General features: G+C 42.2%; 4 protein-coding genes across 4 annotated transcripts; all 4 read right to left on the bottom strand.

The window, feature by feature from the left end:
* Window positions 1-62196: 62196 nt before the first annotated feature.
* IFT57 (intraflagellar transport 57) lies at window positions 62197-91491 on the bottom strand. Its single transcript, XM_035115888.2, has 11 exons — window positions 91250-91491; window positions 84637-84799; window positions 82683-82801; window positions 79488-79578; window positions 78318-78386; window positions 77268-77387; window positions 74283-74354; window positions 73609-73740; window positions 73246-73308; window positions 68543-68609; window positions 62197-67798 (listed from the first exon to the last, which is right to left on the bottom strand). Exons 1-11 carry the CDS (start codon window positions 91420-91422, stop codon window positions 67617-67619), a joined length of 1251 nt encoding a protein of 416 aa, XP_034971779.1. The 5' UTR covers window positions 91423-91491; the 3' UTR covers window positions 62197-67616.
* Window positions 91492-99972: 8481 nt separating this feature from the next.
* Window positions 99973-188052, bottom strand: MYH15 (myosin heavy chain 15). Its single transcript, XM_035115695.2, has 42 exons — window positions 187912-188052; window positions 186230-186333; window positions 183692-183835; window positions 180660-180816; window positions 177751-177778; window positions 175956-176049; window positions 174684-174704; window positions 173297-173389; window positions 171143-171206; window positions 170948-171046; window positions 167795-167898; window positions 162970-163108; window positions 161832-161950; window positions 160068-160217; window positions 158810-158980; window positions 157546-157725; window positions 156386-156518; window positions 151863-151930; window positions 150847-150934; window positions 150586-150703; window positions 149237-149360; window positions 145568-145704; window positions 144244-144499; window positions 138029-138271; window positions 137090-137266; window positions 136323-136468; window positions 134452-134542; window positions 131560-131949; window positions 128678-128804; window positions 127071-127189; window positions 126485-126681; window positions 123470-123819; window positions 119940-120064; window positions 113182-113297; window positions 112247-112439; window positions 110594-110797; window positions 109098-109223; window positions 107108-107278; window positions 106721-106825; window positions 105950-106045; window positions 103196-103333; window positions 99973-100089 (listed from the first exon to the last, which is right to left on the bottom strand). Exons 1-42 carry the CDS (start codon window positions 188000-188002, stop codon window positions 100072-100074), a joined length of 5814 nt encoding a protein of 1937 aa, XP_034971586.2. The 5' UTR covers window positions 188003-188052; the 3' UTR covers window positions 99973-100071.
* A 26625-nt stretch (window positions 188053-214677) lies between these two features.
* On the bottom strand, window positions 214678-239843 carry CIP2A (cellular inhibitor of PP2A). Its single transcript, XM_035116262.2, has 21 exons — window positions 239332-239843; window positions 237310-237457; window positions 235565-235677; window positions 234627-234721; window positions 233139-233235; window positions 231964-232086; window positions 231547-231692; window positions 229998-230073; window positions 228974-229198; window positions 227840-227999; window positions 226910-227051; window positions 224164-224263; window positions 223173-223291; window positions 222816-223008; window positions 221641-221715; window positions 221438-221548; window positions 220875-221071; window positions 219314-219427; window positions 217346-217428; window positions 216339-216478; window positions 214678-215233 (listed from the first exon to the last, which is right to left on the bottom strand). Exons 1-21 carry the CDS (start codon window positions 239431-239433, stop codon window positions 215063-215065), a joined length of 2730 nt encoding a protein of 909 aa, XP_034972153.1. The 5' UTR covers window positions 239434-239843; the 3' UTR covers window positions 214678-215062.
* Window positions 239844-241678: 1835 nt separating this feature from the next.
* SH2D1B (SH2 domain containing 1B) lies at window positions 241679-250566 on the bottom strand. Its single transcript, XM_035115668.2, has 4 exons — window positions 250314-250566; window positions 248852-248915; window positions 248180-248354; window positions 241679-243650 (listed from the first exon to the last, which is right to left on the bottom strand). Exons 1-4 carry the CDS (start codon window positions 250445-250447, stop codon window positions 243607-243609), a joined length of 417 nt encoding a protein of 138 aa, XP_034971559.1. The 5' UTR covers window positions 250448-250566; the 3' UTR covers window positions 241679-243606.
* Between the last annotated feature and the right edge of the window lie 908 nt (window positions 250567-251474).

The following is a 251474-nucleotide window of genomic DNA, read 5'->3' as shown; positions in this document are numbered from 1 at the left end:
CCCCGACTACCTGTTCCTGCCACCAAAACATACACAGAACGCACCCACCCATTTTACAAGTTGTCTAGCTTGACCCTCAAGCATTAAGATGATACTATTTTGTTCCAGCTAATGAAGTGATTAATGTAGGGCTGCTGCCCAATTAAAGCTTTCTTAGCCAATTAATCAGTTGAATGAATCAGTTAAAATGATGTAGATTTGCATACAAAATTACTTTTTTATTTTTCCTAATTGCTCATGTTATTTCAGTATTAGCTGCCTTGAAGAACCTTGGGTGAGTGGAATATCAAAATATCTTTTAAAAACAAGGCCCATTTGGCATGTTAATGCCATAGCTGTCAAGTTTTCCCTTTTCTCGTGAGGAAGCCTATTCAGCATAAGGGAATTTCCCTTAAAAAAGGTGAGAACTTGACAGCTATGGTTAATGCTGTGAAATCCCCCATCACAGAACCTTCTCTTCCTTCCTGTTGATGCTTTCCGCCTCCATAATTGTGGCAGAGCAGGAAGTGGTATTGTTGTTGTCCTTGTTTTATATTTTCCAAGTATAAAAAGAATAAAGTCCCATCTGAACTGGATCCAACCTCTATTTCTTTACTTTTTTTCCTTATTATTCAGTCTCAAATTCAACACTGAGTAGCCTTGAAATTTATTTCTAAAAGCTTCCTCTTTCGCTTGTTTACAGCTCTCAGTCTCAGACTCATACAGACAATCACATTCCTTTCTATTGTGACGCCATAAAATCGGCTAGCCGGTCCTTCCTTTGACCTGACTCCAAGTTCACAGGGGGTTTCCCCTTGTCAAATCACAGTCTTTTGCAGAGATTTATGCACAATTTATCTTTTTCCCTTACTCTGCATCAGGAAAAAAGTTCTTAAAAGAAAATTTCTGAGCTTTCCACAGCTCTACCGTATCGTCCATTACTCAAGTGGGGGGGGGGGCTGACTTCCCTTTTAAGCGTCCTCTCAGCGCCAATTATCCAGTCCAATTCACAATTTTTTGTCATACTTGATCCAAATCTCTTCTTTTTGAAGGGAAGAATCCGCCGCTTGCAGGCTGTAGGCTTGGAACTTTGCTTCATGGAGGTAACATTGGTGTTCAAAATGGCTCCCGTGACTACAACTCCGCTGGCTCTCGGGGCTCTTACGAGCTTACCGGGCAGCAGAGGAGTCACTCCTGGAGCTCTGCCAAGCTCTTTTGTCCCCGGGATGCTCTACCCGGGATTCTATGGGGGTCCGCGTCGCCCCCGTGGAATCCCCCCCTCCACTAAGCCAGAAACCTCGGAGCTCGAGGTTTATGCACCTCTCTGCCAGTGCGGCAGACTGGAAGTCGAAAGGACGCCTTTCTCTTACCACGCTGAATTTTTTCTTCAGGCTGCAGCCCTAGCTCCTACGTTGTGGTTTTATTTTCTGTTCCCTTGTTAGGAAACTTCTGGGTTTTTTTATTGTGTCAAATGGAAGAAGTCGACAAAACCTGGCTTTGCTGTGCAGCTAAGGCAGGCTAATAAAGGCCATGTGCTACTTCTTTAATAGGAAACGGAGAGCCTAGTATAAGCCTGGCTCCATAGTACATTTCCCTCCCAGCTCCTGAAGAAATTAGATGGTAAAATAGGAAGAGAGGTAAGGGATAAGAGAGAACGCAGGCAGGCAGGGGATTCTCCTTCACTGGGTGTGTGAGATAACCTATCCCTTTCTTTACATGTTGGTGGGGAAGCCTTCAGAATTCAATAAAAGCTAGAAATGTCAAAGGGTGGAGCTGCTTCCCTGTGTGGTGTAGTAGTTAGAGTGCTGGACTAGGATCTGGGAGAGCAGGGTTCGAATCCCCACTCAGCCCTAAAGCTTACTGGGTGATGGGGGGGTGTCACTGTCAATCAGCCTAACCTACCTCACAGGGTTGTTGTGAGGATAAAAGCAGGAGTAGACAAACCTTGTATGCCACCTTGGGCTTCATGGAGGATATAAATGTGAGATAGAAATGTAGTAATAAACAAGCCACGAATACAGGTTGTATCAAGGCCAGATAGGCAGGGTATAAATTATTATTATTATTATTATTATTATTATTATTATTACTACTACTAAAACAAGGGTATCTAACTTCTGGGTCTTCCACTATCAGCCCAAGTTAGATAGGATGATACAAATTGTTCAGTGGAGGACCACAGGCTATCCCTGCTTTAAGGGAATTGTTGTTGTTACTCTTATTATCTTTTTAAAATAATTTTTATAATAATCATTTCATTGAAAAAAGAAAAAGAAAAAAAGAACTTAAAAAGAAGAACAAAGAAAAACAAGCAAACAACAACTTCTAAATACATTCTTAATGTCAATTACATTTTTGGGATTCCTTGAATCCCCTGACTTCCTGAAAACTTTCTGAAAGTTTAAAATTTCATAATTAAATCCTTTTTAAAATCATTTTTAGATACCTCTTTTAACTGGAAGTATTATAACCAATCTGTTACTTTCCCTCTTATTTTTTGAAATCCCTTCAGTTTTAATTGATTGGCAGTTTCTGTTAACATTCTCTATATGTTGCTCAATCAATTTTTGTATTTGATTTTTTTCATTGATATTGCTTCCAAAGGTGAAAGCCACCATGGTGTTTTTTTTTGTTCTAACATATCCTTATATTTTCCCCACACTTTGAAAATTGCATTCCTTATTATATGATTCTGGACGCTTTTGTGTACTTTTGCTTTCTGATACCACAGATACGCATGCCAGCCAGATCTATTATCATGCATGTCCTTCTAAATCTAGTAAATCTGTATATATATTTTTAATAATATCCAATCCTGGATCCAGCAAATGCAAGAGGCTTCATTATAAAACCGTATTTTATAGCTTTCCCCTTTAAAATATTTCTTATGTGATAGGAATTTCTCTTTTGTAGAACTGTCTGCTTCTTGGTGAAGGCCGTAGGACAAAGGTGGACAAAAGTATGGTCAAGATATCAAGATTCACCTTGTTTAATGCCTTCATATCATCAAAGAACCTTAAGGGCAAGCCTTCAGCTGAACAGATATATCACAGATTCTAGCAACTGACAGTTGGCAACAGGTCCAATTGAATAGAATGAGGATACTGAGTGAGCTGGACCTAACTCCTGTGGCTTAAAAAGAAAACCTGGAAAAGATTGAGTCCTGCAGGTAGATTGCTTCCCATGACAAGAGAGGAGTGGTAGATTGCTTCACAGAAATCCTGTCCCCTGCAATAAATCCTACTGAGGTCAATGAGACTAAATTCCCCCAAAAGAGGGTAAAGGATCACAGGTGTTATGTATTCAGTGATCTTGTGTTTGCCTGAGCTTGAGTCTGGACTAAGGATTCTGAGCCCCTGTGTTCTGATTCGATACATGATATCCAGTCACAGAACATTTCAGGATTTGGGCCTCTGCCATTGGCCCTTAACTAAACTATCCTGATATTTGTTGGATGTCAAACTCAGCCAGATTCCTCACTGGCCTTGCAGACAATTTCATTGTCCAGAAAGTAGGAGAAGCAACAAGAGGATCAGCCATTTTAGATCTGGTCCTAACCAATAGTGATGACCTGGTTAGTGGGGTAGAAGTGGCAGGATCATTAGGTGGGAGTGGTCATGCTCTTCTGGAGTTTATTATACAGTGGAAAGGAGCAAACAAGCATTTGTTGTTTAGTCGTTTAGTCGTGTCCGACTCTTCGTGACCCCATGGACCATAGCACGCCAGGCACTCCTGTTTTGCACTGCAAACAAGCATACTAAGACTCAAATTCTAGACTTTAAGAAAGCCGACTTCAGAAAACTTAGGGAAATGCTGGGTGAGATCCCATGGACAGAAATACTAAAAGGGAAGGGTGTTCATGATGGTTGGGAGTTTGTTAAAGGGGAGATATTAAAAGCACAACTTCAGGCAATACCAATGAGATGGAAACATGGAAGGTGCCTAAAGGAGCAAGGGTGGCTACCTAAAGAACTTTTAACTGAGTTAAGATTTAAAAGGGATATGTACAAAAAAATGGAAAAGAGGGGAAACCACCAGGGAGGAATTCAAACAAATAGCCAGCACGTGTAGAGACAAAGTCAGAAAAGCTAAATCTAAAGCACAGAATGATCTCAGGCTTGCTAAAGAGGTTAAAAACAACAAAAAGGGCTTATATGGGTATGTTTGTAGCAAAAGGAAGAACAAGGAAACAGTGGAGTCACTTAGAGGAGAAGATGGTGAAATGCAAACAGGGGACAGAGAAAGGGCAGAACTCCTCAATGCCTTCTTTGCCTCAGTCTTCTCCAAAAAAGAAAACAATGCCCGACCTGAAGAGTATGGAGCAGATGATTCCTGGAGAGAAGTGACTAGTGGGGTGCCACAGGGTTCTGTCTTGGGCCCAGTCTTATTCAACATCTTTATAAATGACTTGGATGATGGGCTTGAGGGCATCCTGATCAAGTTTGCAGATGACACCAAATTTGGAGGGGTGGCTAATACCCCAGAGGACAGGATCACACTTCAAAATGACCTTAACAGATTAGAGAACTGGGCCAAAGCAAACAAGATGAATTTTAACAGGGAGAAATGTAAAGTTCTACACTTGGGCAAAAAAAATGAAAGGCACAAATACAAGATGGGTGACACCTGGCTTGAGAGCAGTACCGTACATGTGAAAAGGATCTAGGAGTCTTGGTAGACCACAAACTTGACATGAGTCAACAGTGTGATGTAGCAGCTAAAAAAGCCAATGCAATTCTGGGATGCATCAGTAGGAGTATAGCATCTAGATCAGGCATCCCCAAACTGCGGCCCTCCAGATGGCCTACAATTCCCATGATCCCTAGCTAACAGTGGTTGGGGAAGATGGGAATTGTAGTCCAAAGCATCTGGAGGGCCGAAGTTTGGGGATGCCTGATATAGATCAAGGGAAGTAATAGTACCACTGTATTCTGCTCTGGTCAGACCTCACCTGGAGTACTGTGTACAGTTCTGGGCACCACAGTTCAAGAAGGATACTGACAAGCTGGAACGTGTCCAGAGGAGGGCAACCAAAATGGTCAAAGGCCTGGAAACGATGCCTTATGAGGAACAGCTTAGGGAGCTGGGCATGTTTAGCCTGGAGAAGAGAAGGTTAAGGGGTGATATGATAGCCATGCTCAAATATATTAAAGGATGCCATATAGAGGAGGGAGAAAGGTTGTTTTCTGCTGCTCCAGAGAAGCGGACACAGAGCAATGGATTCAAACTACAAGAAAGATGATTCCACCTAAACATTAGGAAGAACTTCCTGACAGTAAGAGCTGTTCAACAGTGGAATTTGCTGCCAAGGAGTGTGGTGGAATCCCCTTCTTTGGAGGTCTTTAAGCAGAGGCTTGACAGCCATCTGTCAGGAATGCTTTGATGGTGTTCCTGCTTGGCAGGGGGTTGGACTGGATGGCCCTTGTGGTCTCTTCCAACTCTATGATTCTATTCTAAACTCTGAGTCATGATTTGCAGCTTGGAAGTTTAGACAGCCAATCACATTGGGAGTGGGATTGGCCCGGGCTTTCAGAAGCAGTTGCTTTCCTCCGTTGTCCAGTTCTGTTAGTTCAATAAAGGTTCTTGCTGTTATCACTGTGTCTTGCGTTGTGAGAACCCACCTACACTTCAACAGCTTCATAAAATGAATTCCAAAACCAATTCTGTTTGGTTTTTTTTTTTAATTATTTCAGGCATAGGATAAACTTAAAGTCTTTAATTGTCATCATGGAGGGCCTTCCTGGCTCAGGTCAAATATCAGTCCAGTCCACCATCTTGTTTCCTGCAGTGACCACGCAAATGACCCCCTGAGAAGGCTACAAGCTTGGCATGAAGACAACGGCCGAGACTTCCAGGGAAAGTTGGCGCTGGTTCAAGTCTCTACTGAGGTCTCTGCTATGTGAGTAGGAGCTCTAATTATCAAATTACTCCGATTAAAAGGCTCAACATAGGAAAATATCTGCCAACTCTTCTCAGTAAAAGACTCTGGGAGCTGTTGGGTGGTTTTTCAAATCTCTCCTCCCTTTGAAGCTACTTAATCAACCTTGAACTCTCTCCCCCCCCCCCCCGCCCCGGCAACCCTTGCAAAGCCCTTAAAACTCTGGGCAGGATAAAGTAGCATGGTACTTACAAGACAATGTTGCAAAGATCTGGGAATTTCACTCCACATCCTGTACCAACTCCCCCAAATTAAAAACAGGCAAAAATAAATTATCTATCTATCTAAGACAACGACCTTCTTTCACTGCTGCTTCCCAGTAGCTGATATCCATTGATCGACTGCCTCTGAATATGGAAGTTTCATGCAGCCAGTGAATAACCTCTTCCTCCATGGAACGGTCCAATCACGTTAGTTAGGGGACATCACCACATCTTCCTGTACAGAATTACATTGGATTAAGCCAGCATTCTGTCAGGGATGGGGAATCTGTGGTCCTACAGATGTTCTTGGGCTACAATTTCCACCTGTCCCATCTAGAATAGTCAGCAGTCAGGGAGGATGGGAGCTGTAGTTCAGCAACATCAGGGGTGCTGTAGGTGCGAAAGGTTTCCGAACCCTGCATTGTTTGAGGAAATGCTTTATTATTGTCTGTCCTGCAACCGCTGCAAACCAGCTTCATTGGACGACCCCAACCTGTCGACCTGTCATTTCTCTCTGCAAGCTTCTATTTTCTATTTGAGTGCCTTCCTGGGTCGCTCTTGTACATGGCTTTGTTTCTTAGCAATCCCCCCCCCCCCGGGTGCTTAGCAGTCTGTGTGTGATAGTCTAAAAGGCATGCTTCTGTTTCTGACCTAAGATTCTAGTGAACCAAAGTAATTTGTTATCAGCTGGCATGGCTGCAAGAGTCTGGGAGGTCAGGAGCAGAGCTGGAGCGGATCACAATGCACTGAGATGATTTTAATTGGACACGATTCCGCTGAAGAAAGGTCTGAGCGACTGGTGTCCTGCTGGTCTCATCGGCTACCAGCTTTCCTGCTTCACTAATGCCTAGCTGAAGGAGGCAATCAAAAGGCAGCTGCATTTTAGTGTTCCTCGGTTATTTCTTCCCTCAACAACATCTCCAGAAACGCCTAAATTATGGATGCTGCTCCTGCCCGCCTTGCCAGTGCCTGTCGTTCTACTCCTGTCCTGACCCACTTGCTTGTGAGAATCTTAGCTGGGTGCATTATGGGGCAGGCATGAGGAGGGATGCCGCTATATCTGTACAGAAACCGTGTGCTGCCAACGGTATAAAATTGAGTTAATTTGCGGAGGTGTTTAAGGAGCCCTTGCTATCAGGGCCTATCCATGTTCAAATGCGGCCCGTATCTCTGCCACAATTATGGCCTCCGTGCCTCTGTGCCACTTACTCTTCATCATTTATAAACCAGGCAAATAGAAGCTTCCAGCTTTATAGAGTGATGTTGAGTGGATAACTCTGTTAAAGATTACGAGGCATTCTGATGCTATGGATACAGCGCCAGTAGGAGACAGATGGAGGGGTCGGGCCTGTCAAGAGTGTGTTGTGAGAGAATTCATGCATGCCTAGGTACAGCTATGGGAAGATTTCCTGATTAAAACCTCTTTGTTTTTCTGTTGATGAGTGTTGGCAACTACACCTACAGAAATCACTCCCAGCTGGTTTCTTCTCCACACAACAGTCTCTAGTCATGCATGTACTTGTGACTGTATGGATCCGTTTCTCAGTATATACCGCCCTTAGCAAGTAAGTGTTCTCCGGAGACCTTGGCATCCTGCAACTTTTTCTTTCTCTCTTTTTTTGGACTAGGTTATCTGCACAGACCCACGCAACAAACAACACCACCCCTTCTGCCATGCCAAGACACACATAATATGAAACGAGACAGTGGTTTTTGTCTCCAGACTCCACCTCTTTTAGCAAACAGAGAGGTGCTCAGCTGGAGCGAGCAAGAGGCAGCATGCCCTCCTCTGCGCAAGCAGCATGTCTCAGCCAGCGAGCTCATTGTCAGGAAATCAAAGCAACCTGCTATTATTTCTGGAGCCCAGGATATACTCAAATCAAGTTTGCCAAGCACTCAAATAGCACTGTCCCTGATCTGAAAGAGCTCACAGGTGAGGGAAAAGAAACAAGGAGTTCCTTCTTGGGTAGCCAAGAGAATTTACGAGTTTAAGGAGCTGAGGAAACTCATGAGAATTTATGAGCTTCCGAGGGGGAAATGCCATATGCAAAAGGCAACAGTTTCTATGGTGCCAAAACAGAACATTGGCACAGAACTGCCATGAAACAAGCCGTTGAGAGAGCTGGTATGTTGCCCACAACTACAAGCTCCACTGGTCACTGGTTCCTACAGCATTCCGCTCTCTGCTGGTTCATTTCCTCCTGCACCAAAATCCAGACATATAACTTGCAACATGGGGGACAGATGGAAGCAGCCCCTCATAATGTGGTACATCACAAAATGCAACCAGGGGCCATTTCTGTCATCTGACACACCCACTAAAGAAGTGTGGAAACCTAAAATATAGAGCTCCCTACCAGCAAATATTAGATCCTATTATTCTAGGCTCTAACTGCTATGTTGTTGTTGTTATTGTTGTTTTAAAACTTAATATATAGTATACTAAATTGCAGGTCAGATAGCAAAGTAGAGGGGGAGCTGTTATTTTCTGTACAAGAGGACATGCCACATACACCACAGTATAATGTGCAGATGTGGTGTATACCAGGTTCCCCCAGATGTCCATGGGCCACAGCATCCACCAGTCTGGCCCAGCATAGTCAATGGTCAGGGATAATGGGAGCCATAGTCCAAAACATCTGGAAACCAGGCACCAGCATAGGATTTTGTTTTGTTTGCTACAGATTTAAAAACCAAAGCAGCAGCAAATGATTATGCATTTGGATGTTATTTATTGCACATGTCTTTGAGGTAGTAGGTGGGCTACCAATGGATGGATTGACTGATGGATTTAGACAGGAAGAGCCCGAACCACTTTCAAAGCTTTCCAGAACACTGCCTGCCATATTTTCCTCAGACCCACCCATGAGGCAAGGTGCAGTGACCGCCTCAGGTGGCAAGATTCATAGGGTAAGGTTTCCAGACATCCCCGTTTCCTGGGGACAGTCCCCGGATTTACAAATCAGTCCCCTGACAAAATCCAGTCCCCTGACAAAATCCATCTATTCAGTAGGAAGTTGAAAAGTGTGCCCGGATTCATTGAAAAGAATCTGGTAACCTTATCATAGGGGCAGAAGACCCCAATATTGACCTTTATTGACCTTGGACAATGTCATCAATTCCAGGCTATCTGGGTGGCTTCTCACTTGTGTTGATGGATGGATGAAGTGCTAGTGGGTCAATGTCTTTCTTTCTGCAAGCTTCTTCTTCCCTTGAGGTCTTTCAAGTGTACTGTGGGCCAGCCATCCCAAGCGTGCTGGCTGAAGCTAATGGGAGTCATCATCCAAAGAATCTGGAGGGCACCATGTTGGGGAAGGTCACTACGGGTCAAGTTGTTTCCTTCCTCCTTTCTTTTCTCAGGCTGTTGCTTCCCCGTGGGGTTTTTAGAGCATGCTATGGGGGCTATGTTGTCTCCTTTTTTATTTTGTGCTTCCTTCCACTGGTGATAGTGATAAATTATAATTAGACCTGACTGGAGCATAAAATTAACTGCATGGTTTTTGTAGTTTTCAAAAGCTGTTTTTTTTTTTTTTTTTTTTTTTTGCAAATAAAGGCAGAGCAGTGTGTTTCCTGGAGTCATGTGCATTCTTAGTCATGTTTGTTTGGACAAATGCAGATTAATTATGAAAATTCCTTGTGATTCCTTGTCTCTCTCACATTTCTGCTTATGTGCACAAGTGCTGCGTGCTGAGTTGTTTTTAGGTTGCCTTAGTAACTTGCTTCCACTCTCTCCTTACCCCCCACAACCTCTCTCCACTTGGTGCTGTTCAATTCATGATGAGCTTTGAGACCCCTTGGTCTGGGTTAAAACACAGTCACGGAAACTGAAGAATAAGACAGCAGTGGGCTGTGTCCTCCACAATCAAGGTATGACTCCTGTGATTCCAAAGTTGAAAACATCCAGGTTTTAAAGACCTAATCTGAGGAGTGGTATGTGGGATGCCGTTACCCATTTGACTTTGCTCCATCCACACAGAATTTTTCACAAGCCTACAGCATTGGTGCCCCGATCCAGCTATGAAGGTCAACATGTTTAAGGCTTCCTAAGGCTTCATAATACCAATTTCTTGCTGGGTGAGGAAGCACCGGCTTAACTCTGGTGTGCATGCAAACATAGATGTAACATGTGTGCATGCCGTGTTGGTTTCAAAGGCTTGCACGTACTGATTCACATTCCAAAGCGGGCTTCAAAGGGATGTACGTGTATTCTAAATGTTCACTGAAATAATCAAACCCATTCATATGTGGGCACAACAAGTAAATTCCTTTTAAAGAGTTACTAGACCTTGAATCATAGAATCTTAGAGTTGGAAGGGACCTTGAGAATCATCTACTCCAACCCCCTACAATGCAGGAATCTCAGCTAAAACATCCATGACGGATGACCATCCAATCTCTGTTTAAAAACCTCCACTGAGGGAGCGTCCACCACCTCTTGTGGGAGTCTGTTCCACTGCTGAACAGCTCTTACTGTCAGTGAGTTTTTCCGAATGTTTAGTCGGAATCTCCTTTCTTACAACTTGAAGCCATTGGTTCGAGTCCTAACCTCCAGAGCAGGAGAAAACAAGCTTGCTCCCTCCTCCATGTGACAGCCCATGAGATATTTGAAGATGGCTATCATATCGCCTCTCAGTCTCCTCTTTTACAGGCTAAACATACCCAGATCCTTCAAGCACTCCTCATAAGGCTTGGTTTCCAGGCCCTTGATCATCTTGGTTGTCCTCCTCTGCACATGTTCCAGCTTGTCAACATCTTTCTTAAATTGTGGTGCCCAGAACTGGACACAGTATTCCAAGTGTGGTCTGACTAAGAGCTTTACGAAGCAGTTCTCATGACTGAGGGCCTCTTTTGACACCAGCACATTCTGGATGCAGGGGGCAAGCCACAAGCCAACCCAACACGCAGCCGCGTCAGTCCTTGGCAGGCAACCATGTGTCCTGCTGTTGTGTGACAAGGGTGCCTAGGAAAGGGTTATGGTTAGGGTTGGGGTTGAGGTTGGTGTTGAGGTTGGGGTTGGGGTTGGGGTTAGGGTTAGGATTTATTATTCTGCTCCTGAGGATGTATTATTCTGCTTCATTATGGATGTAGTGCCTTATTGCATTATTATGCTTCACAGAAAGGTATGCCATTATGCCACACTGAAATGTATGCCCATGTACCTTTCAGAAATCAGACCTGTATATACCATTTTGCTTTTTATAGAAATCCTATATTCTCTGTGCTGTTGCAACTGAGATGCTGTCTCCCTGACAGTCCAGCATTTCCAGTGTTCACATAAGCCACCTGGTAGGAGAATGTCCCCGGCGTCCCAGTCATAAGATAGGTCCGGTTGACCATACCGTGTTCTACTTGGCGGGATGCCTGGAACTCTGATAAGAAGTTCTTGGCCAGGAGAACATTTTTATAGGATGTGGAGTGTGTCTGTGCCAAGAGTGTAATTTTTTTATTTTTTGGCCGTTTTTGCCTGCAGAGCCTTCAGGACCCCAGTGGCCTTTTTGAGATTGTATTGAAAGCTGTATTGATAATTATTGTGCTTTATTGATACTCATTGCATTGATAGGGTGTTCCCTATCTATTATATTACTTTCTAAAGTTTGCCAATCATTGATGGGCTGGGAAGCACCTAGCTGTATCTGCATTTCACTGATGGGCTGGGAAGCACCTAGGCTTTGCCTGTGGCAGCTGGATGCTGGACGTGAGCTGCACACAGGATGTTGCCTTGGACACTTGCCCTGAAGAGGATGCAGGATGTAGGACAAAAGGGATTTCTTGGCTCCTGAGCAGGTCACCGTAACCCAGGATGTTCCTAATATGGTTTGGGATGAGCTCTTCCAAGGAGGAGGAGAAGTAATTCATATATGGTGAAGCGGATGGGCCTTGCCTTAGCTGATTGGTTGTTTTTTGTTCTAATGTTTGCAAGCTGATTGGATGTTCAGTAATGTATGCATGCCCCAAAAGGTATAAGAATCCTGGCCACCAGGGCTCGTGGCCAGCTCTTGGGAATTCATTCTGCTGTGCCTTTGTTGCTGTCAGCAATAAAAAAATTACTTTCATTTCCTCCAACTTCTGAGACTGTGATCCTTGAGAAGCCTGCTTTGCTAGGCCTGAGCCTTCATTTGCATACTAAACTTAGTTCAGTTTGGCTTTTGCAAATGAATGAGCTCCTAGAATTGTAACCGCATGCTGAAAATTCCCCCGGGACAAATGGCAGCATGTGGTGATGGCATGTGCATGATCACCATGTTGCGCAATAAAGGGCTTGGAAGTCAAAGCATTTTGGGAGTATTCATACAGACATCCACACACTGAGATGATTATTGGGAAAGAACCAGAGATGAGTAATAGAACATCTGCCTTTCGTGTAGAAGCTTCCAGTTTCAATTTCCCACAGCTCCAGGGAGGGTGGACCTCTGTTTGCAAACCATGGAGAGCCACTGACAGTCAGGCCTGGTGTGGGGAACCTTTGACCCTCCAGATGTTGCTGAAGGACAGCTCTCATCATCCCCAACCACTGACCATTCTGACTGGGGCTGATGAGAGTTGTTGTTCAGCAGCATCTGGAGAACTGAACTACTAGTGGCCTGGCCTGGTGTTAGGCAGCTTCCTGTGGGAATATGACAAAGTGCTTTACATGCAATCTGTACATAAACACACTTGGTCCATGGTTTTGGTGTACAGTACCAGTCATGTGAAACCAAGTGCATACAAGGTAAGTTTTCTTATTCAAACAATGGTGTAGTGATTAGCGTGTGGAATTGGATGAAAGTCAAATTTCCAGATAGCCATATAGCTCAGTGGGTGACCTTGGGTTGGGCCTGTTACGCACCTCTGTTCTATCTCACAGAATTGTTGCGTGGATAAATTGGAGCAGAATTGTGTATGCCATCCTGAGCTTCGTGGAGAAAGGGTGCCCGACATCCGTCTGTCTCAGGAGACAATGGGGGAGTGTGCCTTTGGTGATGAAGTCAAGCTGTCAGACAGTTGCAGTGCCTGCTGTGGCTGTAGAGACTGATACGGGAGAGACATGTTTTGAGTGTTTAGACCTTTAAACCTACCCCCTTAAATAAATTCAGACAAGACTCAAATTTTAGTTTGGTTTTTGGCAGAATTTTATTGATTACATGAGGCGCGTGGTTGCATAGGCTCTGCTTCAACTAGCTCCCTGCACCGTTGCAGGTAGCGCTGACCCAGGGCACCAGCATAGGTCAGCCTAGGGTGAACAACTGGATAGGCGGAAAGCCGGAAACAGGCTATGTCCACCACCCAGATGTCCCCCTGGACTCAGGCACGAGCACAACCCCCTCACAGGGTTGACCAAACCATTGAGTCCCTGGATTCCTTTAACGGAATACCCTTCACATAGGGATGGTGAAAGTGTTCCCCCATCCCTATCACCTAAACCAGAGCCTATCCGCAACCTTACAAGATGCGATGATTTGCTACACAGCAGGCGAAACCCAAGGGGCACCAGCCAATCAGCCAAGTGGAGAAAATTCCTGCCGTGCCCCTGTCCCAACGACAGGCGACACATGACGGCATAGCAAGGTCAAGTGCACAAGCCCTAAATATAGGGAGAGGTGGGTGGGTGTTCTGATGCACTGACCAAAAGGGGAAGCTCTGGATCACGTGCATGGGCATATATAGGTCCCTTGATTGGTTTGGCTAGCGCCCATTGGCCTGATTAAACCCAGCATCAAGGGACCTACCAATAGGGTGTTGTGGCTATCCAATTGTACCAACCCACAACACCGGGTTTGGTTGCCAGGTTGCACCTCTTTGAGGGAGGACACGATTTGTTGAAGCTGGGCAGACGAAGGCGTCCGGTTGACTTGCTGGAGATGCACCATGGCGTTTCATTTCAGTCTGGTCTGATTGACAGAAGCTCTGTGGTCTTCGCCATCAAGCAGTTACCTGATTGGTTTAATAACTGGAGACAGGAAGGAAGCCTGAGCCAGCTTCCTTCTGCATGCAAAGCATGCATGCTGCCACTGAGCTATAGCATCTTCCCATCATAAGCTATAAGCACTATTGATTTTAATTTAGTTGCTCCTCTAACTCCGTTGTTAAATTTGGCTGACTTAACAAGTGCCTTTGGAAGCCTGATTCTAAAAAGGGTTCTGGGTTCCTCCTACTTTGTTTGGTCAAAAAAAGAACTTCCTTTTTAGACTGAAACAGCTTTGAGAGGTTAGATTTCACCCACTATTTAAGAAACAACAAGAAGCTGTACCTCCGCTCTGCCAATGGGTAGTTTTTTTAGCAGTGGATTGCTAAAGATTGTGTGCCTTTTGCTGTGAAATAGATTTTCAGGAGGGGAAAACACAATTCATGGGAATTAATATGCAGTTTGTTCTTGCTTGAAATTTTCGTGTGTCTCCCAGCATTCTTGTGTCAGTTTATAAATATTAATAAATAACCATTAGTTTTGTCTGACAGATGCAATTAATTAGTGGCTTGTTTTTTCGAAAGTATTTGAGCAAACACACCCAGACTGTTTGGTGAATTTCTTGTGCTCATCTGCTTTTTTTGCCATATATATTAGGTTAACAGCATAATCATTTCAAAACTTCCCTTTCCGTTCCTTATGTTTTCCTCATTTTCCTCCTCTGCCAAACTGTGGAATAAAGTACAGGCCGGATGTTATCTTCCCATGATTAATGTAACTAAAATCAACTTATGGCATGGATAAATGTGAGTGATTCTGTCCCATCAACATCTACAAAATGAATCATTCCAGCAGAACTGGCATTATTATTAATGATTTGCTATTTGAATTGCTTATTAGAAAAGAGGTTTGAAGATTGTCTCTCACACTACTGGCACCACTACGAGCTCCTGTTAAGACCAGTAGCAGTCAGTAGCAGTGGTGGTTCACTGGGCCAAACCACAGCCAGCATAGCACAGAAATATGGAAAGAAAGGATCTTGCTGCCATTGCCTTTAGGGACCAGGAGGCAGTGCTAGAGGCGGGGTGGCATAGCATGTTGGCATCTGTCTGTCTCATGAGGCAATGGAATATGCTTCTGGGGGTCAAGTCAAACCACAATGTTAGTAGCACTGAAGTGCCCTCTTCGAGGTGCAAGCCTAGGCAGTGTGTATGGAGGTCCTGGGCTACCCACCCACCCTCATCTCGGCCTCCTTGATGTGGTTGAAAGGAAAGCAGAGGAATCCATCTGGCACCAGCTTGACTGCAGGAGTTGCCAGAAGGAGGCATACAATATGCCATCCAACCATCTTAGGGACTCCACTCCGGATTTGTGTAGAGTTTATGCCATAACTTTTCTTCTCCTGAAGCTATCCCACAAGGCAACAGAGGCTTAGGATCTGAGTTGTCCTTTTCCTTTTTTTGTTTGTTGCTAATGTCATGTGTATTATTAAAAAAATTATTTATCCTTTTCAAGTCTATTTATTTCACTAATTTTACAATCATTTTGACATTTCAAAACTTGACTTCCTCCCCCCTCTTTCTATGGTCCCTTAAATTTATTTTTAATATATTCTGTATACCCAAATTAACTTAATTTACTCATTTATTCATCTTCTTTAAATATACAGTAGAATCTCTACTTACAACCGCCTCTACTTGGGCCCAATCCAAGTCGCGACCGTGGCAAACCCGGAAGTAAATACCAGGTTTGCCATGATTTGCGCACGTGCAGAAGCGGCTTCTGCCATTTGTGCATGCCCAGAAACGGCTGCCTCTGTCTGCACATGCGCACAACGGCGCTTCTACCAATGACCCGTTTTGCCTAAAGGATGGGCCACCGGAATGGATTATGGTGGTAAGGAGAGGTTCCACTGTATACCCCTATGAAACTGCAGGTTATTACAATAATTCTGCCAATTTTATATCTGTTTACAATTTATCTGTAAATATTCAATATGAGTTTTCCTTTTCCTAGACGGGGTCAGCAAACCTTTTCAGCAGGGGGCCGGTCCACTGTCCCTCAGACCTTGTGGGGGGCGGACTATATTTCGGGGGGAAATATGAACGAATTCCTATGCCCCACAAATAACCCAGAGATGCATTTTAAATAAAAGGACACATTCTACTCATGTAAAAACACCAGGCAGGCCCCACAAATAACCCAGAGATGCATTTTAAATAAAAGGACACATTCTACTAATATAAAAACATGCTGATTCCCGAACCATCCGCAGGCCGGATTTAGAAGGTGATTGGGCCGCATCCGGCCCCCAGGCCTTAGTTTGGAGACCCCTGTTCTTGACCATTGGAACCACTGTTGGCTCAATCTGCCAGAGCCTGTCTTCACATGCAGCGGAAGTCCCTAACTCACTGATTGCTTGGGACCCATTGGGCTGCCCTCACCTGGTTTAGCCGGCTAGTTGAAGCCGTTCCCAGGGTGTGGCTGCTGTCGCATGCTGACAGCTTCTAAGAGCCACCAGTGAAAGCTGAACGCAGGGTGGGGGCCAAAGGGTCTTTCACTATTGTCTGGGAATGGGCATATTATTGCTGTCTGGGGATGGGTTATTAAGAACAAAAGACTCAGGTAATGAATTGGCACAGGTGCAGCCACTGTCTCCCACTGCAGCAGAGCCATCTGCATTCCTTAGCCCCTCAGGTCATGTTCAAGAGGTGTCTCTTGTCCCTGGCAGAGACTGAGCTTAGATTTCTGAGGAAGTGCAAAAGTGGGCACTTTCTTTTAAATTGGGGCAGACTATGCTTGCTGGAGGGAGGCCATCACTTGCAGAGGATAAATAATGTCTGGATTAGAGGCATTGCTTGCACTGGATGTGATGCTGTGACTGGGATTTTTTATTAAGGGAACACAATCATGATGTCATTCACTGCGGGGCAATGTCTATTTACATTGTAATTAGGCAACCTTTGGGGATTCCCATCAATATATGCAACTTGACTCAAGCTTCCTCATCACTTTCACTTTGCTCTTTGCTCACAAGTGAGGTCATAGTCTGGAACTGACACTCCCCTCTTTGAGTGCAGTTGGAAATTTATGAGAACAGGATGCTGGACAGGATGAGCTATGGGCCTGATCCAGCAGGCTCTTCAGCAGGTTCTAGGGACGCTGGTGGCGCTGTGGTCTAAACCACTGAGCCTCTTGGGCTTGCTGATCAGAAGGTCGGCAGTTCGAATCCCCATAGCGGGGTGAGCTCCCACTGCTCTGTCCCAGCTCCTGCCCACCTAGCAGTTCGAAAGCACGTCAAAGTGCAAGTAGATAAATAGGTACCACTGAAGCGGGAAGGTAAATGGTGTTTCCGTGTGCCCTGGCACTCATCACAGTCCTCTGGCGCCAGTAGCGGTTTAGTCATGCTGGCCACATGACCTGGAAAGCTGTCTGTGGACAAATGCCAGCTCCCTTGGCCTGAAAGTGAGATGAGCGCCGCAACCCCATAGTCGCCTTTGACTGGACTTAACCGTCCGGGTCCTTTACCTTTTTACCTTTACCTCCAGCAGGTTCCCTTCCCCCTGTCCCAGAATTCACTCATGGGCATGGCCAATGTTCTAGCAGCCGCATGCCAACAGTGGGTGTGGCTACCCATATTTGTCTGCTTTATTTATTTTTATTTTTGCTTCCACTACCAAAGTCAGATGGGTCTTGAATTACCAGAAAAAGACTGCTTTGTTGGGATGGATGAAGCCCCCTAACTATGTGTTGGCCACCCCTGTTCTATGTTTTCAAAGGCATATAAATCGGAGTCCTTAAGCCATATGTCTAAGACAATTTCCTCCTTCCTCCATTTTCTTTCGCATTGCTTCATTCAAAGCCTTTGAAATGCAACCGACAAAGGAGGCTAAATAATATCTAATGCATAAATAAAGCATTTTCAATGAATCTAAAATTAGATCTAATGCACAAGAGAAAGAATGCTATGCAGTTGTAAAATGCATAAGAATGCACATTTCCCCTCAGTTCGTAACATGCTGTGTTACTCCTTCAAGGGTCATTTCAAAAATGGCAGTCAGAGAGGTCTCTCTTTTGACTTGCCCCTACTCAAGATAGATTGTATGCTAAGGTCAAAACATGAAGGGAAAGTGGGAATATCAACCACCAAGTTGTTAGGGCAGAGAACAAGACAGCTGGCAACAACCTTCATTGGGAGAAAAGTGGCTGGAAGAAGACCAAATGTATTTATTTATTTAAAATGTTTTTACCTAGCCTTTCCTCGAATAGGTCAAAGCAGCTTGAAAAAACCACACCACAACCATCAATTTTTAAAAACTGCAGTAAGAGGCATGATAAAACACAATAAAAAAATACATTTGTTGAAAATGGTAAGGATTGCCAATTGTTATGGCAGGCAAGCAATCATCCACTGGGGCCTCCTCCACAAGAGGCCCAGAGGGTGGCCTTTTCTGCAGTGGCTCCTAGGGTTGCCAGACTCAATAGAGGACAGGACTTCTGTGCCTTTAATTGCCCTGCTCTCTTTTGGGTCTGGAAACCTTAAAGAGAAACCAGCAGACCCCTTGTTTAATTTTCAAGCAAAGGGTCTGCTGGTTTCTCTTTAAGGTTTCCAGACTCAAAAGAGAGCAGGGCAATTAAAGGCACAGAAGTCCTGTCCTCTGTTGAGTCTGGCAACCCTAGTGGCTTCCTATTTGTGAAATGCTCTTCCTGGGGAAGCTTGCCTTGCCTAGTTTCTTCGTTACATCACTTCAAATGCCCAGCAAAAAACATTCCTCTTTTCCCAAGTCTTGGACTAATTAAACAAATTAAACTAATTTGAAACTGTATGACGGGCGGGAGGCAGGGGGTGGGATTTCGTTTGTTTGCTTGTTTGTTTGTTATACACTTTTGTGTTTTTGTATTGTAAACCACCCTGTGAAACTCAGATGAAGGGCAGTATAGACATTTAATACAGTCAAACTTCGGTTTCCAAATGCCTCTGTTTTGGAACGTTTTGGAATGTTTTGGCTACTAAACACCAAAAAACCAGAAGTAACTGTTCTGGTTTTCGAATGATTTTCAGAAGCCAAATGTAATATACAACTTCCATTTTGAGTTTCCCTATTGTATTGAGGTTTCCGCTTTCAGTTTTTGGTTGTCAAATGTTTCTACAACCAAGATTTGACTGTAAATTACAACAATAATATCCAGCCTTTGAGGGCTAAGGGGCCATCTATATATATAAAAAATGTAAAGGGTCCATGTTTGGGACTTTCCACTTTTCTCAAAAAACACTTGACCGCTTGTGTTCAAATTTGGACACAGTGTCCAGTACCAATACGTGAGTGACAACATAACCTTAGATTCCACACATGCCAAACCTTTGGCGGGTAAAAACTGAATTTTCTAAAAAAACAAACAAAACATAGCGCCCTCCACTGGACAACAAGGGAACAGACACCATATCCTTTTGCAGCTAGAAAACCTTCGCCCTCTATTGGTGGCTACACTGGTACTGCAGCTAGAAAACTTTCCCTCTCCACAGCACCTCGGCTCACCTTTACAGACTAGGCCGAACTAGGCCGAATGGAGGTGGGGACTCACATGGGTGGGTGTTGGGGGGAGGAGAGGTCATGGGTTGGGACAGGGTGGGGGGAATCACAGGGATGAACTGGGGTGGGGGGGGGAGGCGGAATAGGTCATGGTCAGGACAGGGTGGGAGAAATCACAGGGATGAGCCGGGGGGGGGACAGGATATGTCATGGATCGGGACAGGGTGGGGGGGAACACAGGGATGAGCCACAGCAACGCGTGGTTAGGCCAGCTAGTTCTTTATAAAAAGGTCTGAATGCTGCAGCAGAAGGCAGGCAAGGAGGGGTGGGCAATGAGAGCCACCCTAGGTAGGCAGCACTAATGTGTGGCTGCAGCATCAGAGTAGTGCCACCCCCCAACTTCTTCCCCCTGTCCCAACCAAACATGGCCCTGGACCTGACAAGAGGTCCTCTGCAGATATATTGCAAGGGCCCTGTAGGAAGCAGGAGCAATGTGTGTTCCTTTGTGCAAATTCTATATTTATAATCAGAAGCATCTTCAAAGCCCCGGTGCTGAGTATCACTGTTACTTCTTGTAATCCCTTCTTCAGTGAGCTTCCAGCAGTGCTTTCCTGCCACTTGCAGCTTGCGCAGAACGTGGCATCAGAGTTGTTTACTTTACTGATTTTGACAACTGTGACCATATTTCTCCAGCTCCGTTCTCTGCATATGCTGCCTGGAGGTGACTGGATTAAAATCAGCATTGCAGAGTTTGTTTCCAAAGCCGCAAAGCGAATAGATCCTGGCTCTGTCTGAGCACAGACACCATGCATGGTTCAGGGACCCTGCCATCTTAGGATAGAATCATAGAATTGTAGAGTTGGAAGGGACCCCAAGAGTCATCTACTCCAACCCCATGCAATGCAGCAATCTCAACTAAAGCATCCATTACCGATCCATCATTACCTCTCAAGTCAGAGGCTATCAGACTTTTTAGGTTTCAATTCTGTATACGCTGACCTGTGAGTAGGAAGGGGTGAACTAGTCAGTATCTCATATTTCCAATCTTAAATTCAGTTATCTACATCTCCACACCAATCATATATATATATATATATATATATATATATATATATATATATACACACACACACACACACACACACACACACACACACACACACACACGTAGGCATTGCGTGTGCGGAGGTCACAGCCTTTCTCCGTAACCGTTGAGCTGTAATGTAACAAATTTGGCCACAACGTCCCATGCCCATCAGTGAGGGATCTGGCATAAATCTTTTTCCAAAAAAGCAAACCTTTCATACCTAAAATAATGATTAAACACAAAAAAGTGGTGCCCAAATTAGACGTCACCAGCAGAAGCTCTGAAGACTCCAGCAGCATCCAATAGAAAGGCAGATCACCCACTGCTGCCTCCAAAGCCGCGCCACCAGATGACATCACAAAATTCCACAGCCATCAATTGAAAACAGGCCTTTTGCAGCAACAAGGCCCAACCAATTGAAAACAGGCCTTTTGCAGCAACAAGGCCCAACATGGCCAAGTGGAGGTAGGGGCCTGCCTGGGGGGGATGGGGGGCCGAATAGGGGGCAGGGATAAGTAATGGGTCAGAACTGGGTGGGGGGGAGACACAGGGATGAAACCTGCCCTCTCCACAATATCTCGCCTCAGCTTTGCAGGCTAGGCTGAGTGGATTTAGGGGCCTGCCTGGGTGGGGGATGGGGGGGTTGAATAGGCCGCAGCATAGAATCAACTGAATATGGGCCTTTGGGTAGAATAAATGTTATTTCACATAACACATGTGGGTAGGGGAGTCAGGGTTGGGACAGGGCAATTTTTTACAGAACATGCACATTGGGGGAATGATTGGGTGCAAAATGAAAGGGCCACAGGGATAACCCGGGGGGGGGGGGTTGGACGGAGGAGAGAAGGGAAATCACAGGGATAAGCCGGGGGTGTGGGGAAGAGGGGGCATAATAGGTCATGGATCAGGACAGAGTTGGGGGATTCACAGGGATGAGGGAGGGGGATGAGGGGGGAATCACAGGGATAAGCCGGGGGGGTGAGGGGAGGAGTGGGGGAATCACAGAGATACGTCATGGATCGGCACAGGGTAGGGGAAATCACACAAATAACCCACAGCAACGCATGGCAGGGCCAGCTAGTGTCCTCATAAAAATTCATCAGCATTTTTCATGCAAATTTCTCCTAATGACACATTTTGTATGCAATTTTACCCATTATACACATTTTTGCAAAGCATACCCCCCCCCAAATTCAATGCATTTTGTGACAAATTGAAGCACTTTTAAAATGTTTATTTCTGCCCGGCTGGCAAAGAGTTAACCCACCTCCAGCCTGACTGGCATAGAACTCTGATGGGGGCGGGACTGTGCCCGGTTTGAAAGGAGGGGGTGTCGGTTTAGTCAGTTAGGAAGGAGAGGGAGGAAGGTGTGGTGTGGTGTTATGAGGTGGCTTGTTTTGAAGACAGTGAAGAGGCTAGGAAAACTTAAAGTTAAATGTTTGTCTGAGTTTATTTTGTACAACTGGAACAAAGCTAATTAACAAATGACACGTTAAAGAAACCCTTATGTTTTTAACACAATAAAACTTCATCTCTGTTTTTGCCAAAAAGGTCCGTCTTTATTTTTCCAGCGAGGTACCAGGACTCACAGCCGGGGTGGCTCAAGAGAGGGCAAAACTCACCTCAGGCAGGGAGGTGGCGGTTTGTGTCCTTAAGTTACACGGAGGAGGCTTAGAAGGGTAACCTGAGGTGCCAAGGAGTTGCCAGAGTGCATAGGGCAAACTTCTACAGTGGGGAATCCAACTGAGGGAGACCCTTTACTGGAGGCAAGAGGTTATTCCGTGGGACAGCCTAGAGTTCCTTAAGGTACCAGGTCACGCAGGCTGGAAGGCTCTCCTTACTTAGAAACCCATTAGTAAAAGGGGTTTATTTTTGAGGCGTCAGGAGAAGAGGGTGGGTGTTTTCCCCTCTGGATTCCTGTGTCGCAGTGATAGTAAGAGAGAGTGGGACACGGGTCGTCACACATTTCTATTCAATTATTTTTCACTCACATACAGTCCACAGTTTTTAATGCACACTTTACCCAAGTATATGCTGTTTTGTACACATTACCTAGCTGGAGAACTGCATTTCAAAACTGGAAGAAGTGCAGTTTTTGAAGGAAGGCTGTGCTTCAGCTCCTTTATGGTTTCAGGAACTGTGAATTAGGAGGTAGGTTCACTGTTAAATGTGAACTGAACAAAATCCACCCCCCAACCTAGATCATCTGCAGCATCAAGGTGGCAGGAAGAGGTGCCAAATGGGCACCAGAAGTGACCTCATGCCCCCTCCTCCAAAATGTGGTGGCAACTGGTTATACTAGAGGTTGCCATGTCATTAAAAAACCAAGAATTTGTCTTACCAAAATCCATCCAGTCCAGGATTAATATCTGTTGGGGATAATAATATAATCCACTTTACTTGTCCATACTAATTGAAGTTGGAAGTGGACATGAGCCCACAGAGTTTTATGCCATGACAAATATATTATTCTTCAAGTTGCCAGAAGACTCTTCAGTGTTTTTGGTGCAGATGAGGATAAAGGGTTTGAGCAGTAATTCAAACAAATACTGATCATGGCTTTCGTAATATGAAGCCTCTGTTTCTAAGGTACCATAATCTTGCTTCATAATTGTTTACTTATTTTAATTTATTTATATATATATATATATATATATATATATATATATATATATATATATGTGTGTGTGTGTGTGTGTGTGTGTGTGTGTGTGTGTGTGTGTGTGTGTTTATATATATATATATATAGGTAAAGGTAAAGGGACCCCTGACCATTAGGTCCAGTCGTGACCGACTCTGGGGTTGCGCGCTCATCTCGCCGGCGTATAGCTTCCAGGTCATCTGGCCAGCATGACAAAGCCACTTCTGGCGAACCAGAGCAGCACACGGAAACGCCGTTTACCTTCCCGCTGTAGCGGTTCCTATTTATCTACTTGCATTTTGACGTGCTTTCGAACTGCTAGGTTGGCAGGAGCTGGGACCGAGCAATGGGAGCTCACCCCGTCACAGGGATTCGAACCGCTGACCTTCTGATCAGCAAGCCCTAGGCTCAGTGGTTTAACCCACAGCGCCACCTGGGTCCATATATATATATATATATATATATATATATATATATATATATATCCCACCTTTTTCTCTCTCCAAGGAACTCAAGGTGGTTTACAAGGTTCTCCCCCTTCCCATTTCGTCCTCACAGGTTAGGCTAAGAAACGGTGACTAGTCCAAGGTCACCAGTAAGCTTCATGACTGAGTGGGGACTCAAACCCTGGTCTCAGAGGTCATAGTCCAGCACTTTCCCCGCCACATCACACTGGGTCTCTGGTTGCTTCATAAATGTTCACGTAGTTGTGAGATGTCTCCTATGTTTATCGTTGTTTCCTTGCCTATATTACAATGGGCAAGGAATACCAGCAAAAAGATGCTCTTCTCGCCGAACTGAATGGTTTCTACTCTTTTAAATCCTGTTCTGCTGCTCAATGAAGCTGCTGTACGCACAACTCTGAAGGCTTTGGAGGGGGGGGGGAAACCTTGCAGACTGCCTATCCCTAGAAGGACTTGGGAGGGGGCACGAGGCAACCACTGTGAAGGAGAAAGAGCTACTGTGGGATTTGTCCCCTTTTAGGAACATAGGAAGGCAAAGGATCAAGCAAACAATGGGAGTGTTATCCCAGCTGGTAGACCCTGGAAAAAGGCTACTGCTTGTATCAGCCAACACTTATCTTAACAGGCTCTTTGTGATTGCAGCAGATATGTAATATCCCTCTTCATAACAACTGGAACATTTCCAGCTATTCACAGAAAAGAGCTGGAAGAGCTGTGTGACAAACATCGTTATTACAGGGTTTTCAGCTTTTCAAACCCCCCCTCCTTTCCCCAATCATTTAATTATGCCTTTTACTCCTGCGTGTGTCTCTCTCATGTCTCATAGTCACTGTCCTAACCTAACCCCTTCAATTTTCCCCACCCTCTCTCATTACCATTCTCTTTCATACTCATTTAAAATCTTTTCTGCTGCACTCTGCTGCAGTTGCCATCGAAATAAACAGGAACTGCACCAATTTGTGCTTGGCTTTCGCTGCGTTGGCCGTGCATCCCTCCATTCCTTTCATTCAGGCTTGCTTTTCTTCCTCCTTCCCTTTAAAAAGCTGCACCATTGCAGCCCTTCTCCCTCCCTCTCCCTCCCTCCCCCCCCTCTCTCTCACCAATCCACTCTTTTGGATCAGAGGAGGCCTTCTGTTCCTCAGATCAAAGTATCTTTTCCTGACTTCTGCCACCTTATTATTATTCATTCATATCGCACCAGATGTGCATGGCGTTTTACAAAGTACAAGAATGGTCTCTTCCCCAAGGGTCTTCTAAATCTAAAATAGGAAGCAGGAAAGGCAATACTGGAGATGGAGGGAGATGGGTGTCAGATGTAAGCAGAAGAAGAGCATGGGATACAGCAATATTCTTCAACGATGGATCCCCAACAAGTTATCAGGTCACAATTCCCATCATCCCTGACCATTGGCTAAGTTTGCTAAGAATGATGGGAACAGGAGTGTGGTGGCAAATTCAGAAGTACAGGATCCCTCTCACAGCCACACCCCTTCTAAGATTATGCAGTAATCTCATAATTACACAAGGTGTGTGTGTGGGAGGGGGGGTCTTCTTATTCTTTAGCGATCATTTGTATCCGAGTAAGATTGTCTTCCATAAACACAGTTTTAACAATGAGTCCATAAGTGACTGTGGAGGCCAATTCTAGATCCACACGTCCTTCCACAGTGGGGACATTGGTTTCTGGGTGGGAGTTGATCACGATGAGGGTTTGCCAAGCGTGCCTTCCTCTTAGCACCTTTCGCCCTGAGTTTGAGCGTCTTCAGAGTCCATGTCACCTTTTGTAAAGGCTGTTCTCCAACTGGAGCGCTCGCAGGCCAGTGTTTCCCAATTGTCAGTGTTTGTACTACATTTTAAATATTTGCCTTGAGAGAGTCTTTGAACCTCTTTTGTTGACCACCAGCACTGCGCTTTCCATTTTTAAGTTTGGAATAGAGTAGTTGCTTTGGAATACAACATTCAGGCATCTGAACAATATGACCAGTCCAACGAAGTTGATGTTGAAGACCCAGCACTCAGCTCTCACATATGGCTCCTAGAAGCTGCTGGTATGTGGCAGTTCCCCTGCATGAAAAGACAAACTCCAGTGGACTGAATGGATAAGACCAATAGTGAGCCCAACAGTCAAGGAGGCAGTTTCTGCATGTGCAATAGAGAGAAATAAGGGGCAGATTGGGTTCATGAACCTGGGAAGGTAGTCCATCTAGGAGAAGGAAAACTCTGATATTAAATCTCTGCTGTATTCCATGACATTGGTTCAACATTGGGAAAGGAGTATGACAAGGTTGCATATTGTCTCCCTGCTTATTTAACTTATATGCAGAATTCATCATGCGAAAGGCTGGACTAGATGAATCCCAAACCGGAATTAAGATTGCCGGAAGAAATATCAACAACCTCAGATATGCTGATGACACAACCTTGATGGCAGAAAGTGAGGAGGAATTAAAGAACCTTTTAATTAGGGTGAAAGAGGAGAGCGCAAAATATGGTCTAAAGCTCAACATCAAAAAAACCAATATCATGGCCACTGGTCCCATCACCTCCTGGCAAATAGAAGGGGAAGAAATGGAGGCAGTGAGAGATTTTACTTTTTTGGGTTCCTTGATCACTGCAGATGGTGACAGCAGTCACGAAATTAAAAGACGCCTGCTTCTTGGGAGAAAAGCAATGACAAACCTAGACAGCATCTTAAAAAGCAGAGACATCACCTTGCTGACAAAGGTCCGTAAAGAAGGCTGATCGCCGAAGAATCGATGCTTTTGAATTATGGTGCTGGAGGAGACTCTTGAGAGTCCCATGGACTGCAAGAAGATCAAACCTATGCATTCTGAAGGAAATCAGCCCTGAGTGCTCACTGGAAGGACAGATCCTGAAGCTGAGGCTCCAATACTTTGGCCACCTCATGAGAAGAGAAGACTCCCTGGAAAAGACCCTGATGTTGGGAAAGATTGAGGGCACTAGGAGAAGGGGACGACAGCGGACAAGATGGTTGGATAGTGTTCTCGAAGCTACGAACATGAGCTTGACCAAACTCGGGGAGGCAGTGGAAGACAGGAGTGCCTGGTATGCTCTGGTCCATGGGGTCACAAAGAGTCGGACACGACTAAACGACTAAACAACAACAACAATTCCATGAGAAGAAAAGGCTAAGGAATAAACCCTATACAAATCCGGAATGAAGTCCCTAAGATGGTTGCATGACACCATTGTACACAGCGTCGGCTCTAGGGGTAAGCTGGGTGGTGCGGGGCGCTGGGTTAGCAGGGGGGCGCTGTGCGGTGGAGCCGCACGGAAACCACACTGCGCCCACCCACCATCCGTGGGAAGAAACGGGGTGGGGCGGGGGAGCCGGTGCGATCTGCGCACCACGGCGCCAGGGCGCCAAACCTGCTTAAGATGGCCCTGATTGTACACCTCCTTCTGGAAACCTCTGCAGCCAGCTGGTGCCAAACATTTTGCTCTGCTTTCCTTTGGATCACATCAGCAAGGTTGAGAGGGTTTTTTTTGTTTGTTATCTGGGCAGCCCAGGATCTCCATATACACTGCCCAGGCTTGTACCCTGGGGAGGTCACTTTGGTGCTGCTAGCACTGCAGTTTCACTTCACCCCTGGAGGCGCACTCCATTGTCTCTCGAGACAGACGGATGCCAACAACATACAATAACAATAATTAGGGATGTATTGAACAGTCAATGCAGATCTCCATGTTTTGCCTTTCAGATGGATCTACTGTTTTCTGCACATGCACCTGGGAAATGATTTGGAGTGCTCCGATATAATTTTTCAGAGTGATTTAAGTTGTGTTCTTTGTGAAGTTCCATTGTGTGTAAGAGAACTTGAACGCCATTCTTTTGAAGCTGAAGCACCTTCAGTGTTCTGAAATGCTTAGTTTTACAGCATACAGTGGCCAAAAAGAACCATTTCATGCCAATTGGATGGCTCTTGGATGCTAGACAGAGACCCTGCTGCAGAAATAGTCATGGGTCTTCAACCCCCTGCAACGCTACACTCCTGGGTGGGATTTGTAGTCCAGCAACATCTGGGGGCCCAAGGTTGAAGAACAATGGTTTGAAGGAAGTGGATGGAGGTTCTTCTCCCTCTCACATAATGCTAAAACTCATGTTGTTGAAATAGCAACATATTGGGAAATGACCTTCAACAGCTGAAGGAGAAACAGTATAGTTGAGTGTGAATGATGCAGAACATCTCTCATTGTGGAATGTAGATCTGCAAGGGAAATGTCAATGTGACACATAGTAGAAAAGAGCGAAGGGTTGTGAATATGGTTGGGAACAACAACAGAGCCTCGACAAACAGTGACAAGGGCAGGATTAGACAACAGATGGGATTAGAGCAAGTCATGAATTGCTAACGTCAGCTGGGCGAGGAGATCAATATGGTCATGATGGTTCTTCAGATGAATAAAGCCCTGGAAACAAAGCAACAGAAAAAGTCTGCTGGCAAAGGAGAAATAGAATTAAAGAATGGGTTGCAGCAGGGCAAAAGGGAAGAGACATGGAAGGAAAGGAGCAATGGCACTCTTAGCAGAAGAGAGAACAGTAAACCTGAAGATATAACTAGGTTCAAGTGCAAGCAGAAGTGGAGGCTGGTCCTTTAGGATAAATGGGGCACTGCCCCACCAACCTCTGTCTGCCCTCAGCCAGCCCCCACCATCATATTTACAAGCAATACGAGGGTGGCTCTGCCTGTCAGCTTCCTCCTCCTTAAATCCAGTGTTGCCCCTTATAGAACTCAGCAAGGAGGAGGAGGGACAAAATTAGAATCAGGCCACCTTCACATTGCAGATTTAAAGCACTATGATGCCACTTTAAACAGAAATAGCTACACCCAAAGAATTCTGGGAGCTGTAGTTCGTGATGAGTCCAGAAAGTTGTTAGGAGGACCCCTCCCTCAATTTCCCTCATAATTTCCAGAGTTCTCTGTGAGGAGGGATCAAAAGTTAAACCACTCTGAAAATTGTAGTTCTGTGGGAGGAGCGCTCAGCACCCCTAAGAAACTGCAGGACCCCAGAATTCTTTGAGGGAAGCCACGACTGTTTAAACTGGTATCACTGCAAGGCATGACTGTGGCCACAGCCGGCTCTGCCTGTCATTGGTTCTGGCTCCGGGTGGCACTGTGGGTATAACCACAGAGCCTAGGGCTTGCCAATCAGAAGGTCGGCGGTTCGAATCCCCGCCACGGGGTGAGCTCCCGTTGCTCAGTCCAGCTCCTGCCAATCTAGCAGTTCGAAAGCATGTCAAAGTACAAGTAGATAAATAGGTACCGCTCCGGCAGGAAGGTAAAAGGCGTTTCCGTGTGCTGCTCTGGTTCGCCAGAAGCGGCTTAGTCATGGGAAGCTGTACGCTGGCTCCCTTGGCCAGTAAAGCAAGATGTGTGGCACAACCCCAGAGTCGTCCACGACTGGACCGAATGGTCAGGGGTCCCTTTACCTTTACTGGGTGGGCTCCCTTCCAACTCCAACAGATGCTAGCCACCACTGAAAACAAACACCTGAGAAGGGAAAGAAAGGAAACATCTGCTTGCAAAAGAAAGCAGAAACGGAGATTGGTTTTTGAGAAACTGCATGGATTCATTTCCCATCCTGGTCTAAAAACAAGGAAGTTGTTTTTGCCACATGCTTGCTCTGAAGACATTACAGAGGCTTCTTGAACCTGCTGCCTACTTCTCCATATTGCTCACCTGGCCACCAACAAGACCATCGCCACTGTCTCTGCCGAGCGTACAACTTGTGTTGTGCACTTGGAGGTGTTTGTCTTGGTGCCTTCTTTCTGTTCTTGCGCCTGTCTGAGGTATAGAGGACATCCAGTGAACTTTGTGTGCCACGTCTCACTCACAAAGCTTCTGAATACCGGTTGCTAGGGAACAAGAGCTAGAAAGGGCTGACGTCCTCTGGTCCTGCTTGTGGGCTTCTTGGAGGAATGCTGGTGGTGACCAACATGAGAACAGAACACGAATCGAAAGGCCTTTGGTCTGATCCAACAGGGTCTTTCTTGCATTCACAAAACCTGTGAATTGCTATTCTTGAGTCCGACTCTTCCTCCATCTCTCTCTCTCTCTCTCTCTCTCTCTCTCTCTCTCTCTCTCTCTCTCTCTCTCTCACACACACACACACACACACACACACACACTTTCTCCGTGGGGTATGTGAAGTAGCTTAGAGTGAAAGATTATGGCTCACTAAATGCCACCCAGGGATTTTCATGGCTGAGCAGGAATACAAAACCAGAGCTCTTCGATCTAAGTCCAATATCACACTACACTATCTTCACAAGGGCACCCCTAAGCATGGGCGTAGCCAGGGGGCAGGGGGGGCAGCTGCCCCCTTAGAAGCTAAAAAGGAAGGGGGGAAAGGTATAAATTATAACTCACACCACGAGCTGTAGCATCGCACTGTTTTTTTTTCAGTGCAAAAAGTGGCCGGCGGGGAAAAGTGGTTGCGGAGAACCGCGTGACCGCTGCCTCCCTTCCGGGGGGCGTGGACGTCATAGCCAGCCAGCCAATCGTGCGAGAAGGTGGCTCACGTTCCCGACTCTTTCCCCTCCCACCCGGCTCCTGAGCTGCTTCGGCGGGGAGGTGTGTGTGTGTGTGTGTGAGTGTGTGCGCGCGCTTTGCCATGGTCACCTCTGCCACAGGATCGGGCTCCAGAGTGACCTCTCCGCGCTGAGGAGGAAGAGGCTAGCTAGAGGAGCCTGCTGCAGCGGCTCCTCTCGCCCTCTTCACCCTTGTACTTGCAGGCAAGTTCGGTGGCAATCGGTGGTCGCAACTTGGCGTTCGTGGCAGGAGCGGAGCGGAGTGAGTCTGAGGAGTGGTGGCAAGGGCGGGAGAGAAAGCGCTTGAATTGTGTTGTGTGTGAGGGAGAGCAGGCACGTGTTTCCTCCTCCCTGCCGCCTTCGCCAGGCTCCTCTCCGCCTCTCTCTCGGTCTCTCTCTCGGGGTGACCACCCCCTCCCCTCCGGGGGGCAAGGATGTTGACCACGCCTCCTGGAGGGATCCCAGACACGTCATTGCCAGCCAGCCAAGCGGGTGGCTGGGGGGCATGGCCGGGCCCTGTGGCTTGCCTGCCCCCCCCTAGTTTTGATCCTGGGTACGCCCATGTCCCTAAATATGTGCACCACAGAGGGCTCAGGCACAGAATACACACAGTAACAACAAGGGTGATGGTGCCTCTGAGCATGTGCAGGGTGCCTTTCATTTCCCATTCATTCCCCTACACAGGGGCATCAGGAAGTGAAGTTTTCAAGTAAAACAGCATTGCACTCAGCCTCTGCACTGATTTTTTTTAAAAAAACAAACCATTGTTTCAGCAACTAATTGTTCCATCTGGAAAAAGTTATTTTTAATGCTATCAAAAATACAAGCAAACAGAATAATACATATTGCAAGAATCGAGTCCCTGTCAGTCAGCAGACAGACAGCCTATCTCGAACGTCTGGCCAGCCAGATATAAATGAAAGACAAACCCTGATTAGGCAGCAGCTGTATTTCAGTATGAGGTGAAAGGCACCAGTGAGTGGCATTCAGGGTTAACCTGGTCAGCACTAGAAAACAGAAGTCCGTTTGTGTTTCATTTGTTTTCACATGAAGAGGAACAGATAAGCAATGGCACCATTGTCTGCAATACGTGTGTGCCCATCCAGTTGAAAACACAGTATGGCATGGTGAGAAAACAATTAACCCCTGATTAGATAATAATCCTGGAAGTGCTAAGCAGGTTAACCCTCCTCTGGCATCCCATCAGCATGTTGAATTAACACACAAGGAGCAGGCAGCTGTGAGGACAAGTATGCTAGCACCATCCTCCAATGCATTGGTATTCCCATCAACGTCCCTGAGCTGGAGGGCAACTTTGCAAAGCAAGGAGTCCCCTGTGCTCGTGGAACCTTCCGGCACATTTTAGAACCCTGATTTTTCAGAATTCTAAAATGCGCAAGGAGCCTCCGTGCATTCGGGAGGGAGGGCTAATGGGTTGTTGTTTTTATTTTTATTATGTATTTTGAGGTTTTATGTCTTGATTTTATTCTGTGAACAGCTCTGAGACCCCCAGGTATAGGGTAGTATATTATTATTATTATTATTATTATTATTATTAATAATAATAATAAATAATAATTAATAATAATAATACAAGAGACTCACTTTAACAGGCACTCCCCAACTCACAGACAGTAATATGAATTGTGGGGCAGAACTTGGATGCTCAAACCAGGTCCCGCCTTAATCTGTTTCCTGAACACGCTCACATAATTTCTGAAAATGCTACAATCTGAAAGCAATGAAAGAGAAAGGCTTAGAATATACAGAGATTGTTAAGAAATATGCCTTTGAGAACTCAGGGTAATTATTACACCTTTTCAGTTAAATATAAAGTTGAACAGCATCCAGTCATTACTGGAGGTGCCAATGGTTTCTCACTAGTCAAAAAAATATATATGCTGAAATCCATCAGCTCAACATCTTTCTCTCACTTCAGAAGCCACTTGGGTACCTGCGTGCCATTTATGAATTAGCAGAAAATCACCCACTTTGTCTTCCAGCAGAATTCTAATTTAGGCAATTATTATTTGTTGTTGCTTTTGTTGCTATTAATCCAAATTAATTGGAACAGATGGAATTCAGCAACATTCGCTCCATCTCCAGAGTCAAAAATTGCTACATGTAAGTTGCTGAAAGGTTTGTAAATCTCATGGGTAGACAAAGATTTGTCTGGTCTTATTATAGGTGTGATCAGTCAGTGCGCTGTTTTTTCAGATATCAGTGGAGTTTTGTTGGTGCCTGAGGGTTTCCAGATATGGAAGAAGAGAGGAGCGATGAACATAGAGGCCAAGAAATAAGTAAGATGGAAGAGGCCAGAACAGATGAAAAAAATATGTTAATGTTTTCCCTCACTTTTAAAACTGACTTTACTCCTTGCAGATTTCCAGAGCATTTCTGTGGGAGTGTACGCACCTACACAGACCACAAGCCAAGGCTATTTTCCTTAAAAACTATGGCTGATGGGCCTAATTCCTTCCCCCACACAGCCCCCTACCCACACCCCTTGCAAAAACAGGGGCAGCACAAGCCATGGAGGAAAGAAGCCCATGCAGAGAGGAGGACCACTAAGACCATCTTGCCCCAAACTTGGAATTGGCACGGGCTATGACAGTAACCCTGATGTGGGGTTTGTTATGTATAATTGGTTTAATTCACACTGAAATGTGAACACCTGTGTGTATTGCAGAAAAGGTTTAGCTGGAAGATTCAATTAAAGCCAAATGAAAGCAAAAAGGGTTCTCTGAGCTGCCTTGATGGGTTGATAATTAACTGTTATTGTTCTCTGGTAGCTCTGATGTGGTGTTTCAACCTTAGCTCACATGAGAGGTATTGAATTGCAAATTCACCATCTTGGAAGGGTGGTGGCTGAAGGTCTTTGTTCCAAGGCTCTGTGAGAGTGAGGATGTAAATGAAAATCTCCAGGTAAACAGCCTAAGGTAGGATGCAGGCTGGAATGCAGGCTGTTGGAAGAGACAGACCTCTGCTTCTAGGTCTGTTGGAATTATTAAGATGCTGAGCCTATGCCTTGAACTGACATATATCTTATGGAACTGTTTGGATGTATTGTTTGATGTTTCCATTCTGTTTTGAAGAAAGTTCTGCAAGTAAAGTTTTGAAATAAACTCATGGGCCTTGACAATGTTTTATTTCCAAAAGGGCTCAGTTTTTATGCCTCCAGTCACTTCAAACTGTGCAATACTAATACAGTATCCGCAATAGGGTTTCCCATGTGAATTAAGCAACACACCTTTCTAAACTAAAACAGTGCCTGGACCCTATGAATGGGATACAAAGAGAGCTCTTCTTCCTGACAGGTCAAACTCATTGACAGTTGTGTGAGCAATGCTAGTTCCTTGAAACAAATGAAAACTGTGCCTTGGTATGTGGATGCAGAAAGTGAGAGCTAGCCTGTTGCTGGCAGGAATTCCAATACAGCATGTGAAGTGCATTTTCCCCACTTATTAACACCGAATGGCCTCTTTATAGTATGCAGACCTTTTAAAACAGTCTTTAAATAACGGCGTTTTTAAAGTTCTTGGCAACATAGAGATGCTGTGAAAACACAAAGTACCCAAACAGAATAATCTTAAGAGGGAAAACTTGCGGTAGCAAAGCAGCTTACCAGAAATTTCAGTTTTATTGGCAATACATTGAAATGCCATAAAATTGTACTGAATCAGCCCCCACAGAAGAGTAACTGAGGCCACTAATATCAATTGGCCCCTCCATCCAGACATGGCTGTGCTTGCTGAATAATAACATAAGGCCCATGAGATTTACAAACCTTTCAGAAAGTTACATGTAACAGCAGTGGACTTGGGTACTATGGTGCCATGTACGAGGCTAAACTTTGGCGCCCCCCCCCGTCTTTGTGCTTCCTTCCCAAAGGTGGCTTAACAGATTCACCCCAAACTTTTGCATTCCTATATATTCTTCCATTTCTGCCCCTTCCCACACACACAACCCAAGCACAGATTTTTAGGTTGTATTCAATCTTAGGCTAATTTTCTGTAATTGGATGGATCAGTATGCAGATGACACCCAGCTCTACTTCTCTTTTAAATCAGAAGCAGTGAAGGTGGTGAAGGTCCTGTGTGAGTGCCTGGAGGCGGTTGGAGGATGGATGGTGGCTAACAGATTGAGGTTGAATCCTGATAAGACAGAAGTACTGTTTCTGGGGGACAGGAGACGGGCAGGTGTGGAGGACTCCCTGGTCCTGAATGGGGTAACTGTGCCCCTGAAGGACCAGGTGTGCAGTCTGGGAGTCATTTTGAACTCACAGCTGTCCATGGAGCCACAGGTTAATTCTGTGTCCAGGGCAGCTGTCTACCAGCTCCATCTGGTACGCAGGCTGAGACCCTACCTGCCTGCAGACTGTCTCGCCAGAGTGGTGCATGCTCTGTTTATCTCCCGCTTGGACTACTGCAATGCGCTCTACGTGGGGCTACCTTTGAAGGTGACCTGGAAACTGCAATTAATCCAGAATGTGGCAGCTAGACTAGTGACTGGGAGTGGCCACCGGGACCACATAACACCAATCCTGAGAGATCTACACGGGCTCCCAGTACGTTTCCGAGCACAATTCAAAGTGTTGGTACTGACCTTTAAAGCCCTAAATGGCCTCGGTCCTGTATACCTGAAGGAGCGTCTCCACCCCCATCATTCAGCCCGGACACTGAGATCCAGCACCGAGGGCCTTCTGGCGGTTCCCTCATTGTAAGAAGTGAGGTTACAGGGAACCAGACAGAGGGCCTTCTCGGTAGTGGCACCCGCCCTGTGGAACGCCCTCCCAGCAGATGTCAAGGCAATAAGCAACTATTTTACTTTTAGAAGACAACTGAAGGCGGCCCTGCTTAGGGAACTTTTTAATGTTTGACGCTGTACTGTTTTTAATATTCGGTTGGAAGCTGCCCAGAGTGGCTGGGGAAACCCAGCCAGATGGGCGGGGTATAAATAATAAATTATTATTATTATTATTATTATTATTATTATTATTATTTCTCCTTGCATAATGACACTCCCCCCTTGTTCCTAGCTCTTAAATATCATCTGGAGTTTCCTCCAACCCTCTGGAACAGATTTGGTGCATGAGGAGCACTACTGGCAATCCTTTTGCACATTGAATGCCATCAATAATCTTACGTAACTGTAGCACAATCTTTTCTGGTGTCTGCAAACTCTAGTGATATTGTCTTACCTAGGGACAGAGAAATGAGTTGTGTTCTTGGTGAGAGCACAGAACCCCACCTCTCCCATTCTAGTAACCCCTGAATTTTCTTTTCCACTGCCATTTTTTTCAAAGCAGTTTTGCATCTGACAACAATCCCTCCCAATCTCTAGCACTAGCTCAGGGACGGCACTTATTTCCACTTCTGAAACGAAGAATTCACAGGGAAGAGAGGGATCACGTGGGAAGCATGTACTAACCACAAGGCTCGTAGGGTTTATTTGGGAATTTCTCACATGGTTTGCCCCTCCTGTTTTTATATAGTACAGGAGTAGTATGGGGTGAATCATCTGGAAGCTCTACCCATACTACCAAGATGCCATACTAATCCTTTCCCCAGCTGATGTTGATTGCTGGTCATAGAACTCAGTGGCAGAGCACAAACTCTGCATGCAAAAGGTCCCAGGTTCAAGCCTCATAATCTCCACAGAGGTCTCGAAAAGACTCCTGTTTGTAAACCCTGGGCAGTCAGTGCCAATGGTACTAAACTACAATAGTCTGACTCAGTTCAAGGCAACTTCCTATGTTTCTGAACGTTTCGAGTGTTACAGGCTCAGAATCAATAAGAGCATAAGTCCATTGAACTTGCGTGTCATAATTGTTTTGAATTTGGAAACTAATTATGTAGCTCGCCCCAACTGGAATTTTGCCCAGAACCAAGATAAAGTGAGTAACCTTTCAAAATTATAAATTATCTCATGCTTCAATGGTATTAAAATGGAACGAGATGCCAAAACACCCAAGTTGTGTGCTAGTTAATGACTAAGAAAACTGGTCTTTGGTCTCTTTAGTGATCAGAAGTGATTTTTTTATTGAATTCAAAAGAGCTATTAGAGTCTATTCTCACAGGAAACAGCTGCAATCTCTCCATATTTTTCCATAGCAACTGCCCAGAGCTGACTGCATAGCTGTTCCAAGTCTATTAAGAGAATGAATTTTCAGATATCAAGAAACCTGCTTGTATCCGCCTTGCATTTGATGAGCCTACCAGATTATGCTGGGCCTTGTAAACCATCCAGAAAAAAATTAAAGTTGTGGATATACCTGGAACCTGTCACTAGAATCTGTAATCACAAGCACTTGGATTTGAACTAGCCAAGGAAATAAAACTTCAAAAGGATAAAATTCAGTAAAAAATTTAACATTTAGGATATCTGCATTTGAAATCGGATCATTTCAGCCTTGGATCATTTGAACAGTGGTCTGCAGAGGTGACGTCAGGACTGAGTTGTGGGGAAGAAGCCTGCCCACTGCCAGCATAATGAGTAGGAAGCTGTCCCACCCCCACCCCATCATAGCTGCCAAGTTCCGGCCTGAGAAATAAGGGACTGGACTGGAAGTAGCAGACCGGAAGTAGCGCTGCCGCCATTTTGGAACTGGGCAAAGCAGCATCAAAAGTCGCTTCTGAGCATGCTCCGCCCAGTTCCAAAATGGCTGTCGCACCTGAATAAACCGGGGAAAAACAAAAAAATCTGTTTTTTCGGCTGGGGACAGCTGGGAAAACGGGGGTTTCCCGGGGAATACGGGAGACTTGGCAGCTATGCACCCCATCCCCCACCCCCATGCAGCAGGGCTCATTTACGACATTGTGAAGAGATACACATTACCATCTAAAGAGCTTCCTATTCCATAATATCCATGTTGATTGCAGGGGATGAAAACTGGGGGGGGGGCATGGTCGTTCAGGTTGTGACATTTCAGCATGGAAAAGGCGGATGAAACCAAAATTTTAAGAAAATTATATATAATTATAGCAGTGCTTCATTACGGTAGTTATTACAATTATTTGCTTGATATTTTTAAAATTATTATTCTAGTTACTGTGTTTCTCACATTTTAAGACGTGCCTATAAAATAAGCCATGGCACGATTTTCATGCGTTGAAAAAATATAAGACATACCCCGAAAATAAGCCGTAGTGCTAAGTGCAGTTCTGGAGGGGCTCGCCAAAACACCCAGCAGCAGGACCCAGCCCCAAGGCAGCAGGACCCAGCAACGTCCGCAGTGCGCGCCGCGTGGAGCCCCAAGGCAGCGAGACCCAGCAACGTCTTCAAATTCATTCAAACTTGCAAATCAAATATGGAGGCCAGTGTTTCTATCAAGAACTATTTGTCACTGGGTTAGGACCAGTTTGAATGGTTTAAATCCCCCAAAGCAGGAAATATCCAGTCTACTGCAAATGTATTTTGTCTTACCAAAATGTGCCTTGAGTATGGAGTGTATGTTTGATCTTCTGCATGTTTTGATACTTGCATTAAATTAATTTAAATTTTAAAATGTGGCTAATAATTGGGCTCTTTGGTTCTATACTTTGTTCAGAGGACAGGAGTTAGAAAGCATCTGCCTACCATTAGATAAAAGAGGAAGGATGCTTAGCTCATATTGCATTGGGAATCTATGTGGCAATATTCTCTTTCTTTGCTTACAAAACAACGTATTGTTCCTTGATCTGGAGTCATTGTTACCCAAAGAGTCCAGCTATTGCACATCCCTGGTCGATCCTCTGGTTGACCCCTCTATGGTGCAAGCAGAATGACAAACAATGAATGTGGCAGACTTGGAAAATCATTTGATTGCCAAGGTAAAGGTAAAGGGACCCCTGACCATTAGGTCCAGTCGTGACCGACTCTGGGGTTGCGCACTCATCTCGCATTATTGGCCGAGGGAGCCGGCGTATAGTTTACCTTCCCGCTGTAGTGGTTCCTATTTATCTACTTGCATTTTGATGTGCTTTCGAACTGCTAGGTTGGCAGGAGCTGGGACCGAGCAACGGGAGCTCACCCCGCCACAGGGATTTGAACCGCTGACCTTCTGATCAGCAAGCCCTAGGCTCAGTGGTTTAACCTACAGAGCCACCTGGGTCCCAGAATAAAAAATAAAAAATTGATTGCCAAATACTGTACTAATTGCACAATATCTGCTCAGATGTAAGTCCTACTGAGGACCTTTCACATGGGTATGATTAGCTTCCTGTAGTTTTTTTTTAATAAGCGGCTTATATTCTTCCAGATATCTGTGTTTTCCTTAAGCTTTGGTAGTATGTTTCTTTTCAGAAGCAGATCTATTATTTCCCTTGAAAGTTTTGTCGCTTTCCTGGTGATTGACTGCGGTTTAGCGTTAGGGCGTTTTCACACCTGGCCTTTCAAGTCGTTCTTGTCATGCTGGCGTTCAAGCTATATTAGCCAGCATGCTCATTTGAATTACAAATGTAACTTTTCCTGCTTTCTGTTCTGCATCAACAACAATCAAATGTTCACACAAATGAACACACTTTCAAAGGCTTTAAAGGCGTTTAAGTCTCTTGTATGAAAATGCTCTTCATCTTCAGATGGGGAACTCTTATCGAGTGATGCCGGTCTAGACTCTCTTTCCTGCCTATATTGTCACAAAAGTTGCATGCCACCCCAACTTTTGCAGAGTGGTGCATGAGATTCCAGGGGGCTCCAGGCCCTCACCCAGGGTCAACACACAGCAGAGACTGCAGTGCCTCTGAAATATAGTTTATTAGCATATAATTACACTTAGAAGTAGGCAAAGTGAGTTTCTTTGGCGATCACTCGTAGCCGAGTAAGATTGTCTTCCATAAACATGGTTTTAACAATGAGTTCATAAGTGACTGTGGAGGCCAATTCTGGATCCACACATCCTTCCACAGTGGGGACATTGGTTTCCGGGCGGGAGTTGATCACAGTGTGAATTTGCCAAGCGTGCCTTCCTCTTAGCATGTTTCTCCCTTGCGTCCTGAGATCGAGTGTCTTCAAAGCCCATGACACCTTTGGTAAAGGCTGTTCTCCAACTGGAGCACTCGCAGGCCACTGTTTCGCAGTTGACAGTGTTTATACTACATTTTTTTTAGATTGGCCTTGAGACAGTCTTTAAACCTCTTTTGTTGACCACCAGCATTACGCTTTCCATTTTTAAGTTCGGAATAGAGTAGTTGCTTTGGAAGACGATCATCAGGCATCCGCACAACATGACCAGTCCAACAAAGTTGATGTTGTAGAATCATTGCTTCAACACTGGTGATATTTGCTTCTTCCAGTACACTGATATTAGTTTGCCTGTCTTCCCAAGTGTGTAAATTTTTTCGGAGACATCATTGATGGAATCTTTCAAGGAGTTGGAGATGGCGTTTATAAGTGGTCCATGTTTCACAAGCATATAGTACGGTTGGTAGTACAATAGCTTTGTAAACAAGCATTTTGGTTTCCTTGTGAATGTCCTCAACACTCTGCACTTCAATCAGGAGAAAGCTGCACTTGCAGAGCTCAGGCGATGCTGGATTTCGGCATCAATGTTGGCCTTTGTGGAAAGATAACTGCCTACAGGCCCGTCTTAACCACATCCAGCGCCATGGCACAAAGGTCCCTCTGGCGACCCTTCCCTTCCCAAAATTAAGCCTGGGGCGGAGGGCGCCATTGGGGAGGGAGGGAAACAAAGACAGGAGCCGCCGCCGCGGGGGCTGGAAGATGGCGGTTGGGATGGGGAGGTGGAGGCGGCAGCAGCAGCAGGCATGGGGCTGTTGGAAAATGCAGCAGGGCTCTCTCCGCCGCCGCTCTCCTCTGCAGCCGCTGCTTGGTGCCAGTTCACCTCTGCGCTCCCCACTCTCTGTCACGAAGCAACAGGGCGACCCCTGAGGGAGCTGGCTGGCTGCTGTGGCAGGCTGGAGAAGCGCTCCAGCCACCAATTGCGGCGCTGAGAGGAGGGGCAGCCGCTGGGGATCGTGCCCGGCTCCCGGGGCGCACACACCAGCCAAAGAGAGACGGGCGGAGGGAGGGAGGGAGGAAGGGCTGATTACTGCACACCCAGCTCTCCGCCGCCGATCACCTCCTCCTGCCTTCCCCCTGGAGGCAGGCAGGCTGCTGCCCCTACCGAGCCGTGCCCCCCCACCTCTTTCCTGGTGCCCTCCAGTGCCTGGCACCGTGGTTCCCCGCGACACTAGCCTCTGTGGCTAAGATGGGCCTGACTGCCTAGGTAGGCGAACTGATCGACATTTTCCAACGTTACACCATTGAGTTGGATTTGTGGTGCTGCAGAGGGATTATTTTGTACTTGTTGATGCAGCACTTTGGTTTTTTGGATGTTGAGTGATAGGCCAAGCTTTTCGTAAGCTTCTGCAAAGATATTTAGAATGGTTTGGAGGTCATCCTCTGAGCGTGCGCGCACTACGTTGTCATCAGCATATTGAAGCTCTATGATGGAAGTTACGGTAACCTTACTCTTTGCTTTCAGCCTGCTCAGATTGAAGAGCTTTCCATCTGTTCGATATATGATTTCTACTTGGGTGAGGAGTTTCCCTTCGAAAAAGTGTAGGATCGTGGCAATGAAAATAATGAATAGAGTTGGGACAATAACACAACCCTATTTAACACCTGATCCCACTGTGAATGGTTCACTTTGAGAGCCATTGTTATCTGTGATTGTTGCTGTCATAATTTCATGGAGGAGCTGAATGATGTTTACAGATTTATCTAGGCAACCAGTTTTCAGAAGGACGGTCCACAGGGCATTACTATTTACAGTGTTGAAAGTCTTAGTCAGGTCAATAAATGCCATATACAGGGGTTGGTTTTGCTTGCTGCATTTTTCTTGAAGCTGTTGAGTGGTGAAAATCATGTCCACTGTCCCTCTAGAAGGCTGAAAACCATTTTGGGATTCAGGAAGGGTCACCTCGGATATTGTTACGAGGTGGTTTGCTAAGATCCTTGCAAGAATTTTGCCGGCCGCAGCTAATAGAGAGATGCCTCGATCGTTTCCATAATCAGTACTGTCACCTTTTTAAAAGAGATTGATAATTTTGGCATCACTAAAGCCTGCAGGGATTTCTTCTCTGTCCCAGATTTTTTCGATGAGCTTGTGAAGTTATTGTGTAAGTTCAATTCTACCCACTTTGAAGATTCCGGCAGGTATCCCATCAGGTCCACTGGCTTTGTTGTTTTTCATTTGGTTAATAGCTGTACACAACTCTACCAGATTTGGAGACACTGCAAGCTCATCTCTAATTTGTTTTTGTGGAATTTGTGAGAAGACCTCAGCAGCTATGGGGGAGTTGCAGTTAAGGAGATGTTGGTAATGTTCTTTCCAGCGCAGTGCAATAGCTTCTTTATCTTTTAGAAATGTGATACCATCTGCTGAGCGTAGGGGGCATATGCCATGATTTATTGGCCCATAGATAGTCTTTGTGGCTTTAAAGAAACTCTGTGCATCATGAGTGTCAGCTAAGTGCTGGATCTCTTGAACTTTTTTTTAATCCACCAGGTGTTTTTCCGTTCTCTGGTTCTTCTTTGAACCTCAGCCTTAGCGTTGGCATAGGGTTTTTTTCTTAGTGGTATAGTTTCTATCTCTTTGCCAGATCTGAAAGGCCTTCCTTTCCTTGTCAATCATGCGTTCAATCTCACTGTCAGTCTCATCAAACCAGTCCTGGTGTTTCTTGGTTTGGTATTCAATAGTTTGTTCATAGGCTGCAATAGTGGATGTTTTTAGCTTGGTGCAGTGTTCCTCAATGTTATCAGGGAATTCTGAAAGCAGGTGGCCCTTAAGAGTCATTTGGAAGCAATCCCGCAATGGTATCTTGAAGGGCTTGAGTGTTCATTTTGCGCCTTGGTTTCCTTCCTTGAAGCCTGTGTTGAGGTATAATCTTGATAGCCATCATGGAGCGTATTAATCGGTGATCTATCCAGCAGTTGTCAGCGCTCTTCATAGCTCTGGTAAAGGAGCGCATCACAGCGATCTTTAGCACGTGATAGTCATAGTAACATAGTCTAAGAGGTGCCAGTGGTTTGAACGAGGATGCCTCCATGAAGTTTTAAATTTATTTTTCTGTCGAAAGCATGTGTTGGTAATAACAAGGTTGTGCGCTGCACATATTGTCAAAAGTAAGATTCCGTTCTGGTTGCTGTTGCCAACTCCTTCTTTCCCAATAGTCCCAGGCCACAGTTCAAAATCTCGCCCGACTCTTGCATTAAAATCACCCAGGAGGATAATTTTATCTTCCTTGGGCGGTATCCAGCTGAGAGTAAAAATTTTCTTTAATGTTTTCATTGGCATCCAGTGTTGGTGCATAAGCGCTTATAATAGTAGCCAGTTGGTTTTTGGTGAGCTTTATTCGAAGGGTTGAGAGTCGCTCATTAGGGATTTCTGACAGGAGCTTCACAAGGTCATTTTTTATAGCGAAACCTACCCCATGTATTTGATGTTCTTGTTCAGATAGACCTTTCCAGAAGAATGTGTAGCCTCCTTTTTCTTCCTTCAGTTGTCCCTCGCCTGCTCTTCGAGTCTCGATGTTAAAATGTCGCAGCTCTCTTGCAATGATGGCAGTTCTGCGTTCAGGACGCTTGCTGTCTGTGTTATCTGACAAAGTCTGTATATTCCATGTTCCAAAGTTCAATTGTCTTTTACGACTGCTAGGTGGTGACCCCACTGGGCGCGGTAATCCAGTCAGGGAAAAAGGGAGGCAGACTATGTTTAGGGCACCTTTTCTAGCCCCTCCCCCTTTTCAGGGTGAGCAGAGTGGATCCTAAAAAGGGCTGCTCAGTCATGGATACAGCTGCTGAGCTGCTCAACTGCCTCATTCCTGAGTCAGAACGACTGAATCTGTATCCACCGCCCATGTACCGGTTCATTACATCATTCTTAGCTCAGGAGCAGCTTGTTTTTCATAGCAGCCCAGCATTGCAGACAGAGACATTCTAAGCACCATTTCTGCTTCCCAGCCAGCTATAATAGCTACAGCCCTTCAGCCCCCACCTGGTGTCCTCCCTTTGCTCTCCTTCTCCTTCCCAGAAAACCCCCGCCAAACACAGTCCCACCCCTTCGGCCTCAGCCATTCCAAGCCTGGTGCAAAAGGCTGGATTTTCCTGTGACAGTCATGCCCCTTCCTGTCACCTTGGCAACCCCCCCCCCCCCCAGACCTCAGGATTCCTCTTGGAAGTGATAGTGACTTCCTGTGGTTCGGCTAATCACTTCCTTGTCCCAGGAAACTGGTCTCACCTATATTTTAGCACTTTGCTAAGTCCAACATCTGGCTCCAAGCATTTATTAAATTTACAAACTTTGGGGAATCTGCCCACCACCTCCAGAAACCTACATCACTATGTTCAGGAAGACTATGGCTGTGATATATTATAAACATAGGAGGTTAAAGAAACAACAACCCCTAATGTGGTCCTAATGTGGATCCTTGCAAATGGAGAAGATGCTGATGATAATAATCACTGCCACCGCCATCACAACTAGTTCTTAAGGAGCACTTACTCAACCTCATATTACCTAAAATATTAGTTAAATGTCTTTTGAATTAGTATATGCTGCATATTGTTGCATGCCACCCCAGTCTCTGAGCAGTGCAAGATTCCAGGGGTTCCATGCGATTTGGGATGAGGCACAGTGTGGTGCTGTGGGTTAAACCACAGAGTCTAGGGCTTGCTGATCAGAAGGTCGGCGGTTCGAATCCCTGCAATAGGGTGAGCTCCCGTTGCTCGGTCCCAGCTCTTGCCCACCTAGCAGTTCGAAAGCACATCAAAGTGCAAGTAGATAAATAGGGACCGCTCCGGCGGGAAGGTAAACGGCGTTTCCATGCACTGCTCTGGTTCGCCAGAAGGAGCTTTGTCATGCTGGCCACATGATCCGGAAGCTGTCTGCGGACAAACACTGGCTCCCTCGGCCTATAGAGCGAGATGAGCGCCACAACCCCAGAGTCGGACCTGATGGTCAGGGGCCCCTTTACCTTTACCCTTTACAGTGCAGACTGTGGTGTCTTAATGTGATGGAGGGTGTCCCTGCGATGGAGGGATTCCAGCATCAACACCCCAGGTGGGTTTTGCTTCTTCCTAGGACACAGCTTTTGATTCCAGCAGAAATCAAACATGGCTCTCTCTGTCACTCCAGCTTTCTGATTCTGTATCCAGCTTTTATTTCACATAACTCCAGCCTCCACTCGGGGCTTTTGACTTTCTAACTGACAGGTGGGAGGGGGACCCCTTTGCCCTCTAGCACAGATCCACTCCCTTGGTTACCTTAACAACCTATATTTAATAGGCCAGCTATTCCAGCAATGGTGGATCCAGGAATTAGGGGGGGGGGGCTCGTGCATACAGTCTACCCCCTGCAAACTCATAACAATACAGAGCATTTGGAAATGTCTAAGGCTCACTTAAGACTGCCACCCTCTTTGTATGCAGCACAAAGATAGATTGGATGACCCAGTATTGTCTGACTCTTCTTTCAAAAATCTCTGTAATTCTATTTCAATAAAGGCTTGAAAAAAGGCTTACATTTCATAACTCCATCTGAAATTCAGGGGATAAAAACGTTTACAAGCAATTTACAAGCAAGCAGCAGCTACTCTTTTAGTGACCCAGCCGCAAAGTATTTTTCACGACTGGAAGGTTGTGGAGGTAAATTCATCCTGGGGTAAGAGTAAAATTATTCCAGTCACAGCAGGAATACCCAGTCAACGCCTCAATAAAGTGTGTACCAAATAGTGTGTTCACAACAGTGAACAGCACTCTCACAATTATAAGATTTCAGTGTGCATTAGGTGGTGTTTGGTGCCATAAACAACACAATCTGTGGTAGCATCTGTTTTTGCTTTCTGTAAACTTGCTTGGGTCACATCTGTGCCATGCTGTCAGGGCGGCAACAGGTTGCTGTGCTGAAGGTGGCAGTTGGATGCAGAAGGAGCCTAGGTCCAACAGTCTGGGCCAGGAACCAGCCAAGGTCGGGTATCAGTACTGGGGGTCAGGAGAAGCCGAAGTCAGGAGCAGTCCACGTCGGAAACCAGCCAAGGTGGGTATCAGTACTGGGGATAAGGAGAAGTCGAAGTCAGGAGCAGTCCACATCAAGAACCAGCTGAGGTGGGTATCAGTATTGGGGGTCAGGAGAAGCCGGAGTCAGGAACCGAAGTCAGGAACACAGGAATCAGGAACAGCATGAGCAAGGACAACCACGCACTTCAGCACAGCAGTTGCAAGTGCTGGCGAAGGGAGCAGCCGTCCTTCCTTAAGTAGCCAGCTTATCACCATGCCTCTTATGAGCTGCAGCTGCCTCCAATTGTTCCCTCCGTTTCTCAGCTCTACACTCTACAGCTGAGAAGGGAGGAGGGGAGGGGGCCTGCTGGCTCCTCTCCTCACAAGGGCCTGATTCTGACTTGACTCCTTCCTCCTCCTGCTCTGGTCTTCCCTCTTTCCTATCTGATTCTTCCTCTTCTGAGGAGTGCTACCACCAGTCTTCTCCAGGTATGAATTCCTCCATTTCCCCAGACTCTTCCGTGGTTGCCGCTTCACCTAGGGGGGCTTGCCACCACTCCTGCTTGTCTGGTGCAACCCTGACACATGCTTATAGTGACCTGGAAGACTTGGTCATGTTAAATGTTTTAATATACATAGTTAATTTCAATTTAATTTCACTCTGTTGGCACTGCCTTAATACTGTAAGTGTGAGGACCAGTGCATCCATTGGGCAGCTTAGAAAGGTGTCCAAGATGCTCAGTCTTCAGGTGGCTTTTCTTCCTCCTCCTTATCTTCTTGGAATAGATGGTTTCACAGGTTTTTTTAATAATAATCGCAGACCCTCATATTCAACAGCTGCAGTGGCTCCAGAGAAGGAAGGAACCACAGGATTCTGTGCAGCACAAATGGGACCTTCCTGCAAACTGTGGTGGGAACTCAACAGTTAGAGAATTGCTTTGGAAAGAGTGACAGGCTGTTGACTGGAGCCAGATGGCAAGTACGTGATTCCCAAGTTACGGCAACTACACAAATCCAAGTGCTGCTTATGCTGTGTAAACAGTGGCGGACTTCAGGCTCTCAAATTTCAACAATGCCCAGTGTGATGCTAAAATTTGGCACCCCTGTGTCTCGCGCTCCATTCTACAGCATTGTTGTAGCACTCCCTGCAGTGTGGTGCCCAGTGTGGCCAAACAGCTCACACTACCCCCAAACCACCTCTGCTATGAAGTCCTAAATGGCTTGGACCAGGATATCTGAAGGATCACCTCCTCCCATACAAGCCTGACTGGGTGATGAGCTCTTTTGGAGACTCCCTTCTCTTTCTCCCAAAAACATCTGATGTGTGTGTTGCTGGGAACTTGATAAAGCATTTTCTCAGTGGCTATGCCCAGACTTTGAAATTCCTTCGCAAAACACTTTTCTTGATAGCCTTGGCTGTCATTCTTTTATTTATTTATTTATTTATTTATTCCAGGACTTCCGCTTCGTCGCGGCGGTGAGAAGGACGCAGGGACTTCGCGTGCCGAAGTCCCTGGCTTCTCGGAGGGGGGGGGAAGTCCGCAGAGCGAGCGGACTCCCCGTAAAAGCATCGGATCGAGAGTTCCGATGACTCAGACGTCCAGCGGCTGCTCCGTTTGGCGGATCCCCCGCCGCCCGAGAGCTCAATAGAGCGATCGTGAGCCGGCGGGGTTGAACCGCGGGAGCCATTTTGGGCCACATCTTACCTCCGGGAAGCGAAGCTCCGAGTCCTGACCCGGCAAGCGGCGGATTCTTCCGATTTGAACTAAAGATTTCTAAAGAAGTAAGTGGAACTTTGATCTGGACTCTAAATTTGCCGATTGGAAAATAGGAGAGACTTTAAAGAAACGGGAGTCGGTCTCTTCCTAATGGGAAACTGGGAGGCGTTTGGGAAAAAAAAAAAACCCAAGCCGAACAATGAAAGAATTTGAAATTGTGGACCCGAGAGGGAAAAAAGACTTGTTTGGAACCATCTCAGCCCCTGAGTCCGGCACCCCTTGAGGTACAGCGGTATTAAGGGGAAGAGCGCTTTGACAGCTGTCAAAAGCTGTCAAACTGTCAAAAGACCGGGTGGATTGATTGCATTGCTGTGAACAGTAAAAATTGTTTGAAAACGTGATAGAACTATTTAAATTGGAAGTAAGAATGGATTTGGGACTGAGTTAAGAACTAAGGAAAAGAACAGCCAAAATGGAGTCGATCGTCTGAGAAAGGAATTTTCCAGTACCCATTGTTCCCTACCCCCTGTTTATCTGCGGTTACGAGAAGTATGAAAACAAAGCTTTCTCGAGCCTTCCAGGAGACTGTGCTGAACTACTTGCTGTCATGGGAAGACTTTTACAAGGAACGGCAACATCCCAACTTACCACCAGTCGAGATTGAAGTCCAAGTCCAGGACTTAGAGGATAACTTAAATTTGGAGACTGCAGATTCTGAGACTGCGTGTGAGGAGAAACAACTGGATGAAAGTACTGAAGAGGACTTGGACTATGACAAATTTGTTTGGGATGAAGCAAAATATGGTTTCCAAAAGGAAGAAAAACAAGCAGAACAAGAAGATGAGAGACAAAGGGACTTAAAGATTATAGGAATTGAAGATCCTGGAGGGGTTAAAATGTGGAGTGGTGTTTTTGAGGGATGGGAAGGACAGGGGCAGGGGGGGGGCAAAGGTCTGGAGATGGATTTGGGAAAGAATGGGTGTGGGGTAAAAACTCTAGTTAAAAGGTATTGTTTTGGTTTCTGAAAGACGGTTTTCGAAATCTTGGCATGACAATGGAAATGCTGAACCAATTGGGGGAAAAAGACTTAGGGAGAGGAGATGGAATGTAAAAAAGAAAGGGGAAAAAAGTTATGTTTCCTTAAGGGAGTTTAAGAACGGTTTGGGAAAGAATTTTTAAGTTACTGTAAATGTTTGTAAGTTAAGTGAGATGTTTTAGGCAGAAAGCTGCCTACCCCCCTCTCCTTACTCTGAGGCACTCAGTGGCAGGGGGTGCCCAGATGGGTGAGGAGGAAATGGAACCTTGGAAGTGCTGTGCCCTGCAGGTTCCTCTTGTGGCAGGAGGGGACCTGTGGGAGGGCAGCATGAAAAAGGAGGAGGATTGAGTTAATATTATAAGATTAAGATTTGAAACTGAGTTGGAAAATTCGCCACAAGTAATTAGAACATGTTAGGAAAACCATGAGGAAGACTATCGAGGGAGTCGCAATTAAGATGTTAAAATAATAAGAACTGGGAAGTTTTAACTTTTCCCAATTTTCCTTTTTTTTTTCTTCCTTTTTTTTTTTCTATGTGTTGTAGGTTTGTAAGTATGATTATGAAAGAGTTGGGGGATGCAAATCCCCATAACTCCTTCCTCCCTGTTCTCTCAGTGGCAGGGGGGGGGATATGGAGGGAGGAGGGAGGGGGGAAGCAGAACTCAATTCATAATTGGACCCCTTTGATTCTTAAAGCACACGGGTCCCACTGGTGGCAGAAGTGGACCGGTGTGTGGAGGGAAAAAGAAGGGACAGTGTTATATGTTTTGTTTGTGTCTGTCTTGTTTGAAAATCAATAAAAATCTTTTTTTAAAAAAAAAATTATTTATTTATTTCAGCTGCTCTTATTCAAACTTTGCATTATTTTACATTATTTTATTGTGATTTATTCTGATGTTGCTTAATATTTATCATGCGCCAGGTTTATTGACAGCTGTCTGGGGCACTTTTTTTCATGAAAAAGTGGGATATAAGTGTAATAAATTCTCACTTTCTTTGGAGTGATTCACATTGGCCATCACAGTTTTTGAAATACAAGTCACACACAAAGTACCATTCTTGAAGTAGAGACATACAAAATGCATACTGTCATCGCATAATATACATGTAACAAAAGTAATAACGTTGCAATATTATGTGCTGTGGCAGTGGCATAGCTTCATAAATATGAGATTGGATTTGGAAAATAAGCTGGTGCCAACTAAATATGTGGAATGATGAATAGGCAAGGACCCCTACTTTCTTTAACTCAAAACAGGAACTGTTAAAAAAAGGGTAAGTGCTGCTTTGTTTTGCTTTGAATGATGAACACTTAAATTACTCTGCATTCATCTTTTCATTTTCATTTAGTTATTTTGCAGGGACTCGCTGAAGAAAGAAAATAAAATGACAACACTGTTGTTGTTTTTAAAAAACAACAACCACCAGCCAAGACATTATGAAAATACCTTGTGCATATTTACTCAAAAGTAACTCCCATGTGTGCAATGGGACTTACTCCCAAGCAAGCATGCACAGTTCCCAGCCTAAATCATGACACTGCAAACAAAAGAGTAACTTCCTGTTGCACAACAATCTCTGACTTTTCCAGTTTGCAAAAGACACTTCTTCTTCTGAAGAGGTAATATAGACTCTGTTGACCTCACATAGAAGCCAAGATTTTCAGAAACCTTTCGTTTACGTTGAATAAGCCTCACGGTCCCCTGTGGGTTCATTAACCGGCTTACCTCTATGGGTATATAAATGCCCACAGATAGAGATAAATTGATACATTTCTGTCATGTCTGGCATGGTATGTGCCAAGTGTGCACAGCAAAAGTATAAAGGGAATTGACTGAGGAAATGTAATTGATAAGGAGGGTTTTAAGACATATTTATATATGTATGAAGTTGGCTTATACTGAGTCAGTCAGTTGACCCATGTAGCCCAAGTGTGGGGAACTTCAAGACCGGTTCCCAAATAACTGGCCCTCATAACCATACCCAGACCCACATCTCTTGCTTGCCCTTCTTTGCATTCAGAGTGTTTTCCTTTGCTGGAAACTCCTTGAACTCTATCCTACTTCCCAGAATGGAGCCTAGAGAGGCGGGTGTGTGTACAAACCATCTTACCATACAAAGGCTGCTCCGCCCATTTTTGCCCCTGGCCCTGCCCACCACTAGCACACGGCCCTCAGAAGTTTGCCCAGAAAGGAATGTGGCCCTTGGGCTAAAAAGATTATTTCCACCAGTGAACCGAAACACAGACATCCTTTGACATTCATGCATCTCTGAATTTTTCAAAGTGGTTTGCCAGCTAAGTAGCATGTACCAAAATGCACATTCAGAGGTAAAGTTATGCACATAAATGCATACGTCAGAGGAAATAACTTACCAAAAATGCATTAGATATGTGTCTATTGGGCAAATACATGTACAAACGTATTTCTGTTAGGAGCAATTCACACCCGAATGGTGATGAATTTTTATGAGGAGTGTTTCCTTTGCAAACGAATACACGGAGAACTGAATTTACAAGTGGAAGGAGGAGAAAATGAGGGAATTCAAAATTAACAAATTAACCAATCCTTAGGAAGCACTTAACAGGAGACCTGCTTGATCAGACCAAGGGCTTGTATAATAAAGGATCAGGAAGCAGATGAAGTAAAATAACTTTGCCTGAGACCAAGGAGAGCTGTTGCCAGTCAGAAATGCCCCCAATTTGCATTTTGCGTGTATGTTTAATTCTAATCTTATTTCAGTCATATTGTCTGTCCTTCTGCCCATCCTTTTCTGTCTATCTTGCGTATGTCCTTTATTTCTTTTTTTAAAAAAGTAGCTTGGCGATGTTCTGATGTTAACAGGCTCCATGCTGTGCCTTTCGTCAGCTGCTAATTTCTTCCCCAAAAGATGCTCTGGATTGCTCAAGAGCAAACCAGGCCAGATTATTTTCTGCTTGGTTGACAATGCTCCTTTGTGCTGCACCTGTCACATTTCTATCTGTCACCCAGTAGTTAAAAATCAACAGCAGCCAACCCGAAAAGGGTTACAATCACAATATACAGACACGGCCAACTGAACAGACTTTCAGCCGAACGAGAACAACCCCCAGTCCCACCCGCCTCCCTCCACCCACTTCAGTTTCTTTTAATACTAAATTATGCCATCCCTAGCCAGATTAAGGCCACCCCATTGTGCCTTAGGCTGAAAACGGAGTCTAAAGAGCAACAGCAGGTGGAGGTGGAGTGCAAAAATCGTTACTACTGATGGCTGGCCACCTGTGCAGCTGGGCTGCTGGAGGAATTTTAAAGATGAAAGGATTCTGGGAGGGAGGGAAGGAGCAAAGGAGAGAGAGGGGGGAAAAATCTGGCTGTGAAAATGTGCAAGACTTCGACATGTTGAGGATTGATTCTCCCCTAGTGTGTGTGCGACAATACAGTTAAGTGCTTCCTCTGATGTCTTCCATTAGCTTCGGGCTGCAATCCTAAGCATATTTACTTGGAGACAAATCCCACGGAACTCAGTGTGATGTATGTCTGAATAAATGTGGTCAGGATCAGGCTATTAAAGAAATGGCAATCATGCATCTTTGGGACCGAGCTGCACCGAATACAGCAGGACTTACTTCAGGCTGAACATGCAGAGGACGGAGCTGTCCTTCTTGCTTGTTTCATTCATTCATTTATAAAACTCTAGGCAGATTATAAAACTTTGCTCTTCTGATGCATATGCATTATTCGAGGCAATTTACATAGGTTCAAATTGCAACCTCACAATAGAACGTCGACATCAAGAAAATATAATAATGAGATTTTTTTAAAAAAAATCAAATGTTATCTACACAGCAAGGAATTTTTTTAAAAAAATATGGTAGCTGTTCTGAAGTTGGTTTCAGGACTTATTCCCAGTGGCCCCATATTATTGACTGACTAAGCAAAACTTAAATAGGTAATAAAAAGACGGAGCCACACATCTGAGCAGTTTGAGGAACTTTTGAAACTTCCTGACATTCTGCTGCAATCGCTTCTCAGAAAATAACCTGAGCGGCTGTTGGGGATGCAATTACTGTGAGCGAAATACTTGTGACGAAAGGAATGCCTTGGGGATCTGTGACTTTGGGCGCAGGGCACTGACAGCAAAAATGCTCCCCAGCTGCCAGAGCACAAACAGATCATCTCGCAGTGTAACAGAGGACTGAAGTGTGTCATCTGTTTCTCCCTCCCTCCCTCCCTCCCTCCCTCCCTCCCTCCCTCCCTCCCTCCCTCCCTCCCTCCCTCTGTGTGTGTTTCTGCACTAACACACAGCTGCACAGAGAAGACAGCACAGCACTGACATACTGTGAAAGAAGTCAGGATTTTAACCAACAGCATCTTACTTGCTTTTTTGTAAAAAAATAAAATCAAAATTTAATAACAACATTTGTCAAATTTTAGCAATAGGACCCAGCCGTACAATAGAGAGATCTGGATTTCCCACAGTTGCAGTTTTGTTGGCGCAAAGGTTCGGTGATGCAGTGCGCAGCTGTTGCTCCATGCATTTTGCAAATGGCAGCTTTCGTAACCGGCTAATCGGTGCACCAGGAAGAAGGCTAATCGAGTGGCATCACTTTCTCTGAGATTGTGCCCCCCCTCCCTTTTGTTGCATCAAATGGTACATAGTGGCAAAATAATATCCCACAAGATGTGCCTTTGAGATACGTGACTTTCAACACAGGGGCACCGACAGTGTAATGTTTTACAGCTGCCAGAACACAAACAGGACTTCTCACAGCGTAGCAGAGGGCTGGAGTGTGCCTTATGTTCTGCGTGGCCGGGACTGGCAGGGACCTTTCTGGGCAGCCAGCTTGGCATCAGCTCTGAATCCGAAGCGGAGTCATAGCACTCGGTAGCAGAGGGCATCATGTTAACACATGCTGATGAGCAACCTCCTTCTATGTGGGCCTTTGGCAGACACACACACACACACACACCATGAAAAGCAGCAGAGAGAAATCTGCAACTCCACTGGTGTGGGGGGTGAACAGATGGAATCAATACAGTTGCTGGGTGACTTGCACAGAATAGATGCTCTAATCCAATATATCTCGCCCCTGACAAAATCCTGTTCCAGAAAAAGAAGAAGGCTCTGCTGGCACAATTTGGTCTTCCTCTTGATTCACTTGATATCCAGTTATGGAAACCACTATTTACAACAAGAGGAGTAATAGGCAGCATGTGATCTCTGAGCCAAGGTCTCCCCCTAAGAGGCCATGGCCATATGAAATCGTCATCTGTTATGCACTGACAATTTGATAAGTAGAGAGCTAATGTGACTTTTAATCTGTATTTAGTCTATTGTTATTTTAACTTTTGGAAAGTCTTAAATTATTGCTGTTACAATTTCTTATTGATAACTTTATTGTTTTATCTTTTTCGTAAACCGCTTTGAGGATTTTATTTTTACAATCAGGTGGTATATAAATCTTACGAAATAAATAAATTTCAGACCATCACCACTAACGCTTTATAATTTTCGATCCTGAAATTTTTTATTGATTTTTATAATAAAGGAAATATACATTTTTACACACAATTATACAAAAATGATGCAGGTGTGGATGGCAGGAAGGGAATTATCTATCTATCTATCTATCTATCTATCTATCTATCTATCTATCTCTCTATCTATCTATCTATCTATCTATCTATCTATCTATCTATCTATCTATACCCTGCCCATCTGGCTGGGTTTCCTCAGCCACTCTGGGCGGCTTCCAACAAAAGATTAAAAATACATTAAAACATCAGCCATTAAAAACTTCCCTAAACAGGGCTGCCTTCAGGTGTCTTCTAAATGTCTGGTGGTTTAGAAAAGGAAAAGGGGGAGAACAATAAATAAAAAAATAAATAGGTGCAATGCATCTTTTGTCATGGAAGTCCAAATTAAGATAGAAAGTTTATGTCTTAGTTATTAGCAACATACCTTCCCTACAGAACACATACCCAGACCACATTGGTATAAACCAGCAGAGGCCGATGGACTTTTGCGGCTGGCACCACTAATGCTTATGAGGCATCACACCAATCATGCATCAGGTACACATGCCCAACTCCACTTCTCTTCTCACCTTACCTTCCAAGTCCCGGACTGCAGAATCCGGGACCGGCAGCCGTGTGACACCGGAAGTTGCGTCGACGTAACTTCCAGTGTCGCTTTGCCCTTCTATGGGCACAAAATGGCCACCGCCGGCTTCAAAAGTAGCTTCTATGCATGACCGGAAGTGCGTCGACACAACCTCCGGTGTCGCCCCACCCATCTATGGGCACCAAAATGGACACCGCCGACACCGCCGACTTCCGGTCATGCGTAGATCCGACTTTTAAAGCCGGCGGTGGCCATTTTTTGTGCCCATAGAATGGCAAATCAGAAAAAAATGGCCGCCGGCAGGAGACAATAACGGAGAAAAACAGGAGATGAAGTGATATGGGGGACCACCGGGAAAAGGTAAGTAAAAACGGGGGTTTCCCGGGGAAAACGGGAGACTTGGCAGCTATGCTTCTCACTCTTCCATCTTCTCTTTGGGCTGGAAGAACATCAGTGGGGAAAAGAACTTTGGATCCTAGCATGGCACTTTCATAATCCCAATAGTCTAACACAGGAAGAAACTAATGGGATTAAAAAGAACATCATTGTCAGATCATGCTTTTCAGCCCATGGGTAAGTATCAGAGGTCAACAGAGGTGGAGATGTCCCACATTGACATAGTTTCTAGTTTCGGACTCTGCCTGGAATTTTCAAGGTGATCTGCTGAATTCCTGTTGGCCCATGCACATTTGTGTCATCCCATAGAATTCTGGCATGTGCATAGTGCTAATCCAGTCCTAGGTTTTCCATGAATCATGTCGACCTGTTCTTGCCATACATGACATCTCCCTAGGGGCCATATGCAGAAGTTGTCAGCATGGCCATCATAGGACTTTATCATGACTGTGATAGGCCTGTGACACAAACTCCTCTGCAGCCTCTCCAGTTTTCAGGAGCCAGGAAAGAATAACCTCTCTATTCTTAATCTGATGGAGTCCTGAAAAAGCAAGGCAGGAAAGCCCAGCACTATAAATAAGGGCTCTTGGAAATAAGAGGAAACAAGTGGGACTTGCAGCAAAGTATTGCAGCATGGAGTGCTCTTGTTAGTTAGTTATGCCTCCTTCACCACCACCCACCCTTTTCCACTACAGCCACCACACATGCTCAGTCATCACTGGACTTCCCCACCCCAAGGTATTTCTTCCACTAAATATATTTTGGCACTGCTGCTACCCTGAGCATTCCTCAAAGCCTTCCTTCCTCTTGTGTGGTGTTATTTTTGCTAATAAGGAGCAGCACTCAAAGTCCGAGCACTGAATATGTATGAGACATAGCTGATTGAGATAGCTATGTTAATCTCAAACGTATTTCAAGGTCGCAGATTAGAGATCTTCACCCCACTTTGCCCCAGTTGAACCTAGTGCTGTTTCAGAAACCACCAGTTTCAGCAAACAGATGTGGTCAGCATATAAAATGCTCTTTCTTGGGGAACTTGCCGGCTGAAAAGCTAAGTTGGCATCAGTTTCACTGGGTGCCAAGCACAGCTACTTCTGGTTGCCGTCACTAAAAACAGTAGAGATGGGAAGCCTGTAACAGCTTTGCAAGGACTGCAAATGAGCTGTTTTTCCCAAAATAGCAACACTGGCGTCCATGTGGCATCAGTCCAATTTACCGTACTGAAATCAGCTTGTATGGAGGAGAAAGCAAACATTTTTTCTGCTGGCAAATAAGTTGGTTTCATTTTTTAAAAAGGAACAAACCACCCTAACGTGTAACAAACATATGGAGAACTACAAGACACGTCCCCCCACCCACTGCTTGGAACCCAGGTCCACTTGATCTAAAGACCTCCTGTTTCATCCAAGATGCGTAAGAGTTGGCAGTGGCTGCTCAAGAGTAAGGAAAAGGTACACAGCTATTGAGAGGCTACACTATGTGTTGAGAAAAACAATCTAAGTGTTATGTACTGAGCTGAATCATAGAACAATAGGATCCAGAATCAGCAGTCTGATTGGTCCGCAGGAGCCACCCAATCCAACTCCAGGTGGAAGTGAATCCGCAACCTGATTGGCCTGCAGGAGCAGCCAATCAGGCGGCTGGGAGAAGTGAATACGCAACCTGATTGGCCTGCAGGAGCAGCCAATCAGGCTGCTGGCAGAAGTCAATCCACAAACTGATTGGCCCACAGGTGTAGCCCTGAAGTAGCCAATCACGCAAAGCCCATTGTGTAAATAGTGTATATAAGCAGATGGTTTTGGGAAAAGGGATTCTTCTCTTCTTCTCCTTGATGACTATGAGCTGAATAAAGAGCATGAAATTCACTCTCGACTCCGAGTCTATTTCACCAAGTTAACAGGAAATTCGGGACTTCCAGGATGACTATGTTAAACCACCAATGTTCTCTCCCACCCACCCTGCTTGGGATTGGAGCCTAACTGAGCTGCTGGATTCTAGATTCCAAAGCTTTCAGGTCAGGAGAAACCAAACTTACCTGCAACAGCACCCTGACTCTGTAGCAGGAACGGGGTACCAGTGGTCCCCCCGTTGCTGCTCAACCACAATATTCATCATCCTTAACTACTGGCCATGCAGGCAGGAGATCATGCGAGCTGGAGTGCAACAACATTGGGGACAAGGGCCTGATCCTATGCATGTTTACTCAGGAAAGTCCACTGAATTCAGATTCCCAAGTAAATGGGCACAAGACTGCAGCCTCACCCTGTGAATGCTTATTCAGAAGCGAGTCCCGCTGAATTCAGCCTGAAGCATTCATTAATTCATTGCCAAGCAAGCCTGCCCAAGGGTTCGGCCTAAAACGGCTTTCGCCACCCCGCTTCCCTAATAACGCCAAATGCTCAGTGCATTATTTTCTTCTCCCGTTTGTCTAGGTAATCTGAGCTGGATGATCACCTTATCCCACCACCATGTGGCCGCCTAGAATATTTCATTATTGCAGAGTGACAAAAATAGTTCTTAATTTTATTAATCATATGGATTGAATCCCTTCCCCTCAGACACAAGCACTGGGCATGAACTTAATCTGAAGTGACTGATTTAGCTTTAATGCTGCTTCTGTTTCCCACATTGATCCATCAGTGGAATAAATGACATGGATAATTGCTTTTTTTTGAGCAGGCTTTTCTGCTGCTATGGCTGAACCCACTGTTAAGCTTGTGCTTTTACAGAGCACTGTGCTATTTGTTGGCTCAATAATGGGGAGGGGAGAAGACTCTGGTGCACCATTGTGCCATCTTACTGCTCTGCGGATGTGCAAAGCTATTTGCAAAGCCCGGATAGCAAATATTGTACAAAGTCATATACAGCTCTAGATGCAGCAGCAGTAATTACATCTATAGATCAAAGGAACAATAGGGCTCAGCTGTTTTATGGGCCTCGGCAATTACAAAATTGACAACAGTAGCAAGCAATTGTAGAGCTGCCTCCATTGATGAAATTACATTAAATGACACTTTCATATGAAATCTCACATAGACGAGCCTTGCACCTTGGTCCCAGTTACGAGAATTCCTACCAGACGCCAGAAGAAGCATTATATAGCATCCCCAGATCTGCTATAGCAGCCTTTACGAGGGAGAACATTTCCCTGCACCAACATCATAATGGTGCATTTTCTTGTTTTGTCAGCTAGACTCCGTTGGCCTCTCCTTCATTATGAAACTGGCCCTGGGTCGCCTTACACAAAAGATTCCCACCAATTTCATCAAGCTCACAATAGCAGCCATTGGTAACAATTGGATGCAATACAGGGAAGCTGCTTCTCAGATGTTAAAAATCTAGATAAACAGAAAAGGGCTCAAGACCTATGGGGAAAAAAACTTGCCTGGCATTGATTGAGCTCTAAAGCACCAAGTCAAACCTTTGCCATCAACTTATATTAGCATTTTTCAAGGCCACTCCATACCGGGCTTGTATTTTTTTCTGGGGAGGAAGGTATTCTGCAACATGTCCTTGGAGCAGCTAGAGTGCTCCAGTGATGGATTTATACTGGACCATCCACACATCGTTCTACTTTGTTGGTTGTGCACCGATGATTCCCCAACATTATCTCATTACTGCCATCTGGAGGGGCACTCTTGCATTATAGTGCAACAAAAGAGGAATTGCAAATAAACGGGAACATTGTGGTATAAAAGGTTACAGGATTTCAGCACCAGTGTACTAACTGAGAACAAAGCAGTAGGTCCGCCCTGAAAACATTTGAAGGCGCAGGCAGCAGCAAAAGTGGGATCACATATAACCTCCCTGATACCATCATGAGCACAAATCGTCATGAGTGCACAATGGAAAAGATATTTGGAAGGGCCTTTGCTATGTCCATTTCTGTAAAATGGGGACAATCATACTGAGTGAGACAATATATGTGTAAAGCACTAGACATCTGCTAAATATTATTTTAAGTGGTCTGACTTTTCCAACATTCAAAGTATATTATCGTTAAAAAGACAAGACTGTGATTTACCCTGCTCAGCCTTGGCAGAGGAACATAACTGTGTCCTATACTACAGGAGATGGCTGAAGGAGAAGGGCATGGGCTCCACCCACTGTCTGCACAAGACCTCCGAGGGAACACACCAAGGTTATGTAGCCCTTGATAGGAAAAAAAAGCCCCCCACCCCTGGAGTAAAAGATTAGAAGTCTGGAGCAGCCTTCCTGGTTGGCTGTTGGTGCTCACATTTGACTCTTGCAACATATCACAGGCTTGGATCTTTCACTGCTTTCTGCTTTGAAAAATGTAGGTAGGCAACATTTCATTGCTATCTTGCCATTTCTCCACTGCTTGCCCATGCAATTTGTTTAGTTGGCAAGATTTATATACAGCATAATCAACAAAAGGATAACTTTGAGGTGTTTGCTTAATATATTTATTTTGAAAATATCAACAAAACCAAATGTTAAAAACACTAGACAAAGGGTTATCAAAGTATAGATTTAAAACCATGCATAAGCAGATTACATCCATGTGCACATACATTAAAAGCACATGACACCCCCCCAAAGAATTATGGGAAGTGTAGTTTGCCTCTCACAGAGTTAGATTTTAAGCACCCTTAGCAAAATACTTCCCAGGGGAAGCTGTGTGCTTTAAATGTATAGTGTGTGCACAACCAAAATATATGGGTGGTCTTGCCTAATCAAAAAGGGTTTTAGCTGGAGTTGAGCCCAAAACAAGGAATAATTTCATCACATTGCCTAACAAACGTTATGCAATGTTAAGCTAAGCAGCAGTGGTATGGTGCAAGTTGTTAAAAGATATGCGTTCCAATAATTACCTCACATGCAAATCAATTTGAGCTGCGCACTTGGGAGAAAACTGTGCCAATGTCACAGAGCTGGAGGTGCAGCTGTCAAGTCCCACCATTCAAGTGCTTAATATTTCCCTGAAGTGAAGCAACAGCTGTATGCTAGGAGGCCTATGCAGCTGTATAGCAGGATAGAGAAAACTTTAAAATTGTGATATTTTTAATCTTCTGAAAGCTTATTTGTATAGTAACCTGGTGTTTGGGTTTGTTTGTTTAATATAAAAGTAAGTCTTGATGATATTTGCATTTTTGTAGGTACTTGCATATAAAAAAACATGTAGCTCTCCTTTCTGCTACTGCCATTCTATTCTGAAATACAGCTGACTTTGGTTTTTAGTACATTTAGTTTTAGGAAGGTAGGAAATGGCTTCGTTTAAAGCAGGTCTGAATATACATCCATCTAGCCAATTTCAGGGGTTCAGCCTGAGGGTGGAGAGGGGGGCAGGATGACAGATGTATGCCCCACCCCAAACATCCTCACACATATGAGCTCAACTTCAGACCTACCTGCGCTGGGCATGAAAGCATGAAGGGGCCTTGTAAGTAAGTTCATCTCAACACTCTTAGAAGTATTCTTTCACAGGGTTCCCAGTTACAGGAAGACTTCCAAGCATGAGCACACATTTGGGCAATAATTGAGGGTTCTGTCTTACTTGCCAATTCCTAATTTTGTTTTGTTTTTTTACTTATGGTATCCAAAGCCACCAGTCTCCATTCTCCAAATCTATACAGGGCAATTAGGCAGTTACTTCTATCTTTGCAAAATGTTTTCATGGTAACTTTTTCATGCTGTACCTCATGAAGCAAATTAAAAATGCTGCACTCATTGCATCTTCTCATTTTACGAAAATCAAGTGGCAAAACAAGATGCCCCAATACATACATGCCCTATCTGGAAATGAAGGAAAAAGGCCTATCTAGTTCAGCCCTGCTGTCTGGAGGCCTGGGGAAGCCACAAGCAGGAAATGTATCATAACAGGTCTTTCTTGTGGTTGCTTCCCAGCATCAGGTATCCAGGGGCATATTACCTCTGAACTTAGAGATACAATACAGAAGTAAAATAAAATTATATGGTTACGGACCCAGTAAGAGCTTGGAGACACCATATACCCATCATGAGCTGACAGCCTTATTCTTGTCAGATTCCGTTTCAAAGCTATACAGGTCAGTGCCTGTCACTTTATTCTGTGGTAGCAAATTCCAGTTTGCTTGTTTATTTAAGGGAGGCGTATTTCCTTTGATCTAGTCTGAAACTTCAACCATTCAGCCACACTGGGTGACCCTGAGTTCTGCTATCATAACAAAACAGGGGGGGGGGACTCTTTAAAGTCAGCAGGGAACATTGTACATTTTCGTGCCATCATCGACACATACAATCGGTGGAGCTGCTTGTTTGTGGCCAACGCTGCTCAAGTGCTTGTCCTTGTAGCCACACAGATGGGAATATGGCATTTCTTCACAGCCAATGCTCATAACCTTCTACAGCGCAGGTGGAGAGCTGTGTTTCTTTGGCTAAGAGTGTTGTCTCTGTGCTGTGCAACAGAGTCCAAGAACAGGGGCTGCCAACTGTAGGACGGTACCAAGACCAGGGAAAAGCAGGAGGAACTACATCTATGCAGGTCGTAGGAACATAGGAAGCTGTCTTCTACCAAGTCACTTGGTAGAAGCTGTCTTCTACCAAGTCACTTGGGTCTATCTCATTTGGTGTTTTCCAACCTTGGGTGCCCAGATATACCTAAACTACAACTCCCATCATCCCTGGCAATTGGGTAAGCTCACTGATAGCAGTTGCAGTCCAACAATATCTGGGGATCCAAGATTGAAGAACACCGATTCTTGCTTAGCAAAATTTTAGTAGTAGCAATAGTAATAATAATAATAGCTGGCAGCAGCTCTCCTGGAGATGCAATTCATTGAGTCTGCAGCTTTCTGCATGCAAGGCACATGCTCTACCACTGAGCTGCAGCCCGTTGTCAAGTCATACTTGGGCATTGTAAGCCACACAAACGCCAGTGATTTTAGATCAAAGTTACACAATAACCTAGGGCTCAATAAATGCAATGTGCTGGATGAGAAACAGAAAGTTGTAGCCATTTGTCACCGAAAGGCTCCAGCAAGAAAAGATCCAAGTCATTTAAGGACAGATACATTCATGGAAAAAATTGGAGTATTAGAAACCAAAGATTAATCAATGCCCAGTTTACTCTTATCTAGATCACATCATTGGATGTTAGAGTCAAGCAGACCTGGAATCCTCTACCTCTGCAGCTGAATTCACATCTCCAGCATAGAATGGGGAAAAGCCCAAGTGTCATGTTTGATTATGAAAGACAACCATTATCATGTATATTTCAGATTATTTATGATGTACTTCACTTTGCACTCACATTAAGGCTCAAGTGTGCACGCACATACATTTTAATCTTCAATTTAGAACCCCAAGTGTGATTCACGCTATATCTTTTTTTTGTCCACACAAGCTGTCCAAAATTCTACAAATGCACTCAGACGGACTGACATAATGGATTAATGGGCCAAATTAGACGCAGATTTATTAGGGTTTTTTGTTTGTTTGTTTGTTTTACTAATTAGAATCTACAGGCTTTGAAAAACTGTGGAAGAGGCGCTCTGGGAGAAAGTGTTGAATCCTTTCCCTGTTGTAAATCCCCCACCGCCAGCTGCTACCGGTACTAGCCCAACTGGGATGGATGAGAGAGACCAGAAAGAGCATCTTTATCTGTCTTCCCTTCCCTTCCCTTCCCCTCCCATCCCATCCTCTCTCCAAAGGAGCAAACATGGAAAATCTGGATCACAGATTTGGGCCGGCTGTGCACAGTCCACTTTTATAGTATGCAGCAATTCTGGTGATTTAGTCTGTTAAAGAATCTGCGGCTGCTTTTAACATAACTTTTTAAGGACTTGTAAGCATAGCCTTGCAAAATACACAATGAATTGAACTGATCTGGTTAAGAAGGCACCTAATCATCTATGCAGCACATGTTTACAGGTTTTCTGCTCAAAATTCATTTTTTTTCTATTTAGGGTGAGATTTGGTATTCAGAGTACCTAAGCTATCACTAATAATATATACGGTAAGAAGAATAAGAATAGTCATCATCATATTTCATCATCATCTAGTACAAGTGATTAGGAGAATGGTTAGAAACAGGTGCACAGCAGGTCTTAGAGCATCTGATGACTGCTAGGAAGTTAGTCAGTATGTCATGGGGTGGAAATCACCAGAGCCCCATCAGCAGCTACTATTTTCCCCTAAGTCTTGCCATTTAATTCTCGTTGCTCAACTAAGTTTGGGAATAGTAGTAGTAGTACCCTGCCCATCTGATTGGGTTGCCCTAGCCACTCTGGGCAGGGACCACTGAAACAAGCTATAGTTGGCTTTAGTTTAGAAAAAACACACCATGATCCGTACATCAGCTATTAAGGTACCATAGCTCTATTTCATTCTATTGTGTAGAGATATTTTAAGCTTGGAGTGGCGTACCTCTGCACATTCAAGTAAGGCAGAGGAAGGAGAGATGCTTCCTTACAAGGGACTTTTTTAAATCATCAAACGATTCTCCAAACTCATTAAGAAACTTCTTTTCGACAGTAAAATACAACCACATTTAATGCAGATATGTGGCAGCAACATTAGTCTAAATACAACAATGGAGCTCAAGAGTGAACGTAATGAGCAAGTTTGTGTAATGAAAGTGGGAGGATTTAAGTAGGCAGCCGAAAAGAATAAGTTTGAAAATTAATTCCTGAAATTAATTCAATTACTTAGCATGTATTGTGGTTTAATCCACAAAAGTTTTAATATAAGCAATGGAGGGGAGAGACTGAACGAAGGCATAAAAGCGGTAAATGACTTGCCAAGCAACACACACCCTGAATGGATTGATATGGCTGTGGCCCCACTGCACCCCAATTTAGGAAACAGCCCAAGACATTTAGAAAATTACAATAGACCCTCTTATGTGGATGAAGATGTAGGCTAAACCATTGTCAATCTGCTGCCCTTTAATGGTTTCCAAAATCTGTTTTTTGACACAGGCAGCCTGCCTGATGTTAAGGCCAGTCGTGCACCAATTGTGTTTGACCAGATGAGCTACTTGGCCACGTTGGGAACATCTGATGCGCATGATTCACCACTTCACTGTCTATTGCCACAGAATGAGTGAGGACGTAAAGAAGACAGCCCACGCCCTGCAGTTCATACAAACTGTTTCATTGTAGGAAATGGCCTTCAAATATGTTGCTTTTATCATCATGTGAAAGTATTATTGGGTGGGAAAGTTTGCATGCTGAGAACTCGCTTAATGATTACCAGAGAACTAGTGATGTGAATTCAGCCCCGAGTCATTGCTGACCTACACTTGGCACCATTTAAACTCTACTGAAGTCAGCTGAGCTACACTCTAAAGAGATGTGACCTAAGCACTGAAGCAAAGGATTGCTTGTAGTCCAGAAACTACCTCTTTTTTTCAGCGCTAGAGATAGAAACTACCTCTTTTTTGCTTGAATCGCCAACCAATGATTGCTTTAAGGAACAGGACATGGGACTTTCAACTGAGCTGGATGAGCAAACAGCAGCTGGATGATGTCAGTTTTCCTGGAAGCCTCGTGGTAAAAAAAACACAAAACAAAACAAAAAACCAGACAGAAGAATGTGTTGGGGAAAACCCACTGTAGGGAAAGGATCCAGGAAGCAAAATTATAAATGGCTAACAATGAAGCACATTGTTTCAGTGGACACACCTCACTCTTAGGCAAGTCACATGAATTTCAGTTACTTTGGAAGTGTTCATTTGTTCTGAACACTTGCAGCCGCTACACAACCTCCTACCCCGATCCTAAAACTTTTCTCGCTGCAAGGATGTCAACCATATTAGTGAAACAGGTTTTCTAGAAAGCACAGGCAGCACCCTGCCCGAAATGATTAAGGAAGCTGTTGCAAGGTTAAGACAAGTTCCCAGCAATGTCAGAATTTGCATGCAGATAATCAAGAGAAATTTGAATTTTTTTACTGTACATAAGGGTTTGAAAAGAAGCCTTTAGTACATTAAAAAAGGCCTTTAAGATAGTAATGCTGAGCACGCTTAGCTAGAAGCCCAACCGCAAAAATGTCTGCCTACATTTTGAGCAGCCTAAAATCAGCAATAATTTTACATTAATAAATCAAGTGCAAAATACATCACAAATTGGTATATCAGATAAATACATTGACAGAAATGACTCACCCCTCAGTGAAAGCCTGAGTCAATGGATGAGTTTTAAGCAGGCGTCTAAATGCTTATACCAGTGTTCTTCAACCTCAGGTCTCCGGGTGATGGATTAAAACTCCCACCATATCCACCCATCATAGCCAAAGGTCAGGAACGAAGGTGGTTGAAGTTCTGCAACATCTAGATACACTAGCCTATAATGTAGGCACCTTCCTAACGTTCATTGGTAGAATATTCCAAAAGGCAACCGCCACCACACTAAAACATCTAAACAGACATGTATAGGATTGCACTGTAAGTGTTAGGAGAGTTTGCCAAAGAATGTGTAGGTTGATTCTGAGCACAATCCCCTCCCTGGCTGTAGCTCTCCAGATTGTTTTCTGGCCCATGTAACCATGTTTAGAACAAAACGACGATGCTAATCCACTTTTTAAAAACTTTTTTAAAAAAGAAAAAGGCCTGATCAGCCAGACTACCCTGATCTCACCAGCAATGAAGAATCTTTCCTCCATGTTTACAGCCCATGCAACCTCAAATAAAGCACAGGCGACCATGCAACAGGTTGGCCTGCCCCCCACTTCATGCAAGGCATCAAGGCCTCCAGTTGCCAGGGCAAAAGGGCTGTACCACACCCTCACAACAATGCTGGGCTTTGGCTCATTACTGGAGCAGTGGGTTGGTGGCGGGCATCTGCCATGACCTGCCTTTTTCAGCCAGCTACTCTAGAGAAGGTGAAACTATGCAGCTGATGGGGAACCAAAAGGGAGCAATCAATAGACCCCTCCCTCACTGCTTTCAAACAAGCAGTGTGGACTCAGATAGGAGGAAAAAATAGCAGCAAGCTCAAGTGAGTTTAATGACATGTCTCTCTCACGTAAGGGCATACCCAAGATCGAAATGTTGCAATGCAACGCTCTGCATGTTTGCTGAAAATCAAATCCCACTGACTCGCAAGTGAGTTTCTGTAAGATTGCAGGTTTAATGTGTGTTGCTGAAGAAAGAGCAAGGAGTTTCTCAACAGAGCCCAAGGTTATCTTGGACACAGCGGGAGGGATGCTACAATGTTACATTCATTATCCTCCACAGCTACAGATGCACATTTCATGGTTCTGCTGACAAATCCCAAACAAATCAGCCCAGGCAATGCTTCAGAGTCTCTACTTATGTGCCTATCTGTGAAGTCAATTTAGTTGACGAGCACAAGAGACAGGGTCACTTCTGCAGCGGCTCCCCAACTGTGTGGAACCCTCCCCCTCAAAGGTATACGTGGCTTTTATGCTGCAGATAATTGTTTAATAATAATAAGCAGCTTTTAAAACATCTTTTTCAAGCTGTATTTTGCTAATTGCTTTTTCTGCAGAATATGTTACAAAATATAGTTGTTCAGTTGTTTTATTAGTCTCTGCGACTGTTTCAACTGACCTTTATAATAATTTTGATTTGATTTTAGACCATTGTATTTACTGTTTTTTTATTGTCATGAACTGATCTGGATGGGCTATGTCCAAAAATGTAACATATAAATTTTATAAAGAAAGAAAATGAGCAACATTCTTTATTAGTAGGCATTGATGTTTCAACTTTGCTGGACACTGTTCGAAAAAGGACGCTACAATTGACTGGGCAGTTCCCCAAATCCTTTTTGTAGAGAGATCTAAGAACCTCAATGGAGAGGCCCCACCTTTGACTCTGCATTATTTTTGTCCACTCACCCATTCTTTAACAGTTTTTTGTTTGAAATCTTAACTGCAGAATGACTGCTAAATGTTAGAACTATGTGGGTTTCCCCTCTCTCTGTGTATAGTTTATTGTCCTAATATTTTATTAGCCGAACATACACGGCTTTTATCTTTTCTTGATAATATGCAAAATAATTAATATGTCTATTTTATTTACAAACCTACAATTTATTAGTAAGTGAATTTGAATTATTCTATGTACCAACTGACTAAGCATGACAATAAATTAAAATGTGTTTAATCAGGTTAACAGCTGTATTTAAAACCCATTAGAGACTAATGAGGCTTGTGCACAAAAGGCATGTCAGCTCAAGCTACAACCCCTTCACTCTGAATGGGAGAGATCTAGGATCTATTCTGTAGACAAGTTCCTGGGATAAGGCATTCAACTCAAAGGGGAATACAGTGTGATTTAATTCTGAACAGACTGCATAGGATTGCTCTGAGTTTATTGGTAAAGGTAAAGGGTCGTGACCGACTCTGGGGTTGCGGCGCTCATCTCGCGTTATTGGCCAAGGCAGCTGGCCTACAGCTTCCAGGTCATGTGGCCAGCATGACAAAGCCGCTTCTGGCAAACCAAAGCAGCACATGGAAATGCCGTTCACCTTCCCGCTGTAGAGGTACCTATTTATCTACTTGCACTTTGTCGTGCTTTCGAACTACTAGGTTGGCAGGAGCAGGGACTGAGCAATGGGAGCTCACCCCGTCGCAGGGATTCGAACCGCCGACCTTCTGATCGGCAAGCCCTAGGCTCTGTGGTTTAACCTTTAAATCAATGAGGTCTGAAAAATGCTTGACTGGACAGTGGCATAATTTTTGAGGGCTCATTGCTAAACCAGCTCCTTTATACTAACAAGGTAACTAACCCTGAAGATAGTTCAGTACTCTGTGTAAAGTAGGCAGTTTGCACAATAGTTTGACAACCCTGATCTGAAGCCTATGAAAGGGAAAAGGCACCATCAGCCTTACTGATTGCTTACAGTTTTGCAACACTGCATTTTCACCCCAGATTTTTTGCTTTCCAATACATCCACCACGTTCAATCCAAGTCCTTTGGCCTAACATACTAGAAGCTTGTGAATAATTTTTTTATTAATACTTTTTATTTCCTTTTCTTTTTTTACAAAAAAGTGTTGTGTAATAAATCTTAGACACAAAATGCAATATGACTGCATTTATACAGACAGATCTGTAACATTCTATGCAACATGAGATACATAATGTAAAAAAAAGTACAAAATCAGATTTGCCTAGAATAAAAAAGAAAATCAAATAAATTTAATAGGTACCAACAATGGAAGAATCTGGAATTACAGTAGCATGCATATCTCTAGTCATATTTGATTTTTCTTTCAGCTTTGACTGGAGTAATGTGTGTTCTACCACGCCAATTCGTATGTCCATCTGAATAGTTTCTTGCTTCAGTTTGGTTAAAGCTTGTTTAATTTTGACCAAGGGAGCTGTTAAAAAAGAAAATGCAAAACAGTACAGTTTCCTGTTAGCTTTCCACACAATGAAAGGTATTGTTTTTTCTTCCTAATTTGCTCTCTTTGCTAATCGGGAGAGAGACTTAAATGAACAAAAGACAATACTCTGGAGGCATGATTTTATGGATTCATAATTTCACATAGAAGCTATATTAAAATAAGGTTATCACATTTTTGACATTTTGGATCTCAAAACGTGCATTAAAGGGTACATACACTTTTTTAACATAGTTATAGTGACAGAATTACATTTTGCACTGGGGAAGGAATATATCTTCTACAGATTTATTTTTCTGTACACGCTAGTACAGATTCAATCAGTTTCTCAGAGTACCAGATGCAGCAGCCTTACAAATCCTGAGGCTAAAGCTATACACAAGACGTTTCCCCCCCAAGAATGTGATGCAAGCCCAGGTAAGGGTTTAGGCTTATGCGGATTTTAAAATGGAATTAAGCCACAACTGACAAGTCCTATATGCTTTATCTTTTTACCAGCTGTGAGCATACCTCTCCCCATATGAATGATAGAAAATGCTCAATTAATCACTCCCTGTCTTCACAAAGGCCCCAGCACAGGGTTTCACGGCCCAACAGGGCAGGAAATCTTTTGCAAACCTGCCATTCTGGGTTTGTTGCTCTGCATTAAGAGTTTTTGCTTATTATGCTGCTCAGAAGGTGGGAGTTTTGTCTGAGGAAGAACCTGAAAGGCGAGCTTACCTCCATCAGTCATACTGCTTCCCTTTTCTTCCATTTCCTGCTTTATCTTCTCTAATTCTTCAGTTATCTTAAGAGAAACATAAGCAATGAATCATTTGCAAAATCTAGAACACTTTGAAACCAAAGATATCTCCACTGGTTTTACAAGGAACAACCTGGATTTAAGCACTCACAGAGACATAAAAAGGTGAGAGATGGGAGGGTTCATTGTTCTCTGTGTTAAGACAGGCATAGGCAAACTCCGACCCTCCAGATGTTTTGAGACTACAATTCCCATCATCCCTGACCACTGGTCCTGTTAGCCAGGGATGATGGGAACTGTAGTTCCAAAACAGCTGGAGGGCCGGAGTTTGTCTATGCCTGGGTTAAGATGTAATTGTGACAGAGGGCCCTTTATTCTTCTCTTCTTATGTTTCCATTTCTCTACTGTCTTCCTTTTCTTCTTGTTTTTTTTTCCTTTTCTTATTTTTCTTCTCTAGATTATTTTGGCTTTTATTGTATTTTATATTGAAAACTTTTAATAAAAATTGATAATATTTTTAAAAAAGGTTTCCCGCGATGCCACTACCCTAATTTTTTTAGTCTCATGGCTTTTGTAAAAGGAAGATTCCCATGCAGATTTTAATACTATCAGCCTCAGAATAATTTAAATACAAGCCAAAAGTAAAGTGACCAAATACCATCATTGTACATGGATAGCCCAGTGGGCTAGAGTGTGGTGCTGATAATGCCAAGGTTTCAGGTTCAATCCCTGTATGAGGAAGCTGCATATTCATAGCATGCGGGGGGGGGGGGCGCTAGATGATTCTCAGGGAACCTGCCAACTCCGCAATTCAATGATTATGATTGATTAATCTCTCTAGGATACTAGGATTAATCTCTCTAGGAAAGATGGAGGGCACTAGGAGAAGGGGACGACAGAGGACAAGATGGTTGGACAGTGTTCTCGAAGCTACGAACATGAGTTTGACCAAACTACGGGAGGCAGTGCAAGACAGGAGTGCCTGGCGTGCTATGGTCCATGGGGTCACGAAGAGTCGGACACGACTAAACGACTAAACAACAACAGGATACTAGTTGCTGATTGTTAAGTGCATGTCTGAAATGAAGAATGGCTAAATAATATATAATTATTAAATATGTTAAATAATAAAAAATAATAATTTATTATTTATACCCCGTCCATCTGACTGGGCTTCCCCTGCCACTCTGGGCGGCTTCCTACAAACATTAAAATAAATCAAATATCACAGATTAAAAACTTCCCTAAACAAGGCTGCCTTTAGGTACTTTCTAAATGTCAGGTAGTTGTTTATCTCTCTGACCTCTGATGGGAGGGTTTTCCACAGGGCGGGTGCCACTACCGAGAAGGCCCTCGGCGCTGGACCTCAGTGTCCGGGCAGAACGATAGGGGTGGACGCTCCTTCAGGTATACTGGACCGAGGCCGTTTAGGGCTTTAAAGCTTTAAACACTTTGAATTGTGCTCGGAAACATACTGGGAGTCAATGTAGGTCTTTTGAGACCGGTGTTATGTGGTCTTGGCAGCCGCTCCCAGTCACCAGTCTAGCTGCCGCATTCTAGATTAGTTGTAGTTTCCGGGTCACTTTCAAAGGTAGTCCCACATAGAGCGCATTGCAGTAATCCAAGCAGGAGATAACCAGAGCATGCACCACTCTGGTGAGGCAGTCCACAGGCAGGTAGGGTCTCAGCCTGCGTACCAGATGGAGCTGATAAGACAGCTGCCCTGGACACAGAATTGATCTGCGCCTCCATGGACAGCTGTGAGTCCAAAATGACTCCCAGGCTGCGCACCTGGTCTTTCAGGGGCACAGTTACCCCGTTTAGGACCAGGGAGTCCTCCACGCCTGCCCGCCTCCTGTCCCCCACAAACAGTACTTCTGTCTTGTCAGGATTCAATCTCAATCTGTTAGCCGTCATCCATCCTCCAACCGCCTCCAGGCACTCACACAGGACCTTCACCGCCTTCACTGGTTCTGATTTGAAAGAGAGGTAGAGCTGGGTATCATCTGCATACTGATGAACACCCAGCCCAAACCCCCTCCCAGCGGCCACATGTAGATGTTAAAAAGCATGGGGGAGAGGACAGAACCCTGAGGCACCCCACAAGTGAGAGCCCAGGGGTCTGAACACTCATCCCCCACCACCACTTTCTGAACATGGCCCAGGGGGAAGGAGCGGAACCACTGTATGACAGTGCCCCCAGTTCCCAACACCTCTAGACGGTCCAGAAGGATGTTATGGTCGATGGTGTCAGAAGCCGCTGAGAGATCCAGCAGAACTAGGAAACAGCTCTCACCTTTGTCCCTAGCCCGCCGAAGATCATCAACCAGTGTGACCAAGGCAGTTTCAGTTCCATGATGAGGCCTGAATCCCGACTGGAAGGGATCCAAGTGGTCTGCTTCTTCCAGGCGTGCCTGGAGTTGTTCAGCCACCACTCACTCAATCACCTCACCCAAGAATGGTAAATTTGAGACTGGGCGATAATTAGCTATATTTGTCGGGTCTAAAGATGTCTTTTTAAGAAACGGTTTAATGACCGCCTCTTTCAGCTGGTCTGGGAAGACTCCCTCACAGAGGGAAGCATTCACCACCCCGCAGAGCCCATCGCCCAGCCCTTCCCGGATCACTTTTATTAGCCAGGATGGGTAAGGGTCAAGGAGACAGGTGGTCGGTTTCACTCGTCCAAGCAGCCTGTCCACATCCTCGAAGGTAACAGATTGGAATTGATCCCATAGAACATGACTAGACAGGGCTCTGGCACTCTCCCGCCCTGGGCCCTGCTCCCACGGTGGTGTCTACCTCTTTCCGAATCTGAGCGACTTTATCTGCAAAAAACTTTGCAAAAGCATTGCAGGAGATCTTGGGGTCCTTACCAGGCCCCGATGACAAAGGTGGTTCTGATAGATTCCAAACCACCTGGAACAGTCTCCTGCTGCTGTTTTCTGCATATGCAATGGAAAAAGTGAAGAAGGTCCTCTTTGCCGTCGCCTGCCACTTGGTAGGCTCGAAGTTGAGCTCTAGCCCGTGTCCGGTCTGACTCAGAACGAGTTTTCCACCACCGACGCTCTAACCGTCTCAACGACTGTTTCATCACCCTGAGCTCCAGGGAAAACCTCCGGGCTCCATGCAATCGGAGAGGGCGCTTCGGAGCCAGACAATCAATAGCCCTGGTTAACTCCACATTCCAGCGGGCCACCAGATAATCAGCTGAAAAACCATCAGCAAGGGATAAAACATCCCCAACCACTCTCTGGAAGCCAATTGGATCCATTAAGTAGCGGGGGTGGACCATCCAAATCGGTACCACCTCCCAGCAGAGGGGAAGGGTCGCGGAGAAGTCCAGTTGCACCAGGAAGTGATCTGACCATGGCACTTCTTTTGTTTCGCTTTTACTTAGTGTCAGATCCCCAACATCCATAGAGGTAGCCTCTATGTAGCCTCAGGATTAGTATCATTTTGCCATATTAATTCTATATCAAAGTTTGCATAACTGAAGTGGATCTATCCAGGATTCTGTTAAAAGTGAACTAAACTTGGTGGAAGTTGCCCTCCCAGCCATGCGAGAAGTGGGGAAGGGAATGGGAGAGCACAAGGTTTCTCCTGGGCTTGTTTGGGCTGCCCATGTATTGGAAAACACAGCCAAAGAGAGGAGGTTATGTGGCTTTTACAAGGGCATTTTGCTTTATGAGACACAAAACGCTAATAGATATTTTTTCTGAACTTCTGCCCTCCTGTGAAAAGGGTCATTTTCCATCCTCACATTTTGTGGAAAAAAACCTCAATGTGTGCATTAAGCTAAATGAACTAACAAATTATTCTCAGCCCAAACTGATCACTTTGAAAGATATTGTTGCCAGTGATGTGTGTTTACTCAATACTATCCAAGTTGGATTTGTTTCATATACAGCCAAGTTTTTCATTTACTCATTCCATGATGGTTACAGGCAAGGGCAGAAAAGAAAATATAAATGTTCACGAAATCATGACAGTAGTGCAACCAAACCATTATTTTGCAGTTAACTGGAGGTCTTGAATTGGATTCTGTTACTTTAATTACCTGCTCTTACAGGAGCCCTGGTTAAATGAAGGCTTCATACCTATTATTTCTTTATTGTGCCAGGACTGGCATGCAGCCAAGATGAATATGCATGCTTATTCACTTTTCCATCCGGTATCATCAAGAATGCAAAATGGATTAAGGGAACAAATTCCATTAACTGTGATTTGGTGCAGATGAAAACACTCATCTGTGGCCCATCTTGTCATACAAAGTTATGCACTCCTGTCATTTAATATTAGTCATCTCATAAAAATGAAGATTAAAGCTTAGTGCTTATAAAAAAGTAATTTGAAAAGGAATGGTAACTCATTCAGCCTGAAAAACTTTACGGAAGTCAGCAAAGCAAACCACTTAACTAAGGAGTTAAGTGATATTACCTCAAATGAGAGAAATGCCTGATGAACTAGATTGATTAAGTCTTTGCTCTCAGTTTGTTTACGATTTCTAAAATACCAAGTCTGTGTCCTTACTTGGGAGTAAGCCTTAGAACTAATTGCATCACAAGCATACTAACATACTAGATGAAGATTGAAATGCTTGTCTTGTCATTATTTTCAGATTCTGGAGAGAAAACACACACAAAACATCTGGACTGTAAAATACCACTGAGAAAAGTTCTACCTCAGAAAGAATTCTAGCCCGCTCTGTTACTCCTCCACTTCCTTGTTGATATTTCTCTTTGGCCTGTGAATAAAAGGGGAAAAAACTTTTTTAACCTTGAGAGAAAAATGAAGAACCCCTGCAATATGTCCTATTCCACACAAGCAACTTAAATGAAAGACTTGTACGATCTGATCTATAATCAAAAGGCCATGAGAGCAACCTAGAGAATTCTTTATGTTTACATCATTAATAGCACATGAGTAAAAGTCACAGCTTGAGCTTTAACAGTAGAAACCTAGAGTTAATGGTGAAAGAGGCAACACTACAGCCTCTTAACAGCAATCCAAGACTACAGAAAAACAAAGATAGTCCGCTTGTTACCTCACTCAGAAGTGCCTGTGCAGAACGATACTCTTGAACCAAATGCTCCAGCTGGTTGTTGATATACTTTTCTCGACTGCTCACTTTTTCCAGAGTTCTGCTTATTTCATTGTGAAGTTTGTCGAGGTAACCCTGTCAGAGTTTGAAACAGGTCAATTCTCACTGAAGGCTGGCAAGGATATAAAGATCTACTCAAGAGCTTGGGCATGCCCAGTAGGACTTCAGACTCTCTTTTCCATTGACCATCAGGTTCTGATCCCATATGCAAGCAAACTTTTGGAAGTTCTCTCACTTTCAAAACCAGCTTGCATAGCTCTTTGGACCATGCCAATGCATTACTGAAGTAACATAGAGAGTTGGCGGGGAAAATATTTCAACTGCTCCTCCAAAACTAGATCCAAAGTTCTTAAGCAACAGCACTTCTGTTGCAATTCAAGCTTGCATGTACCCCAAACTTCCACTGTATAAGAGGAGTGACAGCTAACTGAGAAAATATAGCACAGGAGGAAACCAAATGCCTAGCAGCAGTTCATTTTACTAACTAGTGACTCAGAAGCACTTGAGACCGCACATACACACAAAGGGGAAGTTCTCCAATGAGAATCCCCTGAATGGTCACATACTCATAACCACCTCCATTGTATGTGAATTACTTATACGTATCAGAGACTCACCCTGGTATCTTTTAAAGCACATTCAATTCCATCTTGGTGCTGGTGCATTTGATCTACATGGATTCGCCAGTCCTGCAAGTTAAATAAAAAGGCTTTATACAAGTGATATGCAAGCTTGTGATTTACTTCAGACCTGTCATATCATGGCTTAGCAAGTTTGTGGCATACTTGCAAAAGGTAGCATGATTCAACCTTTGGATTGGTGTCTTAAATATTATCTAAATACATGGGGCATCTTCTTTTTCCAAAATAAACTTCTGAACATCACTGTGCAACTGTTGGATAGAAGCGAACACTGTCTGCAAATTGTTGTTTGCGACGATTCTTGTTCCAGAAATAATTGTGCTCTGAGCACTGACATTAATTCCAACTCCACTCCTTCTGATACAAGAAAAGAGGTTGAGATTGCATTTAATATACAATCAAAACCTTCATTACAGCCTTCACTACAGAATAGTTCAAGTTTAGCACTAGCAGAATTTTAATCACTTTGAAACAACATACAATAGCAAGTACCAGCACCAAGAGATCTCTGAAGGGAAAAGGACTGGCCAAGAGGAACACACAGCAGGCAGCATAAGAGAAGCTCTCCCAGACATAGGAGATGGATGCATATGGACAAACGTCAGATCAAAATAACCAGATAGAACTATGCTGTGTTGGAGATATCCAAATGTACTAGCTAGAGAAAAGGTGAGAGAATAATAATAAAGGGGTTGCACAGCTTCTCTAAGAAGCCTCAATGTGTATTACAACACTTTAGTCTTACAACAAGTCATCACATTACGATAGAGACAGACTGCTAGTGCCTTCCATAGCTCAGTGGAAATATGAAGCTAGATTTCTTATCTCCAAGCCCAACACTCTAGTCGTTGTGCCACAGTAGATGAACTTGTGTGAAACACAAAAACAAGAAGCTTATACTTCTCTCAAACAGCAGATGAAGCGTATAAGTCTGTGTCTAAGCTGAATACTCGACTGTAAATAAAATTTCTCTATACTTAGGTAGAAGGCTAGGCTAAACCTAGAGATTTTTTGTATTTAGCAGCATCCAATCATGCTCGCACACCCCTGTACACCAACCCGCACTCCTAAGTGGGACAGGTCAGACACAGGTTGACCACCTCATGCCCCGTTTATGAAAACAAGGTCTCTCAGGAGGAAGCTGAGATTGAGGGAAATAATTCAAGGTAAAAAGGAATCATTGCAGGCTTGAGAAGAGGAATCCTTAAAGCAACAGGGAAGCTACAAGATTTTAGCAGATGTACTTGGGATAGAATGTGGAAGAAAGAAGAGCAAGACAAGAACTGTATTTGTTGAAAGACTGAGGTGAAATTAGAGAATAATCCTTTTAAAATCTGAAATTATAACTCTGCTGCTGTCATAGTTTTGTATAGACTGTAAGAAAATGTAAACTGATTTCAGCACTTTTCATTTGGTTATTTTATCTCTATTTTTTCTATCTACATTAGTTGAGATAACTGCAGCAACCATGAAAACGGTAGAGGTGCATGCTAAGAAGTAAGCTTGTATTTTTATATATTTGAGAAACAGCAGCAGTCACCTGGCATCATATGGGATATGAGAGGAGTATCTGAAGACAATCCCAAGGTTCTTATGCCTTCCAGACAGGATGTGGGGAGAAAGATGGAGGAAAACAATTTGGATAAGAAGAAGAGCTCCAACTTCAGAATGTTCAGATTGGAAAAACCCATCAAGGAATCATGAGTAAATGTTAGCAATATATTTAAACGTAGCTAGATAGAAGTGAAAAGTTACATGTAGGTGGATAAATGACGGTAATTAGACTCATGTATATGGATGAATACAGCCAGAGTGTTCGTGTTGAGGAAGGAGAGTAGAACCCTGACAGATTCCAATGAAGTCTACTAAGTGTGAAAAGAAGAATACAGTCACACGTGTGTGTGTGTATAATACATGAACAGCAGAGCGATCAATACTACTAAAGACAGCTGAATCCAAAAAGAATACAGATGAAAAAGAGGCCCTTAGATTTGGCAGTAATAAAATCAACAGGAATCCCTGATGGTTTACATTTTGCTTCAAGCAAAACAGATGCTATAGGCAGAGAACTAGATGGAGACTGGAGGGCTACACCAGGAGAAAGCTGATATAGCAAAATGGGGACAGTAGAGCTCACCACAAAATGCAGAAGTCAAAAATGGTTTGATGCCAACTGTCCAACAGCTGGACTAATTTGGAGACAGCATCATTAAAAACTGCTCTCCTCAGGAGAGGCTTAACCAACATAAATCAGAACATCCAAGGCATGGGTAGTCAACGTTGTGCTCACCAGATGTGGACAACTCCCTTCATCTGTGATTAGTGGCTATGCTAGCTGAGATTAATGTGGTTTGTGGTCCACAACACCTGGAGGGCACTACGTTAGCTACCCCAATCTATGTTTAAATAGTTGAGGGAATGCATTTAATGCCCTTCCAAAAACGATTTGTTTATACATCTGCACCACCTTCAATAGGATCATTACATCTAAAAACTGTGCAAACATGTTTACGCTGGGTTTCAAGTACTTTGCTTGTAGACACTAATCTATTTTAAGTGCTCAAATGTCAAGTAGCTTTAAAATAGCACTTCACATTTAACTGTGAAATTTTGCAGAAGAAAAGGCAACTAGGATCTCTAAATCAGATTTGGAAATGACTGTTTATGATCGTTTATAATGTGTTGATTACAGTCTAAGCCTTTAAAGACACATGTGAGGGAAGGTCATTTCAGGAATTTGGGTTACTGCATTAGTAGCAGCACTATAGATATTTATTTATCTATTGCATTTATATCCCACCTTTTCCTCCAACAAGTTCTCTCCACCCTTATTTAACCCCCACAACAACATGAAGTTAGGCTGAGAGGCAAGGTCATCCAGTGCGCTTCATGGCTGAGAGGGGATTAAGCACTGGTCTTCCAGGTCCTAGTCTGACACTACAAAGCACTGTCCTTACTCACCTTATTATCAGTTCTGATTGTGACTTTCAACTGTGGTAGTACCCGTTCCACTTCAAGGTTCCACTCAGCTGCATCTACTGTGGATTCTAAAATCTCTTCTTGCTTTGATTCAATCATATCCTATCAAGAAGTTTACATTATGCATTCATCAGCAAATGATGAAACTGCAAAATGCAGTAATACCAGAGAGAACACAAATTTCAAGATCTGCAGTGCCAGCACAAGCATTGAAGATGATGCATACCAACATTTAAATGATTACTAATTCACATTATTATTATTATTATTATTATTATTATTATTATTATTATTATCTGCCCATCTGATCGGATTGCCCTGACCACTCTGCGTGGCTCCCAACAAAGTATTTAAAACACAATAAAACCTCAAGCATTAAAAACCTCCTTGTACAGGGCTGCCTTCAGATGTCTCCTTTGCCACCACTTGTAAAAGCCATCAAATAATTAACACGAGGAAACTCCTGAAATTAGCTTTTGTATTACTTAAGCACAAATTATAATGCTAGTTTGATAAGTTAGCATGTGTATACTTGATTTGTAGGAAAGTAAACAAAAGAGTTATTACAATGATGTCTTTAAAGACTCTATGTGATGCATAATTCAGTGTGCATTCTATAGCTATAGTCAAATTAAACGTTGACTGACATTGTTAACACAGTCAAGATGCAATTCATAACTACTACTGCAAACTTGTAGAATTTATGGTACATGGAATTGATGGTATATTGTAGAATTTATGGTATATGGTAGATGGACTAAGCTGTCATGTGTGCTTCCAACGATGCATTAAGTGAAACTCAAAGTGCAGGCTGAGGCTTTCCACATCTGCTAACGCTTGTGCTTCAAACACAAACACAAACACACACACACACACAGAGGGGGGGGGCAAATGGCTTGAAGAGTGTGGACATCCTTCAAAGGAGTGTGAAAAGCTGTAGAGCAATGCAGCAGCAATGGGCACCATGAATGAGCAGAAGTGTATTTTACTTGCACAACAGCACAATGTGAACTCAAGAGAAAGAACACTTACCGATTTGTAAGTTTGTGCCTTCAAAACATTCAGATCAATGTAGTTTTCTTCATTATCTGTCTCTTCTTCCTTAAGAACATAAAAAATATCGTTCAGCAAGAAATGCAGGATTGTGTTTTAAAAACAGTTTCTGAACTGCATCACAACTGTTGCCAAAGCAAAAAGGGTATTATGTACTGACCCTGGGATAGCTCAATCAGTACAGCATGAGACTTAATCACAGAGTTGTGGGGTCAAGCCCCACATTGGGCAAAAGGATTCTTGCATTGCAGTGCACTAGATGACACTCATGGTCCCTTCCAACTCAAAAATTCTGTGATTCTACTACCCATGGAGCTTGCGTTAAAATATCACTGGTGGTTGGCTCACATAATAAATTTTGCTCCATGTATGAGCAATTCTGGACACCCACTGTACATGTATTTAAATGAAAAAGGCAACATGGCAAGGAAACCGAGCAATCATGGATGCATATGCAGCATATGATTATGACAGCTGGAAATTTGCTGCCACATTAACATGAAGTGTTGCAAGCTATATCAGTCCTTTTCATTCTATATGCTAGCTTTCGGTTCATGCAAGCATGTGTCAGAGAATGGTTTGGGCTGCTAATATACAGTACAAAACATCTAGAGTATTGAACCCTTTGATTTGCAGCAATTTAAACTACAATTTTCACAATTGTTTAGGCAACAATTCTAGCCTACTCTGCGAGTTTCTAAAAGTCCCCCCCCCCAGTGGCAACATGAAAAAAGGGGATCATCCAGAATGAACACTACCACCACACTCTGCTGCCATATGTAGAGAAGCCTAATTCATAGCTGCCAAGTTCTCCCTTTTTTAAAGGGAAATTCCATTATCCTGAATAGGCTTCCTCACGAGAAAAGGGAAAACTTGGCAGCTATGCTAATTGGCTTTCTAAGTGACAAATCTACAGTACTGAGCATATATTAGATCAACAAAATATCCAGACTATACTGCTACTTTCTCAGACTGACTACTGAACACTTCTTAATTCAAGACAGTACTATTACAGAAAGAGCTAACAGTTCTCATAAGCATTTCATGTGGAACACAAAATTATTCCTTTACCTCATTTCCACTTCCTAAGAAAAGTGTTTTCACATTTAACAATAAAATTAATGTCAACAAAAAATTACCTATACCTACCGCAATTACTTCTTCGACTTTATTAAGGGTCAGTTCAGCATCATCTTCTGTTATTGCTTCTTCTTCTAGCTCCTCTGTTGGATATGTTGCCCTAAAACAATGAATGTAAGGCCTCTGAGAATGTTACAGCAGATATAGACAAACAGACAGAAAGACAATGTAAAAATGCAACTGTTTTGAACGCAATGCTAGGCAGTGATATGGGATAGACAATCTTCTGCTGCTATATTTTTCTGTGGAAAGTTTCTAAAAATGCATTGTTTCATAAAATGAATTTGAAAAATATGAGATCCATCAAATTGGGCAATTTAAAAGTTGTAATTAAGTTTTTCAGATGTTTATGCCTAGGAAGCATCTATGCAAATACAATAAACATAAATGTATAGCTTTTTGAGTGTGCTAAAATTAGTATGTTAATAGTTTCAGTGCTTTAATTTCTTTTGCTTAGAAATCTAAATAATGTAAGGAAAGTGTATGCTATTGAATGGCTATTCCTTAATTTTTTTATAAGCATTCCCGGGGGGGGGGGATTTCCAAGCAAATCATTGAGTTGATTTGAATATAATGTTTAAACTAAATTGGTTTCTTCTCTTAATCAAAGACTTCAGTTCAAATACGTTGGGCTATTGTAAAGCTCTCTGAGATATTTATGCAGAATGTAAAATTAACATAATATGCTATAGCTTTATATTAATTATAAGCCAAACACGCCAGTCAAGCAACGCTAACTCCCAATCCATGTTGCCAGTGTGTGTGTGTGTGTTAGGATGTGGAGGTTTGCCCTTAGCTATCTCTGCTGGGCTTGTTTGTGTGTCTGTGTGTGTGTGTGCGTGTGTGTGTGTGTGTGTGTGCGCACACATGCTCCCCCAGTGCACAGGGTCTCCTGCATTCATTAAAAGCACAGGCTGCTGACAGGCAACTACTGGTGTAAGGGCCTGAAACAGGCTGTGAGGGGGTAGAGCAGAGCCAGCCATGGATCTGCTGGATCATAAGCTACTCCAGTCCTATCTGCTGCATCAGCCTAGAACTGGTGAAGCAAAATCTGGGTAAAATACTCCCCTCTTTGCACTCTGGCTGGTGGTAGCAACAGGGCTTTGGATGCAGCTGTGGGTCTGCCACTCCTTACAGCCCACTGTTCTCCGGTCAGGAGTATTGCTTCCTAAATCATATCCTGATTTAGAGCATTGGGAAGCCCTTTAAAAACACACACACACACGCCTACCTGCCTGCTTGCTTGCTGCTGGCCTACTGCTCTTTGGGCCATGGTCTCAAACCAGGACCTTTCAAAGCCCGAGTCCTCCAACCACAGCAGTTCTGAGGAAGAGACTGATTTATTCCCATGTAGGTCTGTTTACACCAGAGCCTTCCTTAGCCCCGATAAGAGACCTTTGCCACCAGATTTGGATGGCTAGACTATAGATTTCCATGGGGATCAAGAGTGTCTTGGGAGATAACCACAGCTGGAAATTCTGTTACCCCAAAGGAAAGATCGGCTGCAGCAAAAGGCACCAATCTTGTAACTAGCCAGTAGGCAGCACTCAGGGATGGGGTGGGGTGGAGCCTCCAGTCAATGACTACCTAGCCCTGCTGTAAAAACCCAGCCAGTTGCTTCAGGATATCAGTGAAACAGCTTGGAGGTTTTGGCTTCACTGGCAAGAGCACCATCCATGATCTTGAACCCACACTTTGGATTAACTCCAAGGTGGCTTTGGAACAGGAGACTACTGACCTTACCTTGCTTAGGCCATCACATTTGTGGTGGGTTTTCCTTTTAGAATACCAGTGATTAACTTTAAAAGGGAAACAAAAGCAGCTAGTTTGAAATCCGCATATAAATATTTCTATGCAATGCTCAACAGTGCTCCTTTGCTATGAGTCATTGCTATTTTGAGAGGTGACAGAGACACCTGTTGTGGGGGAAAAAATCCAGCCCATGTCATGTTAATTTTCATCAAATTCAAGCACAGTCCATTAAAAACAACATTTGTGGGATATCTGTTAGCCAAAACCATCAACCAATCTACACGGTGGATCATGGGAATATCTGCTTCTTGGTTTTGGGATTTTTGCAGTACTTGCAGTTGCCAATAAAATCTTGAAAATTTAAACCAATTTGTTCCTCTTTTGTATATTTGACGACTTCTGCATGCATCTTTAAATGATACTTTCTGTTTTCTTTCTCTTTTTAAATGTGTACACCACTTTCACTGTCTGCATGGCCTGGTATACATTGCCTGGTTTGTATTGCTGCAACTTGCCTTTAATTATTATAGTATTGTAGCTATTTTGTATTTTAATAGCACTTGTACTGCAATCTTTTTGTAAATGGCTTTTTATACTGTAGTTTAAATGCTTTGTACATCATTTTTAGTACCCTTGTATGAAAGAGGCAAAGAAATATAATAAATAAGATCTGGTGTGTGTGTGTATCTGTAACTGAATGAGGCTGACAAATGTTATCATTTCCCCAGAGAAGGAAGGAAGGAAGACATTAAGAAACAGTGTGACCTGCCCAGTAAGCTTGACGCTGAGCAGAGATCTAAAATCAGAACCTACAACTCATGTTCTTAAGCACTGCCTTTCACCAGCACCTGTGATACTATGAGCACTAGCTGATTGTTTGCAGAGTTGTGGCTACAGTGTGTGTGTGTCTTGGGCATGGACAGTCCAGATTCAAGTCTCTGCTCAATCTTTCCACATGAAGGTATTGAAACAAGCAAGTCTATCTCAGCCTTAACCTATCCCACAGGGTTATTGAGACAATAAAATGAGACAACCCAATATGCTCCACTTAAAAGTTCCTTGGAGGAAGGGTGGGCTAAAAATTTGAGAGATAAGACAGTCATGGAAATAGGTGGCCTTGCTAGGGAGAGCACTACAGTTTACCAGCATCAAAAATACTATGATTCACATGGTAGGAAAACAAAACATATATGTAATAGAGCCTCCATCATGAGAAGGACATCTAGGTTTCACACAACAACTGAGTATAAAAAGTGACTGACTGTGAAAACATACAAGAACAAAAACTGAAGTGGTGTGGAAACTTAGGTATGTATCTCAAAAGACAGCATTAGAAGATGATAGTTGGATATGACCTGCTTGCAGTGCTCTGGCTCTCTCATTTTATACAATTAATGCCTGAATTCCCAGAAAAGAAGAAATGTAAGAGATTATCTTGTTAAGATAGGATACCTTTTCCATGCAAAGGCTGTGTACTTTAAGGCTTCTTCAGCTAAACAATCAAGAACATAGCATGCTTGCTCTCCATAACCTGCCTTTAACTTTGAAGGAGGAAAATCCACAGATCTGCCCTAAAACAAAGATAGATATCATTACCAGAAATGCAAAATCATTACATCTACTAACTACATTTCTTCATTCACAAAGGGGTTGTTTGTTTGAGTGTGTGTGTGTGTGTGTGTGTGTGTGTGTGTGTGTGTGTGTGTACACAGCACCAAGAAGCAAAAGTTTGTGTGAGTGAGTCATCACATATGCAACCAGTTCATACATTCAGCTGGAAATATCAGGTGATGAGAAATCAAGTGTTATACATGCATGTATGAACCAGACCTCTGATTGCTGCAATCATGATCCACACTGGCTTACATTAGAGTTTTCTATTTGGATGTACTGTCTAAATGTGAGCATGACAGCCAAAACATTTAATAGTTTCTCATTGGCTTTTAAGAGACCTTTCCTGGCAATAATCCATAGCTACACTACTTGGATTGGTGCTTACTCAGTTTCATCTTTGATTCCTGGAATTACTAAAATTGCAATTTATTCAGAATCTAGGTGAACATTTTCCTCTCAGTACTAGTCAATTCACACACCACACCAAATGGTAGTTAAATCAGCTTAACTATGACTGGTAGGATGTCCAAGCTGAGAAATTATGGTACTGAATCGGTTGGCAAAGCAAAATTAGAAATAATAGTTTGCAGTGGGTTTCCCAACTACGGGTAGTGCTAACCATGATTTGGTGTGATGTCCGAATTGAGAAGTCATAGTTACTGCCATCACTGTGCCTCCAGAAGCTTGCTGCACCATGAAAGAAAATTAAAACACAGTTCTAAAATATGTATGTTTGTCTGCTGTACATTTGGAATTGCAATGCATGATCTCAGTTTCAAGCTATGCTTAATTCCAACCACATTTTGATATATTGTTTACATGTAGCCAGAGGATCACTTAACACATGAAAAAGTGTCTGCTCGGGCTTTATTTCTAAGAACTGAAAACAGCATGAGAATAAAAAATTACTGGTATATTCAGAACCAACTCCCCCACTCACTTATTAGAAGCAACACTGAAATGAACTGATGTTAATCACTCCCATACAAAGCAACTGCTGTTGCATCCACCCACCTGCTCCAGAGGAGAGACAGAATCACTCTTGTTCAGGAGGAGGCGGATGACAAGGCCCTGTCATTTTTTCCACCCTGCAACTCTATATGACAAATTGCACCTGCTGAAGTTCCCTCTTCCACACAACTATTCAAGGAACAGGAACCAGTCCTGTCTTCCATCTGGTTGTCCTAACAGTAATAGTGTTGTTTGGTCTATTTTCTAAGAAAACTTCTCATTTAGTCAAACTCTGTATCAGAACATGCACACACATTTGTGCAAAAGCTTTCAATAAACTAAGTAAGAGAAGATAAGCTCAATTCTTAGTCACCTTCCTTTTAAAAATATAAATTCAACTGCAGTATACAAGCATATCTGCTGTGTTTTCATTTCCATTTGATCCTTAAAAACAGCTCCATTTTTCTCTCCTCCTCTTTTTAGTTCCAAAATCTTCAGTAATCCAAAATGCAGCCGACCTAATAGAAACTCAGCATGATTACTTCCAAGTAAGTGAAAAGATGGGAAATGTAGTTTCAACCACAGAACACATACAGTATGACACTTGGGTTGTATTGATGAACTTGGGTGTTTGACAATCATGATTTAAAATCAGCCCAACCACAAATGATAAGAGTGACAAAACATATCCCTGGTCTGCAAAACCATTGTAGCTACGTATTTAAAAATCAATATAGTTCTACTTAAGGATCAGTTTGAAAGAACTAGCATATAAGTCACCTACAAAGTGATTATGACTGACCAAAAAATTTCAGATATACACAAAATATGATCCACTTACAAATGACCGCAGTTCTGATAGTATGCTAGATATTGTTGCATTTGGGTCATCGTATTCCTGTGGCTGCTCAAAAGGATGCCCTGCTTTATTAATTAGCCAGGCAGCAAGGGTGCAGAACATGTAGAATTGTTCACCTGGGTTAATGGGCAATGCAAAGTAGTGCCTGTTTTAAAAGGGAAAAAACAAAAAACAAAGATTAGCCTCCCTATATTGAAAAATCTTGTCCTTCTGGCTAACAGAACTTATCTGTATTACTATAACCCTCTATGCCCCCAAATTGCTTTTCTCAAGGATGACATTAGGGCTGGTATTTCACTGACAAGTAATTTCCCCAAAAGATGTGCTATTTTCTTTGCAGTACTTTCAAAATGTTATGCCATAACGAGCCATGACTTCCATTGTGTATGTACACCCTGCAGATAATTAATTTGAGTCAAAAGCTGTAAATGCAATTCTCAAGAGTATTAGAGCTGAGCACTTGAGAGTTCAAAAGGGATTTGATTATCAGGTAGTTTATAAAACTTTTTGCAGCTTGACCCTCTATAGAAGTACACAGCAGTTCAGACAAATGCACAATACTTCATATCGTCAATAAAACAGAAATTTACTTTAGAAATATTGTTACAAATAAGAAATGTTAAAATTGGGGCATGAGGGGCACATTTGTTGGCATCCGTCTGTCTTGAGAGACAGAGAATGTGCCCCTGGTGGTAAAGGCAAACCACTGTGTTAGAAGCACCAAAGTGACTTTCCTGGACAGTACTGTGTATGGAGGTCCTGGGCTGCCCCAGTGACAAGACTCCCCTCTCATCCTTGCCGATATGGTCCAAAAGAAGGCAGTTATACATCTGGCACGAGCTTGATGGCAGGAGTTGCCAAAAGGAGGCGTGCAAGATGTAGCCCTTCTCCTAGATGGGCTACAGTCCCAGGCTGATGAGCTTTCCCTCTGCAGCACATGCAGAAACTGCCTTCTTGACCACTGGACCTACTATTGATCTTGTCCGCTCGATCCACCAGAGGCCTGTGTTTGCATACAGAGAAAGTTCCTAACTCACTGAGGGTTTGAGACCCTTCGGGCTCCCTCACCTGGTTTAGTTGGCCAGTCGAAAGCATTCTCAAGGTGTGGCCACTGTCACATGTTGACAGCTTCTAGGAGCCACAAGTGAGAGCTGAGTGCAGGGTGGGGACCAAAGGTGGACAAACTATCCCCAAAGCAGCATTTTCTACCCTTCCCCTAACTCCCCATACAGGTATCATTTCCTAAACTACAGTGTCCACAATTTATAAAGCAAAAAGAGAGATTAAATTTGGCCAAAAAAGCATCCTCTCTTAAAATGAAGTTCTATCTGCTAAGTTCAAACAGCAGCTTTGGAAGTATTTTGAAAAAAACTGTTTTTTTGGCTCACTTATGGATTCCAGGGAGATGGACAGTTGATTATTTTAGTACTGGTGACTATTTAAGGTATTCGTTTAATTTTAACTGAATTTTAACAGAGTATTTATATTTGTTTTAAAAATGTACTGTTACCGAGCCTAGGCCTTCAACATGGAGTATCCTAGAAACTTAAACAAGCAGTTGTTATTGGACACAAAATCAAAGAATCTTTCTAAGATGTATAACTTACTGCTGGAATGGCAAACAAAGGACGAGCAGACAAAATCGGTAATGATCAAATGGGCTAAAGATGTAGGGCATAACATAATGATGGAGGAATGGGAAAGGTTGTGGAAAAAATCTATTAGGTTCACTGCATGTAATGTGTTGAAAGAAAATGTTATGAAAATGATGTATAGGTGGTACTTAACTCCAGTCAAATTAGCAAAAATTTATCATACATATGATAATAAGTGCTGGAAATGCAAAACAGTGGAAGGAACATTTTACCACATGTGGTGGACTTGCCCCAAAATAAAAGACTTCTGGGAAAAGATTTATAATGAATTGAAGAAAGTGTTTAAAAACACTTTAAAAAAGAAACCAAAGGCCTTTTTATTGGAAATAGTCGGGAAATAAATACCCCCCAAAAATGTCACATTCTTTTTATATGCCACAACAGCAGCCAGAATTTTGATAGCAAAGAATTGGAAGACTCAAGAAATACCAATGGTGGAAGAGTGGCAGATGAAAATGCTGGAATATATGGAATTAGCTGATCTGACAGGGAGGCTTCGCGACCAGAGAGAAAAATCGGTGGAAGAAGATTGGAAGAGTTTTAAAGTTTATTTGAAGAAATATAGTATTGTAATTAATTAGTAAGAAGCGGATCTTGAAATACAAATAATGTTGTAGCTTGGGAACTGGTTTTGTGATGAAGGAAAATATGAAAATATGATAGACAATGGTTTAGTTTAGAATTAAGAATAAGTATAATTATAAAACAGGATAAAAGGACTATGAAGTAGAAATTGTTAAAGAGGATTAGCAGAGAATCTCAGTATGGAGGATCTGAGGAAGTCACATCACAATGATTAGACAAGAGGTTAAGTTTATGAAATTTTGTATTTTCTTGTTGTTGCTGTTATTGTTTATTGGTTTTTGTTATTTGTTGTGTTTTGTTCTTATTAGATGTTTTTTAAAAAATAAAAAAATTGAAAAAAACAAACTTAAACAAGCAGAATGAAACAAGAACAAAATATTAAAACTCTTTAACAAAAATGAGGAAACAAGAAACATAACACACAGGGTACATTAACATAAAGCCCTGCAACTGGAATGTTTGGGGACAGCATACCAGAGGCTACGCGAGGGGTCCAATAATCAAACTCCTTAGCTGTGCCACCTTGGAACTTGCACAGCAAACAATTAAACCACCAAGCGACCTTCCACCATCTGGCCAGGCCTGCATGGTTTTGAATACGATAGTGCAGCTACTGCTTTTATTATATCAAATGTAGCCAATATCATAATACAGTGGTACCTCAGTTCTCAAACGTCATCTGGTCCAGAAGCCTGTTTGGCTTCGGAAATGTTTGAAAACCGAGGTGTGTCTTTCCATCAGTTGCAAGAGCTTCTTGCACTCAGGGGAAGCCGCATCGCATGTTTGGGTTCCGAAAAACGTTGAAAAACAGAAGCATTTGCTTCCGGGTTTTCGGCGTTTGAGAACCAAAACGTACGGCAATGGAGGTGTTTGGGAACAGAGGTACCACTGTATAAGCAAGTGACACCTTTCAACATGCCAGTGTTTTTCTTTTTGGGGAAAGTATAAAGAGTTCTATAAACTTTAATAACAATATGTACTTTTGCAGTGACATTCTTCCCGAGAAATAGAAACATTGACTTGTCTCTTTAGGCAATACTTTAAACTCCAAACTCCCAAATCCTGCCAGTATCTTGAGAACAGGATACTGTATAGCAATCAGTAGTATTAGGGGAATCTGATTTATTCATATGCAACAATATTGATTCAATTCTCATATTATGAATGCCTTAAATATGTAATAAAAATGGATTAGAATTTATTTCAAAGAACTGAATATCCAGTTCGGGAAAAGAAAGTGTTTAATAACTTTACCATTTCATTAAAAGCATTTCCAAATTAATGCAAGTTTTCTATTTAAACTGAAGTAATGAAACTATACGACATATCTTGGAACTGTTAATTGGCAGATCTGCCATTTTTGCCCACAACAAATCAAGTCTGCAAATCAACTACACCAATATGCTAGTGAATAATATTCTTTTGAAAATCTGCTAATTTTTGGCACAATCCAAACCCTGGATGCTGCCTGGTGGGGCTTAATGGAGCAGCAGGGCCACCCATTCCTGCTGTGCAAGCTGGCTGGGGCAGAAAGGTAGGGGAGGACAGGCACATATCTGTGCCAGCCTGGTGTTGGTGCAGCAATTAATCCCAGGTGGGGGTTGATGCCATTATATAGACATCAGTGAGGCTGCATTGAGATCCAAGGAATCCTGGACTGGCTCAGCCCCATGCCACCCCAACACCCCATGGGGGGAACTTTCCAGTCACCCACACATTAGACAGGCAGAAAGAGGAGCTCTGAGCCAGCTGAGTGACACTGGCATGACTCTGCAGGCAGAGGCTTGCAGGGGTGAACAGAGGGACACCTCTCCACAATTCAACCCCCTCCTCAAGTCTAGGGACCTGGACTGCCCCCTTGCGTGTATACTAATGTGTCTGGTGCAACATCAATGCTGATGCGAAATCATATTTTCTTCTGTGAGCCAGAATATATATTTTTATTTCACAGAAGAGAATAGATGATTTGATCTGGACTGAAGGGAATGCATAAACTGTAGTTTCCTAGTTCAGACACCGCAGGAAACTAGTCTTAAAAATCAAAGACAGCTTTGACAGAAGTGGACATGGGAGGGGAGGTGGGAAGGGGCAAAAGGAGGACTACACAGGTCATTTCAAAACAAACAACTATGGTTTGTTTATCAGGTGATGGATAATGATGTCTGGAACAAGCCAGCATCTCATTTTGTATTTTCATCAACTATGCTTTGAATATAGCTCAGCAAGGGTGAGAACAAAGGCTTTATCTTGCACAACATAGAAAACATTTTAATTATAGCTGAGGAGTCCTAGAAGTTGTAACTTTCACTGATGAACAACAAAGGACTAAAATGTGTGCAACAATAACTGATGCAGTGAGGTGCTATGAAGAGCTGTTCAAGAAAAAGCATCATCTTCTTAACCTAAAACCTCATTCAGATAACAATTAGTTTGCGGCAGTGCAATCCCTTATGTGTCTACACAGAAGTTCTGAGTTCAATGGGACACTCCTAGGTAAGTATGTATAAGTCAAGTGTACTACATATATTCTCAAGTATAAAGCCTAGGAACATTTAAAAAGAAAGCTTGAACACTGAAACTGCAAAAGTTCTACTCTGCACAGCATTTGAGCAACATACACAAGTTCTCTGAACACAGCTTTCATCCAAACTGCAAAAGGATTGACACTAACAGTCAAGCTGGCAAAAAGCCTAATTGGCAACGCTTAGCTAAATTAAATTATTCCAGGTTTACATCCACTCTGCAAGAGCTACAAGAGGAACGATATGAACAAATCAGGCTGATTAATGAATGAATACTATTTTGTATTTTCTTTTATCTGTAGATGAAAAGAGTGCTACAATTTGAGGATGAAAATAAAACCCCTAAAACTTGACTTTGGTACTTCAAAGATGTAACAGACTCTAGTCAGAGCTACAGCTTAAATTCCTGCAAAACTTTCACCAGTCACAGCACAAACAATTCTGAGCAACAATTACCCTTAAGCAGCAGTAATCAGTAAGCCACAGTCTGATAAGGTTCAGATTTTATAACTTAAGATCCAATAATAGTGTCTCCCACTAGGAACTACTTATCTTTGATGTATTATAGAACACTAGAATTTATGATGTACGTATTACAGACCAGAACAAAGAACAGGTCCAATGTTCTCCAAGGATCAGTCTTAAGGCTACAGATGAGGAAAGCAGAACAAAACAAATGGAAGCAGGATACACCAAAGGTATAAGACTGCAATAAACAAGCAAGTTCTCCCCTCATAAATACAACCAATTCTGCTGACTCTCACATAGAGAATATGTGCCTGATGCACATCCAATGTACAATCTCAACACCACTCTCAAACACCAGGCAAATTTAGGTCTCTGCCATTACAGGACTGAGCACTGTAAATGGAACATCTCAATGTCTAAAAACTATTTATGCACGCTAATTAAAAAAAATGACATTGTTTCTTTATCAGTCTGAGCGGAAAGACCTTTCGTCACCAAGCAAAATCTCAAGAGTTCATCTAGAAAAGTTCCATATTAACACTGGTAGGATCACAACCCCCTGCTGTACTAGATGGCACACTTTTATGAGCAGATTCCTCCAAAGAAAAAGTTCTCTGCCTTGTAAAATTTAGAAGGGCACTAATGTCCCAAAACGCATATTTATAGGGTGGTATATAAATTCAATAAATAATAATAACAATAATACACCCATCATGTTAAAAACAAAAATCACCAACTCTTGCAGCATAACCACATGCATGTTCCATCAGAAGGAAGTTCCACCAAGTTAACAACATTTTAAGAAAACGTGCAGCCGTCACAGTCCTAACTCATCCAAAATGCAAGTTTTTAATAACTTAGCTTTTCAGGGGCTGCAGAAGAAAACGCGTGCCCTGGAAAACGCACGAAGCATGCAGACATGCAGCACTAAACCTATGCATGTTTTATCTGTCAGTCAGTTCTCTGCTCCGGCGGAGTTGCTCACCCCGAAGAGAGCGCGGGCACAGAGCCGCAGGACCCGACGGCCCCGCTCTCCAAACAACATTACTCGTCCAGCACAACTTCAGCGTGCGCAGCCACCAACCGGATCACCTGCAGGGGGGAATGACAGACCACCAGAGTTCCCATGGGGCAAACTCAACTGTCAGCCACCGAGACCAACCAGGGGCAGGGCTGACCCAGCAGGGCGCGCGCGCACGAGTGAACCGTCCCTTGCCGTGGACACGTGTACGCCTCGCGGGCAGGGCCGAGCCTTTCACTCTTCGGCCGGGAGCTTACACACACACACACACACACACAACCCCAGCGCCGCCGCCACCGCCCGGGCTGGTGGACGGGAGCGAGGCCCGCCTGGCCCGCTTTTACCTGGAGGGCGGCCTCATGTTGTGGCTCCGCAGCGCCGCCTCCTCCTCGTAGTTGAGCAGCTTCAGCTTCTCCAGAAGGTCCTCCATCATGACGAACATGTGGTAAACCGCGCCGGGCCCCCGCTCCATGGCCCCCACCGCCGCGTCGCCTTCCTCAGCGGCCGCCATGACCATCCCTCAGCCAGCCCGGAGTTGCCCAGCACAACAACACACAAGCGGCGAGGCCGGCAGCGGCGGCGTAGCCGGGGAAACAAGCCCCTCCCATCCGAACACTCGCCCGCCAATCTCCTCTCCCCTGGTGCTTCGGGCCAATCGTTTCGTCGTCGTCTCATTGCGCGTGCGTAGAGCGGCACGGCGCTCCCCTCTCCCAGTCGCCTCACGCGTACGTCTCCCTCCGCTTCGCCTCCTTACCTCCCTTTTCGTTGCCAGGGTTCGCGAAAGGGGCGTGTCCTCGGAAGCGGAGTCACGTGCGCTCAGGCCGCTTCGCCAGCTGCGATGTGGCAGGCAGTGGCGCCGTGGCATTAAAGGGGCCGAAGGAGGCAGCCGTTTCTTTTCGGTCACGGCTGAAGGGAACTGGTTAAGCCCTTTTGCGCGTTTGTATGCGCAAAGGGCTTAACCATGCGCAAAGGGGTTAACCATACACACAGAGACGAGTGTATGCATCGCCGTAAAAAGAGGAGACGCGTAGCACACACGAACCCCGAAAAAAAATAGGGTGCACAGATTTGATGTGCGGGGTATAAATCAAATTATTATTATTATTACTACTACTACTAATTATTTGCACGAGCTGCATTTTATTCCCATATGCAGATTTAGAAATCATGACTGTAATTTAAATATACTGGTAGATGTATTATGTATTTCATTGTAATAGAGAGGTAAGCTGTCCAGGCAGGCACTGTTAGCGTGCAGTTTTCAAAGGCCCCTGCTCTCCCTTCTTACTATGCTTCTCTCTCCGCATTTCCTCTCTGCCTATGGAATGTTGCAGCTGAAATACCATGTAGTTTTGGAGGGAGAGTGACAGTTGAAATTAAAAGTTCAAGGTAGGTATTTTCTTATAATGCCTTTATGGGCACATCTAAAGCATAGGAATATAATTTTACATGTCTTAGACTGCGCAGTGAGCTAGCCTGTAAGTCCATCAAACAAAGTAAACTTGCATAAGATTGCACTATTAAAAAATAGCCCCGATTTGCAGAAAAATGGAGATACAGACGTACATACACAAAATTAAAGCTTAAACCCATGCTTTTTAGTGAATATCAGCCGTCAGTAGGCTAATACAATTCAATTGGCATTGGAGTGAATATCACTTGACACTACCAGCAATGTATGTAGATGTCAATTAAAAATGCTAGTTGCACATTTTTCTCAGCATCCAGAGAATTTTAGGAGCTCTTGAGGCATCAGACCAATTGAATGCCATTCTCAATTCTAAACATAAATTTCCATCTGGGGCTTGGATGTGTGTTCTTTCTGCAGTTGACTGTCAGAACATGACAGTACTGGTTGGCATGGTGCCAAATGACTTGGTTCAGTTTCTTTGCTGGAAAATGGACCATATATTCTGCCAAATTTCTGCTTGGCCAAGTCAGTGGCATTTGTTGGCCATCTGCATATGATAGCTAAACTTGCAGATAGCAAACCCCTGACTGCCTTCAAGAATAGTGTTCTATTGTCAAGTCTCCATGAGCAAAGGATGCTTTTCTAAGATCATATTATGAATGCTTATCAGTCATGCTGTTAATAGGCTAACATGCTGTTCATAGGTTTTGTTTTATATAGAAACATTGGGAATTGCCTTATACTGTACTAAGTCAGACCATTGTTCCATCTTGTTCTTACTGGCTTTCCAGGGTTTCAGAGAGACATGTCTCCCAGCCCTGCCTGGAAATATTGAAGATTGAACTCAGGACCTGCACACAGAACAGATGCTCTACCACTGAGCAATGGCCCTTATTAAGGATACAACGTTTCTCAAGAAAACAAATGGCTTGGGATGGCTGGTAGATGTTTCACTAATGGCAGCTAATTTTTGTAAGATGGCTTAATGATGCAGAGTTTTCTCTGGAATCACCAGAGAAAACACTAAATGAATCCCCCAGCTGAGCTCTTTATCAGAGGCAAGAAAAGCCTTTCAGTGCCAACCTGGGCAGAACTAACAGCTACAAACATCAGAAAGGAAAGTGAAACTAAATAAAAGTAGCTGCTTTGCCCCTGTCGGATAATGTCAGCGCTATTAAACTGTTTAGTTAGGCTTAGAGAACATTCCCAGATGTCAAGGATATGTCAGGATCCAACAAAAGGCATCACTTTGGAGAAGGCGTCACCCGCTCCAACTAAAGGAAAGTATCTGGTTCAGTTCAAGGTAACAACAGAAGCAGTTTTTAAAGCAGAGCGAGCTAAAGTGTGAGAATAAACTGAAGCCACCTTGGGATGCAGGTACTTCTTGCATCCACACACACATACTGTACAGGCAGATATACCTTTGTGTACACACTACCTCTGTCCTTAGCTGTTTAGATCAGCTGGAGTGCGCATCATCTCCTCCACACTCATTAAATGCTCAATTAAATGCACAGGGTGCATTGCAGCCCTTTTGCAGCCCTGGGCTCTGCCTACCCCAGTGCTCTGTGTGCTTTACTTTTACAGTGGTACCTCGACTTACAAAGCCGATCCGTTCCACAGCGTTCTTCATAAGTCGAAACCTTTGGATGTTGAAGTGTCCATTATGTGCATGCGCGAAGCGCAATTTTGCACTTTGCACATGCACAGAACGCGCGCAGGGTGAAAATACGTCCGGGTTTGCTGACTTCGTAAGTCGAAACCTTCGGAAGTCAAGGCATTCGGATGTCGAGGTACCACTGTATTTAATTTCAACCTTTTCGCTGCCACTGTTAAAATATGGTTGGGTCTTTGATGCCAGAAAGGTTTGCTTGGAGCATATTAGACCTTCAAACCACCCCTGTTCTACATACATATTTAGAAATAAATACTTTGAACATGTCTAAAGTCTCCAGCGATCTCTTCTCCAAAAGGAAGTGAAGCCTTAGCACCGCTGCCCCTGGAACCTCTCCCAAATTTGGGGAAGTGGGAACTTTGGGGTTTACTGGTGTTTCATCCCCTGTACTGGGCAAACAATAAACCAGGGCCAAACTGTACAAGACGATCTGAGATTTCTGATTTATTTGTTTTTTAAATAGTTGGGGCAGTGGCTCGGGGCGAGACCATTTCCTCATGCTATTTTCCACTTCAAAATACTGCTCTCCAGCACTTGTATGTTTCCATATGTAGGTCAAGTAGCAGCAGCGGGGGTGGGCAATTTTGATTTGGAAAATGACATAGGGTGAAAGAGGTTTGAAAAACCCACCTCGCTTTGCGCTATGGCCTCCCGGGGCTGCTTTTAACTCAAAAACCATTGATGGCAGGAGATGCAATCACAGATCTCTCACCATTTGTCTAGCTGAGCCCTAAGAATGAGTATGTGATGCAACTGAAGCAAGGATGATGCAACTGCCCCTCTCTTCCCCTTAATAATGTATTTTTTTAAAGATAGAACGAAAAACATTATCAGAGCACCAACATTTAAGCGAACAAACAGTTCTTCCTCTGCACCATCGCGTCCAGACGAATAGTTCTACTGGCAGGTTGCATTTGCAATTTGGGAAAGAAATGCACCATTTCTCTCTCTAAATATTTATATCTTTCTGCATTGCCTTTTAAAGGCTGTAGAAAAGTAACAGGGCAATTGTCTGGAGACTATACCCTGCCTTGGTCTATTCTGGTAATGACAAAAGCAATTCACTGGAAGAAATGTGTGCCGCCACCATTACAAGCAAGATCAACTCCTGGATCAAAACCCCAAGTACAAAAATTGAACAGCCCTTTTTTCATGCAGAAATCCCTGAGGAAATGTACGTGCAAACACATTAAAATTGCATAGCCCTCGGCTGAGTGACAGCAGCTTGTACAGCTGTTATTGGAACACAACTCTGGATACAACAGAAGCAATAGTTAAGCCGGGAAAACTGATAGCAGGCTGAATACACCTTAACTGCATTATACGTGTTGGCAATCGCTGCCACACACCTTGGGCTGTACATATCGCAGCATTTCAGGGATTCGGATAAAAGGAATGTAACTCTGGGAGTAGTGATACAGGAAGCACAGTGCACAGATTTTGGAAGGAATCCAATCTGCAAGGAATCCAACCGTGGACTTCCTGCTAGAATGTCAGAGGTAGGGCTATTCTATGTAGAGAGTAGTCAAAATATATGCAGAACTGCCTCATAGCCCTCTGTAGCAGCCATGTCTGTGGAATGAGTGTAGGTTGGAGCCCGCCAAGGTGCCTCTGAATGAATGCTCATTCATAAAAGAACCCTGTTGGGGTCGGGCCAAAGGCCCATCTAGTCCAACATTACAGTGCCCAACCAGAAGCCTTCAGGGATTCCCCAAGCAAGACCTGCTGTAGTTCTCAGCCTCTGAATAAGGCTGGTAGTGGTCTAAACCACTGAGCCTAGGGCTTGTCGATCGGAAGGTCGGTGGTTCCAGTCCCCATGACGGGGTGAGCTCCTACCACCTAGCAGTTCAAAAGCACGTCAGAGTGCAAGTAGATAAATAGGTACTTCCGGCGGGAAGGTAAACGTTTCCGTGCACTGCTCTGGTTCACCAGAAGTGGCTTAGTCATGCTGACCACATGCCCCAGAAGCTGTCTGCGGACAAACGCCAGCTCCCTCGGCCTATAGAGCGAGATGAGTGCGCAACCCCAGAGTCGTCCACCCCTAACGGTCAGGGGTACCTTTACCTTTATATTGAATTGCATTTGCCATTCCACTACTTATCCACTCGATTTGGAGAGAGGCTTTTGGAGCTCTTCAGTGTCATCGACCACCGTGAATGATTCGGTAACTGGGAAATGTGACTACCCAAGTGTTCAGCCCTAGCTCTAAATCTAAACGAACAAGTTAAAAAGCACAGGTCTGGATACTGCTCCTTGGGGGATACCACTTAATGTGCATCTTAATTCACATTAATGTGTTTTAAATGTGCATTTCTTTTCACTACATTTTTCTTGGCGTTCATCCTAATGTGCATGCAGCAGAGCCTCTGTATCCTCCACTGGCAGGTAGAAGGGCCACAGCTTAGTGACAGAACACATGCTTTCCATACAGACAATCCTAGATTCGATTCCTGGCAGGCTGGGCTCGAAGAGACCTTGAGGGCCACTGCCAGCTCATAATACATTACTGTTCAATGGCCTGACTTGGTGTAAGGCACCTCTTATGTTGACATCGTATTTAATGCTTAGAATTAAGATGACCAGGAAAGTTCATTTCAAATGGGAATCTCTCACATGAAGAGGAATGTGATAATTGCATGGATCTAATGCCAAAACTAATATTACTCAAAATCCTCTATTACAACATTTTTCACAAAATTGGTTCAAATATGTATTTATTTCTCAAAATATATCCCATGAGTTTTCCCCATACTTGTGCTTGCAAAGTTTGTTGTTTTTCCTTGTGCTGAATGCTGGCAATCTATGTGTTTCTAAATGTAAAACAAACCCTAACAGCATATATAGTGCAATTTTTGAGAAAAATAAACTGTGGTTGAAATTTTTTGAATGCAACCTTCATCCTCCAACTTCTGCTTTCTTTTTCTTGTTTGCCATTTATTTGCAATGAACTTTTATAGCTCAAGCACAGCTGGCTGAAATTTTTCGGAACATGCAGTACAGAAGTTTTCAATTAAAATGTCCCCGGAGGTATGTCCTATAGTACTAGCTCTAACAGCTCTTACTTTGTATTTGCGGGAAATGATCAGATGGAACAACATCCCTTGAATGAAAACAGGCAGGAAACTTCTTGACATTTTGAAGCCATTGGGGAAAACATTGCTTTCCAATTGTCATAGACAAAAAAAATGCAGTCAAACTTCACTCATCCTGATATAATATAGACTGCTCCTACTGGTATATATTATATTATATCATATCATATTGGTATAAATTATGTGGGATACTGAATTTTAGGTCATAGAATAGAGTAGACTAATTGAAATCAATAGACTTATATATAGCATTGCACTGTTCAGTAACTTTGTGGCCAGGCCCTAGTCTACAGATTTCCCTTTGATTCTGGTAATTGGGGTGGCATTATGCAACTTCCAGGTTCCCCCGAAGAAATATCACCAGTCTTTATCAGAATTAGACCGATAACCCAGGCAGTACAGGTCACCAGTGCTCAGCCAAAGTTCAAATCCAACTCTGATCTACTTTTGCCAAAAAAAAAAAAAGTTTTCGGCTACGCTTTATGCATTTACAAGGCACTATAGTGAGGCAGATTATTCTCTTGCCACAGGGATCTATACTATAGGGCTGCCATACACCTGGAATTTCCTGGACATAGTCGGGATTCTGTCAAAAATGGTGTCTGGGCAGAATTTTCAAAAAGCAGTTAAAATGTCTGGCCATATCAGAAGTGTCTATTTTTTGCCTAATTTCCTTAAAAAAATATCTTAAAAACAACAGCTTTTGTGTCTGGTGTAGATGAGTGAACAGCAATAATAACTACCTATACAGAGGAATAGCCATGATTGATTTATGTGCTTATTAGTCCCTTTACATGAAGGAAGATTGGTGCAAGTTCATATAAAACCTAAGAATTCACTAGCCTTTCTGGAAGTAGACACCCATTTTAACTCCTAAATCCTTAATTGCTTTGTCAGTCATTAAGAGCAGCCTTCCCAAACTTGGTGTCTTCCATATTTTTTGGACTACAACTCCCATGATCCCCAGACTATGACTATGGGTGGTGTAAGTTGTAACTGAAATCATTTGGAGGACACCAGTTTTGGGAATGCTAGTTAAGAGAAATGTGTTTAAATCTTTGCCATTGTGTGGACGTGTTGTCAGTGTGTGGTGTGTAACCCTGAAGTGACAAGAGTGCTAGTCGAGTGCTGGCTCATATTTCAATGCAAAGCTTTAAAATCCCTCGTGGCCATTAGATTATGCATTCAAGCCACTTTGTCAAGGAAGAATGGAACGCAGTGACAGAGGTACGCTTTCCAAAATTAAAGACTATGTCACTCTCTCTCTCTGAAGAATCCACCAATAGTCTGGAATCATTAGTACATAATTACTTCATGTCTTGTCAGAAGGCACGCCTGACTTAGGTTTGACAAAGTGGGTGGAAGAGCATTGATGCTGTCAAGGGAAATCTGGCAAAACCAAAGAGGCTTCCACATCTTCGCCTTGGAAAGGATTGAGGCCTCCTCTTCCTTCTACTCTCTCCTCCAAACCCACCTTTTCTGTGGAGCATTCGGCGCAACCACCACTCCCCTTACCCTACTGTTACGAAACCTAAATACATATACAGTCATGCCTCGGAAGACAAACGAAATCCATTCCAGAAGTCCATTCGACTTCTGAAAACCAAAGTGTGGCTTCTAATTAGCTGCAGGAAGCTAATCCGAACATTTTCGAAGAATGTTTGAAAACTGGAGCACTCATTCAGGAGCCGGAATGTTCAACTCCCAAGGCATCCGGGAGCCGAGGTACGACTGTACTATCTACGTACGTAATAATGCATATTCTCCCTGTTCACCTTTCTTTCATCTGCCGTCTCCCTTTGCAAAGTGGATTAAAAACCCTCTGGGCAAAGGCCTGTCTTTGACTATTAGTCTTGCTGACAGGGGCTGATGGAAGCTGGAGTCCAACCACAGTGGGGGCCTCAGGTTCCCTACCCCTACTGTAAAGAGTCATGCACCCTGAAGCCGCTATCTAAGGTTAAATAAGAAAAACAAATGTCCACCAGCTACTGGCAGCCAGCTGTGATGGGAAGTCCCTTTGTAGGACTCCAGATATATGAATGATTATGCCTGAATATATACTATAGATCCAGGCTATGTCCCCTTTCAATGAAAATCTTCAGCGGAAAGGTCAATGAAAAGCAGAAAATATAGTGTGATAAAATTGGTAACATGCATAAGCCTAATAAGAGCCATATTTTCCTTGCTGCTTTTCATGGAGTTCCTGGCTCCTTTATCTGAATGCCTCAATCTCTCCATAAACTGGGTGACTGCTGAGTTATTACCTATCTCTAACGTCTTGTCATCTCACACACCTGCTCATGCGTCTCACATCTTTCCTATATAGAGGAGATCTGAAGCTCACAACATCAAGGAGGAGATGCTAGAAGATTTATCCTGCTGGAATTCGAGATTGGTACAAGCCTTTGATTGGGAGTTAGGGCTATGTATGTGACAGACTGTTCTTTGCTAAGGTAACTCATTATAAAGTCTTCAAAGGGACTTTTTACATAAAAAGAAGAAGCTATAGCTCACCTTCTTTGAATTTCTTGCGATTCCAAAAACAGAAGCTTGGCATGGGAGCATTTAGTATGCTTGTCTGTGCCTTTAAACCAGATGACCACCTCTAGACCATGAATAAGAGGCTATCTGACTCATAGGTCTAGGGCAGTGGTTGAAATCTGTCCTGTACAAGCCACATCAAAAGGCAGTCATTAAGCAATTTCCAGATATTTCAATGGGGATTCCACAAAAAATGTTTTCCCGTGAAATCTGCACTTTATCTCCAACATCCTAAATACTAATAAAAAGTGCTGAAATTGTTTCTTCACATCCTAATACCAAACCTTGCGAAAAATAACTGAGAATACATATAACAAGGGCATCAGTAGATTTTAATTTGATATTTGTTTATTTGTTAAGATGCCTGTTTTCTTCTGCTTCAGCGGTGGGCTGCTGGTTTCTATGCAAGAACCAGTCTAGCCGGCAGCTACTCAAGGCATAATAGGTTTACTCCTCATCGTGAACCTGAAATACATTATAAAATATGACAACACAGTTTAGGCTCAACAGAAATGACTGCATGGCTTTTAAAAGCAACAATCCTTTACACACTTCCTAGGAAAGATGGCCCACTGAATTTGTCCTGAATTTCCTATGTGGAAAGCATTTTTGTGTAGGAAAAATATACAATATACTGGTAGATAGAAGTGCAACGCAGAATGTCTTACAAGGTTTCAAAAAGTACCAGGGCACAATATGTCATTTGCAAAAAGCTAAGTACAAAATTAAGAATGTACAGTAGCATCCATGAGGAATGGTGCACCACCTCATGGCTGTGGCATCCAGTGATGATTTGCATATAAAGCACTATGTGAACTGTAGCAAGGTGGTGTTACGCTGAAACCCCATGCCCACTTTCTTGGCAGTAAGACCCATTTTGCACAATGGAGCATACTTCTGAGTAGACATGCACATAATTGCATTGTTCCTTGAACATCATTCCCACCGACATCAGTGGGACAGATTTGTCAAAACTTCCATTAAGTTCAACTAATTTATTCTTTACTCTGGCCTGCTGCTTTAGCTCCCCCCTCCCCTCAATTGGCCAGTTCAAATGGAAATTTTGTTGGCCAATCCCACAAGCCCTTTCAGCCAGCCGGGGAGGATTACACCGGCCAGCCATGAGGAAAACAATGTTTCCCATTGTGCCCCGGGGAGCACTGGGTTGAGCTGCAACCGCTGCCCAGCCAGAATTGGGGTGAGTGCCCATTCTCTTCTGATGTGCAAGTCAGGGGTGGAACTTGCTATCCCTGCCCCATACATGTTTCTTCTACCTGATTACATTACATGTAAGAGGGCCAAGTGTACAGGAAACAGGTGTATAGGTAACCAAGGGCTGCCACATGGAAGACAGAGCAAGCTTGTTTTCTCCTGCTCTGGAGGGTAGGACTCGAGCCAATGCATTCAAGTCATAAGAAAGCGAATTCTGACTAAACTTCAGAAAGTACTTTCTGACAGTAAGAGCTGTTTGACAGTGGAACAGACTCCCTTGGAAAGTGGAGGACTCGCCTTCCTTGGAGGTTTTTAAACAGAGGTTGAATGGCTGAGATTCCTGCATTACAGGGGGTTGGACTAGATGACCCTCGGGGTCCCTTCCCACTCTACAATTCTATGATTCTAAGTAAACTGCACCATAGGGAATGAGGCTATGAAGGGGACTTTTTGAGCCACTCTGTCCACATACCATGGGAGGTGGGAAAGGGAGATATCCTGAAAACATTTGGGCAGAAAGTTTTCCTGGCTTTAAAAGGGAATCTGTGTCTTTAAGAACTATGTGGAATGGAGAGGTTGAGTAAGGGTCTAGTGTTGTGGTGATAAACAAAGCTGCAGCTTCCTCAACATTATTAAAAAAGCAAAGCATGTTTCTTCAAATATCAGGTGCTGGCAGGGTTAAAATGTAAGAATTATGAATAACCTCAGTTTTCAAGATATCAGGTGCCCTGATGTATTAAGAAGTATTTTTTTAAAATAAATGTTGTGTTTTCTATTTGCATTTTATCTGCATGGATTTCTGCTGCCCAAACTAATGCGGAAAAGTAGAATGAAGGGTAAATCTCTTTACTAAAACTTGGCTTTGGGTGTTTGGTGGAGTGTGTTTTTCTTGTCGCCTGAAAAACTTCTGGGAGAATTCTATTAATATTTTTTGCATAATGATAAGCCTACGATGCATGTGATTATTGTTTACTGTGTCACCTCTCTCTGTTTGGGAACCCTAAAAGGCAAGAGCGTGATAATGACTTATAGCTACATACATTATGCTCATCCCACAGGATTTACTTCTAAGAGCAGAAGCAGGCAACGTCTAATCTTTTCATATGTTTGAATGACAGCATGTGCATAGTCCCACATCTATTAACCAGATCTTGTCCCCTGTCCAACACCTGCATTTAGCACTGCTTGACCTGCATGTGGAAATGCACTTCTACTTGTGAGTAGCATTCTTTTGGTAATGTTTGAAAAACAGGAAGAGGAGCTAAATGGTTTTGATTTGGGGGGTGGGGAGTTATCCGCCTCCAAGTTTCCAAAAATTGCTAGGAACTGCCACCTCCACTGTGCATTACAAAATCACAACAGGGATTTATTATAGCGTTGTAACGGCTTGTAACAAGACGCAACAGGCAATGTGGGCACTTTCCTCACCTGCAGTGGAAATGGTTGTGAGTCTCTGACTATTACAGACATCATGTGAAGGAGGAAGTTTTGCTGCTTCACTCAGGTTGAAGCACCCCGTGGAGCTCCCAGAATGGTGGCCATGACAACAGCATCATTGGATTATGCAATATGGATGTTGGCCAGAACAGGCTTCCTCCTTAGCCTCTACTGTTCTGTGGGGGGCTTTCATTTATATTAGTGAATAAGATTTTTCTCAATACCCATCATTAGAGAAAATAATGTTGATATAACCAGAAAATATGAGTTGCAGCTGCCAAAATAATGCAAATAAGCCAGTGCCAAGGTTGTTAACTGCTAGTTTTAGCTGGTTTTAGGATGTAATCCAAATCCTAACAAAATCATTGTCAACCCTCCACATTGATTTTAATAGATCTGGATTGCACTTTTGAGGATTAATTCTTATATTAATTACAGTAGCTCCAAAGGCATCATTACATGGGCAAAACATAGAGTTTGAGTGATTAATATGTGTTGGGCATTATCTGGTTTTGCCTAGACTAAATTAATATATTGATACCATGCAGTTTGGCTTGGAATAACAAGCATTCCACAACAGAATGGCTTCCTGCAGTCTGCAGTGTTTCATTCACAGTTGTGCCTTTGTAGTGTTCTCTGCTGCATACCTTGCTCAGCTGTAAATTGTCAAGAAAGATTCAGCCTTCAGTGGTTCTTGGCTGCATTTTGGGACCTCAGGAGTCAACCCATCAGGCTGGAATTGCTGCCCCTTCTCCCAAACTGGGCAGGCAGAGGAGAAATAGGAAAGACTATTCCAAGTATGCAGGCACATGGATGGGTTGTCTGAGATGCAGGCCACGAAATTCTCACCTCACTCCAATGCTCTGCCCTGCTTTTCTGAAGGTTCTACCAGAAACATTCTCCCCTGATTCGCTTGACATACCTTTTTTATGCCAATATCTCTTGACTTGGTCCTGAGCTTATTGACCTGGGATTCAGCTATTTCGGCCCGTTCTTCAGCATCATCCAACTCATGCTGCTGCTTCCTGTACTTTGCAAGGTACTGGTTGGCTTGAGCTTCCTGGTAGGAGGGAGAAAAGAACATCAAAAGTGCTTTGCCTCCATAATCTAGCAAGTAGTGGACCTTCCACTACTTGTGAAAAGCACGTGTGAGTCAATGGTAAACATTTCATGGAACTTTGTGGGATTTGCTACCCAGAAAAAGCAATTTCATCTTTAAAAGTCGATCTGGGAGGCCATCAATGATCAGTGAGAGCGTTTTGTAGATGGCAGGTAGTGATTTCAAGCCTTTAATTGGAAAGCAATCAGCGTAGAAAAAAATTCATCCCAGTAGCACCTTAGAGACGAACTAAGTTTGCCATTGGTAGAAGTGTGCATGCACACAAAAGCTCATACCAATGACAAACTTTGTTGGCCTCTAAGGTGCTAGTGGAAGGAATTTTTTAATTTTGTTTCGACTACGGCAGACCAACACGGCTACCTACCTGTAGTGTAGAAAAATTCCACATTCTGTGGTGAAGAAATAGCAAATTGCTCTAGACCCTTGAGTTGTGCTACTATCACAAACACTTCCAAGACTAAATAAGGCAACCTTTGATGCCCTCTAGATGGTATTGGACTGCTACTCCCATCATCTCCAGCCAGCATGGCAAACAGTTAGAGATAGGGATGGAAGAGAAATCTGATTCAGTTTACATTCAAAGATGAGCCTATGAATTTTTCACTTTCCAAAATAATACAAGAACTGAAACATTCATCCTTTGAAATTTGCACATATCAGACTTTGGCAATGCAGTTCTCCAGCCACATAATGTGTACAAAAAAGCATATAACCGTAGTAAAATGTCCATAAAAATGCATTCGTAAACATAGCATAACCATGCATTATATTAGGGCAAATTATTTTGCAAAAATGTGTATTTTAGGCAAAATGGCATATAAAAAAATGTAAATTCACACTAAAATGCTGGTGATCTTCCGCAAAGATTTTTTAAAAATTGCAGACTGATGTGGAGATGTGGAACTTAAGAGAGAAATAAGAATTGATAGAGTCACCCATCTAAAGTCAGGGATAATGGAATTCAAGAACATCTAGAACAGTGGTCCTCAACCTTGGGCCGCCAGATGTTTTGAGACTACAATTCCCATGATCCCTGACCACTGGTCCTGCTAGCTAGGGATTATGGGAGTTGTAGGCCAAAAACATCTGGCGGCCCATGGTTGAGGACCACTGATCTAGAAGACACCAAGTTGGGAAAGAGATATCCGTAGAATCCATAAACAGTTCCATAAAAAGCCTTGTGACTTAATCCAGAAATGTAAACATCTGAGTTTACAGGAATGCTCAGCAACAGATTTTACTGCTGTAAGTAGGCCTGCCTCGCCCTTTGAGAACTCTCATTCTAGGCAGAAAGCCATGTGAAAGTTGCTTGTACAGCCAGTGGCTGTGCTATGGAACTCCAAATACGTTGAGACACTTTTAGTAAACACATACTACTTTGTTTCAGATCTTTAGTGCATTAAGTCAGAAGATCTGTCTGTGGTATTCACTGAAGCGAAAACAGGAATGCAGAGTGAAATGTTTTCTGACAGCAGCATCATTTTGTCAAGCACTGGAATGCCTAGACAAATGATTCTGTACCAAAGTATCATTCATTTCCCATTCTGTGAGATGAAAGTGTATTTAGATTTGTTGTAGATAATGGAATGCAGCGGAAACATCATCCTCTCTGTTTTTGGTAAGAGAGGCAGCATGCACGCTGTTGTGTATGAAGCCAAAACTGCGACACACCTACATAAGACGGCAGTATCAGCAGATGAGAAGGAACGTGCAAGGTTCCAGGAGTACAAAATATCTGGAGAAAGTAGCCTCTAAGGTTGTGAGAACCTATCAAGACGGCCTAGTCAAGACTGAATGTGCCCAGTGACCATGAAATACTGCCTAACCTTTTTTTTTCCAAGGTGGGGGAGAGGTATACCTAGAAAACTAGCAGGGAGGAAAATGGAATGAAGTCTCACAGAATGAGGCATGATTGACAATGAATAGGGGTGCTTCACAATACATCAGTTTGCTGAAGGCCTGCATCCTTATTTCTTAGGGGGAAGAGATGGGGTTTTTAAATTAAAAAAATGCACCAAATATTCCAAAACTGGGAAGCTTCTGTGCTGTGCTTTTTTTAAAAAAAGAAAAAGAAACACAACTGTTTATGAAAACTGAACAAAATTAAGTAACTGTGCCTAATTTATTTGTGCTTCAAATTCAAGTTTTTCTTGTTGTAAGATTAGATGTTTTGGAAAGGTCTGGTGTGGTTGAGGAAAAGAAAACCATTTTAAAAATTGGAGTTTGGAAACATTCTGGACTTAGGATCAAAGCAATGACACAGCTCTCTGTGCCCCACAGTTTTCAAAATCTTTAGCAAGAGATTTACATGTACTCTCTAAACTTTCCTCCACGCTTTTGAAGGTAGAAGAAATGTGCTTTTCAAAAAGGGAAGAGAAATTGCTGCAATGTTCAGGATTCTGAGGCGATTTGATCAGATGATATCTGTTTGTGCAGTGCTGTTGTCACACATAAGCAGTTTGTCTTCCTTCCCCAGTTTGAATAATACAACTCCAGTCAGAAATTAGGTGAATTACTGATTTGATAAGAGCCGCACATTACACGGTACCAACTTACAGCTTCTTCTGCTTGATGCTTGTAGCTTTTCACTTTCACCTGCAGCTTATCAATCAGCTCCTGCATCCTTGTTAAGTTCTTCTTGTCTTCTTCTGCCTTTGTAGAACAAAATAAAAATAAAGTGTTAATTTGGCAACCATCCACTCCTCAGAATTAGATACCTTGTTTCACTGGAAATCTAGAATTATGGAATTCAGAGACTCTAATTTTTATCTTACCCTTATCCTACCCTTCCTCCAATGAGCTCTGGATGACTTAAATTGAGGTTTCTGCTGATAGTGAGTTGCACAGAGAACTTCACCCAGAGAAATGTGTGGATGAGCAAAGATTTTGAACCCAAATTTTGCAAGTCCGGTACTCTATCAGCTGTAACATACTGGCTATAGGGATGCTTGGAGAATTCCATTGACCTCTCAGCTACCAATCATCATTCTCATTTCCTTGTTTCAGTGTTTCCTGGAATGAGTCAGAGGCTCAGGCAGAGAAGGAGACAGAAACTGAAGAGTGCTGGTGAGATAAGAACATTTTCTCCTTTGACTCAGACATCTCTCTGTCCTTCATCCCACAAAGCTATTTTAGTCAGCATGGAGATGAAAGAGCCAGAAGGAAAAGAGAAGTGGTAGAGAATTGCCTGCAGGCTGTTAGCTGCTGCCCATAATATATAAAGTCTTTGGTAATGCTGCTTTACATCAGAAGAAGTTTCTGTGATTGGAAATTATGTGCATTTGTCCTATCACAATATTTCAGCTCACCCACTTTAATTATTATTACCTGGTATGTCAGCTCTTTGATGCGCCTTTCATATTTGCGGACTCCTTTCTGAGATTCCGTATTGCGGCGGGCTTCTGCCTCTAGTTCATTTTCCAGCTCGCGGACCTGCAGCAGAATCAAAAGCATTTATGGCTCCTGTTGGGCTCTGCCTCATAGGAATAGCTCAATAGCAATAGGTCTTCAGAATGTTCTTTGTAAATATCTATTCAAAAGCTTTTGGCACGTTTGTTGAGTGCTCCTTTACATCATTCTCCAGCACTTAGCATTTCAAAATAAAACATTACTATTCTAGCCAGAACTGAGCTCCCGTTTTAAAAATGAACATGCCAACCATTTTCCAAGGGGGCTGACACAACAGGTTCTAAAGGTGGACTCTTAGAAACCTACCCTGGATTCCAACTTTTGAATCTGCTTCTTGCCCCCTTTTAGAGCAATTTGCTCTGCTTCGTCCAGTCTCTTCTGTAGATCTTTAATGGTCTGTTCCATGTTCTTTTTCATTCGCTCCAAGTGAGCACTCGTGTCTTGCTCTTTTTTCAGTTCTTCAGCCATCATTGCTGCCTAGAATAACATAAATGAGTGAAACGCCACCCCAAACAAACAATGAGTCCCAATAATTTTGGTGATTTGAGACAACTACAAAATCCTGGGAAATATCTACAGTATAACAAGAGGAAGGGAACCAATAGTGGGCTACAATGCATGACCATTGGACATGCTGGCTGGGGCAAATGGGAGTTGGAGTCCAACAGCATTTGGTGGGTCACAGGTTCCCTCTGGAGAAAGTAATGAACCATTTCTGGGTCTTAGGGCTCATCCATACTTGCCTTGCCCTGCCACTTCCCACCAAAAAAATCTGAATTGGAGCAAACATAAATAAAATTTTCTCAAGGTTGGTGTTGGCTCTGATTTATCGCAGGGGACAAAACCGCTTGGACCCATGCTTCCTAGGCATGGAACAAGCACAAGGCTGGATGAGCCCTTAGTCTAAAATTTCATTTATAACTTCATGTAGTATAATTAAGCACAATGGTATTATGTACGGATATCACTTTGCGTGGACAGGCGGAGTTCCCCAAACCCCCAGGCGACCGCCTGAGCGGAATAAAGACGCAAGACAACATGCTATGGGATTCAAATTGGCCACAACTTTTTTAAGATTCAGATGTAGGGAGACCTTGGCTCAGGCATTGGGCATTATCCTTCCCAGTCCCCAGCCAGGGTTCTGGGAGGCTTTGGGGTTATCCACATGTATGGGGGTTGGGGCTGGCTCTGGAGAACATATGTTCAAGCAGAGAGAACCCACCCACTCCCCACCCCCGTTTGCCGCTGCTGGAAGGGCGAAGCAATGATGGCTATTGGTATGGTCAAGGCTTTCCCCAATACCCTGATCTTGTTGCCGCAAGGGGCTGAGGTCTCTGCCTCACACCCCTCCCTCTAGGAAAATTGCCAAAGAATTCCGCCCAAAGCCTGACACGGCCAAAGTTGTGACATATTGCTACGGGAAAGGTGAAACCTGCCAATGCAGGAAAATTCCTTTCTGGCTCTTCAACAGCAGCCTTGACGTAGCAGCACCTGTGTGCCTGTGGAGAGAAGGTTAACCTCCAAAGAACTTGAACGAGGGTGTGGAGGGTGGGAGAAGCTCTGGAACCAAGTGCTGCTTGGAGGCAAGATTCAAATTCTATTGTGTGATCCGGAAAAATCCCTCCCCTTACCTGGCCATCCCCTGGCAACACCTCCCCAGGCAGGATTGGACACTAGGCTTGGGTAGGCGGAGACCCCTGGCATCCTACCTGGGAAGGCGGTGCCAGCCCCAAACTACCAGGGAGTCGCCTTATGGGATCAGGGGGCTGTGTGCGACCACGCAAAAGTTGCCCCCATTTTATGTGTGGAGCGGTCATTATGATATCCCTACACTTGAGCCATCTTCTAAGCTGCAACTGAGCACATTTGTAATTATTACTAGAGCTGGCAATAGGAAAAATCTGAAACAGACACAGTTAATATTTCAGAGAGGCAAATGCTTCTCCCACCCAATTTAGGAACACCGCTGTTATTCTACCAATTTTCGCCAAATTTCACATCTGGGTTTTTGAAATGTAGTGAAAGCCAATCTGCATGAAGCCATATGGGGAGAAAAGGTCACTTTCACTATAAAAATGCCAAACATTCTTCTAAATTATGACAGATGTTCTAACACATATGACCTCTGAAGGCAACAGATCACCACTGCTAGTGAATCTAAATAAATAAATTTTCACAATCCCTGACTTGCCAGCATGCAAAGCAGTACCGCTACTTGATTCAGAAACGAAAGATCAGCAAACTAGGAAGAATAAAACTGGACATCTGTGCAAGCAGGAAGAAGCTGTCTACTTACATCAGTGATTGCTTTTTTGGCCTTTTCTTCGGCATTCCTGCACTCCTGGATGGCTTCCTCCGCTTCATTTTGCATTTGAGAGATATCAGTCTCCAGCTTCTTCTTCTGGTTGATCAGGCCTGTATTCTTGAGTTTGAAAGGAAGTGGAGAAAGGAAGATCCTTCAGGGACACATGATCATCTTTATCACCTTCTAGGACTAGTGCTACACTGAGGCTATTCACACATTGTACCTGGGGGTGGGTGGGTATAATTCACAAATTATACTTGGGTGCACAAGCAAATGTGTGTCATTAACTACCTTTGTAGTTCCTAGGCAGACAATAGAATTAGAAATATAGAACAAACCAAAAGTATCAGTAATGTCACGTTTTTGCTTTAAAATAGAATCAGAGTGATACCTACCATTGGTCATACTCAGAGTAGACCTAGTGAAATGTGTGGACATGCATCTTAAAGGCATTGATTTAAATGGGTATACTCTGAGTAAGATTAATATTGCCCTCGGTTTTCAGCATCAGAATTTATGAGAGAAATTAATTCAGTAGTGTAGGGATGTCTTTTGCTTTTTACACCTGATGTGGAAAAAAATGACATTTGAAAGCATCCCTCATCAACATTACTCAAATATCCCTTAACCCACTTCTCTGGATAATTAAGCACACAATCAGTATTGGAAGGATACTTTTATGCTAACCTGTGAAGGAGAAAGCTAGAGTGTGATTGAGCCAAAATGATGCCTTTGTAAATCTCATTATTTCCATAAGAAAGAATTACAATTAACAGTTACCTGCTAAAATAATTGGATTCAAAGGTAGCTAATATTGGCTGGATCATGTCCTGATCTCAGTATGGTTGACAACAGCAAAAAGGAACATAATGACTGTGCCAAAACGGCTAATGTTTTACTATCAACTCAGCTGTTTCCTATTGGAAAGTTCTCAGAAGTAGTGGTTGGTGTCATCTTTTTGAAACTTGGACACTGAAAACATTTTTAGCAATAAAGAAAGGCTCCATTTATTGAGAATAGTCCACTCTAAGGTACAGTTCAATCTGAACAATATAGGTAAGGCCAATTTTAAGGCAATGGAACCTGGGTGAATACGCTAAACTCTCCCTTGACAGGGATGAGTCTTTAATGTTATTGCAGCAGAGATTGGGATAAGCGAAGAGTAAAATCATGAAAGAGATCATTTTGACAGAAAGAGCACAATGGGAGGCAAACTAGACAATTTTAAAAGGTGGTAGAAATGTTCAGCAAAGCCATTTTTCTTTTATCTGGAGGCTTTCGACCTATAAATGTGTTAAAATTACTGTTTTGCACTTTAATTCCCCCCCCCCCGAATGAACAATCTTTGTGTACCCTTGTTAATGAAGTTATACCTTGTCTGAAACCTGCATTGCACTGAATCACTACTCGACGTAATAATGTCTGTTTTATGATCTAATGTGATAGGGGGTGTGGCAGGTGAGGGAAACAACGTTTGGCATAACAACCTGGGTGTGCAGAAGGTTCACACGTTCAGTGGCTTCCAGCAGCTCCTGCTCTGCCAATTTACGGCCACGTTCTGTCTGGTCCAGCAGAGCCCTGAGCTCATCCAGCTCGGATTGGAGGAGAGTGTTACGTCGGTCAGTGACTGCCAGCTGCTCTTTGAAGTCTTCATTCAGGTGTGTTGAATCATCAAGCTGTACTTGCAGTTCCTGAAGAAAAACAGCAGCATGCTCACATACTGGGCCCAATGAAGTCAGGCTTTATTCCTGTTATGCAGAGAAGAAATCTTATAGATTGGTTCCCCCATATCGCTGTCTTTCAGGGTTAGGGTTGACTGTACTGCACTGTGCTTAAAATGGAAAGCGTAATGCTGGTGGTCAACAAAAGAGGTTTAAAGACTGTCTCAAGGCAAATCTAAAAAAATGTAGTATAAACATCGACAACTGGGAAACACTGGCCTGCAAGCGCTTCAGTTGGAGAACAGCCTTTACCCAAGGTGTCATGGACTCTGAAGATGCTCAAACACAGGGCGAAAGGGAGAAATGTGCTAAGAGGAAGGCATGCTTGGCAAATCCACACCATGATCAACTGCCACCCAGAACCAATGTCCCCACTGTGGAAGGACGTGTGGATCCAGAATTGGCCTCCACAGTCACTTACGGACTCATTGTTAAAACCGTGTTCATGGAAGACAATCTTACTTGGCTACGAGTGATCGCCAAAGAAGAGGAAGAAGTGCTTTGAAGCCCTGGCAATCAGCTGATGGTTGGAGCTTTAAAGGGCTTTGCAAGCACCCCTAATCTAGGCTAGGAGTGCCTGGAACCCCCTTTCATTTTCCTACTGTGGGTTCACCTGTCCCATATATTTCACTTTTACCATATATGATGTCAGGTATAGGGCAGATGGTCGTGGCTTGGCCAGAATGACCTGGCCGGCCAAATGGGTACACCTGGCAGACTAATCAGGCTGTAGACCTGAGGTTGCCTGGATACCTAGCACAACAAATCCACTTTTCTTTGCTCTTTTTGCTGTTATGAAAGTGATGGTGAACTGCATTGAAATGAATGGAATGGTTAACATGAAGGCATATAAACACCCGAGAACCAAATAAGGATGCTCATTGTTGTGTAATCGCCTTGCAAACAACTCAGAATGAAATCTCAATAAAATCAGCGTGGGGAAGAGGACAGGAAACGGTTAAACACCCTCCCTCATATTCTCCCCACTTTGCAGTTATTCCCCAGAAACCACTTTAGTACTACAAGGGAAAGGTAACTTCTTGTTTGCCTTCTAACCCTAAGTTTGAAGCTGAAGGAGCGTCTCCACCCCCACCATTCAGCGAGAAGTGAAGCTAAAGGGAACCAGGCAGTGGCGCTCACCCTGTGGAATGCCCTCCCAACAGATGTCAAGGAAATAAGCAACTCTCTGACTTTTAGAAGACATCTGAAGGCAGCCCTGTTTAGGGAAGTTTTTAATGTTTGATGTTTTTATCATGTTTTTAAAATTCTGTTGGGAGTCGCCCAGAGTGGCAGGGGAAACCCAGCCTGATGGGTGGGGTATAAATATTATCATGATCATGATCATGATCATTATTTTGAGTGCAATCGCTCAAAATATTTTTTGTTAATGCACTGGTCCCCACAAGCAACAAGAAGTACCTTTATCTGAGCCTGAAGGATGCGTGTGGTCTTTGTTGCCTCAGAGGCATGCCGGTTAGCATGGCTGAGCTGGATTTCCATCTCATTGAGGTCTCCTTCCATCTTCTTCTTCAGTCGGATGGCCTCATTTCTACTCTTGGCTTCCGAATCCAAGGTGGACTGTAACGTTTCTATGGCACGTTGCTGGTTTCTCCTGATTTTGAAATCATGTTATGTAAGCAAATGTGGGCACAGGCTTCTCTTTTCCTAACTTTCGATTTCAAGCAATGCCCTGTGCTCCTAGTGAAATCTACCTTTTCACATATAGGTTTTTAGCATAAAGAGTAAATAGGAAAATCTAGCATTCCTCTCCATTCCCATCTCCAGATCTTCTTACTTCTCTCTGTAAAATCATTTCATTTTGAATCTCTTCCCTGAAATACTCTCAACTGTGAAAGATTCCAGGTTTTTTTTTGTTTATTGCCTCTTGTTTATTAATGTATCTTCTGTCAACATATTGTGCAGACAGTAATTATCAATCAGCCTTAACAACATTCTTGCAAATTAAGACAGCATGTACAGATGGCAAAACAGATACATAAGCAGAAGAAAATTGCCCTCTTCTACATAATGTGTTACTGCCAGGACAAGTTTGAGAAATTCTGATGATTGGTAAGAGACACACAGATCATTTGTGTCTAGTTCTTTAAAAGAAACAAAAAACCTGTGTTGGAGCCAGACTACATTAGGTCCTATTGAATTCCATGGGGCAAGATATTCATGATTCAAGTCCCATTAGTTTAAATTGTATCTAAGTTCAGTTAACCTACTCTGGATACCGAGAAATACTAATACTAGAAAACTTGTTTTCTTTTAGTTCCAACTCTGTTCTTTTTTTAAAAATCACACTTCATATACAACTTGGCTTTATTAACTGCCTTGTGTGCATACTATACCTGAAATTATCAACTTCTTCATCTTTTTCTGCCAGTTTTCTTTCAAAGTCTGCTTTAATTTGGGAAAGTTCCAGTTGAAAACGCAATGTCTTGCTTTCTTCATGTTCCAGAGCCCCCTAAAATATATGTAATGCATGTTAACAGCATAGAGATAATAACTTTGAAATGTGCAGCCTAATCCTACCCTGTTTCTCATATTTTAAGACATACCCATAAAATAAGCCATAGCAGGATTTTTAAGCATTCAAGGAATATAAGCCATACCCCGAAAATAAGACATAGTGATAGGCGCAGCAGCAATGCCGGCCACGGCAAGGAGGAGGAGGAAAAAAATAAGACATCCCTTGAAAATAAGCCATAGTGTGTTTTTTTGAGGAAAAAATAAATATAAGACATGTCTTATAATATGAGAAACACGGTATGCTTAATTGTGCAACGGAACATGGGATCCAATCCTAGTGTCTAAGGACACTTTCTACAGCTGCATGGGTTTATAGGAGTCAGAATCAAGGGATATCAACAGCTATGTGTATCATACCCTAACAGTGCAATCCTATGTACATCTACTCGGAAGTATCTCCCAATGAATTCAGTGAGACTTAACCCAAATGGTCATCTATAGGATTGCACCGCTTCTCTCAGGCAGTGTGTCAGGGACTGGTAGGATGCTCATGAGTGTGCACTGGGGAAGTCTGACTCAGGAGAGAGGAGCAGTGATGGCAAGAGTCAGAAGCAAGGGAAGTTTCAGAGCTATAGGAAGAGGAAGAACAGGTGGGTCAGGCAAGTGAAGGGCTGGTTCCTTCCTCACCCTCTCCTGCACCACTCGCTCCCAGAATCAGGAGCGGGTGGAAGTGAGAAGAGCAGCAGCAGCTTCCACACAGGCACAGTCTCCGGCTGTGTGTGTGCAGCCTGTTGGGGAAAGATACAAAAGCTGATGGAGGGGACATGGCTCCTTGTTGCTGCAACTGCTCCATAGAGCTCAGACCTGGGAATAGCTGCCTAGATGCTAAACTGCCGTGGAGCCTACTGTAACTGTGAGGTTTGATTGACAATATAGAGCTAACTATCTGCCGTGTGCTTTCCTTTGGCTGGGGAGCACTGTTGACCCAGGGCTAGCCCTAGCACTTGCTGTGTGGTTCAGGCGACAGATAAACCTGCCATTGCTGCTGTCTCCACTGCAGTTGCCACCTAGTCACCAATCCACCATGAGGCACTGCTGCTTTTGCAGGGAAGCGGAGCCCAGGCCTACATCTCCTCTTCCTAAGATTGCGGCAATGTGGGTGAGGTGGCCTAGGGTAGCAGAGACCAGGCATCCCCAAACTTCGGCCCTCCAGATGTTTTGGACTACAATTCCCATCATCCCTGACCACTGGTCCTCTTAGCTAGGGAATCATGGAAGTTGTAGGCCAAAACATCTGGAGGGCCGCAGTTTGGGGATGCCTGGCAGAGACTCTTAAATTTTAAATCAGTAATGGGAAGTCTGTGGGTCCCCCCCCCCCAAATGCTATTGGACTACAACTTCTGCCATCTCGGGCCATTAGCTGTGCTGACTGGGGCTTGCTGAAGTCCAACAACACCTGGAGGGCCACAGGTTTCCGTAAACAGTATTCAGCCATAATTTCCACCACTGCGGCAAAGCAGGGGCAGCCCAAGCACTCTCTGGGGCCACCCAGCAAACAATGCTTTGCTCTGATGAAGGACCTCTTTCTTAGAGTTTGACACCGAGGCATGTGGTGATCCCAGTTATCTTAGAAGTGATTCTTATGCTGGTGCCAGCAAGTGTTTGACTAGGTGAGTCTGCATGTTAATGCGGCAGTGGAGGCAGAGGAGGAAGACAGTGGAAACAGCCCACCTCATTCGGTGTAATGTCTTGCACCGACGCTGTTCTCAGGTTAATGAGCATTGGGTAGCAACCAAAGTGATGTCAGAGCAGCTTCATAAGTAACACCAGCACAGCTTTGCCAGAGTATTTTCCTTCAGCAAAGGATGCTCCGGGAACACGCCTTGTGTAAGACACTGCTTGTGTTGTTCTAACATCTACATCAGTGGACTCAGGCGGGGGACTCAAGATGTAAGTTACAGTCTTTCGTTTTATTCCTGCACAAATATCCTCTCTAGCTGACAAGACTTCTTATTGATCCCCTAAAATATCAATAAGAAAGTTCGGTTTTGCTATCAGAAGAATTGATGTAATTTGCTCTTGTTTCAACTTCTATGATATGGGATTTTGTGGCAGGCTCTTAAGAAGTGAGACTGGAAGGAGTAACCCTTCCCCACAGCTACTGTTGTTAAAGTTGGGGGGGGGGGTTATATTAAGTGCATTCACACATTTTGCCTGCAATCCTTCGCATACATACCTGGGATTGCAATCTTATACCTGAGTAGACAGGTATAAGATTGCACTGTCGTGTCTGTTTTGGCCATTGAGTTCATCTCTTTTCCCTCTTCTTGCATAATCTTTTTGCAGAGTTTATATTAAACATGCATAAGAGTTCTCCCTTCCATCAGCTGAGAAGCAAAGAGGCATGGAAGGTGATAAAAAAAGAACAACTTAAGTGGTAAGGCTGGGGGTTTGGGGACTGACACTGAGATAAGTCAAGGAAGAACTTGGCATTTCCGCAGTCTAGGAAGTACAAAAAGACATGGAGATTGGCTGGATTGTGTGTGTTTGTGAATGTAAGAGTGTTGTGGACCTAAATCTATACGGTAAATAAGGCTAATGGGTTATAGGGGCTCTAAGGGCTGTTTAATTCTCTCTCAAAATCCATAAAAATGAAAATCTGTTCTTCTTTGTGTACAGTTTATGCCACCATACTATGCACTAGATAATCATTGCCCTCAATATGAAGATCAGTCAGAGTCTGTGGAGTTCTTGACTATCCGGTCATCAGCAGATGCCATCTGGGAAATCTGTGCCATTCAGTTATTAGCAAAAGCAGTGCAAATGAAGCAACAAGTTTACCTGATTTAAACAACCTGTCAGACAGAATCAAATAAGGTCTTTATATAGTTATTGGATATGGTTTGGCAAATACTGCCTTTAGAAATAAAAGACAGAGGTAATATCTGGCTGAATGCTGTCCAGTATTGCTTTTGGGTTGTGACAAAAGTCAGAGAATTTTGAAACGTTCTATGAAAGATAGAGGTTGTTTTTGTTTTTTACTCCAGGATAATAGCCAGCAAACACACACAAATACATCATGCACTATTTGCATAAGTAATATTTCACTCATGCGCCTCCTAATAAAAACCCATTTGTGCAAGTTGGGAAAGGAGCGGTTTCTACTAAATTAGCATCAAAAGGCAGCCACTTAATATTGGCTGCCTCATATCCTAAGCAAATAATTTGTTCTTGGGTCTCAAATCATGGAAGCAGTAAGGTACATAATTCCTGTACTGAAACTGTTGGTGATCTACAATTGACTCAAACTTTCTACCGGTAATAGTTGGATAATGCTCAGAAGCAATGGCTGTGAACTTCCCCCATCTGGAGTTAGCAAGGGGAAAGATGCATGGCTTAGCCGGGTTCTGATTTCTGTACAATAACTACCACTGCAGAGTAATGGGGCTTTTGGAGAGGGAGAGCAGGATGCTGGTAGAGTTTAGAGGATACGTGGCTTGACTGTATCAGGCCTTTGGAGCTGTTCTCTTTAGCGTGGATGGCCAGGAATAGCAGACAACTGGAGGGGGGGGGAGAACCACCCTCATTAATGATATTGGATGTTCCCAAATGGCTCACAGCTTTCTTTGGTGTTTCCAAGCACCAGTCCCTGGCCCAACGCCACCACCACTACTAATGCACAGCCCCTGCCAAAGACTTGAACCCCAATACTGCCACAACAGAAAAGCAGAAATTATGCATCAGCAATGGCCAGGGGTGGGATGATACCAAGTGCAATCCAAAGAGCTAAAGGGCTGGGAGAATGTCTTGAAAGCATTTCTGCAGTTAATGGAGACCGGCCTCCACAGTCACTTACGGACTCATTGTTAAAACCATGTTTATGGAAGACAATCTTACTTGGCTACGAGTGATCACCAAAGAAGAGGAAGACATAGGATTCGTCAGTTAGTGCGACACACTGCTTAAGACGTGGGGAAGAGCAAAACACTTCCCCTTCCATTTTGTTTACAGGTCTGTGGCCGTGCTGCTTTTAGCACTAATATGCCATGGCACGTTCTAGGGTGATCTGCCAAGGTAAAGCTCTTGAACACACCACAAGCTGATGCATTATGACCAATCAGCTAGAGTATATTCGCAACATATATTATATATAAAAATATAATATATCTATCGTCTATCATGCTTAGCTATTCAAAGCAGTGGAATGAAACATGCTGTTCCTCTGCTTTGATAGCAACACCTTTTTATTTGGAGGGGAAATCCCTGCAAAGTACAAAACAGCCTGCAAGATAAAAAATAATAATATTTTGATAAACATTAAATAGCTTAAGCTAAATCTTATTTTCAAGTATTCCAAACATTTCTAACAGATGAAGAAACGGAACTTTTTTTAAAAAACAACAACCCTAATTATGTGTGATTCTTTAAGGTTAATTCATGAAAATGCCCTTGGTGATATTAAATTATTCCGCAATATAAACAAATCATGTTCCAGTGCATTGAACAAACCTCCAGATATCACAGAAAACGCAGGTGCCAGGTGGGGAAGCCAAAATGTTTCAGGTGCTCAAGAGAATAACTGATGGCTTTTAAGAATATATTCACTCTAGCTTCATAAAAATGAAAGTGATTTGGGGGTATGTTAGCTTTCCGTTCCTCACATTATCCTGATGGCATTGGCTGTATCATAGTAGATATGAGCAGCTTTTTTTCCTCCCTTCAAAAACACACCTGGGAATGAGGCTGATGGATGACTGTAGTTAGCTTGAAACAGTGGCCAGGCATAAAGGAAAATTAAAAGAAATGAGAAGAGAATTCCTAGGCTCTTATTTCAAGGTAAGCCCCTACTCTCCCCCAAAAGGTGTTAGAATTTTGCCTGCACCCAAGAGTCCTCAAATATTCAATCTCATCCTACTTTTGCAGGGAACCAATGATCTCATGATAGTCTTGGGGGCACTGGCGGAGGAAGATGGGGTGGGGGGAGTGCACCGCCCCCGGCAGCACGATCCTGGTGGGGTGCCATTGCGGCTGCCCCCTGCCTGTGCGGGGTGCCACACCCCCTCAGACAGCGCACCACACCCCCAGGCTGTGTGCCACGCCCCTGCAGGCAGCATACCACGCCCCTGGGATGCACGCCAGCCACGCCCCTGCCTTCTCTCCACCCCACCCCCCGGTGGTGGAACATGAAGCTCAGCCACTGCTTGGGGGTACATTGGGCATATCTTTAAATGCATTTTTTAAATCCCATGACTGAGATTCCCATCTCTTTTTAACTAACAGCAGGAGAAGTTAAGTGGAGGCAATTCAGATTGGGAGCATGGTATCGAGGAGAAAGATTTAAAAGTTCCACCAGCCCCATTTTCTTTTCCCAGTGAAACTGCCCCCTCATGCCACTTATTTGAGGCTAACTAGTAGCATTCAACAGTTGTTGTTTTTTAAGGGGGGGGATTTTCAGCAGGCAAATGGCAGGATCAACCCCCCTACATCTGCTCTAAAAAGAGAAAGAGGATCCCAGTTATGAGATTCAAAGCCTTGCTTAACATCACATATAGTTTGATCTTCAAGACCATTTGATTCTCTAGACTGTGTCTGGAAACCAGGAATGGTCAACGACACCATCAAGCTGCAAAACCTTTGCAGTTATGGAGAACATGCTGTACAGCCTCACATTACATCCAGATAGGTCCATCCGTTTGCATATTGCATATAAAATCCAAATGAGAGATGTGATATGAAGTGTAGAATCCCTCTTTCTTACATATGTGTTTGTTTATTATCGTTTTAAAAAAATATTTTTATAGTTTGTTTTGTGTGTGTGTGTGTGTGTGTGTGTGTGTGTGTTCCTTTAATTGCACTGTGCAGGAATAGATAAATATAATAACAATTGAACATGTTTTGGCAGAGTCACCAGGGACCAGAACCTTGCTTTTGGGTACTGCTGCCTACAAGCCATTCCTTGTCCATTGATGCAGCACTCTGTATAGGCTTGCCGTGCTGGCTCATCACCATATGCTAACCAAGGATAGGGTGCCTATGGCGCTCAAAATGTTGTTAGACTACAACTCCCATCATCCATGGCCATTGACCATGTTGACTGGGAACAATGGAACTCAGGATTGGGCAATATCTGGAGGGCTGCGAGTTTCCCATTGCTGCCCCAGAACATGCCCAACACTCCCCTATGGCTATTTATTACAGGGTAAAATAGGTAATGGTGGAAAAGCTACCTTCAGGGAAGCTTGTCTGCCATTCCTGATATACCCAAGGATTTCTAGAATCCATAGCTCAAACGTCTAATCTGATTGGGTTTTCCCCCCAAACTTTTTTTAAACCCACACTAAATTCAAATGGAAACTTCAAATCGTGGAAGTTGAAATCTTTTGAAAAGTATACTGCAACAGCACTTGTACATAGCCTACCTTAGGATCTCTACGTGAAGAGAAGGGGAGGAAGAAATCTAAATCACAATAATATCCCATATAATAACTACTGAATCTTTTTGCCACCCTTTGTTTTCCCCGCCTATGCACATGAAGCAAATCTTGCTTATCCTTTGTTTCCTCTGTTTTTCTTTGGGATGGAAAACTTACAGCGACTCTCTAGAAACCCCATTCCTTGTTCCAAACCTTTGTCTTACCTCAGCTTCTTCCAGGGCTAGCTGGACTTCCGATTTTTCTTGTTCAATCTGCTTCTTCATCTTCTCCACCTCATGAAGGCTCTTGTTTCCTTCACTGATCTGGTCAGTTAGATCTGAAATCTCCTCTGATATTTTTTTTAAAGAAAGAAAGAAAATGAAAGAAAGAAAGAAAGACAGAAAGAAAGACCAAAGCGTCAGAAAGTCCTGAATGTACCAAGTTATCTCTTTTCAATGGCAATTTAAATTTTCCTATCTTGCTGGAGTCTTGCTAAAAACTGAGAAATTTGTGTTTATCTATTTATTTTATATGCAGAATTCATCATGCGAAAGGCTGGACTGGATGAATCCTAAACCGGAATTAAGATTGCCAGAAGAAATATCAACAACCTCATATATGCTGATGACACAACCTTGATAGCAGAAAGTGAGGGTGAAAGAGGACAGCGCAAAATAAGGTCTGAAGCTCAACATAAAAAAAAAATAAGATTATGGCCACTGGCCCCATCACCTCCTGGCAAATAGAAGGGGAATAAATGGAGGCAGTGAGAGATTTTACTTTCTTGGATTCCATGATCACTGCAGATGGTGACAGCAGTCACGAAATTAAAAGATGCCTGCTTCTTGGGAGAAAAGCAATGACAAACCTAGACAGTATCTTAAGAAGCAGAGACATCACCTTGCCCAAAATGTCCATATAGTTAAAGCTATGGTTTTCCCAGTAGTGATGTATGGAAGTGAGAGCTGGACCATAAAGAAGGCTGATCACCGAAGAATTGATGCTTTTGAATTATGGTACTGGAGGAGACTCTTGAGAGTCCCATGGACTGCAAGAAGATCAAACCTATCCATTCTGAAGGAAATCAGCCCTGAGTGCTAACTGGAAGGACAGATCCTGAAGCTGAGGCTCCAATACTTTGGCCACCTCATGAGAAGAGAAGACTCCCTGGGAAAGACCCTGATGTTGGGAAAGATGGAGGGCACAAGGAGAAGTGGACGACTGAGGACGAGATGGTTGGACAGTGTTCTCGAAGCTACGAACATGAGTCTGACCAAACTGCGGGAGGCAGTGGAAGACAGGAGTGCCTGGCGTGCTATGGTGCATGGGGTCATGAAGAGTCGGACACAACTAAACAACTAAACAACAACAACATTTATTTAAAAATTGGTGGGTGCGTGTCATATAGAACCATCAAATTTATTAAACAGGCTTAGAAATGAAAGCTATTGACTGCATCTGAAGATCACATAAGTTAAAATACATTCATTGCCCTGCTTTTTTGGGAATATTTGTAAGATATTTTTTTAATGGATAATGTATTCTGTATGTACTTACTCTGAGGCTTATTTTTGCTTTGTGATGTGTGTATTGGTATGAGTGTGTGCATGCTCTAGGCCTACTTGGCCAAAGAACAATGAAATATTTCATATATTTATGTTTTTTAATGATAAAAAGTGATAATGATAACAATACAACCAGTCCTCTAGAACTGGGTTTTGACCTCCTTCCTCTATGGTTCCCAGCTCCTGAAAACAGAGGTGAAAACTCTTATTCGACACAGCTGAAATCAGGGAAAGCTACATGGCTACATTTTCATCCTGACAGAACCGCTTAGAGCAAACATTGATTGGTTGGCTCCAGCTCTGGCAGTTCTGTTCACAGTTGCAGACAAAACAGGATGCATGCCAATCGACTGGAGCAGGGTAATTGCGGTGCCAATCTTTAAAAGGGGGCTTAGAAATGATCCAGCCAATTCCTGCCAGTAAGTCTTCTTAGTATATTATAAGCTAAACACTTATACAATAAATGAATTGACTAGATAGAAGCACAAAGTATATTATTTAATGAAGGAGCTGGCTTTAGACAAGGCCAGTGATCTTATATCATTGCTGTCTACTACTCCATTCAGTTGAGAAGTATATTCAAACAAGGGCCAATTGACCTGAAATCTGCTCTTGCTTCTTGCTACAGTGGCCTGTGAAATTTAGTGGGATAAACGGACAGTTACCAGTACTCCACTCCAGGCTTGTTGTGGGATGAATGGCCATCATACCACTCCATCCAGCACTTTTCAGGGACTCAGACAGGGGTGCACACTGCCACCAATTATTTTTAAAATGTGTTTATTAAGATCCAGTGTCTCCTCTTGCAGTTGTCGATTCTTATCCTCCTGATTTTGTAAGTCCTGTTATATAATGGCAATACTGTCTTGCTCTCAAAAAATCTGCTGAGTCCGGAAAGGCTGTTGCAAATCTCATTAAGCTCATTGTATTAATGAATGGCTTGTAATTATCATTAAGATAGACTCTATCTGGCAGAGGGGGAAAGATCCTCCAAGCTCAGTTCAAACGGCTTCCTTAAAGTTAGGGAATATTTTGAACAATCACATGCTATTTTATTATAAAATGGTCAATATGCAGTCGTTATTAAAGAACATTTTCTGTGGAAGGACAAAATATTGAATACATTGTGTCAATGTATTTCAGTTTAGTATATAAAACAGCATTAACATGGGTCACAGAAGAGGCAATGAGAAGACATTCAGGTTTACTTATGCACATCCCGGTCCCATCCACATGTAAATCATGGCTGGATATCTTATGGGATATTGAAATGGACTCATGGGTGAGAACAGCTGTGCCTTCCATCCTACACTGCCTCACATTTTAATTACGGTTACAGGTAGGTAGCCGTGTTGGTCTGGATCGAAGTAAAATAAAAAAATTCCTTCAGTAGCACCTTAAAGACCAACTAAGTTTTTATTTTGGTATGAGCTTTCGTGTGCATGCACTCCCATTCATCCACTCCCATTCATCATCGCTATCATATCTGGTCACCACCCTCTCACCCACCAAGGAAAATTAAGGTTGCCCATGCCTGCTTTAAGTGAACCACTTCATATGCTTCTGAATACCAGTTGCTGGAAGCCACAGGAGAGGATAGTGCTCCAGTGCTCGGTCCTGCTTAGGCAAGTGGTTGGTCACTTTGAGAACAGTGTGCATCCACTCCCATTCATCATCGCTATCATATCTGGTCACCACCCTCTCACCCACCAAGGAAAATTAAGGTTGCCCATGCCTGCTTTAAGTGAACCACTTCATATGCTTCTGAATACCAGTTGCTGGAAGCCACAGGAGAGGATAGTGCTCCAGTGCTCGGTCCTGCTTAGGCAAGTGGTTGGTCACTTTGAGAACAGGATGCTGGAATAAATGGGTCATTGACCTCGTTTTATGTTCTTACAACTACATCTATATCGCCAATCTTTGAAATAGCAGGAGGATCTGATACCAGCTGGTCTCACTGGAGAAAAGCTAGGTTCTTAGACTAATGACAAAAGGCATCTTGCCCCAATATATCTCTCAGTCCTCAGAGCAAAAATATTTTATGATGTAGAGACTGTTTCTTTGCCTTGTTTGTCTAGCGCAATGGTGAAGCTAAACCGCTAGGACTCATTTCTTTCACCTTCTGGCTTCTCCCTCTGCTCCCCGATTCAACTCACTTGACTGTCCCACATCTCAAGTGAAGGACTTACCTTGGAGATTCTTGTTTTCCCTCTTCAAGGTCTCCAGATTGTCCATGCTCTCTTCATATGCATTCTTCAGCTTAAATAATTCTGTGCTGAGGCTTCGGGCTTCCTTCTGAGCACCTTCAAGCTCTGATTGGGACTCCTCATACTTTTGTTTCCACTCACTAAGGATCTTGTCAAAATTGCGCTGCTTCTTGTCCAAGGACCCTGCTGCTGCATTGGACTTTTCCAGATCAATCATCATGTCCTCCAGCTCATTCTGCAACCTGTGCTTTGTCTTCTCCAGAGAAGAGCATTTGGCATTGGCCGCCTCGATGGCTTCCTCAGCCTCTTGGAGGCGAGCTGCCAACTTTTTCCTAACAGAACAGGTACATGGTAAAATCACCCACAATGAAAAGGCTCTTAATATTACCAAAATCAAAACAGTGTGAATTTCCCTTTGTGTGGCATTGTTATTTGCTACATTAAACCAGGCATGTCCAAAGTGCGCTTCGGGGGCCTAATTCAGACCTAATTCAGCCCCCTTGACAGTAAAAATCCTTTAAAAAAGCTCAACAACTTTGGAGGAAAATTTATAAATAAAGCTCAACAGCTGGGGGTTAAATCCTAAAAAAAGTTCAACAACTTTGGTCGGCCCTCACACATGTTCACTTCATCAAATCTGGCCCTCTTTGGAAAAAAGTTTGGGCACCCCTGATTAAGCAGTCAGAGTGGCTTACAACTTAAAATAGCAGTTTACAGCTTAAGATGCCTGGTATAAAAAGGAAAAGGAAGGGGGTGTAAAGGATGAAACTAAGCAAATTTCATGTTTCCTTTTATTATTATTGAGCATTCTTATATACCGCTTTGTGTAAAACAGGATAACCACCTCCAAGCAGTGTACATTGAAACCAAGAATACCATAGGGACCACACCCATGCACACGCAAGATGAAGAATACAGTTAAAACCCACCAATAAAATAAAATCATGCTATATTATGAAGCTACATTGTGAAACTGCCAGAGACAGTTCTGGGTCAAGAGGAATCAGATGGCCATTGGCCCTAGCCAAGCCAACAGAGGGGGTCTTGCTGTTTTATCTGTGCTTCTCATGCAGCCAAGAGGAATGAAAACTGGTAAGACATTTCAAGGAAGGGAGGAGCCAAAGGCAAGCTGATGGAGAGGGTTTTGCTGTCTCATCTCTGCCTCCAATGCAGTCAAGCAGAAGAAGAATTGATGAGACATTTCTGGGAAGAGAAGAGCCAAATAGCAGTTGGGCCTAGCTACCCTTTGAAAGGGACCTCACACTTCAGCGGGAGTGTGTGCCACAGATCAGGAAAGGTGCCATGAGGATGTCACCTTGGTTAATGAGCAGAGTTAAAGAAAGTATTAGAGGCGAGAAGGCTTCCTTCAAAAAAATAAATGGAAGCCTTGTCCAAATGAAGAGAACGAAAAGGGTCACAAATTTTGGTGAAACAAAGTGCAAGTGGACAGTTAGGGAGGCTAAAAAAAATTGGGCCCATTGCTAAAAAAAACATTGAATTTGACAAAATAAAGTTCTTTAAGACAGGAGTGCCTGGCGTGCTATGGTCCATGGGGTCACGAAGAGTCAGACACGACTAAACGACTAAACAACAACAAAGTTCTTTAAATAAATTTGCAGTGGAAGACTGTCTAACAAGGTAGCTGAATGCTTGGATGACAAGGGAATCAAAGGTGTACTAAAGGAGGATTAGGAGAGAAAATGAAATAATTCTTTGCATCTGTCTTCACAATGAAAGATATAGGGTGATCCCAATACCTAAACTAACCTTTGCTGGAAAGGAGTCTGAGGAACTGAGGTGGATAGCGGTGATGAGGGATGAATTATCAGACAAAATAGAAACTGAGAAATTACCAGCTTCAGATGGCATCCACCTGAAAGTTTCCAAAGAACTCAAAGGTGAACTTGATGATCTTCTAACAAAAACATGAAACTTGTCCCTCAGATCAATCTCCATACCTGAGGACTGGAAAGTAGTCAATGTAACATTATTATTTTTTAAGGGATCTGGGGGGATCCTGGAAATTACAGGGCTGATGGCTTAATGTGTGGCCTGGGAAAACTGGTGGAAAGTATTGTGAAAGATAAAATAACAAAAAAAAGAGCCAGCATGGCTTCTGCAAGGGGAAGTCCTGTCTCACAAACCTATTTGGGTTCTTTGAGAGTGTCAAAAAGTGTATAGGTAGAGGCAGTCCAGTTGATATAGTGTACCTGGACTTTCAAAAAACTTTCAACAAGGTACCTCACCAAAGATTCCTAAATCAAAAAATAAGAGAAGAGATCCTCTTGTGGATCAGGGATTGGTTAAGCAGCAGGAGAGTAGGAATAAATGGACAGATGGAGAGATGTAGAAACTAGAGTCCCCCAAGAATCAATATTGGGACCTGTGCCTTTCAACTTGTTCATAATCAGTCTAGAGTTAGGAGCAAGTGGTAAAGTGGCCAGGTTTGCTGATGACATGAAATTGCTCAGAGTTGTTAAAACAAGAAGAAACCATGAAGAGCAACACAAGGAGATCGCCAAACTGAGTGAATGGGTGGTAAAATGGTAAATGAAATTTCATGGAGATCTGAAAGATAGCAGTGACAGGGCAAGGGATAAATGTCTAGAGAGAGAGTTCTTTAACTGGGGCACCACACACAGCCACACGCCTTACCACCCAAGGCAGGGATGCCTTAGATGAATTTCTCAAGTACTGAGCAGGCTCACATTGGTTTTCCTGATCATTCTGGATTACTGACATGATTGCAACAGGAAGCCATAAGAAATAAGACGTTGATATGTTTGGATTGTAATTTATATTCACATCTGACCTGGATGCTTTAGCCGAGGATCCTGCATTGCGGGGGATTGGACTAAATGACCCTTGGGTCCCTTCCGGGTCTAAGATTCTCTGATCTCACTGCATTGAACTGCATGCAGTCTGTGATCTAGAATGTAACAGTTTAAAACAAGAATACACATGGAAACATAGGATGGCATCTCTTATATATCTTACTTGGCATCTTCTAGCTCCTCAGTCCTTTGAATAGCATCGGTTTCATATTTAGTTCTCCACTGTGCCACTTCCGCATTCCCCTTGGAGAGTGCCCTCTGAAGCTCTGCCTTGGCTTCTTGCTCCTCCTCAAATTGCTCCCGTAGGAGGTCACAGTCATGGCGGGCAGCTTGCAAAGCATGGGCGAGGGCATTCTTTGACTGTAGGAGGGGGGGGGGAGCTGTAGTTAGCACATTCAGCTGTGGACAAAGCAGCTACTACAAGCACTGAAACTCATTCTGATGGTGGGTTCGCCATCTGGAAATTTCTCCCTTTCCAAACTCCGTACTCCTATTTCTTCCATCACACTGTCTCAACCTTTAATAGCAACCACAGCACTTCCCAGTCATACTATTGTATCCCCAGAATTCTGTATTTCATCGATATCTCCAGACTGAGGCACATCCTCAGCTTATGCAATTAAGTGCCATTCCACTGCACTTACTTGAGCACATGCAGTCCTATACCTGCTTCAGGGCAATACCTTAAAACCGAGCCGTCATTTCAAGCTGAGTCAGAATCATGTTGGGAGCCTCAATCAAAGCATTACCTTGGTCTCTTCCTCCAGCTGCCTTTTAAGCTCCTCTATTTGCTGAGTGAAAGACAACTTCCCTCGGGAAAGTTGGTTTATAAGTGATTCTTTCTCTTCCAGCTGTCTTGTAAATTCACCTGCCGGAGGGTAGCACAAAAAAAGATGATGAGCATCAGCTTTCCAGGACAAGGGAGGAGGAGGGCAAGGGCTGTGCTTCCAGAGGAAGATATTCCCAGGAGTTCTGAATAATTGAAAGCAACCTGTGACCCTTTTGCCCTTCAAGCATACAGGGGTGGCTTGATAAAGTAGACGGGGGATTTTGTGGCATTGGACATAATTAGCTAGGTCCACATTTTTCCTAAGCCAGCATTACAGGAGACATCCTAAGAAGTCCTCTGGACACAGTCAAAGGAACTGGGGAAACCGTAGCATTTGATGATGGACTTGAAACATGCATGGGAGAGTCCCGCTGATCACAATATTAAAGTGCTCGTATGCTATGCTGAACACACTACTGTAACATGCTCTGTGCAGGGCTGCCATTGAAAACCATTCAGAAACTTCATTTGGTGCAGAATACCGCTGCTAAAATCTTGGCTGTTGGGGTCATGTGATTCCCTTTTATTCTATCAGCTGCACGGGCTCCCAGTCAATCTTCTAGGGCCGTTTACTGTGCAGTCAACTGTATTCCCTGTGCTGAGTCTTTAATCCACGTTCACATGACTTTATCCAAACTGCATCCTGTACTTTGTTATAAAATACTACTGTCTGATGTGTTGTTTCTCAAACCAGCTTCATGCCAATCGGAGTCTTTGAGCCATTCCTAATTCATGGGGTGAACACCTTTGCATAGGGTAAAAAACATCCCATCCCCTCAATGTTTGGGAAAAGATCACAGAAAGCTGTTATTGCAAGCTGAACCGGAATGAGTCCTTGGTGGGCAATGGACGGAGTGTTGTGGAAAGACAAGTGAATTTTGCATCAGGAAATTCCTACTGAGCATCCAATATAAATCAACAGCAGCAGTAAAGGTTGGGAGTCAATCTGATAAATGTTGTATAGCCATGAAACTGGTCCTCCCTCTTCTCCCATGTTTCATCACTTGGACAGGAATATAAGAAGAGGACAGAAAACTAGATGGAAAGGGAAAAGCAATTGACCAGGAGATGAAAGGAATCTGCTCTTATGTAGGGGAAAGGGAGAAGACAGAAACATGAGTTCCTCATGAAAATATTGCACATGTGCAATTATGTGGGGATGTGCAGATCAGTGTATTTCTGATATACATATTTCTGATAAGTTTTAAAAAGAACAAAAAGTATGAAACTTAAAAATGTGTGTTCACCATATTTCTGGCAGTACTTTATGTATATTGTGTGTGTGTGTGTGTGTGTGTGTGTGTGTGTGTGTGTAGTATAAAATTTCTCACAAAATTTGGAGAAATACAGTATCCAAATGATAATTGCACTTCATTCCACACAGTGGTTCAGTGAGTGCAAATCAGTTTGTTCTGCAATCACATAAAGATGCGGACTGAATTAAGTCTTCAAGCATCTCTCCTGACTCATATAAGGTGTTGCCATGCTCACACTTCCTGTGGCTATAATAGCGTTTGCCCAACCTACCGTTTTCCGTTTGCAGCTTCCCTTTTTGGGCAGTGAGGTCACTCACCACACGAGTCATCTCATCCACTTTAGTTTTTGCCTCATTGAGATGGTCTTCCAGAGTACGACAGAGTTTTTCTGCATTTGCCTAATGTGGTTGGAACAAAGGTAATCAAACACCATCCCAATCAACATTAGGGCCACAATTTCTGTGCAAATTATAAAATATGGTTTACAAAATTTGCAAAAATGAAAAGGACCCACCACCAATTATAATTAGAAAAAGAGAAATAGCTGCAATGATATTTTTTTAAAGTATTTTTATATGCATATACCAAATATTCAGTTTACTGGGAGGAATAATAAAAACATATTCCTTTAAAATAATTAATTGTGTCCAACAGTTTTGAAGTGCAGTAAGACTTACATAATTTTGCACACAAGACTATGACAACCTTTTGTCTTTATCACATACATACTCACCAGTTTGCTTCAGCCATATTATATATTTTGACAAGAAGAACATTATTTTCTGTTGTTAATATCTTACTGGAGTCATACAAAAGCAAAAGCACACTGAGCTACTATATGATTGTTGTTTGCACTGAGAGTCTTGTGGCACCTTAAAGATGGAGAAATTTATTATGACATAAACTTTTGTGGACCAGAGTTCACTTCATCAGCTGCAATGTTTCCTGTAGGCCACAAAAGCTTATGCCATATGAAATTTGTTAGTGCTTAAGGTGCCACAAAAATCTTTGTCATTTTGCTGCAAAAGAGCACAGCTACTCCTCTAGTAGAAATCATTACATGACAGTGTGTGGCAAATGGAAGGGGATCAATCATGTAATTAATAACAGCTCTGAATTATTGAACTGAATTGATGTGATGGAAAAAAGTTCACACTGAAAATTACACATCTGTGAGCCATAAACACATCCTTCTTAAGAGATTCCTTAAGAGTTGCTTGGGAGTTAAATATCCCCAGAGGAGTATTATTCAATTGCTCTGTATATCATTTATCAAACCTACGTATGATGAGAGCTTTCTAAAGATCATAATGTGGAAAAAAACATACTCCACCGCCAAAATCAGAAAGTATACTAGTTTAGCATTCTGTATGAGAAAAGTGTGATCTGCAAAGCCATCATAAATCTATCAGAATACCTATGAATGGAGGACGCAAAAGCTTACATGCTATTTTGTGATATTTTGGTTGGCCTAATAAATATATTGCCCTAATATGGATGTTGACATTTATTAATAGCGATGCACTATGGTTTGCCATAAAGCTAGTACCAAGTACAACTTAAGGAGTTTTAGAAATGATTACAAGATGATACGTGGAGAAAATTTAGGAAACCCCAGTGTCTGATTCAACATAGTGACTATCCTAGAGTAGTAAGGCATAGTAAGATGAGCAAAAGTAAAGTATATAATTCATTTAAGAAGTTAAAATGGACACTTGAAGGCTAACAAGTTAGGCAAGCATGATTCTCAGAGAAGGCGGGCACTCAAGAGAGAAACTTATTGTTATCAGTTTGTGGTGGGATCAGACTCCCCTAAAAGAGTTCGAATTTCAGCAAATCCCTAAATTCCTAGATCAAGCAAAGGTTGGAAATAATTCACTTGGCCAGCTTCCTCATGAGGTAACCACTTAATAATGGCTGAGTCTTTAACCCAACCAAAGGTACCAGATAGGTCATGTGGAGATTCAATGCCAGACATCCAAATGGGTAAAGCCCCTCCCCGGGCTCTGATTTTAGTTAATAAGACAAAAGGCTAGTGTTAGGGGTTTTTTAAGGATGGCAGTTAGTAATGATGTACTAGCAACCTCTTCATTGTAGGCTCCAGTCCTATATATGTGTAAATAAGGCATATATCATAAAAAACCCACTTCAGTGTCTGCTGTGCCTCTTTTCTGAAAGGAAACACAAACCCTTGGTAAGTGCCTGGACCCCTGGAATCTCACACTGCTCAGAGATTGGCATAAGGTGTAACAATATTTTGCCATTGCATCTCCATACACTCTGTACTTCCTAGAATCAGAATTGGAAGAGACCACAAGGGCCATCCAGTCCAACCCCCTGCCAAGCAGGAAACACCATCAAAGCATTCCTGACATATGGCCGTCAAGCCTCTACTTAAAGACCTCCAATGGAGGAGACTCCACCACACTCCTTGGCAGCAAATTCCACTGCCGAACAGCTCTTACTGTCAGGCAGTTCTTCCTAATGTTTAGGTGGAATCTTCTTTCTTGTAGTTTGAAGAACTACAAGAACTACTCTCTTACTCCTTCCTGTGATTCTCTATTGTCTGCTTTACATTTGCAAATTCTTGGATTGAAAGGTTTCCCCTTCTGAGAGCAAAATGTTCTTCTGCTTGTATCCGGGAGTTACTGATCCCCCTGGCTACAGCTCTCCCCCCAGCAACCCCCTGAAAAGCTGTTCCAGCAGATCAAGAGACCCTCCGCTGTGTGACTGACACATAATGTGGCAGGAGGGCTCAGCCAGGAAAGAAAATCAATGACATCCCCACAAGAACAGAGAGATTTTTGGATCCAACCATTTGTTATATTTTGCTCCATTGTTTAACGCACTTGGCATTTCTGTGTGGCCTTTTCTAAATGCATACCTGATGTATTGCATGAACATTGTTTGCAGCTATTCAAAGAATGCAACTCCCCTAAGAAATGAGTGGACGTGACTAACTTGGCTCTATTCATTTCAGCGAGCCTACTCCCAACAGAACTTGGCTGGACAAAGCCTCCTATTTTTGATTTGCTGATCAGACTTTGAGGAACTGAATGGGTTTTAGATTTGGTTGTAGCTAATCCAGGTCAGCTTGAAAATACACCAATCTCCATCTGGTCTGTCTTCACAGTAAACCCCAGAGATTTTTACCTTTCCCTTGATCATTTGCTCCATAGTGGAAGACAGATCGTCCACTTCCAACTTCAGCTCGCTCTTCTCTTTCTCCAGCTTTTGTTTGACGCGCTGCAGGTTGTCCACTTGTTCCCCAAGCTCTGCCATGCTGTCTGCGTGCTTCTTCCTGAGTGTAGCTGCGGTTGCCTCGTAGTGCAGCGTGGCCTCTTCAAGGTCTCGCCGCAGCTTCAGAAACTCGGCCTCCCGCTTCTTGTTCATCTCCAGCTGTGCCGCAGTGGCTCCCCCAGCCTCTTCCAGCCGCTCACTCAGCTCTTCCAGCTCTCGGGCCAGGTCTGATCTTTGCTTCTCCACTTTTGCCCGGGCAGCTCGTTCTGCTTCTAGCTCTTCCTCGAGTTCCTCTATGCGGGCCTATCAGACAGAGAAGCATGTGAGCATAACAGCACAGCCCTAGACACCACAGTGCCTCCATCTTAAGACCTTGGAAGTAACCTTTGTGATAACTCCGAAACCCTCAAATTCATGTTTTAATCATCTGGAGAAATGTTCTCTGCCATCTTTACAAGACATCAGACACCCAGGCTGCAGTCCTACTTACACTTACCTCCGTTGCCCATTGGGAACTACTTCCAACTAATATTGTGCAGGATTGCTCCAACAGTATAACAAAATAGACATTTTTAAAAGCAAGATAATATTTGAAGTGGAGTATTCCATTACAAAGAGTGTCCCCTGCCACTTTAAAATTATGAGTAGGGGGGGGTGAAATATAGGGTAACAGCAAACATTTGTGGTCCCTTTCTGTAATTCACCTCTGTACTAGAACTGTCAAAACTGGTTAGTCACACATTCTGCCTCTGGGCAGCAAGCAAGTTGCAGAATTATTAATGCCACATCCCACCCCCTCCAGAGGGAAGAAAGAGCAACTTTGGCAGCTGCAAAACCAAGGAGGTCATAGAACCTCCATAGATCAGCAGCCAAAGGGACTGTTTTTATTCTTGACAGAGTTTCTTACTTCTGTGCAAACTTCGTTGCCAGTGTTAACACATCACTTCAATTCACATTGTCTTCCTCTGAGGTGTATTCTGTTCTTTTACAGACTCGCAAGCCCCTAGATGCTTGTAACCAAGGACAATACAGTCAGAGGCGAATGTTCCCTTTCCATTAAGGATATCCTACCTAGAAGCCAATTTCCCTCTTCTGCTTCCAACCCTTTCTTCTTAAATATCTTTCCTTCAAATGTGTCTCTTATTATCTTTCCCAACCACCAATTCAACAAGGCACCTTCTGTTATTAGGATTCTTGTTGCTCAAGAATGGAATTTCATTTAAGCCTGCTTGTGATCAATGGTTTCACCCTCAAAATCCAGCACAACAAGCCCTGTGAAGATGTTCAGTGACACAAACTGAGAAGGGGAGAGAGCAGACTTGTGCCCACTCACAGCTTATACACTAGGGATGGGAAATCTGAGGACCTCCAGATAATGTTTGGCCACAACTCCCCTCTTCCCCAAGCCTGACTATGAACTGGGACTGGTAGGAGTTGGAATCTAACAATATTTGGAAGGACCTAGGCTCCACATCCTTGCTCTACATGTTTACCCGAAGGTCTGAAAAGAGCCAGTATGCATAAACAATGCACACACATAGCCATAGCTGCCAAGTCTCCCGTATTTCCCGGGAAACCCCCGTTTTTCCAGCCATTTCCCGCTGGCAGCCCAGATTTTAAAAACCCCTGTAAAACCCCCGGATTCTTACCAGCCCTGGGAGGCTCCTTCTGTGCATGTCTGGAGTCTCTGGACATGCGCAGAAGCGATTTCTGGCACTGCGGCCATTTTGGAAATGGGCAGAGCATGCGTAGAAGCAACTTCCGGTGTCGCTCTGCCCAGTTCCAAATGGCCGATCCCGGATTTTTCAATCTGGAAGTTGGCACCTATGTACATAGCCCCCAGCTGCTCTCCACAGAGCATCTTATACATTTTATTTTCTGTGTTTGTGTAGATTTGGTTTTAATTTTTTAACCTTTTCCGAGCCTTCAAAATAGGTTAAGAAACAAAAAAATAGAAAAAGCCAAATCATATGCCTAAAAATCTTTCTCTTCCTCCTCATTCTTTACATAACATAGCTCTTCACATGACACGTAACAAAGTTATAAAATGTGCTAGTTTTTTAATCCTCATGAAAATTCATCAGAATATTGTTGCGAATTTCTCCGAAAAAAACCCATTCTTATACAGTATGCAGTTTTGACTGGTCTACATCTTTTGCAAGGATTCCTCTAATAGAATGAATTGTTGTGTTTTACTTTCACTAATATATTCATGTTTATGCACACTTTCACCTAATAAGACACATTTTTGTAAACACTGGTTGAAGAACTGCATCAGAAAATTCAGAGAAGTGTGAATTTTGAAGGACGGCTGTGTTTCGGTTCTCATACTGTTTGGGAATATGCAAATTAGGTAGGTCCACCTTCCAATGCTCAGTTAATTTAATTTCTCCGCCATCTATAGTAAGTAAAACTTTAATACGGTCAAATACCAGCAAAAACCGCCATCTATAGTCACTGGCTGTTGGTTCTGGTAGCTAAGTGATAGCTACAGATTTGGTGGTAATATGCCACTGAATACCAGAACCAGATGCTGGGAAGGAGGAGGCCAAACAATGGGAGAAAGCTGTCATCTTCAATCCCTGCTTTCAAGATTTCCCTGAGCTGTTCACTCTGGAAAACAGGGTGATGAATGAGATGGATGTCTAATCTGATCCAGCAGAGATTTTCTTGTGACCTTAAAATATTTCTAATAACCTGGAATTCAGATCAAATGGGATTACAGCCTGTAGAAAGCCCAGGGCTTTCTTACAATACAATGTCCAGTATATCCAGTACTGAGAGAAACTGAACAGGGGTAATTACCTGAAGCTCTTTTATCTTCTTTTGGAGCTGCATCACTATGGCCTGCTCATCCTCAATCTTGGAGCTCATCTGACTGATTTCAAATTCTTTCCTATTAATGCAATAGATTGGGGTTGAGTACAATGGAGTAATTAGTTGGTCGCTTTTAAGCAGAAATGCCACCTCAGAACAAACAATGACTATAGCCCTATTCAGGTTGTTATGTACTGAGCTGAATCCTAGAACAATAGGATCCAAAATGCAGCAGTGATTGGTTCGCAGGAGCCACCCAATCCAGCTCCAGGTGGAAGTGAATCAGCAACCTGATTGGCCTGCAGGAGCAGCCAATCAGGCTGCTGGCAGAAGTGAATCCGCAACCTGATTGGCCTACAGATGCAGCCCTGAAGTAGCCTATCACGCAAGGCCCAATGTGTAAATAATGTATATAAGTAGACGTTTTGGGAAAAGAGCCATTCTTCCCTTCTTCTCCAACTGGTGCTTGGAGGTAAGATTCAAATTCTATTGTGTGAGCCGGAAATTCCCTTCCCATACCTGGCCATCCCCTGGCAACACCTCCCCAGGCAGGATTGGACACTAGTAGTAAACTTTTACATTCCAGCTGATGAAGAATCATCGAAACAGGGCCTTGACCTGATGTTGATATTTACTGGAAGTTATCCTGAATAAAACTTTGTGAAGATTTTTTGATTTTATCCTTTCTGGCCCGAGTTCTTGTAATTTTTCGTTTACTACAGGATTGGACACTAGGCTTGGGTAGGCGGAGACCCCTGGCATCCTACCTGGGAAGGCGGTGCCAGCCCCAAACTACCAGGGAGTCACCCTCTGGGATCAGGGGGATGCACGCGACCACACAAAAGTCGCCCCCCATTTGATGTGTGGAGCGGTCATTGTGTAAATAATGTATATAAGCAGACGTTTTGGGGGAAGAGCCATTCTTCTCTTCTTCTCCTTTGCTACTACAAGCTGAATAAAGAGCATGAAATTCACTCTCGACTCCGAGTATATTTAACAGGTGTTTGCATAGAGTAACACATGCATGCAGGGAGGGGTGTTCATGTGTACAGCAGCACATGTGAAGTCTTGTCCCCAAACACGCAGACTTCCAGGTTGGATGGAAGACCAGCCACCACTGTACATTCACGCTGTATGCAAGGATGCCAAGGACAGGGCTAGTAATCAGCACACACTACAAAAGGGGGACTGGCTACTTAGTGTGGCTCCATTCCTTACCCTTCTGATGCTCCATACAGGAGCTATAATGCCCGAATAAGACTCATTCCTGCTACTTTTCAAGGTCCTTAGGGGATTGCTGCCTGCAAATTTGCAATCTAAGTAACACAGAAATCTGGTACCTGTTAGAACTCTGTTGGAGGGAAAAGCTGGTTAAGTGAACTACATTTTGATCTGCCTGCCAAAGCCCAATCTGCTATAACATGGAGCACAGAACCATACCAGATGGAAGGAAGGAAAGCAGACTGGAGCATGGGGAGTTGAATCTGGCTGGCTGCCCTCCACTTGGAGGTAGCAAACTTGGTCTACCTTTCTATTTTCTATGCTGTTACTGTTTTATGGAACTGTCTCCCTAGGCAATCCTATTTCTAGTTGAGGTGTGTGTGTGTGTGTAGCAGGCCTACAGAACCTTTGACCCATCAAGCTAAACACACCCACCAGTCACATATGGCAACTCACCAGGAATTAAACAAACCTCCTGTTCTTGGCTGCTTTCCTGGGACTGAAAATATAGTGGCACTGCAAGATATTATTGTTACTCACTTCTCGTGTTTTACACAGTGTACAAAGCATCATAGGACAATGAATGTTTTACAGTATAAAAATGGCCTCCGCTACTAAGAAATCTATTGCCACCTTACTTCTTTAACTTTTCATCCAACTGCAGCTTATCATTTTCCAAGTCCATGACACTCTCTTGAGTCAGCTTCAAGTCACCCTCCAGTTTGCGTTTGGCTCTTTCCAGATCCATCCTCACTTTCTTCTCTTGTTCAAGAGAGCCCTCGAGCTACAGAAATGAAAAGGGTCAGATACAGGAGAAAATAGCCACTCAACTTTTCAAGTTCTCGGTAGACCATAGACATCTGGCAGCATCTTCAAGTATTGTAAGCCCTACTGAAATTTAGAGAAACAGAGTCCTCATTTTATTGAGGTATGCAGACTGCCCTCTTTCCCCATAAGGAACATGCTGAACAAAATACTAGAAAGGGGTTTGGAACTACCTCCCCCTCCCCACCATTCATAGGAACATATGAAGATACCATACTGAGTCAGACCACTGATCTATCTATCTCCAAATTGTCAACACTGACTGAGTCTGTTGGTGATTCTCCAGAGCTCAGGACAGGAGTCTTTTTCCAGCCCTACCTGGAGACCCTGGGATGATATTTTGGTGTGCTCTACCACTGAGCTATGACCCCACCACACCACTGCATCTCTATGTGAAACTTGGAATGCAAATGAATTCCTTGCATTTACCTTCCATTCAGAAACTGAACAACAGATCGACTTTCATCGTCACCTATTTCAATAGTAGGTCCAACATTTATAATGGGACAATCAAAACCACTTGAATGTCCAACCCCCACCCCGAAAAAACCTAGGTGAACGAACAGCAGTGCAAACATACATCATCAACTTGCTGCTCCAGTTTCACTTTAGCCTTGCTCAGCGTGTTGACTTTGTCCTCCTCTGCTTGCAGGTCATCCAAGGCCTGCTGGTGTGCTTCCTGCAATGACTTCTTTTCCTTCGTCAGCTTGCTGATGGTCTCATCAAGTGCTGCCATTTCTTCGGTCAGATTTTTAACCTGTTGGGGAAGGAAGACACAGGTCAGAAGTTTTTGCAAAGAAATCTTAGCTCAAAGGTTTCTCTTCCCTGCCCGCGCTGCGGTTGAAGTGGACCGAGTGCTATGTATGAATGTGGGACTGATTCCCACAAATAATTTTTCATCCATGCAAGTGAAGCTTGGCTTTCTTGGATATCTGCTCATGTGAACCGAATTCCAGATATCAGGTGGGGAAGCAAGGAAAGCAAGTAGCATACATCAGGTGTCTAATGTGGTACTGTTCAATTCCCAGGTCTTAAAATGTGAAAATCCGGACACTAAATATAGGGTCAGAAACAACTTGCACAACAACTTTTTAGTCTAAGGGACATGATGTAGCCACCTTGTGAAAGGTAAGCAGGTCCGGGTCTAGTCAGTGCCTAATAGGAGATCTCCTGGGAACCACATGTACAGTACATGTACACTGTCTTGAGTTCCATTATGAGAGAAAAACAAAATATAAATATATTAAACAGACCAGGCAGAAGGTTGCTGATAGCAAGATCACAGATCTCCTGCTTCATAAATTGCATCAGTCATTATAGGTACTATACTTTCAAAGAATCTGTTCCCATGGGCAAAAATATAGCTGTCTTCTTATTAGCCTGACATAGTACAGGCAGAGCATTTAGCCAGATCTTGTCCCAACCAAGAGTTTTGGAAAATTATAGACTTTCATATTTATCATTGCCATAAAGCTGCTCTGAGGGTGGATTTTTTTTAATGGCCAAGTATTAAAGCTACCTTATTTTCAGTGGCATGTTTTTCTTTCTCCACTTTTGCCAGTGTTATTTCAAGGTCATCAATATCCTTCTTCAGCTCAGAGCATTCATCTTCCAGCTTCCTCTTCTTGGATGTCAGCTCAGAGTTCATCTCCTCTTCATCTTCCACCCGCTCAGTCAGCTCTTTGACTTTGGCCTCCAGCTGGATCTTAGATTTGATCAGCAAGTCACATCGTTCTTCTGCATCTGCCAGGGTGTCTTGCTCCTGTCAGGATTTGCAAGGGACTGCATTAGTGGCTAGGGAGAAAACTTATGTAGCAAACGGCTTCTCATCCACGAATTTTCTCTCTCTTGGGGATGTGTGTGCTCTCACACATTGAGAGATTGATATATCAATCTCACGCGCAGACGAACGATAAGATATGAACAGCTTGGGAGATAATTGACATTAATTGCTCAGCGTATTAATTCTGGGCGCCTTCATAACTCTGTAGATAGATAACAGGCCTGAATGACTGGTATTCATTTCTGCCCCCTCACCAAATGTACCCATTATGAGTCCTCTTGGTAAAGGTTAACAATGAAACATACCATTGGAAGATAATGTAACAGCTGAGCAGAGACATTATAGTGGAATTACATCTGTGGCAATCCAGATGTTGTTAGGCTACAATTCCCAGTAAGCATGGCCAATGGTCTGACATGATGGGCGCTACAGTCCCATAACTTTTGAAGAGCCACAAATTCCCCATCTCTGCTATGCAGCAAAATAAGAGGCATTGGTCCAAGATAGGACCCATATCACTGCCTCTATCAACCCTGCAGGTGACAGAAAGGTTCTTCTGAGCATAATTGTTTTTCCTAACCCCCTGAAAGAGCCAAAGGATTGCTAAGCAAGTCTTCTGAGGCAAGAAGTTCCTCCTGGTGAAAAAAATCCTGCTTTAAACAACAACAACAACATCTCTGTGTATGCATAGACATGAATGAATGATATTAGTGACATAGGGGATGCTTCCAGGTGGGGGCCTTGGTTTGCCAATCAGCCATTTGGATCAAATTTTCCTCTGTATGCATTTGCTTCCACACATTCCCATTTTTCAGTCATGGCTATTCATTGCTATTTCGCCACTTGCCATCCAAACCAGTGGGTAGAGCTGGATGGAATTTATCTGGATGTTTGTTTGCTGCCCCTTCCCTCAGTCACTCTTCCCTCGCACTCCACTACTTCCTCCACCCTTCTGTTCTGCCTACGCATGCAAATATTTCTGTCCCAAGGAAGTCTACAAGAGCAAATGTTATCAGCCTTAGTCATCATGCTTCACAACAGGCAAAATGGAAAGTTGTCCTTTGGGTGGAGGGGCAATATCCATTTCCATTTGTTTTGTTAAGTAATATTGATGTTTTGTGAGAGGGCTATTTTATTTTATTTTAGTCTTTAGCTAAGACTTACACTAGAATGATCTCATGTAATTATATGAAAATAATATTTTTAAGACCATTGCAGTTACGGTCTCCGACAAAATCCCACACGTGTTCTGTGTGGAGATCTTGAGAGAAGAGCTCTTTCTGGATTGGTTGCTGGAATCTGAAAGTGCCTTCAGCATGCAGCAATTAGGGGAAATAAGCACACTCAGACTGTTTGGCTTGTCGCAAACCCAAACTTCACAGGAGAGGAGCAAATGGCAGTAGGGATTTGCATTAGAGCCCACTGACTGAGATGTTACCACCCATGTGACAAACTTCCCACCACAAAAAACACAGAGTCGAGTTTACACCCTAGCAGTGACTGCAGATATATAACGGGTTATTTTTATGGATTTTCTATGGTAGGGGGAAAACTGGATTATTATTATTAGTATTAAGGTATGGCCTGGCATTCTGATGACAACATTGTCATGTAGATGTTGAAAAAGACTTGTGTACATGAGTAACACTGATTGCACATTAAGCTGCCATCTGGAAACAATTCAATTGACTGTTTCAGCCACAGTTCCTCGTCTTCTGAATGAAAATAATAGTGTCCCACAAGGGATTTAGGAAGATGAACATGATAGTGATTAGGAACCACTTTATGTGTTAAAAACATTCTGTGTACTAATAATAAACAGTCACTCATTTTGGAATGTGCTGTAAGCTCTCAAACATTTAAAATGTGCATTCTTTGTCATCTTTTCAAATAATTTCCTTGCTAGTTCAACAGCATGCTTGCAAATTGCATGTAAAATGCCACATCTCCAAGTTTAACATCTCCTTGCTTCAGTGGTTTGCCATGGTAACCAACTCAACTGATTGGAATATAGATGAAAAACGTTAGTATTTATATCCAAGCCTTTTAAGTTTTGCAGTTCTTTTATTTGCATGTAAAGTAATGTAAACTAATGCAAAGCAAAACTAAGACGCCAATCCTTAGTTGAACAAATTATGGAAAGCAATTGTTATTTTCTTTTAAGATACTTATTTAGAGATAAAGATTCCCGAGAAGTCTAAATTTAATACAAAATATACATGCTGACATCTCACAACTGAATATGAATGTTCCTAATGTCTGTCTTTTACTGTGAGGAAGAAACTTTCTGAATATTTAATTATGAATTGCAATACTGTAATATAAAAAGAACTTCTTTCTTCCAGATTTTGTAGATCAAATGATTGACAGTGCCCCTTTGTTAATTTCTACATATTATCATGGTTTGGCTAGGTAGTTTGTACATCTCCCATTGCACATGTCCACAGTTTTAAAGAGACTTTCCAGTATGATTGCTTTGAATATAATAAATGCAAGCACGTTACTGTTTCTTTGCAGGAGAATTGGAGTTTATGTTTCAAGACAGCACATCTATTGCTAGAAAATCACATTCTCTCAACATTCCTATTGCAATATTTAGTCACTAGAAAAACTGCTATTCTTTCCCAAATATGGAGATCGTAATGTGATGGTTGTCTGTCTGTCACAAGGACCTATGGAGCAATCCCTATTACACCACCAATGAGAAATATATATATGTGCATGCGCTTGGTCAATTTAACTTCACACCTAGACTGGGGGCTGGTTCCCTTGATTTCTCATCACTTGAATACTCTAAACTTTTTTCAAAGAGGGCCAGGAGTCAGATTAAACCGACCAGCGGGCCAGATTAGGCCCCCGAAATGGACTTTGGACATGCCTGCTCTAAACAGATGGCTCCTGGTAGAATGTGTGAACCAACTCTTAACAATTATAATAATTTATTTTTTGTACCCCACCCATCTAGCTGGGTTGCCCAAGCCACTCTGGGTATCTTCTAACAGGGTATACAAAAACACAACAGGACATCACACATTGAAAGATTCCCGGTACAGGGCTTCCTTCAGATGTCTATGGAAGGTTGTGTAATTGCTTATCTCTTTGACGACTGACTGGAGGGCATTCCACACCACTACCAAGAAGGCCCTCTTCACTTATTGCAATGAGAGAACTGCCAGAAGGCCCTTGGAACTGGATTTCAGTGTCTAGGCTGAATGATAAAGGTGTTCCATGTCAATTCCACTTCTCCACTTTGGGCAGAAAAAGTGAAATTTATAAAGAGTTCATCTAAAGGAACTCAAACTTTTTTTTAAAAAAAAAAGGTTAATATTTGAGAATCCTGTTTATGTTGCTGGAGCCATTCTTAATCTGGAAGCTGGCCTGAGCTCTTCAAAGTGCCTAGTGCAGGTTTATTCTATCCATTTGGGGCTCCTTTGCATTAATTCCTTGGTATTTAAAAAAGCAATGTTCCATTCTATTCCTGGATCCAGCAAGGATTAACATTTGTGTGTTCAGACCCAGAGACCTCCCCCCTAAATAAATTCACACATGACTCAAATTTTGGTTTGGTTTTTGGCAGAATTTAGGCCACAACTTTATTGATTACAGAAAGTGAGTGGCTACATGGGCTCTGGTTCGACTAGCTCCCTGCACCCTTTCAGGTGGCGCTGACCCAGGGCACAAGCATAGGTCAGCCAAGGGTGAACACCTGGATAGGCGGAAAGCCGGGAACAGACTATGTCTGCCATCCAGATGTCCCCCTGGACTCAGGCACAGGCACAACCCCCTCATAGGGGTTGACCAAACCATTTGAGTCCCTGGATTCCTTTAACGGAATACCCTTCACATAGGGATGGCAAGAGCTTTCGCCCATCCCTATCACCTGAACCAGTGTCTTATCCGCAACCTTACAAGTTGTGACGATTTGCTACACAGCAGGCAAAACCCAAATGGCACCAGCCAATCAGCCAAGTGCGGAAAATTCCTGTCGTGCCCCTGTCCCAATGACAGATGACCCACGACGGCATAGCATAGCAAGGTCATGCACAACAAGCCCCAAAAGTAGGGAGAGGTGGGCGGGTGTTCCGATGCACTCACCGAAAGAGGAAGCTCTGGGTCACGTGCATGGGTATATATAGGTCCCTCGATCCATTTGGACTGCGCCCCATTGGCCAGATTGAACCCAACATTGAGGGACCTACCAATCAGGTGTTGTGGCTGACCAATCTTACCCACCCACAACACAGGGTGTCGGTTTCCAGGTCTCACCGCAACATGTGCCCTCTTTGAGGGAAGACCCAATCTAATGGAGGATCCCATTGTTGAATGAAGCAGCCAAGGGCCCAGAAATATGGGGTTTTTTACCATAAGAAAGTGGCTTTGTGCCAGAGGGCAAATGAGTGGGGCCCCTCCCTCACCTGGCTGGTAGTGAGAAGCACAAGAGTCAGAGTTGTGAGTGAGAGCTGGACTAGCTCAGGGACGATTCACACCCCAGCCAGCACCTCTTTAATCTTCTACCCTCGGGCAGAAGATATAGAAGTATAATCAGTCATACCAACAGGCTAAAAAACAGGTTTTTTCCGTGGGCTGTTAGGCTGCTGAACGGAAAATAATATAGTGCAACTGACTTTTGGGGTTGTTGTGTTGTGCAACAAGCACACAGAGTGCAATGAGATTGAGTGTTTGGTGGGGAGGCTCAGTTAATTTCATTGTACACAAGTTGTACATTGACAATAAAGGTATTATTATTATTATTATTATTATTATTATTATTATTATTATTATTATTAGCGGGCAAAGTTCTGCTTAAATTCAAGGCTGTGGCTAGGGGGAAAGCTATGGGGTGTTGATGTTGTAAGTTAATGCTGTGTAAAGAAACCATATACAGTATCATAAAAACACCACAGCCTGCACTGTCCCTCATTGCACGGAACTTCTGGAATCTTGCATTGCTTGGAGATTTGGGAGACATGTAAACACTTTATTTATTCCTAGTGAATTCAATATGGTGGTGGTGGTGGTGCTGTTAACATTATGGGGTAATATTCTGCCCGGCGTGCTATGGTCCATGGGGTCACGAAGAGTCGGACACGACTAAACGACTAAACAACAACAAATTCTCCCTACTTCTGATTTGACACCTCAGGGAACAAAAGGAAATTGCCCTCTGAGCCAACCTTGGAAGTCCCCACTGTGAGGAGTCCATTCTGTCAACACCAATCAGACCTGAAGAAGACCTTTGTCATCCTATGACTCTGATGCCTCCAGCCCAGAAGACCTAGCAGAACCACAGTCTTGAAACAGACAAGCCCCTTTTAACTAAAAAAGCTTCCATTATTTATTCATTTCATCTATGAATTCCTTGCCACAAGGCATCCCAAATAAATTTATAATAACCTGGGGCAGAGCTAACCTCCCAAGCTGCGTAATATTTCTATTTAAGATTCAGGCTGAGGTTATCTGTTGCCAACCCCTCCCTTGCTTTCTACTGGAGCCATCATCACCTACAGCAAGCGGACCACTGCCCCTGAGCCACCAGCAAACGAGTCAAATCAAACAGAAAGCATATCCTTTGGCATATCTGGAAAGGTTCGAGTTATCTTCTCTGTTCCATCCCCGCCTGCCCAAATGCAGAAATGTTTGGCAATCTGTTCTCAGTCAGAGCCAGTTCTTGTAAACAACACGAGTGCCTGTAGATTCTATTTTTACTAGATACTGAGCAGCATATTAATAATTGCTCTGGCTAAGTCTTTAGAGCTCTTTATGATTCATAGCAAGTGCCATGTAATAAAATGTTATATGAAATGTATTCACCATGTTTTGTTTTGTTGTTTTTTTAAATGTGATTCTTCAGCTTTAAAGTGAGGCTCGCACATTGCGTCTGACAAGTCTCCTAGGCTGTTGCTCCCAAATGGGTCAATATTCCAACAACAAAATAATTTTGGTCCACTTACTGCCTGCAGCTGAAGAAGCAGGTCATTCTTCTCCTGCACCAGAGATACTTGCTTTTCTTCAAGCTCCTTCCTCCTGGCTTCAGATTTTTCCAGGGCCTCCTTTAATTTCAGAAACTCATCTTTCATATTGGCCATTTCTTTTTCAGTTTCAGCAGATTTCAGCAGAGGTTTGATCTTAAAGAAAAGCTTCATCCAAGGCCAGTTTTTCACAACCATAAAAGCTCGGATATTCCACTGGATCACAAGCAGGGCATCCCTGGTTTAAGAAGAATAAGACACTCCCCTGAACATGCTTCTTGGGTTCTCTGAAATGGGGCAAATTTATCTGTAGTCCTTTGACTTTCCCACATCACAATACCATTTTTTTATTGTTATTTTTTGCAACAACTGCACACTTGTTACTCATTTGTTCCCTCTTAGATAACATCCACCCAATATATATAAAGTGCAATTATATTACTTTAGCAGTCATGGAAAATCCTGAGAACTATAGCTTGCTAAGGGTGCCAAACTCACAGAGCTACAATTTCCAGCACACTTAACAACTACAGTTCCCTGGAATCTCCATGACTGTTAAAGTGGTATAAGAGTGCATTACATGTATGCTGTGGATCAGACCTTACTAAATCTTACAATTTTTGAAAATATTTTCATGGTTCTCATTTGTAGTTTGTGTTACCCATGCTTGTCTGCTTCTTGTCTACATTTTTTCATTTTGAAAGCAATGACTGCATAGTTACTTATTTTGACCTGAAACAGCTTCAGTCATAATAATGATAATTGTCGTTGGTTGGTTAGCAAGCTACCTGTGTTCTCCTTTAATCAATATTTATCATATCATGAGTTGCCTTGTCCTTCAAGGTGAGAAAGACAGGAGATAAATGGAACAGGACTGGCAAGTGTCTAATGCTTTTTGTTCTTCTCCATCTATGCAAAATCCTTTTCATCCCTCCGTGTAAGCTCCCCCCCCCCCCACTTCCCCATCTTCCTTCTGAGGGTTATGCCAGAAGATCAATTTCTAGGTGGATGTGCATGTGAAGAATCAGGAAGCATAAAACACATTTCCTTTTCTCTTCACATCAGTATAACATCCAAAAGCCTTGTCAGAGTTTTTCCTCAAAGTACCACTTATCCTACAAGGACATAGTCCCTTCCCAGCAAACTTCTACGGTTTCATCACTTTTCCCGATCTTCTACTGTTTCATCATTTTCCCCGATCTTAAGGAAGAACTTGGAAATACATTATCAATTATAGAAAGCATTATGATTTTGTGTCAAAATATTTATCTGTTTACTAGGACATAAGCAGTCCATACATAAATACCTTCGCTCTATGATCTTCTGGAACTCAATGCGCATCAATCTGCCCCGGACTCTTGCTTGAATTAGTGTTAAAATCTTGGCTAATCTCTCATCCCTCATTTCTTCCAAATGTCCCAGAAGACCAGCCTTAAAGAAGACCTGAAATGTATATCATGAATCTAAGAATGCTTGACATGTAATATGGTCCAATTCAAGCTTAGATTTCCAAAACAACAGTGCTAACTGGGTCAGATTACTAATGACACAACTTATACTGGCTGGTTTTTGAATAGCGTAAAATGTTGTACTCAGTGAAGGTGAAGTGACATTATAAATGTCCTGTGTGCTTTGTTGCTCCTCAAAACAGCTCAAGGCTCCAATCCTACCCACCCACCCCTTTCTTGGTAATATGTAGCACTTAGTTCTGTGCAGACATGGCTAGGATTGCAACATAAATTTCTACTGCCCCATGCATATTATTTTGTAAATGCTTCCAGATGACCTGTTTACTGAACACTCATCCTGATTTGTTTGCAGAGAGATTGGACAGCACTGACTATTTAATGAGCATCCATTCCGTTTAGTTTACCAGGAGATCAGATGATGTTGCATCAAACTGTTATCCTACTATTTCCAGTGAAATTTACCACCCCTTTCCTTATTGCAAAAAGTATGGGTTTGGGGATGAGACACAGGTGGCGCTGTGGGTTAAACTGCAGAGCCTAGGGCTTGCCAATCAGAAGATTGGCGGTTCGAAATCCCCGCGATGGGGTGAGCTCCCGTTGCTTGGTCCCTGCTCCTGCCAACCTAGCAGTTCGAAAGCACGTCAAAGTGCAAGTAAATAAATAGGTACCGCTACAGCGGGAAGGTAAGCGGCATTTCCGTGCGCTGCTCTGGTTCGCCAAAAGCAGCTTAGTCATGCTGGCCACATGACCCGGAAGCTGTACGCCGGCTCCCTCGGCCAGTAAAGCGAGATGAGCACAGCAACCCCAGTGTTTTCCGCGACTGGACCTAATGGTTAGGGGTCCCTTTATGGGTTTTTGGGGGGCAGGGTGGAGCAGATTTGTTGCACAAGGCTTCCCAATCAACTATAACTATGCATCCTGAACTTACCAGCATGCGATTGAAAATAGCGACAGACTATCCTATATCTACCTTGCAAAAAGCATGCCATATTTTTAAAAAGTGAAAGGATAAAGACATATCTGGATGTTTGAAAGCTAGGGGGTATAAAACCCTTGGCACAGTTTTTTTTTTAAAAAAACATTATTCATAAAAGTGGCAATTAGTTCTATTCTCTTACATCAATTCCTTTGAAAAATCTAGCTATTAGTAATGATGAATGGCAATTGAAGTATTACAGGTACAATCAGAGCTGTGAATTATATATCCCTGGGTGGTAGACAATTGGTGGTATTTCTGATCTACTTCCTTCTTGTTTTATAATTTGATCTGACATTCCACATTATGGGGTGCATTTATTCTGGCCATTTAATCTGAAGTGCTAGAAAAGGTGTTTCCCTTACTCCTTTACATCGGTTTTTTGAACAGTGCTAGAGATTTTAACATGAGAAGAGACCTGCTGGATCCAGAGGCAGTTTTAGGTAGCATAACCAGTGTGGGCTGCAGGGGGCCCCTGGGTATTGGACTACAGGGGGTCAGACAACATTGCCGTAGAACAGAATGTGAGAGGCAGGGGGCACCAAATTTTAGTGTTGCACAGGGCACTGATGAAATTCGAGAGCCCAAAGTACACCACTGACTGGATCAGGCCAGAGGCCTACTTGGTGCAGCATCCCGTTTCTCACTATGGCCAACTGTATAGTGTCTAGAACACTTTGCCCACGAAAATCAACAGCATTTCTGGCTAAGGTTCATTGAAATGGGGTTCCTTTTGCAAACCAACTTCCTTGCATGAGCCCAGGTCCTCTGCACACAAATTCCAATAAGCCAAATAAGCTGCACGTGAAGGCAGCAATGGTGACTACATCAGGGGTCAGCAAACTTTTTCAGCAGGGGGCCGGTCCACTGTCCCTCAGACCTTGTGGAGGGCCAGGCTATATTTTGAAGAAGAAAAAAGAACGAATTCCTATGCCCTGCAAATAACCCAGAGATGCATTTTAAATAAAAGGACACATTCTACTCATGTAAAACACGCTGTCTGTCTGTGGGCCGGATTTAGAAGGTGATTGGGCCGGATCCCCACCCCCCCCAGGCCTTAGTTTGCCTACCCATGGACTAGATCAAGCATCCCCAAACTGCGGCCCTCCAGATGTTTTGGCCTACAACTCCCATGATCCCTAGCTAATAGGACCAGTGGTGAGGGATGATGGGAATTGTAGTCCAAAACATCTGGAGGGCCGGAGTTTGGGGATGCCTGGACTAGATAGTCAGCCTTCTTTGTGTGCTTTGGAACACTTGTCACATGAGGTTCCATTTGCCCTGCTCTTTCATTTCCTTAACTAACTTGTACACCGTTCTATATTTCAATAGAAATCTTAAGTGGTGTACATAAATACAACACAGAACGGAAGCGAGAAAGTGGCAGTGGTGCCATTCTCTTGCTGTTTTCTGTCACTTAGTGAAGACTGTTTTACTCCAGGGGGCATTTGCCAGGTAATTTTTTTGCTTTTAAGGTTGTTTTTATATGCCATGCCTGGCTCTACTGACTGTTAGTCGTGCTGCAATTTTATTGTTCAGGGGTGGAATTCAGGGGGACTAGGAAGGCTCAACTTAACTAGTTGTTTTAATGAGTGGATCCACTCTGCCTAGTTATTACGGTACCATGGGGGTCTCTGTATTTAGCCTTCTACTTGCATTAATCTTTGTTCTTGTTGAATATTTGTTTGGCTTGCCCCTTGGCCTGGGTGCTTAAAGCTGAATAATGACACACTAGGAGCCTCAATTTGGTGTAACGCAGGCATCCCCAAACTTCGGCCCTCCAGATGTTTTGGACTACAATTTCCATCTTCCCCAACCACTGGTCCTGTTAGCTAGGGATCATGGGAGATGTAGGCCAAAACATCTGGAGGGCTGCAGTTTGGGGATGCCTGGTGTAATGTGTTAGGTGCCACACATCATCTGTGGGGAGCTACCTTCTTCTTGAGTTCCACTTCTGATTGTCATGTTGTTATTTTAACTCAGGGGTAGGCAAACTAAGGCCCGGGGGCCAGATCCAGCCCGTGGATGGTCCGGGAATCAGCATGTTTTTATATGAGTAGAATGTTTGCTTTTATTTAAAATGCATTATTTGGATTATTTGTGGGGTATAGGAATTTGTTCATTATTTCCCCAAAAATATAGTCTGGCCCCTCACAAGGTCTGAGGGACAGTGGACCGGCCCCCTGCTGTAAAGGTTTGCTGACCCCTGTTTTAACTGATGTAACTTGTATGGGATTGATTAACACTCGTGATTAATCAATGCACAATTCTATACAAGACTACTCAGAAGTAAGCCCCAATGAGTTTTGTTTTTTTTTATCCTTGGGTAAGTGGCTGTAGGATGATACTTACTTTCCTACTTTCCCACAAGCACCACTCTTTCATACATGGGACAGAATAGTGAATATTGATCTTCTAGTGATCATCCATCCATCCATCCATCCAGGCATTTACTTTCAACAGTCTTATAGCATCAGATTCTCTCAGATGATTAACTGAGCTCAAGGAAAGATTGAAACCATTGCTTTACCTTTGTGTGTCCAAACTTGTACTGGTTATTATCAATATCTAAAGAGGCAAGCAATTTTTCAGCAGCTTTCCTGCTGTCTACAAACTTGTCCTCGGGAATTGCAGAAGGATTCAGAATGCGGTACCTGGCAAGAATAGATTAAAAAATGTGTAAGCAGATGAAACTCTGGACCAGGTTGCTATGCCTCTCTTTACACTGGAATACAGGAGGTATAGCCAGACAGAATACCAGATTCTCTGCGTTTCTACCCATTATATGGGGGTTTCTCTGGGTTTCAGGCTGAAGCCATTTTCATCAGTTGCTACCTACTCCTTTAAACTGAAGATGCCAAGGGACCTTCTGAATGCAAAATATATGCTATGCAAAATATACATGGAACCTTCTGAATATACATGGAACCTTCCTCAATTAATCCACCCAATTAACCAGTGAAGTCAGAGCAGTCATTTGCTTCCCCCCCTCATTAACCCAGCCCCCAGCACATTAGCTAGATAATAATGTAAAATAAGGAGGATTAGGGTGAAAGGAGACAGCTTTGAACTTCCAAGGCTTCACCCCAACAGCCAACTGAGCAAATTTTGCCCTGTAACTTTAAGTTATAGAAAGCATTTAAAGGAGCAAAGGGTCGTAAATATTCCCTGTATAGCAGTGTAACAAAACATACCATACTTAAAAACATTTCTCCTTCCGGAATCTAAACCTAATGAACTTATCCAGATTCAGATTTATATACCTGTAGCAACAGCAGCAGCAGTAAACACTGACAATTTCCAAAAGGAATGGCACAAACATAGACAATTAATTGTTTCCTCCAAACTAGGGTAGACAACACTGATTTTGTTTTAAAATTAAAAAAAAACCACAACAACATAGAGGTAACCAGGCGCAATCCTGTCTAGATTCTCTACCCTCCTGCCCGACTCCCAGGCGTGCAGTGGCTGGAGGCAAATATACATATGCTAAGTACATGTTCAAAAGCATGCATTTCACAAGCTACAGGGTTAAAGGCAGGCATGCTAACAGACACTGGGCCAAAAAAGAGCCCTGGCCCAAATGAAGCTGAAGTAGGTAGGCAGCTGCACTTCCATCACACCCAGTATGAACTGGTGGTCTAGAAATACTTTTATAAATAAATAAAATTATGGGCCAAAATCCACACATCTGCCAAATTTCCAGCATGTGCAAATTTTTTGATTCAGCTCAGCTGCGGAAAGAACAATCAAGTAAACAAAACAAACAAAAAAAGGCACCCAAAAGTGATTTAAGATGTTTAAAATGGAAGGTTGCTTATTTGGTTTGGGGGATCAAAAGAAGTAAGAACTTGGCTAGGCCACTGATCTTCACGATACCTTTGTTTAAAGTCGGCGTAGATAACCCTGTTTGGAAATCCCTTGCGGCAAATACGAATTCCTTCTAAGACACCGTTACAGCGAAGCTGGTGAAGGACAAGGAAAGCATCCATAGCACCTGAAAAGAAAATCCAACGTAAGGATTTTATTTCAGGGTGGCTTTATCACATGTCACCGGAGATAATGATTTGTATTGCAAGACCTAAGAAAAGTGTATCATTGAAATATAGATCAAATAAAATTATGCTGGATTTTCTTTACCTGGGGTTTTTGTTTCATTGGGAATGATGCAGCGCACAAAATGGGGAGATGTGGACTTCAGATTAGTCATCAGTTTGTTTAAATTTTCCTTTAGAGAGGAAAGGGAGATTAAAACAAGCAAAATTATGGAACATTTCAGAACAACAAGCATCTGATGAGCAAGCCACCCATCTCCATGGGATAAAGAAGTAGGCAGGTACATACACATGGACTACTGTAGCTCCTTTGTTGCCCACAACTTTCTGGTGCCTGGTTACTTGCTTCATAATCATTGCTCTGGTTTGAATGTAACACTAAACCATAGTTTAAGCTACGTCAATGAACTTGCTCATGCACTTGCTTCTCCTCACCTCCCATCTGATGTAATCATGAGGAGGCAGCTGGAAGCACCCAGGTCTCGGTTTAAATTAAGCACAGTTTGCAGTTACTGGTACATCTCAAGAGGACCAAACTGTGGCGAGTTTAAACTATGGTTTATTTAACTGTGCCAGTATCAAACTATAGCTTCTGATCCCGATCCCAAAATAAGCCATTGATGTTGTCAAATCCAACCATGCCAACCACCTGCTAAGTTTTAGATACAATTTCTAGAGCGCTAGCCATATTTGACCGTTGCTGCAAATGCAAGAATTGCCACTGTTTGTCTGTTATGGACCCTTAAAGGTTAACAAGTTCATTGTGACATAAGCTAAAGCATACTCTATTCCCTTAAAGTTTATGTAATAAAAACCTGTAATTCTTTGAAGTCCTCCTAGATGTGTTGGTGGTTGTATTGAACCCTATCCTTGATGAGCTATGACAGCTGAGTATAGTTAACCCATCTGGTTTCAAGTGCTGAATCAGGAGAGGAAATCAATAAAATGTACAGCTGATGACTTAGGAAGCTAGAAAATCAGGTCTTGTAAGGAGGCCTGTTTTTGATATTTTAGGTTCTCTCTTAGGAATATTCCAGCTCGTTGGTGTAAAATGACAAAGACAACAGACAGGTTACATGTTAAAAAGAAATGAAAAATTACTTTATGCATGGATGACACTGTTTGGAAGGAAGCACCTTTCTTGCGTTTCTTCTCTCCACCTTTATCAGCTTGTGGTTAAAAAAAAAAGACAGAGCAACTAAGTTAAATACTGATTACAGCACTGACATGAAGTAGAAAACAAAAATTAAAAAAATTCCTTCCAGTAGCACCTTAGAGACCAACTAAGTTTGTCACAGGTATGAGCTTTTGTGTGCATGCACACTTCTTCAGATAGAAATGTTTAATAGAGTTTGCATGCTTATCAAAGGCTTTCTGCAAAGCCATATGCAGCAATGTGGGTCTACATGTGATGTTTTCAGCTGCTACAAGCTATGATGCAGCTTTGTTGTGGCCCCTTGGCTTGGTCCCTTGTGTCCTTCCTTGTATGGAGGAATCCAGCACTGCTACCAGTTGCTCTCTAAGGCAGAGCTTTCCAAACAGTGTGTCACGACATGTTAGTGTGTCGGCTGCAGTGTGTAGGGGTGTCACGCGAATGCTCCCCATGCTCCTCTCAGGGCTGGAAAGGTGTTAGTTTAACCTCTGGTTTCCTAGTAAAACTGAATTACTGCGTCACGAAATGATGTCTTAAAAGTGTGTCACCAACATGAAAAGTTTGGAAAGCTCTGCTCTAAGGGTTCAGACTCGGATAGTTTCAGCCCTATCTGGAAATTCCAGGAATTGAAACAGAAACCCTTAAGAATGCAAAGCGGGTGCTCTCCCACTGAGCTACAAGTCATTCTCTAGGCAGCCATGAGAATTGGGCCCTCAGGTGAGCAAGAGGCAATGGCAGCAAGAAGCAGCAATGGGGGCTCCAGGCAATTGTGAGTCCTTCCATAGTGCTGAGGCTTTAACAACTGTCCAGTAATACTAGTTCCTGTGCCACTCAGTAGCTTTCTGGGTATTCTCCATAAGAATGGGATCCATACATTGGGAGGGATTCACTTAACATACCCTATCAGAGGAGGCATCGTGCAAGGAATGTTGAATTCCACCCAGAGACTTTCTGGCTTTGTCTGCAATGTACGACTTTCCCTAATATGCATGCATAAGGCCCCAAGCTTAGTAGGCCAGGGACAATATAGGCATCTAAACTGATTAATAAGGGGAACTTCCATGAGGCATTTGCTTTGGTTATAAGTTAAATATTATATGTCATAGGAAAAGTGTCCAAAGGAACATTTTAGAGGAAAGGCAGTTTTAATAGGTCAGCCATATATTCTGGTGCTTAACACCATGTGTGGGTTACAGACAACATCAAGAACATTATGTTGTTGTGGTGACCATCCTCTTAAGCATATCCTGATTATGCTCCAAACACCCTTGTCAGGTTAGATTGATGTCGCCTCGTATGCACCTTCACAGAGCTACAATTCCTAGAGTTCCCAGAGTTCCAGAGGGAGAGGGACTGACAGTCACACTGCTTGGGGAACTGCAGCTCCGTGTGAGGGAATAAGGGTCTCCTAACAACTCTCAGCACCCTTAACAAACTACAGTTACCAGGAGTCTTTGGGGGGAAACCATGACTGTTTAAAGTGGTATGACACTGCTTTGAAGGTACAGTGGAACCTCGGTTTATGAACACCTCGGTTTACGAATTTCCGGTTTACGAACGCCGCGGACCCATCTGGAATGGATTAATCCACTTTCCATTACTTTCAATGGGAAAGTTCGCTTCAGTTTATGAACGCTTCAGTTTATGAACACACTTCCGGAACCAATTACACCCATGTTTCGGGTTAAGTACGCTTCAGGTTGAGTACTTCACGGACCCGTCTGGAACGGATTAATCCACTTTCCATTACTTTCAATGGGAAAGTTCGCTTCAGTTTATGAACGCTTCAGTTTATGAACAGACTTCCGGAACCAATTGTGTTCATAAACCGAGGTACCACTGTATACTGCAGATGGGGCTAATTGGAGTCAGTTCTGAAGACCTGCAAAGAATCTGAGAGGACACCTGCTATTTTCTCCAGCATAAAATTTTAGAACTGAATGAGATCTTGAGGGTCATTTAGTCCAGTCCCCTGATCCATGTAGGGCCAACAATGCAGGATGCGACTAGAGAATCCCTGGCAGATGGCTATCAGCCTCTCCTTAAGCCTCCAGGGAAGGAGACCTCACCAGCTCCAGATGTGTTGGTTCTGATACAGAACGGCTCTCGGCATTAGGAAGCTTCTCCTGATAGTAAGAGTCCATGTAAAAAAGACCCGAGTTGTGCCATGTGTTTCATGTTGCTCTAAGTGCTGCTACTAAGACGGCCATGCCCTTTGGCGGACATAGTGTGAAAACCGCATAACAAGTCCCAGGAATAACATTCCGTGGCAGATTAAAAAAAACAAAAAAATCCCCGCAGGCAAGATGACGATTCCTAGTTACCTGCAATGATGTGCGAGTGGCAGGTTGTGTTATTTTGGCTCAGCTCCTTTGCCAATTTGCGTTATGGAGCCGGCATTCTGGCTGTGTCTTCCAGACACCCTCTTATGATTCATGACAACTACATCTACTCAAATGAGGTTCTTAATAAATATTCTGTAAATTGATTGTGGCTGTAGGATATAACAGCTAAATCTCTGTAATGAGTCACACTCCTACTTATTTAAAATCATTTTATGGAAGCCTGCAAATTGCTGCCGTGCCCAAAGAGGACAGTTGCAAATGCGGTTATTTAAGAATTATTTCTGCTCAGTGGAGCAGAACCTTCAAAACTAAGAGATTTGTTATTGAGAACCACCATTTTCTTTAATTATCAGGTACACAATATTTTTTATTTCCTGAAGCTGCATTTACCTTATTTTATACTAAAAGATAGGTGGGGTGTTGCAATTTTTAAAAACCCTTTATATTCCAATAAGTGACACAACATAGCCTATATCCACAAAGAAACAATTCATACTATTCCTTTTTAAACTTTGGGCGACAGCCAAGTAAGCAGTTCCCCTAGTGCAGGCATCCCCAAACTTCAGCCCTCCAGATGTTTTGGACTACAATTCCCATCATCCCTGACCACTGGTCCCGTTAGCTAGGGATCATGGGAGTTGTAGGCCAAAACATCTGGAGGGCTGCAGTTTGGGGATGCCTGCCCTAGTGCAACCACCTTTGCTACACAACAGAGCTTCCTCTCCCTCTCTTCTGCCCATGTGCCCCCTAAAGATGTTCTGGAGGGTTTAGCTGGATACTGCCCCTTCTTTCCAGTCCATATAACCATTCTTCCATAGTGCCCATTATAAGCATCAACTGCTGGGCTCAGGCGCAATGAGCTCACACATTACTTGTGCTCAAGGCAGTAACTTGTGCTCATGGTTGCTGATTCACACAACCAGTTCACTATGTGTCCACTCAAACCCCTACAGAAGCCATGTGCAGGCATTCAGGCTCCTATGTTCATCTATGTGGGAGTGGTGACATTTCAAGCAGCCTCATCCTTAGCCTTTGCGCAAAGAGCACAACCACCTGTGGCAGTAGAGCCTTCACACGTACAGCTCTACGTATGAAGGTTTCCTCGAAACATGGACTCCCAATGGTGCAGAAGCCTAGAAGCCTTCATGTGCACAGCTGTGGGCAGAAAGAGTCTGTTGTTACAAATGGTCATGCTTTTCACATTTCAGGACTAGCGGAAGAGGTTCATTGGTGCATCCTTGCCTCCATGTTGATGAGCACAGGAGCATTCATGCCCAAGTAGGCAGTGACTGAAAAATGACATGGCCCCAACTAGGATATATAATTCCAATGTATTGGAAAATGCATACTATTTGTGCATAGTACAGGTGTCTCCCCATTTATGTTATGTTCTAGGGCCCGCACGCATAAGTAAAAATCATGTAAGTAGGCAGCACCCTCAAAAAAGCCCCTTTTTCTGCCCTCCAGCTCTCTCTGCCTCTCGGCACAACTCTCTTCAACTAGAGTTGAAGCTCTGCAGATGGCTAGAGGCTGGAGGATGCGGGAAAGCGGTGGCTACCGCACGCATCAGCTGCTAGGCGGGGAGACTCAGCAGCCTAAACAAAGCCCCACTGTGCCTGTGGTCTCTTTGGTCCTTCCACCGCCCTCTCTGAAGACCTCTTACACAATCATAATCATAATTTATTATTTATACCCCGCCCATCTGGCTGGGTTTCCCTAGCCACTCTGGGCGGCTTCCAACAGAACATTAAAATACAATAATTTATTAAACATTAAAAGCTTCCCCAACGGTGTATTCATCAGGAGTGTTAAAGACATTCCTAATTGTCTGGCCTTTAAAGATGTACCTGTAAAGCATTTTATGGGTGCACCTTCAAAATGTAACTCATAGTGCCTATGGCTGCAGCTGAGTGATATACCAATATCTGAGCCAGAAAGAAAGCTGAATGATGCACCAACTATTTGAATCAGTAGGAATAGCCATCACTCTGTTCCCCACAGAGATGTTATGAAAAAAAGTACATTTAAGGCAGCAAGACCTTTAGATCTCATGAGATGGTATATTTACTCAACATTTCTGCTAAGCTTTGATCTAGGAATTAAAGGGAAATGGTCATTCAACTTACCGCTGTCAGCACTGACATAATTTTCAAATAGGCTTGCCAGAAGTTTGTTGGAAGATTTTTGAAAAGTGCCCACCACAGTTTCATTGAGTGGGTCTTTGTTTTTCTCAAGCCAACCCATAATGTTATAGGGCACCTAGTGTGTGTGTGCGTGTGTGTGTGTGTGTGTGTGTGTGTGTGTGTGTGAGAGAGAGAGAGAGAGAGAGAGAGAGAGAGAGAGAGAGAGAGAGAGAGAAATGATAGACAGACGAAAGGGAAGCAAAACAATAAAACAGATTAAATAATCAAGTCTAATGCCTTACAACAATTTAAAATTCTGGTTTATCTATTATTTACATTTTTATTTACGTATTTATAAACTGTACTTTCATTAAAAAAAATTGAAGAGAAATGCAACACCTAAGAATAAAATCAACAAAAAGCATACATAAAAACATAATTTAAAAAAACCAGTAAATACTGGTTGGTTTGAAAAGAGAGCATTCATATTGCAAAGGCCTGTCTGCACAATATAGTTTCCAAAGGACATCTGAAAGAAGGGAGGTAATTAAGAGGGATTTTATGGGTCACTTCAGGAGTCTTCCCAGTAATATATTCATCTTAATATCAGATCTCCATTTTCCTAAATAATCACCACATCATTCTTCCATGCATCCCCCCAGTCTTTCAGTTCCTCCTATCCCTTAGGAACCTGGGACACTGCCTTCTACTGAGTCAGACTACTTGTCCACATCATGGCTAGTCAACGTGGTGACAGATGTTCACCACTCCCGATTCGAGGGCTGCAGATTGGTGTCTTTCCTAGCCCCACCTGGGGACGACATGAATTAAACCTTATGCATGCAGAGCATGTGCTCTACCACTGAGTTTCAGTCCTTCTTTGTAGAGACAACAACAATAATAATAATGCCTAGAGACGATGACAGGGACTCTTTAGTTGAATTCTAAGGCATATGTTTCAAGAGCAGAGAATTTCAAACTGCTTCCAGCACACTCAGAATGCTCGACCGACTTCACCCCCAAGTTAACTTTTCAAAACTCACAGTGTGGCATTCCTCCCTTGCCATTGCAACCACTTTGGCCCATGGCTCCATTCATTCCAACAGGGCTTCAGGCTTTGAGGTTAATGCAATTGCCCCCATCTGCAAATGCCAAAAACTTACCGCCCCAGCATAGTGCAGGAGTTCAAAATGAGCTTCATATTTCCGTTTTTTGTCAGGCCTGGGTTTCTGCAGATTGGGTGACTTGCCCAGATGATTGTCGTACAGCTTGGCTTTGAAGGTCATATCTGTAGCCTTCGGGAACATGCATTCTTCTTCTAGGATAGACAAGATCCCCAAGGGCTATGCATGGCAATAGGGAGATAAATGTTAGGGTTTTGTTTTCCAAGGATGTCATTTAGGTTAGCATGAATGAATACTGCATCTGCAGAATCTCCCCACCCACCATAGCTGTTAACATATTACTCTTTCCGGCTGCTATCAGACTTGACGACACAGTGTGAAAATATTATATTCTATACAGATCGCTGACACAATATTGATGCTTTGCTTTTCAAAAGACTTGGATTGACTTACTTTTCTCAATAAATCAGTCAGAAAACAACCCAGCGTTATAATAGCTGAGGTCTCTATAACTTACTACACAGCATAATGAGCACATACCACCAGCTGTGTCTCATGGCTTGCCAAGTTACTGACACCCATCCCAGTCTTTTTCTGCAGTTCTTGCATTCTTAGGCAACATTTGCCTTGGTGGGTCAAAAGTTGTTTAATGGTCTCTCCTAACTAATGGAAAAAACTGATCAAGAGGATTTGTTTTGAATGTAACTGGTACATCTCTGAGCATGGCCAACTATGGAAAAATGAATAAATATAGATATATCTGTATCTCCAGCGGAAACATCTAGAATCAAAAGGTACCAGGTACATTGCTGTTGTTTAGGTTTGTCATGGTGCTAGTAGAAGAAATCAATCTTCAAATGTATGTTTGCATTCTTTCTTTCCTTCAGAGAACTCAAGCTGGCATACATGGTTATCTTCTTCAATTTTATGCTCAAAACTAGCTTGTCAGGTAGGTTATGCTCAGAGGCAATGACTGGCCCATGGTCAAGCAGTAATTTTTACAGCTGCACAAAGACATAACCTAGTTCAGGGCCTAGTCAGACACGCTAATCATTACATCATGTCACTGGTAGACCTTGGGGTCTCAAATTTCAGCAGTGCCCTGTGCAATGCCAAAATTCACCCCCCTTGCATCTTGCCTTCTGTTCTACATCATAGTTGTGGTGCCGCCTGTGGCATCCCCAAGTCTCCACTCCCAATGTGGCCAAACCAGTCACGCTCCCCTAAATCCACCCCGATCTCATTGTCTTTATGGTAACCCTTTCCTACTATCAAACAGAAAACCCCATGATATTTTCCATACCTTTTCAATGAGATCAATGCAGGCTTGCAGATCCAATCCAAAGTCAATGAACACCCAGTCGATCCCTTCCTTTTTGTACTCTTCTTGCTCCAAGACAAACATGTGGTGATTGAAAAACTGTTGCAGTTTTTCATTTGTATAATTGATGCAAAGCTGCTCAAAGCTGTTAAACTATGAGGGGGAGGAAAGTCATAACATTAAATTTACAGAGGAACAAGAACTAAGGCAAATATATGTAAAGTCTGTTTAAGACTAACTTCAGTGCTAATGCGCAGAACACAACTGCTTAATTTTCAGATATGGATAGAAGAGCGCCACTGAATTCCCAAAGTGTGCCAGACATAATATGCCCGGCATATTTTTTTGAAGCCCTGATTCAGAGAAGTTCCCCTTGTGCCTAAGTCCCATTGGAACTGCTGTTAGATGATACTTTGAGCAGAACTGAAGTCAAAGCCTAACCAACATTTCCTGTACTGAGGCTGAAGTAGACTCATTATGAAAGGTATCTGTCAAAAGGCAAATATTTTCCACTTTCCAGCACAGGAGAATTGAAGTCCTACAAATGTCGGGGATGTATGCTAAGAGCATGAGAAGTAAATTTGTGCAAACTATTGCATTTTCCTTGCAGAGGATGGTGCTAAGTTATATAAATACTATCCATCGTTCATTGACCCTTCTAATTTTTATGGTTAAACATTTATGTGCATCTTCTCTGCCTTTGTGTGTGTATTTATATGTGCATTCCTACTGCCCTTGGGTGGATCAAATAAATTAGGTCAGCTGAACACTGGTAAGCCTGTTGCAAGTATAAGTTTGCAACTTTCATATGAGAACTTGACTACTGCTTATTTCTTACCATCACCAAAAGATCAAAATCATAATTCTAGTTACAGTTCCTTGCTTTCCAAGATGGGTTTGGGAGTACATTCCTCATGCTCTTGTCAATGATAAATAAACTACACCTATACTGTACATTACTGACTAGTTCTCATTGCTCCTGATAAACTCAGCAAGCTGTACGACATGGGTGTGTAATCTGTGGCCCTCCAGATGCTGTTGGACTCTAACCCCCATCAGCCCCACCCAACATGGCCAGTGGTCAGGAATGATGGGAGTCAAGCAACATCTGAGGTGACATTCCTGCTAATACAGCATTGATAAATGACTCTTTCAACAAATGTTATCTTCTAGCTAAGAGACATGATTACTTTAAATCAATTTGTTGCTACCATGAAAATTTTGGGAGGCAATTACTCACATCAAAGATTTCGAAGCCAGCAATGTCCAACACTCCGATGAAGAACTGTCTTGGCAACTTGGTGTCCAAGGTCTTATTGATGCGAGTAACGAGCCACTTGAACATCCTATCATACACAGCTTTGGATAAGGCCCCAACAGAATAGGAAACCTGTAGAAGAGAGGTAGAACAATCACACAATACCATAATAATCCTTGTGATCAAAAGTCTGCGGAAGATACTCCCTTTGGGCATCCTACATGCCAGGTTTAGATCTACTGACATTCTGGGTTTAAACCTAGTATACAATTATTGACCTAAAACAAAGATTAGTGTAGCCCGATACAGAGGGATACTTGATCCAACTATGCAACCTTGATAAAGCAAATCATTTCTCACCCTTAGTCCCTGACCTATAAAACAGGAATAAATATAGCTACATATGAAATCTGCAGGAGGAATTATATTTTTTCATCACCAAGCAACATAATTATTGGCTGAACGACAACTTATCTAGTTCATTTTGGACTTGCATAGTTTACTGCTTTGTCCAATGGCAAGGACTTTGGTGTGGTAATGTGTGCTTTAATAATTGCCCAAAGCCATAGGTTTTGCAGTTTCAACTCGGCATAAATATGCTCATACAGCTGTATGCAAGATGGATTTCAATATAGCTTTGGAATCTTTGAAGCTGGATTTACAGTTTTGTTTTATGAAAATCCAGCTACTTTCCTGTTTCATAATATTGTTGTGGGAGGTTTTAAATTTTCTCTACATTAAGCCCAACTAATCCGTATCAAAATCAGTAGCACTGATTTCTGAGGAAATGTGGTAAGGAAATGTGTACTGAAGAAATACAATGGCTTGTATCCAAATAGTTCTTGCATTAATTGTTTTTGAGTTGTTTTTGCCTCACTCATATGCTGTGTTGTTTATTCATATGCTGGAAATGTTGTTTGCTAATTTTTAACAGTTTGTTATTATTGTGAGCCAATCATTCATTCATTTGTTTGGTTATTAAGGTTAAAGACCAGCTCGAAAGGCACATCTAGGACAGCTTTCACAAGAAAAAAATATGCATTTAAAACAATATACAGCAAACAGCTAAAGAATTAAAATTAAGTTAAATGCATAGACACATGAAAACCTAAAATTTAAAGTATGAGATACCATACAGATTGGCCCTATCACCCTGGAGGCTCACTTCGACTGTTTTCCCAGCAGACTAATTTGTTCCAGGAGGATGGTCTGCACCTACAAATCTGCGCGCAGAACCTGGTGACCATCCAGGTCATCTTTTGATCTTTGCCTAGGAGGAGAGCATTAAGTTTAGGCTTATCTGGAAGGTCAGCAAGCCCCTCCAGTTGGGGGGCAATGGTATCTCTGCGTACCTTGTCATAAAAGGGGCATCTAAAAAAAACAAATGTTTGGGGCTTCCTATTTCCCCTAGTGGGTGGGCGCAAAGTCTCTGGGCATATGCAACTTTTCCAAAAGATCCTTCCAAAACCGGTGAGGGCAACGCCAAACTTTGGGTGAGAACTGTGAGCCAATCTGAGCTCAATGTATTTGTTGGAAAGGGTCAGACAAGTAATAAATTGAAGCTCAAAAGAGTACACCGCCCACTTTTAGCTCCACTGCTGGCTTCAGCCCCCCCCCCCCCAGTAGCACGCAGTCCAAGACAGATTGCTCCCAAGGGAACTGCAGCCCTCAAAAGAATAATGTTTCTCCATCCCAGCATATGGGTTTGGTATCATGCTGGCTCATGTAGTTTAAACACCTCCTTACCTGTTCCACACTTTGGCCTTTGGTGACATACTCATTCCCAACTTTCACTCTAGGATGCACCAAACCCTTAAGCATATCAGATGAGTTAACTCCCATCAAGTAAGCAGCTTTGTCAGCACCTGATAGAGAGTTACAATATTTCAACAAGTTCACTGACACAGGATTGGACTGGTTTAGATTTACAGATCACTCATTTACTGGGATAGGCTAGCATTTTTAAAGAGCAACAATGGAGCATGGAAATATAAATCCTAGCTAACACCTACTCTGTACTAGAATTTAATACAGTGGTGCCTCGACTTACGAATTTAATCCGTTCCGAAGGCACCTTCGTAGGTCGAAAAATTCATAAGTTGAAAAGCGCCATTGGAAACGTGATTTCCCATAGGAATGAATTGGAAACAGAAAAATTCATAAGTCGAAGCAACCCCATCTAAAAATTCGTAAGTAAAAAAAAAAAAACCTATCTAAAACCGCTGCAGTTTCCGTTTGGATGTCAATAAATTCGTAACCGTGCAGTCATTTGCCCCATTTGTAAGTCGAAAAATTCGGTTGTTGAGTTGTTCGTAAGTCGAGGTACCACTGTATATTTAAAAGACTGCAGACCTCTACATCACAGATCCTTCCTGAATTCACTGTGTTTCTCTAACCCCAAGTACCCGAGTCTGAAAGTCTAGCTGCTGCTATTGTTGTGTTTTGACATTTATTCCCCTCCCCCCACCAGGAGAGTAATATCAGCATCATGCAGAACACAGAAGTGTCATGATGTGTATGTTCCAATCACATGGAAATGACAATCGCAGAAGTGAGAGGAATAAAACTTTAAGATTTTAACAAGGCTTATTCACGTGTTTCAATGAACACAGGTATAAGCTGGTCCTACAAATGTACAAGTGTTAGTGTGAAAGATCGTAGCCTTGATGTAATTATTGTGTGCACAGTCTGTACACTTGCTGAACATTACTTGTGAATAACTGTACATGTGCACAGCTCAGCTATTTGTGTACACAGATTGTGCACTCGTTGAATGTAACTTGTGAACATCCCTGCAGTCATTTAAAACAGACCTTGCCTTGCAGGCTCACAGCTCAACACAGGGCATGGAACATTGTGATTGGGCAGATATTGAAGAACTTACTTTCAGTGCCATCAGCTTCTGCCTGCTCCTCCCTGGGTCTCTGTTTAAATTTCATGTTTCCAAAGTGCATAATGGCACCAGTGAGCTTGTAGGCACCATACTTTTCTTCCGCCACAAAGCCCAAAATATCCATGGCTTGCTGTGGAAAGTAAAAAGAACAGGACATTTTGTCACTTGCCTGTGAAACAACATGCAGCTTTATTTTCTAGAGCTCTTTCACGGCACGGCTGATGTTTGTGCTTGTTCTGGTATTGATCTTTCAAAAAATAAACTAGAGGAACAAGAAGCCTCTGCTATTTATTTTCAATCTGCCCTATTCCTCAAATACAGAGAATAGTTGCTACCGCTAATAATCTACTGGTTATTACTGCGCACGCGCACATGCGCGCGCGCACACACACACACACACAGAGAGAGAGATTGTTTTTCCTTTTTTAAGGTAAGCAAATAAAACCACCGACCAAAAAAATAGCCCAACAACTGCAATGGCATGACAGCTGAACATAATAGTGTTACACGCCAACCCAATCTCCGCCAAGCGGCTGCTTGAGGTTCCAGGGGTTCCAGGAGCTCAGCCAAGGTTGTGTTTCCATTGGGAAATCAAGGCACAATCTTGAAAAAATATAATAAATAATAATAATAATAATAATAATAATAATAATAATTTATTATTTATACCCCACCCATCTGGCTGGGTTTCCCCAGCCACTCTGGGTGGCTTACAACAGAAAAATGAAATAAAATAATCTATTAAAGATTAAAAGCCTCCCTAAACAGGGCTGCCTTCAGATGTCTTCTAAAAATCTGGTAGCTGTTTTTCTCTTTGACATCTGATGGGAGGGCGCTCCACAGGATGGGCGCCACCACCGAGAAGGCCCTCTGCCTGGATCCCTGCAACTTGGCTTCTCGCAACGAGGGAACCGCCAGAAGGCCCTCGGTACTGGACCTCAGTGTCCGGGCAGAACGAAGGGGGTGGAGACGCTCCTTCAGGTATACTGGACTGAGGCCATTTAGGGTCTCACCAAAGGTCAGCACCAACACTTTGAACTGTGCTCGGAAACGTACTGGGAGCCAATGTAGATCTTGCAAGACTGGTGTTATGTGGTCCCGGCGGCCGCTCCCAGTCACCAGTCTAGCTGCCGCATTCTGGATTAGTTGTAGTTTCCGGGTCACCTTCAAAGGTAACGCATTGCAGTAGTCCAAGGGAGAGATAACTAGAGCAAGCACCACTCTGGCGAGGCAGTCCGCAGGCAGGTAGGGACTCAGCCTGCGTACCAGATGGAGCTGATAGACAGCTGCCCTGGACACAGAATTGACCTGCGCCTCCATGGACAGCTGTGAGTCCAAAATGACTCCCAGGCTGCACACCTGGTCTTTCAGGGGCACAGTTACCCCGTTTAGGACCAGGGAGTCCTCCACGCCTGCCTGCCTCCTGTCCCCCACAAACAGTACTTCTGTCTTGTCAGGATTCAACCTCAATCTGTTAGCCGCCATCCATGGTTTATTGTACCCATATTTACACCTGGGTCTACTTTGGAGAGAGTTCAGAGCATTACATCACAAGAGGGACTTGCTTCCCACAGCAGTGTAGCATTGGAGTCTCCGTCCCAGTCTGCCAAGATGGTTCTGCCCTGCATGGCTTCTGCCTGGAGTTCTGGCTCCACCCTTCTTCCCGAAGACCCTTGCCAGAAAAAAAAAATCCCCAGCCTCATGTAAAACAGCTCTCTCTCCCCCCCCATGGGCACAGCCCCCCTTTCCCTGTTTTCCTATGTCATGGAAGCTGAAATCATACACCTTTCTCCACCCATGGTAACCATGGGAGCTCCCCACTAGGCCCTTATCAGAAAATCTCTTGCCCTGTTTATGGTTTTTATTGACGGGTTAATGACTCTCTTCCAGCACCTTTTCCATTCTTAATAACTTCTCTCCTAAGTGAGGCCCTGGCCTGGCATCTTTCCTTCAATATTCCAAACATTATCTAAATTCTACCATTAACTAATTTCTAGCATTCACTAACTCTAGCATTTGCACCGCCAAACTCTGTTGCCCCAGACCTGTAACAATATTCTTTTTTGCTATGGGACTGATACAGAAGAAGACAATCACTGCTACCGTATCATATTCATCAATCAGAGAGACTTAAGGCATCATAAACAATGTTGTTTCACTTGCCTCTGCTTTCTCTTCTTGAAGAGACGGATAAATATATTAATACAACAGGTCTGTTCAGAAGGTTAGTAGTGAGAATCTTTATAGTCCAAAGTTAGTGAAATTTACGAGGTCTATAGGACTAGATTTATGGTTTAGCAATGTATGAAGAGCTCCTTGAGGAGAAAATAACCCATGATGTGGCAGTATAGAGGGGAGAAAAGAAGCCAGATACTTTCTGTGCCAATTAGTGACCATTTTTTTTACACATGTGGAATGGAGAACACTATGTTGGCTGCCATCTGGACTTCCTGGCTGCTTCCTCCTTGTCAGAACTATGTTTGTGTATGTCTTGTCTCCTTTGATTGATGGAGATGATGGTGATGATATGATATAGAAGATCCCTGCTTGAAGGATTGACAAAAATAGACAGTAAATGAATATGATTGAAGAGCATACAATATAATATGAACAAGAACACTTACTTTTGGCAGCAGGAGGGTGGACCCCTTCTCACTGTGTGGATTTAATTGTGTTCATTTAATATATATTATTGGAAAATCAATTAAAATAGGGGGGGGATAAAGAATATTGTTTATAATGCTTTAAGTCACCCTGATTGATAAATATGACATTGAGTCTTCTTCTGTATTCCACCGATGGGAATTCCCCACAAACTTAAATCATTGGTTGTTTTTTCCTAAATCATGTATTGTCTTGTCCAGTCAATCTTATTAGCATTTTAAAAAGCTACTCCTATCTGTACAAAAAAATTGCTCTGTTTTGTTTGTTCCTTGATGAAATGGATTTGATGTATAAGCTTTTCTGCAATGGTAATTTCCCAAGATTTACTGTAACCGAGAGGTACTATGAGAGTCCTATTGCTCTTTCCACAGTTCCATTATCACAAATCTTTCAGCAGCTAAAATCAATCTAATCAAGCCCTTAAATATTACATTCTTTCTCCCCCCTAAAAAAAATCTGCTTAGTTATTATATTACTCTCATTGAGTACCCAAAATCTCACTATGTGTTGCCACTCTCACCACTGACCACAATCTGTCCAATGGTCTGGAAACATTGTGCCCTGCATGTGTGTCAGTTTCACTGAGGTATAACACCACATGTGGGCTATTCTAACATATGCACAAACCAGGACCCTCTGCTCATTTACCGTATCCAAAACTACATTCTCAAAATGCACGAGTCCTCTGTTTGCTTACTGCTCAGTTGGTCTGTTGGAAATAACATAATTTATCTGATGGATACTAAGCAAGTGATTTTTTGCATTGGCTTATCTTTCTCTCAAATTGTTGTTCCCGTTGTTCAGATGAGGGGCGTTAATACAGAAGTACCTTAGCCAGTAAGATCCCTCCCCTGTCCAACCCCTAAATAGACTATAAAAGGATGAATGGTTTAATACCAATATCAGGGGGAACTTATTGGGATTATTTTGGATTGCTATGTTGTCCCTACCAAAAATATGCATTATGTGCAATGTGAATGCATTACAAAGTACTTAAGAACACCAAAAGCGTAGGGAATAACATTCAAACACATTATAGGATAGCATTAAAAATACATTATGGGATATGTGCACATAATGATGTCAATATCTTGTGAATCCCAGAAGAAAGAAATTTTACAGCTGTGGAACAGTCACCAAGAGTACCTTAGCAAGGCACCATTCACATTTGATGGGAACTGTCAAAAGGTTACTTGAGGTTGACTACAGAGATTCCAATGAGCAAAATATTTGATCTCTACATAGATATCTACATCAAGATGGGGAATCTTCAGCCTATGCACAACCTTCTGGGGCCTTCATGCCAGTTGTGGGCAAGACAAGAGATAACAAAGTGAGGGGGATCAGAGACAACAGATTTGATTCTTACCTTTGTACAATAGGCTACGTGACCGTCCAGCCACATGTCTCTCCTTCCTCTATGCAGGCAAGCAATAGGCATTATCACAGCCCAGACACTCAAGGAGGCTGCAGAGTATGGCCTACTCAGAGGCATAGCCTGCAAAGAGTCCCAAGGGCCACATTCGGCCTGTGGACTGGAGATTACCCACCACTGCCCTACATCAAAATGGACTTCTTATACCTGGTGTGTTTTTCTTAGTGCTGCTGTCTATGATTCTATGATATGACCACTGTGTTGTATCAAATGTTCAATGGAAATCCCTTGTGGAACAAAAAAAATGGGTACCACCCACTGTCTCCGCCCTGGAAGATCAAGTTTTAAAGAATTATTAATGCTGATACACAGATTTATTGTTGCTTTTTATAATATCTGTACATATAGAGATAAGAATTATTTTCCTATGTACTCAAGACCTAATGGAAACCTACAAAATGTAATGGAAACCATAGCCCTAAGGCTGTGTCTGCATTTCCCCACTCTTCCTACTCTGAAAGACTTAAAGCAAGATGAGGACCCTATGCTAAGAGCATCCTAAATACTGAAGTGCACCAGATGCCCTGACTTGGTAGCACAGTTGTGCTCAGCTACTCTATGCTACAGCACGTTTTCCATGGGCTGGGTGCGCAGTGCTTCAAATCTGCTGCCACAATTTTAGTGAGAACAAAAGAAATATCTAACCACAGCAACATCTGCAACAGAAGATGGCTTGCAAGATTTTGCAATCTTTAATCAAAATGAATCATATCTTACATCAGTTGCCAGCAGCTCTTCCCCATCATCCAGATTGTCCACAGTAACTACACCTTGTGAGCAGAAGTGGAAGTCGTAGGGATTTGTCGACACCAGGAGCATATCTGCAGATAAGAAAAATTAAAACAGCTTCTCTTCTTGAGATCTGGTCTGTTACTGAGTGTACCTCATGAGCCAACATGTACCCATAAGTGCAACGTCATAAGACAAGGTTTATGGTGGCATCACAATGACAGTGGAATATCGTTGGAAGAAGTTAGATCTACAGAAATGTGTAGAGTTTTAGCTCCTAAATTGGATCACTTATACGTGCCATATGTATGACTTCCACAGGAAAGACCAAGAGAAAGAAGTTGGACACCACCACTTGAAGTCGGACAATTATTTCTTCTGAGCCAACCTGCTATTTGTTCACAAAAGTACATAAAAGTTTCCTCCACCACAAACCACTTTGATATGGGCTAGGGAACTTGTTGCTCTTCAGATGTTGCTGGGTTAAATAAGTATTCCACTTCTGACATCTTGCAGTGCCTGGATTTCATCTTGAGGTGGACCTGCAAATGATCTTTATTTCTGTGCTCAAATAAGTTTTACTCAGAGTAGACCTGTCAAAATTAATGGACCTTGCTGCACAGTGCCACCTAGTCACTCTTGTGCTCATACAGCTAATTCCACTTGGCCAAAAGCCCCCAAGTCTCACACCTTGGTCAACTTGGTATCATACGGTGCCATGCTTTCAGATCCTTCCTCTTCTGCAACAGATAAAAGGCACAGGGCCCAACAAACTCTAACTCAGGCATCCCCAAACTTCGGCCCTCCAGATGTTTTGGACTACAATTCCCATCATCCCTGACCACTGGTCCTGTTAGCTAGGGATCATGGGAGTTGTAGGCCAAAACATCTGGAGGGCCGCTGTTTGGGGGTGCCTGCTCTAAGTCAACTAAAGCAGTGTTTCCCAACCAGTGTGCCTCCAGATGTTTTGGGACTACAACTCCCATCATTCCTGACCACTGGTCTTGCTAGCTAGGGATGATGGGAGTTGTAGTCCCAAAACATCTGGAGGCACACTGGTTGGGAAACACTGAACTAAAGAGCCTCAGCTGATTCCAGTGCATTGATCCCCTGTAGAAAAGCACTGGAAATTCAAATGACAGTGAAGAATATTAGCCAAAAAGTAAGACAGAAGGAAGACTCAGGAGATTTGTTAAGACAACAGGATATGTGTGTACTATAGACATTATTACCGACAGTAATTTCTCTCCCTCAGTAGGACTACTTACAGGGCCGGCTCTAAGGCAAGGCTGGGTGGCACAGGGTGCCCATGGCAGCCGCGCTGTGCCCACCAGACAGCCGCGGTGGGAAATGGGGCGGGGGGCACCGGAGCGATCTTCACCCCAGGGCGCCCGATATTCTTAAGACGGCCCTGACTACTTATGAGCAACTGATTGTAGTAGTTAAATAAAAATTTGGGTGGTGACTGATGCAGGCAAGCATCTCTGCAAGCATGTGTAGCAGAGGAATAAATTCACCGTGGAAGGTACATTTTCACAGTACAATATTTGCGTTCAAATCCTGTTAGCACAAAATTACTTTGAAACAGTTCCTTTAATCTTCCTTAATTAGACCACAGCAAAGGCTAACTGGGTTAAGGGTTTAGCAGATGGACCACTCTGCCGGGATAACAAGAACTCAAATGAGATTATTACTGCTTTTGCCAAGCAGCAATTTAGCGCATGGATAAAGGGATGCTTCGCTATATTAGAAGAAGCACTGCCTAGCTGGGGATTTCTAGCAATCTGTATCAACTCACTATCAGCATGGATAAATGTCACGAGGCAAAGATGTGTCTTAGGCAAAACCCTATCTACAGATTCAAAGAGAATAATATATAAGAACATAAAAAGAAGTTTGCTGGATCAGGCCAATTGCCCACCTAGTTCCAGCATCCTGTTCTCACAGTGGCCAGCCAGATCTCCCCTGGATACTCACAAGCAGAACATGGGCACCTGGGCACTGTAACCCCCCCCCCCCCTGGTTTCCAGCATTTGTTTATTGAAAGGAATTCTAAACTGTCTTATAGGCCATAATGCCCTTACAAGGCAGTGTACAATTCTAAAATGAAATGAAACTATATATAACATTATCGTTTGAAGCCATGTACACATTAAATTGGTCCCAAGTATAGCAATTAATGAAACACAGATTTAATTAAAATGGTTTTCTTTTAACAAAAACAAAAAAAGAATAAGTGAAAATATATGGAAGGGAATCAAGCAAGGAGATCCATCCAATGGGGTTGAAGCCAGATACTCTGGGAACCTTTGCTGATTTCTTTGTTTAGCACCAGCACCAATAACATTCTAGGGCATGGCAAAGCTCAAAGGCATATTAAGGGTATGTTCACACAAACCCTGTCTTATTATGTTTTTATATCTGTTGAAAGCCGCTCAGCGTGGCTGGGGCAACCAAGTCAGATGGACCAAGCCAGTGTGCTCCCACTGTTAGTATGCATTAGCACAACATTAGTCCCAAACCAGATCAGCCCTGTAGCTTCTCAAACCAGTTTCAATTCAATTAGAAAAATTAAGCCACATTTGCTTTATATTGCAGAATGGTTTGAACATTCGAGACAGCCATTGCGCACATGCGGGTGACAGCTTCAATGGCGGGGGGGGGGTGAGGTTTCAGAGACAGGAAAACCAAAAAGCTCTTGAGTATTGGGTAAAGAATTCTCTCTTAGGTGAACAAAACCATGTAAATTGAGGCTTCAAACACAGCAGAGGAGGGGACCGACCTTGCCGTGTTTTGAGCTGTCAATGTGAACATACCCCAAATGAAAAAATGAAAAGCAGAGCTTTCATTGATTTGAATTATGACCATTGTGGGGTGTTGATTGTAACTTTACAGTGCAATCCTGTGTGTGCATGGTCAGAAGTAAGCCCCACTTGCTTCAATGGGGCTCACTCCCATAAAAGTGTGCATAGGATTGCACCAACAAGCAGTTACAAAAAGTGTAAAAACAACAACAACCCGCCACTGAACCTAATTGTGTTCTGCAAATCATCTGTCTTTAGTTTTTCATTCTTTAATCCAGCACTGCTGATCATATTGCATTTCTTAATTTGCACACACCACGTCTTTCTTTTCTCTTACCTTGTAGCTCTGCCTTTTTCCCAGACAAGATCTGGTAGAAGATATGGTAGTCCCTTTCACCTGGTTGTTGGAAAATAACTCGGGATTTCTCTAGTAGATCTGGTTGGGTAATGAAGAATTACATTGAGTAATAGGATGAAACATGCAATCTGAATATACAGCTCAAGTAAGTATAGAAATTAGCATGTTGCTTACAAATTTCAATATCCGCTGAAGATAGCTTGCCTGTAGTTCCAAAATGGATTCTGATAAATTTACCCTAATTTGTACAAAAGAGAATATATCAATACACATAACTGCAACAACCAACAGATAGAAAAGGAATATATAAACAATTAGAAATATGAACCAAAAGCAAGGGCGGGCATCTATTTGGAGATGCTTTAGCTATTGGTTGTCATGTTTTAAGGTGGGGGGGCTACATGATGAGTGGATACATTACAATAATTTAAAATATTCCTTTCAGGTAGGCAAGGTTTATCACCTCACATGTACGGAGTGAGATTAAGGGGAGGGGGAACCATGTCATCTGCTTGAAACAGATTGTGCAACCTTCAGGTGTCTAAAGATTCTCACATCTCCTCTGTCTTTGTTAAGTACATGAACTGGGAAACTGCAGAGACAGACTATGGTTTCAGCAGCTTTGCATTCCACATACCATAATTATAACAACAGCACCCTTCTGTTGACTTGTGACCAGCTTGCTTTGCATCCTTTGGGCATTGTTCCGCGTGACTTGTGTGCTTTAATTAACACAGTGTTTTGCTCTGTTTTATTAGTCGAGGGTTGTACAAGAGCAAGGCGGTAACTGTGCTGTGCTGCAGTTGTTATCTGCATCCCACTCATCCATTCAGAAGATGTAACCACCTTACATCTTCTGGACAGGAGGATGCAGCGCCCAGTTCATTGATACGTCATTGCTGCACTTGATTAATTGGTCAAATTATCCCCTTGACAACCTTCTTGCATGGATATATGCACTTTTCTGCTTTCTGACATTTCCTGTGGTTTATGCATGCTGCTATGTCCATCCCTTCCTAGTTCCAATTAGCAAGCTCCGTTATTTTGCTGTGAAGTGGTCCAAAAATATCTGTATGAAGGATATAACGGCTGCTTTATAAATATCAAGTGATTGTCCAAACAGAACTCAAGTCCGCTGGCTGACACTCAAAATATGTACAATGTGTTCAATAAACACCTGTTGTGAGAGGGCGAAGCAAGATCATGGCAGCAGCCTCCAGCCAAAGCCAACCTGTGTTCAAAGCTTGCCCGCACAACTCCTGCCTTGCAAGTTTAGAAACTCTGCAAAAAGCCATGTCTCCTGTTGTATGCATTGTGTAGTTGGCTGGGTGAATGTTTGGTGAAGACAGGGGTTGCTGCTTCAGTCCTGTTCCACCCGCTACACGGCAGAGACTACTGCGAAGTGCTCAGTCAGAAGGGCAAAAGGTGGGACTGGAAGCAGTATCTGTAGATGTTTCAATAAGTGCCTTTCCACACTTACCATTTATAGTGGAATAGCTACTTAGAGATTTAGATTTGGGGGCATATTGCTAGACAACATCGGGATCATTCAGCTAGTATCCCAGAATAATGGCCTCACAACCCCATATTTCTTGGAATGCAACCCCCCCCCCCAACTTTTGTTAAAGATACAAAAGGGATTCTCAATATTTTCAGTTGTTTGGCATGTGTGCAAGCACCATCCAATTTTCTGTGAGGAGGGGTTGGGGTTGGGAGATGCCTGTTTCATGCCGCTTCTCTCTGATGGGGGCAAGCGGTTGGTATGCAAGCTCAGTTCAGAGAAGAAATGTGGCAGATAGAGACAAAGATAGTGAGGCAAAGTACTGGCCATGACAGCAGCAGACAAAATTTCATTATAGAAACTAGGCTTGCTATTGCCTCAGGCAGGCATGTAGTTCCTCTTCTAAACTCCTATACTTCCACAAGGTCAGTATGCTGGAATTAGTTAATTAAATAGCCGTGAAAGGGCTATCCTGATGCACATGCTCATAACTCTGACATTTACTGGCTGGCAGAACATGAGAGTTCATTAGGGGTGTGACTGCAGTTACTACTGAACTTTTCTCAGCTCAGGCACAACCTGCCAATCACGTTGACAGGAAATCCCTACACTGCTCTCTAATAATAGCGATGTGTGAGCAAAAGTGTCGATAACTAGCTACAAATTCACTCCCACAAATGTAAGATCAAACAACAACTCTTCCACTATAAATGGTAGGTGTGAAAAGGCCGTACAGCTGTCTATGTTGAATGCTGAACGTTTTTATCAATACGGTATTACTAATGAAGGCAGACTGGTAAAGTACCACAGCAAAAAGGCATACTTACAAAGCGTGAGGAGTTGTCATTTCTCAGAGTTTTGGCATTCCCGAAGGCTTCCAAGGCTGGGTTGGCTTGGATGATTTGATCTTCCAAAGTTCCCTTGCAATGCAAAAGATGGAAGTACATTTAGGGCACAACCCTGCACGCACTCACAATTTGACATCTAAAGGGCTTTAATATTTGGTGGAAACTCCATGATTCTGGCAGAATGCATCTATGCCATTAAAAAAATGCACTTGTGGAAACTCCCAAATATTTATTTCATAAAATTTATGCACTGCTTGACTTAAAAAAAGAAAGAAAGAAATCTGAAAGCGATTTACAAAGATGCCAAATGTGTGGTCTCTTTCTTTCTATGCTAAGGGAAGTGGAGAACTTTGGAAGCAACTTAGAAGGGGGTATTTAAAAAGTCTTACAGGCTATCTTTCCAATCTTTACTTTGCTGTATGTTTTGTGGTTTTAAATCTCTGCTGAAGCTCTCTTACCAAAGAGTACTTGCCCAAACCTAAATCTCAGGCATCCAGGGAATTCTCCTTTTATTTTACCTATAGTAAAAGGTAAAGGGACCCCTGACCATTAGGTCCAGTCATGACCGACACGGGTTGCAGCGCTCATCTCGCGTTATTGGCCGAGGGAGCCAGCATACAGCTTCTAGATCATGTGGCCAGCATGACAAAGCCGCTTCTGGTGAACCAGAGCAGCACACAGAAACGCCGTTTACCTTCCCGCTGTAGCTTATCTACTTGCACTTTGACATGCTTTCAAACTGCTAGGTTGGCAGGAGCAGGGACCAAGCAATGGGAGCTCACCCCGTTGCGGGGATTCGAACCGCCAACCTTCTGATCGACAAGCCCTAGGGTCTGTGGTTTAACCCACAGCACCACCCATGTCCCCTATACCTATAGTACTTTCCCTTAAAACAAAACACAAAATATTAAAAACCAATAGATTTGATGTGTACTCTAATCCCTTCTCTCTCTCAAAAAAAAGTCTCTTGCCAGCAAGTTTGTGTAAACAGGGAAAACAACAACAATCATGTCACTGAATGAAACCTGTGCTAATATTCTCCAGTTGAAATCAGCAGAACATAAGCACTTCTCACTTAGGCTTACCCCAGCTCCACAAAATGAAATAAACACTAAGTATAAAAAGATGTAATAGGATTGGTCTAGAAAGCTAAAAATGTTTAGAATCATACAGTTAGATGGTTTGGAGCCAGTTTCTATGATTTTGAGTTGGCTTTGTAACAAACATTAATTTTAGCTGCGTTGTTCTAGGTTTAGAAGCAGGACAAGTGCAAATGAAATTTTACATACACCTGTGAACAACATTCACGGCACTTCAGCAAAATCTGTGAAATACAAATTCAATTACAGGAAAGTCATCTACTTACCCCAGTCTTGGTTGCTGGTTGCTTTCAAAGAAAAAATGAAAAGAAAATTAAACAAACAGCTAAGTCTAAGCAATTAGGAAATATCATTTAACATTGCTTATCAATCCCTCTCTATTTGTGATTTCGCAGAGACCTTTTTTATTCTGCAGCTGCTGTGCTTTCCCACAGAAACTTCTAGAGTAAATTTCCCAACACTTCTAAGTTGCTTGTCCTGAACCAAGAAGAGGCATCCAGTCATAGGATCATACGTGGATCTTCTTTATGGCTGCAAAACCAGTTTCTATATCCATATTCCCCATTCTTCCCCTTCCTTCACATTCAGAACCCTTTTTTTTTTTTGCACATGCTTTGTTCCTACACCTATCAAGCTGTTCATTATTGCTGTCAGTATTAAATCATCAGTCCCTGCCATGTTTTAGATCCAACCACCCATAATCAGAGTCTGAAGCCAAGCCACTGACCCAACATACTAGATTTGCAGGGCAAGGGCTCTGTCCCTATCCACACTATGCGACTCCTGATGCTTCACAGTGTGTCCAGATGATTCTGTTGCAAAGCACAGGAAAAAGAGGTGACAGATCAGAGGTGGAGAATGGTTGTGCTAGTACAGCAGAACCAGGAATGCTATAGCTGTTAATGGAGCATTACCAGTTATGGCACTGTTCCATCTCCAGGTCCCCAGGGTACATTTACACTGCAGGCTTGAACTGGATTTACAATCATTCACTTTTCTCTGGGATCTGTCATCCTAGAAGAAGGACTAGAGATCTCCAATATAAAATTCTTAGCAACCTTCACCAACCTCTTCAGGAGCTTCTGGAACAAAATGGACATAAATGTACCCACTGAAGCCTAATCCATCAACAGCATTGAAATAGAAGACTGAGCCTTACAACTCACAGATAAAGATACTACGCAAACTGCAATAATCAAACAGAATTAAAAGGAGCTCAAGTGGACCTTTGTCTTCTGAAACACTGAACCAGTTTCTATACCCCTACTCTCCATTCTGCCCCTTTCTTCACATTCAGAACCCCCCCAAAAATATGATGATATGATGATAAACAACAGCCAGACTCATTGGGCAAACTCCCACGAGCTCTGCTTCCCCAGAATCACTTTGAAATATTACAGCTTCTTCTCACATATCCCCATCCAATTAACAATCATGCTAACTGGTGCTTACAGGGCCTTGGAAACAGAATGTCTTCCACCTGTTGGGTAATAAATATTATTCGCGCAGAAGAAGAAAACAGCCATTTGAATATTTACATTCTTTTTTCCAGGTTCACCGATTGCTGCTACTGTGGCAAAATACTGGATGACACGTTTTGTGTTCACAGTCTTGCCGGCACCAGATTCTCCACTATAAAACAGAAGGAAGATGACATTATTAATCTCAAGCTTTTCACTCAATCAGCCTTATACATTTGCATTTTTTCCCCAAACTCTAAACTGTGCTACATTTGAATGAATCATCTCCAGCAACCTCACCTTTAAGAAATTCACTTTCGATCAATGTTTACAGGTAAGTCCATTGGCGCTGATTCAACACAGGCTTGTTGTGATAGATGATTCCCAGCAGGCAGGAGGCCAAATAGGCCTCCTCGCCTGCCAGGAAGTTTGAATCCATGCCTGCAGCCAAATTGGCCAATGGTGAGCAGGCTAAGGGGTGGGTGCTCAGCCAGGGGGCGAACCCAACTGGCAGCAGGCTTCACTTGGGTCTGCTTCTTGAGTATAAAAGGAGGCCAGTCGTGGCCTTATTTGACCCCAATACACTGTGATATGTCTGATTTTGTTCTCTAAGTTGGGATGCTGAGAACCGTGGCAACTACCGGTAGGCACACAAGAGGATAGGACTATGGAAAGGATAGCTCTATCAGCGGCTATCAGGGCACTAACTCATTCTATCAGTGCAATAATTTACATTTGGAACTTTCTCCCCCTTTCATTCACCTCCTAAATCTGGAGCAGATTTGAGGCAGGCAAGGGTGGCAAAAAGAGGGGAAATAGAATTATTCAAGGGCAAATCCTTGTGCTAAGGGAACAAGTTATTTAGCATTACATTAGATACAAGCCTTAGTCTTATTGATGGCCATGTGAAACACCACTGAATAGAAGTTTGTGGAGGCAACAGTGGGCTACTGAATGCCCTCCTTGTGAGTTTTCTCAGAGCCACCTGGTTGGCCACTGTGGGAAACTGGGCTCATACTTAGTAGGTCTTGGGTCTAATACAACACAGCTCTTCTTCTTCTGGAACAAAGGTACCAACAAAATATACACTGACTAAAACCTGAGTATCAGAACCTGAGTTGTGACCCAACAGAGCTGCCTTTCTTAGAAACAGACTCAAGGCACCTCAGGTAAATCCAATCAGGAACAGCAATATTTAAGCACAGTGGCTAGGGAGCCCTGGTTAATCCTTGCCATCCAGGCCCACACTGCCTTTCTACTCACACTCACCCCTACCAGGCGCTCCCTCTTTAAGTACTTACTCTTGACCCAATAACTAACTTTATACCCAGAACCCAAGGGCAAAATTTACTTCTCTTAATGCCCATGCTGAAAAACCTTGCAAACAAAATAGCAAAGGTGAATATGTGCTTTGATATAAAATGTATTCAGTTTTGTGTGCTCTGGTAAGCATACTAGAAACCAATTGCTTTTGCTGATGTTTGCTTTTGCTGACGTGAGGCATCTGAAAAGATCGGGTGGCTATGTGTCCTATTTTACATAGAACAGTCCTCTTCTGAAGGAGTCCTCTGTGTGAATGAGTGTCGGATCATATTTGAAGATAAGAAGGAAGAACTGGGCCTTGAAGTAACTATAAATAGTTACTGAGTAGGCACATAGATCACTTGGTCAGAATCTTTCCCACTGTGGTGGGATATACTGTACTGTATTTTTATTTATATTGTAGCAATTATTTCTCGATTTGTATCTATACTATAATTAGCATATAGAAATGTTAAGCGAATCTGTGTCCTCTTTTGCCCTTCTTTTCGGAGATGCATTTTTCCTTTTTTGGCATTGCAAAAATAACCTCCCTAGAAAAAGATCCACTTACGTGATCAGCATTGACTGGTTCTCTCGATCTGTGCAGAAGGGAAAAAGGAACCTGTAATTGCACTTGTTACATAGTCACCATTGAATAATTTCTTATACAAACAGAAATAAACAAGAAGAAACCCATTTAGGCAAACTTCCCGCAACATGGGAAATATCTTGTTTAGTATATTTTAAGTGCTTTGGCAAAATGCATTGGCCTGCAAAAGCAATTCATTTTGGGTTCTCTCCATTATTTAGTGTCATATCCCTGCTGTGGAGGTAGCTGCCAAATCCATTGCATGACTCCATCACAGGCAGACAAAAGACAATTTAACCAGATCAGTTTCTTGGTAGAAATTCCAAGAGCAAGGTGTGCTGTTGAAATTCATTGGGCTCTTCAAAGGAAGTAGGAATGAAGAGAGCAAAGAGAAACAAAGGAGGGATGGGTTTTTGACAGGTTGGGGTTAATTAGCATATCAAAGGCTCTGTAACATGGAAAACACATTCAGCCAAAGACATTCAGATTAGAGGGTTTCTAAACCTGTTGTGTTAGATGCTTCCCTTCAACCTGTTCTATTCATGTTACATGGAAGAAACTAGTGAAATTTCAAGTTTTGCATTTAAAAGGTTTGGTTGCCCCGCAACAATTTCAAGAACATGGGACTTCTGTTTGCTTTCTAATGAAGGAGCATGTTTTGTGAATTAAAAGGAAATCAGCATTGGCAACCAACTGGTCAGGGAACCTGAGGCCCTCCAGCTGCTGCTAGACTACAAATCCCATATTCCTTGACAACTGACTGCACTGGCTGGGGTTGATAAAAGTTGCAGGCCAATTTCTAAAGGGCCACAGGTTCCCCTTCTCTGGCATAGAGATTTTCTGATAGTACCAGCTGTATAACATGTCGGCTTAGCCATCTTTTTTTTTTTACAATGAATTGAGAGATGAGAGAACCTAGAGGAATTCATGTTATATTGGACAAGCATGTGCTTTATTTGCAAATGATAGTCAATGGAATTTGAAGTACTTGGCTCCCCACCCTGGAACGGTCATTCCATACAAGAGTAGCAAACAAGACCCATACAGCTGGGGTATTGCACTGACTGGATAGGGGTGAGGTGAAAGTTCTTAGTTCAGGGGATCTAGACAAACTAGCTCTGTAATAATAGTGCATGCCTCTTAAGGGCAGGCACCTCACATTTAAAGATGTTATAATTATAAGGACCTAGAAAGCCAAACACATTACTGCGCCAAGCATAATTATAGATTTTGCTTTGCTTTCTATGCTTCAACCATTATTATAACTCAGCCAGCTCCAACAAAACGCACAAGACAGGAAAATGCCTCATACTTTGATATATTATTTTAATGTTATCAATGGCAGTATACCTATTGTGCTCTGTGCAGCGTCACATTTAAAACAGATGAGCACAAACCCCAAGCTTCCTTGGTAATGTTCCAGAATGTCAATGGCTGCACAAATATTAGTGCTCCAGATATCAGGCATGCATCACCACTGCCCTCTGATGGAAGAATGTCTGCTACTCGGATATGAATTTGCAATGTGCTCCAGTTCTGGTGGCATGATGTTATATCATTGCTCCAGTGCTTGAGGGAGGCTAGAGTCAGTGGCCTTTAACATTTGGCTGTAGTGCAGCCAAAGCCAGGCAGTTTTAGCACACATTGATTTCAACAGGAGAGCTAGGCGCATGCTCCTTCTTTTAAACAGCTGCTCCAGTTATTGAGATCACTGTTTCTGCCTCGTGGTTCCTGTTCAAAGAAGGCTCTTTCAGCCAAAGGGAAGCAGGACTGTAAAAAATAAAATAAAAGCAAGTCCCCCGACCTACTGGCTGATTATTTCTCTGTGTGAACAGGGAGCAGGCAGGAGTAGGAGCAACAGAAATGTGTACATAGTAAAGTGAATGGCAAACCTTGGTTTGCTTCAATCTCTGTCAGAAATAGTTATGTGGCTACTGATTCACCCCCTGACAATGATGCCCATGGAGAAATTCTTGTTTGTAGGTGGTCCATTTGAGCACAGGAACACAGGAGAGGTGACCTGGATCATCGTTTTGTAATATCGGAGGTTTTGACAAGAGAGTGTTTGAGACTAGACAGCAAGAATGACTGCTGAAGCTCCTTTAAGACACAGTTGCAAAACCTTTTAAAGGAAGACTACTAACTGATTGCTCCTGATAGATGGGCCTTCCTTAAGCCATCTGAAGGTGGGTGGGTTCTTTCCCTATCCAGCTAAGGATGGTGTAAGCTAGGCCTCTGTGTGCCTGGGAAGTGAACAAAAGGGATAAACTCTAGTTTCTGGGAGACAGGCACAGAGAGCTGAGTTTTTAGGAGCACAGTAAGCAAACTGTGTCAGGGAAGTTGGAGGCCTGACACATGACAATGAATTTGGCTTTCTGTTGGAATATTAAATCTAGATCTGCACCTGTAAATGAATTCAAATGCTTATCATAACCTTTCATTGATCTTCTTCCAAATAAATTAACTCAGAGTCAGCGCTGCACATCCCCGGAGTTTCTCACTGCTCAGAGACGTGAAGACTGTGTAATGATGGTTTAGCGTCTTTTAAAGCCTAAGCATTACTGGGGGGAAATAAAAAAATTCTCTCAAGAATTTCTCTTTCTTTCTTGTAAACCAGGAGCAGGGAACCTGTGGCCCTTCTGGCATTGTTAGGCTACAAGTCACTTCAAGGATATACAGTTCCGACAGTCAGGAGTTCAGTAGATATTATTCCTAATCTGAGTGGCACTGAGGATCACAGATCTTACCATCTCCAGGCTCTTTGCTCATGATATAGTGCCTAAATGCCCTTCCTAGAAGCTTCTCTTGTCAGCATTTGGAAAACATTTAAAAGCAAGATTTAGTTGTAGGACAAACAAATAAGGGCCATGTGGGCAAATGATGCTACTTACTACGCAGCATGTCATTATAAGCATTATCAGCTATGGAGAAGATGTGAGGAGGAGCCTCTGAACGTCTCTTGCCCTTGTAAGCTGAAACAACTTCTGTCTTGTAGACAGGAAGCCATTTGTAAGGGTTTATTGTCACACAGAAGAGACCCGAATAAGTCTGGAAAGGAAAACAGAAGAAATCACTAAGAACCTTGGTAAAGAACATGATGGTTTTTGCACTGTGTCCTAATGCCAACAGTGTGGTTGTTCTAATCCAGTTCATTTGTAGGGTTTGTCGTCATCGTTTTTAACAAAATATGGCTTAACAGAACCAGACTGCCTTGGCATGGAAACTGAGAAAGAAATTTACTCATATATTAATACTAAACACACAAAATGAAAGTGAATCCCACCGATAGCAGAATGGTTTGTATCAAAGTTGTCTGTTTCATTTTGGAGCAATGGATATGTTGGTCACAGCCAACACTTTGTAACTTTAAGCTCAATATTTCCTCGTAATCCCAGCCTCCAACAATTCACCTGAAAATGCAAACCTCTGTAAATATAAATGCTGACAACATTTTTTGGGGAAAGCAACATTACTTGATTGGGACTTGTATGACGGTAAAAAGATGGGGAACATGTGGCCCTCCAGATGTTGTTGGACTACAACACCCATCATTCCTAGCTATTGATTATGCTGACTAGAGTTGATGGGAGTTGGAGTCCAACAACATCTGAAGAGCAACAGGCTCCCATCCATGGTCCATCGTCACTTGATGCAGCAACCTTTCTAAAACTAAATGGGATGGAAAACTACCTGAGAATCATAGTCATGCCACCTGGAATTCTACTGAAGAATGGTGTGGTATATATGAAGTATCCCCAGACTTTGATGATGTGTAGCCTGAAGCCCACTAAGAAAATCTCACGAATAAAAAACCTCATTTCATTACTACAACTCAATTAGAAATTAGTTTAACCTTGGAAATGAGGAACATGGCCAGTAACAATGAATTTCGCTGTAAACTAGTATGCATTGGAACATGATTTTCCAATACCCAACGCTTCATCTACTACAATAAAATTATGAACAAGGCATTTAGAAAGGTAAGCAGTCTTCATGGCTAACAATATTTTTTAAGACAGGCGTTCAACTCCTGTTTCAATCAGGACTGGGAACACACCATGCTATAAACACCCAGATTCCGCAGCAATTATCCAAACTTTGCACTTTAAAAGGAAACAACTGCATCTTGATAATATTGTGCAGTATGTGTATTTGCTTAATATGCATATTTTATTCTGCTTCTACTGGTGTGTAAAGCATGAAAACCTATTGTCCAACCAGAGTGAAACCAAGAGGTAAAGGCTGGCTCAGCCACAGAAACAAAGTAAACAGATGTCTGGTGTACCCAAATTCTAGGGATGCCCTCAGTTATTCAAATACAGTGGTACCTCGACTTACGAATGACTCGACAACCGAATTTTTCGACTTACGAATGGGGCAAATGGCTGCACGCTTACGAATTTCTTGACATCCGCGAGAAACCGCGGTGGTTTTAGAAAGGGTTTTTTCGACTTATGAATTTTTCCGTTTCCATGCCTTCCTATGGGAAATCGCGTTTCCAATGGCGCTTTTCGACTTACGAATTTTTCGACCTACGAAGGTGCCTTCGGAACGGATTAAATTTGTAAGTCGAGGCACCACTGTATATTAGAAAGAGAGCTGCTCCCTGAATATTTAGAGATTGGATACACAGAGGCAAGTTGTCGGCTGTTTGACACACCACCTGTATTTCAGGAGACAGAATTAGGAACATTCTGACCTCTATCAGCTGCCCAAGGCACAGGCGCAGTCATAAAATGGGTGAATTAAGGATGTGACAGGCATTAAAAAATGAAAAATTGGCCCTCTAGTCAACCTTTGATCATTTAATGTGCTATAGCTATACTGCTCGGCATCTGATAAGACACAGTGACAAAAATTTAATTCACTCACGGTGATTAAAAAAAACCCACTTTACCTTGCTAGAGGCAAGGTAACATGTTAGTACTGAGCAGTACAAACCTGGGGAGCACCAGAGGGGAGGCAGGGGGGGTTAGCACTCCAAACAAGGTGATCAGTCATCCCCACCCCCCCACTTGGACCATCATTGCTGGTCTCCTGTATTCAACATATACTGCTATTTTTAATTCAGAGAACAACTCTCCCACCTAGAAATATACTTTGCCCCTTCTATGCCCCCCTTTTTTTGCTGGTGACACCACAACATATGAGACAGGGATGTTAAAGAAATCATATGGGGGCACTCTCATGCCTGTCTTCTTCCTAGTAGGCAAAACCACATGAGAAAGGTAATGGTTTTGAATACCAGTTGCTGCAATTTTCTGGACACCAGTTTCTGGAGGAGAGAATGCTGTTGTGTCCTGCTGCTTCCAAGTTCCCCATAAGCATCTGCTTGGCCACTATGAGAAAAGAATGCTGGACTTGATGGGCCACTGGCCTGATCCAATAGGGTCCTCATATATATATATATTTGGGGGGGGGTCCAAAATAGCATCCATTCCATAACATGCAATCTGAGTAGTTGTAAAGGCTCGAATGAGAGATAATCCATGTTCAAGGAGTTGCCGGAGAGCTCATATGGAATTACAATTTTATGACACACTCTACCACTCATTTCAACCACATACTTGACAGCAATAACCTCCTTACCCCTTGACAGGGGTATAGAGAGCTAACCTACTTTTGGGGGAGGGAAATGAACCCAAGGGTATTTTGGTTGTCTGCCTGTTCTTCCCTGTCAACGGTTATTCTGGAAACATCTGACCAGCAGCATGCACCAGAAACTCAGTTTCAAAGGAATATCACAGAAGTGAATACTCAAGGGAGCAGAGAGTATACAGAGGAGGGTCCCTCTTGCATAATAAGCCAAGAACAGGAACCACAAAGGGGTCAAAGGTCAGAATGTCCATCTGGCAGTATTGATTCTTATCTTGCACAATGCAAAACGTGCAGTTTTAAATGAAAATCAATGAATGACTCATACATAGATCATCCAGTTACTGTAGCGTCTGTTCAAATTATGCAGCACAGATGCCTCGTTGAGGTGGGTCAGCATAGCCATATCTTCGATCATGTCAAACTTGGGAGGGTTCATCTGTTGAACATCATCTTCCTTCAGAGTGACTGTCTGCAAGAAAAGGGAACACTGTAAGCACAGCCGGGCCTTTTCAAACTTCCTGTACTACAGAATGATCTGACAAAACTTTTTTAAAATTAAAAGATTGCTTAAGGATTATAGTATTTTCAAGGACAGGCTGCCCACAAATGGAAACTCAACTTTGAAGGCTTCTGTGCAACCCTAAATACAGTATCTGGTCTCTTGGGAGAGTGATCAAAAGGGGAAAAAGAAAGTGCATCTCTTATCCATTTCAGTTTGTTGGATACTGCCACCCACTGTTGTAAGCAGTAGAATACATGGTTTTAAGAAAGCAATAATGATGATGGCCACCTGAAGTTTAAAAAGCAAGATGGAGAAAGTGGTCAAAGACTGAGATCTGGTTATAAGCTAAATGCTATCCCAATTTGCCTATGAGGGATGTAGCAAAGCATTAACCTGAAGCTGTTGTGATTTTAAAACAAAACAGGAACCAACGAAGACATAACAGTTACTAAGCATTCTACTTTGCAGATAAATTACTTGCAGAGGGGCAGCAATATTAGACCGTGGTAGTAAAAACAATGAAGACCCTTATGGCATCATAAAGAGTAACAAATCTATTATGACAAAAGAGTGTTGTGGGTGATGGTCCATTTAATCAAGTCCATTAAGTGTTATCCTGGGTTGTAGGTAGATATACAAGTGGCGGTGGGATAGGGGTGATTATAAACAGTGAGGTCAGAAAAAAAATGCAGAAAGTACAGACCACAACAATTATATTATTAACAATTTTCATTATTCACAAAGGACAGTTGTTGATATTAGAGACATCCTAGCATTGGTAAGTCAATTAATTTACACAGACCTGATTCACATGTAATGCCAAGTCAATCCATGGCTTAGTACAAGCCATGACCAGATGTCCAGGAGAAAATGTCATGATCCTGGAGAAAAGGTCATGGTCAAAGCCCAGAAACATACACGTTTGCTCACTCATGCTAATCCATGGTTTGGCTTGGTGCCATGTGTGAGCGGGACCATGGTGTAGTGTAGAAATTTAATAAATAAAAAACCTATGTCCCAATTCAGTCTACAGGTCATAGCACTGAAGCATTTGATGAGCATTTCCACCCCCATCATTCAGCCCGGACACTGAGGTCCAGCTCTGAGGGCCTTCTGGCAGTTCCCTCACTGTGAGAACTGAGGTTACAAGGAACCAGACAGAGGGCCTTCTCAGAAGTGGAGCCCGCCCTGTGGAACGCCCTCCCAGCAGATGTCAAGGAAATAAACAACTACCTGACTTTTAGAAGACATCTGCATGAAGCCCTGTTTAGGGACGTTTTTAATGTTTGATGTTTTATCCTGTTTAAAATATTCTGTTGGGAGCCACCCAGAGTGACTAGGATGTAAATAAATGTTGTTGTTGTTGTTGTTGTTGTTGTTGTTGTTGTTGTTGTTGTTGTTGTTGTTAATGTTGCAAACTCATGACTAAACCTCTCTCAGGTTTTATTCATTTGTTTGTGTCAACAGTGATTTTAAAAGACTTTCTTGCTTAATCCTTTGGGTTGATGCATACAATATAAAAACAAATTAAATATACTAAGGCCTTGTTCATGTATTCTGTATTCTCTGAGGACTGCCACCAGGATTCCAAGCTAGGAATCACAGGGAGATGTTTGTGGCTTCCATATGTGCCACATATTCTCAGTCACCCCAACTGCCATGGATAGAAGCTTAAACAAAAATGCTTTCAAATAAATGCAGGGGGCTCCTCGTGTACTACCCACATGATGCAGGTACCAATAAATGTATCTCTAGGGTCCGCTCTCTCCCACAAGACTGCGAGTCTCATAAGCCCATACGCACCTATAGGCAGTTGCTTATAGGCTCCTGGATATATGAAGATAACATACACACAAAGAGCTAGGAGGCTTAGAGGAAAAAAATCCCATTGTGAACTTTTTTGCCTAAGCTTCCTAGCTATACTGGGAGGAGGGGAGAGAGGGGGGGGGGAAAGAGGATTTTCATTGTGAACATGGCTGGGGGAAGAGAGATAAGCTTCTCTTTCCCTTGTGCTGAGGTCTGGATAACTATCAGCCTCCTCCTTACACAGCAAAAATGAATTAAACAAAATCTGGAGGTGTAGCTGTATATATATATACGCATTGAACTTAACACGCATTTTGGCCCTTGGTTTTAGAAGCACAGTGAGATCGTATGTGGCGAAGCTGCAAGGAAATCTCCAGTCCTCTCTGCGGTTCTCTCATGTGTGATCATCCGTCCCTTCCTTGGATTGTTGCTTCTTTCTGTTTAATTGATTCTGGCCTAAGTTTGTATGCAGCAAAAACTGTTTCTCTGTCCTCATTATGTCTAGAATGTTTTATTCTTGTGACTAATCAAACGGGGGAGGGGGGGGTTCTTTACCTTCCCGTCCACAGTCTCAACAGTGACTTTGCCACCGCCAGTCTCTCTTATCTCAGCTTCAATATAAGCTTTCTTCTCATCTGGAATCCAGCATTTCTTCTTCCCTGGCAAAGAAAAATGAGTCCTTCACTGTTATGCAAAAATATTCGATAATCAAGATTGCAAAATAAATTATGAATTGTATATAATAGAATTAATATAATATAATATTAATTAATAGAATAGAATTGTGTTGTTTTTGTATGTGCTCAGAGCACATTCACAAACTCAAGTAATCCTTAAAACAGCCCCTCCTTCGGATGGGGAAGGTATTGAAGCGGGCAGTGGCCTTGAACAAGAGCAGGCAAAGGCAAACTCGGCCCTCCAAATGTTTTGGGACTACAACTCCCATGATCCCTAGCTAACAGGACCAGTGGTCAAGGATGATGGGAGTTGCAGTCCCAAAACATCTGGAGAGCCGAGTTTGCCTATGCCTGCACAGGACCATCATTTGTGTTAGCAGTTCAAGTGATATTTTAACTAGAGATGTTCCAGCTCATAGTTCATTTTCCTGACCCCTATATTCCACTTGCATTGGTCCTTCCAGACAGAAGATGAAAAACCTGTGCCTACTTCGTGCAGCAAATGCTCTGGCATCATTTCTGCACTAACTACAAAAAAAAAAAAAAACCCACCCAAATGTGCTTTTGGTTAACCTCAGCAAAATGCAAGGAAGTGTGCAATTCACAGGTTACAATTTGATTGTTTGGATTTTGAGTAATTTACAAGTATGTTCCACTCCCCATTGCTCCACCCTCTTACACAAGCTTACTTTTTACTTGAAACACTTTTGGAGCATTCACTTTTATGAATTGCTCAAATCAAAGGAGCCAACAAACTCAAGCTGAAAACTCAAGAATCAGAGATGCAATAATTGACACATTTGCACATCATCACAATGTACCAGTGCCAAATCTATCATACCACAGGGTAGAGTATACTTCATGGATGCACTTATACTGTTGATCTTACAGTATGCAGTGCAAGTCATAAGAGCTGCAAATGACCTCAGCCACTTCTTATCACCCTAAAGGCATGGCATCACGCTCTGAACTATGATGCTTTCAAAAAATTTCTGGTTCCAGCTACTTGATGCTTATGGAACAATGGGAAGCTGTGTGTTCTTTGCTTTGATGTCTAAAAGCACACACTGAAACCAGGCAGGCCATATGTCACCCACACGCAATAGACGTACTTGCCTTCTTAAAATACCATTAAGAACAATACATGTTCTCCGAGCTGGCTAAGAGCTGCTGTGCTATTTCCAGGCAATGTTACTTTATACTTTGAGATGATGAACATCAAAGTTCTGCAACCTTTCTTGCAAGATCTTGACATCAGAATAATCACAACATCAATGGGAAAAGGGGGTCTTGTCAAGTAAAATGGAAAGGCTACCTATTATATATTCAAATTGCAGTGCAGTTCAAGAATTAAGCTACATATGGAACATGCAGTTGGTCAGATCAGCAGAATAAATGCACATTTTTTTAAAAAAAGTGCTGAAGTATAAGGGGCACCAGTCTAAACAGACTGCTGTAAAGACATTGGCCCTTTAAGATAGAACTTCTAACCATAAGCTATGGAAGTATGCACCATTCATCCTTCCTGGTCGATGGCAGAATCAACAACTAACACCTTACCTTCAAAAGCCACAGTCTGCAACACCATCAATTCCTTGTCACTTTTCCGGAGGAAGGGAGCAGCTTCCCCGAATTCCGACATGTCCATCATCTTGGCAAGGAAGCTGAAAGTTGTACTCCCCAAAAGAAAAACAAAGCAACCTAGCCTGTAACAAAAACAAAATTACTATATCTATCTATATCCAAAGCAGAGCGATATATAGCACTTCCACATGGCAGCTGTTTCCAGGGAAAGCTGAACTATGCATGCATTTATTTTTTAAATGTGTGTCTTGTCACTCTGTTCTGTACAGCTAAAACCTGCAATGTGTTAGAGAGATAAATTGTAGTTGTACAGGTTTACGGAAAATTAATCCCACACATGTTCGGAGTTGGTTTATTGTGTGCCCAGGCAATGCGGCTCACCACCCTCTTATCCACTGCAACAATTAAAGCAAGGACTCAGAGAAGCATCATGGGTTCAAATTAGACCACAACTTTATTCAGTATGGATGCAAGTCTGGCATGGCATTGAGCATCTCTGCTATTATCCAGCCTGCGTGCTGGTCAGTTACCGGGGGAGTGGGCCAAGCCTGCTAAAGGATGACCTATGACATACATCAAATGGATACCATCTGACAGTTTTGCCATGCTAGAGAGTGCTATGGCCCTTAACTGCCGCCTGGGTGTATAGACAGAACCTCCTCCCTTAGGATTCATTTAATGGAATACCTCACTGCCATGGAAGGGTCTTTCCCAAGACTAAGGATCAAACCCAATGCCATAACCACCAAAGTTGTGATGATTGCTATGAGGAAGGCAAACAAACCATACAGGCCCAATTAGCCTGAGGGTGAAATTCCTCTCTGGCCGCAAATACAGAGACTGAAGCAATCCATAGCAAGGTCAATCAAATACCAGTACAAAGAAAGAAACCAAGGGACAAGGGAGGGAGGGAAATCTGAAAGGCAACAGCAGTGCCAGGCAAGGAGGTGGACCACTTTAAATTGCCAGGGAGCAGACCAGAGTAAAGGCTTCCTCTGGTGTCCCAGTCAGCTCCCCCCCCCCACGAAGCACCACCTACAGGCCCACCTGTAATTGGCCAATTGGCAGGCAGGCCAGTTTTAATTTCCTCAGCTGACGGGAGAGGCAGCAACATCTCCCATTGGCTGTGGGAGCCTGGCACATGGAAGCCAGAAGGTGGCAGCAGGGCTCTGCCAAGCTGCAAATGCTGTCCAACTCTGAGATGAATGAGTGGAAATTTGTGACTTCAGGGCTGAAATCTAACCTGGAGAACAGGTCGTTTCTTGGATCTGATTAAGATTTGCAAGAAATAAAGAGTGAGTGGGTGGGTGGGTGTCAAGATACAAAGACTCAGGTCTGAAGGCCCTTTCCTTAGCCATGAATGCAGGGAAACTCTCTGTGACCATTCACTGGTGAAGGAATTTTAATTTATTTCTTCAAAATATTTCTATTCCTTTCTCTCTTTTTTGCTGCACTCCTATGCATATTTATTGTATTTACTTATTGTAATTAATCTTCACTGAAAGCTTTAATTTATTTATATTCAAGACAACTCACAACATATCCAAAAGACAATTCAATAAACATAGACAAAACAAATGGCCTATCATTTTAGCTTGCGCTCCGAAAATTCGTCTCTACCTTATTCTAAGTCAGATCATCAGTTCATTTTGCCTAGTATTTGTCTATTCTAGACTGGTGCTGGCTTTCGAAGGACACAGGTAGAGCTGGCAATATAAGCCATGAACACAATGTTCTTTAAGAGATCATCAGTTGCTCTCATGACTCAGCAATACATAGACTGCTTGATGAGGAATCTCTGTGTGTGAATAAAGGAGTTCACTTTTTAAAAAACAGTAGAGCAGGCCAAGTTGAGCAAACCCTATGTCTGTCTCCCATCCAGTGCCATATCTGGTAGATTTTCTCTGCATGCAGAAACTAAGACATTTCTCAAACATGCAGCCCTTAAAGAGTAGCAGATTAATGGCATTAAGTTTAGGTACAATCCTAAGGATGCTTACTTTGAGCAATGTCTTGTTGTGTTCAGTGGGGTAAGTATGCACAGGATTGTCACCTTAAACAGGTCCTTTTATCTTATTCATCCCATAATACTTGTGGTAGTCATGGGCAGAGGGAAGATCCTTGTGTGTTTGGCTTTCTAAATAATAATATATTTAACGCTTGGATAATGAGCCTTCTGTATTTAGTGACATAGTGTACAGGCAGAAGGACAAAAGAGCAATCTGGGGAAAGATATCTAACTTTTACCTTCAGTTAACACAAGATACAAGACAGAACAGTCTGTAGTCATGCAATACTTGTGTTTCTCATCTATGTAGGCCAGCAGAGACCAGCTAGAATGAAAACCATTTGCAGGTTTATAATGGAAGTGCTGAAACATCACTCTCCCTGTGCCTGAAATCATAGCCATCTTTAAATGAGAAGTTTCGTTTAAAGGGAAATGAAATCGCCATTCGGCTCTCATTCATTTTTGCGCATTATTCTCATCCTGCACCAAAGTGAATTTTGTATTAAAATTGTCCCTTCGGATCTTGCTGCAGCAGGTTCTGCTGCTGTGATATACTGGTATTTTCATCTCCAAAATCAAGTACCAATTGGGAGAAGGGTTGCATTGGGAAACATTAAATTGGCACTGGGTTTTTCTCAACGGGTACTGTATTTGGGCGCTGCAAATGCTACTTTATTACTGAAACAACTGAGCAAAATATTCTGGTTCAATTGCAAGTTTTTTTTCTGTTTTGAAGTGTACATGCTGCTGTCATTCCTCCTTAACTTTAGACAAATGCTCTAACAGTAAATGCATGATGTTACAACAAGACAGCCTTGTGAAAAACTAGAAGGCAGAAAGCTCACCTAACCTCTATGTAGCAGAGGCCTCATTAACTTTAGACTACATCAATAGCAATTGACCCAAGCTTGCAATCTCATTACCAAATATAAGAACACTCTGCAGGGTTTCTTTCTCATGTCTTCACTGTCTCAGATCTGTATGTGTTCATGCATCAGAGACTGACACCGCATTCTTAAATGAGTCTACTCTGAAGTAAGTCCCAGTGAGTTCAGTAGGGTTCATTCTTAGGTAAAGGATTGCAGACTGAACCACCTGGAACTGAGTTCACTCATAAGCCTTTCCATTCATTGAGGCTCTTCAGTATTAGTCAAGTTTCACAGATTCCCAGGGTATAATGCATTGCATGCCCAGTATGAATGATGTGATGGTCATACAAAGTTTAACTAGGGCATACTTCCTGGACTAAACTGGCGTGGGTATGAAAACTCAGGACTGAAAGGGGGAGGATTGAAATTCATGGGGCAGCCTATAATCTCTGAAAGAAATAAAGCCTCTGGAGGGGGTGGGGAGTGAAACACAATAGGAAGTTAAAAGGAATGATTTCCCCACTGAAAGCCAAAGCAAAAAAACATTGTTTGTTTGTTTTTGCCGTCCACAATCCCAACCAGTGTTTTCTTGTCTGCAATATCACTGAAAACTGGCTTAGGCTGTGCATTTTCTAAGGTGCTCCAGCCTCGTTTTCATCTAAGTATGTTTTAGCTAGCTGATCCACTGGAGCATTTAAGTTGTATAACTGAAAAGCTCCCTAAGGTATTTGGAAAGATAGAAAACATGCCTTGCATATAATAAATGATCCATCCATCCTCAGCATACCAAGGACAGGAATCTCCTTTCAAAAGGAATAGGGCTCTTTCCAGCTGATGGAGCGTTTGGCTTTGTGGGTCTCAGCAGAAAGAGCCAGCCAGCATCACAGAGCTACTTAAACATGGCTATCAGAACTAAAACCTTTACAACTTAGCAGCATCTTAGCAGCATAAAATACAATACTGAGAAAAGGTTACAGCACTCTGGACTACAAATATATATATATTTAGAAGAGAGATTGGTACCTACCCTGGAAAGTAAAGGACCAAGTAAGGGGTTTGTGCTTGCTCTGGACTTTATATACACCTTCTACCAAGGTCATTGATGATAACGTTGTAAAGGGCATCAACAGTTCCCCTTGTTTCTATATTTGTCTTCTGGGCCCTGGAAGAAGAAGGGAAAAAACACCACAAAGCACTTCAGAATGTGTGGCATTCTAAGGGGAGTGGTTTGCTACTTGATATGTGGTTTATCTCCAGCATCCTTTCATTAAGCAATATACATTGTTTTTATTTTTAATTTGGGGAGGGGGGCGGAATTTTGTCTAATCATAGCTCGCTTCAATGGAAAAACTACGAACTGCAAGCCAGTAACTTTCAAGGATTGTTGTGATGTTACTTTTCAGGAAGGAAAGCTCATAGCTCTCTGCAGACAAACAATTCAATGAGTGAACATGCATGGAGGAGAGGAAAGAAGAGCATGTCAAAAGATGACCCCCTCCCCAACACACACACACCTACAAGCATTCATTAGACTGCATGAACAGATCTACATGCATATGAACTGAAAGGCTGCCTATCCCTGTATCACTTTGACCACCTGGGGAAATTCTACTCGTGGTACTGCAGTTTACAGAATAGCTTAGGACGGTGACTTGGAAAAAGACGTTTTCCAGGGCCTACTTGGAATTAACAGCACACCAGTTTGAAAGAAACATCCTTCAAGCTACTATTCATCATAGCTGCCAAGTTTTCCCTTTTCTCGCGAAGAAGCCTATTCAGCATAAGGGAATTTCCCTTAAAAAAAGGGAGAACTTGGCAGCTATGCTATTCATGTGCCAGAATGTGGATAGGGGGGGAAGCATTTAGATGCTATCCACTGTAGCTTCCAGTCCAGAAAAGTGGGTTTTGCAAGAAGAAGTCATATCCATATCCTGATATGTCTCTCTAGATTGGGATGAACAAGTGTGCTCCAAAATAGTTTATAAACTTTCAAAGCCGTTGGAATTTAATACACACATAGTACAAAGTGTTTTATTTACTAGTAAAGTCAGAGAATGGGACGCGGGTGGCGCTGTGGTCTAAACCACTGAGCCTCTTGGGCTTGCCAATCAGAAGGTGGGGGTTCGAATCCCCGCGATGGGGTGCGCTCCCATTGCTCGGTCCCAGCTCCTGTCAACCTAGCAGTTCGAAAGCATGCCAAAAAGTGCAAGTAGATAAATAGGTACCACTCTGGCAGGAAGGTAAACGGCGTTTCACATAGAATCATAAAGCTGGAAGAGACCACAAGGGCCATCCAGTCCAACCCCCTGCCAAGCAGGAAACACCATCAAAGCATTCTTGACATATGCCTGTCAATCCTCTGCTTAAAGACCTCCAAAGAAGGAGACTCCACCACACTCCTTGGTAGCAAATTCCACTGCCGAACAGTTCTTACTGTCAGGAAGTTCTTCCTAATGTTTAGGTGGAATCTTCTTTCTTGAAGTTTGAATCCATTGCTCTGTGTCTGCTTCTCTGGAGCAACAGAAAACAACCTTTCTCCCTCCTCTATATGACATCCTTTCATATATTTGAACATGGCTATCATATCACCCCTTAACCTTCTCTTCTCCAGGCTAAACATACCCAGCTCCCTAAGCCGTTCCTCATAAGGCATCGTTTCCAGGCCTTTGACCATTTTGGTTGCCCTCTTCTGGACACGTTCCAGCTTGTCAGTATCCTTCTTGAACTGTGGTGCCCAGAACTGGACACAGTACTCCAGGTGAGGTCTGACCAGAGCAGAATACAGTGGTACTATAACTTCCCTTGATCTAGATGCTATACTCCTATTGATGCAGCCCAGAATTGCATTGGCTTTTTTAGCTGCTGCATCACACTGCTGACTCATGTCAAGTTTGTGGTCCACCAAGACTCCTAGATCCTTTTCACATGTACTGCTCTCAAGCCAGGTGTCACCCATCCTGTATTTGTGCCTTTCATTTTTTTTGCCCAAGTGTAGTACCTTACATTTCTCCTTGTTAAAATTCATCTTGTTTGCTTTGGCCCAGTTGTCTAATCTGTTAAGGTCATTTTGAAGTATGATCCTGTCCTCTGGGGTATTAGCCACCGCTCCCAATTTGGTGTCGTCTGCAAACTTGCTCAGGATGCCCTCAAGCCCATCATCCAAGTCATTGATAAAGATGTTGAATAAGACTGGGCCCAAGACAGAACCCTGTGGCACCCCACTAGTCACTACTCTCCAGGATGAGGAGGAGCCATTGATGAGCACCCTTTGGGTTCGGTCAGTAAGCCGGTTACAAATCCACTGAATGGTAGCATTGTCTAGCCCGCATTTTACCAGATTCTTTACAAGAATATCATGGGGCACCTTGTCAAAGGCCTTGCTGAAATCAAGATAGGCTACATCCACAGCGTTCCCTTCATCTACCAGGCTTGTAATTCTGTCAAAAAATGAGATCAGATTAGTCTGACATGACTTATTTTTCAGAAACCCATGTGCGCTGCTCTGATTTCGGTGTTCCGTTGCGCCAGAAGCGGCTTAGTCATGCTGGCCACATGACCCGGGAAAACTGTTTGCGGACAAATGCCAGCTCCCTTGGCCTGTAAAGCGAGATGAGCGCTGCAACCCCAGAGTCGTCTGCGACTGGATTTAACTGTCAGGGGTGATTTACCTTTACCTTTACAGTCAGAGAATTGGACAGTTAGATGATGTAGATCTGACTGACATAGAGAACTTTGTTGGAGTATTTAAACTGAGTAACTGTGCAATGAAAAGCATTCTGAGGAGACTGCAAAGTATAATTAAGAGTTGTTTTAATTAAAGAAAAATAACAGAAGTTATATTAACTACAAGAACATTACAAAAGCGTGACCCACCACCCAGGGTACTGAGAGAGGTACACAGACCTCCTTATATAATCTATCTGATTGCTGACACGCCTTAAAACAATACAAACTTAACATCACCTGCTGTACTATCCCACAGCTGCAAAACTAGGTCATTACATTTCCTTTTGTCTTTTAAAGAGATAACATTTTTGTGGAACAGTAATGAACCTTAAACTGTAAACCACTCAACGAACTTGTGTTCCAGACTGTGCAACTTCTGGCCACATCCCTTGAGTACCCTGCACATAGAAAACAAGCCTATCAGGAGCAAGTCTGGGCTCAAAAATACCATACGTTTTCTGTGCAGAGGGCATGTATCTTATGGTACAGTGTTCAATCAGGTGAGCCCTTATCTGCAATGTTAGCATCCAGACACAGATTTACCTCCTCAATGAAAACTACTCAATTATTCTGGACTTCACACCTGATGAAAAAATTCCTTCCAGTAGCACCTTAGAGACCAACTAAGCTTGTCATTGGTATGAGCTTTCGTGTGCATGCACACTTCTGCAGATACATTCACACCTGATGTTAGTCATGTTGAAGAAATGACAATGATTGTATGTTATGTTGATGTCTGGGCCTGAGGTTATCTAAGATAATATTTATTGGGAATTGTTCTCCTAAAGGAGACTACAGATGCCTTTATAACAGAAACTGTTTTGTTTTACATCAGAGGCTGAATAACAAGGGAGAAACTATTAAAAGCAAATGGCGGTAGTGATTAGTAGGAAGCTCTGGAATCTGAGGCATGAGGAGTCTGAAAAATTCAGTATAATTAGGCATAATTGGAATGTTTCCTTTAATTGGAATTGTATAATTAATTTGGATTTGTAATATAAAGTGTAATTGGGAATAATTTCAATGTGATTTGATGTTTTTTAATTGGAAAATCTAATAAAAAATATTTTAAAAAAGAAACTGTTTTGGACAGTTTGAGCAAATGAGATTACCAGTTGGGAATCTGCATGGTCAAGGTTATGATAATGGGAGTGACATGAAAAGCAAAGAAAATGGCATACAAAAGAGAGTCCTGGACATAAACCCACATGCCCTTTTTTTGTACCATGCAATGCATTCTTTTTAAATTTTTGATGACACAAGCCTGAAAGGTCTATCTGGAAATAATTCCCAAATTGAAGCTAAGGCCCTTGGTGATGCAATTTGTAAGTTCAAGTTTGTGAGATCCCTTGTTACATGGGACAACATCCTTCTTGAAGTCAAACTTACAAGCAAGCTTCTGAAAAATAAGGAAGCTGATTTCAATTCAGCTACAATCCAATTGCGAATGATCAATTATTACCGTGTGGGATGCAGAGTTTTCAAAGTTTTGATAAATGCTACCGAGATCGCAAGGAGCTAGAAATACCACCAAACCTTGAGACAGATCAAGTTAGAAAAAGAAGAAAGAAATAGCCCAATAAGAGGCACCACAAGAACTAAAGCAGAAATTCAAAGTAGGTTCCTCCTGTGTTTTCTTAGATATGATGCAATCTGTTGATACAAAATATAACTCCCTATTTGGAATTTTTTTAAAAAAAATCTACTAATGATGTACTTAAGGCCTGCAAGAATTTGGAAAATAATAGATCCACAATGGAAACAAAGATACTGATGCTGAAGAGCTATGCTGTGAACTTATAACAATAGCCCAAAGACTTTCAAAGTCTATGCAAAAGTACAAAGAGTACTTCTCTTCAAACTACAGCAAAAAAATAATCCTGAATAATGTGCCTAATGTTTCTGTTGCTCTAAGGATCCTTCTCACACTTCCAGTGTTCAATGACAAGTGGTGAATGCAGTTTCTCAAACCTCAAACTTATAAAAATGTACGCCCCAGATAAGGCTGCCATTGGCAAACCAGTCAAAGATGGTAGAAGACCAGTCAAAGACCACTGATGATGTGCCATTAAGGACTTCAGAGGTACATTTCAGACCATAATACCTCCTGGTCCAAAATCCTTATTAATATACAGTAGAGGCATTCAAGTGTATGAGTTTCCCACATCTTTGAATGCCTTAGGGTTCATGTGCAGTCTGGATATCCTGTTGGAATGGGAATACTGCAAGTTATGTTAAGTTGACTAGAAGCCGAAGTGCTAACAAGGCTCCAAATAGTCTGCTCGTGCAAACGTTGAATGCTGCTAACAGTTAAAAAAGAGAGAGAGCAAAGGTTAGATGTTCTATTCCTAGATTCTACTCAGAAAGGCAATTAGCTATTTTGAGCCAGCCAAGTATAAAGCCATTGTTTATGGATTATATCTGCTCTTGTTAATGTGCTCTTTAAAACGTCTGCCCAGGGGAAAGAGTGCTTGCCATAATAAAGATTTGCAGAAGATAGGGCTTTCACAAAAAGTGTTGATTCAACAGGCTTTGAGAATTGGTGACCTAATAACAAGATAATTAGGTTCAGTAGGAAAGGGACTGGATCTCTTTGAAGGGAGTTGTTATTTACGTTTAAACTGTAGGCACCAATTACTAGCAGGATTCATGGTGCAGACCTTTCACACAATAGCTGAAATAGGTTTGCATGAATGTGCACCTGAACAGGGAAGAAGACACATTCTCTAGTATCCCCACAATTTAAATGCCCATTGACTATACTTCTTTCTCCACTGAAAACACAAACTCAAAATAATAGCTTTTTTCTTTTGCATTCAAAAGTGCCTTGAGCAGCCAAATTGATTCAACATTATTCTACCAGAGAAGTGTCCAATGTAATGTAACTATGAAGTAAAAGCAGAGCAGATAAATTAGGTAAAGCCAGTGTAAATTAAGTAAAGCCATTTTTCAATATATTTCCCCTAAGCATGGCTGGATCCAATACCGTTGAAAGCATCCATCTCCAGTTAGGTTGTTAAAAGCATCCAGAATGTGCTGAGAGCCAACACTCCTTCATCCAGTTTTGTAAAACCCAAAACATTTTATACCAAAATGTTGCAGTGTAAAAAACAACGTATTCAGCTGTGGTTTAGGAACTGCTTATAAGCAGCTGAGCTTCCCACATGACATGGTTACATTCTTCTTTATAATGAGCTGAAGAGCTTTATGGATGTATGAGAAGTTCCCCTATTGTTTGCAGAAAACAGCATAAAAAACACCAAGTTCCATATGCACAGAGTTCTTTGTGAGCCATGAGAACACCAGAGCCACAGGGGGAAGGTATCCCACTCCAACATTTAAATACAAACAAACCAGAGGAGATAAAATATTATTATTTCCTTATTCTCTGATCCTTGAAGCTATTCCACACACCCCTCCCAACTTAGGCAGATCAGGAATAGAGAATTTTATTTCATTTAATGGGTGTGTATATGTTTATCCTTTTTATTCACCCCGTTTGAGCAACGAATTATTGATTCTGCGAGCGTTTGATTAAATAGTGCTACCTCGAACAAGATGGGCTGCAACCCCCTCATTTCTAACCAGGAGGACATTGTTGTGAAGGCAGGGTGTGGGACAGAAGCACTCTCAAGAAATGTTGTAATCAACCTGCACTTCCACAGATCTGCAGTGGTTCAAAAAGGCAGTCTTCAAAAATAATGACAAGACCCCCACAGAGTTCTGAAATCTGATTGGCTCCACCAAGTTCTGAAGAAAGACAATCCTAATTGGTTGGCCACCTTTGCCTTATGTAGATGTCCAAATTATTTGCATGTGTGCAAACAATGCTCTGCTCCCTCCAGTGTATCACCTTCCATCCATTTTTAGCCCTCTGTGAGTTGGACGGTGATTGTATGAAGCAGAAAACATCTTTTACGCATAGAGACTCCACACAATTTAGAGTCTAGAATATCCATTGCTCTACTCCACAAGTGGAGAGAGGCTCCTTGCTTCAGTTGCCCTCACTCGGGGAGGCTTGACGACTGACTGAAGGGGAGCAGGACTTTGCAACACACTTCCTACTCTCCCTACATGCAAGTAGTCTGAATGCCCAAATGGGACCTATAATCATCAACATTTCAAATTTCAAAAGTCAGTATACAGCAGCAAATTTCTTAGACTTAGTATCCACAGGATGTTTAATGCAATATAGTGAGAAAATCAGATACCGCACAAATAAGTACAACTGGTGGAAACATTTCTACTATTTCCCCATACTGAGATGATAAATGGTTCCTTATCTATTGGCATATGTATCATTTCAAGTTCTAGCTGCTGTCAGAAATGGCTAATTTGCTTTCCTTACTAACTTTGGTTGTTTTCAATGTGATAATATTTCAGTCATATTTTTATGTTTCCCGTTGTTTGAACTAATTCATGTGAAAGGTGACTTTTCTTTGTTAAATTTGGAAACAAAACAAACACCATAACTGATTATGTGGAAAGGTCAGAAATTCTTTAATTGGTAGGTTAAGAAATGCTGATAAATTATCCTGCGACTAGTTTAGTCTATTTTTAATAACATTGCCTCTTGGAAAAGAATGTAATAAGATTTATCTTCTCTAGGCAAAGAGATAGTGTGAAATAGACTGCCACAATCTTTGAGTGGTTGTCTGGATTGTGTAAAATCTACTTATGACACCTTACTCCTTTCTAAATGAGGAACTAGATGCATTTTTTTAAAATTGGTACCTGACATCAACAGTTCTGTTCTTTCATATAATGCCCTGGGTACAAAACATCTGTTCCAAAGGCCAGACTGGGTGCTGCAGCATTTTTTTAAATAAAAGACCAGCACGGGGAAACTGCAATTGCCTATTGTTGTCAAGCATTATCCATGTCAGTTTGGACTGTCAGTTCATTTCTGTGCCCAATTCAAGGCTTAAAGGGCCCCTGACCATTAGGTCCAGTCGCAGTGGACTCTGGGGTTGCGGCGCTCATCTCGCTCTACAGCCGAGGGAACCAGTGTACAGCTTCCAGGTCATGTGGCCAGCATGACAAAGCCGCTTCTGGTGAACCAGAGCAGCACACGGAAATGCCGTTTACCTTCCCGCTGTAGCAGGTTCCCTATTTATCTACTTGCACTTTGACGTGCTTTCGAACTGCTGGGTTGGCAGGAGCTGGGACCGAGCAACGGGAGCTCACCCCATCGCGGGGACTTGAACCGCTGACCTTCTAATCGGCAAGCCCTAGGCTCTGTGGTTTAACCCACAGCGCCACCCGCATCCCTTCAAGGTGCTTACATTACTGTTTAAATCCCTGAATGATTCAGGCCCCCATTATAGGAAAGACCACATCTTTCCCTACAGATCCTCTCGAGGGCCATCTTGGTAGTTGCACTGACCTCATGTGTTTGAGGGCTGGCAGCCTGGAAGAGAGCACTTGCTGTGGCATTTCCTTCACACCGAATGCACCTGGTACCTTCATTCTACAGCTTCTGTCATATGCTGAAAATGTGCCTCTTTACCCCAGTCTTTGGCATGTTTTTAGGACCTGTCCTATTCTTGTGATTATAATTTGTTATGAACTGTTTTGAGTATTGAATTTTAAATGGTTGTAGCCTCCCACCCTGGGACGAAGTAGTGAAGGGCCCATAAAAAATTGAAATAATACTGATAATGATGATGGTAGTGATGTAAGCCACCTATATCTTGAAGCAGCAAACAGAGATGGAGAACCACTAGGTGACAACCAGTCTTAGAGGCAGGTGTGAGGAGGCCTTCGGAGAGGCCCTCTCCTCTGGGACCTGGGAAGCTTACTTCATAGAGATGGCAGTGGTGGCAGGCAGCATCAGCACTCAGGTGCCTAGTGACTGCCATTTGAACCTCCCAGAGCCAGGGCTGACATTTTGGAACCTATTCACCAAGAGGCTGCTGCTGGAGAGGCAATTTGGGGGGGGGGCTGCCAAGGAAACAGCAAATCCTCCTTCTAAGCAGCACGCCACAGCTGTCACTGCCACCATGGCAGTGGCAGGCAGCGGCAGCAGGAGATGCATTCCAGATCTCCCCCATGGATCCTGCCGCCTGAGGCAGTTGCCTCACCTTGCCTCATGGGTGAGTGATGCTACAGCACAAAATTCAAAGGGCAGATAGACTCAGTGACGAGGAGAGACGAGCCAAAATAAAAATGAAAGATGGGTCCCACACAAAGCGCTGGATCCCTGGCAGCTGCCTAAGGATATCCAGTGCTGATGTTGGTCCCATTAGCTATGATCTCGGCATTTTAAGTTACCCTTTGAAAGCGTGGCTTTCAAACCAACCATCTGGTTAATGCTTAGATTCAGGGAAGTGCTCTCCTACTCATTCTGTTGAGTGGTGTCCTGGGCCCTAGGCCTCTGCCTCAAAGTCCTGCTCTGGCAGCATGATTCTATTTGAGCGTCTCTTTGAGGCAAAACCTAAGGGGAGAGGTTCATCCACAGTAATGAAATGGCAATATTTTGCAGGCTGATCGTTTGGTAGTTTACTGTTTACTGCACATAGTTGCCAAAAGTCACAGAAATCACAGAAAACCTGAGGTCACCATTTCCTTTGGTTCAGCCCTGGGAACCAGCCATCTGTAGAATCGGCGCATGCAGACCCTGCAATGGAGTCATCATAATTAGCAGTTTTCGCTCACTGTGAAATCAGGTCAGCTTGTCACTGAGGCTCTCCTGGGCTCTTTACTCAGCCTATGAAAAATGCATTGAAATGGTGCCCAGGTGGTGAGCAAATGGCTGGATTTACTCTTGAAAGCCACCTATCGAACGCCTGATTGACAGTTTGCCCTGTGTATGCGAAAGCAATTAGATCTGTTTCATGCCGTGCGAAAATGCCCTATTGTTCCCTGGCCTGAAAAAGGCCTACAATTTGGATTTACCACTATCAAGTTGCGCCAGGAGAAGAGATCAAAAGAAACTCTCAGGTCGCAAAAGGAAAATAAGGCTGCATACTTCGCTGGTTCCAAGCAGACAAAGGCACGCCTAATCTCTAATGTGTTTTCAAGTGGACAAGAGTGCTTGGCAGCATAGCACGCAACTGTCTACTGAAACACCCTATGCAAGTGCCACTCCTCCCTCCCACCAACCGCCAGCTATTCCAGTCTAAGTAGGGATAAATTTCAAAGCTGTCATTACTCATTCTGCCCTGCTGACATTTGATCATTATTGTATCTTAAGAACTTCTAAATAGGTCATGCCTTTAGTGGGAGAACTCAGTTGCAGGAAGCGAGGTTGATGGAGCTCTCGGAGCTCTTATTACTCATCACCAACACTCACGAAGCAACTACTGGGCTCCACGTACAGAAGGCAAAAGCCATAGCTGGATCCAAAGGGACGTGTGACATTAACCCCCTACCCTGCAAATATTGATAGGGACCCGGGGGGTGAAGATCACCATTGATGTTACTCCAAGAAATCCATTCATTTATTAAATATTTGGGGTTTGCCATGCGTATCTACTTCTCATGCTTCTTGTGGTTCTTTTAAAATGAGATGCAGAAGCAATACAAAATAGAGAAGTGAGTGAGAAGTTTAAAGATTTTGTTCCAAGACAGCAAGCAATGTATACATACCAAGCAAGCACTTCAACCTGCCACTTAGAAGCCCTCAAGCAGCGAAGTGACTCCCCCAGGTAGCCTCAGTTTGCACGGCCCTGCGGCCGATCAATTGGTGCATGAGCTGCAAAGAAACTCTGCCCAAACCATCCAATTTTATAGATAGCCTAGTTACGTGCAGATCATCCATTAGCCACCCACTCCCAACACCTTGCTTTCTCAAAACAATGTCCAGCATCAAAGAAGGTACCCAGCATTATCCTCCACAACTGATTAAGGCAGCTGTGGGGGGGGGGTTCACCTCCCAACATTCTCAGGACATTAAAGACTGTTCTCACACCATCAAAAAACTTAACAAGAGTAAGGGAGGGGGAAGGAACAGAGGCAGGAAGGGCTCCGTGCCAGATCACTAACTCCTCGATACATTTTGTCTTCCGAATGCATTTCCCATACACTTCTTCAGCCATTTGGCAGGAGAATTCTAGCTAGAGTGCCTAGCTAGATTCCCCCGCCCTTATCAGAGAGTACTAGTGGGGGGGGGGCTAGCCTGGTAGAAGAGCCAAAACATTATTTTTCTGGTTTTAAATCTGAGCACTGCATGAGTTGCCTAACAGTGGATGAAAAAGGCCTTCACATACATGGAAAGCAGCCTGTGCTGTCTGGGGCTGATGGTTGCCTGAAGGGCATCAGGATGGTGAAGGCTGCCCTTCAGTTCTCTGTCTCTAATTTCATATCATGTACAATAATATAGCAAAGGACAACAATACATGTTTTTAAATTTAAAAAATAAATAAACCAAAATTCTATTGTTATTGTACATTGTTAAATTAACTAAAACAAAAAATTGTAACGATGTACAGTATTATTTCCACGTGCATTATATATATACAGTGGTACCTCGGTTTATGAACACAATTGGTTCTGGAAGTCTGTTCATAAACTGAAGCGTTCATAAACTGAAGCGAACTTTCCCATTGAAAGTAATGGAAAGTGGATTAATCCGTTCCGGACGGGTCCGCGGACTACTCAACCTGAAGCGTTCATAAACTGAAACATGGGTGTAATTGGTTCCGGAAGTCTGTTCATAAACTGAAGCGTTCATAAACTGAAGCGAACTTTCCCATTAAAAGTAATGGAAAGTGAATTAATCCGTTCCAGATGGGTCTGCGGAGTTCATAAACCGAAAATTCATAAACCAAGGTGTTCATAAACCGAGGTTCCACTGTATAAAAGACTCAACATGCCTCTCTAACACATGTATGCCAACTGTGAGAAGGGCCAACTTATCCATAGGCCGCTTCAGCCTTACAGGTGTTTCGTCAAGCTGCATGTCATGAGTATTGCAGGCAAGATATTGCTAGGTGCAATAGGGGTATCAGGTGCGCCAGGTTTCACCCCACAATGTGGGTGTCTGCCGTCTGCGTGTGACGTCACATGTGTTGCACAGGTGACATCACACGGTGTGCCGCAGCATGCACATGACATTGTGATGTGTGACGTCATGCGCACACTGCATTCGGTCGACCAGCCAGGCACCCACAGTAAAAAGATTGTGGGTGTTTCAACACTCAGGGTCCCCCCAAGTTGACGCCTATGAGGGGTATTAATTAGGTCATGAGTCCAAGAGAAAAAGGACCCCTTGGAGCTGTGCCAGCATCTTGTCCACATAATTCTGAAATAAAGGCGACAGGCATTCCAAGCAGCTCGTATGGCCTGATATAAAGGGCTGTTATTTAACTGAAAGACATCAAACAGATGCACAAATCCTTACAGAACAGCAGGTCTGATTGACAGGCTGGTTCTGTGCAAATGAATTTCTATTCCTAAGTTCCTATAGGGTTTGTTTGGGAGGTTTTTTGGTTTAAAAAAATGAAATAGATTCGTGCAGTCCATTCATACTGAAAAATATTTATTTGCTATAACTTTTTTTAATTGCTAATGAGTTCTCTACTAAACCAGCAAAGATGTTACTACACTGAATGCATTTTATTTCTGTTTTAAAAACTCATCCAGTCAGGATTAGAATTTGTATAAAACAGCTGATCTGTCTAATCAAGAGGGAGAATGTTTGTGTCTGCATTGCCTAATCATCACCCACTGATAGTGAGCTGGTCTATTGTTACCAAACTGTCCCCAACCCAGTCACGTCATATGCATCTATCACCCGCCAGTCACCCACCACTTGAGTTTTCTATTAGCTTGCCAACATTTGCCTAGTTTTAAAAGTGTCTCTAAATAAAATTGAAGCTTGCTTTCAGAATCTGCAGAAGTCTTAGAAATGAATGGTTGTACTTATTCGAACAAGTTGCATCCAATATTTACCCAAGTTTCTCAAAACTTTTTGCAGTGACTTAAGTAAGCTTCGTAGGGATGCGGGTGGCGCTGTGGGCTAAACCACAGAGTCTAGGGCTTGCTGATCAGAAGGTCGGCGGTTTGAATCCCTGTGACGGGGTGAGCTCCCATTGCTCGGTCCCAGCTCCTGCCAACCTAGCAGTTCAAAAGCACATCAAAGTGCAAGTAGATAAATAGGGACTGCTCCGGAAGGAAGGTAAAAGGCGTTTCCGTGCGCTGTTCTGGTTCGCCAGAAGCAGCTTTGTCATGCTGGCCACATGACCCGGAAGCTGTCTGCAGACAAACGCTGGCTCCCTCAGCCTATAGAGCGAGATGACGCTGCAACCCCAGAGTTGGACACGACTGGATCTGATGGTCAGGCCCCCTTTACCCCTTTACAGCGGGGAGATAAACAGCGTTTCTGTGTGCTGCTCTGGTTCGCTAGAGGCAGCTTTGTCATGCTGACCAAATGACATGGAAGCTGTACGCCTGCTCCCTCGGCTAATAACGCGAGATGAGCACCACAACCCCAGAGTCGGTCACGACTGGACCTAATGATCAGGTGTCCCTTTACCTTTAAGTAAGCTTCATAATAATGCCATTATTCGCTTTGCCCCAACGGACTGTTGTCTGAGACACAGGTAGTAAATCTTTTGAGGCTGCAGAACAAAATGCTTTTTACACAAACACATTTCCTAAAGGCATCCTACTTGATCATTCCCCTGCTAATTTGTCCATTATAAATTAAGTGTCCTACTCTGCCACACAGGCAGGGTTGATTGTACGAGTTTCGTTGAAATGATTTACACTTTACTAGGAAAAAAGACAACAACTGATTGGGAAAGACCCAATCTGCTCAGCAACATTGTGGTGATATTCATTCATATACCACAGGTATGTGAGATCACACCTAGCTGCAAGTGGGGCGGAGGAGAGAAGTGTTACTACATAATTTACAGCATTGCTTAAATCTGGGTGGCCTCAGGATTTTCCACTTGTTTCTTCTAAGCCTTCTATGACAAAGTGTGCAAAGCAGCCCTTATTCAAATAAATCCAGTGCTTTTTTTCTGGGAGGACGCAGGGGTACGCATACCCCTAAACATTTCTCAAAAGAACAATTCTTGTCTGATACTCCTCTCCAAATTCAAAGCCCCTTCTTTGGAGGACGTAAGTCTCCATGTTATGTGGTTTATGAATACACTTCTACTGGAGCCCTCCTGGTTTAACATCTTTCCTCTTCATCCTGGGCTCTCCATCCTCAGGGCCCACTTGGGAGGGCTAAAATTTACTGAGGCAGTGGTACAAGGGCAGACCTAGTCACAGCATGGATGTGGATGGGAACAGAGACAGAGGCGTAGGAAGGTCAGGTGGTACCCAGTGTGGAAAAATTCTTGTCACCTCCCCTCCACATTGATTTTTTTTTTTTGCCTGCAAAAAGTAATTTGGATTCTGGGCCTCGGATAACAAGTAGGCGACTATGGACAGATACTAAAATCTACAGGATGGATTGTGTTCTGGCTTGTGTTATTTTATTTATATTTATTGTTTATTATTCAAAGTGTTGGTGCTGACCTTTAAAGCCCTAAACGGCCTCGGCCCAGTATACCTGAAGGAGCGTCTCCACCCCCATCATTCTGCCCGGGCACTGAGATCCAGCACCAAGGGCCTTCTGCCGGTTCCCTCACTGCAAGAAGCAAAGCTATAGGGAACCAGGCAGAGGGCCTTCTCGGTAGTGGCGCCTGCCCTGTGGAATGCCTTCCCATCAGATGTCAAAGAGATAAACAACTACCTGACATTTAGAAAACATCTGAAGGCAACCCTGTTTAGGGAAGTTTTTAATGTGTGACATTTTAATGTATTTAAATCTTTGTTGGAAGCCGCCCAGAGTGGCTGGGGAAACCCAGCCGGATGGGCGAAGCACAATTATTTATTTATTTATTTATTTATTTAAATTTGTTTTTAAAAACAGCAGTAAAATCAAGAAAAATTAACAATCCTACCTTAAAACATACAAATGCTAAAATATTAAGATTAAAATTACTTCAACTTCCTAAGCATCTAGGTATGCTTGCCTAAAGAAGAATGCTTTTAGCAGGTGCCTGAGAAAAAGTCTAGCAAAGGCATGTGCTTTGTTGCAATAGGCGGGGAGTTCCAAAGTGCAGGTGCTGTCACAGTAAACAATGCAGCACAGATATTATGTGGAACCTGTAGTAGTGCTTGAAACTACAGAAGGGGATGTTTTATTTATTGTGATTTCACCCTGCTCTGTATTATCTGAAAATGAAAAGCAGCAATCAAGATGAGAATAAGTCCCTTCAGCCCCGCCTAAAATATTTGAGGGTGCCCTGTGAGGAGTAACAAGTAACCAAAGGGTTAACTGTGTACTGTCCACCTGACCACTGAGGAAGATATCATGTTACAGAATGTACTGGAAGTGTTTCTTTGTGTATCAGTTGGTTTCGTTTTTGCCTGAGAGACGGTTGCAAGATGTCGGCGCTCTCACCAGGTCGTTTGTTGTTTTCTCTGTAAAATAAACTTCAGTAGTTATTAGAACACCTTGGACTCTGTGTGTTCTTAAGAGGCTTTTTATCCAACGGCTATACAAGTTTCCGCTGTGTGTGAGAAGAAGAAGAAGACTCTGCTGTATGTTTTACTGCCAAGCCCGGGTCTACGGAGCAGAGACGCTAGAGAAAGCGTGCCGGGCGGTAATTAGTGGCTCCTAATTGAGTCATAAATAACTCAAAGGAGTCCTATATTCGTCACATGCCCCCCCCCCCAAGTTGATGGGCATTGCCATTCAAATGGTGGACATGTGTCGTGTCTTGTGATCAATTGTGCAGAGTGGGGCTTAACAGGGCATCCCTGCACTTTCATGTTGTCAATCATCCATATATGGTTTAAGATCTGTTACATTTTTATTGCAGAAGTCTTATCCTAAATGAGCAGAGAAGGGTTTAAAATACCACGACCTCCCAAGCAGCAAAGCCATGAGCCAATGTAGGCCTCCTATATGCCGCTTAAAATTTTACAGCTCTCTCACACCTTGGCTAATTTTGTCTTTAATCTGTTGCAGTACGAACAGCAACGTATCTAAGGTGCAACAGGAATCTCAGCGCCCTCTCATGTACTTTATATCAGGGGGAGAGAAGTGGATTCTAAATGCCAGAAATAAAAAAAGCACATCTATTGTGCTGTAAATTGTCTTATATCTAGAGCCTACTTCAGCAACAGCATGAAGTGGTCTAGAAATGATTCATAATCTGGGCAAAACTTGAAGCAAGGGGGCGAGAAAAGGCAATTTCAAAGGTTGGGTATGAATTAAAAATTGATTGAAATGTATTTCTAAGCCATTTCCTCAGGAGGCAGAGTGGGAAACAATAAAAGCCCTTGACACAAGGCAAATAAAGGCACAGCAATGACCCCCTGACCTTTTTCCCCTGCCATGAGGCTAGACTCTAGTGTAACTGATAAGTGTTGCTTTTCAAAGTTTATCATATAAGCCTTTTGAGTCTGAAATTACTATGCCCTTTTATTTCCTTTCAGATGTTAAAGCTTTTTGGCTGTCTTATAAGACAGTTGAAATGTAACCCTTGAATACTAACATAAACAATATAGCCAGCTATTTTACCGTAATAGCCAGCCAGCACAACAGCTGCCTCCAGACAAAATTAGTTTTTAATAACATAATGCAGAGCAAGAGCCCCAAATGTATTGTACTTGCCATTACTTTGAAACCATTATCTTGGCATATTGTATTTACCTAATTTTGCAAAGACTCATTTAAAGCACTCCTTCTTCCTGACTAGCCAGTTCTGATATGAAAGGGATCCTGGAATGAAGATGCTACTTTCTGAGGCTGGGGCAGCCAAATAACACTTTCAGAGATCTATTGCCTCAGAGGTGGGGAAAGAGAGCTTACAAACCTCAAAAAAATCCCAAGAATATTTTTTGGGTAAGGTCAACTGAAATTGAAGCAGATTAAAACTGTACTAATTATTTGTATTCTACCACATTTTTTTTAAAGCAATTTATTAAATTTTCCAAATAAACACATTAAACACAATAAACAAAACAAAACATCCAACAACAAACACAACACACACAAATTTTCTCTTTTTAACATCTATTCCCCTATCTCGAATTCCCAATGATCTGCTGAGCTTTGACTTCCGTCCCTCCCCTCATTTGGTTTTCTTACCAACTCTTATCTTGCAGTTCCTTTACTCCTTCTATTTAAAGTCATTTCGTACCATTTTTGTTGGTTAGCTAAAAATGGCCAAGTGATGCTGTCAATCTGCACTTCTAAAAACAATAACAGTGCCATCTTAATCATAGGTTTTATTTCCAGAGAAATGGGTTAACAGTTGGAGACTAATCCCTTTTTCATTTTCTTAGAATGTACCATTTGCCATGGCTGATGCAGATCCCTCCACACATTTGGGCTAGAACAATTTATGTTCTTAGCTATTCTTATTTTATCTGTAAGCCGTCTTGAGTCCCTGTCAGGGAAAGAGACGAGGTATGTATATATGTATGTATAAATAATAATAATAATAATAAAAATAAAAATAATAACAATAAATAAAAAATAGGCCTTACATCCGATCTGGCTATAGACCAGTTAGTTTGCTAACTGTAATTAGCAAATTATGTGCAAAGCATCTTTACAACAAGCTAGTTGATTGGATAACTGATGAAGCTATTCTTGCCGAAGAGCAAACAGGATTTAGACAAGGCAGATCCACTATAGACCATTGCTTTGTACTAGCCCATTTTATAGATAAGTATTCTTAAGAAACCAGGTGGTGTGCTACACACAGCTTTCATTGATCTGAAAGCTGCATCCGATTCAATCTCTCGAGTAAGACTGTGGGATAAGTTGAACTCTTCAAGTATAGATAACATATTATTGTTCTTGATTAAATGTCTGTATAAAAACACTGTACTGAAAATGTGTTGCTCTACAAATGGGCAGCTCACAGGATCTGCACCAGCCACAAAGGGAGTTAAGCAAGGTTGTATCCTAGCCCCTGCACTGTTTAATTTCTATATAAATGATATTGTCCAGAGCTTAACATCCCCAGAGTATCATGCCCCTAAATTGGCCACAAAAGCAATCTCTATATTATTATACGCAGATGATGCCATACTTCTCTCAAACAAAAGTGGGTTTAAAAACATTGCTGAGGGCATTCTCAGGATACCGCCAAAGAGAACAGTTGGCTGTGAATTACGAGAAAACTACAGTCATGGTGTTTTCAATAAACTATAGGGCCCATAGATGGCATATGAACAAACAGTTGATCAAACAAGCTTAAGTTTTTAAATACCTCAGCCTTATTTTTTCAGTCAACAGGGTCATGGGGAGCACATCAGAAATATGCAAAGGAAAAAGCGTTTCAAAGCGTCAAAATTCTGACACGCTTTTTCCATACAAAGGGTGGCAACCACATACCATCAGCACTTGAAGGGTTTGAAGCTAAACTCCTATCACAATTATTATGTATATGGGGCTCAGATTTGGACAGGCACTCACCTTGGATCTACAGCAGCTGTTCAATCTAAGTTCCTGAGGCATTTCTCCCCCTGTTCCATCCTGTGTTCTAAATGCTTCCTTGTGCTTGGAGGCTAATTTCCCCTCTGTTGAATTACAGATTTCGTATAGGACATTTAATTATTGGCTTTGGCTGAATTTAAACCCCACCAGTCTACTACCCTTAGTATCGCAAGATTGTCACAAGAGCACTTGGACTAAAGTTTTCAATCAAAAGCTTTTCTTTTCTGGTTTATCACCACAACAGTTATTAACATTGGGCTTCAGTAAAGCAAATAATTTAATTAGACAGTGCCTATATGATTTCAAGCGACAGAATAATTTGGCCATGATAAGGAAATTTTATCCATGGTATGATAATTTCCCACCTAGTCATTTTAATACGTGGGCACCCTATTTGCTAAATTTATCAATTCCAAAATACAGACGCGCTTTCACTTATTTAAGATTAAATACACTGCCTCCAGCTGTTCTTGAGGGTCGATTTAAAAAATCCCGCTGGAAAAACGGTTATGTCCATGTGGAGATGGCAGTACTGTATTGAATCAGAAGCCCATGTGCTTCGAGCTTGCACTCTTTATAAAGATTTGAGGAATGAGGTTATTCCCCCTCTACTACTATCCATACAAGCTCACTCAACCCCTGCTACTGTGTCCTTTCTTCTAACAGATCAAGATAACCAGGTGACAGCAAAAACTGTTAAAAAAAAATTAGCAGGAGCAATTAGAATAAGATTGTTTGAATATTGATGCCTAGAGTATGTATTTTGTATAGTTAAGTTTCTACCTCTATCTTCAGTACATTTTATTTTATTTCTATGGCTAGCGGCTGATGCAAATATTCTTCTAACCTTCTAACTTTAAAAGCCTCCAGAATTGGCAGCCATTGCTACATCTTTTAGAAGCAAATTCCATAGATTTAACTTTCACTGTGTGAATTAGTGCATCCCTTGGTCTGCCCTAAATCTCCTGCCATATGGCTTCATCTGTAGAGAAACGGAGAAAAACATTCCCTACTTACTCTCTTTACTCCATGCTTATCAGGTACAGGCACCCCCCCCCACGCATGTTCTTTTACGTGGGTCACCACGAAATAAATAAAAAAATCGATTGAAACGGCCCTAGTTCAGTGCTGCTCTTGGTTGCTCGCTCACTGCAAATTAATTCTCCTTCAATTAACATCTCCCCAAAAACAACTTTCCCCTTCCAGGTAACCCCATTTTCCCCCTCCATATTTTCTCCTCTTTCTTGACAGATGGACTGATGGCCTGAATCAGTAGAAGGCAGCTTCTCCTATGTAACTGCCAAGTTCTGGTAGAAAAGAGATCAGCCTGGTTGCAGCAATTTACAGTTGCTTGTCGAAAAAACTCTCAAACTCTGCTCACACTTCTAACCATCAAATAGAGCTGCATCTTAACTGACACATGCCCTGAGGGCTGATGCTTCTGGCTGCTGCCAAAGGGTGTAGAGGGCTTGGGGATCATTAGGAGAGCATTTGGGGAAAGGTTGTAATTCATCTGCAGTTGTATTCGAGCATTAAAAAGCAATGAAGTTTCCTCCAGCATTTATGAGTTCTGATAAACCAAATTCGGATGAAAATTGCCAAGTCTGGCATTTGAATAGATAGGGGCATTGAAAGAGCAGGAAAATAAGTTGGTAGCACTAGCAAATTGATAAGGAAATAAAATGAGCATCAACAATATAGATCTTTTTTTATTACAAATTTATTTGGTTTTTCAATTAAAAATTTACAGTCACATATTGAACATACAACATAAAAACAAGATTCCAAGGAATCTCTTGGACTTCCCTCCTTCCCCTTGTGGAGCCTATTGTTAATAATTTCCTCCTGCATCTTTTATGATAATCCAAATCTTTTACATCTCCATTGCGTCCAAAATTCATCATTAAGCTACAAGTGATATTCCAATCCTACTAACAATTTTAACTGTTTACAATGGTTTTTAAGATAGGTTATAAATTTTCCCCATTCAACAATATCTAATACAGTCATACCTCGGTTTAAGTACTTTCAGTTTAAGTACTCCGCGGACCCGTCTGGAACGGATTAATCCACTTTCCATTACTTTCAATGGGAAAGTTTGCTTCAGGTTAAGTACGGACTTCCAGAACCAATTACACTCATACGTCGGGTTAAGTACACTTCAGGTTGAGTACTCCGCGGACCCGTTTGGAATAGATTAATCTACTTCCCATTACTTTCAATGGGAAAGTTCATTTCAGGTTAAGTGTGCTTCAGGTTAAGTACAGACTTCCGGAACCAATTGTGTAATTAAACCGAGGTACCACTATATATTCTTTACAGAAAAGAAAAATATGTATCACATTTTACAGTTGCTTTATTCATTATTGGAAATGTGGGGGGGGGGGAATTGCCCAGCATATGCCAGTTGTTTTCCTCCTCAAATTTGGAAGAGACTCATCTTGGCCATTGGCTGCACAAAATATTCTACGGTAATCCTAAGGAACAGCAATTAGCTTAAAAGTACTTCCTAGAAGCTTAAGCTTTACCTCGCATATGCTGCTTTGTAAGCCATGATCCAGCCAAGGTCCACCAATTTCAAGTCTTACTGATTTTGGTGGAAGGTATGCTCGGCACTTTTATTAATTATAGTCATATTCCACATTTTCTCCCAGGAGTTTAAGGTGACATGCATGGTTCTCCCAATTTTATCCTCCCTCAAACCCTGTGAGGTAGGTTAGGCAGACAGTGACTGGCCCAAGGCATCCAGGGAGCTGCATGGCCAAGTGAGGATTTGAATCTTGGTCTTCCTAGTCCTTGTCCATAGGAGCCAACTCATAATGGGCTGAGGTCCCTTCGGTCCTCCCCCCAAAATATTTGAGGCTACCCCCCCAGTTCATGGGCAATGCCATTCAAATGGTGTGCATGCTCCACATCTTATGATCAGTTATGCAGGGAGGGGCTTACCTGCCTCCCAGATATTTTATTCAAGTTGGCACCCCTGTCCTAGTCCAACAATTTGACCATGAAACTTATAAGCACAGGACCTTATTTGGATTATGCCAGATTTGTACTGATGCACTATAAATGTATTTCACTCACAAATTATTTTTCACTTGTGAACCCCTCTACTGATTATTGAAATTCAAACTGAAAAAGCAACTTTTTAAAAGCTCTGCTCGACTGCAAATTTAGTGCCTTTTGAACAAAATAAATATTTACTTTAAAATCAAGTTATGATTGCCATGTTATTCTTCTTATTCTCCTCCAGAAATATATATTCACACAAATTCTTTAGTTCTATTTCCTGAAAAATAATCTGTGTTTCTCCAAATGCTAAATGGTTTAAACCTGTTTCTGATCTCTCTCATGCTTATTCTCCCAAACAGCCTATGAAGAAGTAAATCAATTCCCATGAAACTGCATGAGAACTCATGGCTGAATTTTGGTCAGGGAGATAGCTAGGCTAGAACCTTTCCCCCTAGACATTCAGTTTTCCATGTACAGATTTGTACATCGAAAAGATCTGCAGGAGTGCTCAGGGAACTCCTTTATTAGTGGGAGATATCATGTCGGCTCTCACTTGTCTAAAGTACAGTCCAGAGACAGATTTATTGCCTCAAATGCTTCTTGTGAGAAGTGCCTCAATGATAGTAGAGAACAGCTGCTCCTATTCTTTAAAAAAGGAAGCTTATTTTATCATCAGCACATAACAAGTGTAGCTTAAGAGAAAGTGAGGTGATAATTTCATATCATCCAATCATGCCTGTGTAAACAAAACATTTGTGCTTTAAATTATATATTAAACACACACAAACACAAGAATCCAAATAATTTTTTATTTCCCTTACCAGAGACAAAAGACAACATTTAAAACAAAATTACAAAAGGACAAATATAACCCTATAATAAATATTTTATAAAAATGGCAAAAGCCACTACGGAGATGAAAACAATAGATGCAGTTTTTGGAAACTGTACAGGGTGTACAGTTAAGCAGAAGATTAATACACAGTGACAGGAGCTTACAGTTTAAATGTATTTGCTGACATTTTTGGCTAACTATCACTGTACTTTATGTGGCATTAGTACAAATGGAGTTTCAGAATTTAAATGTCTCCGAATATCATTGGATCTTTTATTAAAATACATAAGGGACATACAATGTAGTATATTTTAGCAAAATACATGCCTGTGCTTTCACATCCTAAGTTACATATAAAATGTATACTGTATTCCCATTAATTACTTTAAAAATACTCAGGCAGTGCTTGGAAATGTAAACTTTTTCTTAATGTAGCAAAATATGACTATATTAAAAAATATTCAGGTAGTACTTTAAAATATATAATTTCTAATGGAGCAAAATACAGCTACATAAATATTCTGAAGTGTAGAGAGGAATTATATGAATTATATGAAGAAAAATTAACAACAACCAAGCGTGATCTCTAGACAAAAATGACAAATATTTTCAGAAATCTAAAGAATTGAAAAGTGGTGAGCGGAACTAAATAACATTTAGCACTGGAAAATAAAACAAAGCTTAATATACATACTCACATATTTACTAATTCCTAGATTAATAATCCAGCATTTTGGAGCCACATGCTAATAGGACTAGGACATTTCTGTTTTCACAATTCATTGAATACATTGTAGTAACTTAAAATCTATGCATTACTTTAAACACCTAAGTCATAATATACTTTCAAGGTTTTATGCATTTTCCTTCTAATTTCTGGGTGTATATGTTAGTCAATTGGGCTTTATATACATGGGTTTTAAAACAGGCAAAAATTCATCCTTGGAAATTTGCCTAAAAGTGCAGCATCACCTACCCTAACCCAACTCTTATTATCAGTGACAGTATGTGTATCAAAATTATCTCAAATAATTTATTTCAAAATCAGGAAACAAGGCCCCCCACAGCAGCTGGTTGCTACGTGGACGTTTGTGTCAACATGAGCAGAAGTTAGTTTGCATCCAGTAAAAAGTTTTTTTCTTTCTTCTTTATGTAACAATACTTGAGACTTGCATTAAGTTTTGGCTGGCCTGTGAAACGCAGCGCCAGATAACCAAATTCTATAAACTGAGATTCACAGCCTCTGCATTTAGTTTGCCACCACTTAAGCTATGTATCATTGCTATCATATGAGAATGTTTGTTTAGCTCTTCTTGCTGGACTTTGACTAAAGCTTCCTTTTCTTCCAGTCGTCCTTCTAGCTGTGACTTCTGAACTTCCAAGGAAGATGCCTAAAGACATATATTAAGATACTATTCAATCATATTTCTCTAAAATACATATTTGCTATCTAGTAAATTGGGTGAATCCATACATCAGAACAAAGAACAGTTAAGGAAACTTTATTGGTTTGGTATCTAAATGGACAATCCAGAAAATTGACTGGACAGAAAATTGGAATCAAACCAAGTTTTGAGATGAGTTTTTGGAAACCATAGTTCATGCTAATTATATTTTGGGGTAACAACTGCCCTAGAGACTGTTGCACGATGGAAGTAGGAAATAATTTATGAATCATAGTGCAGAGAGAACAGTGTGATGCTTCAGAAAGAGTCTGGTAACAGCTGGTGGTTGCAAGTCCAGGGCAAACAATAAATTGCTGGTCAGAAAAAACACCATACTCAGCGGATTCCACACGAGATGAGGGAAAAGCTGGAGAACACGAGACGTGCCTCATGTGACCAGAATTGGTGACGAAATTGACTGTCAGATGATGCTGACAAGAAGGTGTGCATATTTATCAGTGGATTGCAAACAAGGGTGTACAGTGCCATGAACAGGAAAGAGAGTTCAGAAAGCCGAGGATGCAGTGGACTTGGTAGGAGAGTGACAGAATGTACACCGCAGGGAACACAATTGCAAGACAGAAGGTTTTGGCGATTCATTGGCCAGCGAGTTGAGGAAGATTTAGTAGAATATGTTCAACTAAAGGTTGTATTACTGTCCCTCCCCACTATAAGAATAGTAAGGCCTTATTATTTTTACACTGTGGGTTCAGAATGGGAAACACCATTGCTCCACACAGAAGGCTCAATGATAAACTGCATTTCCCATCAGCCTCAGCCAGCATGGCTAATGGTCAGGGATGATGGGAATGGTAACCCACAACTTCTGGACCACCAGTTTCCCAACACCTCAATCCTTCCATCCTAAATATGACTATGCAGAAGCTCGTCTTACTGAGTTCAACGAGGTTTACTCCCAGGTAAGCAAAAACAGCATTGCAGCCACCACCTACTCCACTTAGACAGAAATATTTATTTGCAACAGTAGTGACTAATTCCCTGATACCATTAGAATTTTTCCAAATATGACAAACTCCAGCAGAAAGCTTACCTTAATGCTCAATTCTTTTCTTGCCTGTTCCGTTTTACTCAATTCCTTTCTAAGGATGTCTACAGTCTCCTCCATATCTGATTTTTCCTTCTGCCTGGCTTTAAGTTTTTCTTCCTGAATCTTTACCTTCTGTTGCAAACCTTTTGAAGAATTTATGAAAGAAAGAAGTTTGGGTTTTTCTTTTTGCCAAATTACAAAACTTCTCTAAAGCGACCACTGACCACTGAAAGTTACACCACAGTGCCATCTACTGAGCAAATGCTAATAGTTTGTGCTCCAGAGTTAAGTGATTGCCTGCCTAAGCAGATATACATCTTTCAGTTGAGACAACTGAGTTCAAAGGGGTAACCTAGAGCTTTCCCCCATTAAAGTATATTTAGCTTTTTTAAAAAAAATGTGTCACCTGTGCTTTTTTAAACAAACACAATTTACTCTGAACACACAATGGAAGCTGCTTCCATCTAACAGGTTACTGTAGCTACAACATGACCACCTTATGACCAGTAAACCAGCACCACAATGGTTACTGCTGTTTCGTAGACCGTGAGCAGGGATGTATTGTTCTCAGGCCAAATGAAGAAAGTGGTTGTGACATCTGTACAAACCTGTGCTTGTGACTGTGCATCAATAAGGTGACTGTGATGATTAATGGGAGTTTCCCAAAGTAAATACCCATGAGCCATTAGAGGCATGCTACACTTGCATATTTGGTGGTCTATTTTGAGAGTTTGAATCTGGGTCTAAATGAGAGAACATGCTGTTCTTCAAACATCAGCAAATCCCAGAGCGAGCAAAGGAAATTGGATAAAGTATCACAGTGCTACAGAGCTGTAATTGCAAACTCCAAAGCAAAAATGATAGGATCACCCAATCTATTGAAATAAGAGGTACGTCTGTGTATTTAAAGATGGTTTGAATGTAGCATAGCTGGAGAAAAACATGTTCCAGGTTTTGTCTATAAAACTAGACTCCTGGTGAAGCTATTATAGAAGTCAGAACTAACTTACTTGATATTTTCCCATCTTTCTCTTGCAAATGTTTGTGCAATTCTTTTCTATGCTCTTCTGTTTCTAGCAACTGACTGACAGTTCTGAAAAATGGAAGGGTACAAACATTAAAGATCTTCCAATGGAAGAAAGGTAAGAAAATCACTCCCCTTATCATTAGTGTCATATTACAGCAACATTTACCTATCATTCAGAGTGATTAGCTAAGAAAGTCAAATGAATTTTTCAACTTTATTCCTGCATTTCATTATTTCCATGTATCTATTGTAAGCCAAATAATATTCCTCCATATTGTCAATTGCAGAAAAGGGACATAAAGCAAAGTACAAGCAAAACAAAACACCCACCACAGACATTTGCAAACAACATACCTAACATCAGAAATTCCCATGTGAAAACAGTGGCGATACTATTTTTTATTTAATTGTACTTACAACATCCCTGTAGATTGATTTTTTAAATATATATCTTACTTAACATTCAAAGACTATGTATTTGAAACTCACACAACATAACCACAGATCTTATCTATTTAACTGAAAACAAGAACAAGGCTTTCTCCTATCCATCACCACCATGAATGTCAACTGGCATTTCCCACCCAAAAACCATTTAAGAAAATGTTAAATGAGTCTAATTCTGAGATACCTATATGAACACATGGTTTCAATTCTCGTTTGTTTGGATAGGAGCCAGGAAATATATATAATTTATCAGATACAGAGATGAAACAATGTGAATTTGCTGCCTTAGAATGGAGAGGTGAAGGTATACCTGATTTTCAGCCATTGCATCCTATTTACGAAACTATTACACAAAATTCCCAAAGTGGGTTTACATTCGAGTGACCCATGTGCATAAGTGAAAATCACATAGAGGGGAAGTACCCTCTAAATGCCCTCTCGGCTGCTTTCTCTCCAAAAAATATCCACAACTGGAATTGAAGCTCTGGGACTGGCTGGAAGACGTGTGAGAAAGCTGCTGCGCTATACTGCATGCAACAGCTATGCCTCCAGTCTCTTCTCCACGCTCACAGGAGGGTCTCCTTGCGAGCCACAAGGACTTTCCAACTGTCTCCAGCCATTTCTGGGTTTGAATTTAATTCTTTAACTTTTTCCCAGTGCCAAGCGTATATGGTAGCACACAAGTGGGGTGTGTGTGTGCCTGTAATGCACTATTCTGATTTCCAGCATAATTGTATCTCTAATGCTGTAGACCCAAACCATCATCAACAGTTTTGTTTGTATGCTAGCTTTCCATGGTGAACCATGCTCAACCATCTCCCTCCCCCCCCTCAGTACTCCATTCCACGCTGTTCAGGAGGGGCCCCCAGAAAGACGAGGAGCAGACGAGGAGCGGACAGGAATGTCCCAGTTTGCAAGTTTCCTTCGGTTCGCAGTACTCAGAAGCTAAATCATTTTATTTTATGCAGTTCTAAAGACAACTGGACTATCTTGCATTGTTGAGTTTGTTGGAAGAACTGTATTAATTTTTATCTATTCGTATATAAATATAGTCAGAAGGAAAATGAAACATTCTTGCCCTTCCACAGTTTTGAAAGCTTTTGTGAATGTGGGAAATGGATGAAGTGTGAAGTTGAAAGTCTTGGTCAGAAGTGTCAAACAACTTCAAGTTGTGCATTTGACACAGATTCAGAATGATCTGCAAAGAATTACACTAGAGATTAAGCTTAATTAAAAAAAAAACCCCAAACCCACAAAAGCCATAAACAATAGTTTCACTTTTACTACGCAACTATATGAACCTGCTTGATTATCATCTTCATGATTGTTCTGTGCATGGAAAGGCAGCACACAAAACCTTTGAAAAACTGCAAACAAATCACAATACACTTCAGAATATTTCCAAGTATGTTAAAAAAAACCCACTTGAAGCAGTTTTGATTAAAAATGAAGGTTTTCATTGAAACATAGCATCCTTTTAACTTAAGGTAAGAACCAAACTTACTTGTCGTTCTGTTGCTTGAGAGATTCATTCTGCCTTTTAATGGTCTCAAGTTGTTTATTCAGTGAATTACACATTAGCTGCAGTTCATTATATTGTTTTTCAATGGTTTCATGCCTAAAAAGAGAAAAATATTATTATTAAACATAATTAATTTGAAGCAGTTTCCCTAAACGTGTTCTGGTAACATGTGCCAACGTTCCTACTTTCAAAATTACTGGACTTGTTCACAGGTGTGTTGACAGGTGTGATGTGGACAGATTTCAAACATTTGAAATCTGTGATCAGGACTTATTTTAGCGGTTACACTAAAAGGCAATTGATGGCCTAGAGAACTACCGTACTGCTAATTTTCCATCTGAAGAGGGCTAATTTTCCATGTGGATATAGCAATAAGGAACCTTGCACAGTAGGAAAAAAATCATAGAATTGTAGTTGAAAGTGTCATCTAGTTCAACCCTCTGCAATGCAAGAATCATAGCTAAAGAACCCCTAACAGATGGCCATCCAACCAACCTCTGATTAAAAGCCTCCAATGAAGGAAAGTTCTTATTAATGTTCAGTCAGAATCTCATTTCTGGCAATTTGAAAGAATTGGCTCAGGTCCCACCCTCTGCAGCAGCAGAATGCAAACTTGCTCTATCCTCCATGTGACAGCCCTTCAGATATTCAAAGATGACTATTATATCACCTCTCAGCTTCTCTTCTCCAGGCTAAACATGCCCAACTCCCTTAACCATTCCTCATAAGGCTTGGTTTCCAGACTCTTGATCATTATGGGCACCCTCTTTTGCACAGGTTTCAGCTTGCCAATGTCCCTTTTAAAGTATGATGCCCAGAAGTGGACAGAGTACTCCAGATAGGGACTGACCAAAGCAGAATAGAGTGGTACTATTACTTCCTTTGATCTGGACACTCTACTTCTGTTGATGCAGTCTAGAATTGTCTTAGGCTTTTTGCTGCTTTATCACACTGTTGACTTGTGTTAAGCCTGTGGTCTGCTAACCCCTACCGTAGATCCTTTATGTGCTGCTGTCAAGCCAGGTGTCCCCTCCCCCATCATTACTTGTGCATCTGATTGTTATTGCTTACATATTCCAAATTCACCACCAAGGACTAGTTTATTTTCTGGTAGCTGTGCCCAAGTGTCAACACAAAAAACTGCTTTTGACAAGTCCTGTTCAGGTGTTCAGCCTGACCAGCCAAGGACAAAGTGTACCGTGTTTCTCACAAAATAAGACATTGTCTTATATTTATTTTTCCTCCAAAAAACACACCACGGCTTATTTTCAGGGGATGTCTTATTTTTTTTGTTAAGTTTTTTTTATTTTTTACCAGTATTAAGCTTTCAGAGAGTTTTGCTGGGTCGGGGCTCGGTGCGGCGCGCGCTGCTGCCCTTGCCGGGTCCCGCTCAGTCGGGACTCGGCTAGGCGCGCGCTGCAGAAGCGCCATGCAGACCTGCTCCCACCACTAACAATACCCCAGTACGTCTTATTTTTGGGGTATGTCTTGCGGTTGTTGCTGCTTTGCTTTACACATTTTTCATGGTAGCTTAACATCTTACTTTTGAAGAAGGTCAATGGAAGATCTTTTCAGTATCTCATGTTCCTCGGCTATTGTCTGTAGCTTCCTATTGTGTTCAAAGAGTTGTTCAATATCACTCTGTGCCCGTTCAGATTCTACTTGCTGTGCTTTCAACAATGACTCAAGTTCTTCATTTTTTCGTTCAGTTTCCTTCAACATTGCAGCAAGTGTTCTAGCCTTTTGGAAAGACAAGGAGAATGTATTTCACTAGTGACTTATGTTTACTGCTCCATTCCATAGCTCACTTAAAGAACACGGTCTGGTCAATGAGAAGTCTACATTCCATCAGTAACTTCCAAAGGGCACCAAGCTATTCTTAAACTGGATAAATGTTAAAATTTTAAGGCTTTAGAAACCTCAAGTATTGTGGACTGCAAAAGGATTGCCGTTATGTAAAAATTTAATACAGTACCAGTATTTATTCCACCCAAGTAAGTGTAGCCTGGTTTTCAAAAACAAGGCATACTGATGTACAACAAGCTTGCACTGGTAGCTATGATCAGACAGCAAATTAATTCTTGTGCAAATGTTTGTTTTACCTACCTCTGACTCAGCTTGAGCTCTCTGGCAACGGTACTGGGCAATAAGTCTATCAGCTTGAGCAAGTGCTAAAGCCTTTGCTTCCAAAAGGTCTTGCAATCTAGTTTCTTTGGACTACAAGAGAAACCAGAAACAAAAGTAAATTGAAATACAGGTATGGACAAAGCAATCTTATGAAAAATTGTGCATATTAAACATGTACTCACTGCTAATGCAGACAGTTTCTGCTCATACACATCCATTATGTCGGACACCCTTACATCAGTGGCTGATTCTTTCACCTGTGGAAAATGTTAATAGCATAAGCTATGACAGAACTTTTCCTACTTGGACAAATGAAAAGCTCAACAAAAGCAACCAAAAATGACTACTATATTGGCAGATAACATTGATTATCATTCCTGTATTAACAAAACAGTAATATAAATTGTTAAAGGATTTATATAGAATCCATATAAATATATTGGTGCTTTATGCTCTGGCTGCAAGAGACAGTCTTGCAATAAGTTGTGCAGGAGATTCAGAGGTGTAACAGAGGTTAAGCCAGGTATAAGCTAACAGACTATTTTTTATAAATTCTGACTGCCTTTCTTCAAATCATTGATCACTTATTTTATGTAATTATTGTATACAGTATGTTATAATTTTCAGTGTGGAAAATTGTGGTGGTTGGGATTGTTATGGCCTTTGGTTAATACAATAAACTTTTGATAGAACAGAATATAAATATACTGACATTTCATTAAACTAATTCTCCATGATCTTAAGCAATTTACACTTCAAACAAAATTATCATGGAATTCAGAGTCACACTATGATGAAGATTTGCTTAGTGCAAGCAATTCAGCTTGCGAAATGGAACAATTCCCCCTCTGCATTGTTCCAGGTGTTCTCCTAATGCCCTACCACCAAGGCCAATTTTGGTGGGGGGTTGTGGGCGGGGGGAGCCCTGTTGCGAAAGTCAAAGTCTTTGTGCAGGGCTTCTGCTGCTGGGACTCATTAGGTGAATACCGCCCACAGTATTTTAGTTTACGTGACATACTGATGGCTGCTACAGAACACACATTCATTTCAAGTGACTCTATCTAGAACGCTTCTGTTCAGAAGTGTCCTGTTACACGTTATGTACTTAATCTACTTGCCAATAGGCTTTATTGAGTTCAGTGGAGCATGGCCTAATCCCTGGTCATTGTGGGTTCAGATCCCATATGGAACCTACTGCTTTGTAACAGTTTGGGCTTCTACTGTCTCTATCATGCCTTTGTGCAAAGCTTTCTATAGAAGCCTGAAAAATCAGATTGGAACAGACTGTTTTGCCTTTTACATATGCCAGGACAAAGCTGCTTTTATTCAAAAGATTATGTATCTTAAAGTCATTAACCTCCAGGCTAGACTGGAGTTTCTGTATCAGGTCCTGAATGTTGAAAGTTGCAACATCGTCATTTGGAGCACCAGCAGCAGAGCATTTCATTGGGTTAACACAGGTAATGGATGCTTGCATGTGGTTCCTTTTAGATGCATGCTCTGCTTCCTGTTGCCTGTAAGAGTTATTGGCCGCAATACTTTCACCAAGCCTATATTAAAAAAAAACATATAAGATTAAATCAGCAGGAAGGAATTGCAAGTAAAATTTAAAGAGCTTTTTTTATGAAGCAGGATCAAGAACTAACAGCAAAAGCCCAAAGTAAACTTTTAACATAAGACAATATTTTAAAAAGATGAAAAATAAGATACTCACTCTATGGCAGGAAAATCTGGCAATGGTGCTGCTTCAAACAGAATTCTAAGTCCTGCCTGCACTTGCTCTCTGTGGTCTGATGTTAAAGCAAAAGCCAAAGGTGTAACCAAACGTTGGTCCTAGACACAAACCACTTGTGAGTGCAGATAAGCAATTATTTTAAGCAGCTAGACAAATATTACACAAGAAGAAAAAACAAGTGATAAACACGTTCACTTTATCTGTTGCATTCTTAATGAAGCATTCTTTCATTCAACCTTTAATGCCTCCTCTGGGATATTTTGATTTGAAGCAGAAGATGTGGAAAGTATCAGATCTGCTCAATTCTATTGGAAGATCTCAAATGCTGTCACTGTACAACTACACTCTGCAACCAGACCTTTGGCTGATTAACACCCCAGACCCTTTAAAATGTTTCTGTGGGAGGGGTTATTGGTTTATGGGATTTTTTTGTCCTTCGTTTTATTATATGTCTTGTGTTTATATCTTGTATTTTTATGTTGTAAACTGCCCTGAGATCTATTAAATAAATAAATAAAAGCATACCCCGTGCTATAGGCAATACTCTTCTAAAAATAAAACTGCACTAAAGTTAAATTGGAACAATTATGTTGAATCAAGTGAAGTGTGAGCAAAACTCCACTTATACAGTGGGGCTTTCCTGGCCCCTCCCCTCTTGCACCCACAAAAGCTCCTAAAGGTTAAGTGATCCTTTAGAACAGGACAGATGAAAGCAGGGAATTGGGAGAGTTTGGAGGTAGAGGCCATTTCTATGCATACAAGGCACCTTTGGATTCAAAACACTGCCATGCCATGTACTTCTTTAAAAGGTGTGACTAAATTGCAATCTGGCTATGATGGAAAAGGTACGTATTTGAAGAATGGCAGCGAGTATGTTGTCTGTGGATACCGTTAGTCACTACCACAGAATGAGCACAATCATGTACACTGTCTATCTTAACAGGCATTTAAATGATCAAGTAAACCTTACCTGAAGAACTTTGTAAAAGTTGACTTCCATGTTAGAAACCAGCTGCTTAAGCTTGCTCATAAGATCCAGTGTTTTTAAGATTGCATCAGCAGCAAGGTTGCTGAAAAAAAGGTGATAATTAAAAGAAAAGTTATTGTACACCATAAATTCCAGCAATGAGTAGCATGTCACATCTACACACTGCAGCCACTTACCCCAAACCTGACATATGATATGGGGCAGATAAGGACATGTCTTCAAAGGAACAATTAGACGCTTTAAGAGCTTCAGATTATTCCTTTGCAAATGGACCTCATTGATCAACAACACTGACAGTGAACCCCACTGTGATTGGCTGCACTGCAGAGTTCTGCCCAGCTGACAAATAAAAAAAGTGATTAGAATTATTAAAACCACATATGAAGCAAGCAAACTTAGCCATATGGTAGAATTGATGTCATCCAATAAAAGGACCCAATTGTTCTGTTATGTTGGAGAGGATGGCAAATTAGGTACATACTAACATATGTGTTGGGAATGTTCACAAATAGAACAATTTTAGAAGGAAGTTTTAAAAAGAGATATCTCAGATTACAGCTCAGACAAACCAAATAAAGCATTACTTTAGATATGGACCAAGTAAGAAGCAAGGAATTAAGAACACATTTATTAACAGCAGCTAAAAGAGTTATAGCCAGAACTTGGGAATCCTTGCAATTAATGAATATTGATTACAGTCATACTTTGGGTTACGGCCGCTTCAGGTTGTGCGTTTTCGGATTGTGCACCGCGCCAAACCCAGGAGTCCCGGAACAGGTTAGTTCCAGGTTTCGGCGCTTGCACATGCACAGAAGCACTAGATTGTGCTTTGCGCATGCGCAGAAGTGCTGAATTGCGACCTGCACGTGCGCAGATGCGGCGCTGTGGGTTGTGAACGTGCCTCCCACATGGATCACATTCGCAACCCGAGCATCCACTGTACTGGTATATTATAGTCAGGCAAACAGCCATAATAATATAATAATTTATTATTTATACCCTGCCCATCTGGCTGGGTTCCCCCAGCCACTCTTGGGCAGCTTCCAACAAAATATTAAAATACAGAAATCCATCAAACATTAAAAGCTTCCCTAAACAGGGCTGCCTTGAGATGCCTTCTGAAGGTCTGGTAATTGTTGTTCTCTTTGACCTCTGGTGGGAGGGCATTCCACAGGGTGGGTGCCACTACCGAGAAGTTCCCTGTAACTTGGCTTCTCGTAGCGAAAGAACCGCCAGAAGGCCATAATGGGCAAGCTGTTGCAAAAATTCATGGTGCCAAAAGGAGAAAGAAAAAAACAAGATTATTTTTATACTGTATTGTATTATTTTATTAAATACTGTAAGCCCGCAGCTTCCATTTATCTTGGGCGCATTCAGCTTTATGTGCTTGGCAAAAAATAAAAAGTGGGTGGGTGTCCAGGAAAAAGGCTTTGGCAACCCCACCTGCCACTGAAACCAATGGGTTTTGACTATATGAGATTTTGGCTTTAGGCATGATTGCTGGAAAGTAATCCCTGTGTAAACTGTGGGTTTATTGTATACAAATCAAACAACTCAGATATAAGAAATACTTGCAACATATTTTGCAATATGGCATAGATAAGCAGGCAGTTCTCATTAGCTCACTCCTAATACTCTGTGTTCTCTAAGTTCATTTCACTGGTTTACTGTTATCACCTCATTATTATGTACTGTAAAATAATGTTTCGTATCTCCCCCACCCCGCCATTTTTTCTTAGTCATGTTTTATGATTTGTGTGTGTACAATTTTGTAACAATAAAATATTTTTTTAAAATAAAACTACTTTTGAGTTTGTTTTTTAAAACTGAAATGCAAAAACAAAACACAAAACAAAAAACCAACCAATGAAGTAACAAACAGATTTTCTTTTGTGAAGAAACTTTGGAACAGCTATTTATATCTTACACTGCTCTTTGCTCTGACACTGGGCCTTTCATTTGCATAGCTTTTGCCCTTGGAGCTTAAATCAAACATTGCATATGTAATAGTCAATCTGCCTTGCATACTGAGATGTCTTCGAGTTCTTTTCTTAATTGAAAGAGGCCTGCTGTGACACAGTATTACTGTGATGATGCTTACAACATTCCCCCACCCCACCCTATTTGCCTGCTTAAAATTATGTATAAATGGAAAACTTGAACACAACACCTTTATTCCTTTCAAATGCATATCCATATAAATAGAAACTTCAGAATATTGTAATTAAAATGAAGGCCTTGAATTTCAAGGATATTTTGCCAGCTGCTGGGGCTCAACCAACCACTGTCAGTGTTAAGCCATTGGGCATGCTCACTTCCCCCTCTCATGCAGCCAGGCCTTCTGCCAGTGTTTACTTTTACTTTCAGTGGATCCTGGCTGGTTGTATTTTATTAAATAAATGGTTTTTAAAAGTCAGCTACATACCTCAGGGTTTGAAACTGGTTTCTTTTCAAGTTTATTTCAGTTTGTTTTAAAACATGGCCTGCTGTTTGCAGGACATGAGCAGTCAAGATTTGCAGAAAGTGAAACTAAATGTTGCAGAACTTGACCGCATGAACCAGGCTTTGCTCAAGCTTGTTGTAGCTTACATGTGGCTTGGTGTTGTAAATGAACAAAATCTGTATGTTCGGGCTATTTTTCCCCTAAAGAAAGATAATGTAAGTGTATCCTTAAGAAGATTGAACCTAAGGGATTGTGTCCAGGGTTTTTTAAACAAAATGTGCTTACCTCAGTTCAGAGTCCGTTACCTTTGCCCCAAAGCCAAAGTCAATCCCACTGCATGTGAAGTGGTATTCAATTAAAGATGTACATTTGTTAGCTGTTAGAGCCTTAGTAACATGCATTTTTAGCGTATCTTCTGCACAAAGCGGTAGGTTCTGTTAAGGATAAATCTGACTAATGAACAAATAATAATTATTTTTTTACAGAAGGAAATATTTAGCAGGAGAAAATTTGTACTTTACTAGGAGTCTCCAAGTAGTGTCCGTAAGGGCTGATGCTATTCCTTAAATTACTTTTCAGCAATTTAGAGACTGGATAAGTGTATGTGTATTAAAAGCCAAACAGAAATTTGCAGCTCTAAGCTAATCTAATTGGTCTTGATTTCTGTCTAAATTCCAGAAAACTCTGATCATATAATCATTATGCACACATGAAATTCTTTGGTACATACTTTTCTGGATGTACATTTTCTATAATAAAAATCCAGTGCATGAAGGGAAAATGTGTAAACACACAGAATACATGCTCAAGAAGTGCAACTGTTTGATTTCTGAACAGTCCCTTCACATATTTAGGCATATGACTCTTCACACTTATGTTTGTCATGACAAATGCTAGCTTTGTGCAGAAAATGCATCTGTTGTGTAAACTATAAAGCAGCCTTTAACAAACACTGTTCAGATATGTACCACCTTTCTAAAGTCCCTTTTAACCATTACATTGTATTCCTGTTACAAAATATAATGCATAGACACCATATTTTATCCTGAACCATTTTAAGACCAATATTTTCTGTAGTTTGCCTGTTTACCCAAAGTCTTGGGTTTAAAGTACAGGTATTATTTAAATCAAATGTATTTCATCTATTTTACAGACTACTGAGTATAGTTTTATGGTAAGCTTATGATCACAACAAAGAACGTAGATCAAGGATATTTCTCAAGATATCAACAGCGCCGATCATTCTTTCACACTTCTTCTTTGCCAACAGGTCTTCTAAGACATGATCCGGCAAATGAATATGGTCAAGAAGAACAGGAAGAAGAAGATCCACAAAGCGTTCAGCTGCAGCACTGCACCCTGTATCAATAACATCCTGTAGTAGAAGAATGACATTCTTGTTGGCACTCAGGTAACCAATAATATATACTACCCTCTCCTCAAATCCAAAGCCACTCAGTCTTCATCTCAAGGTCCATGAAACATACCAAGGTCCATGAAACATACCATTCCCATTATTAGTTTTTTTTCTCACAGAAGATAGATTCTGAAACATATTCCAGTCCAATCTGATGAAACTTAATTACAATACAGTATTTCACAGTGGCAAGTGCACTACTGTTGGTATTTATACTGTAAGCTTAAGAACTTGCAAAAACTATAGGTGGCAGACATTTTATTACAATGTGCATAAGCCTTGTGAAGCAGAGGCTTAAGATCAAGGGAAAAGAAAGGCTGGAGGATCCATGTACATCTTCTCCCTCTTCCTTTAAAAACAATTCTTCTACCTCTGAGCCTTCCATACTGTCCCTTTCCACTCCATGGGGAGAAACATCAGACTTCACTTCCTTCACTGATGCAGAGGAGTCCTAACCTGGCTACTCATAAAATCACCCTGAGCCAAGGTGAGGCAAATATACCTACAGAACACCAGGTGTAAAGACTGCCCCCTCAAACACTAGATAGAGGTAGTTTACCCCAAATTTCCATTCAAGTTGATTTGCAAAAACATGCAAATGGCTAGCAATAACCTAATGAAGTGGCCAAAAGGCAACATGTATATTTTTAAAAAGTTAAATACGAACCTTTTGCGATATTATTTATAAAATATAAGAACTATTTTTGCATTGGCTTCATTTGCTATTTTCATATACAGTTGCCAGTAACAAAACTAGCTAAGGGCTTAACGATACAGTATTACCAAATGACAAGGCTAGAAGTGAAGCAAGTTGTTTCTGGTTGGGATGTGTGTGCCACAGCTATGAGTCTGCAGCAAGTGCCTCATTTTCATATTGAATGGACTGGCTGGCTGAGAAGACATTTGAAGCCAATTGTAAAAGAAGTCGGTACCTCAAATATCTCCCTGAACAGCTCTAACACAAGAGCTGAGCAGTTTTCGGATGCTTCCAGAGGTTGGTTTGACCAATGTACTAAGAGGACAGATGGCTCTGAGGGCTTAGATCGAGTTGCAAGTCTTGTGCTCCCACAGCTTGCCTTATTTGGCTCCAATATTGCCTGACGCAAGATGTGACGGAGTTCCGTTACCGAACAGAAGGAAAGTAGCAACTCCAACACCTAAGCAGAAATGAATATCTTTCAGATTACAGGAATGGAAAGTTTCATCTCACAAATGAACTGCTTGTTTTACCCATGTTACAACTGCAAAGGACCTGCCAAAAATCTGACCTCCTATATACAAGTCTGTATTATACTGGAAACACACCACTGATCCATTCAGCCTGCAAATGCCAAATGTTTACAGTTCTCTCGCTCCTGCCCTCAGGGATACTTTAAAAGGAGATGTCAGAGCCTGAACTTTCTGCATGTAAAGCATGTGGTTTTCCTCAGACCTACGGTCAGTCAGTGCCTGTATAGGGAGATCTTATATAAAAGCATGGTGGAAATAGCATTCACAAAATATGAAGGAACCCAACAGAGCATAAATCTCACAGCCACAGTTCAAACACACACATTTTCCCCACACAAGGATGTAACTTTCTACACAATTTAGAAAAGATCTGCTTATTTCCACATATGATGTGGAAAATATAAGATCTGAGTTAATATCATGTGTGTGTGTGTGTGTGTGTGTGTGTGTGTGTGTGTCGCAATCTATTCTGCAAACTGTTTTATTTGAATACACACACTCATTCATTGTGGTTTACTTGGCTTGTAAGTAAAGTTTAATCTTACTGTAATAGTAAGCACAGCATGATCCATACAAGCCTAGCTGCCCAAAATATGTAGGTATCAACATTAGTGTATTTCACCATATTTCAATGCATTTACTTAAAGTTAAGGATGGATGTAAGAATGCTTAGTATCTGGATTCTGTTAAGGCGTATCACTATAAAGATATTTAGCTGTAAAGTACCTTTGCTGAAGAATCAGAATCCCTTCCATGAAGGAGACCCAATACCTGAGTGACGCAGGAGGTAAAATGTTCATATCTACATTGTTAAAAGGAAAAAAAATGTTGAAATACATTTTGGAGACATTGCTCAACATTCAAAAGAAGGATTTCTTGAGTATTGCTCATAATTCATTTTAGTTTAAATAGTGTAGCTTTAACTATTGAAGAATGTCAATGAGTCACAGTAAGTGGTGCCAGGAAAGACTGGCTACAAGGGCTAATACACCAACTAGAAGAGTAAAAATAGCCCAAACACAGCATATCAATGCTATAAATCAATATTATCAAACAAGTGTTTTTGAGTCTGGGTGTCAATCCCAATGTCTAATTCATAGCACATAAAATAAAGTTCAAATTCTTACATGTTGTTAAGGCAATTCTAATTAAGCAAGACATAGAACCTAATGCAAATATGACGGTCCTATGCACAGATGTCATTTAAGCAATTTTTTCTTGCTCTTCAGCCAAAAAGACTTATATAAGATCAATAAAAACAAGGTATCCCTGCCTACAGGCTTACAAACTGAAAGACGTTATACAAAAGGAAAAAGGGGTGGAGAATGGGGTGGGGGAAGCAAACAAATGCAGACACCACTTCTTAAAATTTCAACGTAAGGACCACTTTGAACAGAAACACTAGGAGAGGTCAAATGGAACTTCTCTCTCAGCAAAACATGCCAGTATGAATACTGAGAACCTATTTGCTTTCCATTCAGGAAACCATACACGTTTCAAATATCTATTCTGAAAATTAGATTCTGCTGCTCTTGTAATACAGCTGGAGATGTGCTGTTGATTACAGCATTATAGGAAAGAAAAGCAGCATAATTTCATTTTCTGTTTATTCCATTATGGTGAAATTTCAGATCTAGCAGGTGATAACAATGTAGGCAAAGCTAAGTACATTCCACATGTGTTGAATGGGCAAGAGTGATATAAAATTATATTCTGGTCTGGTGGAAGGGAAATAAAGATATTTCTTGACACTTCATCCTGGTAATAAAATGGATGCTAACACCAAAAATGTCAGGCAGCTGGATAATCTACAGATCTTTCGCTTTTCTCAGTGGCAGGAGGGAGAAATGACATCTAAGGGCATGATTATTGAAAATGTCCACTCTGCAGGCCTTAAGATACCACAGCTGTTTCACAAACAGAAGGGAATACATCTTCTAAAATGGTGCTGAATGAAACAGCAGCCGTCATAATCTTTTACTGTACTTTGAAATTTAGAAGCACCACAGGTAAAAGTGCTCAAGAGAAAAGTCCAGCCTGCCTCTTGCCTGACATTGGGATGCCTATAATCCCAGTCTTCTCACCATAGACAGATATGCACAAAGGGCTACAGGAAAGACTGTGAAGTAGAAAACTTAGCTTCTGTCACATTTAAAGCCACATGATTACAGAGCTTAGGACAGAAAAATGTTCAAAAACGAACACACAAATTAAGGAACAATAACAGAGAGCCCCCAAAAGAATATTTGTAGGTAGGTTTATTTTGAAGACATACTTGGTAAGATAAACTGCAATCTTGGGATTTTTCAGGAGATCCATTAGAAGATCAACAGAGTACTTTCTTGTTAGTGTTCCATCACCATTCACAAGAATGTTGAATATTAACTGGAAAGTCTGATGAATATTTCTGGAATGGAAAAGCTAAACAAAGAGCCCTGATTTAAAATAATGAACCATCACACACCCAGTTATATCAATGCAAACCTATAAATCTGAAATATGATAGCAATAAATAGAATTCAATTGAATTATAAAAGATATGCATAGTTAGTAGAACAGGCCTGCATTACTTGATTTGCACAGGTTGCTGGTGTAATTCCACATCCTGCCACAAATATTATTATCGGCAAGATTAACATGCCTGAAGTAGAAGCTATTTCTTTAAAAGAAGAAGAAAAGAACACATCCTTACCTTTTCTCCAACTTCTTCATTTAATGTAAGACTTGACAATATTGAAAGTGCGAATACAACCATTGTTAAACTACTGTGGGCCAAGAAACTGATCAGAGTACGATAGAAACTCTTCACATTTGTCTAGTAGAGAAGAAAAAACATTGCTAGAAAAAGTTGCATTTGAGTGTAACCTGTTGCTGCCTAAGTCAATATATTCTATTCCAGACATCCCCAAACTTCAGCCCTCCAGATGTTTTGGACTACAATTCCCATCATCCCTGACCACTGGTCCTCTTAGCTAGGGATCATGGGAGCTGTAGGCCAAAACATCTGGAGGGCCGCAGTTTGGGGATGCCTGTTCTATTCCTTACCATTTCACTAGATTATTAATTAAAAGATTGCTTTCCCATGGAATGTACATGTCATTTCACCAATATCCATTGGAACCAATAATGCATTAATGTTTTATTTTAATGTTACTTTGGAATGATGTTTAGAAACCTTTAGAGTGTGAAAGACAGTAGAGATCCAGGATGGCCAACTCAAGAAAATAAATGTTTACACTTCATCTCTGAAGTTATTTATATGCAAATTTCCACTGAAATCAATGAGATTCATATACATTTGTGAAAGATTGCAAAATGTTAGTGTTCACTGAGAAGTGAAGGGTATTTTTTGAGGATTTGCCCAGTCCTTGGATTTCAGAAATATTAGCATAGCTAAAGGGAGAAAAAATGAGGAAATATGAAATCTATATAAAACACCTTTACCGATGAACTTTGCCAAAATTAGATCTAGTGTTTGTTAAAATAATCAAAAGCTAGACGAGTCATATCCAAAAGTGGTGTGGAAAGTCCTCATTCTCGACTTTTTTCCTGCATTACATTAGTGTAATCATTTTCTCTGGGCTCATTAACATGAGACTATAGTCCTGTAGTTTTGAAGGTACACAGGAAATGTATTTACCATCTCTGCTAAATATGTAAATACAGAAGGAAATTTCCCCAGTTTAACCAAGCCATTTCTTGAAATTCTAATTTCTTCCATGTTCTTTGGAGATAATGGTTGTGCTCATCTGCTATATTAGATCAAGAGAAAGAATCAACTCCCACTTGCTCACTTAAAGTTTCACACACTCAAATGATTATACTTCCCCTGTCTTCAAAAAGATTTCAATAAAGAAAGTTTCTTACCAATGACTTAATATGTGCTTGAATGGATAGATTGTGTCGACACAGATTTGCCATAAGTCCTAGGCATGGTATTGTTAACTCATCTTCTGTAGACTGACTAAAATAAAAGCCCATTATAAAGCAATCTACTTTGTTAACATGTTTATTACAATTCCATACTTCATTTCTTATAAAACTGATTCCTTCAAGTTAATCATTATCCCCTCAGATCAACTTTCACTTTGTTATCCAAATCAGTAGAATGATCCCACATGCAGAACACAAGTAAATCACTGTATTGGAATTGTTGTATGCTTATATCTATCATTTATTAAACTATGTGCTGCTCACTTTATAATTACGCACAGAGTGCAATCCTACAAAAATAAGCTCCACTGAGTTTAACAGGACATACTCCAAGGTTAGTGTGTACAGGATTACAGCATAAGCCGTTCAAAACACATATCAGCCTGCCCACCCACATACAGCTGTTGGTGTCATAATGACTTTAGTGGTAGGACTTAGCACTTCTTGCAGAAGAGAAGCCACTAAGGAGAATGAAAACCCAAGTGTAATTATCTTTATTATTTTTACTGAAAACAAAATTTATATGTCTTATTCCCCTGCCCAAATACATATGCTACTTTTATTTTAGTGCATTTTAGAGACTGACCTGAAGGTGGCCAATTAAACACTCCTCTGAAACTAAACAGGTGTGTTTGAGAAAGAAATGATCCAAATAATTCCTTGTGGACGCCTGGGAACAATAGAAGAGATTGCCAATCTTGCCACCTACCTCTGTAGTGATTATGCAAGTTGGATTAACGGAGCAGTCATTAGAATGGATGGTGGTGAAACTAAACAGGAGTGGGTATGACAAATATCTGCATAGGACTCTCCTTCCTTGGAGGTTTTTGAGCAGAGGTTGGATGGCCATCTGTCATTGATGCTTAAACTGAGATTCCTGCATTGCAGGGGGTTGGACTAGATGACCCTTGGGTCCCTTCCAACTCTTAAGATTCTATGATTTTATGATTCTATGAAACCACCTGGGAAGTGGAGAGGAGGGAAGGGAGTTTAATCTCTCTTTGCTTGCTTATTGCAAGTTCAGATCTACCCACCAACACTACCTCTGTCCCATCTTCCCATCTCCTAACTCAGTCGGTAGAGCATGAGACTTTTAATCTCAGAGTTGTGGATGTGCGCCCCATGTTGGGCAAATGTTTCCTGTGTTCCAGGGGGTTGGACTATATGACCCTCGTGGTCCCTTCCAACTCTACAATTCTATGATTCTATGAATACACCTCTGCTGGAAAATCTTTGGTCGTCCTGTTCTATCATCCTCAGTCTAACAGTCTTCTGTTCCTTAAAATGCACCTGCCCTTTCTCCCTTGCTGCCCCAATGCCTTAACTACCTCCCTGAAAACAGCTCAGCAGGATTTACTCCAAGATGAGCAAGTATACAACTGTAGCCTTACTGAGTAAGATTTAATCCTATGAGGTACTTACATATGATGCATAAGAAATGAAATTAAGTCATCAACATTAGTACTGCTATAGAATACTCTTGCATTGTAGGTCAATTTCTGCAGCAGTTGAATACTCTTGAGGGGGAAAAAAACAAATTATGATACAACTAAAAGATATAACTTTCTAGATATTAGGAAAGTATTTATTTGTATTAGAGCCATTGCATTCCATTTTCAGATTAGGAACTAGACAATATACTATTTCAAAACTATTAAAATCATTTCTCCTTGATGATTAATAGTCTTCTAAAAATTCAGTTTATACAAGTAATCAGTAGGTTAAGGCACAGTTTTTGAGTCCACAGCTCCCTTGACCATCTACATTCATTCTGTGGCACCCCTGTGGGACTCAGGAGCCCAAATATGTCACCCCTTGACTTCAGAGCTGGCAGCCTCTCACCCTTTTTTTTGAATACCCTCGCTTTTGAAGTGTTCCCTTAGCCTCCTCTCCTCTCCCCTCTCCTTGGGAGTCCTCCAGGCAGCCGCTCCTGGTCTCTGAGCTGCCCGCTCCAACCCCAAAGAGAGGTACCTCCTCATGCCACCTGCCAGGGGCCTGGGAAGAGGGTGCCCTCAGCCAAAGTAGATCAACAGAGACTGGCCAAAGGTGAACGTGAGGCCAGCACCTTACCTTGGGAGGCTGCAGTGGCAGCAGCAGGGGCTGCCAGGCCTGCATGCTGGAAAGGCTCCCCTTTGGCACTGGACACTCAGCTCCCAGGCAGGCCTTGCACTCAGCAATCACAAGAAAGGCCAGCACAGAGCCTGCCTGGCCTCCCACTTGTCCGTCCAACTGCAAGGGCTGGTGGACTGGCTGGCCTCTCTCACCCACTTGCTTGCTTATATCTAATAATTTTAAAGCTTTACATTATTTACAAAAAAGAATTCCCACTATATGAACTATTAAGCATTACATTATGTTACCTGTAATAATACTGGATCAAGAGCATTGATAGAACTTCGATGAATCACACCTGCCAGGACACTACACAAATTGTAAGTATTCAGAAGGGCTTCTCTGATCTCATTATCTAAAACTAAAATATAAACAGATACACATAATCACTAGAAGCAACATTTCTAGAACAAAGGCAATTCGAAAGTATTTCAGAAAGTTATTAAAGCAAAATTTCCATCCAACAGCTAATTATATTTTAATAAAGAGTCTTTGAACCTATTTTTTAGATTTTCCTGAAATGTGCTGGGATATAAGGTCCAGTCGTGGATGACTCTGGGGTTGCGGTGCTCATCTCCCTTTACTGGCCGAGGGAGCCGGCGTACAGCTTCCAGGTCATGTGGCCGGCATGACTAAGCCTCTTCTAGCGAACCAGAGCAGCACACGAAAACACTGTTTACCTTCCCGCCGGAGTGGTACCTATTTATCTACTTGCACTTTGACGTGCTTTTGAACTGCTAGGTTGGCAGGAGCAGGGACTGAGCAACAGGAGCTCACTCCGTCGTGGGGATTCGAACCGCCGACCTTCTGAATGGCAAGCCCTAGGCTCTGTGGTTTAACCCACAGTGCCGCCTGTGTCCCTTATTGTGTAAGTATACCAGTACAAAAGTGTGAATAGAATTAATTCAAAACAACTTATAAATACAATGTAAAAATAAAAATAAACAAAACAAAGTAAAATAAAATAAAATAAAAGATCAAACACAGCACAATTCCAAATGTCACCTAAAATTTAAAATGCTTGGTGAAAGAGGAAGGTTTTCAACTAGCACCAAAGCTTGTAATTTCAGTGCCAGCCATGCCACTGTAAGGAGGCCATTCCAAAGTTGTGGCACCATTGAAAAAAGAGCCTTCTCCTTGTGGAACATACTTCTACTAGAGAGGGTACTTGGAGCAGAGCCTCTCCAGAAGATAAGACATGGGGATGCTGGTACGGAAGAAAGCACTCCAGAATGTGGGTTCCAATTCTTACAAGGTTAAGCAACAGCATCTTTAATTGGACTTGGAAGCAGATAAGAAAACAATGTAGATCTTTCAAAATAGGTGAAATATGAACAGCTCTGGTTAAACCTGTCAAAATTCTAGCAGCTGAGTTATGCACTTCCATATACTCTTAAAAGGGCAGCCCCAACGCATTATAGAACTCCAACCAGGCTAATAGAGTGGCGATCAGCATGGCAAAGCTATCTTGTCACAGGTGATGAACCAGCCATAGGTAATAAAAGGCACTCCAGGCAATATCAAGTGACAATGATGGATCAAGGAGTACTCCCACCCTGTGTACCTGCTCCCAATCCAGAGCAAGTGAATACCAATTTCCTAGACTCCAAGTATTACCCATCCACATCCATCTTGTTAGGATTGTTTATTGACCTCATCCAATGCATTACTAAGTTCAGACACTGATTTTGTATTCCTGCTTTTCTTACAATAACTAAGTTGTTGTATTCATGAGCTGTACAAAAGCAATAAATTAATATTTAAAAAATATTTTTTAAAAAAACAACCACCCAAGAAATCTTGGTTATGACGATCAGAACACTCAAACATTACATTTTAGTGTGATGTCTGAGTAAGTTATATACAAAAGTATGCAAGAAATCAGAGCCAATCATAAGTTTTACACTACATTTTATCTGTAATTATGAAGTATCTTGACCGATAAAGCATTAAACAGCTCAGGATATGCGACTCAAATGTATTTAAGGCTTACCCAGTTGAGAGAGCAAGCCTAGGACATTCAGGGTTAACTGGGGGCTTGTATTTGGATCTTCAATGAGTTCCACTAAGCAGCATAGACATTCACTTGGTAAAATCTGGTTCGATGCAAAAAATCTTGTCAGCTTCAATCCCGAGATGACCTGGAAAAATATATTTAATAGGGTAACTACTAACTGAAGCTAAATAGTACGGTAGAACTCTAGTGAATACACAGCAGTATTCCACAAAGCTAAGTAAACTATTCACTTCATTGAAAGTGAGTTCAAAGACATAATATCCTTAACTTTCTCTTGCAAAAATCAATAGAACTTAACAGGGCTTACGGTAATTTAGAGTGGAGCCATTCTTTTCAAAGACCATTCTTTGAAATAAGTACATAATCAAATACATAAACAAAAGCTTACCGGTACTATATGTTATGTGTTTACCATACTTCTAAAAAGACCTCTGAGTAGTAAAAACACACCAGAGCTAGATAACATGTTAACAGCATCTTCCGAAAGTATGACAGTTGAACAAAATGCTTGTGTGTCCTTGTGAATGCACCCTCAGAAGAACACTTCAACCTAGATGCTTACAAAATTGGGGCTTTTGAGGAGTGGCTAAAGGTAGAAGATCTGCAAGAATTCTAACTTGAATACTGTATGCAGACAGAATTGGGGAGCTGGTGGAAATTCGACAGACTTATTAACTACAATTTTCAGACTTGTTCTATGCATTTTAATTAATTAAAAAAACTAACCAAGTGGCTTCCAACTGAAAATAGGCAATATAGGCTCCAGTGCTACAAGAACTGCCAAAGGCCTATGGATAAGCACCTTCTTCCATAGTGGGTCAAGGTTACAATTAAACAAAATGTAGTTCAGATAAATAATGAATATTGATGTTTCCTATTTTAGATTTATCTCCTCCACCTTTCTGAACATCAAGAGAGGTTTGTAAAGCAATATAAAATAAACAAATCAGAAAGCCAAAGCAATCAGAACTAGCACCTAAACAAAATTTCGCGAATCAGTTGATTCTGAATGCCTTTTTTAATACAAGTGTATACAGGCAGCAAACATATTAGACGTGTTTGATGTGTGTGACCATGCAATATATGCAATTTCACTTAAATGTGTGGTGCTTTGGAACGTAACCGCTGTGTAAATTGCCTGTACTGTATAGATTTATTTCAGAATCCAAGGGAGCCTCAGTAGAGATTAAGTTCCATAAGTTTGGTGGTCCTCTCCCCTGTAACCACCTTCCATACCTCTGAAACAGAAAGGACACAGAGCAGTCTCCATAGTCGACCACAGTGTGTGACCAGGTTCAGATTGTGAATCCCACAGATCAGGGCTTTTAACATTTAGGGGGGAATTATGTAAGCTATTCCAAGTCCATGGAATACAGCAAGCTATAAAATAAAGTGCAATAAATAAAAGAAAAAGCCCGTGATGAGATCCTGAGTTAAGGGGTTTCAGAATCATACGCTCTTTATGAGGTACCATTATAGCCCTCATATGTGGGAATTCAGCTTTGCCTGGAGGGACACTGGGACCCCATCCCTGCTTTAACAGCAGTGCCACACAGCATTAAGCTTTCCATTTTTATATGCCTGTCAGCTAAGGAACCAGTAGAAATCAAACGGGGGTGTATTTCCCCTCCCCGCTTCCAATCTCCACCCCTACCTCTCACTTTTTCACATAATGTAGAAAATTGCACTCTAGGTCCCCGCGATCTCCAAATAGGGCTTACTGCCAGGTGAAGTTTGCACAGGTGAAGTTTGCCTAGGCCGCTTTATTTGCAAGGCACTTTTTCGCTGTGCGCATCGGGGTTTGTTTGTGTTGCTGCTGCTGCTGCTATTGTTTTGCTTTCGAGAGAACATTCCTAAAAACAGAAATCCCACAGGAAAGGGGGCATTCCCAGCCGCACAGAAGAAGCGCTTGCGTCAAATCCCGGCCAGGCACCCGCGACCAGCCGAGCCGAGAGACGGTAAGCCGCACACGGAGCAGGTCCGCTCGGCTGCTCTCACCTCCAGACTCCGCTGCAGCAGCGCTGCGTTGGGCGGGGTCCGCGCAGCCCGGTACTGGGAAGCCGCGAGGAGCAGCGACTTCATACAAGCCGGCGCGTCCATAGCGCTGGCGGTCCAGCTGCCGCCGCGGACCTTTTTCCTCGCAGCGCCTCAAACCCCGCCGTCAGAAAATCGTATTTGGCGCCTTGGCCGCCATTTTGACGCGAGGAGGAGTCCCCGGCGCAAGCCGGAAGCCCCGGTGCATGCCGGGAGGTTGGAGAGGAAAGCCGTTGAAGTCCTCTCGTCGAAAGGGCGAAGGGGGAGAGGAATGAGGACAAGAAAAGAATAGAACGAGACACCCCCCGTAGCCTATAAATCGATGCTAGACGGAGTGGGCGGCCGGGGCAGAGTTATATCCGTCCGCGGTGAAAGACGTGCTTCTTTCGCGCCCTGTGGCGAAGCTTCTGCTGCGTAGTACGGTAGCAGCAGCTCTGTGGGAACCAGGGCGAGCGAGAGAGCGAAGCAGTCCTTGCCCCGGTGCATGCTGGGAGGGAAGGGTCACAAGCGGCGCTATTTTTGTCCTGTGGCTGCTCGTGAGGTGCGGCTTTTCTCCTCGCGTGGGAGCTCTCGTGGCGGATGCGCGCTGGTCAGGGGTGGGCGCAGCTGTCCGATAGGAAATAAAAGATAATAGCCGAGGAAGAAACGTGGCTGTACAGACATCGCAACGAGCAGCGGCGAACTGGCCCGTTTCCTATTGTGCGTGCGTGTGTCCTGCCAATTTGGTTTGTGTGTTTGCATCAAGATAGGATGCTGCTCTGTGGCTCTCCTGTACTCTCTTGGGAGGCCCCCAAAAAATTAAAGAAAAAAAAAGCACTGGATGTACATTTCCAAAATTTAAGATAAAAAACAAACAAAACCTACACACAGCAACAGTGTTTTCTGTTGTGTAGCTTCCTTAGGGCCTCATCAAACCTAAATCCAGATCTGTGCTTGTGCAGTAAACACAACAGTGCATTATAATTCGCCATGCATATACCGGTTCAGGTGACTTGCTGCATACAACTGATGAGGTGGACTTAAAGTATAAACTTTGCTGCAAAGTATAAACAAATTGTGGAAAACGAGAGGCATAAAGAGAAACACTTAAATGTACCTCACAAACCCAAAACATCATGCAGAGATGTTCAGGACGGTGCAAGCTCTTAATTTTCCCTGGAGATGACGGGGGGGGTGTTTCATTTTTTGGAAATCCTCTAACGTTACAATAAAAAACTGCATCTGAGTGAATTTGAATGAAATGTTCTGCTAGCAACTGTAAAACTTCCTGCTCACATTTGCTGTCCATCTTCTCTCTCCTGGTCAGTTTTCATGTGTCGAAATTATTCCTGAAGTTGTTGCACAGAACTTTGTTCTGATTTTGCCCTTTCTGATATTTGGTACATTGATTGACAGTACTGTTCTGCAAGGTAGGTTGCTTCTCTTATGGTTGCTTACTATCTTCATATAATCATAAAAAGGAAATCTACAAGGGTCCTCTGGTGTTTGCTAGAGCCTAAGGCTAACTCTTTCGATAGCCCCAAAGAGACAGCTTTGGGCTCCTCTCCCTTGGCCAGTTAATCCACTTTCCATGTCTACTTGTTATTTCAGTTTCTGCATTCTTCTCTTCTTCCAGATACCATTCCCATGGTCTTTAAAATTGTGTAGATGCCCTACATCTGTGGGGTTACTTCCATGGCTACAGGAACTCTTAATTTTGAAATTTTATTGTGCAGATGAAACTATGTATTGTTCTGACATGGTGGCTGTGTGACTTGGTGATTACATACCGTAGCTACTTTAACTCTGTTCCAGCAGGAAGTATCACCTTGGATCAGGGATGGTAAACCTATGACTCTCCCAGTATTGTTGGATTCCAATTCCCATCAGTCCTAGCCAGCATGGCCAACAATCAGAATTTTTTGGGGGGGGGGGTAGTGCAGCAACATCTGAGCTCAATAGATTAACCAGCCTTGCCTGGGATAGTATCACTATAATAGGACTTATCTGGAGCAAATAAGTAGAGGCACCCCAAATAGATAAGAACTGCTATTTCCTGTGGGCAAAGATAACTTTAAAATGATATTGACATGCTAAAACAAACAACCACTATGAAAGTGCTAAATCCTGTGTAAGCTAGGTGCTAACATATTTTCCACCCACTTCTGACATTGTAATGTGTACAAAAGAGTAAATTGAACAAGGTGTTTTGCAGTGAAAAACTATGTGTTGGAAGTAAGCCTGATATACAGTTATGACTTAAGAATTAAAATTCCAGTAAAATTAAGTTTAAAATAAAATAATAATAATCGGAACAACACAACTTAAAAGAGAGCAGCATAAAAGCAGTCAATGGAAAGAAGGCAGCGTAAAAGTAGAGATAAAACAGGTCCTATTAAAAATCCTGGGAAAATATAACGGTCTTTGCCGGGTATTAAAACAACATCAAAGTTGGTGGCACTTAAGAGCTGTGTGTTCATGCATTGTGCATTAGTGCAACAGGGCTTTATTTCTTGCCATCTCATACAGGTAAAGTAGTACAGGTGTCCTACAAGCTAAAAAAATTGGAGGAAAGCTGCGGTGTGCAAGTGAATCACATAGCACCATATAGTTGTAATGTACGAGCAAACAATGGATTTGGACATCTGGCAGCCTCAGATAGTGAGCGTCCTAATGTATTTTAAATTGGTGTATGGAGTAATTTTATTTATGTTTTGCCAACTTAAAACAATTGTGAATTTAATATGACCACAGGTTGCATGTTAAAATCTTCATGTAATATTTACAATCGTGGCTACGTATGGACTGGCTACGTATAAACTGCTTTCCTTTTCACTAGTACAGGGGTACTGGGAACTTAAAGCTATTCTGAAGGAGAGACAGAGCCTTACTATCTATAGAAGGGGAAAGTCCTATTTACTGGGTTTTTCTAAATGCACTGACTTCCCTTAGGCCCAAACTAGTCAATTAAGTGATTAAATTAGACTGGCTTGCAAACTGCACTATGTTTACTCCAGAATGAAAATGCCCCCTTAAAGCACTAGCTTCTGCAAACTTTTTTCTTTACTACATACAGTATAAGTAAGGGGGGGGGGGAGGACTTTCAAAAATAGTTCCCAGAGTGCTATGCTTTTAGATCAGGTTACACAATAGCCACCTGCAAACAATTGCAGCTAAATGTACATGTGTATTGCTGTAAAACTGGTTATACTTCTGGGGACTAGTTTTGGCATTTCCAGTCTTTAGCTTGAAGTCCTTTGGAAATTAGAGTAGCCTCTGACCTGACTAGAGATTACAGTGAGAGATTTAAAAATAATTGAACCAGGCACCCCCAAACTTCGGCCCTCCAGATGTTTTGGACTACAATTCCCATCTTCCCTAACTACTGGTCCTGTTAGCTAGGGATCATGGGAGTTGTAGGCCAAAACATCTGGAGGGCCGCAGTTTGGGGATGCAACTATGCACAGTGACAACTTTACAGTACTGTCTTGGAAAATTTGAAGATCCTTAACAATATATAAGATTGCTGTGACTTACTTCATCAAGATAACTTGATACAGTTGAAGCAAATTATCATTTAGTATTTGATATATAGTTATGGATGTCAGCAGTAACTTTTGCAGAGCTCTATGGGTTATAACAAACTTAATCTGCAATTATTTCAGTCGGATTTAATTGCAAGTAGATACATTTAGCATTACTCTGTTCAACACACTGCTACTGATGGTAGTTGCAAATTGCCAAAATAAGTAAGTGAAATTTTTTAAAAATAAAATCAACCGACACTTATGTTCATGACTATTCAAAAAGAGCTGCATAAAGGAAACAACTAAAGATTAAAAACTAAAAATTGTTACGGAATAAGCTTTTCTGGTCAACAGTCCACTTCATCATTGATGTAGCAAGTTCAAACTTGAGTCCATGTAGGGGATGCTATTAAACTTGCTTCTCTTAAAATGGAAACACCTTAAGCACTGCAGCTTTTATAGTTTCCATTTCATCAGGTCTATGAAGCGGTTGCTTAAGTGGGCAGGTATAGGTAACATGAATACAGAAAGCAAAAGGAAGAGTTGGTTTTTTTGCTGGAGCAAGAGCCAAGCAAGCAAGATATAACCATGTGGGCAGTACTATCTAGAGCACAAATCAAAACAAAATCCAGTCAAATGAACGGACTATCCAATTAGCAAGAGTGTGACCCACTCAAGACTAGTGTCTGTGTTGAGAGATGAAGCAAGTAATGAGAGATGGTCCCTCAGCCAGTCACTCAGGTAAGACTTCAAGATAATCCTCAGCATCTTCATTTTCTGGGGGGAGAAAAAGAGCAACTCATTTGATTATTACTCTAATTCCTGAGCGGAGAAAGATAATATTTTATTGGCAGACCTAAACAGATGATGTGATGGCTTCTATTGGAATAATTACTTCTGACTGAAACTCGGGGCTTTTTTCAGCTGGAACTCAGTTTTGGGACCTCTCAGGTGGGCACCATTGCCATTCTAAGAGAACAGGGGAGGTGTTTGTGTTCTGGCACCTCTTTTTATCTATATAAAAATAGCCCTGCTGAAACTGAACATTTGCAGAATGACATGGTATAAGAAGACATATTGCTCAGTGAAGAAGCTATAACTACACATTTCATTATCACTGTCCTGTAATCCCAATAACTACTTGCTACCTCTCTGCAAAGCAGTATTAGGAGGGGGAAACTGCAGCAGAGAAGGTACTGCAATGCTTATTTCTCCCAGTTGCAAGTTGTTCCCTTCTAATTCCTCTTTGCTGAGAAGGGTCCATCGAGGCTTTTCATAGAATCATAGAGTTGGAAGAGACCACAAGGGCCATCCAGTCCAACCCCCTGCCAAGCACACAAAGTGCTCACAAATTGTCAGCATAATATGTATTTCTGCCAGCACATGAAAAATTTGCCCAATTCTGGCTCATTCCTCCCACAAAGTTGCAATGGGAAAGGTGGAAATAAAGCCCAGTTGCTCAAGCACAATAACACTTGCAGTTCATTAGATCCAAACCAAGTCAGGAAATACCGTATTTCCATTTAGACCAAGGGTGGTTAACCTCTGACCTTACAGATGTTCCTTAGAATCATAGAATAGAATCATAGAGTTGGAAGAGACCACAAGGGCCATCCAGTCCAACCCCCTGCCAAGCAGGAAACACCATCAAAGCATTCTTGACATATGCCTGTCAAGCCTCTGCTTAAAGCAGGCATCCCTAAATTGCGGCCCTCCAGATGTTCTGGCCCACAACTCCCATGATCCCTAGCTAACAGGACCAGTGGTCAGGGATGATGGGAATTGTAGTCCAAAACATCTGGAAGCCTGGGGAACCGAAGCCTGGGGATGCCTGGCCTAAAGACCTCCAGGCTGGACCACAACTTACATATCCCTAACCATTAGTTGCACGGGTGGGGTGGGGTTGGAATCTAACAACATCTTATTTAGACTGTTCAAGTGTTGCTTCGTTTTTTCATTCAATTTTGGCCCTTTAAATTTGAAGTAATGCAAATATCTAAACTGGGCATTTGTGATCTAAACTTGGAACAAATGGGGAATTGTTCAAACATTCACAGCATTTACTCCCTCCACTTGCCAAATGTATTAGTAAAAGTATTAAATAAATCGCAAGGCAGGCAAAGGTAACATGAGATATCTTTCCCTGCCAGTGATATAGCTTCGTTCCTAATTAAAGCAAAAGTATCACTCAAATTGTAAAATCTTCTAATTCATTGCTCAAGTAATGGGAGCAGAGGAAAGTCATGATGGACAACGTTAACATGATCCATCCAGCACACTGCAAATAGTTGACTCTCTCACTTTAAAGAAGGGAAGAAAACAATTCCAATTTCTTCCTCCTGCTACAGTCACCTGTTGCTCTAGTGCAGGGGTGGCCATCTCTCAAGAGACTGCAATCTACTCAGGAGTTAAAAACTGGCAGTGATCTACCCCCTTTTGGGGGGTTCGGGTCAAAGTTGTTGAGTTTATTTCAGGGAGGAGGTAAAATGTTGAGCTTTTTTAAGGGGAGCTACAGTTGTTCAGCTTCTTTGGGGGAGCCAATGATCTACCAGTGATCTACCGCGGACGTCCAGTGATCTACCAGTAGATCACAATCTACCTGTTGGACATGCCTGCTCTAGTGATTCCACAAACCTCCTGAGTGAATGTTTACTCTGGTGAATGTACATCTGGCTTCTTATTCCATATTCAAATTTCTGAAGGGTAGAGTCCAAATAACCCAACACCTCCTGGTCAAATGTTTTATTTCCATCCCAGAATAGATTATTTAAAACAGGATTTCCATTTTGAAAATGTTATAGTTCCTGAACAAGCATACGTACTTACTGATTACTACAGTCATTGAAATATAGCGGCTCAAAAGTAGATAGAATCATTTGTACAACTGATATTGAATTCATTGCTATTTATTTCTTCATTGATAGAGTAAAATCGGATGATATATGCTCATTTGTTGTTACTTTTGCTTTGGGATTGGTTAAAGCTATCCAGTTCTAAATATTGAATCATAACAAAACTCCAAAACTTGAAATAGAAAAGGGCACTCAACGTTATCAAATGCTTTTTTCAATGTCTAAAAAGACCAAGAGTCTCTTCTTTAGAGGGATTCCCTTGAACTGCAGTCCTGTTCAAACTTACCTGGAAGTCTCATTGACCACAATGAGAATTACTTCCAAGTAAATGTATATAAAATGGTACTGTGTGGCTAAAATCCAATACACATTCAAATGAGGGTGGTGGAGGAATTCCAACTGAACTTAATGAGACCTGGTGATCACTTGATGTTTACTGAACTGGGTCTCCCCCCCCCAAAAAAAAAGACCCTGAATTTTTGAATTTTATTGACATTGATGCTGCATTTTTGTTGTATTTTATGCTGTTTTTAAGCTGTTTTTAAGTCGCATTTTAATGTTTTATATTTGCTTTAGCCGCTCTGAGCTCGGTTTTTAAACCGGGAAGGGCAGGAATAGCTAATTAGACCAGTTAAGCTGAGAGCCGTGCAGTATAGTAATTAGAGTATTGGACTAAGCCCTGGGAGACCAAGATTTTAGCCCCCACTCAGTCATTGAGCTCATTGGGTGACCTTGGACTAGTTGCTGTCTCTTAGCCTAACCTAAATCATGTTGTGAAGCAAAAATGGGGAGAGGGAAAACAATGTACACCACCTTGAACTCCTTGGAGAGAAGGTGGAATATAAGTATATTAATCAGATCCAGGAATTATATGGTGCCTCACTGTTGTTGCATCCTTTTGTATTTTCTCTATGGTAACTAATTAATCTAGTTCCTTAGGCCCTGAAGCTGTCAGTTTTGTGATTTTTATTAGAGTAAACTTTTGTATATGTGATTGATTGATTGATTGATTGATACTACTTTTTATACAGAGATTTGAAATAATTCCTATGATATGTCATCCTATATCACCTTTAAAGCTGCTGACTACTTCAAATAGGACTTTCTTACTACCGGCATGATCTATTTTATAGATTTAATTTAATTAAATAGACCATTGACTTATTGAGCAAACATGCATAATTTTGCATATGAATTTTCAGAAAAACATACCAGTGTTTTTAAATTCTGTACTCGCATTTCACACCAGACACCATTTTAGGACAGCTATGATCTCCTATGTGTGTGATAAAGATTATTGTATGTTCCAAGATGGTACCTGCTGGCCTTGGTTTTAGTGAGTATTAATTAGAATCTGCTGCTTGATTGAAACTTCCCTTTTTACTCAGAAGGCTTAATTGTCCCAGCGCTACTTTCAGAACCTCCTATACCATTCTATGCTTTTAATGTAAAGTTCCAAGGAAATTCATGAAGGGCATACCTGTTAATACATGTTTTCTTATATTATTATTTTATACAATATTATTTTCTCTGATTTTTTTAAACAATGTATCTATTATATTTTAACCCAACTCTGCCTCCTCAAAACTCAAAGCAGATACATGGTCCCCTTACCCCAACGTTCCAAGTCATGGGCACATTGTGGCTGAGAGGAGATTTGTGTTTAGGTTTAGGTCTCCAGAGTGCTAGTTGTGCACTCTTAAACTACCATCCCGCCCCAAGCTTGCTTTATCATTTTTAAGAAGACAGAGCATTCTGATAGTAAGGGCTGTTCACACTGTTTGAGTACAGTCTCCTTTGGGAGGTTGTGGGCTCTCCTTCTTTGGAGGTTTTTAAGCAGAGGTTGGATGGTCATCTGTCATGGATGCTTTAGCTAAGATTCTTGTATTGCAGGGGGTTGGACTAGATGACCCTTGGGTACCTTCCAACTCTATGATTTTATTTATAAGCAATCCTCTACTGCAGAGTTTATTACCTTTCCCATTACAGATCATGGGTAATATTCAATGTTAGCCATACCCAGAATAGACCCATTACGATCAATGGTCTTTAAAGTCTTGATTTCATTGGGTCCACTGTGAGTGAAACTTAATTGGCTTTCATCTCATGTTGTCTCACTAGTTTTGTTAATTTGAGAAAATTATATATACCCGTAATTTTCCTGCATTACAAGAATTGTTATACGGCATAGTATTACCCTGTTTTTAAGCATTCAAGGAATATAAGCCATACCCCGAAAATAAGACATAGTGATAGGCGCAGCAGCAATGCCTGCCACGGCAGGAGGAGGAGGGGGGGGAAAAAGACATCCCCTGAAAATAAGCCATAGTGTTGTTGTTGTTTTTTGAGGAAAAATAAATATAAGACGGTGTCTTATTTTCAGAGAAACACGGTAGTAGTATGTCATTCTATTATTATTATTATTATTATTATTATTATGTGTGTGTCTCTTACCAGGAGTAAAGTATGTTTCACCTTTAGTGACGTAGACAGTCTGAGATCTTTGGGATGTTGTAGGTCTCGTTACTGGATAGCGCAGGTTGCTTACTAGCCCTTGATTTGGTTTTTCATAAGTAGCAATCAAATCCTTTAAAGTTCTGAAGTCCTGTTTTGGAGCACCCTCAGAAGTCTGCAAAATAAGTAGATTGTTGCCACATTTTCATTTGATTATACTATTTGTAAATGGCTGTTCCTCACAAGAGCGAAGATTAATTAATTTCACTGAAATGGATAACTAGAATAGTACTCTCCTTCCTTAGTGGTTTTTAAGCAGTGGTTTGATGGCCATCTGTCATGGATGCCTTAGCTGAGTTTCCTGCATTGCAGGGGGTTGGACTAGATGGCCCTTGGGGTCCCTTTCAACTCTACAGTTCTATTATACTGTGAATATGAAACTGATATATATTGTGCTCTTGGCAGAGTTCCATCCCACTGAAAATTAAGATTGTCATGGTGGCCACCAAGTTTTAGAATGAATGAATACCCAAAAATAAGGCCACCAAAAACATTGTAGATTTTTAAAAGTAGTTAAATAAACAAAAAGGTTAAGCAAGGTGGCATATGTGTCTAGTAGGACCTGTTAAGTGCATATTTATTACATTATTTTAGATGTAGTCGTTTTCTTACCTGCATCATAAAGTGTCCGTTATGTTTCCTGAAGATTCGGTAAGTGTAGATAATCTGTTCATAGCTGATTTTTAAATAGGAAACAGACACATTAATAAATAATTGCCTGATTTGTCAAATTACTGTAATAGTCATATATGTCAAAGAGTCTTTAGGTCTGTAAAGCCTATCCAGTTCATTCAGAGAGAAATGGTCATGTGAGCTACCACATTATGCTGGGGAAGACTGCCATTCATGCTGCTATATTTCTGGTTATCTCTTATGAGCAGGATGGAATCACTGCTATAATTAAATTTGTATAGCACTTCAAAAGAAACAGATGTTCTCTAAGTAGTGTGTACATGAACTCTCTTCTGACGGTATCTGGGGTTGGTAGCAGTAATTCCAGCTTTCTGATAAGGAGTTCAGAGATAGCACGAGTTTTGCCTAGTTTTGTCCAGTAAGCCGTTAAGATACGTCTTCAGTGTGAGACAAACAAATGTTATTTTCCTACAACTTAGAAACAACAACTAACAAATCAGAGTAATCATGTTTGGGAAACGACGTCAGTTCGATACAGCAGAAACTCTAAATATAACTTGATTTCCAGTAATATTTACGACGATGAGGTTTCTTGTACTGATTGAGATCAACAGTCCTTAAGATCAATATTAACTACACTTGCCATCAATCATATGTGATAACTGGTTTTTTTATGTAGATCACTCCTCTGGATGTGAACCTGCACATCTAAAAAGACTCTGCTCCTATACCACAAAAACATTGGAGAATGGATGGTGGAGAATAATGTACCACCATATGGGTGAGAGATGAAATCTGTAGCTTACTTGTTGAAAAACTTGCTAATTTTAAGATTTTTGTGAAAGTTGTGCGTGTGGAGGGGTTATAAGTACTGTTTACTATGAATCTGTAAAGAGATAATTGATTTACCAAATATTTAGAGTTATGGCCTCAATCTGAAGAATTTTAAATAGATTTCTGACAAAAATTGTGCCAATATATATTTTACTGTATATGTACATTTTACAGCAAAATAGTACTTTGATCTGAGCCAGACTCTAAATGCAATTTACAATAAAAAGCAGAATTATTTCCATGTGCTCGCACGCGCGCGCGCACACACACACACACGGATTACATTTATATGTGCCTAAATGAATTTATTTGATTTATTAAAATCGGAGGTGTTATCTCTCAAAATTTCCAAACAAATTAAACATTGGACCGAATCCATAGAAAGTTGTGTGTAAGCCCCATTGATATCAACATATCTTTTATTTAGAAAACTCTATAAACCACTTAATCAAATAAATCTCTGGTGTATGTAATATAATGTTGACTTAAGTTAGACACAGTTTCATAACGTTGATAACTGAAGTGTAGTTAGGTTTCTCTGAACTGAAGCTATTCTCTCCAAAAGAAAAGCAAGATAACTAGTTTACATGAAAAGGGAAATACTTACAAAACACAAAGGCACAAGACTCCTGGGATACTCTCGCTGTTTCGTATTAAAAAGCTCCCATTTTTCCCTGTTTTGCTCAGTAATTTTTCACAGTCGTCTTTAGTTATAGTTCCGTGGAAATACTGCAGTTCCATTTACCTATAAAAATGTTTCCAGATCAATTATTAAAGATTTAGATCAAAAAGAGGAGCTGTTCTTTACCAAACTAAAGCCAACCTGTTGAGCACAGATGTTGAAACTGGCACAGCGGCTTTATGAAAGGTTTTCAACTGTGTTTTTTCAGTTCAACAACCTGATTGTTTTTTCCCCTATGCAAAACCTAGGAAACAGCACAGGAAATGTAAAACTGATAAATGGATTAGTCGTCAGCAGAGCTCTTTAAACAAAGAACTTTACTGGGTTTTTTAGTGGTTGGTTGTGGGGGAGGAAAGTGAAGATTGAATGATTTATTGAAATATATTTATAATCTTTTGTCAGCATGATTAAGATGATTATGAGCTACACAAAGATATGCTTATTCAAAAAGATTTTGTGTGTGTGCGCACACCCAACAAATAGTATGATCATCTGTCAGAAATGGAAGGGGCTGAATACAGTTCCTTCCCCCACAATATACACACGGGTCTTTGGCAAAGTGAACACGAGTCATTGGTTTTGTCTTGCAAGTACAATCCAGTCCAACAACTGGAATAGTGTACATGGCAATTGGTTTGTAATACATTGGTCCAAGGAAGGACAACTGTTCCACAGCAAACTCTTACATGTGATATTCAAAACACAGGAGATCCAATTACCTGAAAACTGCTGCACAGGATTTCTCCTGCAGTGTTGGGATGCTAGGCTCAAGATTTTGTTCATCCAGGTTTTACTCCAGGCATCCCCAAACTTCGGCCCTCCAGATGTTTTGGACTACAATTCCCATCTTCCCCAACCACTGGTCCTGTTAGCTAGGGATCATGGGAGTTGTAGGCCAAAACATCTGGAGGGCCACAGTTTGGGGGTGCCTGCTTTACTCAGTGGTCTGTCAGTTCCAGTTCCCCATAGCTCAATAATGCTCCTGTTTTATCAATCTCACAAGCAAGTTGTGAAGGCAGAATACAGGAAGCATTATAGAACAATGTAAAATGTAACATTAGAGTGGGGAACAACATTTATGTTTGA

The sequence above is a fragment of the Zootoca vivipara genome, chromosome 4 (genome assembly GCF_963506605.1).
Source record: "Zootoca vivipara chromosome 4, rZooViv1.1, whole genome shotgun sequence".
Taxonomy (NCBI): domain Eukaryota; kingdom Metazoa; phylum Chordata; class Lepidosauria; order Squamata; family Lacertidae; genus Zootoca; species Zootoca vivipara.
Note: the sequence above shows the minus strand (reverse complement) of the source record. Positions and strands in the feature narration are given on the sequence as shown.

Excerpts from the sequence above, each read along its gene's own strand:
- IFT57 (XM_035115888.2), bottom strand. The coding sequence starts at position 91,422 with ATGGTCATGGCGGCCGCTGAGGAAGGCGACGCGGCGGTGGGGGCCATG. Across the intron at positions 84,800-91,249 it reads AACATGAGGCCGCCCTCCAG|GCACTACTTTGCATTGCCCA; the intron begins GTAAAAGCGGGC and ends CTTTTAAAACAG. Across the intron at positions 77,388-78,317 it reads AGGCACAAACTTACAAATCG|GATATGATTGAATCAAAGCA; the intron begins GTAAGTGTTCTT and ends ACTTCTTGATAG.
- MYH15 (XM_035115695.2), bottom strand. The coding sequence starts at position 188,002 with ATGATGGACATGTCGGAATTCGGGGAAGCTGCTCCCTTCCTCCGGAAA. Across the intron at positions 161,951-162,969 it reads AGAAGCTGATGGCACTGAAA|GTGCTGACAAAGCTGCTTAC; the intron begins GTAAGTTCTTCA and ends ACTCTCTATCAG. Across the intron at positions 103,334-105,949 it reads AGCATCAAGCAGAAGAAGCT|GAAGCTCAAGCCAACCAGTA; the intron begins GTAAGTTGGTAC and ends CCCTCCTACCAG.
- CIP2A (XM_035116262.2), bottom strand. The coding sequence starts at position 239,433 with ATGGACGCGCCGGCTTGTATGAAGTCGCTGCTCCTCGCGGCTTCCCAG. Across the intron at positions 233,236-234,626 it reads TCATTTCTTATGCATCATAT|TCAGTCTACAGAAGATGAGT; the intron begins GTAAGTACCTCA and ends CTTTTATTTTAG. Across the intron at positions 232,087-233,138 it reads AAGCACATATTAAGTCATTG|ACAAATGTGAAGAGTTTCTA; the intron begins GTAAGAAACTTT and ends CTTCTCTACTAG.
- SH2D1B (XM_035115668.2), bottom strand. The coding sequence starts at position 250,447 with ATGGAACTGCAGTATTTCCACGGAACTATAACTAAAGACGACTGTGAA. Across the intron at positions 248,355-248,851 it reads ACGGACACTTTATGATGCAG|ACTTCTGAGGGTGCTCCAAA; the intron begins GTAAGAAAACGA and ends CTTATTTTGCAG. Across the intron at positions 243,651-248,179 it reads TGAAACATACTTTACTCCTG|AAAATGAAGATGCTGAGGAT; the intron begins GTAAGAGACACA and ends TTCTCCCCCCAG.